Source organism: Medicago truncatula, chromosome 4 (assembly GCF_003473485.1).
Source record: "Medicago truncatula cultivar Jemalong A17 chromosome 4, MtrunA17r5.0-ANR, whole genome shotgun sequence".
In the NCBI taxonomy this organism is placed as follows: Eukaryota; Viridiplantae; Streptophyta; class Magnoliopsida; order Fabales; family Fabaceae; genus Medicago; species Medicago truncatula.
The window spans coordinates 51,696,798-51,912,875 of NC_053045.1; the positions used below are offsets into that span (position 1 = coordinate 51,696,798).

Below are 216,078 nucleotides of genomic sequence, written 5' to 3' on the forward strand. Positions count from 1 at the left end.
CCTTAGTTTGTAACGTTGAAGACGCAAAAAAATATTGATTGAATTCGCACTAATTTCAATCAATTTGAGCCAAACAAATATTGTAACAAGCCTAAAATGCAAACAACGTTGCATCTAGACGACGAACAAACCAACACTCTAATACAACGAAAGAACAAAAGTAAATATATATGAAAATCACTTATTTAAGTAAAATTGAAGAAAACATGATTTAGAGGAGTGGTTTCGAATACAAAATGTGGCCTTTTACAACCCATCTAATGTGGATTAAGAAGAAAAGAAAAAAAAAAACAGATAAAGAGGGTTGAGTGGTTTCTAGGTTAGAACATCTTCATGCAACAATTTCAACCAACTCCAACAATTATATATATGTAAACACACTAAACTATGCTAATTTTATGTTAAATCCACAAGAAATGCCTGGAAAATTCTATAGCAAATTAAATTTTAATAATGAACATTGAACAATCATAATGATTAATGTTGAGTGTCATGGTAAATAGTGTTTGTAGACGTCTCCTTCATAGTAGATGGTTAATTGATGGCAATCTGCCACAATAAGAAATTTTTTTTTTTTCTAACCCTTTTTACCAAAAAAAATCCAGATATGACCCCCTTTGAAAAAAAAATACCGAAATGACCCACTTTTGAATTTTTTTTTTTTTTTTTTGTCTTCTAGCGCGTTCCCGCCATCTGAAATGGCGGGACTGGCCGCCGGATCTGACAGCCGTCGCGTCAGGCTGACGCTGCTTTTTTTTTTTTTTTTCCGTTCCCGCCGTTTCATCTGGCGGGACTGATTATTTTATTATTTTTCTCGTTTTTTCTATTTTACAATTAAATAATAATGATAAATAATAATAATAATAATGATAAATAATAATAATAATGATAAATAATAATAATGATAAATATTTAATAAAAAAACTACTTTCTCCGTGGAAACCAATTACGCCAATGTAAACTATGACCTCCCGTAGCACATAATTTATCTTTTTTTCGTTTTTTATTTTTATTTTTTTGGCAGCATTGTTTTACAATTTTTTTTTGAACAAATAGCATTTTTTTACATAAAATAAAACACAACAAATAATAATGATAGATAAAAATATATTAATTTATTAGGAGAAATTGTCCGAGTTTAAATAATCGGTAGTTAATAACGTTATATATTAATATATTTTTATCTATCATTATTATTTGTTGTGTTTTATTTTATGTAAAAAAATGCTATTTGTTCAAAAAAAAAATTGTAAAACAATGCTGCCAAAAAAATAAAAAGAAAAAACGAAAAAAAGATAAATTATGTGCTACGGGAGGTCATAGTTTACATTGGCGTAATTGGTTTCCGCGGAGAAAGTAGTTTTTTTATTAAATATTTATCATTATTATTATTTATCATTATTATTTAATTGTAAAATAGAAAAAACGAAAAAAATAATAAAATAATCAGTCCCGCCAGATGAAACGGCGGGAACGAAAAAAAATTAAAAAAAAAAAGCAGCGCCAGCCTGACGCGACGGCTGTCAGATCCGGCGGCCAGTCCCGCCATTTCAGGTGGCGGGAACGCCACTAAAAGACAAAAAAAAAAAAACCAAAAATGGGTCATTTTGGGAATTTTTTTCAAAAGGGGGTCAGACTTGAATTTTTTTTCGAAAAGCGGGTCAGAAAAAAAAAAAATCACAATTTAAAACCCACATACGTAATTCCTTTCTAAGAAAATTGAAAATAGCTTTTGCTTGCTTGCTACTCCTGCATCTATGCACGTTTCATTATATAATAAATATCTCACAAGATAGTGCTCTTTTGCTGCATCGTATGTGGAATCATCTTTTCATAGGCCTTTCCAGTTTAGGGCAGCATAATTCCTAATAAAAAAATAATTCTCCCATCACATCTAGGAATTAGGACTTTTTATCAAATTATTTAGATTAATATAGTTGAATTAGGACCTTAGGGGAACTTCACCCAAGTCCTTCTAAAAAAATACAAACATAAAGATTCGAACCACTAGAATAATATTTTCACTTCCTTTCAAAAAGAATAATATTTTAACTTGAACAATGAATGAGAAGTTTCGACCATCAGTTTCCTTTGCAATGTAGATGTAATAAAGTGATGTGGATTGCTTTGTTGTAGCATCAAATTTTTTTGGTTATTCTACACCAAATTTATTATATTTTTGAAAAGATTCATATTTGTGTTACTTTACAATATTGGTACCAACATCCATTAGTAGTTTAGGACACTAGGATGCAACTAACAATTGTACAGTTGTACCTTATTTTCTCAAGAGTCAAGACCCCCATGTGCTACATTTTTTTCTGTCTAGTTTCGGATGATCTAAGACTTAGACTAGTAGAATAATACGGTTGTGACATTGACTGTTTATTTTTCAATGAACTTTAGATTATTTTTTAATGTTTCTTATAGAAACTGGATATTGCCACATAGATTAACACCGACCCAAAATTCAAACCAAGAAGAAAACCCAAAATAGTTATTGTTAACCATTTCTTCAAGTTTACTCTTAGGAAAGCACAATCTTGGTGGGGAAATGGAAAACGATTCTTCACCATCCATTAATTGGTACTCCTACCATATTAAAATACTCGGTTTTCATAGCTAAAAAATAGATAGATTATAGCATAGAAGTTTCAACACATAACTCTCAAAGATTTGTCTTTAGCTTGCTAGTAGTTCCCCAAATGCATAGCCACATATAACGGATGCATACATTAATTATCACTAAAATCTATAGTTGCAAAATGTATACAAAATGTATTGGTCAAAGTCAACTTCATCACTCCAATGTTCAAGTTTATAATACATGTTTGAAATTCATCGTAGAAAAAACAATAGTCAAGTTGAGAAGTACATAGTAAGTAGGAAGGAGGAAGAAACAAAGAACATGTTTTTTCTTAGATACACATCATCCTTAATAACAAACTGTCTCTAACATGTTAGCAAAAAAACAAAATTATGGCAAAATTAACAAATACAGCCAAACCATATGAAGCTAGTAATAAAATACCAAAAATTCCCAAAAGAAAAAAAAAAGTGGGAGTAAAAAAGAATATATATTTATAACATAGAAGAGAAGAATGTAGTTTTTAGTACCAATAATTTTGTTCATGGACATCTCACATTCCTTCCAGGACCTCCATAATAAAAATAAGTTCCCCAAACATTATTTCTTCCCTCTTTTACATCATAGCAATTTGAATGATCAGCCAATTGGTGAATATTTGATAAAGGAAGCAAGTTATTGTCCCAATCAACTACTTGTAAGTTTCTAAAATAAGCTGCTTTTCTAAAACCTTCTCCTGAAAAATGCCCACTTCCCATTTGTGTGCCAGTGTGGTAGCCTCTTGAACGTGAATTCACAATTTCACCTCCAAATTGTACCATGCTTGCATGACTTCTCAAGTGACTAAACAAGTTTGCTGGCCAATATCCAACTAATAGCCCTGATCCAAATTCAAGCCACCAATGTCCATGTTTTGGGTCCTATACATAAAAATACATAGTATATGTTATAACTAATTGTGTTCAAAGGGATCAAGATTAACAGTCAAGATACTAGAATTCAAACAGTCAGAACATTGGCGACCATTGGATCTAAATTAGATGGTTCGAATTTCAAGCTCGATATTTTAGATTTAAAAAAAAAAAATTCAAAATGTGTATATTTTGTAAAATGTATCTAAATTTTAACGGTCACCATGCATTGTCCGCATGAATACGGGATATCCCAACTGCAACAAGTCCATTTTCGTGTAAAAAAGTGTCTAAAATTTCACTAATATGTTACCATAGTTGCATAATAGAAAAATGAATCAACTCAATTACTAAAGTCTTGGGGTGATTTGGATGGATATGAAATATTTAGACACAATATAATGTTACACTAACATGTTTATATTTTGAAAACTATAGTAATTGAAGAATTTGAGAGAATGAGATACCGCGAAGATTCATGCCAACATAAGAAGATTGGTCCCCTTATGGGTCAATTAATTAATGTCTTATTATAAACTGCTTGTTAACCTTTTTTAATAATATTTTTGGAAGAAAGTATATATATTTAGGCTTTTGAAGCCAGTTACGGCAAAACCAAAGTTAAAAAGCAATGAGTTAGCCGTGAAATATTGCTTTATTAAAGGAAAAAACAGATAGGAACAGAGCTACCCCATGAGGGACACTCGTACATGAAAGAAAAAAAAAAGCCAGGGAATCTTCCATTTGAATAACACTAACACAAAGAAAATTTCAAAAGAATGGAGAATAGAAAAAGTATACGAATTATTGCTTCAATTGGACACAAACTTTTTCAATTCTTAATGGACCATGCCTAACTTTATTTGTCAAGTTAAACAAGTTGTAAAATATAGCAAGTAACAATTTGAAAAGCAAAAAGCTAACAAATAACCTTCCAAATCCAAAGCATTAAGCCTTTTGTGTCAAGTAATATATGTATCACCAAGGCTTGAGATTGAATGTGTGTCATGTGTCTGACACATGTCAAAGTCCGACATTGGCACCACATTGACGGTTGTAGTTACATTTAATTACTTTTATTTCTTAAATTATTATTGGTGTGTACATTATCATGTCTGGTGTTAGTGTCTATGAAATGATTTATATCAAGTAAAAGACCTAATTTTAACTCATTTGGGTTGGTATGGTGGTATTGACTTATGATCTGGGAGTGTGCTCCTCCTCAAAGTCTCAGGTTCAATTCTTCCAGTGTCAACTTAGGTGGGCTAATTTAGCTTTTTAAAAAACAACCTAATTTTCACCTGATTGGTGTTAAAATTGCATGGTGAAAAAAGAGGGAAGAAATACTCACTTTCCAAATCATTAAGCCAATATCAAATTGTCTTCCACTATAGAACGATCTTGGGGAGATTGCTGCCCCTATTGCTATTCTATTGTTTGTTTGAATAAATCCAGAACATAGTAAATTGTAACATCCAGTTGCTTGATATGCATCCGTCTATCAAATTAAAATATCAAATATTTGTAAGATGTAAAAGGAAAGAATGAACTTAGAACTTACAAGCAAAGGAAAAGAAAAAGAAGCATGTAATACTTACTGTCCAATAAGTAAAGAATCTTGGATAATTATCACCATATAACTCAGGACTTACCTGTAAGAAAATACATGCTATTATTAGTAATAGAAATTCAAACATTCATTAACATCTTCAAAATATTTGAAGAGTGGAAAATTAATAAAATAAGATAAGATAATAATTTTCAAAATAAATTTGGACATGCCTGCCATCCAGCTTCTAATGTATTAAGATCATTACCAAATGATCCAGCAATAACCCATATTTGTGATAAGCTGAATTCATATTGATCAGTTACCCTTGGTGTCCACACATTTATGCTTGCTTTTGCTCCATAGTATTGTTCTCCATTTACAAAAACAACTGCATGCTGCAATAACATGTATGTCAAAATTATTACTAAACATAGTTTTTTTTTTACCAATTTTTTTTTCAGCTCCTAATGGAAATTTTGTTGTCACATTTTGATGCAAATAGGAGGCAAACTTTTGTTGTGGTGTCCCTTCAATGTTTTTTTTTTTTTTTTTAAATTCAATTTTTCAAAGTTTTCAACACATTTTCCATTAACAAATAGTAAAAATTTGTAAATTATAGGTACTAATACTAACCTCATGACCATTGCCTGTTGAGTCTCTCCGTACACCTCTTGGTTTTCTTCCAAATCTTCTTATGGAGCTTGCTCTAAGAAAATCTTGTTCTGTTGTTCTTCTGATTGGAACAGTTCCTTTAGGACATTCTTCACCAGAATCAATCCAAAGCTGAAAGTTATTTGTTGCATTTTCTCCATTCTTGTTGTACCCTTTTGGCCTTTCTGGTGGATCCTGTAAACCTTAAGCCTCTTACTCTTAAATTCATTTCAACCACTTTAATTATTACATAAAATAATAATAATAATAATACTTAGTCCTTTTTTAAGACTATGATATGATAAAACATGTTACATTGGATGAAAATGTAATTACCAATGGTTTTTGTCCTTTGAGTAGTGGATGGTCAAAAGCTGGTTGTTGATGAGATATAATACAATCTATCAAATCTCCATCTGGACTCTGCAACAAAAGTAAACAAATTCCAATTCATGTCCCTGAGATTCAGCCATTGTCGGTTCGATTCGTGAAAAAAAAATATTTAAAGGTAAAGAAAAATGCCTTAATTGTCTTGACGGGAAGCTTGTTGATTTTCTTCAAATGAGCTCTGATTCTCTTCAATTTATGCAATGCAACATCTGGTCTAAAAGTTTGGTTAGCCTTGGAGTGAGATTGTACTTGTGATGAAGTTGAATTTGAGACAATGGGGTGTGACAAAATTGGACTAATTGAGGTAAAAAACAGAAGCAAAGTAACAAAAAGATGTAGAATAGGTGATAGAGTATTTAGGGAAGTAGAAGAAGACAATTTGAGGGAATGATTTAGTGAAGTAGTTGTTTGTTCTGAGACAACATGATTTTCTTGTTTGCATTGGTGTTGTCTTCTTGTGAGTTGAAATGAAAAAAATGAGTCTTTCATATATTTGTTTGTCCAAGAAACTGAATAATATCCTTTCATATCCATACAAAACAGAAGAACAATGCCAAGAAGAAAGCCTACCAAGTTTGTTTTCAAACTATAAACAACCCTTCTTTTCTAACTGGTCCTCACTAGAGAGAGGGAGAGAGAGAGAATATAATGGTTTTAATATTTTGCACCCACACCATCAAAAACTTAAGTACTACCAGCACACAAAATAGACCCTGTGCACAGGTGGGGTTGCATTTTCCAAGTATTACTTTAATTTACCCTTCCAAAGGGTTGTGAGAAGCATCTAATCATCTCTAAAAAAAAATGTAATCAAGAAACTAACATATCGATGTTGAATTTAAGTGTGAGTGGTTAAGTTTTATGTCGATCATGAATAAATTTGATATGTAAAAGCGATGATTTATATAACTAATGTCTTAAAATTTTAGATAGAGATATGATGTATTTAATACATCATAATACTTACACCTGGGCATTGGTTAAAGAAACAAATATAATAATACTTACATTGAAAGTCATGTATTTAATACATTAAAAACTTAAGAAGTGTCTTTTTTAACTTACAATTTTTTCTTTTGTCTTCCTTAATCAGGACACCGGTTAACATGACCCAAAATAATAATACTCTCTTCATTTTTCAATAAGGGTGCTAATAAATCTAATTTAGATTATATATAGTCGTTACACCCTGCAACAATATAATTGTTACATGGTGCAACAATATCATTTTTGCCCTTTTCCACGGTCAAATTTAATATTGATTGTTGAATTAATTAGTTAGATTAATTCAACCATTAGTATTTAACTTGATCGAGTTACATTTTTCTTTCTTTCATAAATTAGATATCCTCTACGCGCGATTGTAGAGATTAATCTTTTGAATCGTGTGAGATTCAAATGGACGGCAATTTTTTTTTAAGAATTTTAATGTTGTTGCATATCCAAGAACCAAAACTGAATTTGAATCCAAGACTATGATTAAGTTAGAAGAGACTCATAGCATCTCATCTAAACACCGTAGATCAAGCTACGTAACTTTTATAGTGTTAAACCAGTTAAACTTTTTTTCGTATGAAAAGAGTTTGGTCCAAATTTATTTGTCTTTTCACTCATGTAGAGTACACTTCAATTCAACTTTCATATGGGTATCGCTTCCAATATTGTAATCTATCTATTGATGGTTAAGATTTTTATTTATGTGCTGTCATCCTATACCATGTTCCAATGCTACGGAATAATTATGTGGCTCTCCCCCTGGTGATAGCTGCTTTCACTTTCCTCTACTCGTATTATTAATTGCAATTCATAATTTGATACTGCCCAAGATAAATCGACTTTATGATTATGGAGCTACCTCCACTGTAATATGCAACAAACATCAAAGCAACTTTTATTGGACCATGCCCAATAATTATATCAAATGGTACCAGGCAATGCATAAATAAATTACTAGTACGACTCTTTAAAGTATTGAAACAGATAGTAAGAAATGATAAATTGGAGTACATATGATTAAATTCAATATAGATTTATTACTACCCTTAACTCATTTAGTAAAAATAAATTTATTCAAAATATAATATTTTTTAGAGTAATACTAACTTATACCCTTAAGATATATGTTAAGGAATTCAAAAATAAAAATATTCTCTCAAGTTTTGTGCATTCTATTTAATACAAATTTAAAAATTAAATTCAATGCACACATTCCAACAAAAAATTACTATATTTAAGTCATTAACTTGTGCCTTAAGGAGACAAGTTAATTTTTCTCTATTTTTTTATTTTTGTAAGAGTGCATACATACAAATAGAAAATATGCTTAATTGTACCTTCTTTTTCAAAACAACAAAAAAGTTTAAGAAAGAATAAAAAAACTTAATTTCAATTTTGGTCCTCCCTCCTTTCACTTTTTTATTTGGAGGATTATCTACTGATTTAAAATTTGACAGTTTTGAATTAAAAAAATTGATGATATTATATGTTTTAAATGACGTATCTCATCATCACTTGGTGTCTCAAATACAATTGGGTCTCGAAAATACCTCGGTCTTCCCCCTATGGTAGGTCGTAGTAAAAAAGCCATTTTCTCTAACTTGAAGGATCGAATTTGAAAAAAATGTCGCTCTTGGAGTGCTCTCTCTCTCTCTCTCTCTCTCTCTCTCTCTCTCTCTCTCGGTGTGGTGGGATAAACTGACTCTACACAAAAGTCTTGGAGGCCTAGGCTTTCGTAATATGGAAATTTTTGACCAATCTATGCTCGGTAAGCAAAGTTGGAAACTCTTGACAGATTCTTCATCACTTTTCACTTGTGTTCTCAAAGCCAAATACTTCCCACGACAGGATTTCGTGGAGGCCCCTCTTGGTCATAATCCAAGCTACACTTGGAGAAGTCTTTGGAGTGCCCAACACTTAGTTACTTTGGGTCATAGATGGAAGATTGGTAATGGTACCAAAATTAATGTGTGGAATGTGCCTTGGGTACGCAACCTCCTATCTCTTAAACCTTCCACTGCCCCACCCCCACCTTCCCATGAGGACCTAACAATTAGTCACTTGATGAGTCTGGGATCAATCTCTTGGGAACACACTCTTGTGCGCTCCTTATTTAATCACTCAAATGCTACTGCAATCCTTGCTACCCCTTTGTATTCTCGGTCTATAGAAGATTCTCGTGTATGGAATGCCATAATTGATGGTTCCTATCCGATTAAATCCATGTATAGAATATGCATTGATCTTCTCCATGATTCCGCACCTTCAAATAATTCACATTGGCATTTCCTATGGAATTTCAGAGTGCGTCCTCGTGTTCGTGCTTTTATATGGCAAATAACACATCAATGCTTGCCCGCAAGGGTTCATCTCTCCAATTGTAGTATACCAGACAATGAATCTTGTGTCTCCTATGAACTCTTAGTGGAATCTCATATGCACATCTTCTTTGTTTGTTCCAAGGCTTTTGAATGCTCGTACCACATTGGAATTGGAAACATTATTCTAGACCTGCTCCTTGGGGCACATAATTTATCTACCATGTTGTTTGACTTATTTCACAGGTTACATGACCGACCTCTGGCTGCCATGATTCTTTGGAGTTTGTGGAAGAGTCGTTATACCAAGCTTTGGGAGGCTACAAACACTTCACCCATCTTTAATGTCTCTCATGCTTATGATGTGCTCCACGAATGGAGCTGCATGTAACGAGCTAAGTATCATGCAAGCCCCCAAGATCATCAATTGACGTGGACCAAGCCGCAGCCCGACCATATCAAATGCAATGTTGACACGGTCAATTTCAATAATAACTTTATTACTGCTTACGATTTATGCTTTAGAGACTCAACGTGATCTCTATTATTAGGTAAATCCGACTACTTGAACTTATCTTCATCTGTCTTAGAAGCAGAATCCCTTGGTCTTCTCCACTCTCTCAAAATGGCAATGTCCAACAGTTTGCGTAATGTAATGTTTGAAACGGATAGCAAAACTTTGGTAACCACGTTTCAAGCTCCCAATGTTCCATGTAATGAATTTGGTGACTTAGTATCTGAATGTAAGAGTCTTTTGTCTAGTAATCCCGACTATGTAATGTCGTTTATCAAGAGGCAAGCAAATATGGTAGCTCATAGTATTGCTAGAGCTGCCTTATCTCATCCTAGCCCCCATATCTTTCATGATGTATCTTCTACTTGGTATTCCTTGATTATTAATGAAATGCAGTAACTCTGCTTTGCTTAAAAAAAAAAAAAATTGACGTACCTGATAATGGAAAAAGATCAGGATCGATGGAATTCTAAACTAAAATCCCTTATTTATTTATTTTTTTTAAAAATGTCATATCATCCTATTTTAGACCAAATATTTGACAAATAGATTAAAACTGCCAAATTTTTAAATATGGACATAAATTATACAAAGCGATAAAAATAGAAGGATCAGAACTAGAATAAAAAAATTAAAGGTTTAATTACCTTTTTGGTCCTCTAACTATTTAATTGGTATCAGATTGGTCCTCTAACTAAAAATAGATTTATTTCGGTCCTCTAAGTTTCTCACTGTTACTACATTTAGTCCTTTATGTTAGTTTTATTCAAATAAACGTTAGGATTTGTGTTATGTGGGTATCTGATCTCCTATTTCACACATACATATAAACCATAACAGTTACAAATAATATCAGTCACTATTTAATCATAATATTTTAACAAGGCATAAGACCAAAATGATACTAATAAATAAAGTTAGAGGACCCACATAACACAAATCTTAACGTTTATTTGAATAAAACTAACAGAAAGGACTAAATGTAATAACGGTGAGAAACTTATAGGACCGAAATAAATCAATTTTTAGTTAGAGGACCAATCTGATACCAATTAAATAGTTAGAGGACCAAAAAAATGATTTAGCCAAAATTAAATGACTAAAGACCGTATTACTAATACAAGACTACCGGTGCCCACTATCAGATGTAAAAAAAAAAAAAAAAAAAAAAAAAAAAAAAAAAAGAGACCCCTAGTACTAGCAGTCTAGTACTAATGAGATGAAATAGGCAAATTATATGGTACATTCAATATATTTGAGTTTACCGGTACATCCATTATTTAAATTAATAGTTAAATGAGTCGTTTTTTGAAGAATTTTTTTTTTTTATCATTTATAATTATAATAACTAAATCTTATTCATCAAGAGTGTCAACGAAATAATAATATTTTTTTTTTAATTTATAACTCATAATTAAGAACATTCATTGTTTTTTATGATAATATGTAAAGAAAAAAGTTACTATGATTCTTATAAACAGTAAAATGATGTTTTTTTTCTTATGAAATGTTGTTCTATAAAATATAAATATTGACAAATAACTATTTACTATATAAAAAATGATCGTTAATTTATAAAATTAAGATGCAAGAGTACCGGTATACCTCATCTTATGAGGTGTACCGTAGAAATTACCAAGAAAATATTGTAAAGTAAGTTTAACAAAAATCATAGGATAATAAACAAATTTTCATTTATTTATGGACCCATTAGTGTAAAATAAGTTGAGCGAATATAATATCAAGGTTAAATTATTGACTTTTGAGTTGTTGTCGGAATTGAAAGTAAATTTCATGAAAACTTACACGATGGTGATTGAATCAAACATTTTAATAATGAAAAATATTACATGAACATCCTTTATTCCTACATCTCATTATACATTCCATGTATTAGAGATATTTTGATAAGTTCATCTCACAATCACACTTTATCTTCTATTTGTGTGGGATCCAAGTTGTCACGTGTCAGAATTTTATGTGGATGTAAAGGGTGTATTGCCACGTGGGGTGGTACATGTATCATCACTCTTTAATAATCAACCATGTGATTATCCATAAACTGCAAATTGCAATTGCAACACTCTAAAATGAGACATTTTTTCCCCTCTACCACAACAACACGTTTATTATACTAATTTATCTCCATTTACAACATCTATTATTTTGTTGGAAACACATTTATATATAAATTTATTGGGTAATCACTATTCTAGATTTCAAAATTATAAGAGTGAAACGGTTTTTTTTTTTTAAGGAAAGAGTGAAACGGTTAGATCGCTCACATAAGAAAAATATCAAACTAACAGCTCAAATTAAATATCATTAATCCATTTTTTTTGTTGAAATCATTAACCAAATTACTATTAGAGATGGCGCTTGATTTTTAAGATAAAAATACATGTGATATTTATAGAAGAGAAAGATGAATGACCATGTAAAATAATCAATAATTGTGTAATGTCCAATCCGAATAGACTTTATTGTTAGGGAGCATGTAATTTACGCACCACCAACACACATACACTGCTCTTAAATTGTCAATCTTCACCTGATTAAGATCAGACAGTGATCCGCTGACCTAATCGTAAATTGTTCGACGAATTTAATGGATTTTTCACTCGTTTTTCTTGAAACCCTTGCTATAAAAGAACATCTAGACTAAAGATAAAAATTCATATCGTTAAACCAATTACTTACCTCGGTCAAAAATTGACTTGATTGAATGAGTGTTTGTATAGTATAACAAACTCCATCGAGAAATTCAATCATCTTCTTTTATCGCATTCTTATCAATATTGGTCATCGATCTTGATCCACCTCAAATCAAATCATAATACTTATTCCTTCACCACACAATTTTAATAACTATTCCCTCCATTCTTTTTTTTTTTTTTTTTTTAAAAAAACTATTCCCTCCATTCTATGAGAAGTGTTGTTAAAATTAATCATTTTTTAGTTTATTGTCAAATTAATAGCGTGTGGATAATTACCTGTTATCAGACACTATGCACTTATTTTTATTTCTTTTTTGGTGATCGACACTATGCACTTAATACTAGATAGAAACATGGACAAATTTGGTACAAAAATAAAAACAGAAACATGGACAAATTTGTTTAATTGTTGCTTTCACTACTTTATTTATAAGTTTCTTAATTTGTGATAAAACATTCAATGACGTTTATTTTTGGATTGAGTGAGTAAATCAAGATGTGAAGTTAGCTTAATGGTTAGGACTAAGGAGTATTTACCTATTTTTCACAATACAAAGACCAAGTTTAGCTGAGTAGTTTGACGTAAGAAATACCGTTAAGTTAACTGATGTCAATGGACGGTCAAAGGAGTCAATGTACTGTGTACCGACGGATGACAATTCATATAACTGATGTGGGCCCCGGAGGCTCTGTTTTAGCCAGTCCTTTGAGAATTAAATAGGTCGTTTGTTACATACTGTACTCTTTTTCTTTTTTTGGTAAAAATTACTACTCCTCTATTACTTGGTAAAATATTGTTTACTTTAAAAGGAATTTTTTTTTTGAGGGAAAGAGGAAAATATTTTTAAAACCAACAAAGTCGAGATTACATACTCAACCAAATTTTACGATTTAATTAATCAAAGTTCGAATTTTAATTTGTTTCACTCCGGCCAAACTCAAATACTATCTCTTATGTCTATTATAACTCACGGTGTCATTTAACATGGGAAATGATACTTTTTTTCCATCATAGAAAAGTGTTTTATAATTATTGGATCATATAAAGAACACACTATTACTATAGCCTCTTAACACTGGATTTTTATATTACTATCTTTTCCAACCACTCTATCTCACATGTCTCTCTCACCCACCATCTTTATCAATTTTGTCAGTTATCATTATGAATTTACAATCTGGGTTTATAATATGTTCAAGTCCCACGATGTTCATTAACATTATTGCTAGTTGTTTGCTCCTCGGTACAAATAGTTCAACATATTAGTCACACAAAAATATAGCCAAGCAACCTACACGACATAATAACAAAATAAAATAAATAAAACATTGAGATTTTTCAAATACATAAATGTCGATCATCATAACATTCAAAAAAAGCCCCACAACCAATAATATAAAATTAGGGAAAACAAAAACAAACCCATAATTACAAACCCTCCAAAATAAATACCCAAATAAAAAAATTCAAAATTTCCTTGCTTTTCACCGTTTTTTTTTCTTCAAATACAGTGAAGCTTGTTGTGGTGGTTTTCCAGATACGAATTTATTTTGTTGTTGTGATGTTCCAGATCTCAACTTTTAGGAAGAAAAGATTGGTGAAGATGAATGATTTGTTTGAAGAACACATAAATGAATGAATGAAGATGAATAGCTGGGTTTCACATTAGATTCATTTCTCTTTATTTTGATTCAAGAATATTTTTGAAGGGAAAAATAAATTGAGATGAAATTTTCATAGGGTGACGATAATAAACTAAGTTGTTAAGGTTAAAGATTATGTGAAAAAAATAGAGTGTGGATAGACTATAGTAATAATGGTGGTACTACTCAATCTAATGGTTAAGAAAAGACTTTCCCATGGTGGAAAAGAAGTATCATTTCTCAGGTTAAATGGCACCATAACTCACACCGGTGCCAATAAAGTTGATTCATTCATCCTAAACCTTTCACCAAATATTGATTTAGTGTTCAAATGTCTTTTACATGTACACCCCCTCCAAACATTGGGTAGCATTTAAGTAACATTGGGATGCTAATGTTATCTGATATTGGTCAACTACAATGTCATAAGTGTACAAAAAGATAAAAAAAATCCTTGTGAAAGAGAAAAAAAAGTCACTTACATTGTGGTTGACCAATGTCACATTATGTCACATGACATTGGCATCCCAATATCACCATGTGCTACCCCCGAACACCACATTTCCCACGGATTTCGATGAAACCTTCGAATAGAGTAGTTTCTTCCATCTACCCCCTTCATTGTGAGATTAGTCTATCTTTTTGAAGAATTCTGATTTTATTTCAAAACACAACTGAAATAAGTATTTGTATTTATCGTCTTACACTCGTCAAGGTAAATTATCTCCAATTAAGTTAACAATGGTGTGTGCTCGTCTCAATGTTTCATGTTCGATTTTTTTTAGTGTCAATTCTGATAACCTAATTTAACTTCTTAAAAAAACTTAATTAAGACGTAAAACCAAGTCATTTTATACTTCATTTTTGAGTCAACAACAATTTTGATACTAGAATGAGGTGGTTACTATCATTATAATCGAAATTGTAAACACACTCTTTCATAGTTTATGAACTAAATTCTCTTGAGAAACATTTTTGAAGATCACAACAAAAAACAAAATGCAAAATCGCTCGCTAAAGAGACAATTGAGACCATGTTTGCTATTTTAATATAACGAAGGACCAGAAGGATGTGTTTGATCTGAAAAAAAACAATATCTACTGGATAAAATAGTATTGGATAAAATATCACAACATAAGGCAGAACAACACATGATAAATTTTTTTGGTATTAAATAATTTTTGGTCTTATACAATTTTTTGTGGATAAAATGTTATTTTAATATTTTAGACAACTTGTATGTGGGACAAAATGTTGTGTTGTGGTTTGGTGAGGGACAATAATTTCAGTTTTTGTCATGTCCCTCAAACAGTTTTACAAATCAAACATTTTACAACTGAAGTTGTCTTATCACGTCCTTCATTTTTTAGCAAATCAAATACATCATATGAACAACTTCTCGCATATGCAAATATTGAAACGACTGTTTACTCCTTTATTTTTATTATTGATAATGACATGGATCTATATATAACGAAGAAAGAGAAAATAATTTGAGAAGCACCACTCAATATAGGCACTAACAAATTTCACTCTTAGATAATGAATGTTTCTATAGGAGTGGTGCTAATGGGGAAGCACTTTTCATGGGAAAGACTCTTTTCATGTGACAAATTGACAATTACATAAAAGCTTTTAAATTGTCCAAAAATTATCTTTTTACTTTTATTTGGCGATTAAAAAAATCATCATTGTATTTTTTTCAGCATTATTAGGGTTTGTCTATATTACCTTATTTTTGAGCTTATTAAAAATAACTTATTTAAATAAATAAACTTATATGTAAATTTATAAATTTTCATTAAGAAAAATTGTATCTTCATAAACTGTTTTTCATAAATTACTTAGACAAGTTTATGAATAATATGTAAAAACTTATTTATTTTCATAAATTGTTTTGTATAAATTTAAAAATAAGTCAATTTCTTGACCCAAAAAAAAAAAAAAAAAAGTCGATTCAAAGAGGATTGTATAGCTTTTGATCGTTTGATTTCCTTAAAAAAAAAAAAGAGTTCTTTTAAGAATTTAAGACAATGTTTACCCATAAAAAAGAGTTTAATACTTTAATACATTAACCAACAAAGTCTAGCTCTTTCAAAACAACAAAACAATTATTTTATTCATTTATTTTGTTATTTTAAAAGAGAAATAATATTGCTGCATTTTCAGAGATAGATTTGGACTAATGATATCTGATTAAGTTGAAAGAGATCTCTTACTATCTCATCTAATTGCTTTTAGATTCTATTATTATTATTATAGGTTGAAATTCAATTTCATCATATTAATATTATTTTGAAAAATCTTGTTCAAAAAATATTATTTTGAAAAATATGTCACTCGAAATCATGAGTACCTCATGTAAATTCAATATGATCAAAATAACAAAGTGTGTTATTAGTACATTTCATAATTTTAAATTATAGAAAAAACTAAGACCATCAAAAGTGTTTAAAGATGAGAATCATTCACACATGTCTAAAAGGGCTGCATGTTACCAAGCCAGTCAAAGTTTTGATTTTGATAAAATAATTACCATTATGTAGCAAATAGTAATTAATTAAGCAAATAGATTCAGAAAGATATATTCTTCCCTACCTAGCTTATCAAGCTAGTAAAATTCTCTTGGGTTGAGAGTTATGGTCACTAATTAAGCATTTAAGCTAGTTTTATGTTTTGTGTTGTGAAGCACAAAAGCATGGGACCAAGCACCGCTTATCTTTTAAGGGTTGTGACACTGACAGTGTAATGGAGATGCTTCCCACTTACAGTTCTTTCCCCTTTTTCATGTTCTTTATTTGTCTCTCTTCTTTTCACAAACACCCACTTACTCTGTCTCTCACTAAATGTATGTTGAAGTGAAATAACATACTTGAGAATAAGCTGTAGCAATCAGCATGAATATTGGTCCACAGTGAGTGGAGTATAAAACCTACAATCGAATCGAAAGAGATTTAATAAATACATGTTTGAATTGACGATGAGTTTAGCAAATACATGGTTATGATCGTAATAAAAGTTACATCTTTAAGTTTTAGTACCTTAATTTTGTTAGACTTGATATAATTCAAAACATGAACCCAGTCTTTTTAAGGTCTCAGATTCCTTGCAATAAAAATATCATTAATTTTTTTTCATATAATTAAAATAATACAATTAATTTTAGATAATAAAGACCATTGGTTTGAAATCGGCCAAAATATCTGTAACTCTGATACAGTTGCAACATAGAATCTATTTCCCTCTTTTAACAGTGCCCTTTTAAAAAGTGGGTGTCAATAAATATAGTATTAAATTTCATCTGTAAAATTAAATAGATAAAAGTTGAAATGTATTAAATCAACTTGCATGGATTCCTAGAACTTATTCAGAATTCCTATACCAAATGTGCGATTTTATGGCTTTAGCTATATAGAATCAATTGCTCGATTTTGCTAAAGGCTGCCATGCTTTTAAAAAGAATAAGTATCATGAACAATTTAAAATTTATAAAGAATAAATACAAACAATTATATATATTTGTATCAGAAGCCCATATTATATATTCACACTAATGGGTGCTGCAAATAAATGAAAACTTTGGTGTAAGAAATGTGAAACCTTGTCTTTTCCCACCTTGTGATTGTAAATTATATCCTTTTACTTGCAATAAAAGTTACATATATTGTCTTTATTACAACCAATAAAAGTTACGATGACGTAAATAAATGTTTAAATTAGCTTTAAATTACAGGGGGAACTTTAAGTTTTTTTTTATAGGGGGTAAACCAAAAGACCCCCAAATAGCAGGGGTGTAAAAGTCTATTAACCCTAAAATATATATAAATGTTTCTTGAGTATATGTTTGGAGGGGGAGGGAAGAATTTAATTTTAGTTCTTAAATTAAAGAAGCTATACAATATTTTATTTACAAAATAAAATTAAGTGAAGTTGAATTATTATATAATCATATACCATGCTATACTTATCCAATATTCATGCCATTCTTTCAATTTTGTAAAGCATGTTACTCTAAATAAATTCACCTACAATTTTTATTTTTAAAGAAGCTAAACTAGCTCAAGCCCACCAAAATTGATGATGAGGAGAATCAAATCCAAAATCTTGAGAGAAACACACTCCAAAGTTCCAATTCAACATCACTAGATCAACCCAAGTGGGTTTTTCACCTACAAATTTTTAGTTGGTCTTTGTAAATATTTTGCTTGCTTTTAGTCTCTAAAATATAGGAAATTTTACTTCTGATAATTGCTACTCCTATTTTGACATTAGAGTCTTTCTAATATTTGTTAATGGTGATTTGAGCTAGTATCTGAAATATGTGAACAATATTAATTTTAGTTCCTCAAATATGAATTATATAATGACTAATTTGAACATTACAAAAATATTCTTATATATACAAGTCAATTTGCATCAAACTTAAAGATATTATAATTAAAATTTGATAGATACGCATTATGTAAAAATATTTTACATAATGGTCATCGAATTATATGAAGTAATACAAGAAAGTAGTAGACTAGTAGTATGACTAGACAGACCTAATGAACATATAAATCTTTTTAGATTATCAATGTCTATATATTAAACTCTCATGATAGAAAAATTAAAAGCAATGAGACGATCGTAGGGGTTTTAAATAAGAACACTTTGTTTGTTATATTTTCATTTTTTTATAAGCAAAAAGAGTTTTATTTGCAAGTGTTAAAGAGTTCTACATCACAGGCCAGTTTATAAGTGGGAGTAATCCTCAACTCACAAGCCAGTTTTTTGGGGTTATGTTAGACCTAACCACGATTTATAAGATAGTATCAGAGCCTCTCAAAGATCCATTTGACCACCTGCTATCAGGTTTATCAGGTCACTCATCATTTATGTCCACGAACCAAACCCAATAATGCTGGTTGTGAGGGAGTGTGTTAAAGAGTCTCACATCGGACAAACGATAACCTGAACATGTGTTATTAGTGAGGACAATCCTTACCTCACAAATCGGTTTTGTGGGGTTGTGTTAGACCCAAACACGATTTCCAAGAGTGGAACTACAATATTATTCGACATATTCAATTATATATTTTGAGTCGAACACAATTCAATTTTACAAAACTGGTTTGTAAAATTAGAACTATCTCTACTTATAAACTTATGTTGAAATTTATATCTTTTAATGTGAGACTTTTAATACATCTTCCTACGTTTAGAACTAAACATCTAAAGTGTATTATAATGATTATTTGATAGCAGATGATCTAACGAATTATAGATAAACTCTAATACCATTGTAAAATTTTGGTTGAGCCTAATTCAATAGGAATTTGTGAGTAAAAAATGCAACTTATATTCTCACCCCAATGGCATGCCATGCGGAAATAATATTGAAACAGTCGGCAAATTATAGGAAAGATTGAATGTAGTATGTAACAATAGTGTGCTGCATAAGATAATCTATACACCTAAGCCACTATGACCTTAGTGGGTTGAACATGATGATTTTTCATTTGGGTCCGAATGTGGAGGCCATGTGATGTGTTTTGTGTTGGTATATAAGGCAATCTTACTGTTTACGTTGTGAAGACAAAATAAAAAGATGAAAGATCTAGGACCTTTTAATGACACCAGAATATGAGCTTTAATAGAAAGCTAATTATAATTATTGAATATTAGTAGAAACTAGAGAGCTACTACATAAGCAAAAGATACCATATATTTCGGTTTGATTATTAATTCGTTCTCGTATTGTATAGAGCGGGTTGCATGTCCACACAATAGCAAAAGACAATAGCAAGAAGAAGAGGAAATACACCAACCCTACTAGTAAATGTTCCTTCAAAATTTCTTTGGCCTGCTCAAAACTAATTAAGTGCCAATAGCACTAGAGAGACCTTCTTTCAACACATTTGACAAAGTAAAAGCCACAAGTAATGATGTCCTGAAAGAAATAGGTAAAGGATTTGAGGGCTAATAAATTTATAAGCTTTCATATTAATTATGATGAAAGCAAGTAGATTATCAATCATTGTCGCATGAGCTGACTTGTTATAATGTTTGAAAATTTTATGGAAAATAAATAATGATGTATTAGCAACACTCATTCATATAGGGCTCGTCATTTTGAGAATTGTTAATCCAACTATGTGTTGCAAATTCAACTATTCAAGCACCCTATTAAAGCACCCTACAAAACATTACAATACCCACCCCTCTCTACTTCATTGAAGTATTCCTACTAAATTACTCCACATTATTTGTTTTAGCTTAAGTTAAAAGAAAATGCTAACAAGTGTTTTTGGAGCATTTTTTAAACATAAAAAAATGTTTGATTTAAGTGTTTAGTTTTCTTCACCTTATTCAAGCTTGAGTAGTTTGATCTGCCCACTCTTTTTAATATTGGTATGTTAGTCAGAGTTAAGATCTACTCCATTTAGTGCATCATCTATTTAGTTATGCTCATTATGGAACATGTTGCATCTTTTCCACACTCGTCGAACGAACCCTTACGCTCCATGTTCTCTCTTCGTCCCACACTTCACGTCGCCTCACAACCCATTCTTATATTCTCTTCATTCTATTGCTTTCGTCATTTCTCTTTTAACTTTTTGCTCATGATGTCGACACTAGGATGACAACGATCAACATTGGGACAAACAAAGAGAGATGACAACGGCTAGCAGTGGTGGGAGGAAGAGGGAGTGTTGTATCGTGAAGAGGAAGATGAACTCGTTACATGTTTCATTTTTTGTTATTGAACATATACTTATTTTTCAATTTTTAATCTAAGTCATTCGATATATATTTTTCATTTTTAATTTTTAATTTATTTACATACTTTTTTTTTGTTTTTATACGAAGTGACAAGTACTACATGAAACTCACAAACACAATTGTGAGGTATCAGATTTGAATTCAGATGAAGGTGGTTTATGAAAGAAAGAAGAGAGGGGGGAAACAATAAATTAGGAAAATAAATATGAAAGCCTAACTCAATAACATGCATCCACTTGATTATCAACAATTATTTATAATGTTTAAAAATCATATTTGAGTTAGGCATTGTGTGGTTTATGAAAGAAAGAAGAGAGGGGGGAGACGTAGGGAGAGATTAAGGGTTTATGAAAGAAAGATGGGGGGCACAAAGTAAGAATAATAGTATAAAGTAGATGCATGCTATTGCCTCTGAGGTACTTGTATAATATGTTGCCCTTGGTTGGGAAGTTTTACAATACACTACATCAATTATACTCCTACCCTTAAAAAAAATCTAAAATGCTAATTTTAACTTTTTTCAAAACCACACTCATACACCCCATCAAGTTTTATGGAATTAAAAATAATTGTTAAATTTTTCAGAATATACAATCAAAAGATAATAATTTTCAAAACATACCAAAAAGCTTTCTGAATGTTTTTCGGATAGTAGCTACACAAAAATCAAAATTCAATTCTCTGTTGTGATTTGATTTTGCCGGTTATTGTACATAAACCAAATCAAGATTCAATTCTCTCTCCCTACAAATTCATCTCATTTTCATTTCATCATCATCAACTATCCTTCACACAAAAACTCCAAAAATATTAAAAAAAAAAAATCGATTTTGAATTTTGATAGTTCGTAGGGATAGGGGTATAAATGTTGACGTATAGGGTAAATTTTCCCCTTGGTCGGTCCGTGGTAGATGGCCCATATCCATATAGTGATAACTTGTCCTTAGTGTTCGAAAAAAAATTCGTTTTTGTCTTGTCCCTTACCCCCATCCCATCCCTCACATTTGTCATGTTTTTGAAATAATTTTACAATCAAACACAGTACAGCTGAAATTGTCATGTCCCTTATTTTTTTAGCGGATCAAACACATCCTTTATTTCAAATCAAACCCATACTAAAGACAATTGGATTTGGTCGATCCAAAGTAGTCTTCACAAAAAAGAAAGTAAAGTTCAGTTATCATTTGGTATATAAATGTGTTCTTCTACTTTTATTTTGGATAATTAAAAAAGAACAAAGAGAACCAACAATAGATTGGTTCAACTGGTAAGGGATTTGGGTCCCTTCAACATTTGGTTAGAAGTTTGATTTCTAGCTCATGTGTATGGAAAAATTTGGTTGAAAAGGAAGAACTCACCTTATATATCTCACATGTTCTTCGACATAGATTAGTACTACTAAATGGGATAGAAATTTCGTACCAATATTATTGTAACAAAAAGGGAAGAAAAAAAAAGGAACAAAGAGTAAATAAAAAAAAATTGATGCCATATTCAGCATATCCCAGAATCTATGTAACACGAGAACTCCCTAATGGTCTTACACATAAAGTAAAGTAATATCTAGTGTTGAAGTAGAACTTGAAAAATGAACGGAAGATTTAGCCTTAAGCAAAGAATCTTCTTTATACTTTCTCAAAGAAAGATAAGACAAAAGAAGTGACATTTCAAATCAAAATACTTCTACAATCCTCTTGCATATGTTCCATAGAAATAAATTATCAAAGAAAAACATTAAATGATAAACTCGATTCCCTTGATTTTTAGTCACAGACTTTTTTGAGACTCTAAATCTATACATTAGAGCACCTAAATTGAAATAATTGTTTCTTGGTAGAAATATTTCATGTCATCAACCGTAAGAGATCATAGGATAGTTCGCCGAATGACAAGCCTTCCTCGGAGCATAATGAGCTTTGTAGGAATAGGAAGAAGAAGAAGAAATCAAAATGCAAACTTTCCATTACAATTTTTAGACCCTCCACAACCACAAAATTCCTTAGCAGCTCCAGAAGAATGGGCTTTTCACGATAATTTTGAGCAACAATATGGCAACAAACATCCCTTCTTTTACGCTTGTCGTTTCAATGAAGCTATGAAGTTAGCAGAACAAGATCAAAAATTTGTGTTCATGTATCTTCATTCAGTAGACCACCCTTTTGCAAACGTGTTCTGCAAGGAAACTCTGTGTTCGGAGCTAGTGATTCAGTTTCTTGATGTGAATTTTGTTTGTTGGGGTGCACTTACAGATAGAGGAGAGGGTTTGCAAATGGTTTCAAGACTAAGGCCTACTAACTTTCCTTGTTGTGCTGTTATAAGTTCTGCTCCTAATAATAGCATAATTGTGTTGCAACAGGTTGGTTGAATTTTTGGGTTTGATTACTTAATATCACACCAATGCCTTTTATTTTTGTTTTGAATTTAATATGCAAGATGTTTTCAAGAAACAGATGTATATAGTTTGTTATTGTTTAGACGTTTCTATTGCGATTTGTTATTTTTGTTAGGAAAAATCACATTGAAAATAGTTAGAAAAGTGACACAGAGACCTTATAAGTTGGTTTTCCATGGATGAACTAGGTCGAACATAAAAATTTAATAAGGTATTAAGGCGCGGGGTATTGTAATGTAGCCGGATAATTTGCTCGGACCCCATCACTTCTCGTCAACCACCAAATGTTTAAAGTCAAAGTTTACTATATATATGGAAAATGCAACACTCATCCACTGTTCTTTCCATTTTATATGTATTTGTGTGCGTGTGTGTGTTCAGTTAGAGGGACCACTCTCACCAACAGAGCTAGTTGAGATTCTACAAACAACATTGGAAGAACAAGGGCTGGCTTTTGGAAGTGATAAAGCTAAGCGAGATGAAAAGATCCGAGCAGATCGTAAACTCAGAGAAGAACAAGATGCTGCATATCTTGAGGCTTTGAAAATAGACAAGGTAGTTCAATGTGTATACTTCTAATATGAATTTATCTTGGTTAGGAATTCTAGCGCAACCAAGCATCTCAGGCCGTCCGATCAAGATAAGACTGCTAATATTTCAACTCTTGGCAAAAAATCAAAATATGCAATTGAAACTTGAAATGTATTGGATGTAGCTCCAGATGCATGATTGCAAAAAACTTAGGATTCTTCAAGCTCAAACTAAATATACTTGTTCATTGTTATTTTATTTCTAAACATTAATAACAAACTAACAATCCTAGTTAAATATAGGAAAAAGAAAGGACCAAAAGTTTACCTTCAAGAGAGAGAGCTCAGAAGCCAGTGGAAACTCAAAAAAACACTAGAAATTATGAGAAGTTAAGGAGCAACCCTGTCAATGTTAGTAAATTTCGTGAGAATAACAAAGGAAATGGATCCACTGGTGAAAAGAATGGCAAGGGAATCACAAGTAGCGGGAACGCGACTCAAGTTGCACAGGTAATAAATTGTAGTCTTGCACAACAAAGAAACATGTCAAAAATTATGAACTTGTGTTGAACTTGAGTATATATATGTTTGTCAAACTTTTTGTTGCAGATACTCATAAGGTTTCCAAATGGAGAAAGAAGAGAACATACTTTCCTATGCACGGACAAAATTCAGTCTATTTTCTCGTATATCGATTCATTAGGCTTGTCTGGAATTGAGAACTACAGACTCATATCAAATTTTCCTAGAAGGGTTTATGGTGTTGATCAAATGAGAATGACTCTCAAAGATGTTGGCTTGTATCCTAAAGCTAGTTTGTTCTTGGAGCCTTTGTGAAGAGGAGTCTCATAACCATGCTAACATGCACATGTACTTAGTGCCAAACATATATTTATTTGGATTCCTAGTGAATCAAAATGAAGGGGGAAAAAAATTATGTTGATATAAGCTATAAGCCTAGTAATTGTTTCTACTCTCTATGCAACAAATGTGGCATCAATTGCAGTTTTGATCTTCATATTTTTATCGATTTACCGAATTGATCCTCCTTTTTTAAATCAAATTTTTTGTCTCTCAACTCAAATTTTTAAAACAATGATAATGTGGTAAGTTTTTTTTATTGGTGTGGCATAAATCCGGAGTAGTGATACATAGACCACCTTAGGTGGCATGTACCACTTGTACACCCACACATAATTTTGACAAGTGTCCTTGTGGTCCCTCCACACACACAAAAAAGCTCACATATATTGTCCCTCACACACTCTTACATGGAGTGGTACAATATATGTATGAAAAAAAGTGTGTACATGAAACATTATCCTAAATCCGTAGATGTAGAATTATCTAAGTGGATTTATACAAAGTGGATGAGTTGACAATTGACATTTACCTCTGCTACTCATATGCAAGTGTTGCCGCATGAACATTTTAGGAAGGCAAATAGTTTATCGAAGGGGAAAATCTTCTAATCTACATTTAGGGATGTTTTCACGTTGGGGTGGACTGATTTTGACCAAATCCATTACCCGACCCACTTAAATTTAATTTGTTTGGATTAGATAAAATACTTGTATTTTATAATGTCAATCCCCGAGTTAAGTTAACTCAATCCTATGATGAACGGATTGAGCTGGTTGGGCCAACAAGAGATTAAATATAACTTTTAAACAAAAAATAAAAAAGGATATATAATTCCATCACATTCTATTTCACAAAAAATTTAATATTTAAACTAAGTTTCACTATTCAAAATTGTAAATTTACTTTAATATTAAGACAAAGAAACTATATAATCAAAAATAAAAATAAAAATAACAATTTTTCTGATGGGGTTGGATTCACGGGTTTGAAATCGTAAATCTATTATCCAAACACATGTTGGACCTAAATTTGAACAAGTTCGATAAAATATGGGTTGGTTTTGATTATTAGATTGAGCGGATCATCCAAACTAATGAAGTAGTAAAACTTGATTTAACTTTTTTTTTAGGCTTAAATATGGAAATGGTCCCTGCAAATATCTGGTGTTTTGATTTTAGTTCCTATAAAAATATTTTTTTGGTTTTAGTCCCTGCAAATATAGAATATTTGGTTTTGGTCCTTGGTATTTTGCTTTAATCCTTGTAAAATCATTTCATATTGAAATTGGTCCCTATAATATTCATTTTAGTCCTCATTTTGAGGGACTAAAATAAAATATTCTACATATTACAAGGACCAAATCCAATATGAATCAATTTTACAAGGACTAAAACAAAATACCAAGGACCAAAACCAAATTTTTTATATTTGCAGGGACTAAAATAAAAAAAAAAATTACAATGACTAAAACCAAAATGACGGATATTTGCAGGGACTATTTTCATATTTAAGCTTTTTTTTATAAGTCTTGTATTATATTATATTTTTATGGGCTAATTATTTTTATTTTTTTAGAATTGTGCTAAATATTGTTATTAGTAATTTAGTGGTGCAGCCTACGTTTGGAATTTCTTAGTATAGACGACAAATCAAGTTGTTCGTGTCTGTATGAGCTGAGTGTAGCCTCCGAACATTTTTTTCCGGTGATCAAATCTTGTCCAACAAGTAAAGAGCAATAAAAAAAGAGTTTAATAGTTATTTTAGCTTAAAGATTATGTTAGTATGATTGATTTTTTTATACATTCATTCAATGACTCTCACCACTTAAATGTTTAATGAGATATTTAAGTAACAATGTACTCCCTCCGTCTTGCAAGTATGTCATTATAGCAAATAAATAATTGATTAATTTTATATGTTATTTTACGAAAGCAATGAAACATTATATTTTGTTGGGTACTCACTAGCCTTGAATGGACATGAATATTTCTACTAGTCGATATATTCAGTAGGTTCCTCCTCCTACAATTGGGTGAAGCTATGTTGTGACGGAGTTTGTGATTGGTCGTATCTAGAAGGCTCTGTGGAGGAGTAATTTTAGATCATTGTGGGTGCTTTGGGGTAGTTTTCTTTTATGTCTTGGTTATGTACAATTTATGCTAAATGGTAAAAAGCTAGTTTGAATGGTTTTAGCCTTTTAGGCTAGTTTGGTGTTGAGGTGATATAAATTGAAGGGTTAGGTCTTTACCCCTATAATATATGATATTTTTTGTTTTTTTTCTGTAAAATTTTTATTTTTATTTACCTTTCTGTAAAATATTTTTGTTTTGATTTACCCCTTAATAGGCCAAACAAAAACGAAAATTTCTTGAACAAAAAAAATAAAATTGGTTTTTGTTTGGCCTATTAGGGGGTAAATCAAAACAAAAATATTTTACAGGAGATGAATTAAAATAAAAATTTTACAGGAGAGAAAAACCAGAAATAATCTATATTATAGGAGATAAAGACCTGAACAACTTTGAAATTGGCCTGTAATTCAATTGGTGGATGAAGGTTTTGCATGAATTTGCACCTTTTCTAATTTTTGTTGATCGTATTCTTTAGTTTTCACATAGTGACGATTCCATCTTTGGGTCGGATGCATGTCTTGAGCTAGGCTAAAGTACTAATACACCAAGGTTACCTTATCCTTATGATGTACTTTATCCTTAAGGCGTGATAATCTAGTAGTATTTGATATCTTTCCTTCTTTGAATTTTGTTCCTTCGGTTAATAAGTTTATAATGCAAGCTACGAGCCAAACCAAGTAGCACATTTGTCTATCAAAATAATAAAAAGCAGTATATGTTTACATTTGAATCCTCCACAGCTGCACAATGCAATAGCTGTGCACTCATTGTCTAAGTAACAAATCCACGTATAAAGTCTACTTTATATTTGGGATGTGATTTTGAGTAGTATTTGATGTTGTTCCTTTCTTCTTTCTTTTTTTTTTTTTTAGCTTATGATGTGCATCGTGAGTTAGATCAAGTAGCAAATGCACACATAGTCTGCTTTATCTTTGGGATGTGTACCATAATCCAGATCAAGTAGCAAATCCACACGCAAAGTCTACTTTATCTTCGGGATGTGATTTTGAGTAGTATTTGATGTTGTTCCTTTACCTTTTTTTTTTTAGCTTATGATGTGTATTGTGAGTTAGATCAAGTAGCAAATGCACACACAGAGTCTACTTTATCTTTGGGATGTGTACCATGATCCAGATCAAGTAGCAAATCCACACGCAAAGTCTACTTTATCTTTGGGAAGTGATTCTTGAGTAGTATTTAATGTTTATCCTTTCTTGTTTCTTTTTCTCTTTTTATCTTATGATGTGTATCGTGAATCAGATCAAGTAGCAAATGCACACGCAAAGTCTCCTTTATCCTTGGGATGTGTACCATGACCCAGAACAAGTTGCAAATCCATACACAATGTATGCTTTTTCATTGTGATGTGATTCTTTAGTATTTGATATTGTTCCTTTGTTGTTGTTTCAGCTGATGTGTAATATGAGCAAGATTAAGTGGTTGATGCACCAACAAACTTTTTTTTGGGTGACGTATTTTGGTATACCACCCCCCCCCCCCCCCCAAAAAAAAAAAAAAAAAAACAAAAAAAAATACTTGGAGATTCGCACTTGAAACTTGAAGATTCCTTGGTTCACACCCCAAGCTATTGGATTGGATTAATGAGCTGATGTGGCGTGATGACTTGTTATTTTTTTATTTTTTAATTTCCACCCGGCTAAACACTACCAAAATCAAGTTAATTGGGTTACCCCCTCTCGTTTACCCTAAAACCTAAAACACAAATTCAAAGAGTGAGAAGGAGAAGAGTCATACGAAGAAGAGAGGGGAAAGTAGTTCTGGGTTTTGAATACGAACAAGAGTGATTCGAAGCAGACAAAATCGAACGAAGGGTTTGTTGAATTTTACGAAATTGAAGCAAGACCTAGGAGAAGAAGCAAGTTCGAATTAAGGTTTGCTGGTTTTTGCGATTCTAGGAACGAACGAAGAAAGAGAAAGCGTTTTTGGATCCGAAGTTAACTCAAGAAGAAAACGAAACTTGTGGTAAGTTATTGTTGTTCGCTTTATCATTATGCATACATGTTTTGTTGTTGGTAATGTTTATTTATGATAAAGAAATGTATGTTGTGGTCCCAAAAGTCTGAGGCTAGATTCCAATACTGTAGTTTTCCATGTGCAAAACTTGGATTTTTAGGGTTTATTTATTCTCAGTTGTGTTACCTTTGTAATGTTGATATATTGGGGGTGAAAATTGATGAAGTGCTGACACGTGTCATATAAATATTAATAAAAAATTATTTTTTTTCTACGGATCATAAGTGTGTTTGATGTTTTTTTCCATCATGGTGGGGAGTTTGTTAGGGATAAATTTATGTTTTATAGAGGATGTGTCCAAACTGTTGTGTCTAGTATTGATGGTAACAATTGAAGTGTGTCTCATATAGAGAATATTGTGGCTAGTTAGGGATATGAGAAGAAACAGTTTATGGTATGAAGTCAAATTGATAGGGTATCTGATGGTTTTTTTTAGGTTAATGAGGACAATGATGTTGATGAAATATCTAGGCATTCTATAGCTCATAAGGAAGATTGACATATTTATGTTGAACACAATGAGATAGAAATGTCAAAGTAGTTGAATCTAGTTGCCTAGAGTTGGATGTAGGGTCTGATGTAGAAGTAGAAATATTTAGTAGTGATGATGATGAAGTTAAAGGTGTGAAGTTTGATGATAGTGAGGATGAAAGAACCACTGCACTTGAAGATGGTTTTGAGATGGTTGAAGTTGAATCACCGACTAATGGAACCAACAGAGCCGCAATTAACAACAAGTCAGTAAGAATAGAGATGTGTGGTTTCAAATCTCCTAAGAAAAAAACTAGTGGTACGGTGAATGTTCTTGCACCCGTTTTTGTTTTGATGGATGGGAAAGGAAAGAAAGTATAAGAAGAAAGAGATGAAGAGTACTTTAGTGACCTAGATCAAGTAGCAAATCCACACGCAAAGTCTACTTTATCCTTGAGATGTGATTCTTGAGTAGTATTTGATGTTGTTCCTTTCTTGTTTCTTTTTCTCTTTTTCGCTTATAATGTGTATCGTGAGCCAAATCAAGTAGCAAATGCACACGCAAAGTCTGTTTTATCCTTGAGATGTGTACCATGACCTAGATCAAGTAGCAAATCCACACGCAAAGTCTGCTTTATCATTGGGATGTGATTCTTAAGTAGTATTTGATATTGTTCCTTTCTTGTTTATTTTCCTCTTTTTAGCTTATAATGTGTATCATGGGTCAGATCAAGTAGCAAATGCACACGCAAAGTCTGCTTTATCCTTGGTATGTGTACCATGATCCAGATCTAGTAGCAAATCCACACGCAAAGTCTACTTTATCTTTGAGATTTGATTATTGAGTAGTATTTGATGTTGTTCCTTTCTTGTTTCTCTTCCTGGTATGAGCTTATGATCTGTATCGTGAGCCAGATTAAGTGGTTGATGTTCGGCAATATTTGTTTTATCATAAAATGCGGTTGTCGAGTTGTATTTTTATGTCACTTTTTTCCTATTAGTGATTTCCCTCTTTTTTGCCTACCATTTAGTTTGTGAGTCGAATCAAGTATTTGATATCGTTTAGTGATATAAGTTTAGGTATTTGAATCCACACGCGATGACTTTGCTATTTGATCTGGGATAAAATGGACTTTGCGTGTGGGATGTTGTTCTTGAATCCACACGCAATGTCACTAAACTTATATGAAGTATTTGAGTCGAATCAAGTAAATTAACCAAAAAATGTTGTTGTAGTCGTACAAAAACATATATATAAAACGTATAAAAAAATATTTAAATATGAGTTAAATTTATAAAAGAATATAGTTTAATTGTGGTGCATTGACGGTCCAATACTATTTTGCACACACAACCAATCAAAACATTCTGAATTATCACGTCAATTAATTATTTTAATTTATGTGTGTCAAACATGACAATTAATGTTTTGATTGGTTGTGTGTGCAAAAATGTTTTGAACTGTCAACCCACCACAATTAAACTCTTAAATATTATTTTCATAAAAATAAATTTTTATTTTCTTAAAATATGTTGTTAATAACAAAAAGACACACAATAACAATTTTTATATAAAACGTATGTTCATGTTACTAGTATTTATAGGGGGAAATATAGAACTTGAAGAAACACAGAGTTGGAAGAAAACAGAAGGTGAGAGGAGGAGACATTGAACTGAATGGCGTTGTTTCGTGTCAAACCAACCACCACTCTTCCTCGTCTTTCTTCAACAATTTCCCTTCGAACCAAATTCGTAGTTCGGAGCTGCAACCTTCAGTTCCAAAGTCAACCCAATGACTCCCAAAAGGTTCTTCTTTCTTTCACTCTTTTCAATGATTCATTTAATTCCTATGCCAAAAACAATTATTCAACTTACATAATCAAACTTTCTTAACTTCTTAAAGGGTATATCATAATGTGATTATTATTTTTCTTGAAAATTTTGCAGTTAGTTCTGGAAGTCAAAGAGAGGCTTGAAAAAGATCATTATAGTCTTCCTGTTGGTAGAAATGGTAGGGATGACGAAGATATGATACAATGGTTTCTGAAAGATCGCAAGTTTGATGTTGAAGAAGCTGTTTCGAAGTTGACTAAAGCCATTGTATCCTTCTTTTCATCATATTTATATGATCATTCATTTTCAATGTTTACTATGCTTTGTTGAGAAGATGAAACTTGAAAATGAGCTCTAATTTTCAATTTGTTTATTTTCTACTTTATTGAATTATGTTATAGCAACGACATTTCTGTCCAAAGGCGTGTCTAACATGTGTGTGCGCGCGCGCGACACATGTCCAACACCGGAAACATTTGATCATATTTAAGTATTCTTTTCTTCAAATTAGTCGTGTTTACGAGTCATTGTTAGCGTCGTGTCAAGGCCATATAGGTTATCATATTATTGTTGTTGGCATTGATATTTTATTCAAAATTTTCCACCTTTTCCAGTTCCAGTTATCACCTACTTAAGCTACAAGACCCTCCATGTTTGCAAATTTTATGTACTTGTTGTTACTTTACATTCTACTTTAATAGAGATGGCGTCAAGATTTTGAGGTGTCTGAATTGACTGAAGAAGCCATCAAAGATATCTCTCAAACTGAAAAAGCATATGTACATGACTTTCTAGATATCAACAACAGACCTGTGCTTGTGGTGGAAGCATCAAAGCATTTTCCTAAAGTAAGTGTAGATTTTGTTGTGATTAATCATAGCATGTATGATATTATTGAAAGAAAAAAACAAGATATTAAGTCTTTCAGTTGGCACCACTCAGCACAATCTATGTCTACTATCTTGCATATATTATAGTGAATATGTCCATTACAATCAAGATGAATATTTATGCCACAGGAACAGGACCCTGCAGATGATCAAAGGCTGTGTGTTTTCTTGATTGAGAAGGCATTGAGTAAGCTTCCCACTGGGGAAGAGCAAATACTTGCAATATTTGATCTGAGAGGTTTTGGTCCAGAAAATGCTGATTTTAAATTCTTGGCATTCTTGGTAATGTTTTTTCTACTATCTGTCAAATATTTTTAGTTGAAAAATATGCAGTTTCATCCCCGATATTGCTTGAAATAAAAGTTCAAAAGCATCATAAAATAAAATCTAATATTTCTTTATTTTTGGCAGTTTAATGTATTCTACAATTACTATCCCAATCGATTGTCTCAAGTATTATTCGTGGATGCTCCTGCTGTGTTTAAGCCATTTTGGAGGCTTATGAAGAAGTTGTTAAAATCACATGCTTCTCAGGTAAGCGTTAGCAATTAATACTAGTATTGTCTGTGTATAGTACGCTAAGGGTGGAGATCGAAACTTCAATCTCTTTATTACTTCACTTTGCAATTTTTTCATCAAGTCACCAAGTCAACTTTATATCCCCAATTAATGTGTTATATTGGTGGGAGAGTTGGACACCTGACATTTTTATGATTCATACCTCTATAACATTCTTATCACATTTTGAATCGGAAAAAAAAATCAAAAGATCATGTAGGATTATTTTTAGCATTGTTTGACATGATTGGTCTATTTTTATTTTCCTTTACAGGTTAAATTTTGCTCTGCAGAAACTCTGAAGAAAGAATATTTTACAGATGAGACTTTGCCACCAAACTTCAGAGATTGAAAGTTATTTTTGGAAGATATTGAAATTGCAGTCATTGAGGAATCTAAGAAGAACTATGGTGGAGATAAGGGAATTATATTACTGGGTTGAAATTGAAATCAACTCATTTTAAGGCTAATACCATATAGAGGCAATAGTGAAGAGTCAAATTCCTGTACCTGGAATGTGTTGTTTATGCGACCTAGTCCAGAGGAGGAATGCATTTTTACTTTATTGCTTTTTTTTTTGGGTATATTTTCATTTTATATTTGCAAAAATATCTCGTGTATAAGTGTGGTACAAAATGGCAGTATGCAATGTCTGTATAAATAACTTGTTGAGTAAGCAAGTGTGCATTTAATCTCAAAACAAAATTTTATTCACATAATATTTCTAAGAGTTTCTTTAAGTTTTATCTCCTAAATTGATCCAATTGAGTGAGTGAAATCAAACAAAACTTGAATGCATTTTGTTCTAACAACGATATCTAGAGTTATTGGTTCCAATCATGGCATCTCAACGATATCTAGAAGGAACCAATAACTCCTAAATTGATCCAATTGAATGAGTGTGAGATCAATCGAAGCTTGCATATGAAGATGAAGACACAAAAACTGTGATGCTGATGGTAACCTCAAAAGACGATGAAGTTGGTTCAAATTTATGATACTTAGATGCTGGATGCTTTACACACATGACAGGAAGGAAAATTTGTTTTATCAATCTTGATGAGACAACGAAGAGAAATGTGAAACTTTCGTATCGTAGAGCTCACTTACTGAAGAAAGTGTTGGTGAAGTTTTGATTCAAAGAAAATATGGAAATCATTCAAGAATCTCAGAAGTATTGTTTGTTCTTGGGATGAAGTGTGACCTTATAGAATTGGTCAATTACTTGAAAAGGGCTACAAGATGATCACCAAGGGAAAACAACTCAAAGTGTATGATAGCAAGAGTATTACTCGTCTTAAAAGTACATTTGCCAATAAGAAATTAGGAAGCTGTAACATCTTAAGAACGTAATGAAGTATACTTTGATGGTGAAGTAGTGCATCTGGTATTTTTTGTAGATACTGAACTGGTAAGTTATGAATCTGCCATGAAAGACTCAACTCTCAAGGTGGATTAATGCTAGCTATGAAGGAAGAGCTTAATTCAATTGAGAAAATCAAACATGGGAGCTAGTCAATCTACCAGTTGAGAAGAAAGCGATAAGTGTGAAGTGGATGTGTAAAGTGAAGCAGAATTCAAGTGGAGGAGTGACCAAATACAAGGCTAGACTTAAATCTAGAGGATTCTTGCAGAGAGCAGGGATATATTTTGGTGAAGATTTTGCGCCTGTTTCTAGAATTAAAACTATAACAATTGCAGTAACTATTACAAGTTTGGAACAATGCCACATATTTTAAATGGACGTAAAATAAACATTCTTGAATGGACCTATTTATGAGGAGGTATATAATGACTAACCACCAAGATTTGAGTTGAAAAGTAGTAAATGAATAAAAAAAAAAAGTTGAAGTCTTACAAAAACATATATAAAAAAAGCAATCACACAAGGGTGTTAATTTACACTCACTAAGGAGAGTTTTGCTTACCTTTGCGATCATATTGGCTTGAAGGATCCGTCTATACAATTGTGCGCGTAAAAGATACTATATTAAAGCTAAAAATTACACTCATAAGTTACAACGCAATTTTACCAAAACCTTTGTCTAATAACTTTTTTATATTTTGATTTGGTATTGGGTGATCAGAGGAATAAGTTTCAACGAGAGGTAAATAAAATTTGATAAATAATTCTCTCAATGCAGTTGCACCCATATGGTTTTACATTTGTCAAATTTTATTTACCTCTTGTCCAAACTCGGATCATCACAACGGTTTTTGCTGACAACTAGAGGGTTAAGACAAAAGAAAATAAGTTTTTCATTCTAATCTTCTCAAAAAAGTTTTTCATATTAATGCTTATTTGATATTATCGTTTTGATAATATACAAAAGAGTAGTGATATTTGTACAACTCTTTTGTACAACCTTTATGACAACCTTGTTTTTCTATCTTTTGATTTGTCAAAAATAATAGAGAGAATAAAAATATGAAAGAGAAAGTTGTCAAAAAATTGTTAGAAAATGGTTGTACAAATATTATTTTTTTATACAAAATGTTAAGAACACTCTCTCTAACATTCGTGTGGATCTCAGTATTCACCACTTTATGTAGATCTATTTTCAATGTGTGATATCAATATAGATTCCACTTAATAAAATAACGAGTATGAGAAAGAGTGTCCATAACACTCATCTCCGATCACAATTAAAAAAATTAAAAAAAAAATTAAATTAAATTCTTTGAATATATAATGTATTTGGTGTATCTAAATCTAAAGAAAAACAAATATATAAATAAGAAAAGGATTTTTCTAACATGTTAAGGATACTAAAGTAGTAAGTTTATATTGGAACTTGTGTATTTTACATTAAATATATATTCTTTTTTATAACAAGTGTGATTTTCAATAAAAAGTTGCTTCTTTTAGTATCCTTAACATGGTCAAATTTGCACATGTTAGAAAAATCCATAAGAAAATAATAATTTTGATGTACCTCGAAAAGCTTTTAAACTATCAAGTATCAACGACCTTAAATCATTATTTGGAGCACAGATGCGGTGGGTGTGGATAGAGAGACAGACAGGGTTGGAAGAAACAAGAAACTGACACTAAATTGAATGGCGCTAGTTCGTGTGTACCCAACAGCCACCACTCTTCCTCGCCTTGCTTCATCACTTTCCCTTGGAACCAAATTTGTGGTTCGAAGCTCTTCTAACCTTCAACTCCAAATGCAGCCCAATGACTCACGCAAGGTTCCTCCTTCTTTCACTCTTTATCCCTATCTCAATTACAATTATTCAACTTACGGAGTGAAACTCTCTTAACATCTAAAAGGGTATATCAAAATGTGATTACTTTTTTGTTTGTTCATATTTTTTAGTTAATTCTGGAAGTGAAGGACAAGCTTGAAAAAGAATATTATAGTCTTCCCGTTGGTAGAAATGGTAGGGATGATGAAGATATGATATTATGGTTTCTGAAAGATCGCAAATTTGATGTTGAAGAAGCTGTTTCCAAGTTGACTAAAGCCATTGTATCCTTCTTCTTATCATAATTATAGCATCATTAATTTTCAATTTGTTTATTAGTAATTTAGAGTTTGCTTTATTGAGGAGGTGGAACTGGGAAATGAGTGAAAATCGGTGTATTCTAGTTTCTGCTTTCATGTGCTATCATCTATGTAGCATCTATATTTAAGACCCAAGGCATGTCCAATGTTTGTGGTTAAGTGTCTCACATTGGATGAGATAAAGACTAAATATATATTTATAAGTGAGGGCAACCCTCATCTTACAAGCCGGTTTTGTATGGTTGAGTTTGACCCAGCTCAAATTTTAAGATAGTATCAAAGATTATTCAAGATCCGTTGGGCCACCTGCTATCAGGTCACGCTCCAGATGTCCATTTTCGGGCGTGAAGGGGTGTGTCGAGAATAGGCATGAACATAAGTTTATAAGTGGGGGCAGTCCTCACCTTATAAGTTGGTATTGTAGGGTTGAGTTAGACTCAACCCAAATTTTAATATTTGTGTCCATCAACATGAGTTACACTACACTGACACATTTGATTACTTTCATTTCCTTGTATTACCGATCTCTATGTATCGGTATCAGTGTCTTGTTTGATCTGTCTCACTGAATCATAGGTATCATACTCTTGTTAATATTGATTTTTATGTACTTGTTACTTTCCCTTCTACATTATTAGAAATGGCGTCAAGATTTTGAGGTGTCTAAATTGACCGAAGAATCTGTTAAAGATGTTGCTCAAACTGGAAAAGCCTATATTCATGACTTTCTAGATATCAATGACAGACCTGTGCTTGTGGTGGTCGCAGCGAAGCATTTTCCTAAAGTAAGTGTAGAAGGTTATAAGTTGTAGTAGTTAATATTTAAACCCTTTTATAATTACTTTATATCATTCATTTTTTATATTCTCTGAAACAATCAAAGAGAATATAAATGTGGTTAAATTAATGAAACTAAAACTTTCTCTAGGCTAATTATTTATAATTAATGATTTCTCCTGGGCACACTGATTAGTAACAAAAACCTACCAGTGTGTGTCAATAGATCTTAAATTTAAGGGATTTGATTGCTTAACTTCACATAAATAATTATGTCACAGGCACAGGACCCTGCGGACGATGAGAAGTTATGTGTTTTCTTAATTGAGAAGGCATTGAGTAAGCTTCCAACTGGGAAAGAACAGATACTTGGAATATTTGATCTTAGAGGTTTTGGTACAGAAAATGCTGATCTTAAATACTTAACATTCTTGGTATGTTTCGTTTACTATCTGCCAAATATCGGTAATTAGAACTCCACGGTGGCAATGCCTAACTTGATTTGTGCTCATGAATTACATTACCTTGCTGAAAATAAATGGTTCCAAGAGCTGACAGCGTCATGAAATCTAACATGTTTCTTTACTTTGGGCAGTTTAATGTGTTCTATTATTACTATCCCAAGCGACTGTCTCAAGTACTATTTGTGGATGCTCCTTTTGTGTTTAAACCAATTTGGCAGCTTACCAAGCCGATGTTAAAATCATATTCTTCTCTGGTAAGTTTTACAGATTTTGAATGTTCATGTTTTCTATATAAGAAAAAACTGGTATTCTTCCCTTTGTAATGAAGTGTAGCTTATATATGTCTGGATCATTTTTTTATCTTTCTCACTGAATTATGTACACTTTCGCTCTACTTATTATATTTGACTTTTGCATTTTTAATCATGGCATGGCAAGTATACTCAAGATTTAAGATGGTTTTATTGTTTGATTAAGTTATTTATGGTCAATATTCAAATTAAGACGTTATTGGGGGTAGAGAGAAGTAGGAGGTAATTGCCCACTGTGGGGGTAACCCTGATGTTGGTAGCCAACCATGCCATTGACCTTGTGAATTTGAGGTTCAAGTCTTAGAACCTCCCTTTTAAGATCAGGTGGTTCCATACCATAATCATCAGGTGTGCTAGACAATGATTCTATCCACGAGTTCTTCTTTTCTTTGGGATGGCAAGCATATTTATAATTTTAAATTGTGACCAGTAAGTCGATTAGAAGAACATCTTACATTTTTGCTTATGTAGTATTACTGCATTAGACGTAGCTTTTTTATTTAACAGAACATGCCAACCTTTGACATAGTAATGTGTTGTATGTATTCTTAGTATATATTATGCTAGGGGTGGGGATCATACCCTCGAGATCCTTAACTCTCTCACTCGAACCACCAAGTTAACTTTATATCCCTAGTTTATGTTTATATTAGTGGGTGGAGTTGAACACTAACCTTATATCACTCCAATCTTATTTTTCTCCCCCAAACCAACTCATTCACCTTATAACTCCTGTTTGGGCATAAGATTGTTGACTCACATTTTGAAGTGAAACAAAATCAAAAGATCATTTTCAGCACTGTTTGACATGGCTGCTCCATTTTCATTTTCTTTTACAGGTAAGATTCTGCTCTGCAGAGACTGTGAGGAAGGAATATTTTACAAGTGAAACTTTGCCACCTAACTTCAGAGATTGAAAGTTATTTTTGTAAGACATGAAAATTTGCAGTAAACTTTACAGAGCTACTCTTGTTTAGCATTTATCATGGACTTTCAAAGATTAATATGTGGATCTGGCAACAGCAACTCATAAGAATTTTGAGAGGCGTTTTTGAAGAACCATGCTTGTATAGGCATCCCATTTCCTTGTTTCTTCTTATGCCTGGTATGTAGGAATCTAAGAGGAATTATGCAGGAGATAGGGGAATTATATTAGTGGGTTGAAATTGAAATCAGCTCTTTTAAGAGTAATACCATATAGATGCAATATTGAAGAGCCAAATTCGTCTGCTTGGAAGACAGGTGTTGTTTATGCGATCCGATAAGAGGAGTAAGTATTTTCATTTTATTGCTTTTTTAGGGTGCATTTTCATGATATATTTGTAACAGTATCTCTTGTATAACTGGTGCAAAATGGCGTTTGAAATAAATATGATTATTCTTTTTCCTTAAATCGTTCCAGTGCAAGTACAATATTTGGCTGTTACTATGATTCAGAGGAGTACTCGGCAAGTTAATTTCTCTTGCTCGCGAGTATGGTAGTATTCAATTAGTAGTTCATCAAAATATATAATCGCTTTATTAAGTTGAAACCAGTTCACACTGATTGAAACTGAATTAAGACACTCTGATTGAAATTTGGTTTATAAAAATGCTGAAATCTGAATATGTTACGCTAAAAATTGCTTTTAGTCCTTCAATAATAACAGGATTGCCTGGTGTGTTCTCAATTATGTTCATAGACTTGGTTTTGTTTTTGCTGTTTAGCTGAATCACAGGTTTACTACTTTCACTATAACGGTGATTGAGTTTTTAAACATACACATAAATACATTAATCATTCAAATTATCTTCAAGTGAGAAGAAGATATACATGATATTTATCAACTATTATTTGTTTTGAAATATGCACTTAAAAAGCATAGTTAAATGACATTCAAAATCAATGTGATTGTATATTCATTAATCATAACAGAGTTAACCACGTATTTGAATCGTGCTATCCATCTAATTTGTTGTAAAATTTGATTTCAAAATTGTGTAATTTTATGGTAAGAAAAAAAAAATAAGTTTTTAGTTAAAAATTAATTCGCTAAACGACAAAACCCTCGAGAGTTGATCAAGCAAGCAACGTGGTCAATGGTATGATTGAAACCAAAGCAAAAAAACACAATAAAAGGAAGAGGAGGAGAAAGAAAAAGGGAAGAGAGTAAAATGGAAAAAACATGGATAGCAGCGATGTGTTTGATCATGGCTATGATCCGCAACACAACCGCGACCGAATCCCCACAGTACACCGTCGTCCACACTGAATCCGATTTCGAAATCAGACTCTACCGAACCTCCGTCTGGATGTCCGCACCCGCCGTCAACCTCATCTCCTTCGAAAAAGCCACACGAAACGGTTTCCACAGACTCTTCCAGTTCATCCAAGGCGCTAATCTCAATTTCTCTCGAATTCCAATGACTACACCAGTATTAACAACCACAGTCCCTGGAACCGGTCCTCTTGAATCACAAGGATATTACGTTAGTTTCTATTTACCGACGAAGTTTCAGGAGAATCCACCGCTTCCGTTACCGGAATTGAATATTAAGAGCTATGGTTTTGAGAGTCATTGTGTTGCGGTGAGAGGATTTTCGGGGTTTGCAAAGGATGAGAAGGTTGTTAAGGAAGCGGAGAAGCTGGATTTGAGTTTGAGTAGGTGGGGTGGTGAGAGTGAGGTGAAGAGAAAAGGTGGGTATTCGATTGCACAGTATAATGGTCCTTTTAGGATTGCTAAGAGGAGGAATGAGGTTTGGGTTGATGTTCATGCTCCTCAATTAGGATGTCCAGATGCTGGTGTTGCTGCATATTGATCATAAATGATTGTATCATTATGTTTATATTTACTTTTATTTATATCATTATGTATGTGTATATTGTGAAAATATACATGATCCATTGACTTGTGTGTATTTATGTATGTATGTCAAAAAAGATATGAACCTCATCTTGAAAAGTTATCAAATTCATTATCTTGAAATCTACCCAAAATATTCTCTCTCTGTTTAGCTGATTAACTCAAGTCCAGTTGAATAAACATTTGTCAAACGGCACATTATGTATTAACTATTTGTGCAATTGAAAACAACGAATAACAAATGAAAATAAGTGTTTCAGTTTATGTAATCAAATTCTTTCCAATGTCTTTAACCCTTGGCCTAATCCAAATAAGAGGTTCGGAAGTTGCTTTCTGTGAATCTAAATATAAGATATTTTCGATTGGAGAACCGAGCTTGTATGTTTGGAAAGTCAACCAATTATTGAATTCCTTCGTCTCGACTCTCGATATATGATTACCGCGATTTCAACAAACTACAAAAGATGTGGATTGAATTCGATAACACTGAAAAACAAACAGGTTACTATAATACATGTTCCAGGAGAACCCAAAAAAAAAAAAAAAAAGTTTTAGATAGAATGTCCTTTTGGTGGCATGGCCACGGAAAGCGAATAAACTTTTCTTCACTGCCAAAATGGTAGTTTGTGTTCAAGGGAATTTAAACAACCATAATGTAGGCTAATCTAGTTGTGGTTCAATTCCATCAGATGGTATATATTTTTGTAGGTACTCGAATCTCAAATATTTTTGGAGAAGGAACATCAGAAAATTATCAGTTACAAAAATCTCGCATCCATTTACATTTAGCCAATTCAATGTCTTCAATTACAATCAACTTATCAGAAGCCGCAAGTTTCATCGTCTTCTATCTTCCATATAACATTGCTTTGAACTTTAAACATAACTCTAACCGGTAACTAGTCTAGTTAGTAAAAGTCAGCAGCCAGTGAAAGCTATCCTCTACTATCGCAGGATCCACCACCAGGCCCCAAAAAAAATCAAGAAAAGAAAAACTATGAGTAAAGTAAATATTAGATTCAGGACTAAAGAGCGTTTGTGGTGTTACACTAGATATTCTATTCTTAACATACTTACAAATACAAGAAAATACCCTTCTTTCTTATATGTTTGATGTTCAAACAATAGTACAAGCAAAGAAAGTTGCTAATATTGAGTGTTATGATTAAAAGGACAAATACTGATAGTATATGTTCCACACTTCCACTTCTCAACAACTCAACCCATATATCCTCAAGTTTAGAGCACAGCACAGATGATTTAGGTACCTCAAACATTTTGCTTCAAAATTATATCAATAAAAAATGCGCAACGTGTTTCATGGGCAAAAATAAACAGCAGAAGCGAACGCGTTAAAGTTCCCCGCCATTTTTTATTGATATTTGTAGAATCAGTACCAAAAATTGGGGGAAAATCTACTTTCCTACTGGTGTATGGTTTAAAAAAATTGAGTGCGCCTATTAAATATCATTGGTTTCTAAAATCTTCACATCCTTTCAAAATAAGTATAGAATGGCAAAGGAAAGATAAAAGAATAGTGAAATATTATATTAGTTAGCTCGATGTCTTGTATGAGTATGGGATGGCAAAGATGAGCCAGGAGCAGAAGCCCTTCTGCCAGGCATAGGTAGCTTGATTTGAGTACAATAAACAACAAATAAAAGGAACAGAAGTACAGCAAAGAGAGTAGTTGGAGAAGACATGACCTTCACATTCTTTAAAGCTGAATATATAGTCTGGGATTTGTGGCTTGCAATATTTAACCATTGAAATTTTCCTTCAACCAATGCAGCCCCTAATGTCCAGGAAACATCACCTGGACCAAATTCCATTTCTACATCACCAAGACATAGACCATGCTCGATCAATGATGCCATATAAGCCACCCGAAAACAAAATTGTCCAGCATATTTTGGATGGTCAGAAATATTGCTCAAGCCAGCCCATAAATTTGAACATATTTGCTTGCCTGACTCCAAAATTGTTGTTAAATTGGCTCTTGGGCTCAAATTAAGCTTGTTGTAGACAAAAAAGAAACCGGATAAAGCATGAAATCGCTTCATTGGGTGAGCAACAGCTGTTAAATTAAGTGCACCAGTGCCTGCAATGTATATAGAGAAACAGAGTACGAATTGGTTTGAATAAACTTATCACAAAGTACTTATGCAAATATTAAAAGATCTTACAATTAACGTGAATTTTTTTCGGTCAACTCCTTATTTAGCCTTGAGTTTTTTTTTTTTTTTTTGACAAAAGCCGTGTTTTTTAAATAATAGCTTTTTGTATAAATGAAAAATGCAAATCAATTTTTTCCCAAGGTTCTCTTATTTAACTTTTTTTATTAAACTCGGGATTTTTTCACAAGAATCATAAACTTGTTTTAATTGAGAAGCTATCATTAGATAAAAGTTAATCCAAACTGAGCCTAAGTTCTACGCAACCATCAAAGAAACAAAACCCCAACAACCCTAAGTTCTCCTGTTCCTCTTCCATGTTCTTTTGGCTGCCCTGAGGTGGAATTGTGTGAAAGCCAAATTTGCAATAAAGAAAAAGTGGAGTACATGCTAATCATCGGAATAGTTTCATATTATCAACGTGTCAGAATTGAATTTTTTTTAGTATCAATGACTATTGAAATGTTTATTACAAGGTTGACAACTTTATTTCCGGGCACAAAAAAATTCCCCACGTCCACATTCCTGTTATTTTGATTCCCGAGAGAGGGATGAGATGTTGATCTACGTGATATTGAAATGAAATTGTGTAAAGTTTGCTTTTTTATACCAATAACTTCCTCTATATTCAACTTTTCTGTAAAAGATTCCCAAGAATGTTATAAATCAAACATACATACTTTTTTTAAAGTGCCTTGGAGTTGGAATAGCATTCTCAACAGAATGTTCCATGGAATGTGATTCCAAGCAATGCATTCACAGACCTGAAACAAACGCCATCTATATGATATTTTGAAGGAGAATTTGGAGAATGGGTCAGATGTTGAGGAGGAGATGAAAGTAACTAGATATAATCAGATTAAAGACATGTCCTGCCGAAACATGTCAATGTCGGACACCAAAACATGTCAATGTCGGACACCAAAACATGTCAATTTGGGACACCGACACATGTGATTATATTCAATAACTTCAGCCTTCGTAAATGATTATGAGTGTTTACGTGTCAGTATCGTGTATGTGTCAATACTTATGCATAAAAAAAAGAGATATGGTCGGTTAACCACTAGACATGAAACAAACTGCACATTGCTTATTTAGATTAGGGATACCTTCATCCAACCTTTTCTCAGCTGAAATCCATCTTATAAATTTCAATTAACACATGTTCTACATTCTTAAAGAGGCTACCAGAACAATTGAAAAATAAACAAACAAATGATTATTGACTTACCAATACCAGAAAATAAACTTGCTTCGCAATTTGCACCAACTGCCTGATGTGACACTTGGGAATCACTCAAGTTCATAGCAGCAGCAACAGCTATTTCTCTGCATTGTTCCCAATCAGGATTTCCAACAAGACTTAAAGAGCGAAGTTCAGTTTTCTGGGATTGGCTATGATTTTTTGTGCCAACTGCATGAAACCCAGAACAAGAATTGCATGTATAGTTTTGTACAAAGGTAGACATCAAACAGGGATGTCTGAGTTCAGATACACCTCTAGTACTTTCTACCCTCTGATTATTTCTAAGCATAGCAACAGTCCTATCAAACGCTTCATTTAACCCAAATGAAGGCAATGAGTATGCCACAATTCTATGTTCAATCGAACCAAACTCCGATCTTATCGCATTCACATCATCCCCGGTATCACGATCTATCTCCACCACAATCTGTAATGACGACCCACCCAAATCAACAAGTCCCAAAGTAGAAGACCCACGATGATAATCATCATCAAAGCTACCCATCTTATAATTCAAAGCTACCCAACCATAATAAGCTTCCTCCCTACCACTCAAAACCCTAATCCATCTCTTATCAAACATAAAAGAATGATCTTTCGCAACAGCCTCAACATCCTCCAAAACCCGAAACACATCATCCCTCTGAATCCTCCTCATTCCAGCAGTAGCCAGAACAAAAATTGGCGTATCACCATGCATTTTGCGGGGAACTAAACTTTCTGCCCACATAATCAAAGGCTCCAATGCTCGTCTCACCCGTAAAGAATCATTAACTAATTTATCTAACCCGGGTTCGGTTTGCATACAATGATATTGACAGGAGTTTTTCCAAAGTGAATTATTCTTTTTTGTTGCATTATTATCAGGATATGAATGTAGCAAAATTGGTAAATTTTTCTTACCTACTACACCACCTAGCATCCATTCATACACATTAACACGTGTTCCTGTGCTTCCACAGTCTATAACAACAGTGTAATACGACGTCGAATTGGGTTTCCAGTTATGAGATTCAAGATAAAACCCTAGAAATAACAGAATCAGGATGAAAATGACTGCGGTGATTTTAAATAACAATTTGTGTTTGGTGGTGAATCGTTTATGTTTGGAAGGGGATTTGGGAGCTTCCATTAGAAAAATGATCTAATAAATAAGAATAAATGAAAGCCTTTAAGAGAACAGTGGGGTAGATGGGCTTTGAGCATTTATTTGAGTTGACATAAACAAAACAAGGTTCAGATTTACCACCTATATGGCTATATTATTTCTGTATCTGTATGTATAGCTTATAGAACACTGCAGCTTAAAAGATGAATTTACCTTAGAGATTAAGAAGAAAAAGCTGCTACTTTGATTTGATCCGCGATTATGTGATAGATAAGTAACGCATTAAGGACCCAGCATCGGATCGGAGTTGAGAAGGTGATTTTGCAAATTTAAGTTTTTTCCTTTTACTTGGAATTTTCCCTATTTCACTTTCCACATTATCAGTAACAACTTTCTTTTTGCAGGGTTAAAAATAAGATTTTTTTTTTCTTTAAAGAAAAAACAAAAGTTTATATGAATATTTTTTTTGCAGAAAATGAATATTTGTGAGTAAATTCCACTCCCTCTAATAGATGTTTAAATTTTTTTTTAAAAAAAAAAAAAAAAAGAGAAATGATATTTGAACATCCATTTTGTGACAACTTTCTCTCTCATACTCACATTATTTTTTACTTTATCTCTTTATTGTTTTAATTTTCGTGCAAATACCCACTTTTTCTTTGTAAATTATGGTTGTCGCATAAGTTATCAACAAAATAGTTGTTCAAATAACACTCCTCAGAAAAAAGAGATGTTTAAATTAAAATTCTCTTATCTTTTATGCTAAACTATCATTCTACTTTCTTTTTTGAATTAAAATCTTGAATTACCTATATCTCTCTCCTTGATATAAGTACAATTGCTTTTTTAACATCATAAACTTTCTAAAAACACAAGGAAAATATTAAAATATCCACAGTGGCAGTTTAACTACTGTTGTCTTATAACTAGAAATCCGACAGCAGTTAACTACCGTTGGGTTTTTTGAGTTATTTACTTGTGTTTTCAAGACATATTGGATGTCAGAAAAGCAACAGTCTAATATAAGAGATGAGAGGTGTTAGAAAATGAATCACTATGAAGCCCAAATATATAGCACGGGTGTAGATACGATACGGATACGCGAAATTCTTAAAATTCAGAATATAATACGGTTAAGATATGTTAACATAATATTTATACTAAAATTTATATGCATATAAAATACTTGGAAAAAAAATAAGAATTGATTATTCTTCGATACTGTAAATCATGTGATCAAAATAAAAAATGTAAAGTTTTCGTATAAATCATATTCTATTATATTTCATACGTTAGGATATCAACAAATTCATTAATAAAATAACTCAAAACAAGTTTGTTTAATGTTGATTGATTGAATCTTCTCTCTCGTTGCTTACATCCAACAAAAACACAATTTTTAACTGGTTAATCGAAAGACAATTGTAGTGATTCATATCTTAAATTGAATCATATACATCTTCATTGAATTTTCACAACACAGTCTCACATTTTTACCCTTTATTTTTTTTCCAAGTTACGTCTCTGTGAAATATCTTATAAGTATCTTCGAATCATATACATATTCATTGATTTTTCATAACACAGTCTCATATTTTTACCCTTCATTTTTTTTAAGCTACGTCTCTGTGAAATATCTTATAAGTATCCGATAAAATATATATTTTAAATTAAAATAATTAATTTTAATTCTCTATGAGTACGTATTCGCAAGTATCCACGAAGTATCGATATCCGATATGTATCTGATACGGGTACATCTACATTTTGGAGTATCCACTTCATATATTACTTTTTTTTTTGTCATGTAATCTAGTGGCTAGAAATTCAATTCACAAGATGAATAAGTGAGATGTTTGTAGTTCAAACTTTAATCTCTATATATCATATGCAATATCATTATCAATTGAGCGAAGTTCATGGACAACTTGCATATTATCAAATATTGAAGAATGGTAGCAACACTCACTTTTGAACACTCTCTCTATGACTCACTCTTTTATTGGATGAAATCAATGTATGTCCCACCACTCTGTGTGGGTTCAATTTTCAAAGTGTAGACCCACAATGATTTAAACCAATAAGAGAGTGAGTATTAAAGAGGGTGTTCAAAAGAGAGCGTTGCTAGCATTACTCTTAATATTTTATTTTCATTATTTATTTATATTCAAAATGGAACAAAATTAAGTTTATTTTGACAGGAGTATGGGTGGAAATGGGCTAGGCCAGGGGCGGGCTTTGTAAGGTTCATGTTTGACCCACTTCAAGAATTATAGGCACAAGCCTGACCTGTTATCCGTCATAGGTTCATTTTCAATGTATGTCATGACGTTTTTAAAAGCCTGACGAGCCTGAAAATCTGTTTAAAAGCATATTTTACACGAAGGTCTAGCAACACCTATAAGCCTACTACTAAATAGTCCAAAATTTATAAAGGCCTAAAACACTTGAATATGTTTGCTCTGCTACTAAATAACGAAATCTTACAAAAGTCTAATCATACTAATATACATGCTAATAAATAACTAAATCATATTAAAGTTTAAGTTTATGAAAAAGAAACTTCATCGATATCAATAACGGAAGATATATTATATATAAAAAACTTTTGTAAGCCTTAGCCTAGTCTATTTAAGTAAAGAGTTTTGCTAACAAATGCCATAAGAGCATTGAAATCTACAAAAAGAAACTTTGTCTTAAAAATACAAGTCAAACACATGTTAAAGTCATAACTGCACAATTACAATGTAAAAATTACTACTTTTGAATGCTTAAACAATGTCATAAGGGCACTTGTTAGCATTTTTCTTAAGTAAATATGCTTTATAAAAAGCCTGAAGCCCTGTTATTAAACGGGCTGAATCGAGTTGAGCTTTAAAAAAGTTAGGTTATAGGCCCCTCTTAGTGTGTGTTTGGTTTGGTGGTGACGATAATTGATTTTGATAGAATTGAGTTTGAGAGAATTGATTTTGGTTAAAAGTGAGTTGGATGTGAATCGATTTATGTTTGGATACACTTTTTTAGAAGTGATTCTTACGAGTTGATGTTGTTTGGATAATATGAATCAAAATTGATTTTAAGTGTGTAATGACCAAACTATCCTTTTAATTATATTTAAAAGTAAATATCTCATTCTCATTATTATTTCAGCTTATTATAAATTGATTTAACTACTTCAAAAATTCATTTTAAAATAATATTAATTTATAAGAGCTATTTTTAATAATTTTTCATCAGGTGATTTTTAAAAGAACACATGCAATTAAAAAAGATACATAATATGCTCATTCAAAACAAAAATGCAGTATATGTAAAAAAATCACTCCCCCAACAAATTCTTCAAAAAAGAAATACTCCAGTTAACATAAAAACATTGACCCAACCTAATAGTAAAAAATAAAAAATAAAAAATCCAATAAGTGTGTCTCTCTTGTTAAAAAAATCACCCTCACTTCCATTTCTCCAGAGCCTTCTATGGTTGATTCCATTACTTCCATTTCAATCTCATTCTAAATCTTTCACTATTTTTCTTTTAACAGTTCCTCATTCCCTCATCTCTTCTCAAAAGTTTATAATTTTTCATTCTTGTGTTGGTAGAAGGTCAAAATTAAATTTATTTTGACGGAGGAAGTACCTGTCCCCTTTTCCCCACATTGACAAAAGTACGTGCAAGTACAATACTACCCTCACCATAAAGCAAGACAGCGAGCGAGCATTGGTTCCAGCTCCGCAGTTTCATCTTTCCATAATAACACACGCTTCCGCATCATATAAAAGTACTCTCAATCTAATTTACCATTAACCCCTTAACACACCTCCTTCTACCGACTGCGTGCGAATCACAACAAAGAACAAAAAAACACAAAGCCGCGAAATAATATACCTTCCAGAAAGAGAAAACCGAAAGCAAAAAGAAAAATGAAGATCACGGCTCTGTTGGTGCTAAAATCCACCGGCGATGGTTCAGAATCGGTGTTTCTCGCAAACGCTTCCGATGTGAGTCACTTCGGTTACTTTCAACGATCCAGCGTTAAAGAGTTCATCGTTTTCGTAGGTCGTACCGTAGCTAATCGTACCCCTCAAGGTCAGCGTCAATCCGTTCAGCACGAAGGTTTGTTTAATTCCATATTATTCCTTCAATTTCCATATCTTAGGGTTTCGTATTATCAATTTCGGAATAAAAGTCACGCGAATCATGCTTTTTCAGTTTTTTGGATTTTTGTTTCGCGTTGATCTATCTGGATCGGGTTCGTAATTCGTAATTTACATTGATTTTAACCGTTTTTAATTGTTTTTTATTTTTTTATTTTTTATAATTAACATTGTAATAGAAAGGATTATTGATTTGATATATGTTATGAAGCACTGACACATGCACCAGTAGTAATATACAAAAAAAAAAATGATATAATTGAATGTAATTACTTGTCTCGGTGTCGGGCACTTGGACACTCCTTCGATCAGAAGTGTTGGTGTGGTGCCACAGGATATACGTGGTAATTTATTTTTATATCTATAGTTACCGAAATTCTGAGTGTTTTTGAAAATCTCCTTACATTTTTTATTTGTAGAGTACAAGGTGCATGCGTACAACAGAAATGGACTTTGTGCAGTGGGATTTATGGATGATCACTATCCAGTTCGTAGTGCGTTTTCTCTTCTCAATCAGGTGAGAGTGAGATCAATGTGTATTGGTTCAATGTTGTATTTATTGTTTGTAGAATGTTATGATTCGAGCAACCTTGTGGTAGCTTGTTAGGTGTTTTGCTGTTTCCTTTTACGATTAGGTTGCAGTTATAAGACTGGTTTCTTTCTGTTATTTCAGTGCTGACTATTAATCACATCGATGTCTTCCCTTGTTCCGCTTGAAAAAAAGTGCATTTGTCAAAATTTAATTCATTTTATTTTATTTTTCCATCACTTAGCCGACCCCATTTAGTGGGATAAGGCTTGATTGTTGTTGTTGTTATTTTCCCGTTACTTGCTTTGTCCGTAAATTTTGAATGGATTTGTCCAGTTATAGGCATTTCATGTTTAGGTGTTGACTCTTTCTTGACGCAAGTTACTTTACCAATCGCCATGGTGTACTTTGTTGTACCACATCATAAAATATTTCAACAAATACTGCATAGTGAGATATGGTCAGACGACTGTGTAACTTTTTATACAATTTATGCCTCTGGTATTGCTGAGGATACTTTAACTGTGTATTGACGCTTTAGGTCGGCCCCTCTGCTCGGCTTGAATAAGTTGGTCCAAGTCCAACATGATTTTTGGATACCGAAGATTTGAGATCCTAAAATAATGTCTTATTAGTAATTTAATTTATGGAGATCTTGAGTCTTGCTGTCTTTGTTTTCCATTTTGTCATGGATTATTGTCTTGTTATCATAGTAATACTAACCCAGTCTTGTCTTACTTCCTCGTGAACATGCTCGCAAAGGTAACCGTCAAATCAACGATGACCAATTTTTAGATTTCAACTGCTGGGGTCAAGGTTTTATGTTTGAGTTCTATAACTTCTATCTAGTATCAATATGAATATATTGGATTAATTCTGAATCCAATGAAATCATTGAAACAATTGGTTAGTTTGGTAACAATGACATGGCACTGCCCAATTAGCACAGCTTTATTAATGTTGTTTTTCCCGTGTCTTGCTACCATGTCTGTATGTAATATATCATTGGTTGGAGTTGGACTTTATACTTTATATCCTTCAATTTTGATAACATGATCTCATGTCCGAACATCTGCTTTCCTCTATTTGTCTTTATATGTCGAAGCAACTCCGCCTACGGCTTTAAATTCCTGTATGTTTGGGTGGTGGATAAGAATAGATGCCAATTATATCAGATGGAATGCATCTGATGCATGTTATTTAATTGTTTTACTAGATGGTTATAAAATATGATGTCCTGCAGGTGCTGGATGAATATATTAAAAGTTTTGGTGAATCATGGAGAAGCATTCAGGCAGACAGTACTGAACCATGGCCCTATTTGAATGAAGCTCTTGCGAAATTCCAGGCATGTAAATGCCTATGCTTTATATTGGCTTTAGCTAGAATAATAGTTGAATTTACATTAAAGAAGTGTATAATATTCACAATTGCTTCAAATAAATTTTTTCTTTTTGACACCCTTTCACATGATGACTGTTTCACTCAAACCCCCATTTTATGTTCCTGTCAAATCTCCAGGACCCTGCAGAGGCTGATAAGTTGTTGAAAATCCAGAGGGAGTTGGACGAAACAAAAATCATCCTTGTAAGTGTTTAGCATGCATGGCATTGTATTGCAACGCAGCATATGGGTTCCCTGCATCTTTTGTCTTCTAAATTTACTTAAGTTAACAATTATATGATTAGTAATTTTCTAAATGAAAATTTTGTTTGTTTGAGATTTGGCATTGGTTTTCAAACAGATATATCTTTAGACGAAAATGCCAGTATCATGCAACCCAAGCATCCCTGCAGAGCAAAATATAATGCACTATTACAAATTTATCCATTTCATAGCATCGTGATGTGATGTAGTAGATTCTAATGATGTCTGTCACCTGATTAGCAGTCATTCAGTTGTTGTTGTATGTTTGTATTTCTTATTAATGTACATATACTTGGTCATATGTTTTTGTTTCTTTTTAATGTACATTTACTTGGTCATATTATACATAATTTGGTTATCTTGATTTAGTAATTTTATGGTGCTTGGGCTTTTCCCCTGAAGCATGGGTACTTCTAAAATGGCGAAGTACCCGTTACGCGTATGGCACTCGTACCGTACCCATTTTTACTTGATTAATCCAGGGTGGTTGATAGTACAGCAAAAATGTACAAGCGATGGAAAAATGGCATAAATTATTTTGATATTTTGTTGTATTTCAATTCTCTTTCTTGCTTATGATGGAAATAGTGGAAGCGGTGGATAAGAAATGTAAATCTATGAAGCATGGTGATGATAGAAGTGTGGTTAAACACATAGTTAAAATACAAATTACAAACAATATATACTATTTTTTTGTTTATCATAATTAATGTTTTTTTTTTCTTTTTCTCACCATGTTTTTACAACAACAATGGTTGTAATTTACTCAAAATTTTTAATTTTTTATATTAACGTACCCATATCTTCATTTTTCTAAATTTGCCATATTTCGTACAGTACTTGTACCTGTACCTATGCTTCATAAGGCTTTTCTCATTTCCTCCTCACTCTATTGGCTTGTTTTGGTACTCTGTATGATTTTCTGGTGTGTACATTTCTTAGAACCACATCACACACAAGTGTAGTGTTTATCAACATATGATGGTTTTCTGTTGTAAACAGCACAAGACCATTGATAGTGTGCTTGCACGAGGGGAGAAGCTGGACAGTTTAGTTGAGAAGAGTTCTGATTTGAGTGCAGCATCGCAGGTAAGTAATACAGCTCCTGTTTTATAACTTCGCCTATGGGATTGCCTGTGATTCCGTGAATGCATATGTGTACATTCAGGCATCTGTTATTTCTGCATCTCTTCTTGTTTTCCGTTACTAGAGCTTTGGTCTATGTGGGTGGTTATGGTATTCATTAAGCATGTATAATGAAGATTGTATTTTGCTCCTATGATTAATCATTAGTGACATTGCTGGTTAAGTTTTTGGCAATGCTTTTATTTAAGTGATCACAGGAAATAAATCATATTAAGAACATGCAGCAAGCAAATAGGAGATTTTTTTTTTTTAAATAGACTTTGTGCTATCTGTCTTTCTGAGTCTATCTGCATCAGAATGTGCTCTCATATAAGCTGGTAATAATATATCACCTCTAAGGATACAGGGTTATAAATGTTGCCCAGGAGTCAAGAGACTATGCATTCTTGTTTTAAACTCATCGTATTATTCGTCGTATGATGAATATACTGATAGGACTAATTTCTATCTGAACAAGAGAGAATGCAATGTTAATAAAAACTAGAAGAAAAGTGCAATAAATGCAAGAGCAAATGCTTCCAGCCAAGGTGAACACCTATAGATCCAAGTTACAAGCCCAAAAATGAGATGAACGCCATCTCTGACTTCAGATCTGTTGCCTGTGTCCCTTAACTATCCCTCCAATTTGCCGTGTACATGGTAGTTTCACTTCTAAAAGATAGATCCAAGTTACAGGCCCAAAAATGAGAACAACGCCATCTCTGACTTCAGCTCTGATTTGTGTGTCTCTTAACCATCCCTCCAATTCTCCGTGTACATGATAATTCCACTCCTAAAAGGTAGCATTGATCCCCATAACCCGAGCATTAGAGTCTTGTTGGGCCCTTTCCAATTTATTACCAATATACTCCAGAAACCTATCAATACCACCTGCCTGAAAAGTATCTTGAAATGCAGTGCTTCAAGGGACTTGGCAATGTCACCAACATTGATTATCAGGTAGTGTCAAATCTTAATTCTTCAGCAACAACTCATACTTTAGAATGAAATCATTAGCAACCAGCCAAACACACAAGCGTCTAGTGTGCATTCTTAATACCGTATGGAAATTGAAATTTGTTATCTGGTCCTTGCTTTTATTGCCTTTTTGGTTATATAAGGTTGTCTATCATCATTTATGCATCTAATGATTTCAATCTTCTCTTTTTCAGTATTTAATTATTTCTGTTTTGGTTGTTAAATCATGATTCTATTTATTTTATTCATTATATAAAGAAGTATGATTTATATTGAATACCATAGTTGGTTGCATTTCAAGAAGAGGAATTCTGAGTTAACTATTAATTGAAATTTGTTTCCCACTTACTTCGCTGAGCTGACACAATTATATGATTTTGGCATTTGAAACAGATGTTCTACAAACAGGCCAAAAAAACCAACCAGTGCTGTACAATATTGTAAGCTTTAAAGACCGTCCGTATTATGCGAGCTCGCCTGAATCCTGTTCCGACTTTGATGTTGTTGGATAGGGTGAAAATAGCTTCATATGTCTATATCACTCTACATTGTTTGTTTTGTGAAATTCTCTTCCCGATATATGTATTGCAGATGGGACCGAAATATTGGCCAAAGGTCTTAACAATGTTGTCAAATTAACATTCACATTTACCTGGTTTGAGATGCTTACTATGATAAATTATAGTGCTTTGCATATATAATTGTTTTTATGAAACCATTCTAGTTAATTTGTATTGGATATTGTCACGTGCGCTCATCTATCATGCTGTCTGTTATGATTAGAGTGAATCATCAACTTCGTCCTTGAATTTTTACGGGTCGGTCAACTTCGTCCCTCAATTATGCGAAATATCAATTTAATCCCTAAATTTGTTAAATGTCAATCAAGTTAGTCCTTCAGTTCAAACGGAACGTTAACGGGGCTGACGTGGCCGTTAACCTCTCACATGTCAGATGCCACGTAGGTAGGGACTAATTTGGCCGATAATGACCTAAATTTTCAAGGACTAAGTTGATTGAATTTCAGGAAATTGCTCTTCTTCCTCAACGGCCCTCTTCCTTCTCCAACGACTATTTCTTCGCCAAATATATAAAATTGGAACCCTAATTTTACAATGTGTAATCTACACTCCAAAATCTCCAAATTTTCTTCCAATAATTAAGGGTCACGTTCTTCCCCAATCAAAAAATTGCAAACCCTAATTTTTTTAATTGAATCTGAAAACCAAAATCTGCAAAATTCATTCAAGCAAAACTGTTGAAATTGAATCTAAAATGATGGGAGGTGGTCATATGGGCAAAAGGAGCTATCAAAGTCAAGCTTCATCTTCATCCTCCATGTTTAATGGTGATGTGAGAGTGCTTGAATGTTGTGTGGGTTGATGAAGCTGAAGAACTAAGTTACTTTAAAAACAATGGAATTTGTGCTGCTCATGGAAGAAAGACAAGAATGATGGAGAAGGTTCAGTCCATGCTTAAGGCTAAGGAAAGTGGCAATGACGAGGTTTGGAGGGCAAGGTTGATGGAAAGTGAGCTTAGGGTGATTAAGTTTATGATAGTTATAATCTGCTTGTTTGAGTTTTGCAACATGCTAATGTATATTTCTAAGGTTGTGTAAAGTTTTAATGATTTTACCATGAAAAGAGGTTGAAGATGAATGAAATGTTGCATATCTATTATAATTTTACCATCAGATTAGTCCCTGAATTATTTGTGTTACTATCAAATCGATCCCTGAATTATTTTAAAAACCATAAAAAAAGTCCCTAAATTATATTAACAGAAATCAAGTTGATCATTGAGGCATAAATTTGCAGAACAACATAAAAAAGGCAGTAGATACCAATCAAAATAGTAATAAGTCATAACTAAATGATAAAAACATGAAAACGAAAATCATAAAAACGGAAAAAATATGGGCGAAAACGAACAGAGAAAAAGGAGAAGAAGATGAACGAAGTTACTTTCAAAACAGACGAAATCTTCCTTCAAAAATGCAATCTTGATTGCCGGAGAGGATGATGATCTTGGAGAAGTGAAAATGGAGGGAAGAAGAACAGACAGGACTTAGTGGATGTGTTCTGTATGAAATATGAGGATGTATGGTAATGGCAAACATAGGGGTAAAAAAGGAATTGCGGAAAAATGAAGTTAAAAAAGTGAAAATTGAAATTTTCGTATTTTCCATCAATTTAGTCCATGTACACGTGGCTTTCTTTTTCCCACGTGTACAAGCCAACAGAGCACACTAACGGACCTTTTGGACGGAGGGACGAAATTGATGGACGTCAAACAAATTCAGGGACTATTTTGATATTTCGTTAAATTTGGGGACGAATTTGGCCGACCCCTGAAAATTCAGGGACGAAATTGAAGGTTCACTCGTTATGATTATATAAGTTTACCTGGAAGTGGAGAGTGTCTCAATTTTTTCCCTCATGTTTTCCCAATTTTCATATCTCAACTCTTAAATGACTTTTCTTCCCTTTTTACAATTCCAATGTTATTTTCTTTCTTTTTCACTTGAGAATCTCATGCTCTGTTTGGTAAAAATAGCGGATGACTGATAAGCTAGCTTATAGCTTATAGCTGATAACTCGTATGTGTTTTATTATCTCTTTTACAATTTTACTAGTGATTACCGTCGGTTATTGTCATTTGTCAGATCATTCAAAACATTTGGATGACATATGTTCCTTCCTTTCTCATTTATTTTTTTTATTTCTTATCTAATCCGTATGCTCATCGATCACTCTTTTGTTATTTTTTACTCATCAATCACTCTTTTGTTTTTTTGTTAATTTTTTCACACATAAATAAGAAACTATGTGCAAAATTAAATTAATTGGACTATTAAGGTTAAAGGTTAAGTTAGTAAAATTTCCTTGATTAAGAAAAAAGAATCTTAGGCATAATAAACCTGTAAAACCTGTTAAAGTATATATAATGTTTTAAGATATGTTATTTAAAATAGTGCGTTATTTTTTAAAAACCAATAAAATTGTTATTTAAAATGGTATGCTATTCTTTATAAAAACGACAAACATGTTATTTAAAATAGTACGTATTTTTTTTTTAAATAAACACTACCCACAATTATTTTATGTCACATAAAATAGTCCACATCAATTAATTATATGTCAAACATTATTTTTCTTTTTAATGTCATTTTAAAAATCAATTAATTTCTTGTGTAATTGAAATTAATGTGGCAATATTATCATCAAATACAGAACTGGCCATCCGAAATATTTTGTTTAGAACAAAAAGTCCAACACAATATGCAAAGCCCATGATTTGTTATAAACAAAAACCAATAAATCAAACAAATACAAAATTGTTATTTAATCATTTGGTGAGGTCCACTTTTTTGTTTCACAATACCCATCAATAAGTTAAAGCAATTATCAGGTAAATGATCTTAGTCATCCAAATTAAAAACTATTAAATCCATGGTTGTGGTTGAACTTTCCCATCATAGAAAAAAACTTCCTTTTCCCATGCTAAACCTCACCATGTTTACCTATATATGTAGGCAAATCTCATTGAAGCTATCCTAAATAGGTTGTATTTGGTATGAAGTTAAGTTCTAATTGCAAATTTTGTAAAAAAAAAATAAAATTCTAATTGCAAATGATTAATTATTTTATAACAAAAATAATTAAAAATGAGATTTTGTAAGTGGATTAAAAAGACAAAATTAAAATGAAAAAAAGAAATATAAAAGACCAACTTGTTATCTGCAATTAAGTTAAGAGATTAAAAGTATAATTTTGCATATCTTTCTCGTACCATAAATGAAAAATAATTTTGTAAAATAATTCATAATTTCTCTTTGCCAAATAAAATTAATTATTTGTTAGTTTATTTGTGTGTTTGGTATGGCGGTGGCGAGAATTGATTTTGATAGAATTGAGTTTGAGAGAATTGATTTTGGTTAAAAGTGAGTTTGAGGTGAATTGATTATGTTTGGATACACTTGTTTAAAAGTGATTCTTATGAGTTGATGTTGTTTGGATAGTTTGAATCAAAATTAATTTTGAATGTAAAATGACCAAATTATCCTTGCAATTGTAATTAAAACTAATATCATTTTCATTTTTGATAATTATTTTAACTTATCTAATATCATAAATTCATTTTTGTTGATTCATGAATTCATTATAAATAGATATTTGTTTATAAGAGTTTTTTTTTAATTTGTTTTATAAATTGTATTATTTTTAATATAATATAAGAATAAAGGGTGTCAAAAGAAAACAAACGTTTGTAAGATATTCAAATGGGTTTATAAAAAAAAAAAAAAAAAAAGGGCCTTATTTGGATTCTGTTTTCTGAAGCAATGAGAAGCCCATTCATCTTTTTTCCCTGACCTCTAGAAACGGCACTGTAGCAAGAACCAAGCAGGGAAAACGCATCAGAAAAACAGGGGTAAAACTGGAAAAGAATTTGGGGCTTATGCAGAATTGATTCTAAAAAGCCAGAAGCTTGAAATTGCAGCTTCAGTTCAACCCGCGTTTGGAAAAGAAAACGTACTTTTCAGATCCAGTTTTAATCTTTCCCAAACATGACAGAAAAGACGAAAACCGCGTTTTGAGGCGGAACGTGGTTTGGGAGCGAAAAACGCTCTACCAAACAGACGCTATGTGAGATGATCAAAATGACATTGCATAATTTGAGACGAAAAAAGTAAATTTTTTTTTGGTGGTCGAGGTTTGAACCGCAGACCTTGCATATATTATGCATTGTCATTACCAACTGAGCTAAGTTTACGAGAACAAAATATTTTTATTTTTTAGTCAAGTGGTAAGAATTGCATTTTTTGATGTGAATAAATGAGAAATCAAATTCGAACTCTAATCCTTACAAATTACAATGTCCTTGCCAAATTAGTTACCTTTTGATGAAAAAATATTTATGTTCTAAGCAAGTGTGTATGTGTATTATTAATTTTTTTTAATATTAATTAAATAAAAACTAATTTTTATTTATAAATACACAATAATTTGGATTTAATTTATCTATTTAATCAATTAAAAAGAGTATACGAGAAGATAAACCATCCATCGTCTTCCTCAATTCAACATTTTCGTTTTCGCAGCTCTCGAAATTGAAAGGAACCCGTGTTTCAATACGGTACGCTCTTCATTCTTTTGTTCTCATTGTGCTCCTTCTTCTATCTAGTTTCTTAAACCTCTTCCATTCAAACTTGAAATCTCGTTTTGTGATTCTTTTCTTAAAATTTGTTTCAATTGCGTGACATTGGTTTTGCTTGTAATATAATTATTCTCTAACCCCAATATTTTGGTGTTTGTTGAATAGGTCTTATGTAGAGTGAATAGTTTCGTGGTTAAAGACATAAAATGGTTTTTGTTTCTCATCAACCGCAGGTAACGTATACAAGAATGTTTTTACATCTTATTTGATTTGAAATTATCGTATTGGATTGTTTTTACACTGATTTATTATGCTATCACCGCAATCATGTTTTAACATGCATGCCATGGGTAGATTTAGCTCAGGTTCGAATTTTCCTGGTGCCAACAGGACTTTGCTTGGTTCAATTGGGGCCGTTAGTGGACGGTTGAATTGATCCTCCGGATTAGTTGGCCCTTGAACCGAAACACTGTTTTTAAAAAAAGTAATGAGTGTTGTTTGGCATTCATTGTCAATGGGTGATGATAATTATTTGCTTTATTACATGCCGACTAAATTGTTAAGATAAATTTCCATTGTAGCATGTATGATGCTCTCAAAGTGTTCTTTCGATGCAATTTGAGTATGATATTCCCTGAATCCCAATGATGTTTTCTGATGGCATTATTGAACTATAATATGAAAATTGAAATTAGGAGCACCAGAGTAGTCAATAGTTAATATTTATATAAGATTTTATTTGAGAGTTGATGCTATATAAATCTCGTGCATTTAAGTTTAAAAAGATATTCGTTGATTTTTAGTAGGTGTTCTGTCCTGCAAATCTGGACATGTACAGGGTATTTGAATTATGAACTTTATGGATGCTTTCTTTTCTTTTCTCCAGGGATTGAATGTGACATTTTCAACAAGGAATTTGCCATGGAACAAAAGGCTGAAGTTGAAGCAATGTTTAACAAAACATCACTTGATTGGAAGAGCTGACTGGCATCACATGTTAAAGCAAACTACTTGTCTAAGGTGAAAATGTTATAATGTTTCTGTGGTGGTGGGAATTATATACGGTCTGTTGTGTCTGGGGCTCTAGATACTAGTTTTTGTAACTATGGTTAGAACAAGTTAGTTCATGAAAAGAGTTTAGAACAAGTTAAAGCAATGATGGAAGCACCTTGCAATATGTTAGATGGATCTATGATAAGATTTGGTATAATCAAATTGAAGTGAAACTCTAAACAGCCTCCTTGAATTAAAAACTAAAAAACTTACAAGTCTTGATTAATCAATTATATTTATATTACCCATCATCAAAGGTATTTGTTGTAGAATTGAAATTTCATTTATACAAGAAAAACAAAGTTGTGTATGTACATATTCTTTCACAAATGGTTTATTTATTTTTTTTTTTTTTGTGGGTAGTGCGCATATATGTTTTATTTTTTCATATACACTGTTATACCAAATCAGTGATATTTACTTTGTTTCAATGCTTTTAGATTTCAATTGTAGTATTCATTTTATGTCATATGCATATTTTACACGATTACATGAAAAGCTAAATGGTTCTGTAGTCATGCATCGTATAAAGGATTTATTGTTTCCAGTGTAGGGCCTCCTCACATTTGTGGATCCAAGTTTACGCCTTTGACGATTACCGCCTTCAAAGGCAGTGACCAGAATGATGACTCGATAAGAAGAGATAATGGGTTGAAGGTCCGCAAGACCTCAGTTAGAGTAGAAGAGAAGGGGGGAGTTAAGTCAAAATCTCCAAAGACCCGCAATGTTCCACTCCCTAGTGCCTCTGATGCTGATGAGAGCCTTGCAGCATCATCTGGTGTTCATAAACTTTTCAAAAAATGGCTGACAATCTTGTGCTCACCACCATCAAATCAAAGAGTGGAGGAAATTTTGGGAGAACCACCCCCAGGGGGTCTACCGGAAACTTCACAAGGGATGCAACGGATTGAAAAAAGTCAGACTTTGAAGGTTGTGTGGTCTACTTTTCAGGCCCTGGATGCAACAATAAAGATCCCTCTATTAATATTGTGAGTTAGACAGTTTATCCATTTCTGCATATTATGCATGCTATCTTGTTTTCCTTACATAACTTATGTTCACTATACTTGGATGGGAAATAATATGTGTGTTCATTCCTTATTGTAGCATATGCAAATTTTGTTATTGTGGTATTCAAGTTAATATCCATCTGCTAGTCACATGTCTGTTTTCATCAGTTTTCAACTTGGTTTTCTTTGTTGAAGAATTTTTTTGGACATCAGAGTTTCCCAAGAAAATAGCCTAAAAAGACCAATCTATTGGATTTCTTTGCGTTCATTTTTAATATCTAGCTAATGCGTGCCTTTTTTTACATGGAACTGTTTTTTTTTTTTTTTTTGTTAAACAAATTAAAGATTTTAGTATTCATGCTTAAACGAGTCCCGGAGCTCCTTTAGAGTCTCAATCAATAGTTTTATCAAGTTTTACAGAAATCCTGTGTAATATCTATGTTTGAATTTGAACAACTATATGTTGTAATAAGTTGTTCCAAAATTCCAGCCTATAAAAAAATTCCCTTTTGAGTACATATCGAGTGTTTAAGAGAAGCATGTAGAAACCTATCATCTCGTCATTGTATTCTACACCCTATGCAACCACTTTTTGAAGTTCCGTTAGGCTTATTCTGAATGTTAACAACATATATCCGACAAGAATGCTTTATGTTTTTTCGCCTCTTCTAATTCCACGTTTATCTGCAGTGCTCCTTTCTTCCTTGCTGTTAATGCAATTTATGGTCCTGAAGTGTCCAAGGAGTTAACTCCGTTATGGGTTATGGGGCCATTCATTGTGGCTCTCTACATCAAGATGGTGCAGGTGCTGTGTGCACTTTATGTCTACAGCTTCAAGCAGACTGTGAAAGTAATCAAGAGTTTACCCTCATTCTGCAAATTAGCCCACAACTATGTTTTTGATGGCAAGATCAAAGAAGATATTAAAGTTCATATTTTGCAGCCTATATTGAACATAAAAAATGCAGATTATAAACAGCTGACAATAAAATTGTTGAAAGTATTGGCAGAATGGATCGGAGAGAAGTATCTTGATTTTGTGGAATCAATATGGCCTTATTATTGTCGAACAATCAGATTTTTAAAGAGATCTAATCTTATATAATTTTGAAAATAATTTTGAGGTTAAGTATACGGGGAGGGTTAAAATAGAAAATATTGGAGGTAGGGGGAGTTCCTTGAAGTGGATTTTGTGGCCAATCACATTTTATGTTAGGTGTCTCTTGAACCAGTTAATGGTCACTAACAACTCAGAATGTAGGAAGTTCCCCATTTCTGTTATATTGAAAACATTTTTTGGTCATATATTAGACTGCAACTGTATTGATTGTAAGTACAAGGTTGTGTATTACATTGATTCTATTATTATATATACAATGTAATAATTGGAAGTTGGCATCCATTATACTCAAATTCAACCCATCTCTCCCATCAGGCACCACTCTTTTCTTGTATTATTATGTAGTATCTTTGGCATAGATGGGATGTGAGTGTGAGTTGTTACCCACTGGGTTGTTCTTTTTAAAGATGACTTCTAAGGGAACATTTTCATGTTGAGGGGATTCTATGTCTAAGCATGTAGAATGATTTGAAGTAATAACAACAATTCAGATTTCCCTCAAACAAAAAAAAAAAACAACAATTCAGATTATATACCAATATGCCATCGTGATTGTAAACTTTCAGCTTGTATTTTCATAACATGTTTTCCAGGTATGACATTGACAGGTTCCAAGACCATTAGAACTTTTAAAAAAAGATTAATAGTAATTGGATTTTACAATTTCATATTTGATTATAAAAAAAAAAAAATTAAAACTCAAATGTATAGGATTAGGACTGATGAAGTGAGTACATAATTGCCTTCGTAAAACTTATCCAGCTTTTTCTCGTGAAATAAACAAGCTCCAACATGAAGTGTGCTGCCAAAACTCCAATATATGGAGTAATATACATCGTGAAGTCCAACATAGTCAATAACACTATTAAAAAATCAAAAGGGATTAGAACAGAACAGAAACATTAGTCAATGCTGAGGCAAGATGTGCCTATGTTATTAATAACACTAACCCAATTCTTCTCACATTCATGTCCCAAAAGTTGTTTTCTCTCCAATTAAAATGGCCAGAATGTAACTTGAAGATTATTTTAAGTTTCATTTTCAACTCACTGCAGAATCTTAATCTCTTATTATAAGAAATAATATTTTGTTGTTTCCTGATGTTATCTTTATTATTTTATATGCGGTGTGCCGGTGTCTCAATAATGCACCTTCTCCTTCTTCAAAAAATAATGCACCTTCTCCCTTGGCTGCATCTCTTGTAATTGTCTAAAAATTTACATCTATTTAGTATTTTTTATTTTTATCTTTTAATTCTGGGGTAGTTAATACTTAATATTCCTATGACATTATTCATTTGGAAAAGTACTATACTTCAACTCAGATTAGGTAGCCATGAAAAGGAATAGAAAATACAGATTAGGTTGGAGACTTTGTGGGCTACTGAAAGCGAAAATTTCCTTCTTGCAAACACATTATTCAAATATTTCTAATTACTTTACAATATTTTGTTTTATAATTCTTTTCAACAAAAAAATTGTTTTATAACTATTAGCCATTTCTCCTTAATGATAAACTTCGAAAAATCATATTATTTGTTAACAAATTTAATCTACTATTTATTTTTATTTTCGTGATTTTTTTTATATGTCTTATATTTCGAGAGGGAATAGAAGTTAGTGGAATAAGATTTTTTTTTGAGTAAATTACATTCTCTTTTTTAAGAGAAGTTTGAATAACATTTTTTTTTTCCTCTCATGTTATAATATACACTCCCCTCTTTTGACAATAAAATCCTAAATAAATTATACTTCATTTCATCATAAACAAAGCACACAATTCCATTGTGCATTGATTCTAATTCTGTTGAAGATTATGTAAACTAAACAATTCTTTATAGACATAATTTACATTTATATTTTTGAATTAAAGAATTATTTTATCCAAAAAACTATAAAATTATTAATTTAAAAGGTCAAAGATCTATTTTTTTACTTTTAAATTATATGTTTCAAGCTAATAAGCTAAATCGGGTTGATTGTGAACTTGAACCTTGTGAGTTTTGACTAAAGTAAATGTTTGTATTGAATTCGAGTAGAGTTTTGAACCGGATAAAGTCACATTAAGTTCCAGCCGAAACAGTGAAATAGAATTTACTTTCGCCCATTATTTTTGTAACATAGGGTCGAACATAATCCCACATGGTTGAACACCATAATGACTTTAGTCATATTGGAATGGATCCCCCACCGGAGCAAGTTGTGTTCACTGAAATGAGGACAAACAAAGCCACGCTGATTAGTGCAATGTACACCCCAAAGGGCAGTTTGTATAGTGTCATAAGTGGACATTGACACATTGTCCCATGTAGGTTGCTTATGCTTGAATCATGGGGAACTAATAAGGGTATAAAGCTACTACTGAAAGCTATGTCATGAGCAGATAAGATATACTATGAGGCACTTTGTCTTCATGCATTTTGGATTCTATATGAATATCAAGAATCTCAATAAACTATTTGATATTGAACTTGATTAATTAGGGTGATGCAATATATTTGAATGTGTAATACATTATACACCAAACCTCACATGGTTGACTTCAATATTCAACACTAGATTTGACTAAAGCTAATGTGGTTGTTTTCTCTTCTATGTTTTCTTCTCTTATTTAATATCCAACAAGTAGGTTGTTTTGGTTGAGAAAAACAATTGTCTTAATTAAATTAATTTGATAGTAGAAAATACATATATGGAGATTCTACACATATGGAAGATGACAAGGGACACACCTAACATTGTCCTACTCTTCAAAGATAAGCTCAAGGGAAAATGTAAAAATAGAAAAGCCTAAACGTGTAAAAGTTTTATGCTCATTCATTTTTTTTCCTAACTATCATTATGAAAACTCACTCCCACTTTCTCATATATCATCATGCATGCTTGAAATATAACGGCGCTTGGTTTCTCTTTGTGGTAACTTCAAGAATATTTGTCAAATCCAGCAGATAGTGATGCAAGCATGTGCACGCATCTTACATAGATTTAGATTGCGTGCAGTGCGTCTGCATGTAGTCAATCATATCTAAATCGTCTGGTCAAGATCGAACAACCAAACTTTTAATGTAGATTTCAATTTTTTTTCATAAAATTTTGAAATTTTGAACTTGAAATCTAGAATCCAAATGAAGTCGGTTGTGTGCTTTCATAGAGTTGTGAGTGCACGCAACCCAGATCCTCATATACACGCTTGAATATTCCGAGGAAATCCTAGTATTTGGATATTCTAATGATGTGTTTGTACCAATTTAGTTGAAAAAATTTCAAGTTAAAAGGACAGGTACTCTTGTAAAGTCAAATCACACTTAAATTTTGTTTTTGGTAATCTTAATCATTCCTAAAAGCTATACTATGAATTTGTACAGAGACAGTGTGAACAAAAGTTAAAAGGTAACAAAAGTAGCCCACTTGTGTCACCATTTTTCTCAAGCACGAGCTTTTGTCTTTCTTCTTAGCTTCTCTTGTTCTATAATTTTTTGAACTCAACCTACCACGTTATCTTAAATTTCCATATAGTTCTCCACTGCATACATAAGCTAAAGAGCCCTAAAATATTCCACTTCTTACCTAAAAAAGTAAGAGTGTAAAAGCCTCAAATATATTGGTAAAACTAAAAAGGTAGTAGAAAGGTATAATATTTTTTAAGATAAACTATATGCTAAAGTTTATCATTCATTTCACCACATAACATTCCATTATATATCCGTACCATTGTCAACTCTATTCATTAAAAAATTGAGTAGGCAGGGTTGCTCCAGTAGAACTATATAAAGCCTCATATAACTTCAACCTGTGTCATTGTCTTCCTTATTATCCTATTCTTCATTTACTTTGTTTTATCATGCTACTAAAACTTGATCCTTATTTTTAGAGCATATCTTTTGAACCATTTGACCTTGTATCTATACCTCATAATGAAACAAATATATTCATATTGGTTGTGCAATTTTCTTCTGTTATTGACCATTCTTAATACTTCTTTTGTTGCAACACTAAGTAATGATGCTGATGCAACAGACACTAACTTGCTTCTCAGGATCAAATCAGAACTATTGGATCCATTAGGAGCTATGAGAAACTGGTCTCCAACAACTCATGTTTGTAACTGGAATGGAATAACATGTGATGTTAATCAGAAACATGTTATAGGCTTGAATCTTTATGATTCAGGAATATCAGGTTCCATTTCAGTTGAGTTAAGTAATCTCATTTCTCTTCAAATACTTGATTTATCTTCAAATTCACTTAATGGTTCCATACCTTCAGAGCTAGGTAAACTTCAAAATCTAAGAACACTCCAACTATACTCAAATTATCTCTCTGGTAACATTCCTAAAGAGATAGGTAATTTGAACAAGTTGCAAGTTCTTAGAATAGGAGACAACTTTTTGACAGGTGGCATTCCACCTAGCATCATCAACTTGAAAGAGTTGACAGTGTTAGGTGTAGGTTACTGCCATTTAAATGGAACCATACCAGTTGGAATTGGTAAATTGAAGAATCTTACATCACTTGATTTACAAATGAATAGTTTTAGTGGCCATATACCTGAAGAGATACAAGGCTGTGAAAACCTTCAAAATTTTGCAGCATCAAACAACATGCTTGAAGGAAACATTCCTTCCTCTATAGGGTCCCTTAAATCATTGAAAATTATTAATCTTGCTAATAACACTCTATCTGGACCAATTCCTTCATCGTTGAGTTATCTTTCTAACTTGACATACCTGAATTTTCTTGGAAACAAACTAAATGGTGAAATTCCATATGAGCTTAATAGTTTGATCCAATTGCAGAAACTAGACTTGTCTGGAAACAACTTTTCTGGATCAATACCTCTCCTTAATTCCAAATTGAAGAGTCTTGAAACTCTAGTTCTTTCTGATAATGCTTTGACAGGTACCATTCCTAGAAGTTTCTGTTTCAAAGGTTCAAAGCTTCAACAACTTTTCTTGGCTAGAAATATTCTATCTGGAAAATTTCCATTGGAGTTACTCAGCTGTTCCTCAATACAACAGTTGGATCTTTCTGGAAATAGCTTTGAAAGTGAAATTCCATCTACCATAGACAAGCTTCAGAACCTCACAGATCTTGTACTCAACAACAACACCTTTGTTGGATCACTGCCTCGTGAAATTGGAAATATTAGTACTTTGGAAGGTCTTTTCCTTTTTGGAAATTCTTTAAAAGGTGAAATTCCAGTGGAGATTGGAAAGCTGAAAAATTTGAACACAATTTACCTCTATGATAACCAAATGTCTGGATTCATACCAAGAGAGTTAACAAACTGCACAAGTTTAAGAGAAATCGATTTCTTTGGAAACCATTTTACAGGCCACATTCCTGAGACGATAGGGAAGCTGAAAAACTTGGTTCTTCTTCATTTGAGGCAAAATGATTTTCATGGTCCAATCCCTCCAAGTTTAGGGTACTGCAAAAGTCTTCAAATATTGGCCTTAGCCGATAACAAACTTTCAGGTTCAATTCCACACACATTCAGTTACCTTTCAGAACTTTTTAAGATTACCCTTTACAACAATTCCTTTGAAGGACCTATCCCTCATTCACTTTCTTCTCTCAAAAATCTCAAAATCATAAATTTTTCACACAACAAGTTCAGTGGAAGTTTCTTTCCTCTAACTGCTTCAAATTCTCTGACTCTTCTTGACTTGACTAACAACAGTTTCTCAGGTTCTATCCCTTCTAATCTAGCAAATTCCAGTAACCTTCGCCGTCTCCGGCTCGCATACAATAATCTTACAGGAACCATTCCTTCTGAATTTGGCCAGCTTAATGATCTCGACTTTTTTGATTTATCACATAACAGTTTAACAGGAGAAGTTCCACCTCAATTCTCAAACTCGCGGAAAATAGAACACATTTTGCTGAGTAACAACAGATTGAGCGGAGAAATACCTCCGTGGTTGGGAGATTTCCAACAACTTGGTGAGTTAGATCTCTCATACAATAACTTCAGTGGCAAGGTACCTGCTGAAATTGGTAACTGCTCAAATTTACTTAAGCTTTCTCTCCATCACAACAATTTGTCTGGTGAAATTCCTCAAGAGATTGGGAACCTCATTTCTCTTAATGTCTTCAACATTCAAAGCAATAGTCTCTCCGGCTTAATTCCTTCAACAATTCATCAATGCAAGAAGCTCTACGAGCTAAGGCTCTCACAAAATTTCTTGACAGGTACTATACCAATTGAGCTAGGAGGGCTTGATGAGTTACAAGTGATATTGGATTTGAGCAAAAATCTCTTCTCTGGTGAGATCCCTTCATCTTTAGGAAACCTAATGAAGCTGGAAAGACTAAACCTATCTTCCAATCAACTTCAAGGAAAAATTCCTACTTCACTTGGTAAACTTACAAGCCTGCATGTGTTGAATCTCTCAAATAACCATCTTGAAGGCCAAATTCCTTCCACCTTTTCAGGGTTTCCAAGAAGCTCTTTCTTGAACAACAGTCGGTTATGTGGCCCGCCGTTAGTATCTTGCTCAGGATCAACATCAGAAGGGAAAATGCAGCTATCAAACACACAAGTTGCAGTTATAATTGTGGCCATTGTGTTTACTTCAACTATGATATGCTTAGTTATGTTGTATATAATGCTTAGAATCTGGTGCAACTGGAGAAAAGTTTCCATATCGAATGCAGATGGAGGTGCTGTTGCTACGAAGAAAGAGGAAAGTAGATGGGGTTGTCAAGATCATAAGACAAGGAATGGAGAGTATTGGAATATGAATTCATTTGGATTCATTCCTTCACCAGATAAGAATAATTCAGTAACAACAACTTGCTTCTTTAATCTCAAAATGGAAGCCATGGAAAATGCAAATATATAAAATGTTTAAATCTTAAGATTGGTTTCTTAGCTTTGAGGAGCAATTATATTACTGGCACATCATACAATGCTGACTTCAGTTAATATAAATAGCTGTTAATTCAAAAGTATCATGCCTGCCCTACCACATTTTTAGGAGTAGGATTGTGATTTAATTAGTTTTTTTCTTTCCTGGTGTTAAGAGGCTATATCAATATTTGTAAATAAAAAAGGGATATACTTATAGTTAAATAAAACCTGTAGTACATTATTAACCTTGATTATCTGGTAAAAGGAAATATCTCTCTAGGAAGATGTGGCCGGTTGTTTTCCCTCTTTTTTGGTAAATTGGTATCACTGACATGCAAACTAATCCCTAAAGGTACTGTCGAGCACGAGAAATACTTGTATGGATACATCACTAAATCAAAATCATTTAGGCACGCACTCATTAATACATCTATCATTTAATTATTTCAAAAAGATATAATATTTAATTCTTTTCTCTTTCATACTTTTTTTTTATGAGTGTGTCTAAGGCTTTTGTTTGCGAGTTTTGAGGGAAAGGGAGGGGAAGGCTTAGAAAAAAAAGGAATGAGCAAAGTAGGAGAAATAGAGGAAAATGGAAGGGAAGGAAAGGGCTTTGAGAGATTAACTTTTCGTCATAATACAAAATCCTCCTCATTTTGGGGGTTTTGGAGGGTTTATATGAATTTTTTAAATTTAATCTTTTTTTTTTACAAGTTCATCTATGTTGTTATAATATTTTTAAAATTAAAAATATAGTAATCATATGCATTAATTTATAATTATCTAAAAAACTACTCTTTTAAAAAATTTAATAGATTTCTCTTTTTCCTTCTTATTTTCTAGGCTAAACTGCACTTTTCGCCCCCTATGTTTTAAAATGTTGCGATTTTGGCCCCCTATTAAAAAAAATGGCAATTTTGGCCCATTTCGTCCCAAAATTGCTGAGAAGACGCCACATGTCCCAAAAAAGGGGTCATATTCGCAACTTTTTGTAAATATAAGGGGTCAAAAAACATATTTCCCTTATGTTAGGAGGTCAAAAGAGCATATTTCCCTAAACATATGGGGTCACTTTTGCCATTTTTTTAATAGGGGGCCAAAATCGCAACATTTTGAAACTTAGGCGGCAAAAAGTGGAGTTTAGCCTATTTTCTATCCCTCAAAGCCTTCCCTTCCCCTCCAAACTCGTAAACAAAGCCTAAGTGACTCATTTATGCTTGTGACCAAGCAAGTGTATCTCTTCAAGCACAATAAATACTTTTTCATCCTAGAAACCTGGAGACAGGAAGGATTCTGTGTTAGTCCCGTTCATGGGACGTGTTGTATCTAAAAAAAGAATTGCCGTAGACCCCAAGAAGACAGAGGCGATAGTAGAATGAATGGACCAGACTGACTAGCAGCAGTGATACGATAGGCCATTCGTGGAGGAGTCCTCCGAACCTTCGGCACCAAACAGTCTGCTCTTTTCCCTAGAATTAGGAATTTAACCTTAGACCTCTTGCTTAAAGAAATGTGCCTCTTCCACTCTAACCAACCTATGTTGGTTATTTTTTCTTCAGATTTATTTTATGTTTCTACTTATTTATTATATTACGAATTCTGCTTTTTTAAGTACCCAACCTGATAATAAACCTGGTCCAAATCAATCATAAAATAGTTGGATTAGTTTGTTTGGAGTCAGTCATCTCATCTAAATTTTATTAAACTGTATCCAACCAAACCATATAGATTTACTTATTTTAGAAACATAAAGCAACCCAAAACATGTCAATCCATATTTTGTTGAGGGTCATGTTTTCAGTGTCAGAAAAGATGTCATATTTACGGGACTAAAAAAATAGTAAAAGAGTTCGATTTATCCCTTATTGTCATCAAATAAGAATTGTGGCGTTTCAATAACCTACCATTTTTCATAATATACCATATAAAGTATAAAATTTCTCAAAGACATGCAAAGGTATATTAGGAATCCCTTGCTTTTTCTTGGAAGAACCAGATGGAAAGCTCAAGCATATCGTTTTTATAATATTTTATACCAGTTTAGGCTAATTTTTCAACATTTACAATTTCGAGCTAATGAAAAAAGTCAGAAAACGAAACCATAACGACATGTCTAGTAATACTATGCTTTAATTGCTCAGTTAGTGTGTATCCAGAGTACTATTTTATACACATATACAAAAAAGGCAGACCTTAGCGGACTTCCATGTACTTACAAAATACCCAGAAACCTTTAAGAGAGCAAGGACTGGACACGATTAAGCTGTAGCTCATGCAGTCTGGCTTTTATTCTTTAGTTTGAAATCATGCTGTTTGCATATAGTTCAGTCCAGACATTTTAAGTCTATTGCTTCGTCCAAAAGTCTATTATACTCAAGCTTTGCTTCTTCGAGTCTACTCCTAAGCTGTGTCACCTGCACAATCATATCTTTAATTAGTCAACCTCCAAATAGTATATTTTCATTCTGTGCACATTTTCAGAGGATCTAAATATTCAATCGATTCCAACAAATGCATCTAACCACGAGGACACAAATCTAAACCAGATGTCGATCCGCTCATGAGTCATGTGACTTTTCATATATCAAGATCACGTGGAGAAAGATAAACACAACAAACATGGTGTGCAATACACAGCAATGTGGGGCCCTGTGTGTCTCCTTTTTGTCTCTTCATGACAAGATGGTGTAAAACAATTTCCTCTAGATTCCGAGAATTTAGAAACATCCTTATGTTAGCCTTTCTAAGTTTTTTCTTATTTAAAAAAAGGTAGGAAAATGAAAAGGGAGTTTTCTAATGGTAACATCCCAGCATCCTTATGTTGGCCCCAAACGCATGTAAGAGAAATTAACAGCACCCTTTCCATTGCTTTCAAACTTAGGTTGGAGAAGCAATCTTTGTGTTACTTATCAGTTCCTCAATATTGGAAAAAGTGTTGCTGCAATCTACTAATCTAGGCAATTGGACTATACGAGGTAATGAAATAAGCATTATTTTTCCTCATAACAATTACCTCAAGGTTAAGTTCCTCCTCCATCTTCTCAAATGCAAAACAGCTGTTTCAAAAAAAGAGAGGATAAATAAGATATATGCTTCATAGTCTATTAGTGTTGCCGATAATTAAGCAACTAGGACCGTTAAATGAATAAATGTTGCCAAAGTCCAAACTAGATACGAAGAGTTATACACATGTCACGTAGCTAGAGTTTTGCAGCAATAACTGACTGAAACCAACTCAAGCAGATGTATTGTATAACAGCATTCCATGGAATTAAGTATCAATGCAGTGACCATGTAATTATAAATATAAATTTACTCACTCGGCATTGAGTTGCTTGTTGAATTCTAGTAAGTTCACAATTTCTTGGTCTACCATCTGGTCCGCAGGAGATGCGGTAGTCTACGAAAAAAGCAAGAATGAAGTTGGCAGTAAAATATTTTTCAATGATTTACATTGACAGAGTACGAAGGCCAAGGAATCAAGCATATCAACAGAATTGTTAAATTAGTAGTTACTCTAGAATACTACCTCAAGCAATAAAAAAATTACTAATAGTTTTCTCTTAGCTGAGTCATGACAGTAACATGCAATTCAAGAAAAATTGGATAAGCAAATAGACATCAAAGAATCAGTTAATAATGAAAATATACGTTATTAAAACAATTATTGTTGTTTGAATTGTATAAATGAGAATAATTTGGAAGACATTATGCCTAAAGATAGTCTGCATGAAGAGAAACAAACTATGTTCAGTTTCAACATACTAAAGTGGGACTCTCGAGTCTCGATTCAACATCCACTCACTCAGGTTTGGACATCTAAAGAGTGGATTAATGCAGAAGGAATACAAAGGATCACAAAAATTACATACAGAAAAACTACGAAACAGTTAAACACCTGTACATTCTTTTCCACTGCTTGCCTTTTCATCTCATGATGATCTGTAAATCCACGTGTCTTCCTCTTCGTAAGAGATGCTGAACCACAATTAGAAACCTTTAGTTGGAATTGATTAATTTAGCTCCCGGTAAATATAATTAGTTTCTCACGCAAATTACTTTGTTCAGATCCATCTTGTGCGTTAGATATTGGTACAGGTGAAGAACAGTTATCCAGTGCAACTGGTTTTTCTGTAACAAGTGGTTTCTTCATTGATGGATTAGGTAGGCCAACAGGATTTCTACGCTTCCTTTTCTGATACCCAATTTTATGAGAAAAACGATCCCTGCAAAATTTTATCAAAGGACTCTGTCATGCAGAGAACAGTGCTTTAAAAATCACAAAATGGAGGAGGGGAAGGGATTGTAAATATTCTATGTTCAGATTCAGTGACAAAAAAAGAACTCAAATTCTACTTGTGTCTAAAGCAGAGGAAATTCAAAAGCCATGGTAGTAGATAAGCAAGAGTAGATATTTTTGCAATCCATGAACACAAGCATAAACACTATACCAGTATTCCCATGTCATATCCTTCAAACGCAGTTCAAGCTTTTGAAATGGGGAAGTTCTCTCAAAATCTTGCTTATTATGAGTTGGCTGAACATTATCTGCTTGCAACACGCCTGCACAAGAGTTACCATCTTCTTGAAGTCCAATACATTTATAATAATATTTAGATCTCAAATAGAACTAAATATCGTCAGGTAATTTGCAGTTCATTCTTACCAACAATTCCTCTGCCTCTATTGCCTTTAAAGCTCACAACTGGCCAAAATGGCTGCAAAAACAAAACATAACAATTATGCTCCATTGAAAGAGAATAAGTATATTAAGATGTTTTTAAATGTTATTTGCAGATCTTATGTGGCAATAAATGCAATTTGACAAACAAGTAATTTCCATTTTAATAAAATGTTGCCAATTTCCCAGGAGATGGAGAATGAACCATCCCCCTCCTCATCCCATATTCTTTATAGGCGAAGTTATAATATATGCTTTCCTAACTCAGTTTATATTTTCCTTGTCGATAAAAGATGAACCCAAAAAATATGGAGTAACAAACTTCATTGGATTAGTTTTCAGGCTAAGAGCAAGCATATTGGTTTCCTTAGAATGTACTTTGTACCCTGTTCTATGGCGCCTTTCTACAGACCAAAACACATTTATAAATTTGTCCTCATGGCCATTTTTTTCCTTGGAACTCTTAACACAGTTTATACAGCAGTCTCCCTTGACTTAGGGTTACCTTCTCTCTTCTTCGGATAATTTCTTTTTTACTAGGGTTGTCAATGAACCGAACCAACTCGAGAATGTAACAAATTATGGGGTCTAACTCATCCTTACAAAGCCGGTTTATAAGGTGAGGGGATAGGCTCTGATACCATGTCACAAATTATGGGGCCTAACCTATCCTTACAAAACCGGCTTATAAGGTGAGGAGTACCTCCCCTTAATAAACTCTTCTCAAGAATCCTATATATCCGATGTGGGACTAAATCCACTGAGTGTTGGCTACTAATAGAGGATAGTTTGAGACTCGATTCGATAATTAACTCGTTGAACTCGGTTCTTGAACCAAATGAGTCGAGCTTGAGTAAAAAATGAAGATCATTAAATAAATGAGTTGAACTTGAGCTATGTATAGTTCGACTCGTTTGGTTCATGAGTCAGCTCGATACAACTAAAAGTATATCAAATCACCATAATAAAATTTCAAACTCATAAAAAAAGGAGTAAAATTTGAAGTTTTTTTACCACTGCTAAATCAATTATGCTGATTATTACAATTAACAAATAAGCAAAACCTTTACCAGAATAAAAGATACAACAAATATTATTGTGTATGTAACGTAAGGATGGGATAAGAGACAAGAGTAGTCTCACATTCCTCTAAAAAAAATAGTCCCACATTGAAAATGTCAATGGCATTCAACATACATGCATGCAAATGAACAGGAAAAATAAGTCCCACATCGAAAGATTAGTGTACAATAAGGAGTGAAACCATCCATAAAACAGTAAAGTGAAGCATGTGAATATGTACAATGGGAATGGATTTTTGTATGTTGTAACTAGTGTTGCATCTATTACCCAATTACAAGAGGTTTTGGAGCTATTACTACAATAGTTTTTTTTTCTTTTCTTTCTATTGGTTCATTTGATTTGACCTATCGAGCCGAACCGAGTTGTTCACGAGCTTCAATCGATCGAGCCGAGTTCGAGCTGAAAAGAAAGTTCGTGACGAACTCGAGTCGAGTTTCAAGCCGGTTTAATTTTTATCAAGTCAAGCCGAGCAGAACTAAGTTCGACTCATTTCCAATGCTATTTTCGACCCTTAAACAACAAACACCACCAATCTTGTCCCACTAGGTTAGATCAGCTATATGGATCAAACACCGCCTTAGTATTCTATCAAAAACTAAATTTCTGGAATTAGATCAAGGTCATTTTCAATGGTTCCACTTGAGGTTTTTTCCTAATCTTCCACTATTACTCAACTGGTTTTTTTTTTACTAATACTACTCAACTAGATATCGTCCATTTAAGTAACGATTTCATGTTGTGGTCTTTATTGAGTGACAATTATGATTTTTTTTTTGTAAAAATTGAGATATATCTTACATGAAGAAGCCTCGTTCTAAACTTTTATTCATTGCTTTATATTTAAAGCTAAATTATAGTTAAAAACCAAACATATATTAATCAAGATATCTTTAAAAATAAGGAACAAATTTTAACAAAGTCTAAAAATATTTTAAAAAGAAATATCTTATTTTAATTAAAAATCTTCTAAAGATATTTAGGCATATTATTCTCAACAATTTACCAGTATCAGCCGATTTTTGTGATATACATTGAAGCCGTGGATGTCAACATCAGGAGCTTCCTTAAGAAATCCAATTGTCACAAATATTGCCTGCACAGTTAGTCCATAATGAAAAGACCAAGTCAAATTATAGCAAGCACTTATTCCTTGGTTCAACTACTTAGTCCTAAATATTTGAAACACTAACTCCCAATATCAACATTGAATCAAACTTGCATGTAAACATAAAACAATTCATGTTGCTGCCCCAATCATTCAAGATAAAAATTAAAATTCCAATACAAGATAGAATGGAACGGTGCATTCTCCACACTTTTCCAAAAGGCTCTTGCATTAGAGGGCATGTATGGTTAGAAATGAAACCATTCATGCACTTACACCTATCGTCTTAAACTTTTAAGATAATTGTTCATGACAAAGCCTATGTAGCCTGTCAAAAACCAACTCTTTTAAAAGCTTAAACCGTTAGCCTGCCAGGTATAGACTCATAAATGACTTCATATCTATAACAGCCAATATGATTTTTCACAGTAAATATAGAAAACAAAATCAATAGTTAGATAAGAACCTCTTCTAAACCACCACCGTGTGGTCTATACTTGACAAAGGCATGATCCGTAAGATCGTCTGCTATGTTACGAAACTTCACAACTTGCCCTCGCAATATAATTCTAAAACTGTTTGGCACCCGGTCCCACAAGTACAATATGGACAAGTAATCCTATTGAACATGGGAAGGTTATTAGTTTTAGAAAATTCAAACTTTTATGCAGCATTTATGGATAGTTTTTCTAAAGCAAGCATACACGTAAAGAGTGATGAAGCCTGTTAGCAAGCTGTTGCTCATTTACTCTCTTCCTGGCTGGAACCGTATCAATCTTCTTGACATCTCCAGCAATAAGGATATCCTGCATCCAAATTATCAGAAGTTACCGATATAATGATGAATTTTATAACAGATGGCAAGCCAAAATCAGTAAAATACAATAACACAAAATATAACCTGAGGATCGGTATCAAAGTCTAGTTCCAAATTCTCATCATCATTGAACCATAAATTGAAGATAATAATTTTAGTCCCATGATGATTTTCAATGTCATCAAACTGCCAAAGAGAGAAGAATATTAAAAGAGAATCAATCGTAATCTTTGGATTGATATGCTTAGTCTACTTAGATGGTAACAAATATGGTACACTAATTACTCCCTCCGTCCCTTAACGTAGGCACCCATTGCCTTTTTCACATTTGTTAAGAAATGTTCTCAGTGTAATTAAGTGTAATTAAGGTGTCTGTTTTGTGTGTTAATATTACCAAATTGTCCTTTGTTTGTATGTGTATTTAATTTGACTTTTCATATTTCAAGACAAGTTGGTAGTATTAATTAGGGGTATATTTAGGAAAATAATAATAAATGTATCTAGTAATTTGAAAGGGGGTTTACATTTAGGGACAAAAATAAAGTCAAATGGGGGCTTAGATATAGGGACGGAGGGAGTAGTTTACAAGGATTTTAGAAGCAAAAATCTCTAACTTGGTTATGTAATGCATAAACGCATCAACCAATAGGTGCGACCATATTTCCTTTGATTTTATCAAATTCCCAAATCAGATTTCTTTGTAAGGCGTCACTCCTCATCAAAAGCCAAACTTAGTTCTTCCTTCCTTCCCAAAACCCACAAATCCCAAAATCCTAATTTCACAACACAAAACTCAACAGAACCCTGAAACTAGATTCTAGTGTTTGCAATGCAAGCATGTCCTGCCTTTACCCACATTCAGTAACTTATGCCCTATTAAAGCATAACACCCCAAAAAACCAGTAAGTCGACCCACTAAATATATCAGCAAGTCACCAATGTAAAGCAAATAATTATCCCCTATAAAAAGGAACCCTGGCTTTCTACTCTATAATCTGACCAGAACTACTATAGTACTATCTCAAGCAAAAAATAGGCAACCATGTAAGTACTACATATGTATAACACGGTATTATATATGTCCCTAAATATAAGCCCTCTTTCACCAATTCGTAAGAATTTAAAAAAAAAATTGTGTATTGAGTAATTAAATCTAGTTATTCATTTTAAAATCTGACAACAATGTCTATTGAATTTCCAAAATTGGCCTAAAAATTTTGGGATTCATTTTTCTACTTAATTAATGATTGTAGGGGTATTTTTGTAAATATCATAATTAATGCCTCTAGTAATTTGGAAAAAAAGTTTATAAAAAGGGGCAAAACTTCAAAAGAGGTTTATATTTAGGGATTGACATTCTACAATCATAATTTGCAGTCCGAACCGTCAAAGAAGCCTAACAAATAGTTTATGGAATAGGATAATGAAATTGAAAAAAATAATTAAAGAATATATTATCTAGGATATTGAAAAAGAAAAGTCAAAGAAAAAATGGCAAACATTCAAAGTAGCTTATAAGCTCAAGACATACACAAAAATTATGGTATCTGGAACAATGAAGCTGAAAACTCAAAGTATAAATCATTCAATATGTTCTGAAAGAACGATCTAATTAAAATGGATTATGGAAAAATTCTGAAACTGACTTGTTTCACAATTTCTGCTTCTGATAAAAATGGAGACCAGTCCAGCAACAAGGACATATTAGACTTAAAATGCTCCTGGTGATTTAGTTTTTCCAGGTATCCGGTTGATGGATTACACTTGTAATTTACCTGAAATTAACATCATTGTATCAATTGGAAATACTAGAGTAAAACCTTCGTTGTATAAAAGGGTTATCATCATAATGAGAATACAAGCAACGTTTCACATCATAATGATGGATGCAGTGGTGACCCTAAGAACGGGTGGGATGGGCTCTAACTTTTCAGAGGCACCAACAAAGTTTTTGCATTGAAGTATTATAAATATTAAAATTAAAACTGAAAAAAAAAATTGTATTACATCTTCAAGAAAAAGAGATTGCAATCCAGTTAGTTGAAAAATAAGGTGGAACATTAGAGTCTCTCACGCTTGATATTGTTTGAAACTTTTCATGCCATGGAACACACCAATGAACTTGAGAGAATTTATCTAATTTTTGTTACCAAAAATTCTATGGTTAAAATTTCTCTCAATGCACGTAGTTAAATTTTAGTATTTTAAATAACCTTTTATGGTTAATTGTTTTCATGTATTATAGATCAAACAATTGACTCACTTAACATAAGCATTAAGTAATATAGAACATGTGAAAATATTTTGTATTTTTGTTTAGTATTAGAAGTCTTAGATCATCATTCTGTAATAAAAGCTTGAAAATCGTCTAAATTAGATCAGCATTTATAGATGTCTTAACTGCTCAATCATAATTAAACTTTATGCCCTGACCAAAAAAAAAAAAATTAAACTTTATGATATTCAACTCTACAAAGATATTTAATTATTTGTCAAAAGAAAGATATTTAATTATTTACCAAATTAATACAAACACTAGAGAATAATATTACCTATTGTGTGATTGAATTCTCGTTTTATATTTATGCAATTGAGTTTATTATCATTTAGCCTTCATGTCTGTTCTTAATGTTTTTCTTTAATTGATTGTTCTTGAATTGAATTTGAGATTGTCTTGCCATTGGGAGATGAGTAGTAATAACCAAAAATTGAGATTCTTTGCCATAGGAATATTGAAATATGATTATGTGTTCTTAAAAATCGATATTCTTAATGTTCTGCCTAATAATTAACCACCTAAGGAATTAGCGATTTTATTGGATAAAAAGGATTGAGTCAATGAATTGTCATTGGCCTTTTTCAGTTGATTTGAACTTAATGTTAAGCAAACTTAATTGTATTGATAGAGAATTCTAGAGCATGATAGCGAGGTGGAGGGGATTCAAATTAAATCCTGGTTGCTTGTTATAATCGTTAGTTAATTCAACATTTCACTGGTTCTTCGGCCAGACACCCGAGTTTGCAAAACAAAAAAAAATTGCAATTTAAACACAATCCATGTGGAGACAATCTTTCTAATCATTGTTACTAGGTACAAATTTGTACACTTGTCAAATTATTATCAATATATAGTTGTCATGTAACTTTTTTGGCAACAAAATCAGCACAGCAAAGAAAATTAATATTTCAATTAATGCACTATATAGAACTGGGAGTATAAAAATGAGAAATATTGCTCACCATGGGCACTACAATTCTGTCAAGTTGAGCTCGCATCAAGAATGTATAAGACAGAAGTCCAATGCTTTTAGTACATACCCTGATCAACGCAAACAAACAGTTTTTTTTTTTTTTTAAGAAAAAGGCAACTTGGGGACAAGAAAGAGAAAAGATAGCAAATTGTCTTTTTTGGCTTTATTTTAAAAATGTTGAACCATCCCGCCCGTTCCATCATGTGAGTAAGTTTAGATAACAATAGAAAGAGAGTGACTGAAATAACCAACTAAGTTGTAAACATGTAATGTTAACCACAAAGGAATGATTTTTAGGCTGTGTCTCAGAGACAGAAATATCAAATTTGTAATAGTAGATCATGATGTCTCCAAGAAGAAAATTATGTTTGTTTGATTGTGGTCTTGATTATTTTTTTTTTTTGGAAAACTATCCTATAAAATAATAGTGAAAATGTATTTTTCAAAACAAAAACAAAAAATCCATTTAGTAATATTAATTTGAGAACAGATAAACTGCTAGAGTGAAGAGTGATGGGGGAAGACACGGTGGTGAACGATACTTATGTGGCAACTGTAAAGGTCTTAGGTGATGGTGGCAAGTGGCAGCAACAATGAAGGGTGGCAGGGCAGTGTGGGAGTAGACATGGTGGATGCTAGGTTATCATACAATACATGTGAGTTGTCTCTCGATCCGTTACAAAAATGAACTCCAATAATATGAATCTCTAGTTTGTATCTATTTTGAACATGAATCTCATCTTAAATCATGATCCACTTTGATGAATCTTGATTCATTAGGATGAATTCTGATTCATTCTAATGAATCATTACCTATTTTCGGTGTAGCAAACAACTGTGTTTGTTAATTTTGTATGACCAATCACTTTTCTTTTGTCCTTTAATTGATGACTTAGAATCTTGAATTATTGAGGTTAGCGAAAAGAAAAACAACTCTAAAAAACTAAAAACAAAGCATCATAATAAATAATTCAACAAGCATTTTTTTCAAGGACGAAAGGCAGTTTTTTAAAGTTGTAATGAAATACACCCTTAGACTTAGAGTAGTAATTTACAGTTGTTTCAGGCTAAACTTCTGTATCGATATACAAATTAAGGTAGCCACATCATGTCAAAATAGTTAGAAACATAATGCATAAACAAAATATAACATAAAGTCATGCGAAGTTCTGTTTTCAAGCCCTTACATATCATTCACGTGGCAGCTGAAGACAATTGCATCTGCACCCAATCTCATACTACCAGTCTTAAAACCGTTTCCATCTGCACGGCCAAATTGAAAAATAAAATATACAAGAAAATACCAAATACTTAGAATAAAGAATGCCATAGTCCATACACTGTCCAATTGCAAATTCTGAGATCTTATCCGAAAATCCAAAACTCATGCAGCGTTGCATTGCTTCTGGACCCATTCCATTACCATCGTCTGGTTGACAGTGTCAGCACAAAATCAAAACAGCTAAAATATATTTACATACTTATTTAGAAGTAAGAACTTAGAAAGCAGTATGTTACACAAGATACAGAATTAGAAATTTAAAATAACCTATGAGCTTTTATAATGAATGAGTAGCATAAGCAATATACCTTGAATCAACAATGCTGGACTTCCATCCTTCGGATTTAAAATCTTATCAACCTTAACAAAAGTAGCCCCATTATGTATCTACCTTATGAACAAAAGTCAACAATGAAATCCCAAATTAAGAAAATGAAATGCAAAATATTAATGACAGTTAAGGATTGGCAAAAAGACACAGTAATGAAGGTGATAGACATTAAGATTTAACGTTAACATATGCAACAATGATTGAAGAATAAAATATTTCTTAGATTTTATATTGGGCGTAAATCATCATTATAAATAATATGAATGATATGAATGTGACATCAAAATCTACTCCAAAATGGATCATTTATTTCTATAAAAGATAAATTGCTCTTTGTGGTGCCTGCTTAAATCCAATCCCCTTCCTTAAAAGTCAGATTCTTACAGTTTTTTGTAGTTCATATATTTTAATTCAATCTAGGTAAAAGGAAATGGCAACAAGATCAAAACAAAAAAGAAATAGGATAGGGAGACAACACAAATCATTAGATAGCACAGTTTATATACTTCAAAACTTTTGCTTTCATAGTTCAACATAAGAAAAATTACCTCATCAACTGCATTATCAAGAAGCTCGGCTATGGCTGCAGACACAAAAATGGAGGTAAACACCAACTCATGAAGAGAATCACAAAGGTAAAGCATATAAAAGAATCAGCAGACAGGATAAGTTTAGAAAGGCCTTTAGACATACCACCAAATACCCACTTGTGTGAAGTTGCGTTCGAGTGAAGGAACAAGGGATGGACATGAAGATAGTTTTTTGCACCTGCAGTTCATTTTAAAAATAAATACGCATTATCAAGCCAGAAAGTCAAACACCATTTGAACTACATGCCACAAGCTACAAGCCACAAGCTTAACACATAGTATGTGAGATCTGAAAAATAAATTAATCGCTATGACAATCAAATGGAAAATAAGTTGTAAGTAATCATCATTCTATGAATATAACCTAGATTAACAGAGCATTGGCAGGGTTACATAACAACCATGGAACATAGCAGTAGTTAAATATATTTATTTGAGAAACTTAATATTGGATTACATTGTGAGCTGACTTTTGAACCAAGTCTGTTATCATAGTTTCCTGCTTTCCAAAACTTTCTACATAGCGGTGCTGCAGAAATTGGTTGTGGACTGGAAAGGCTAATGTCATCCACTGACAAAAATCCTGATTCCGATGCACATGTAACACTGCGACAAGAACTAAGACCACTGGAAACTATATTTTCTTCCGAAATTTGACTTGCAGAATGACTTTTATGCTTGGTTAGTTGGCGTGTTTTAGTCTCAATTTGGTTTGCACTACAAACAGCTTCAATGTCATCCCCCCCTTCATTGTCACTAGATAAATGGACAATTTCTATTGCTTCCATATCTATACCTGTTTGTTATGTATCACCAAAGCAAATATTAATCATAAATTCGTTTGTTATTTATTAATATAAGAGTAGAGAGATCAAAACATAAAATATTGTGTAGAGGAAAATCATTATTCTTTAATTTTCATTAAATATAAGTAACATTATCTCAAAATTTAAACAATAGTTACCGAAAATAAAATGAAACATTCAAAATGACATATAAAAAACTCTCAGCAACTTACTACATTTAATTTTTCCCCAAAAAAAAAGTTACTAGTATCATTTATTTCAAACTAGGAATGTTTAAGCAATTTTCAACTCCTTCGGAAAAAAGCAATTTTCAACAAAATCCCCTTCCTTACCCCGCCAAAATAGTTGTAGGTTTTCTTCAATATCAGTTCAAGAAAATATTCATCAACTTCAAAACACCCATAAATTAATAAAATAAAAAATTTCTCGAAAATTTCAAAGTGAATATCAACCTAGAAAGAAACGCACAGGGAAACGATACCGAGAACATGTAAAGCAAAGGGAAAAGTAAAAATCCAAAAGTGTATGTTTGGTTATACTTTTGGAAGAGGGAAAACTGAAAATTGATTCCGAAATAGTAAAATTGATTTTGAAAGTAGATTTTAGCTGAAGCTAGAAATTGTAGCTTCTAATTCTAAAATTAATTTTTACACACAGATTATTGTTAATGATAGATACTTTACTTTCTAGTCACTTTTAGAAGAGGAAAAATTGAATAAATAAAATAGTAAAATTGATTTTGACATGTTTGATTTAACCGAAGCTAGAGATCGTAGCTTATAATTCTAAAATTGATTTTTACACTCAGATTATTGTTAATGATAGATACTTTACTTTTCTACTCACTTTTAGCCGGAATAATTTTACATAATCAAAATTAATTTTTCACTCACCGGATAACCAAACATAAGCTAACATTAACTGAATGAAGCATTTATGAGATGAAATCAAAATCTCGTATATGAGATGAAAATCCACAAAACCTTTACAGCTGAAAATGCAAAGCGCGTTTGAAACGAAAATCAAAATCAACAGTGATTATATTGAAGTTGCATGCAGAAAATTTTAGTTAAATGCATGTATTGCCATTGCAGAGGGAAATAACGAAACGATTTTGTGGCGAACCTAAATGGTGTAGAAGAGAGAGAAGAAGAGATTGAGTTGACGGAGAAGACGCACCGAGTTGAGAGTGTATGAGTGAAGGTGGCAAGCAATGTTTTCAACTCGTTCTCTCACTCTGCTTTCTCACAGCTACGTACGGTCCTTAACAAACAAGTTATAACAACTAGCCTCGGTTATGGAGCACAATATTTATGTGAACTTTATTATACTCTCCTTAATTAATCATTACTTTATCTCTTTTTTTTTTTATTACATTACTTTATCTTATTGTTGACGCACAATCCTTCTAGTTATATTTATAAACAAACAATTTATTAGATATTTATTGAATAACAAATATATCTAATCTATATATAGATTGATACATTAGATATTTAATAAATCTAAAAAATTGTTTTTTATTTTTATATATAAATGAAGATGATGCATTATACTTTATGAATTTTTTACCTTAAACATTGTGAAAGAAAAAATTACTTTTCTTTACAAAACAATTAACTACTCGATCCTATCTCAAAAGTAAACAACAACAAAAATTTATACCCTTTTCAAAAAAAAAAGTAGTTGAACTCATTTAATAAGAGTTGCACTTTTTTAAATTGCCTATAGAAACTTGTTTCATGAAAATAAAAGAGTTATTGAAAAATATGATATCCATTAATTGGTGGGTAATTGAAAAATAATAATGATAAATATGGTATAAATATTATTTTTTGTTTATATTTTTTTCTAAAAAAAATTACTATTTACGTTTTTGTTGTTTATATTTAAAAAAATTTATCCATATATATAAGCATCTATAAGATGAATTTATTATTAATTTTTCAAACACACCCCTTGTTAATAGCAATCATTTTGAAAAATTGATGAAATGGTGTGATAGATTGATGATTTGATAAAAATAGTGGAATAGTGAGAAAATGATGTGTTGAATAAATGTGAAAAAATTGAAGTTTCTATGTATCATTATTGTTGTTGATTTTAGCTTTAAATTTGAAGATTTTAAAGTTAGACATGTGTTAATATAAAAAAGAATGTCACATGACATTGTGCGCGGGAATGTTAAATGAAATTGATCAACCATAATGTGATATGTGGCTTTCTCTTTTTAAAATAAAATGGATAAATTTAAAAAAAAAAAAAAAAACTTGTAAAGAGAGAGAAGAAAACAAAAGTCACATGATATACCGTGGTTGAACAATATCATAGTGATTTTTCAGTCACAATGTCACACAAATAGGGTTCTACTTTAGAAAAAAGGTTTTGCTAACGAGTGTCCTAAGGACACTCTTTAAGAATTCTAAATTAAGAAATTATGCATTGAAAATTTTAAAGCTTCGATTTTTGATACATTGAATGCACAAGTTTTCATCAAAACTTATTACCTAAAGTCTTTAAAGAGTGAACTTAGAGCACTCGTTAACATTTTCCTTATAAAAAAAGATTTAATATCAACTTTTTAAAGTATGTGGCCAAAAACGTCGCTTGTCAGATCGGATTGAAGGAGTATTGTAGTGTAGTCTAGTCGCCATGAGTCTAGCTTAGTTGATATAAATGTCATATATAATATGTAGAGGGTTGATTGGTGGTCGAATTTGAACGTTTGAAACAAAAATCATTATCGGGTGCTTAATTGAACTCCGTTGTTGGTGTTGGTTCATTGAGGAGTTGTTGTTAGGGGTTTCAGCATGTTTGATGGTGCTGATGGTTTTTCTTCGGGGGTTTTGGTGTTTTTATTTTTCCCTTTTGGTATAATATTTGGGATCTAATACCCTAGTGTTTATCATTCTTTATATATATATAATATTTGCCATTAAAACAAAATGCAAGGGTTGTGGTCCAAATTTCAAAGATCTCACTTATTCATTTTAAAAGGTGAAGATATAACTACTTAAAAAAGAAAAAGTAGTAGTGTTTATAATGTGATATGTGGCTTTCTCTCCCATATTATTAGATAAATTTTAAAAATTCTTCACGTCAGAATTGTGTTAAAATGTAAAAAACATCATCTGAAAAATAAACTTATAAATCTTAAAATAAGTTATAAGTTTTATTAAACATAGCTTTTTTATTAAACAATTTTTTTTTAAAGGTATTAGACCATCTAGAATGGGAGATCCTTTCCCTATTTAGTAACCATGCTAAATAGGCACCCCCATAACATCAATTAATATGGTACTTATAAAAATGAGTGTTTGTATATGCACCATCTCTCTTCTATTACACATGGATCCCTCACGTACAATCAATTCTATTTTTGTATTATTTTATTTAATTTTTAAAAATAAATTATATAATAGTTGCAAGAGTAATATTTTAATCGATCAACATTGGATTTTCAACAATTTTTTTTTTTTTACAACAACAAATAATTTATCCACCTGAATGAAAAAAAAAATATATGATGATTGTATTTAACAAATAATTTATCATCATTTATTTTAAACTACTTCGATATTTTAAAATTATATAATTTTGAATATGTATATAAATTATTATTAATATTTAATTATATAGAGTTATTGCTGGGATCCAATTAATAATTGTTTTGAGGTTCTGGACCGAAGAAATTAAATGTTTATTAAGTATTAATTACAAAAGAAAATGATGCGTACCGTCAAAACTCGTTTAAGCAACTAAATATGATGCTGCATTGTGGATGGTCTTAGACAATCTTATAAGTTAACTTCTTACCCTCGCCATCTCTCTTTAAACAGAAGTGTTCATTAAGTATGAAAATATTCTGATTCACTGTCAATGGATTCGTATTCTGAACCGCATTAAATGCACTGCTTGTTATGGCAAAAAAATACTATGCTATCACTGTCAAGGCTGGTTGCCTCTCTGTTCTTCTAGTTCCTTCAAAAGAAACTAATGCGTACTAAAAGCTACAGAGCTTTTTTGAACATAAAAACAAAACATCTTTCAATATAATCATAAAAGAGTTGCCATTTTCCTTAAAAAAAAAAATGTCATTTAGCTTGGACCAATTGAATAATTGGTTTATGATGGACCAATTTTTTTAATATTTAGATTAGACTATCCATCAAATCTTATCGAACTCTATCCACACTAAATCTTAGCCATCACCAACTCTATCTCTTTCATTGTTCTCTCACTAGTAACCGGATTCAATCTCTCTACTTCCTCAATTACCCATTCCACTCCTTCAATTCTCCATCCTTTCACTCTTTAGTATTTTTTCATTTGCTTGTTATTATTTCAAATTCCAAATTAGTGAAACGGCAGTTTTTATATCAATATTATTCAAGAAGTTCCATTGAAATGGCGTTAGGTTCAAGATTAGCCGTAGCAATATATAACTAAATCAAAAAATTATTATGGTGATGGATTTAAAGTTGAAATTGATCCCAAACTTAAATAGAGGAACTTCTTTCTCATGGATTATTCTTCTCACAGTGTAACTTTGATGTTTAAATTGATCTCACAATGCAACTTTGTAACCATAAATTGATCTCATTAGGGGAAGAAAATTACCAATGCTTTGGAAGGAACTGGTGGTTCAGAAAGTTTATTTTATGTTTTATATGTGAATACGAGCTTCTTCCCAATTTGATAGTGTGTGCAGAGAAATAAAGTTGATGTGCGTTAGATATAATATAGATAGACCATGATAAGTTTATGTGGAATGCTCTAATCTAAAGTTGAAATAAATGAGTCCATTATGGACCAACTATCTCATGGGTTCATTTTATACTCAATCCCGTAAAAGAATAAGAAACATCAACAAACACTACAAAATCGTTAAAAGATTTTGTTTGAATGTTTGGAGAAAATAATAAAGTAATGTTTATAATTTATATATTTTTAAATTGAATAATTCATATAAATATTCTAAAATCCACTTCTATTATAATTTTTGAATATCCCAAAATTACAGGGATTTTGTATTATAAAAAAAATAACATTTTTTTTACCAAATAAAAAAAATGAACTTAAAAGCCTTTGTCTCTCAAAAGGTCTTTATTTATTTCATTTACTCTGTTTTTTTTTTCTTCCGAAAATCATTCACTTTCTTCCTCTTAAAACTCACACACAGTCGCGGAGCCACCTTATACTCAGGGGGTTCATATGCACCTGCTCAATGTTTTGTTTTTACATTAAACCATGCACCTCATTTGCATCGACTCTCTTCCTTTTATACCAACACATGCCTTTCTTTTTGCAACACATCTCAATATGATTACCTCTAGTTATGGTTGACAATGAACCGAACCAACTCGATTCGACAATTGATTCGTCGAACTTGGTTCATGAACCAAATGGGCCGAACTTAAACTGAAAATTAAGTTCGTAAACTAATTGAGCTGAACTTGAACTAGATGTAGTTCGACTCGTTTAGTTCACGAGATGACTCGATTATATATATATATATATATATATATATATATATATATATATATATAACATTTAAAAATATTTTAAAAACGAAGACAAAAGAATTCTTTGAGCAAATGAATTTAAAAATTGGTATAAATTCCAATATATTTATGTATAAAAAATTTAAAATTCTTTGACTTTTGAGTTACGTGGTTCAAGTGGTTTTGCTCATTTTCATACTTAAAGTTATGTGTTTTGAACAGTCGAAATGAACCTAATGAGCCGAACCAAACTGTTCGTGAACTTTAAACGAGCCGAACTTGAGATGAAAAAAAAGTTTCTGTCAAACTCGAACCGAGCCAATTCTTAACGAGTCGAATCGAGCTCATACATGTTCGATTCGACTCGAATCATTTCCAGCATAACCGCTAGTCAAAGTAATTTATGAGACAAAAAAATTGCACCCCCTAAACCAGGGTCCTAACAACGCCACTGCTCACACACAGAGTAGTATAAGAGAACCAATTAACCAGCCATGTACATATACATAGAGCACAAAGACACAAGCAAAAAGCAATCAAAATGGATCAACTTCAAAAGCCTAGGATGAGAAAATTTTGAACAAAGCGTTTGTTGATTTACAAGAGAGATACTATTGTCCTTAAAAAAAAAAAAGAGAGATACTATTTATACACCTTAAAAAAAAAAAGCTATTTATACAATAAATTATTTTTTTAGGGAAGTAATTCAATGCTTTTCATTAGCTATCAAGTTACGGATACATGACGGTACATCATCAAAAACGAGAGAGCTAGTATGAGATGGGGCTACCCTAACTAATTCATGAACGACCCCATTGACTTGTCTGCTATTGAACTCGACATGAGTTATACAATCAATTGTTGGCAAGACTAATAGTGTGAGTTAGGATCCTATCCATTTTCTCTCTTCATTTATTCAATTCATTATTAATTTTTTTAACATACTCTACCATTTGCCATTATATATTAATAAAAAAATATAGTTAAAATATATTATGTAAATAGTACATATTGTCAGACAATGTCAATTTTTTTGAGACAAATGAAGTAATACTTTTTTTTAAGAAACAAATGAAGTAATACTTATTAATAGAATAGTGTGAGAAACAATCTCTTTTAAACACTTTAGAGATTAAGACGAATCTCACAATTTAAAATCGAGTCTTATATAAAAATTAAAATGATGAAACATACATTGAATTCATCTAATAAAAAGGTGAATCTCCATCGAAAATATGGTGATAATTATCACTCCAATTATTAATAAATGGGCATCATGTTTGCTAATAATTGTGAGGAAAAATGGAGTTCAAGTTGATCGTTAAGGTTATAAGCTTACGATGCACAAACGAATCTAATGGAGGAGTTAAAATAAAAAATAACAAAAATTGACGATAGAAAAAGTAATAACATTTAAAGTTATAAATACGTATTTCAAAATTAGTCTACTGCTTTCACAATTTGTAAAGCAAAATAGTGTTTTTTACATTTAATTTTTCTGAAGAAGTTTTTTCCATTAATTTTTTTAGGGAAGTTTTTTCCATTAATTAAGCTATTATGGTCAATAGGTATTACATACATTTTCCTTAAGTTAAAGACAAACATGTTTACTGTATTTCATTTCAAAAGTTATTATACTATAGGCAAAAAGCAACTTCTTATAATAAGATAATTTACACTTCAAACAATGAGGGCTGATATTTAACAAAACATGGTACTCGTCATTTAAAATTCGGTACAATGATAATCATAGCATCCAAAAAAACATAAATAAAATTAGCAAAAAAAAAACATAAATAAATAAATAAAACTAATTCATGCACTCCTTAGAAAAGCATGCTTATGTCTATACCAAAAGGCTCAAGCACACACAATAATAGTTAGTGTATAAGAATAATATTAGCATCAAACATTTTAACACGTATTTTTCAATATTTTCTATTAAAATTCATATTAATCCCACCAAATGATATGAGTATCATATAAATTTAATGCACGACTCATGCACGACATGCTCAAAACACACATTTTGTTTGGTGAATGACCTTCTTCTAGTTGGTTTATGGATTTATAAGATAAAGATGAACTAAGATATATAAAATATAATATAATAAACTAAGATAATATAAAATTGTTGTCGGTAGTAGCACCATCATCTTCCCTGTCAATGTTGCACCGATAAAAGCATTACAACCCTTAAGATGCTCCAAATTCATGTTTTATTTGGTGAATCAGCTTAGTTAAACATAAATCATCATGAGATCAAGTGCCAAATGCCAAAGCATTATGTCTGACAAGATTAATTACTGAGAGGAATAGTTCGTGCAATTAGGCACGAAAATTTTGTCGTGCTTTTTATCATTTTCCAAATTTAATATATCATGTGGGATCCATATAAACAAACCTCCTCTGTTAAATGTAGATAGTTTTACTCGAAGCTTTTTTGTTCTTGAGGGGTATTTTGGAGGCCTTTATCCTCTCAAACATTGAATTAGCTACATCAATATCCAATAACTATATATATCTATTTACAAATTGTTGCTCAAACAAGTAGATTTTGGTTCTCAACATTTTGTTAAATATGGTAAGAGAAGAATAGATACATCATGTACTATTAAGTCCTCAACTAACAAAATATGCCCCTCTTTGATCATCATTGTTCATGATATTTGAATTCCATCATCTACTTTGGTTGAGGCAACACAATGTTTGCATGGATATCTGAATCAGGACTCCCTGAAGTTTTGAACTTAGCAGAAGAAGAAAATGGATGATCTAGTAGATTTGTATCGTCACCTGAGGGTAAGGAACTAGTGGTGCTATGGAAAGATGATCTTGTACTTGCAAGACCATTTGACATATTCCTCAAATGGTTGTTGAGCAATGGTTGTTGTTTTGGGGTGGGAATTTTGTAGTCTTTTTTTGTTAGCATTTGAACTACTTCTGACATGGATGGTCTTTGGGTAGGAGATGATTGTGTACAAAGAAGTGCAGCTTGTAGAGCATTTGATGCTTCTTCTACCTCAAATTTTCCATGAAGAGCAGGATCAATTGATGTTGTGATATTGTTTGCCTTGTAATTCTTCCATACCTGATCAAGTGATGACATGAACATTTTATTAGCTGCTAACAAAATTCATTAACGACAAAACACCGTTATTTAAGGCTTGAGTGAGTGTAAATCTTACATTATGGAGTACCAAATTTGAACCTTGTGGAAAAACACCGTTATTTTTCCCACAAACAATTTCAGTAACCAAAATACCAAAAGCATATATATCTGCCTTCTCTGTCAGTTGTCCTTTGTTGAGACACTCTGGAGCCATATATCCCCTGTCATATGTAGTTTATTTTAGTTTGGGACCAAACCAACTATGTTTTACATTTCCTACTATATATTTTTTTGAAATTCATTAGAACTTTATCATTATTAATAATTTTAAAGTAGTGAAGAGATTATACATTACATGTATGGTATGAACAAAAAAAGACTACTTACTGTGTTCCTGCATTTCCATTGTTGAGATGAGATTTATTTTCAGCAACACAAAGAGCAAGACCAAAATCAACAATTTTTGGATTTAGAGACTCATCAAGTAGAATGTTACTGGACTTTATGTCTCTATGAATAATTTTTGTTCCAGATCCCTCATGAAGATATGCTAAGCCCTCAGCTATCCCACATATGATTTGAAACCGTTTCTCCCATGTCAGAACATTTTTTGAGTCCACACCTGTACATCAAAAAGCATAAATACTGATTAACTGATTTGAATAGTTAGAGGGTTGAATAGCTCAACTAATTTGAACTATCGGTTAAAGGATTTAAAGGACCCGAGTTCAAACTCTGATAAAAGAGAAAATACTGACAAAATAATTAATATAGTATATATACTAACATTTGTCTATAAGAAAATTGGACTAGCTAGTACTCACCGGAAAGGATTTGATCTAGACTTTTATTAGGAAGAAATTCATAAACCAACAAGCTTTCAGGGCCATCAATACTACACCCCAAAAGTTTGACCACATTCTTATGTTGAATCCCATTAATCAAATTGACTTCACTGAATAACACATCTGTCCATTGCCTTGTATCAAAAAACAAACGTTTAACAACAACAATTCTTCCTGAGGGGAGTGTTCCTTTGAACACAGAACCTTCTCCTTCACCATGCAAGCCTAATTTATTTGCAGAATCAAAATAATTTGTGCCCTTCTCAAGCACATCATACTTAAAACTGAAACCAGCTACGTAGGAAAAATTAGGTGACACGCCAATACTGTCATTTCCTGAAGATTGATCATCACTGACAATAAGATTAACACATTATAACTAGAATGTTAATTATTTAGATCAAGTATTAAGTATTACTTACTTTTTTCTTGTGATGATTTTTTCTTCCGGCTCATACATACACTAGGGATGATAAGTAAAATGATTACAATTGCGGATACTACACATGCAATGATTATCCACAAATTGTGATGCCCTTGATCTACAAAGAACATGGGAAGAAAAAAATAAGCATCCATAAAAAAAAAAAAAAAACAATTAGTGTATATAATAAGTCTTCTAATTTAGAGTTTAAGTGATAAATACTACCTCGAGGAAGAGGAATTTCAACCCATGTATCATTTTGAACATAGACATTGTTATAGAATTTCCTTGTTGAATACCTCATAAAACAACCAGTAAATAAGCTTCTACCCTCATTACTAGGAACACATTCCTGCATTTTTTTCTCCGCTGCTATCAAACATTTTTGACAGCTCAATTTATCCAACGTCTCCCAACACTGCGCCATTGCAAACGCACCACCTTCCCCATCCACAGAAAATTTATGTTCCCCGGCACCCTTGGTCACTTTCAAAATCACCGTCTCAACATGTTTCGCATCCACCGTCTCTCCCTTTTCCGTGGACCCACATATTTTCGTATCACGCGATAAATCTACACTCTCATCAAAGAAAGTGTAGTTATCATAACGAAGAAAACAACCGTCGAGGTAAATTCTACCTGAAACCTTTGGTATGCACCTCGATAACAATTGTCTTGCTTGGGTGAAACAAATGTTGCATTGTGTCGGATCAAGATCGCGTTGACATTGGCCTAATGCATACATTGGATGCCAATTACCAACTAATGTTTGTGCTCCCCACCCCTGCTGTTTCACCTGAAATGAGACCGCGTCCATTACAACCATCAAGTTTTGCTTCAACTTGTGATTGTTAGTATTGTTACCATCATGAGGGTATTGATAAGTCCCGCATGTTAGACCAGCTTCGTGTATTGCACCGTCAAAGCATGTCACATATGATAACAACGAGGATATTACGATTCCACATAAAATGTGGAAATTTTTCATTTCTTCTATGTATCTATTTCAATTTCAATTCCCTAATCGTCACGTTTTTAATGAAAACAAATCAGATTAGGAAATGAATGATTGGTGTTTCTTTTTTCTATGTTGGAGAAATGAGAAATAATGAAAACTAAGATATGATTATTTGGATTCAATAAAGGGATTGTTACTTCGTTTTGGTTTCATCAACATGATATTTTTTTGGGTTTGATCTACCTTAAAGGTAGATTGGGAGAGACGGTTACCAAACCCTCAGGTGAATAATTTTCTTCGCTAATTTTATAACATAAATAATATCTTTTTAGATTCTTCTTATTTGCAGTTAGATAAGAGAGAAAAACGATCATTAGAGAATATGATTATTAATGGTGGAATTAATGAACTGGCTTAGATTTTATTTTATTCCTTATTTGGGTTACCGGTATAAAGTAGTTACTATGTTTTCTTTCATGTTTAACACATTTATTTGGGGACAATACTACTTTGGACCATTTCGTTGTTGGTCTATGGTACATCCAAATTTTAAGTCATTAGGTTGATTATTGCATTGAGCCAAAAATAGAGTGGCATTGATTAACTGTGATGACATTTATTTATTTAAAAATCAATTTTACAAATGTTGTTTATTCCATTCTATTTAGAGCCAATGCCATAGAATAGTGTTGAGTGGTGATATAGGACAATGTTACAATACAATAAAAATTAGAAGTCAGGACAAAAGCAAATTTAGGAAGTTGTTTATTTTTTTCTCCAAATAAAAGAAAAACAACAACAAAATTGAAAAATAAACAGTAACAAAAGACATATTCAAACAAGTTTTTGAAAATTATAATCATCACACAAATTATGATATTATAATTTATTTATGGATTATTTGTTAGGGAAGTTAATAATTTGTTAGCAGTATGCAACTATAGAGAGTCATGCAACCCTAATCTCTATTTTTTCCCTATGTCATCCCAATTTTGTGCAAAATTTCTTATATATATTATAAACTTTTTTGCAAAATTTTATTCAAAAATATAAATTATACATATGAATTTACTTGAAACGAGAGACCAAAAATGAAGACGGCAAACTTTTGGGGGACCAAAAATGTATTTAAGTACCCTAATTTTTATGTTTCTTCCGAATGTTATTTCACTTGGAGTAGCAGAAAAGCAAAAGTACTCGGAGGTAATGCACAATGTTTATTGGGAAATTGCGAGTGGTGTCAACATCAATTTATGGTCTTATAAGTGGCGAAAAGAACCCCTAATTCACGCCCTTAATTAGTATACCTGAATATCTGCACCATGTTCTACAATCTAGTGTGAGTTTTCATTCTCAATGCAAAGTGGAGTATCCCTCGGTGTATCTCCAAGCTTTACCCCTCTTTACGAGAATTCTGGACAAGATATATATCCCTTTAACAGGGAAAGAGGATACAATTTTGTGGCAACATTCTCAATTTCTCATGATGGAAACCTTTCCTTCAAGGATAAAATTTTGTGACAACGCATTTTTAAGTGTTTTTATTTTGGAAGTTTCAATATTTTGACTTTGTATTATGATACATTTGGTGTATGAGACTTGATTGCACTTTTTAAAAAAAATATTACATGAGAATGGCTATGGAAGTGTTTTAATTTTATAATTTTCTTATATTTATAATTGGCAAAGTTCTTAAATATTTTTGTCCATTTGTTTTTAGTGCACCCGATCGATCTGACCCAAACCAACATGTTGTTTATCGGCTTGGTTCGATATGGACTATCCAATAAACGTGTAAATCCAACCGAAACCAATATGTATGCTTTTGATTGGTTTAGTTCACGATTTCACTCAAAACGGATCCAAACCGGCCTGCAAACACTTATATTTGAGATGTATGCATATAACTATATAAGATGATAAAATTACGTGGAACTTATTATTGTCAAAGTAGGAAAGTCCCTATCCACAAATTGAATACTGTTCTTAACTCTTTGATAATTTGTGTGTAAATAAGGTTAGGGATATGGCTAGGCAACTGATAATTATCATTTGTGTAGAAAAATATTTTTTAATTTTTTTCCTAGGGAAATAGCTAGGAAATACAGTCAAAACACTCTTTTCACTCATTATATATATATATTTATATGTGCATGTTCTCCAGCCAATAAAAAGGCATGTAAAAAATACAATACATGACCCAGTTTATGATAATAGTCTTGTTGCATACTATGCCATACTTCTTGGTACTTTTCAAATCCAGCTGGTTATCATCCATGCTAGCATATAGGCCAAAAGTCCTGCCCAAAAAGAAAAGTTACATATGATTCATGAATCACGCCCCAATTTTCATTTGATTTGCTAAAATGGAAAAGAAAGAAAAAAAAAAATTGTTCTTTAATATTTTAAATTTATCTTTACCATATTAATACACGACATCTTTCAATTAAGGAATAGGACACACAAGCCACTAGGATCACCAATGCCACTTTGAAAATATACATCATAAGCCAGCCTAATTAACAAAGTAACGAAATCGCTTTGCTTTTGAAAATAAAACAAAGCAATGAAATAGCAAATTACGTACCTGCAAACATTTTCAACCTCATAGGCCTTCTTGCTCCCGATGATAATAAGGCCACTGCAAAATATGCAGAAAAATAGTCACTATAACATAGAAACATTCATAATTTATCATGATCCGTAATTGATATTATCCTTAGTTCAAATTGTGAAACAATTAATATTTGGTTGGACTTTACTTAACTGTATTAACACGGACAATAGTATATATTATTCTGATAGAATCTTGAAAAACTTACTAACCTGCTGAGTCACAATTTGAAGTTGAATTAAAGTTTCCACACATACAAACTTGCCTTATCCCATCAGAACCATACCCACAACTACCACCAGTAGCCTGACAAGCACCACAAAACTCATCACTCCCTTGAACAGAATACCTCACACGTATCCCATAAGCCCAATCACTAGGTCCATCAACCTTCAAAGGTGCCACACTATAAGCACTACTATACCCTTCACACTCAAGCTTACTTAGATTAATCCCCTTAATAGCTTCATAAGACACAGCACAACACTCAGGTGGACCAGACCCAAAAAACGAAGAAGAACCTGTCCTTTTATGTCCCATCATATTCCAAGCAGGACAACCATAATACTCTTCACATCCCATACCAGAAACATTTCTGCATGGCAAATGTTTATCAGGGAAGCCTTGGAACAAAGGTGAACGAGGCGAACAAGAAATGAGCATGAAAACGTTGTCAGGTGTTGGGTTCATGTATGGGGACCGCCACGGTTCCACCGCGAAACCGTTGCCTTTATTTCCTAGGACTAGTGTTTCGCACGTAGACATGTGTGGTTCGTGAAGTGTGAGAGCTTGGTATGCGTAATCTATTTGTAGGACTCTATAGGAACCTGAGGTTACGTGGAACATGAGAACGTTGTTTATGCAGAAGAGTAGGTCACGGAAACCTGGGTGGCCACATCCGTTTTGGAGGGCAAATGGGTAATCTATTGTTATGTTTCCACAATATGATCTACATGTGTTGTTAGAACAACTTGAAGGGATGATTAAATATGCTATTGAGAATATAATGATTAGGTGATGGAAGAAGGTAGTGAAGAATTTGGACATTGTTGTGATGATATTTTGCTTGATGAGTGTGCAAATTTATTGGTGTTGGGGATGATTTTTTAGTTGGAGTAGCTTTATTCTCATGTGGTGTTGTAATGTTGAGGAATCTCTAGTTTGATTGTGGATGGGTTTTCCTTCACTTTTGTTGGGACCTAATTTTGAATCATTGGTGTTTTCTTTTTCTTCTGTTTTAGTAGACATTTATGCAGCTTTTGAAATTCTGCTTCACTTTAATATGCTTTTTTTTGGGTTGATAAGTTGAATTATAGGTTGCTTTAGAATCATATGTAAACTTTTGGCTTAATTGCACTTTTGGACCCCTATCTTTCCAAAAGTTGCGGTTATGGCCCATAACTAATTTAAATACAAAACAACCCCCTATGTTTTTATTCTTTGGCAGTTTTGGACCCCAGTCCATTAGTGAGGTGCCACGTGTATTATTTAGGGGGCCACGTGGCACCTCACTAATGGACTAGGGGTCCAAAACTGCCAAACAATCAAAACATAGGGGGCTGTTTTGTATTTAAATTAGTTAGGGGGTCATAACCACAACTTTTGGAAAGATAGGGGTCCAAAAGTGCAATTAAGCCTAAACTTTTTATAATATTTATAAAATTACACTACATACTATATATTATATATTTGTTTATCTATTTATATATATATATAGATAAAAGATATGTTAGGACAAGATACACAGGAAGAGTCAAAAACGACACTCCATCAAACCACCAGAAAGAGGAACCCTCTGACCCAACAAGTGGGGCCAGAGGCACCTCGAAAACCCCAAAAGGAGCAAAAGCAAAGACAAGAGCCTCCAAAAACCAACCGCTGCAACAAGGCCAACAACCACCTGCAAGCACAAAGAACAACAAGAAAAACCGGACAGCCACAACGGGATGCAAGGGGAGATACGACCCCACCCAACCCCGCAAGCAGTCCCAAGAATACCACTACCACAAAACTCTACCGACTCAAGCACAGGACGGGCTGCACCTCCCACTCCCTAATGTAGAGGTGGTTTAAATTTTAAAGCTTGGTTTTCAACTAATTAAGACAAAAGTCCAAAAACTTCAACTCCCTAATCTTATATAGACCATTTTCCAGAGATGCACTATCATTTTTAAACGGTCCAGCATGTTAAGACATTTTATTTGATTTTTAATAAATATAATAAAAATGTAATGGATCATAATATGAATATCACTTCTCTAAAAAAAAACTAGGGTCGACTCTTACACTAATACCCCTTACTCTTTAGTGAACACTGAACAATATGACAACAGCAAAATATGAGTATCACTAGTGACTGCCTAACGCTAGTTTAATATAAAAATATTTCAGTGTAATCACGTAAAATTTTATAAAAATTATTATTACTCATATTCAAACTATGAAGGGTATATAAACAAATCTCAACTAGAGTGGAGACACAAGATGGGACTTTAATTCTTTTTAGCATTGGACCTAACATTTCATGTTTGTTTTATATAACAAATCCAAATGCATATTTCAAACTCCATGAAGTATCACTTCTTTGGAGAAGTGATGTCAGGGGTGCCACATAGACATTGTGTGATGCATCTATGGAGGAACTTCATAAAATAATGGAAGGATAAGGAATTGAGAGGGGTGGTCCGGGAGTGTGCAAGGGCAACAACTCCCACTCAATTCAATCGCATTATGGAGAGGATGAAAAGGCTTAACGAGGCATGAGAGTATCTCAATAAATGTTCAAAGGAAGCTTGGACTAAAGCACATTTTAGTGAAAATTGCAAAGCAAATAACATAGTTAACAATGCTTATGAGGTTTTCAATGCAAAGATCTTGAACTATAGAGGAAAACTAATACTAACTTTAGCTGAGGAAGTTAGATGCTATGTTATGAGAAAAATGAGTCTTAACAAGATGAAACTTGATGGGAGAGTTAGACAAATAATTCAGGGACTAATTTTATATATTTGGGGAAGAAAGAGCTATTGGAGAAGAAAGCCAAAACATTTTCTGCAAATCAATCAATTTGGTCATTTGAAATGTTTGCTATTATCAGCTAATGTCTATGTGACATCTGACATGTGAGAGGTTAACGGTCACGTCAGCACCGTTAACGCCCGATTGAACAGAATGACTAACTTGATTGACATTTGACAAATTTAAAGATTAAATTGTTATTTCGCACAATTAAAAGACGTTTTTGGTTGATCCTAAAATTCCTGAAAGAAAAGGAAAAAAAAAAATAACTACAACGCTCGGCAACAGAGTCCGTGACTGAGAAAGATTCCACGGCGGTGCAAGTGTAATCGTCGGAGCCCACCACCATACACACCGAATCATTTTCTTAGATCGATTTCCCCTTCCCTATTCAAATCTCATTTCCAGTCGGTGGATTTTGCCTCGCCTCCAACAATGGAAGCCACTGACAACTCATCAGAATCCACCGTCTCAAATGTACAAAATTCCTCATTTATTCATTCAATTCGTTTTCATTTTCAATTTTCTTTTTAACTTATGATGATTATTTGCATTATTAATTTCGATGATATTATAATACTTTCGTTAATCAGGATTCTCAAAGATTACCTGGGATGGTTAATTGGGGACCACCAACTGTTATTTCCGTATTTGCAGGCATGTTATATGGTGGTAGCAGGGAGGCTTCTTCTTCTGTTGTAAGTTTCTCATTTATGCTCCAAAACTATGTTTTCAATACCAATCTCATGTATATTTGTTTATTTATTAGTAAGAAATCTCATAGTACCTGTTTGTTTAAACAACTTAATTTGCAGCTTATAGCATAACCGCTTATTATAAGCTATTTCTTTAGCAAAAGATAATTAAAATCAAATTCTTTTCATATAAGTTATAAGCTTTTTTCGTAAGTTATCCTGGAAAGCTTATGGAAATAAGCTGAAAACAACTTATGAACATGCCATAAGCCATTTTTATATATTCTCCCAAACAATATCGCAAGTGCTTATGTCAGTAAATAAGCTCAAATAGTCCATTTCAAACATACTCATAGTGTATTATGTTCAAAGCGGAAAAGTTCATTACAATTTATAAGTACAAACAATAGTGCAAGTATAGATCCTTTTTTAAGGATAGAATTATATATTGGATAGTTTTTTTTGTGAGTTTGGTTTGCTTATTGTTAGATGTGGCCATGATGAGAAGTTTAACACCAGGGTTATGACTAGATGTTGATTATAAGACTAGTAACCTCTTTATTATATAAGAAGTAAGAAACTGTTAAAGTTTAATTGCACTTGTACTCGGGCATATAATATTTTATATCGTGTATGCTAAAACAGAAACGAAAAGTTAAGTAATGTAGACTTTTTGCTTAACCCTTGTTTCTTGTTGAGATATTTGTAGAACTAGTAATGTAAGAAAGTAGGTACAAACCCATTATTAGGTGAAGCCTGTGAGGAAGTCACAAAGATAATCCAAATCCTTTAACAGATGATTTGGCATAAATTTGTGCATGTATAGTTTAAGAATCTAAACTAATTAAGACACATGTTGTTTTGATTTGTTGTTTTTACTTTGTTTTCTTTACTCTGCTTCCATTTCCCCTCTTGTTTGGAGCAACACTTCTTAGAAAAGGATGACTAAGCCAGTTCTTTTCTTTAAATTGCTTCCTTCTTCTGTTCCGTATAAGTGTTATAGATCTTCTAAAATTCCTCTGTTAGGTTTTATTTTATTTTTCTGGCACTTTCATGAGCTACACATTTTAATTGTTTACTTTACACTGTATTTCTGTTTAGCTTAAGAGCTAATCACTCTTCCTCTTTGTAATTGTGCAGTGGTTGCAAATCAAAGTCTTTCTCAAAAACAAAATCAAATACTAAATGTAGAATTTTAGTGCAATATGTTTATATACTTTACATCTAATAGATAAAACCTATCTCAGCCTTCACAAACATATGTTTACATAGAAAAAGAACTACCCTCACGGACATGATTGTTGATTATACATTCTGTTTCTGGCCAATTATGTTTATATCAACATTGCTTGTCTATCTTATCACAAACAACTGTGGAATCATGTGGGATTTCCCATGTTTCAATTCAACAGAGCAAGGATGCAGAAGTGATGTTGAAACTTGGGAGCACAGAAGACAAACGAGCACAATATCGATTGATGAGAGATGCAATGGAGAAACGGTTCATTCGAGTTACACGAGGCGCACTAGTTGGAGGGGTACGACTTGGAATGTTCACTGCTGCATTTTATAACATACAAAATCTGCTTGCAGAGAAGCGAGGTGTGCATGATGTTTTCAATGTTGTGGGAGCTGGATCAGCCACTGCTTCAGCTTTTGGTTTAATAAGTAAGAAATCATACTTATTGTAGACTCTGAAATGTTACCTATGTTGTATGAGAAAAACAGTTTACTGCTCTATTTTGATATTCCAACACGCCTTTTTTTCTTTATCTTGTGAAAGGTTTCTTTAGGCTGAAATATAAAGGGAAAAATGTTTACATGTCATAAAATTACTTTGTTAATGTATTGTTTTCCCTTTATGTTAGTGCCAGGATCGTTCCGTTGGCGAGCAAGGAATATGGCACTAGGATCAGTACTGGGAGCAGCATTTTGTTTTCCTCTGGGTATTATTTCTCGAGTATTTGTCTTTGCTAATCACTAATAGGAGAAAGTCCTGTTATGAGAATTTAATAAAAAAAATTAGTGTGGTCCTCTTTCTCTCTCTCAACAGGATTTTTCTGTCCTATTATATAAGTAAAACGAGTTGATCCATCAAAAACCGTTAACCAAGTGTTTAATGTATGTTTGCATAATGGATATGTGGCTATTTTACTAAATTTTGGTTTCTCCATTAATTGTTTGGTAGGTTGGATCCATTTGAAGATGGTAGAAATAGCTAATGAAGAGAATCTGGCTGCACATTCAGATCAGAGAGAAGTAAAGGGCGGTGTTAGTGCTGCAATTGAGAGACTTGAAGAAAATTTAAACAAAAAATAAAAGAAAGCTGTTGTTAGGTGTGATATCATACCCCTCGATCCCCTTATCATTTTTATTTTCTCAGAGAAGGGGTAATCATGTGTTGGAAATGAGGAAAGCACTTCAAACGTTACTCATGAATATCAACACCTTCATAGGAAAACTAGTGCTAATTCAGTTATTTAGCGTTAGGTTTTTACAGTTGAGATTACTCGCCCATCTGTTATTTTGCTAGCACGTTTTAAGTCTTGGTCGTACAAGTAGTATACATATTTTTAGAGTGCAGCTGTTTTTTGATTTCATATATTCTTATGGCCCACAGCCAAAACGAGAAGGAAATCAATGCACTCTAAGGGCATTTGAAAGAAGCTTGATTGGGTTTATGCTATACTTTTGTAATCTAAACACTTGTGTAACAGGTGTGCTTGAAAGAGCTTATGGTATCAAGAATAAACGTAAATGTAGAGGTTATGTGAAATTTTTCTTCGAACAACTTATACATAAACACTTATTAACTAGCAACATACCTATGCTAAGCAGCACAGGCTGTATGTCAAAGTGTGAGAGTATTCAGTTAATTTGTGATGAAATGTTTTTGTCTGTGAATTGTACTCTCAAATGACATTTTTAGTGACTAATTTCGAAAAGGATAACGTGAAAATCTTGAATTGTGAAAGAAAAAAAATTAGTTAGTGTATTAGACTTGTTTTAGTTTCCTTTTTACATGTATCAGTAACAAAACAAAAATCTGTCAAATATTTTTTTTATATTTTTCAGTAAGGAATATTTGTCTCGTGTTATTTATTTATATTTAGAAATGAAAAATATTTATCCAATATTTTTTATAAAGAACAAGTTTTTTCCGTGCTTTTTTATATTAATATGTGAAAAATATTTGTTGTGTATTCTTTACATTCATCATTGACAAAGTGTCCTCTATTTTTTTTTTTATTGTTGATAAATATCTGTCTTGTATTTTTTATATTTATCAGTAATGAGTATTTTTCTTGTAATATGTGAGTGGATACATATTTATCCCATGTTCTTTTTTTCTTCTCGTGTTTGGTTTTTAAAAAATAATAATAATGAAATGGAAAGATTGAACTCCTTATAAATAAGAGGACCCATAAATTCATTGCCTTAAGGTTTGGATAAGAGTGTGGTGTCTCTCTTACTTGTGCGGTTGTTCTAACCTCGATGTGGACGGTCCCCCGAGCTTCCCTCAATGACCTAGATATCATACCGTCTCTGATATTAAATCCTTCTTTGGCTCAGTTTGATAGGTAGGTTCCACTTTTCCACCATCACATACTACCATTTTTATTTTTTTTTGAGAGAATCACATACTACCATTTATTTACTCACATTTTTTGTTTGTTCCGTCCAATTTAGGAGGAATGGAATCATCATTTCATTTTGTTTTTTTTAATTCTTAAAATACTGTTTTTATCGTTATCTTTTATCATCTTTCCAATTATCTCTAAACTCGTTCTTCCTAAATTATTCGTTTTTGTGCTTATTGCATCCAACTTCTTCACACAACAATTTTTGATAATATATACACGCTGCTATCATCATCATGCTCCATATTTGATGTTTTTACTTTTATTTGAGATAACGACTCGTGATCAAGAAAAGAATATGTCTAATTTTCAATGTTGCATATATACAATGAGATTAAAACAGAAATTTAAGTCACAATATTTCATATTCCATTGTACATTATTTCATTTTTTTATAAAAAAAATAGTATGTTCTAATTCTATTTTTACCCTTATTTTATTTTTTTTCAAAAAAAAAAAAATAAGGGTAAAAATAGAATGACAATTTCACAGCTCATTCAATTCTATCCATTTTCCAAATAACGGTATGAGAAATTTATTACTCTCCGTCGTAAAATATCTAAACAATCGAACAAAAGGTTTGTTCCATTTCATCTAACTTCATTTAGCTCTACTTTATTTTGTTTCATCTATTCAAACAAAGCCTAAATGTGAACACACATCTCCCTAAAAAAAACAAAAGAAATGTGAACACACCTCATAATTAGACTTTAAACTTTGGTTTGACCAGATCTCAATTGTTGAATTGATTTATTTTACCACGTTTCAATAAATTCATAGTTTGTAATTATTGTTTTAAAATCCAGACCGAACCGGTCGGTCGGACCGGTCCAACAGAGAATCGGAGGGATGTCTGGTTCGATCTAGATAACAGACCGTATATGCAAGAAAATTGGTCGAACTGATGAACCCCTATAACCCGAAACGAACCGACCGGAATAAATATTAAATGAATGCTTCAAAAAAATTCCAGAAATATGGTTAGACGGATTCAAACCAGTTGACATGGATGCTACTCATAATCCTCTAACCACTCGGCCAACTAAACAGACATGCTTAAAAAAAGTTTCATCTGCGTAATTTTAATCAATCGAAATAATCAAGCCTAACCAAAAACTAAATTAACTACTAATTAATCATTTTTTTCCCTCTTTGAAATCCTTTGTATATAAATATAACCATCTTCATGTATTGATAACTTATATTGCTACTTTTTTCTTATTTGAAAGATTAACTTTTTTTCTTGTTATTGTGAAATTGAGTTATGTATATATATTCATTGTTTAGTTAAAAGCAATGGTTTTTTTTTTACATATATTAGAATATGTTGTAATAATAACTTTAAAAAATTGCAATATTATAGAGTACATACTTGTTAAAAAAAAATGTTATAGAGTACATAATAAACATGTGTGTGTGAATTCCTTTAAAAAAAACATATGTGAACCAAATAATGATGAGGAAAAGCTTATGCGATTTTTTAAATGTATGAAATTTTATTAATTTTTTTATTGAAGAACTTTTATTAAATTTAATAGTTAAAAAATTTAAGTCATGAATATAATTTAAATTTTATATACACCAGGGTCAACAGTCATGGGATCCGACCAGTAACTCAGTGATGCAATGACTTGATCGAGTCGATCACCGGTCTAGATTTTAAGACACTGTTTAAAATATAAATTTAATTTATGCGATCATAAATATAGTCACACTTCTCTCTCTCACCTAAGAGATGTGTTTTTAATCTATATAAAATTTAATGTTTCATTTTTAGGCGCTATAAAAAGTTGAGTTTTTCTATTTACACCCCATGTTTTTCTGGTTACACCCAAATTTTCTTAATTTTTTTTATAATACCAAAATTGCCCTTTTATATAAATTTTCTTAAAACCCTAATTTTATTCATTGTCAGTGAGTTTCACCCTCTTTCACCCCACAAAGCGATCGATCAAACAATTTGATGTTCAATATCAATCTCCATGAAAATTAAAGAGTGAATCAAAATATTTTTCATCCATACTCAATTGGATATAAGTAAGTGAATTTCTTCTTCTATTTGCTAGTTTCAATTTTTTTCCTTCAACTGCAATGATGCACTGTACGATTACAGTTTTAATTTACATTGGTAAGGTTAACTTAAATTCAGTTTAAGTAGGTTCATGTAAACTTTAAGTAGGTTCACGTAAACTAAGTTTACATGAACCTACTTAAACTGAGTTTACATGAACCTACTTAAACTGATTTTACAAAATCGCAGAACTGTGAATCGCAGAACAAGGAAAACACAAAATCAGAACTGAGAACCCATAACAAGAAAAACACAATCGATTAAAGAACAACACTTGCTAACCTGATTTGCTTCGAATTTTCTTTGAAATCATGAATGGACGTGAGAAAGTATGGTTTTGAAAATTTTCGCAGAACACAATCGATCGATTGGAGAATTATGGTTTTGGAAGAAGGGTTTTGGGGTGTAACCAAAAAAGAAGGAATAGGCTTTTTGAAAATCAAATTTTATGAAAGGGTAATCTTGTCATTTTGAGGTGCAACCATGATTAACTAGGGTGCAAGGAGAAAAACTCTAAAAAGTTTGTGTCCTTGCCAAAATTATTTAATTATTTTTAGTATATACTTCATTTTAATTAAAAAAAAAAAAAAAAAAAAAAAAAAACTCATAGGTACTAAATGCATGAGAGAAACGCATACTACATAGGGAAATAAGAATGAAGCACTGAAAGTTGTTGGTGTTTGTTACAATTTTCCTCAAATGGTGCAGCAGGCCATTTAGCCGTCACTCTTCTCTCACTAAAACCCTCACTCCTCCCTCTCTTTCTACATTCTGTTCAGCATCCTTCATCATTTTTCCTCAAATTTCTTCCTTGATCTTTCACTTCAAGCTAACTAGGAGTTACACCTTTGCATTACAATCATCTCTACCGAAGGTAATCTTGAAAATTCTCCCTCTCTTTTGTGTTGTTGTTGGCGGAATACCATTTTGTTTGTGTGAGGTTTGATTTTCGTTTTCCTTTACGAAAGTGATAGATCAAGTTGATATATTTATACTTCTAAAATAAAATTTCATTTTTGAGCATTTTGGGAAAAATATTGAAAATTCATTTTGTTTGCATGAGATGAGTGATCTTAAAATTAGTCAGTCTATCATTGTATACAAAATGATTATGTTAGACGAGAAGTTTAACACTGTTATTTGATTTCTGAGGATTAGTACTACAAGAGACAATGAAGAAAGATTTATTAGGACATTTAATTTCCTTTGCTTCATATGTTGGCATACAAAATCTGCTTTCGTGGAAGCTAGGTGTGGATGAGCCTTTCAATGTTATGGCAGCTGCATCACTCACTTTCGGAGCTCGAGGTTTCATGAGTAAGAAATCATACTTAATGTGAAATGATTCTTTAGGTTTAAATATAAACAGAGAAATGGTTACATCTCATAAAATTTATTTGTGAATGTATTCTTTTCCATTTATGTTAGAGCCAGGATCGATCCGTTCCCGAGCAAGGAATATGGCGCTATATTCAGTAAAGGCAGGAGCACTTGGTTTTCCTATTGGTAACTTTATTATAAGTAGTTTTCTTTGCTAATCACTAATATAGGAGAAAGTCCTGTTATGAGAAGAATGGATTTTTTTAGTGACCAATTTAGTAAAAAAATCAATGTGATTATCTCTCTCGTAACACGATTTTTCTCTCTTATTAGTAAATTAAAAGAGAGGATTTAAAATCTTTATTCATGGGTTTAACTGATTTGTGCATCATGGAGATATGTGGTTGTTTACTAAATTTTGGTTTCTCCATTAATTGTTTTGTAGGTATGATCCAAATGAAGCTTATGGAAAGTGGGATTATGGTTTCTCCATCTATTTCGAAAAGTCCTTCAGCTGAAAATCCACATTCAGTTGTAAAGGAGGATGTCGAGAAAAATTAACTAATGTAGGAAAGCACTTCAAAGTTCAAATGCTACTCATATCCTCTTCATAGAGTAATTAGTGCTAATCCAATAATTTAGTGTCAGGTTTTTTAGGTTGAAAATATTAGACATCTGCTGTTTTGCTATCACTTGTTCAGTCTTGGTCGTACAAGTAGCATGCACATTTTTAGAGTGATTGTGTATTTTGCATTTCATGTATTCTTGTGGCTCACAGCCAAATAGCAGATTGACCAATGCACTTTAAGCACATTTCAAAGAGCTTAAATCGGTTTATCCTATACTTTTATGATCTAACTATCTAAGCACTTGCGTAACAGTGTGGTGATTGAAAGAGCTTATGATATAAAAGCATAAACGTTTATGTAGCGGTTATGTGAAATTTTTCTTTGAACAACTTATGCATAAACACTTACGCAATATGAAATGTGGAATGTTGCTGAGTGGTGAGTTGATTGCTGTTGGTTGGAAGTTTGCCTATCAGAAAACTGTGCCTTCTGATTTGTTATTTGCTCTTTCAGAGTGGTTGCTATATTTGTCCAATTATTCATGGTTTATGTTATATTAATTATTCCTTGGGTTTTTGTTGGTTACTTGATTCAATGTTTGTATTTCATGTGAATTTGTTTTATTGTCAAATAGCTGGTATAGAGTAGAAGAATTTGAACAAATTGCTATTGTTCTAAGATGTGATATTAATAAGTGCTGTTAAATAGCTGGTATAACAGTGCTATACCACTGGAACTAAGTAAAATTTGAACAAACCAATAGTTTCAATGATCTGCAATTGACAAAATTGTTTATTGTATTATTTGTAAATTTTTGTTTTTGATGAGATTGTGAGTTTTTACTAAATTAGTGTGATGTTTATGAGAATAGAAACACTATTTAGCACCGAAAGTTGATCAAGTTGAGTATGAAAAGAGGGTTTTTGTTTTTGATGAGATTGTTGATGATTTTTTTAGTAAATTATTAGATGTTTATGAGAATAGCAACATTATTTAGTAAAGAACAGGGTTGTTTAATTTTGAATGTAGCTTAGCTCTCCACCACAGTTACATGCCTTCTTGCCAATTATAATTACTGGTGCTCGTTTAGTAATAACAAGGCGGGACAAATTTAAGTGTTCAGTTTGCTTTCTTGATCCAAGGAATTAATATATTTTTTTAAATATATCAAAATCTGTTATTTATTCCTAATTATTAAATTCTTTTCAGGAATGCTTTAAAGTTTGCACTTGAATCTACATGTAGTACTTGGAAATGAGTTTTTGAAGTTCCTGCTTATACGTTTATTCTCATTTTGCTCTGCAATTAAACAATATTTTAGATTAAATGTCCTATTTTCATATTTGTATAATCGTCCCCTTCAAAAAAAAAAAAAAAAATTTGTATAATCGTTAAAGTTTTGGGAATAATATTCTTCAATCAGCATGTTTAGTTTTATTTTAAAAGTATATAATATTGATTAAAAACATCAATAGTCTGATTAGGAATTATCTACAACATAAAAATGAAATAATCAAAATAACAAATATTATAAAAAAAGAAAATATACAGAACTAACGTTTGATCATTTGTGTAACAGTGTGGTGCTTGAAAGAGCTTATAATACAATTTCTGTCGAAAAAAAAGAGAAAGAGCTTATAATACAAAGTATAAACGTTTATGCAAGAGGTTATGTGAAATTTTTCTTTGAACTTATGCATAAACACTTCTCAATAAACTTATTTAAGTTGTTTTTTAAATGCTCTCTCAATATGAAATGTGGAATATTACTCAATGATAAGTTGATTGTTGTTGGTGGATAGACAGCGTACCTAAATTCAAAGGTGGAATAAATTTAAATGTTTAGTTTGCTTTTTTAATTCCAATTGATACTTTTTTTTAATAAATTTCAATTGATACAAAAAATTAATATTTTTAAATAAATCAAATTCAGTTAATTTTTCCTAATTTATTAAATTCTTTTCAGGTGAATTCTTTGTAGTTTCACTTGTACATGTGGAAGTGAGTTTTCTAGGTCCCTTTTTCTATATTTTTATATTTTGTATAATCGTTGAAGTCTTAATATTAGAGGGGGTCAATAATTAAGTCGATAGGAATTTTGCTGTTCTGAATCAAAGCTATCTATAATATTAAGATTAAATGTGCCATTTTTGTATTTGTACAATCGTTAAAGTATAATTTACATCGCATTGCTTAATTGATGATGCTTATTCCTTAATGAAATGATTTGTTGTTGTAAAAAAAAGTACAAGGAAATTGAGCATAGCTCAAAGTAGACAACAGTTGATAAAAATGTAAACCATATGAGTACAGCAGAGGGGAGAGAAAGCTCAGTTTATTTCATTTGAGTAATATTAAATATTAAATTATTAATATGATAATATATAATAAATAATAAAAAAATCAGTAAGCAGCAAAAGAAAAACATTTCCTCAATTCTCGTATTTAAAATTGGTTTGGAGATCTTGACCAAAAAAAAAAATGGTTTGGAGATATAGAAGTTCAACCATCTTTGATGAATAATACACAACATACAAGCTGTGAATAATTAAAGAATACAAAATTGCGGAGTAAATACCACAGCTGATATGAAGTTTGTAACCTTGGGCGGCAGTAAATATAAATAAATAGCGAATTTCCTACCAACCATTATTTTGATACTAACTATAAATTATAGGAACGGAAACAGCCAACCATACAGAGCATTCAAACAGCTCTCATGAACAGCATCGCTAATATAACATGGTTGACTCCAAAAAAAAAAACCTCCCCTTCTATTTTACTTTTTTCGGCCACAGAATACCCGCTAAATTTGTTAGCTATGCAGCTTGTGTAAGCACTCCTGTGAATATGACATGGGGCTTAGCCTGCAAACATCCATGGAGATTCAAGGTGAGAAGTTGCATATAATATTTTGGAAACATTATTTAGACTATACCAGGCTAGACTCATTCAACAGTTGGTAACCACAGCATATCTAAAGATAGGATGAGACAACAAGGTTAAAATCTATATCCTGGTACAGCCGGTCTAACAAACATCTTTTCCATTAGGATCACTTGGGAAGTAATCGAGACTGCTGTATGCCTACCAAATGCTATATATCCTGCTGGATTTGGTGGGAGCTATGAAGGAAGAAAAAAAAATCTCCACTCAGACAAACCTAGCAAACATGATCCTCCGCCCTTTGTTTTAAAAGGCAACACAAGTCAAGTTTATGCAACAGAGAAACTGCATTTAAGAATTCAGAATACAACAGCAATTGAAACAGCAGTTGTTTAATATTCTTCACAAAATGTGGTTGATAGTAAAAAATAAACATGTGAGACAAATTCAACAGCAGATGTGAGGTTAATGCAGCATTACTCATATAAGGGTATATAAAGAAATTACCATCAACTTGGCAAGAAATTGCATTGTCTGCCTTCTTTTCCAACCTTGCCTTCTTTTCCAACTTGTTTACTGCCTCAGCTGTAACCATAAAAGTTTCTTTATTATTAAGGGAAAGTGAATGAAGAGATCTTGCGTGTGTGGTAGCTTTCCTCGTATATGTAACATAAATATGTTATGCAACTTGCATTAAGAGATGTATGGAAGTATTGAAGACCGCATAATCAACATGTCTAGATATCGGGCAGATACTTTCTTTGCCTAACCAACCATACCTTTAAATTTTCTTTTCTTATTAGCTCTCCTCCTTTTCCTTTCTGCCTGTGTAAGTTCTGCTTCTTCCTTAACATCACCCTTCCCATCAAAGACCTCCTCAGGAGCCAGCATAGCAGCATCTGAAACAGCCACAGGAGCAATCTACCCATGGAAAATATAATGCATTGTAAGCAACTAATAAGTGGAAGTAGAAACAAAAATTCGAGAAAAAATAGAGCTTTTTACTTCTTCCATTGCCAGAGCAGGTACATTTGTTTGAAAGGACATGTCCTCTATAACCTGTCAAATTCAATTCAAGGCAAATAAGAAGCCGGGAAAATTTAAACATTGACAATATTGTCAATTAAGAGAAAATAGGGATGTTGATGTCTTACAGGTTTTGGAGCAAAGTTGAAATGAGAAAGGGCATCCAGCTTCAGACAGATTTTCTTAAACAGCGTGCTTGCCTGATCCCAAAAAGACACAAGATTCAGGGTATAAAGAAATTTCGAAAAGGATAAGCCACACAACCGGACCAGTACTGCAAGTGCATAAGAAATGAAACACACCCGGAAGATAAAGATATTAAATAGTAATAGAAGTAGAAATGAAGTAAAGCAGTCAAGTGTCGAACCTCATTTTTTAGTTCATCTTTGAATGACAATGGAGCAGAAGTGGGGTCAGTCTTCTGAACATACTCTTGCTGTCAAATAAAATAAAAACATCTGAGAAAAATCACATAAAAATAACAAAATGTATCATGTACGTCAAGAAGGAACTGGAGTCCAATACAATTTCCAGTGTTGAAACACAGTCGAGAAATACGAACCTCGTAGAGATCTGCAAGACCCTGCCCGCTTTTATTATCATCCTGCATTACATGGCAATAATTTGCACAAGTTAATTACATAAAATGGAGCTAGGAAGTTGAACATCAAAGTCTATTTATTTCAGTTGAACAAGGCTTACCAATTGTTTAACTTCCCGAGGCGCTTTCGATGGCAACTTAGGAGCCCTTTGAACATCGTTAAAAAGCCCCTGAAAGAAACACGGGTGTAACTAAGAAACAACAAATAGTGTGTTCTTTGATTGTGCATATGTGCACAAGTCTCTTGCATTACTTGGTAGTAACTCCATAATTACATAAACACGCTGATAGGTATGCTGTTGTTCGTTAATCAGTTAGCTAGTTAATTAGGTTGGGTTATGTAAAAGAAATAAACAAGGCATGCTGCTTATAAACAGAAAGGAGGGATTAGCAAATGAACATCTTGTTCATAGAGTGATTTAAGGCCTTTTGGCTTTTGGATGTAGGCAGACCCTCAAAGAGCTGTTATTGTTCTCTTCTGGTATCAGAGCTCTTTTGAACACAGAAATTGTTGCAAGCCCAACAAGAATGAGGGATCTACTACTTATTCTTGATGAAAGAGATTAGAGATTGAAGGGTAAGATACTTGTGGGTAGCTGATAAAAGGTTGACAAATATTTCAACGCAGAAGGTAAGATACATGATGTCATCCATATGTAGCTCCCACCCTTGTTTAAATAACACTGTGCATTATGGTGGAAGCCCAAGCCATGTCAGCACAGGATAAATAATTTACCTCAACAATCTTTTTCTGGATCATCTCCTCAATTGAAGCTGTAACCTCCTCGGTGATTACAGGTGTAGGTCTCACATTATGCTCAAAATCAAGATCAACTTCAAATGCACTATTTATGGGTCTCTTTGAAGCAGTTACCTGTTATAAAATCAATAACAAAAAAATTTAACAACTGATTAACACAAAGGTCCTGTATACGCAACGTATAACAAAATAGGTACAAAAATGGTGAAATCTGATATTACCTCACCCTGCATAGTCCAAGTTTTTGGCTCTATATTAGCTTTCTCCATCAGCACTATCTTTGATTGAATTTTTTCCCGCTGCTTTTCATAGGTAGAAGCAGTCCTTTTCTTCTACATACATAAGTGAAAAATAGAATATGAAAATATAGTTAAAAAAAAAAAAAAAACAATGGCAATCATGTATAGTTTAATAATCCCCTCAAAAAAAAAAAAAAGTATAGTTTAATAAAAAATATTACTCACAATCATATATATAAACACAGACACGCGCGCACAGAGAGAGATTTACCTGTTTGGTGGATTCCATGTCATCTTCATCACCAGAAACTTCAAGCAATTGATCTTTTCTTTTTGAGCCCTTTTCATTTTTACCTCCAAAGAAGTCTTCATACCTGAAAGCAGCAAATGAAAAAATGAACCCACATACAGATACAAAGAAAAACATCTAAATTAGTAACAAATTTCAAGTATTTATATAATAGGTTTTGCTAGAAGCCACCCATGAAGGTGTCTTTTAGCAATCCACACCTCAAGGTGTGATTATCCACTTTTTAGTTATAACTTGCTAAAGGACACCTTCATAAAAATTAGTTGGTGTCTTTTAGCAAATGCCTATAGGATAACTTGCTAAACGACACCTTCATAAAAGGTGTCTTCTAGCAAAACCCTTATACAATTAAGCAGTGGCACCCAGCCAATTTCATAACTTACTGCTGGAGTCGACATTTACAGGAATAATACTAAAGTAAATATATCACAACACACAACCCAGAGAATGAATAAATAATTAAATAGTAGTTAAGTAAATATTGTTAAGCTTAAAGAAAATGGAAAGACCAGTCAGTTAAATACAGTACTCAAGAAGAAACTATAAAAGGAATCCAAAACTAGAGGAAAAATACTACCAATGATAATAATATATACTATTACAAGCTCTTTTGATTCTAAAAGCTTAAACATTAAAACAAATGTCATGCAGTTCGCCTACTTGTGTTCCTTCAGTTTCCTCAAGCTGCAATTGAGACTAATTACAATAATAACAACAGAAGTCCTTCACCAGAGTGGTACCAGCTGCGTCAATCATATTGGGTTTTCTAAAAAACTAGGTCTTCAACAATATCATTTATATCCCAGTCCTGTTTAACAATTTCGCTAGTTTTTCTTGGTATTCCTCTACTTTTATCAATTACACTATCTTTAGTTTAGTTTATCAACAATTTATAATTGGACTTCAATTAATCTTTCTCTCAATCGACAAAATTTACCATGACTCTACCATCTTTTCCTCAACAAGTGTACTGTTATTATTTTTCTTGGCCATCTTGCTGTCACTTCATGACAAACTAAACATGTGCAGTGTCGGTAGTGTGGGGGTGATCAGCTTGCTACACCAGTAAACACCACAGCGTGACATATTGGCATAGCAAGTATTAAACATTTAAATCACAATTTCAAATGTATTACCATATGCGTATACCTCTTATTTCAAATGTATTAATTTACCATATGCATATACCTCCCGTTTCATACTTTAAAGTCCCAATTTCATATGTATCACAATATGCATAAACATTAAAAGCTTTGATATCCTTGTTCATGCATAACCACAAGAGTGCTTATCCGAGAATAAGACATTACAGGTAGTTAAACTGGAGTGATGTAGGTTAAAAGCTTTTATTGGACCATTTCTTTGACACACAAGTGAAACTATAGATTTAGCTATAAAAGCAAGCAAATATTAACTTGCAAGCTTGAAATTAATTAAGATTCAAACACTTTTGTGGAGGGAGATAAACAAATACCTAACATTTCCCATATCCTCTGCCTCTTCATCTTCTTCATCATCGTCGTCATCATCCTCATCATCCATCTCAAACTCACCAGCCTACGTAAATATAACAAACGTGTATCAGAAACCAATATAACATTATTGAACTAAAAACTTAACAAGCACTAAACCTACTCGATAAATGTAACGTAATACTAATAAAAGAAAAAAGAAAAAACAAACAATGCCCAATAACAACCAAGCCAGGCAAAGATCAATCTATTTCACCTTCTCGAGTTCATCATCTTCTTCACTGTCTTCATCAGCTTCATCCCTCTCCTCGCCTTTCTCGTAATTATCTTCCTCCTTCTCTAAATATTCAGTCAATTCATCTATTTTCAAAAATTTATCCTCAATTCCACCACCTTTAACTTTCTCTTTTTCATCCTCCTCATCGTCTTCATCCTCACTTCCTTCTTCATCTTCGTCATCTTCTTCTTCGAAATCGTCTTCACCTTCACTTCCTCCTTTTGCCTTCTTCTTTTCAACACCTTCAAAATCATCATCATCATCATCCAATTCCTCATCAAAATCATCGCTTTCTTCTTCTTCTAACTCCACTCGCTTCTTTTTCTCCAACTTCTTCCCAACATCCAAAGGAACCTTGAACTGTGCAATCTCTTCCGGATTTTTAACAAACTGATTCAACCGGCGGCGAAGAGTGGACAAAAGTGGCTGGGATTGAAGATCAATTTGATGCCAAATCTGCTCAGCATCGTAACCATCAACGAGAAGCTCATCCAATGGTGATTTTGGGGAGAAGGGTCTGAGGGTAGTGAATAGATACTGTGATGCAGAACGAGCGGTTTCAGAAACCGATGGGTTTGGTGCGAGCAATGAAGGTGGATCGATTTGTTGCAGACGGCGTAGGGCTTCTACGCCGGCGTCGTTTGTGTTGGCCATGAATGGAGGTTGCTCTGTTCTTTTTGGTGGTGAATGGGTTTTAGGGTTTTAGTGTCCAGAGAGTTTTGTAAAGATTTATTAAACTGTGCGTTTTGAGGGGGCGTACAGAGCTTTTTTATTTTTGACAAAAATAATTAATAAAATAAATGCTTCTAAAATATTTTAGTTTTTACATAAGCTAATTTGAAATAGTGCTCTGAGACCAGCTTCTTTGTTTTTTTTTTTTTTTTTTATCGAAGTAAAGTTAACTATTATCGTTAATCAAATAATTTTCAATACATGAAAGATAAGAATAAAAAATACGATGATTAATTCAAGAACAGACTGCCCTAGTTAAAGTATGAACAACCATGTTCGTTTGTTTCCTAACCAACTTCACTTTAAAGTTGGAATAATACTAGAAACAATAGCATAGAATTCCGAATCACCATGGTCCGAAGACGATAGAGCTTGCATTAGAGTAGCTGAGTCGAACTCGAAGACAAACCGGTCTCATTTGTTCACATCAGCAAAGTGAATGGCATCGAGTAAAGGTTGTTGTCTCCCCCTCCAACACTGTCATATTTGTCCGCTGCCATTTCGTTTGACCCCGAATAAATTGTCCACGGGAGTCTCTAACACAAAACGCAAAAGATGTAAGATGGTTATGCTCATAGAACGCGGCATCCACGTTGAACTTCAACCACGTCTCGTGCGGTCTCTCCCAAACTAAGTTGTTGTCTTGCACTCTATTATGCTAGTGTTGCATAATCGGTGGTGAGGGCTTTTTATGAATCTCTTGTCATTGTTGTCATGCATCTAGTGTTGAAGTGTGATGTGCGTCATTTTAAATGACATCATTGCGTGCAACTCAAATTTGTCAAAGAAGTAAAGTCATACTAACTTCTTTGTTAAATTAAATCTTAATATGAATATATCTGATAACCCAACTTTAAACCTTGATACAATATGTGTGAGGAGACTAGCTTCTTCGATCTCAATTGCTTGAATTGGCTTATTTTATCACATTTCAATAAATTCATAATTCCTAATGCAAATTTGTTTTATATAATCATTATTTTTTTTTTACATTTGCAAACAAAAAAATTACTTTACAAGTGATTATCTCAATAATTATTTTTTAATGATTAATTATATAAAAAGTACAGTTGACTAGTTTTTTAGTCAAAAATTTATATATTATTTATTTATTTTTTTTGAAAAAATTCATATATTTTTGGCTATTGGGAATGGTGGAATACCATTCATACTCATGTGTTTCATTCATATGTGTTTGTTAAGTATAATCATTTATACTTGTGTGTTGTGTTTGATAAGTATAAAATTGTCTTTAAAATTTATTTAATTTAGAAAATATATATAAAAAAAAAAAGAAAAAAAGTAAAAGGTATCGCTGCGCGTAACTGCAAAGACTAATGTCTTTGATGTATTGAGATCTTTTTAAGTTTATTATATAAGATCATAAATCTATTTCTAATCTCCTATGAGCCTAACCACTGGTATGTGATGGGACATACCAGTAGTTTGCCTATTGGAGGAAAACAATGCCCATGTAGCGCGGTTCCATCCTCATTGACCGTTCATACAAACCCTGAAAGTTTTCAACGAGGCCCTTATCCATGAAAGGTCAACGATGGAAAACCATGGTTGTAGAAGGAAGAAGAGGAGGAGAGGGTGGGAGAGGATGGTGTGAGAAATGGTGGGGTTTGGAAGGCTATTTATAGGGAGGGGTGGGTCAAAAACGGTTGGGGAGACCATAAATGCAGTCAAAAAACGCGTTTTACCACGTTTTTTTTTACTTGACCACTGACAAAAACGTGTGGAAATATAATCCGAAAAGCACATCTGTTTTTCAGAATATATTTTCCGGATTAATGCGATAATGGTCGTGAACGAGGGAAAAGTTGGCACTTCCTATAAGGCTAATGACATTCCGGAATGTAAAATCCGGAAAGATTCATAGCCATTAATGTGGGTTTGGACGGTTACAACAACCACTAAGACGTTTTAATTGACTGTATTAATGACCTATGACTTGTTTTAGGCTATAAATAGACTTTCATCTTCAACAAATACATTCATTCTTCAATTCACCTATTTTCTTACATTTTCTTCAAATGTTTTTTAGTTTTTTAGGGTTGTCGATGGTGTCATGGTCATTGTTGACCGTTCATAGGAACCCTGCAATTGCAATGCATTGCAGCTTGTGTGGGGTTCATATAACGGTCAACAGAGACCCTTGACATCAAAGAAAGACACAGAAAATTACATAACATCTGGGCCGGATTTCTGTTTCCGAAAATCACTAACAATCTGATCCGGATTATGTAATCTAGACCAAGGGTATTTTAGTAAATTTTGCAGGGTGTGCGAGAAACAAATATATTGTGATATACTTTATATATAATATATTCATCCAATAAGTAAATACTTATGATGAAAAAAAACCAATAAATGAATACCAACTTACAATCCCTTTTGTTTTTCTCACTAGTCACTACTACTCTTCCCTTTTTCTATAGAAACTAGCCTAATCCTAAGCCCAAGTCATCTGCCACATTGGTATGAGTCAGGAAACCGTTTTGACAACACATTGTGCTTCAGCTTCATTATTAAGATAAAGATGCCATAGCAGGGAATATGCAGTAACCCCATTGAAAAGTAACTGAAAAAACAAAACAAGCCAAAGAAGAAAGGGTAAGCAAAAATATCATGTCATTTGTTTATCAGAATCAATAAAATATCTTATAAGCACTACAAATATGTAATCAATGAAATGAGAAAGAAAAATCCTGAATAGAAAATTAAGGCAAAGAGAAAGAGAAAAAAAAATCTTCATACCATAATGGAGAATATTGGGATGACAAGTCAAGAAATGTATATGGCCACCTAATTTTCCAGAACAAGAAACTTATGTTAGACAATGTTGCATATGTAGTAGTTGAGTTAGAAGAAGAAAAAAAGAGTTATTAATATCATTACCAGATTTTAACCATAGCATGAACAATCCATTGGAAAATGACATATGTAACTGTCCACAGGCAAAAGTATCCTATTCGAAACCAAGGGAACCTCTAAAGAGGAAAAAAAATAAACAAGGGTAAGAATTCACATATGCATGGAAGTATACAATTCAATGTAATAATAATCACATATATAAACTCACCAGGCAATTTAAAGCTGTATCTCCTAGCAGGAAAACAGCATTGATTGTATGCATACTTATGGTCAGCTGCCACATAACACTGATTATTAAAACAAGCATAGAATATAACTTATCTAAGTCAAAGTTATTAAGAAAAAGACATAAAATATCCATGAGACAATAAGTAAATGATAGCAGTACTTACTAAATTTATGTTGTAATCTTTGATGGTTAGAAAAGGAACAATTATGAACCAAAATGCACAATCTGTCAGCATTACAGCACCTGCATTAATCTATTCACAAGAACCAAAAATCATTGATGTTGTATATGGCAACTGGCAAAGCTATGGGAAAAATATACAAAAACTCAGGATGAAAACAGAGGACAGTGTAATAAAAATTAAGGGCTTGGGTTTAAGAAAATATTTATTTTCCTTTCATGCTCTCAATTTTAATTACAAAATACTATCTGTTTAATCATGCCTTCAAAGTTTTGCATGCAGCATCAACACTACATATATCTGAGTATCTGGTATGTGCCAGTGTCGAACATTGACACATGCAGTTACAAATAATCACTTTTATTTTCTCAAATTATTATTGGTGTCTACGTGTTAGTGTTGCGTTCAGTGTTTGCATCGGTGCTTCATATAAGTTTTGCATTAGAAAAATAGTAAAATCAGTTTATATTTCAAGAACATAGAATTTCAACCACAGTGGATCTGTGCAATGTTTACCTGGAACATTATTTGAAACACATAACCCCAAATGCCCGCATGTTGGCGGATAATATGTTCTTGTGGAGCTTTATCATGACTAGATGGATTAGAACTTTGAGGCAGTGTACAAGCATCATCAATTCCTTGCTCAGAATATCCGTCCACATTGTTCACCTTATCGCCACTCGCTTTCTTATGATGCTGGTAACATCCATGCATGGAGAGCAAACATCCCAGCTACAACATCAATGTATAGCATAGATTACACACTACATTATACACATAAGTAACATTAATAAAAAAAAAATTACTTAAACTATATATTACCCCAAAATAGATGGTTACTGAGGTAAAAGTCCACCTGTTTCACAAAACCAAAACAAAAGATTAAAAAAAAATCAATAATCAATGATATGCTTTCAACTAATAGTCTATGTTCAAAGTTTACTATGCTTTCAATTTATGTGATTCTGTTTTTATGTTCACCACCAACAATTTAAAAGAAAACAGAACTATATTACACTGATTCAGTTCAACAGTATCCAAATTTTAATTCAAAAGATAATGAAAATTGAAAACTTACTGAGTGTAATAATAAAAAATGCTTCCTCCATCTGTAGTAACAGTGAGTATGAGAAGCACCATAAGCACAATAAATGCAAAAATTCTAAAAGCCAACAACCATGCCGGGTGAATTCCCTTTAGGCTAGGCTTCCAAGTTTCATCCTCGTACAAAATTGATGATGATGATGTTTCTTTTTGGATTTCCATGTCATCATTTCTTGTTGGCTTCCATGATAAAAGTAAAACCTCGTACTTGCATATAAGAAATGATGAAAAGATGGTTGAAAGTATGATTAATATGACACAAACCAAAACCTTCCAATTCAACCAGTAACTTTGGATGGTTGTATCAGAAGTCATGATGGGATGCCAAGTTCCTCTGGAATAGGCTATCACAAAGTTCATTGTGTTACTTCTGATTATTCTTCAGATTGTTGAAGAAAAATGAACAAATATAAAGATAATATTGAAACTTTGACAAGAGGGTCTAATATTCAAATTCAAATCCACTGTTCCATAATACTAAGATTAAGAACCAAGGAATGAAGGAAAGCACATTGCAAGGACAAGACTATAAAGTAACTGTAGAATCGTATAAATGAACCACTAGAATAAGGGAGAATCAATGGACCATTCTATGCAATCAAAAGTGAGTCATAATGGGAAAGTGCACATGGGTTTCTTATGCATTTCAGAAACAGGAACAGAACAGGTGCAAATATTTTGGGGCCAGGAAGTTCTAAAAAGTTGAATTACTTAACCTTTTTGACCACATTAATTAATTAATGTTTACGATTAGTTTATTTAAACTTATCTATCAACGTAAGCCGTAGTGAGATTGTTTTCTAGAGCTTATGGAAACATTGTATAGCTTATATGAAAGCGGTTTGACTATTTCTTATCTTTTATTACAGAATCAGCCAGCTTATACATAAACTCTTATATAATAGACGCTTATGTTATAAGCGCTTAATTAAATTGCTTATCCAAATAAGAACTTAATAATCAGATAATGTTGAGATTCTATTCTAAACTTTGGATAGATTTTTGCACAGAAAGACACAACCGACAATATTTGTTCTTTGTTAATGGGTCTATGCAGAAGGAAAAGATGCATCTATAAGTCCTGTTAAGCAAAGAAAAGGTTTAAAGTTGCAAAGGATAAAGCAACATAGGTAGTGGAGGTGAGAGAGAGGAGAAGAAAATGCTTTTGCTAATTTGCTTTGAATATAGAAAACAAATATTAAAATTTAAAAAAGTTATAGGAAAGAAAAAGATGGTGTGCGTGGAGCATAAGCTTCTTGTGTTGCTTTTCTTGTTATCCAACCAAAATCTTAGTGTGGTCTTAAGCTTAAACTCTAAATCCCATGCAAATATTAAATTAGTCCCAACTTCCCAACACAAAAGACATGCATGTTTTTGTGAACTTTTCTTGGGTTAATACTATTATTGTATTTTTTTAAAAACGACAGAGAGAAAGACAGAGGAAAAGGACTAGATAGGGAACAATTGTATTTGGGTTTTGTATTGGAATGCTTGGAGTGAAGATGCTTCATGTATTCCAAGAAATAAGAATCGTTTTGTTTCATTGCATGAGTCATGACTTGATGATAAAGAAAATAAAGTGTTAACTAACAGAGAAAAGGATGGCAGGGCCAAAAGAAAAAGAGAATAAAATAAATGGATTATCTCGATTTCCCTATGCTCTTTTCTCTTGCCTATCTTTCTATGAAATATTTGAATAATATGAATTGAGTTTTCTTTTCCTCGGAGATACATAGGTAATGACATTGTCGGACAGTAAATGTAAATACATATCTTAGTTGAGATTGAAACTTCAATTTGCCATGTTATGGAAGACTATAACAGTGGTTGAATTGGAGTCTTTACACAGATAAAATAACACACATTCTAAATTCATGCTTGCTTAGAGTCCTAATTGCTTGAGGTTTGAATGTGAGTCATTTCCAACTACTTCAAACATTTCTAGTTTTTTTTCTTCTAATAAGTGTACTTTTGTTCTTGCAGTAACATAATTTTAAATGAACAAATTCTTTAGAGTTGATATTAAAAGTAAGACGAACATAACGTGGGCAATTATAGTTTTAACACAACAGCAATGACCGTACCTTAACAGTGCTAAACTGCTAATGTTCAAATGCTATTTGCTTAAAGTTTGGTTGACACACTTGGACTCATTAAAAATGGCTACAACTGTGTGCGCAAGTTAAACCAACATCCACTTCCTCTACATGGTTGTTCCCAGTTATAAACACCATCAATTGATTCACTTTTCTATTTCTCCCTCTTTTGTGTACGCAGAGGTTGGAAACAGAACAAAATTTCAACTGTCTATAATCTATACTAGTATGTATAAATATTGAATTCTTTCTTGAGTTTTTCACACTTCAGTTCAACAAAACACATGTGTATCCAGAAAATTTATTCTCATAATGGTTTTGGCCAGTGAGAACGATAATCCTTCCTTTCCCATACTCCATATGCTAATAAATGGACACAACCTCTGAAGGCGATGCTGCAGTTCAATCTCAAATGGTATTGCAGTCATCATCTCCAAGCAGAGCGAGAGAAAATGGGGCAATGATCGCATTAAATGAAGGTGAACCTACTTTATCAACATGGATCATCTCATATTCACCTTCCTGCAATATGATACAAGGTTCTGGTTTAATGTCAAATATGATGGAAACACAATTGGAAAGCCTTCAAACCAATCTTTGAATAAAACGATCAAAATGCAATCATTGGACATCTTAATGACTACAATTTTACACCAGTTTCTACTCATAAAGAGATAGGGAAGGGTGTTGCGGGGTTAAAACCATGATATTAACACATTTTATGACAATGCTAAAATTATTCATGAATCCATGGAAAATAGGGTGCAATCAATCACGTCAAAGCATGTAAAACATGGGCTTAAACAAATCTTTCACTTTTGCTTTTCTTTTTTATAATATGGTATGTTGATTACGTAAATTGATAGTTGTTTGTTTGGTTTGTCATAACAGAAGCATTTTACATGCTTAACCTTATGTCATATAGTTTATTTCCAAATGAGATCTTCAACGGGTTTTCACAGATCAAAGCTTCTGCAGAAATCCAGATGGGCTATGTTGACATTTTAGAATACAATTTATTTGATCAAAGCAAATTAAACAATATTCTTAAGCGAACATATAAACAAAGAGAAGGGTGAAATCTGGTGTTTTTATCCTTCTCTGTGATTATATTACTATCTAACTGTCTAATTGCATAATGCCCATACCATCCAAATCTCTTATCCATCTATGTGATAGAAAGGTAATTTTATTACTAATAACTAAATACAACCTACAATATTATAAGGGTATTACCATGAATCTAGACACTCAAAACAATTCTTATTATGTGGGGGGAGGGGGCGGGGTAAACTATAGCCAAGAAAAAAACAAAGGAAAAAGAAAACATTCTTACCATTCTACCATTTGGTGTGCTTAATGGGCATGCAGAGGAGTACTCAAAACTAGTTCTGGGAAGAAGTACTGGCTGTTCACCAACAACTCCAATCCCCCTGTCATATAGAAAATCAAGTACACAAGTTATGTTGAACTTGAATTTCCAGAGGTTTAAAACAGGTCTTTATTTACAAAGCTGGATCAGGTACATAAATCAAAGCTATTGTGTTTGACATTAACTAAGTGCCCTGAAGATTTAAAAGGGAAAATGGAAAACACCTTCGAAGCATAACACCATAAAATAGTAAAGAATAAATAACTCACCGTACATTTTCTGATCTCCCGTTGGCATCGGTTATGATCCAGTGCCTTCTAAGAAGTTGAACGGTGTCATCTGAGTTATTGGTAATTCTTATTCTATATGCAAAAAAGTATAGCCCCTTCGAAGGCTGACTTCTTCCCTCTATATATACACTCCTGACTTGAACCCTGACTCCCTAGATAAGATGAAATTAAATGTCAGAAGTTGATTTTTTTTTCATGTATAAGTTTGTGGTGGATAATTCGGGTGAAATACAGGTTCCTTTTTTTTCTGAAGATCTTTATTGGAAATAAAATCCATTTTCATTACAGATCACAACAAACCAAATTAGAAGATGAACCTTTTCTACTAGAGAAGAAAAGGAAATTGAACATTTTGTTAGAGGCAATTCTGAAACCTAGGGAGTATATATCTGAGACAAATACTCAAGCCACGGAGTCTAATGATATTCAACATTCCATTTCTAAAGACATGGTATTTTTTATAGGCAAATGTTAGTGTATTAGTTGCTATGTTAATTTTCTCTCCTTCATCAGAATTTGAACCTTTATCCTTTAACTCTTTCAACTCCTTTAACCCTTAGCTCAAACTAGTTGAGCTATTAAGCTACTCATTCTACTGATGCAATCAACTTTAAACAACGGTTTGAAAAAGAGAATTTACATTCTAGGTTAATTGTATTTCTCGTGATATAGCTTAAATCAACGAAAGAACTATCTATAAGATAATACACTAAGTGAAAGAAGTGATCATACCAGTGTTGTAGCATCACTGGAACATTTTAAAAAAGAGTGTGGAGCAATTCTTTTTAGCTCATCACGATAACTAGCTGCATCCTAGAAAAAAGAGGGAAGAGTGTCATCAACATGTAAAATCATACGTCAAAATACAAAAATGGAGATATAGATCTTGTGGAATTCTGAAAGACTATAGATGTGTGTTCTTGAGTGCAACATGTAATGACTAAGTTGAAGATTGCAAGAAACAGTGTTTATTGAATTTTGAAACATAGGATCACATAGGCTGATACGCAATACCATACTCCAATAAATTTGAACTTAGTGCAAATATGTCATCTGCCCTGTCTAACTTATTGAGAAGAGAGTGAGTAAAAGCTATAGATTGGTGTTGTGAAATGATGTAGTTAGTGACAATTGCAATGTGCAACTTTCACATCAATTTGAATACTGTGGGACAGGAAGCCCTCAAAGCCGCTTTAAGCAGTGTGGCCAAACACGAGAAAGCGTGTTCAGATAACCAACATGCTTTTATACTATTTGTGTTTGACACTTTTGGCTTCCTAGAACCAAAGGTTGTGGATCTTCTACAAAGAGTTCAAATGGTCATGCATAACAATGTTGCATCTCCTAGGTTGGTTTTGCCATCCATAAAGGGTTAGTGGCACGGTTTGTTGTCCGCTTGTCTTCCATTCCCGTGTAACTTTGATACTCTTCCTATCTTAATTTTTTAATAGATAAATATAAAACCTAATTTGAATACTTGGTGCATCAATAAAAGAAACAACTTTTGCATCGATTACTTTAAGAATTGTGTGTGGGCTTTCACTATCCTCTAACAATTAGCTCTTAAGTGTACAAAAAATACAAGGAACATGCTACACTCTACGCTTTATAATCTATTGTTAGGTGAGTTTCTCACTAACATGTTTCTTTTTTTGTCAAGTAGCATGGTAGCTATAATTTCACCTGGAATAAGTGGATAATACAGGGGTTTGAACTCCGGCACTTGCATATTGTAATGCATTATCCATACCAACTGAATTATGCTCATGTGACTTTTCACTCACATGTTACTTGGAATGTATCATTATCATTGAATTTTATTAAATAATAAATAAAGAAAAGAAAATAATAGACACCTGGAATCTCTCATCAGCAATTGCTTCCTTAATTAGCCTCCTTAAACGCAAAACAGGTTCCTCTTCTTCAAATAACTTAAGTGAATCTCGAATTCTAGCAGCTTCCTTGTAATCCTATAACAAACAATGCCCAGTTCTTATCTTCCATTCCAATTTGAGATTCTACAATTGATAAAGAAAAAGACAATACTAACCTCGGATTTAGCAGCTACTTCCATTTGTTGTTTCAAAAGAGCATATGTTTGAGTCCGAGATAGAAATGAGGTTGAACTTGGAGCAGTATCTTTATCCGAATTATTACCACATGCCACCACCATGTTATTGCTATTGCCACCCCTTCTCTTCACTCTCGCTTCTTGACTCATCAACCGCAAACCCGCCAAACTCTTCGTACTGCTTAATGATAACGATTGCATTCTGCTATGCTTCTTTGAATTTCAATTTCTGATTATTATATTCCTTATCGTCCGTCCACACTCGCGGGTATGGTTTGGTTTGAGTGGTTAATGGTTATTATGATGATGAAATCCTAAGTTACTAATTGGCCCATAGGCTTAGTACTTGTCTTGAGGGTATTCGCGGTAATTTTCAGGATACTGGAACTTCTCTACTTGTTTGCGATGTAGTATGATGATACTTGGATTACCTTAGCTTTCTATGGAAACTAAAACATGTACGTGTCATGTACAGCAACATACGATAAGATACTTTTTGCCCGAGCCAGGATCCTCTCCATTGAGATTTTTTTTTTTCCTACCCTACTTTTGAAAATAATTGTCCAATCTGCCCTGCATTCAAAATTATTATACAATTTACCCTACTTTCATTTTCCCCTTACATGGCTCCATCTGAGATGGCACCATCATCTTTCAGGATGACTCCATCTCAGATGGCACCATCTTATTAGCTTTTTTCATTTTATTTTTTCGATTTTCATTTTTGTTTTGACTTAATAATTTATACTTCCTTCATCATGGCTCCATCTCAGTTGGCATCATCTTACAAGGTTTTTTTTTTTTTTGGCTAAAAATTTATTATATAAATAATTAATAGAAAAAAAATAAAAAATAACATAATAATATAGATTCATAAATATTACAAAAAGAAAATACAACGAAAGTACCATTGGCGTGCAAGATTATGATTAGGGCAATTTTTGCGATAATGACCCTCCCTTCGACACACTCCACATTTTCTTGGAACTTTTCAACTTCATCCATTTCGGTCGTAATGCAAGTAGTGGATGGACGACCCTTTTTCGGTCTTCACGTAGACAAATTCAGGCAAAGCTGGGGTGTTTACATGTGTTTTTTGTAAACAATAGGACTTGTTTTTATTATTACAAGCAGGATAAAATCAGAAATCCTAGGACATGTTGCGCAATCTTTTTTCAGAAAATACATGAATGTTCGTTCGTCGATCCAGTCGCATTACGACCCAAATGGATGAAGTTGAAAAGGTTATAAGTAAATGTGAAGTGTGTCGAGGGGAGGGTCATTATCGCAAAAATTACTCTAATCTTAATCTTGCACGCCAATAGTACTTTTTTTTTTTTTTAATATTTATCAATCTATATTATGTTATTTTATATTTTTTCTATTAATTAGTTATGTAATAAATTCTTAGCCAAAAAACATGAAAAAATAATAATAAAAAAATATAGTAAGATGGTGCCAACTGAGATGGAGTCATGATGAAAGAGGTATAAATTATTAAGCCAAAAAATATATGAAAATAAAAAAAATAAAAAGATGAAAAAAGCTAGTAGGATGGTGCCATCTCAAATGGAGCCATGTAAGGGGAAAATGAAAAGTAGGATAGATTGGATAATAATTTTGAATGTAGGGTAGATAGGACAATTATTTTCAAAAGTTGGGCACTAGAAAAAAAAATTCCTCCATTGAGTTGAAAATAATTCTTGTGTGGACATAAGAATTCAGAAATTTTATTTAGTCACACGTAAAAAAAAAAAATATACATCTTACAATTATTTGAAAATTATTATTCTCTTCTACTGTTTTCTTTTTATGAGTGCGAGTGATCAAATGGAGTGTTCACATTTTTGTGTACATCCAAGAATTGATCATGAGTTAAGAGATCATCTCCATTACTCGTCTTTATTTATAAAAATAGATGGAGAATGTCATTTAAAAAATCATTTTGCTGTGGAATTGGTTTCTGTGAGTTGTACTCCAAAACCATTAGATGTACTTAATGGTTTTCTTTGATCCAGCAGGGTGCAATTGAAAACAGAACCGCCGGAAATCAGTACTCTATAAAGGTACGACGAGCTTCGCCGATGAAATTGGAAACAGAACCGCCGGAAAACAGAATCGCTGGAGAAATTGAAAACAGAACCGCCGGAAAACAAGGTGCAATTGGAGAATCGCTAGAGAAATTGGAAAACAGGGTGCAATTGGAAACAGAACCGCTGGAAAACAGAATTGCTCGAGAAATCCGTGCAACCTCGTCGGTGAAATCACGTCGCAATCACGTCGTCATGAACCTGGCCGGATAAATCACGTCGGAGCGGCGAACAAGGGTGAGAATCACGTCAGCGTCGGAGCTACGATGAGCTTCTGTGTGTGTTCGATCAGATTGTGAGAGTGCGATCAAATCTGATGATTATGAAGTATTTATGCATGTGCATAAGAAAATGACTTATGCATAATAACTTTGCCCACAAGGGTGAGCTAACTTTAAAAACATGTCCTAAGTTCAGATTATTGGTTGCAACTCACCTACATGGATTATTTAATTCAATCGCTAAATTTTAAAAAACAAAATCAAAGAAATTAAAAAGTAAAAAGGTTCAACATCCATAGGATTTTCAGATGGACAGAAATCTAACAAATTAATTTGGTTACTAAATATAAATTGACCTACCAGAATTCAAAGATTTATACCACAAAAGAAATATTGTGTAGATATTTTTTTTATTGAATTTAATACCATTTATAAAGATTAAAATGTATGTAGATGCAAAGGAAGCCCGGATACATCTTGTTGAACAAAGAACCAAAATTTCATTTGTTTAGTACATGGTTGAGATTTTCGTATTTGTTTACATTTAAAGAATGGTTATTAAAGAATGAAATCGATAGCCAAAAAGGAGGTCCAGTAGGGGACCTCTTAAATTTTTTTTTTTGAAGGAACCTCTTAAATATATTTAAAAATGGTATGTTATCATATTTGACGGAAATTATATAACTTTTTAGGCTTGTCAAAAAAAAAAAAAAAAACTTTTTAGGACAGATACAAGCGATCCTAGTTTTTTAGTGAGAGAAACTTCAACTTTTTATCAAGTTTTCTTTCTCTTTCATTAATAAAGAGTGAACGACTTTAGATCATTTTTTGACATAAAATCACTCATCTGCATTTTTGTTCCTTTTTTCAATATAAATAAGTGATTTGCACACATAAAAAAATTTAGTGCGACATTGTGTTGTTCATCATCTTGTGCGGCGTTGTTTGATTTCGCGTATTGTTGCGGTGCTCATTTGGTTCATATTGAAAGCATGCGTATTAATGTGAATTAGATTTTATCAATGATTTGTACGTCAACGTTGCAGATTCGGAAGCATGCGTATTAAGATGATTTAGATTTTATCATATTATTTGTCAGCATTTTGTTGTTGTATGTTATTAACTTGGATGTTGTGAGTTTGTTCGCAGATTAACCATTTACATTTTTAGCGATGTTGAGTATGTTATTGTATCTGATGTATTCTATCAATTTGAATGAATGAATATCGTTTTATTTTTGAGGAAAAAAAAAACTTTTTCGGACGAAAGCCCTCTCTGTCCTAAAAAAAATTCATAATTTCTTAATATTATATGACTTTTTCTTAATTATATGAAATCTATTTTTTTTTAGGAATTAATATCATAAGAAATGTACTTATAACTAGTTTAAATAATAAATATAATATAATAATAAGTGGAAATCATGATTCACTTAAAGAGTAGTATTTTATAATTGAAACATACTTTATTTTTATAAAATAATTACATTAATATGTGAAATAATTCCCAAAAATATATTTTAACTTTTTGTGCAAATAAGTTTTTTATCCCTTTCCCTCAAAAAAAAAAATCATCCCTTATTTATCCTATTTGAATACATATTTTTTGACAAAGATATATCTCTATTAACCAATTATACCATTCCCAAAAATTAATTTTTACACATAATATTATATAAAAAATAGTCTAATAAACTTACAAATAATTATTCTCCATTGTCAAAAAAATAATAATTATTCTCCGTGAGCTTAGCTCAGTTGGTAGGAAAATTGTATAATAGATGTAGGAGTTGGTGTTGAAACCTTGAACATCAATTTATTCACCTTATAAAGGTGAACTTCTAGTAACTGGACTACTTGACCAAAAAAATATTTACAAATATTTAATGAATTAGCAATTTAAAAAAAAAATAGTACTTGGTAAGACTTTACTTCATTTTTGACATAACTATCAATTATGATCAAAAATATCTAACATGTCTTAGGAATGATTTGGTGGGAAGGATAATTGTAGCTGTAACGGAAAAATGTCCATATTGATGTACTTGCAATGAGTACAAAATTAGAAATTAGGGTTTAGTCTATTCAGGTGATGTCTTGAGAATGCTCTTAAGAGGGGTATTTATAGCTCATTGTGAGCTTGTAATTCGGTGACTTCAGCCCCAAGCAGCTTGGGCCTTAAGTCACTCTAGATCATTCTAAATGTTTCTAAAAGCTTGTTAAGACGGTGCGCTTAGGGGGACACACATAGGGCTTCAGGAGCTCTTCGAGAAGGCGCATGGGCCCTTTTGGAGGGCATATGTGCCCTTAAAGGTAAATTGACGGTCCAATTGGTGACACCCATTCTAAATCTTTTTGTTTTGAATTGACACACTCAAGTTGTCATACACGGTGCGAGGAAAGGATGCATACAAATTGACTTGCTAATTGTAGGCTCTATGCAAATTTCCTTAATTTTTTTTTATCGTGGAGTCTCCTCCTAACGAGCATTTGAGCATTTATACGAAGCTTCTCTATCGAGAAGTATTTGGCTAATTTTTTAGTTTTTGTCTTCTTTCATTTGGGCTCATTTGTTAAAATAAAAAAAATAAAAAAGGAATTTTGATAGAGAGAATCTATAAAAAGAAAAGAATACCAAAAAAAACAAAGAGGAATAGAATAAGCAAGCAACATCAAAATAAAACATGTCTCATAAAAAGTACCCCAACTACTACAAGTATTTTAAGTGGAACAATTTTGACCCGTTTGTCCTAATTCCTAAAAGACAAGGACGTGATCCTCTTTTTTTAAAGGAACAAAATCAAAGATCCAGTATAGAGGCATGGCTGCAATTGCCACCAATAGCAAATAATAGAATATGCGACAAATCATAGTCTAGATTCATGCTCTTTTGTTTTTTTCTGTTTCACCTTCTCTCATTATTTATTCATTCAATTCAAACGCATTCATTCATTCAATTGTTTTTCTCTCCCACATTCACGCTCCATCATCGTGGAGTAACTAAAACAGAGAAATAAACATTCTTAATAACTCCGAAAACGCATTCATCATCTTTTCCGATCTCCAAAATGCAGGCTACACTTTTACCTCTCTCCCCTTCTTTCTCTCTCTACAAATCTCGCTCCTCTCTCTCCTCTTCTCCTTCTCTCTCTACCTCTTCTTTCTCATCATGGACACCTCTCGTTTCTTCTCATTCTTCTTCAAAATTAATCTCTCTAACACCCCTTCATTCCTCTACCCGCTTCCAAACCAAAGCAACCACCACCATCGACGCCGCCGACTCCTCCGACAGCAGTAGTCCTCTATTCAAAGCTCTAGAGCTTGGAGTTCTTTTTTGCCTCTGGTTCTCCTTTAACATCTACTTTAACATCTACAACAAACAGGTCTTGAAGGTTTACCATTTACCAGTAACTCTCACTGCTTTTCAATTTGCTATTGGCACACTCCTTGTAGCATTCATGTGGGGTCTTAATCTTTATAAAAGGCCAAAACTCACTTCTTCACAGGTACTTATTTTAATCCTTGTTATATTTTTACTGTTCTATTTGTTCTGTTTTGTAATATTAATGGTTCTGTTATTTCTCTGATTTTGCAGCTTTTAGCAATATTTCCTTTGGCTTTGGTACATACATTAGGGAATCTTTTCACTAACATGAGTCTTGGAAAGGTTGCTGTCTCTTTTACTCATACTGTTAAATCAATGGAGCCTTTCTTTTCTGTCCTTCTGTCTTCTACGTTCCTTGGAGAGGTAAGGTCACCAGATTATGCTACTGTTATGAAATTTTAAATTTAACTTTGATGTTGATTTATGCCTAATGCGATACCGGGATTCATAGTTAAACGTTGTTATTGCTCGATAAATGAACGCGACAAAATGTAAATAATGTATTTTAGTTCGACTGTCATGTGCATTGTGCGGATTATGTGATATTTTTGTCTTTATACTGAAAGTAGAACTCAAAATTGAAAAAACAAATGATTTATTTTAGCATTAATAGACACGGTGGAACCAAAGGAAATGTACAAACCAAACTGTCTCATTTTATTCTTTATATAGTTGGAGCTGTTTTTGTCCTTGTCTACGTTTTCACTATTGTTTCTTTTTGATAAATCCGAGGAACAGACAAATGCTTGTTAATTAATGAGTATATTTCTCACTTAATAGTTAGTTCTATGTGGTTACTTGTGTCCATGAGGTGAGAGCTTAGCGATAAGAGTTTCACCTTGTAACTTTGAAGGACGAAGTTCAAGTCCTCTCCAGAAAGTTCATAAAATGATCATTAGTTCTGCTTCAATTAATCAAAATATATTATGTATGCTAAGCTTGTAATTTTGAAGGAAAAATAAATCATGGTGCTGCTTCAACATTCAATACATTGTGAATTGATATTTGCAATTTTAATTCCTTACTTAACTTTGTTACAGATGCCTACAGCATGGGTGGTTGCTTCCCTTGTGCCAATTGCTGGTGGAGTGGCGCTGGCGTCTGCTACAGAGGTCTCTTTCAATTGGTGAGTCTCCTTCTATGGGAAGATAAGAATAGAAATGCTATTATCAAAAGAACTATTTGGTCATTTGAATTCTAATATGTGTTTTTTTTCCCTGCAATATTGAATAGGGTTGGATTTTTGAGTGCTATGGCTTCCAATTTGACGAATCAATCTCGTAATGTTCTTAGCAAAAAACTCATGGTTAACAAGGAGGTAATAATACGATATTATGATTGATGAACTTGGTTAAGAGTATCACATAATGTGTTATGAAACTCTTGTCCAAAATTTAATCATGCGATGTTTGATATTGTGAAAAATCACAAACAAATACCACTGCTTATCGCAGTTGTGATATGATTGCAGAGAAATAAAAAATTGACATCGTAGGAGCATACCATTTTTTTAGAACCTTGCACTTATGTTTCATTTCATATTCTTATACACAATATTAAATAACAATAATTTTTTTCTTCTCAGGAATCCATGGACAACATAACCCTCTTCTCAGTAATAACAGTCATGTCATTCTTCCTATCAGTACCTATAGCCCTCTTCATGGAGGGTGTTAAATTTACCCCTGCTTACCTGCAATCTACAGTAAGAACTTCTTTGTTGAAAATGATTGGTACTGCTGTTAGCATTCTCAAATCAAAATACATTACTCTTTCCGTAACAAAATTAAGCAAAAAAGTACATACATGGATCAAATCCATGTAATTTTTTATTTATAGTTTTGTTACTGAGTGAGTATTTTGATGATGCTACTAATATATGATTGATGTCATTTTTATTCACAGGGATTAGATGTTCAACAAGTGTACATTAGATCTCTTCTTGCTGCGCTTTGTTACCATGCGTATCAGCAAGTGAGTTTTCATCTTCTATGCACATTATATTTTCCCCTTTTATTCAAGAGTGTTACAATTTCCACTTCTTTTTGTGAAAAAATAAATCAAGACTTCATTAGTTATAATTCACTGAAAACAAAATAAAATTATTTAGTATGAAATGGTTTATCATATGTGCAGGTTTCTTATATGATATTGGAGAGAGTATCACCTGTTACTCATTCTGTAGCAAACTGTCTGAAGCGTGTGATAGTTATAGTGAGCTCTGTCATATTTTTCCAAACACCTGTCTCACCAATTAACGCATTAGGTACTAAAATAAAATTGCTTCCTTCTTTTTAACCATATATATCTCTTGTTGAAACTGAAAATTTTATGTGCTTATTAATTCTCTGCAGGAACTGGTATAGCTCTTTCTGGTGTTTTCCTATATTCCAGGGCGAAGAGAATTAAGCCAAAGACAGATTAATTTTCACAATTTTGGTAGCAGCAGCATAACAAACACACCAACTTGTTACAAAAATTTTCTTTATAGGTTAGATGGGGATTCATGGATACTTTTCTTGATATCCCTTTTGTGTGGATATCCTTTTTTATATGTCTCTTGAGTCTGAGTGGTGGTGCCTAATGGTTCTACTCAATGAATAATTTATCTTTTTATTTTTATTTTTTTATTATATGTCACAGTTTTTTTTGTTAAGAAATGTACACAACATTAGTTGATAAATGTTGGCCAAGTTTTACCACTTGAAATGTGTAACTAGTGGTTTGATGTAATCTAGTATATAAAGTGACTGAAAGATTTTAATATGTAGCAAATGGAAAATCAGACACCAGATTTGTTTAGAATGAAATAGTTTTCAAATCTTAAATTGAAAATCAATCCAATACGGTACGTACTGATCCAAATAAATCTTATAGATCGTTTTCAGAACTTTTTATCTAACTTTAATCCTTACTCCTTTTTTTCTCATACTTTAATCCTTCATTGCATGCTTTCAGAATTGGCCTCCACCATTGCTGTCATTTTCTAATGACATGGCAAACAGATATTCACATCATCAGCACTTACTAGTGGGATAAGTTGAATGATCATTTATTTTTTGCCGTCCAAGTCATCTTTTAACCCCAATTAGGACCAACAACCCAAGCGTTTCGTGGAAATGTAGAATAAAGTGGGTGACTAAAGTTCACTCCTATCAGGAATCAAATGCCTCTGCACATGTCATAGTAATAGAGTTAGTCATTACCCAAGTTATTTAGAACGTACTTCCTCCGTCTCAATTATAAGCAACATTTCAGCTTATCCGATTCAATCCGACACAATGTTCAGGTTTGGGAAATAGTTAGTCCCACAAACTAATTTCAATCTCCTCAGATGGTGCCTAATGCCTGAACCTTTGGTTCCTTGACTCAGATGCTACACTTCACTTAACTTCTAATCTGTTTAATCTTTCAAAGAGTCAAATCTATGAGTCTTCACACCTCCACATGGGAAATGGGAGGTTTGAACATCTATTCTTTTGGCTCATCTAAATAATCTTCATCTTTGGATCCACATGTGTCTCTTTATCCATTACCGAATTACTACATGTTCCTTCAATTACTAAAAATTTTACTATTTGTTTCTAAATTTACGCCTGACAAGTATTTTGAGTTTCTTCCAAATTCCCTTTTTTTTTTTGTTACATGAGAGAAGAAAAGACAAAAGCAAAGAAAAAAAACTATGTACTAATAAAGGACACTCATATGGCATCAACCTATAAGGTGATGATAGACATAGTAATGGTTGATGCACCATCACAAGAGACTCTAAATTAGTAATACATAGTTTAGCAAATATATTTGCGCTAGAGTTTCCTTCTCGAAAAATACGATGAATGGAAATATCTCACTCTTTAACCAAATACACCTGAATGAGCTCCAAGATGTTTGCATAGCGGTGAAGTCTCGACACTTCCTTTGACATTAAACGCACTACATAAAATGAGTCAGAAAAACAAACTAGTTTCTTATAACTAGCTTCCCAACAAAACTTAACCCCAATAATAAGGGTGTAAATTTCAGCATTCAAAATATTGGACAAACCCACACTACCACATAAGACAAATTGAAAGTTGCCTTCAAAATTCCTAATCAATCCACCATAGTTTGCTTTCCCGGGTTAGTTAAAGCGCTGCCATCTACATTAAAAACCATTGTATCATTATCATGCTTCCTAAGTACTTCATGATTCCTAATTCCCGTTTCGTTCTCCTTGAATGCTCCCATGGTTCAAATGGCCTATACATGTTCACTCATCTTCCACTCCTCAAGGAGCCTTCTCATACCAATGTATGTACCACTTCTGTCATGCCTGCTCATAGTTTTCATTATGTTATTTCCAATAATTCTTTTGTGGGGCATTCAAGGCTAGGTCACGCTAACTATGTAATGCCATAAAAATGTATTAGATCTTCGGAACATTCCATTCATGAATAAAAATTTCAATGGTTTATGTAACTCTTGTTGTTTAGGAATGTATCATAGACTGCATGGTCCCGCTTCCCTTCTCTTGTTGTTTGAACTAATTCACACATATTTGTGGGGACCTACCCATTCTCTTTTTTTTTTTTTTTTTTTTTTTTTTTTTTTTTTTTTTTTAAGATGCTTTTACGTCCTGTAATATATATAATATATAGCACTTCTGGTTTTTCCCTCTGTAAAAAAAAAATTGGATTCGGTACTTGTAAATTTTTTTAATACCTCACTAGATCAGCTGACTGTGCATTTTCGCTGATGTGGCACGCTGATTCACCCTTTTCTAATGACGTGGCGCGTTACTGTATAATTTTTTATGGGGTACACGTGACATTTGTGGTTTCAAAAAAATATCTCGTGTACCCCATAAAAAAATAAAAATAATTATACAGTTAGCGTGTCACGTCATCAGAAAAAGGTGACTCAGCATGCCACATCAGCGAAAATGCACAGTCAGGTGGTCTATGGGGTATTCTAAAACAAAACAAAAATTACAAGGACCGAATACAATTTTTTTTTTTTTACAGGAGACAAAACCAAAAGTGCCCTATATTACAGGAGGTAAAGACCTATTAACCCTTTCTTTTTATGACTTTTTATACTATATTGGTTTTGTGCATGCTTAAAAGAAAATTTAACACCTTTGATGCTTTTAGAAAATTTCACTCTCTCTTTAAATCATTTGTTTAGTTGTATTAAAAGTGTTATATTGGGGTGGGGAGTTCAGACCTTTCACTTGAAAATCAGGTAAATTCCATAATATCACTTGAAAATCAAGGTAAGTATCTAAATAACATAGTTAAATTAGATTTTTCACTTACCATCTTCTCCATAGAGCTAACATGGCAACTATTATATCTAACCCCCATGGCCAGTACGCCTATTTAAGAAAACATGGATCTAATGTGATGGATGACCCTATTGTGTATAGGTTAGCGGTTGAAGCTCTTCAGTATGTGACACTAACTAGCCAGGAATTTCATTTTCTGTCAATAAGGTGTGTGAGTTCTTCTTTTTCCCTCCCAAGTCCCGCTGGAAGTATGTAAAATGTATTTTGAGATATCTATAAGGCACATTCATTATGGCATTATGATTCATCGTGCCTTTCCTAATTGTAAGCGATCTCTGGTAAATGAAGTTAAACAATTGAACGTAGTGGTTGATACACCAAAACTTGCAACTTCATTTTCATTTTTATGTTAGTAGATTGCAACATTACTTTATCTTATTCACTATTTGTAAGGAAAACTAATTTCTTTCACTTCAAAAAATAATGAAATTAAGTGTAATCTTACGACGCCGACATTTCATGTTTTTTTTTATATTGCTAACACTTTAAACATACCAGAATAGAATAAAGAAAAACAACACCAAAATCGGTATATCAATTTTCATATATAATCAAGGTTTGACAACATCGATTATTCCATATGATGGTAGTTTCTGCGGATGGAATTGACCATTTATCGTACACGTTAAATGCATGCCTCTTCTATCTCAAACCATTCCGTTTTCTTTGTGTCAGTTTCTATCGACAGAAGAGCTTGCAACATCCCTTAATAAGGTGTTGATGTCAACAATTTAACGACGTTAAGTCAATATGCAACAACGATATTTGTGTTTTCTTTTTTAGTGACTTCATATTCACATGTTTCTCGTTGGTTTGGTGTTGTGATTTGTGTGAGCAACAAAACCATTCCAATCACCCTTAATTGATTCAGAGTCAAGTTTGACTAACTAAAAAAAGTTCTTCAAAACGACATTGATTCGTTGGATACACGACTGAGCTCGAGAAAAGGAAACACTAACTTTTTTTTTTGTTGCAAACTTAAAAGTATTGTTTACTCTTCTAAGTAGTTTTTTTTATCAATGTTATATTTCCATATTAAAATTGTATCAATCGCTCCCAAATTGATGTGGTTTATAGTAATTGTTAAAGGATGTTGTTGCAAAATTAATATTAATGAATGTATTTAATCTTTTGAGAATTGGTTCTAGTGAGATTTTGAGGTTATTGGATTTGATAATGCCTCTACATTTGTATTTGTATTTGAATTGTTGAATGATAACCATTTTATACTTCGTGACAATTGTTTTCTTGACAAGTGTTTCCTTTAGTTTCTTTTACACCTAAATCTCTCATGGTTCTTGACAAAAAAACTGTGCCTTAGTGAATGAATTCGCAAGAAAACTACTTAAACCACCACAATAAAAACACTTCTTACTAGCTAAATTCAAAAACATACTGATCGCCACGAGGCCTTGTAAAGAATTGGTAGAAAAAAAAACTTTGAAACTGACAAATGGTTTTGGCACAAATTGATAGAAGAAATTCAAGTTTGATTTTATGGCTGCATTAGCCGCTACAAAATGTATAAAGAAGACTAAGTTTAAATTTATAGTTGTCTGAATGACCACACTTTTTTAGGGCTTATACCGCCAAAAATCTTGTTACAAAGCAAATCTGTGGCTCCCTTAAGAACCACAAATTTTAGGAGAATTTAGGACATCACAATTTATATATTTACCGTAGTAAAAATAAGGATGGAATATGAACTAATTATTGTTTGTTCTAACTAATATGTTTGATGGTAATTTCTTGCAAGATTTTGACGTTATTGATTAGTTTCATGTGAATGGATCCATTCCCTCAAAAAAAAAAAAAAATGTGAATGGATCCTCGTCATTCAAACATCGCGTTTTTTGAACCCATCTTTAAAAAAAAAATTGGAACCCAAACTCGTGTTTTTGAAAAAAAGAAGAAAGGAAATTACAAAAGAAAAGATGAAGATAATTTATAACTTGGCTAAGTTACAAAATTTATGTGATCATATAGTTTTTTTAAGAATGTGATTATATAGTTAGTTATTATTTGATATATAATAGATACATAATGCATAAATAGAATGATGGTTAAAATTTAATATTAATTTGTATTATAACATTATTTTTTTGAAAGAAATTATTATGACATATATAATGTCCATTATCACATGATATTCATAACTTCAAGAGTCATGCTTATTATGAAGAATGATACATGGGATTTACATGCATAACTCTAACAATCATATTTAATACATGGGATTGAGAGATACTCAATTGTTTGTGATTTATCTAATATTTAAAATTGTTATTTTAACTTACATATGTTAATTATGTTTTTTTAGGGATGTTAATTATATTTTTATCATTTTTAAAATTCGTAATACTTACATTTTTAAATAATTTTTTTTTATTAAGTACAAAATTTAGTTTTTAATTAGGAGTATATCCTTAAAAAAAATGCATAAAGATAATACATAAGCTATTCATTCAAGACCTCATTTTTTTTGGAAAAAAATTATTTTTGTACACCTTTTACTCATTCACATCAAGATAGAGAAAGAAATATCTCTGTGAACTTAACTCAATTGGTAGGGATCTCGCATATTATATGCAAGGGTCTAGGTTCGAACCCCGGATACCCTACTTCTCCATATTAAAATGTGTGAGCTCTAACAACTTGGTTACTTGACAAAAAAAAAAAAAGATAGAAATAGAAAGTAATTTGATAGATATGATAAATAAGTGATGTGATAGGAAGAGATGAGAGAAAATAAGGTGTTGGAGGGACGTAGAAAAAATGAAGGTATACAAATAGAGAAATGATATTTGTACAACTATTTTGGTACAATTTTTGACAACTTTTTCTCTCATACTCACATTATATTTTTATTATCTCTCTTCCTTTTTCTCTCTCTATTGATTTTGACCAATGAAATGAAAAAATAGCAAGGTTGTCTCAATAGTTGTCTAAAAAGGGTTGTACATATATCATTACTCATACAAATATAAAGGTTGTTTTCTCTCTAGCTCTCTTACAACCACATCGTTAAGATATCATATCTATCACATCATATTGTCTGTTCCTTTGTTCCTCAACGTGTCAATGGAGCGAATTGATATCTATATATGAAACAATTTCCTAAAAACAAATTAAGAAAAAATAAACAAGTGGTTTTATAGATAATATAATGTAACCGGTAAATAGAAGTTAATTTAACTTTTTTTTTTAAAAGGAATTTTTAACTTATTTATTTATTTATTTCAACCTTGAACATAAAATTACTCGCATCGTGCAATGTGTGAGTCACAATCTAGTTCTCTTTAATTTATTCTGTTATAGTTGTAAGCACAAACTGAACTACCAAGTTAGAATATCAAATCAGCATAGGGTGAGTTGCTGCCCAATTTGCAAGCCATCAAATTTGACCTAATTAATCTACACTCTTCGGGGAAGGTTACACATTGAACGAAGTAATTGATATGTTACATTAGTATTTATTAACTCAAATCTTGCAACTTCATTTTTATTGTAATAGATAGATTACAACTTCACTATGTACAAGTGACACTAATTTCATTCATAACAAAAAGAAATAAGCTAATTAAGTCATAATCTTAGAATATGTTAGCATGGATTTGTGGCATTTACACACTACAGCATGCATTTGTATACAATCTATTCACAAAGAAAAGTGTGACCATAATAATTTTAAACAAATTTCATAACGTTACAAACATAGTAATTAAACTGAAAGTTGTAACTATTGATCAATTAATTTCACTAACAGTTACAAACATAGTAATAAAATAAAACCTTACTAGAATATAAAGGTCAGGTTTTTTCAGAGGAAACAATTCCAGCCATATTTCAATTGTTCTCTAATTAATGCATTGTAACTCTCGTATAATAAGAAACACAAATTAGTGTTGACTTGTAACACATATGTTACCTTCAATTTCTGTTACACCTAATTCTGTCATGGTTTTCGACACAAATCTCAGAGAAAACTATCCCTCACAATCACAATCAATGCATTTGCAAGAAAACTACCTGAAACCAAGGCAGAAAGATGAGCTAAATCCATTTAGTGCTCACTCCTGTCATGGTAATTTCTTACAAGATTTTCAGCATATTGAGCAGTTTCATCATATGCATGGATCATCATCCTCCAATCAAGTTTTTGGGGACCAAACTCAAAACTTTGATCTATTTGGTAATGCAGAATGTGCAAATACAGATTTTGATGTTTATGATGGAAAGTCTTTTGCTGAGAATAATAGCGGTAGTGAGCATGCTCATAACCTTATTGACAATTTTCAATATGATGGTTATAGTTTGAATATCCCTAGAAGAAATCAACTTGATCTTATGGTTGAAAACCATAGTTATTTTTCCTTCAATAATCCTTCAGAAACCAAGTCATTGAGTTATGTTGTACCTGAGGATGAAGTTTCAAGCATAGCCCCGACAAATTATTACCAAAGAGCTGGATTGAATATAAACAACAGCTTGTTATCTCCTACGACAAGAAGAGCATTTAAAGCGAAGAAGAAAACAATCATAGTGAAGGGGCAATGGACAGTGGAAGAAGATAGGTGCATAAATTTCTTTAAACCTTCTTGTTTACATAACTATATAATTAAGCTTGTTACATAATTTTTTTCATCACATTTTAAGTTTTTGCATATTTTGGTTTTAATATAAAACACATATGTGCTTTGATTTGAATGCTTCTGAAAACAGATTGTTGAGTCAAATGGTGGAACAATATGGAATAAGGAAGTGGTCTCATATTGCTCTGAAGTTGCCTGGAAGAATAGGGAAACAATGCAGAGAAAGATGGCATAACCATTTAAGACCAGACATAAAGGTTCCATTTTTATTTTTCACACACATATATAAAATAAATTAATAGAGATACACACTTTATACAACTGAGTCTATATGTACAATGTCATCAATGATTAATACATGATCCAATATTTGAATTCTCTCTCTCTCTCTCTCTCTTAACTTTCATATAAGGTATACATACTTTAATAGAGATACATACTTTTAACTTGGTATGCATACTTTTTTTTTGTCTTACAATTAACTAATTTAAGTATCTCTACATTCTCACAAAAAGAGTTCGATGATTGCATGATACAAATTTGTTCATACGAATTTTCCTTCTATATTAAACTTCAATTCGTGCATTTTTGCAGAAAGACGTATGGACAGATGAAGAGGATAAGATATTGATCCAAGCTCATACAGAGATAGGAAATAAGTGGGCGGAGATTGCGAAAAGATTGCCAGGAAGAACTGAGAATGCAATAAAAAACCATTGGAATGCAACAAAGAGAAGGCAATATTCCAAAAGAACATGTCGTTCGAAGTATCCAAGAGGGACTCTTTTGCAAGAATATATCAAGAGTCTGAATTTGGATCAAAACCCTCCAAGAGACTTTCGAAAAAGATCTTCTGCTAAAGCCAAGAAAAAGATTACTTGTAGCACAAGCAAAGCCGCAACACAGATTCCTCAGCCACATATTGCAAATCAATTTTTTCCTAATGACCGCTCGGTGCCAAACTATGAGTTCAATGATTTTTCTTTGGATGATAATTTGTTTGAAGAAGGGTGTGGTATTGATTCTCTGCTAGATGATATGTCAAGTGTTCCTACTATGGATGAAAAAGAATGTGATAAGGAAGGCATGCAAGTTGTTAATCTTGATGAGCATCAATTGGAGAAAGAGGTTGAAGTTAAGAAGGAGTTGGATTTGGTGGAGATGATCTCTCAGGCTAATCAAAATATTAATTGATGTGTAAATCCTTGTCCTTGGATTGGAGGCCATTATATTTATGGGTTTAGCTCCGGATGATATGGAACTTGGACTTATAGTTTCTCATTTTGTTACTATTAATAGTATATCATATTTTACGATAATTGAAGATAACAACAAATCTCAGTATGTATACTTCATGTTTTCAATCAACAACATAGTCATACTTTAAAGTTTAAACAAAAAAAATAAATCAACATACTCATAGACAATATTGAATAAAGGGGACATTTTGTCCTGTTTTGTTTCTAAGATTCTGTCGAAGTTATATACTCCCTCCGTAATTTATTTAGTGGATAGACGAAATGTCAGTAGCTATTGAAAACTCAAACACATAAGTGGAGGAGTCGAGATTGCCGGAGTTCCAGCCGCGGCCATAGCATCCAACTTAACAATTCGACATTTTTATCAGTTGAACTATAGCTCATGGACATACTAGCGCGAGACATATCTGCACTCGGACTTCATTGATCCAAACTTAAAAGTTTTTCACCCCTTGTTAAAAAGTGTGTTATGTAGAGATCAAACTATCCTACTCCACAAACTATTGTATATATGGTTTAACCAAACTGAATGTTTCTTTGACTTTTGAGTTTGTGCAACTTCTTGCCACTTCAGGGACACACTCATAGGAAAAATTTGAATAGAAGTGCCTTCCTTTCATACCAATTATCACTATTTGGTGGTACTGTTTTAAGTTGGCCATTTTTTGACAAGATCTCAATTAAAAGAGTAAATGAATTTATATTATTTTTAAATTAAAATATTTATAATAACTTCTTTATTTTATTTTTTTATAAATTAAAGTATCTCCGTGCGCAATTGCACATAATAATATCTCAAAATAATCAAGATTCATTTAATAGAATGGCCTCTTCCAACATATGTTACTCCATACTCAAGAATTTACACTTGTGTTGCCTTGTTGATTAATGACTTCTTTATTTTGTTTAAGACCTAGATGACATAACTTGCTTAAGTGTATGTTTGGCTCTACTTTTAGAGTGGCTAAAATTGATTATGAAGTTGTAAAACTAATTCTAACATGTTTGGTTGCTTTCTAGTAGAATTAATTTTGTCTCCACAATTGATTCTATTTGAAATTAAGATTTGTAGCTTTTAACTCAAAAGTTAATTTTTACATATAAATTTATAATTTAAGTCACTTTTACATAAATGTATCCAAAGACAAATCACTTTACTTTCAACTTACTTTTAACTAGAATTAATTTTACAAAATCAATTCATTCAAAATCAATTTTTATAACCATAGAACCAAATGAAAAAAGCAATGTAGTAATAATAAAATGCTAGTAAAGAGGTAATAACAAGTATCGGTTACACATGTTTTTCTTTACAAGAAAGAAGTCTCCCAGTCTCAGTTACACATGTTTGATTTATTTAATTAATAGATTAATAAAATATTGGTCTTTGGGAGTAAATGGTCTGTGTAACTACATGAGGGAACAGTTCTGAAAAACGTTATTAAGGTGGTTTTAAGTAATATTAACCACTGCTATTAAATTTTTATTGTGTTATTAAAATTAACCGATAAACAACCATAACAATGCAGCAAATATTGATGGTGAAGAGCAAAACTAAATATAAAGTTTAAGGTAAGGCCTACATTATCTTCTCATGATTTGGAGTAAATTTGTCTCCGATGACATGAACCACTTAAAGTGTAGAATATGAAGTCAATCCTCGGAGTCGAACAAATGAGTGAATTTTAGTTCTAAGGTAATTTTTAGCACTTTCAATTTTAATTAATTCTATTTTAAGTGTTCATTTTTAACGAATTTACATTGTATGGTTTATATCATTCAAAATTTAACATCAAAGTTTATTTATCTTTATCCTTAGATCAACTATCATTCTTTTTATCCTTAGATCAACTATCATTCTCCTTCATTCAAGAACATGACCTCCAAACACACCCCTTTCATTTCAATCAGTTTACACAATCTTCTTTATCTCATTCGTTCTTACATGTTATCAGTTTCTTCTTCTTTCTTCTCATATGATCAGTTATATAATCGCATCCCCTTATTTCCAATCGCATATCTACGTTTTCCGTGATTCCAGGTAGTGTTAATCTGATCTATGTCTTTTTAGTTTTTATTATTTCCCTCCAACTTATCATTAATTTTTGTTTCTATTATGTTTTCATATTTGATTTGAGAATCGCATCTCATCACTGACATCGCCGTCGTTTACATGACCACATTCGTTTGTTTTCACTCGTTCATAACCGCGAGTTTTGTCTCACACACAAACACGTTAATGCATGACTTGGTTTTCCTTCTTGATTTGATTTTTCATTTGTGTGTGTGTGTGTGTGTGTGTGTGTGTGAGAGAGAGAGAGAGAGAGAGAGAGAGAGAGAGAACTCACGATTACGAACTAGAGAAGACAGACAAATGTGGTCCTGGAAACGACGACGATCACGGTGATGAGATGCAATTCTCAAATCAAATATGAAAACATAAATCGTAGAAACAACAATCAATGATAAATCAGAGGGAAGTAACAAAAACAAGAAAGACATAGATCATATTAACACGATACTTGGAATCAGAAAACTAAGATATGCGGTTGGAAAAGAGAAGATGTGTTTGGAATAGCAGTAAGAATCGGAAGCTAGGATATGATTATGCAACTGATCGTAGGAGAAGAAAGAAGAAGAAACTGATAACATGTAAGAACGAAAGTGACAAAGAAGAGTCTGTAAGTGTAAATTGATTGAAATGAAGCAGGTGTATTTGAATGTCACCTTCTTTAATGAAGGAGAATGTTGATTGATCGAAGGATAAAGATGATGAAACTTTGATTTTAAATTTTAATTGATATAAGCTCAACAATGTAAATTTATTAAAATTGAACAATTAAAATATAATTAATTACAATTAAAAATACTAAAAATTACTTTAAGATTTAAATTGACTCACATGTTTGACTCTGGGGGTTGGCTTATCTTTATATATAAAAGTTAGAGAGGGATGAAGCATCCGAGCTTGAATGTTCAAGATATTGGTACTCCACCTTGTTCCTCGTCCTTCCCCGCCTTTCCTATGTGTTTATCTAACTTTTAATAAGAAAAAAAATACAAAAGTGGGCTCTATTTTATAGACTTTTCAAAATAATTCGCTTTTTGAAATGTGTCTTGCTAAGTCAATTGTCGTTTCTTCACATGTGGGTTCCTGCCAGCTCAGTATCGAGTCTAGGACAACCTTATTATTTGCTTAGTGAATTACAGTTCGCTAAGTGAATTGCTCAAAGTCTCTGACTTGCTTGCTTCCAGTTCACTCTTGGCTCATTGAGCAAATTTTCTCTGTTTCACTTTCTAAGTTTCTCGCTCCCAGTTTTTTGTGGGCTCGCTAAGTGAATCATTGATTGCTTCACTTCTTTGCTCTTTTCAGTTCAAGCATCTCTTGAGCTTTAATACCTATGAAAACATGGGAAACAGGTCATAGTATTGATTCATGTATTTGAAACCTAACCAAATGATATTTACAATAAATTAAGAGATTTCCATTCGATTATTTGCGCAACAAGTTAATAATAGACGTAATAAAATAGGCGAAATCAAGTAAAGTTGACACTTATCACCACATGACGACCATCAATTAGATAACGACATAAAAGTGATGACATGGAAACAATAGTGCCGTCTGACACCAAATTTTTACATACTATACCATGTCATCTAACTTGGAACTTGGAAGGGAAGGTTTTTTCTTCTTCTGCGAATATGTTGGATGGAAAGATAACATCTGAGGCTAATTAAACGGGCAAATAACAATTTTGGTCCAGGTAAATGTAACTCAATGTCACATTTGTCGATGAATGTATTAAAATTACAAATACATCCATAAATGTCTCTTTTATAAGTCATTTTGATCCTCGAATTTGTAGAGTATTCAATTCAGTCCTTAAATTACTAACAAAAACTACAAAAAGGATGTGTTTGCAATTTCAATATATTTAGAGACAAAAACAATAGAGAAAGAGGGAGGGGAGAGAGAGTAAGAACGCAATGAAATTATGCGAGAGAGTTGTCCCAAAAGTTGTTCCAAAACAGTTGTACAAATATCATTTCTCAAATTAAAAATATTAAAAAATCGTATATAGTTCAGTAAAAAAACTTGTAAAAAAAAAAAGTTCGAAGAAATAGCTGGTCAATGAATAGAACAGATTATATAAAATTGCTTGCAAGATTAGACCAGAACCCTACTATAATGAGGCATCACAAACATTCTGCTGGAAAGAGCTCCCAGGATTTTTGTCATCAATTTTTGAGTGGTGAGGGAAATCATATGGCATTTTATCTGCAGAAAGTCCTGCCTCGTTGAACACCTTGATCACTTCTTGAAAGACTACTGCATTTCCATCTGGTGTCAGGTGCAACCCATCCCTGTAACAGCAAAACAACAATATTAATCACCCTTAATTGGAGGAATCTAGCATAAATTTTAAAAAAGACAGTTCTGTTGATTTTACTATAGATATAACCAATGCAAAATTTAAAGACAGTGATGTGAAGCTTATCAACTCACACTTGAATTCCAACAGTCACCCACATCACTAACCTGATCCACACGAGATCCCACCCCCGCTACCCCACCAAGCTGAACCATGGCTCTTATACCATGTCAGGAATTTTGGCTTGATGCCTTTCTCTATTGCATTCCATATTATATATAATAGTATCAGAAATTACATGTAATTCCAATTCATAATCACAAATATTCTATCGTCTTACTTATCTCACGTATTCTAGGAAAGTAAATTATTTACAATGAGGGATGAGATTAATTCCTAATTAACATGTCACACAAAATAAAATTTCATATTTAAAATGCGTGTAAATCCTCATATATAGTTAAAAGAAAGCTGTTTACTGCATCACAAACTAGACTCATGAGAAGCTAAAGGAATACACTTAACTAATAACAGGATCACATTATAACCAGATGTCGTCAAAGTTAAATCCATGATGCCTTTTGGCTTTAATCAACAAGAAAAGGTGGCTAAACCTATGTCACATATGTTTGTCAAGTCCAGGTTATAACTAACCACAAAAATTTCTTTTGCCAGCCTTCTGTTTCTTGCATCTTGGACCACAGATTGATATAAGCCACACCCATTTCCTTAGCCATCTCAACACACGTGTTAGCATATTGACCGGTAACCTCATTGGTTCTTTCCGACAGTTCTCTAGCATTATTACCATATAAGGATCTGCAAGATACAGCAAAAACTACTCAAACATGAAACTAATATAAAATGGTGAATAGTTAAAAACTAATATTCTCTATTTCATGGATTGACAAGTCTTATTCCCAAAAAAAAAACAACCAGCAAATTCATAAACAGTGTGTGAGAAAGTAACATGACACAGTTTAAAGAAGGTAGTTTTAACCAAACTAGGAAAAACCGCACTTTTTTTACTAGAAGCTGATAGTAACAAAACAACAGCACACTGTCAGGGATCAAGGTATAACAAAAGAGGCCATGTCAGATACTTTAGATGCATGTGACCGGAAGATAAATAGTCAAATGGCGGTTCGGAAAATATGAATGCAATAGTGTTCTGCTAATAACAGCAATAACAATAGTGGTAGTGAATTTTGCAATTATTGCATAAAAAAACACATAAAACAGATAGCGAGAACAGTTTCATTGGATGATACCAATAAGATTTCGTAAATAGCCAAGTAGATAATAGTGCGGCAAGACAATTTTCATAAACAAATGTGTAGTATGAATGATGAACTGGACAAGAGATAAGGAATTTATCATACATAGCATATGCTCGACGCCCTTCTTCACAAACTGGAGGTGGAGTAATAAGCACAATAAGCATAGTTGGTGAGCATGACTGAAATCAAATTTTCATTTACAATCAATAAGTGATAACATAATTGGCATTTTAGGTATAAGGGAAAAATTCATGCTAAGCCCAATTTTGTTAGTACAGACAGGTTACTCCATTACTCCATAACCCAATGCAGCACTCAACGTAGAAGCAAACAACAAATGCTGCAAGAAATCATTTACCTTTGAGAGCACGAGTAAGAAGATAGAAACTCATCGGAATCACAATCATCTAACTAAGATTAGATAATACTAGAACAAGCACAAAGCACATAAAAGTAAAATCAAAATTTTATCAGTGAAATATTCTAGTAATTAGTAAATCAATGCTTGGTTACCAAAAAATAACTTAAATTTCTCTAAAAAATACTGAACACATCCTGATATCTTGAATCCTTATATTTTCAGGCCATGATCCAAAATATTATCATTGGATAAGTAGTTGAACCATAATGACTAGTGTCACCCCATTGGTAAAAGAAATGTTCGGAATTGAGCGTCAATTTCAATTTTCAATTTTTAATGTAATATTAATTACTTTTTCCAAATTGTGTCATGGAGTAAAGAATACTATTAGCATCATCACTCCCAAACCATTATTTAATATATACTGATAAAGAATAGAACCTTTAAGCGGAGGACCATTTTTTGGAGGTTATGTTTGTATTCTTGAATAGGTACATGTTGTCTTTCACTAGTTCTTCCGGACAGAGCTGAATCGTTAGCACCGAAGAAAATTGCGGTAGCAAGAGGTGGTTTAGTTGATTCTAGAGGGAAGAGATGATGGAGTAAGAATAAAGCCCATCTAGTGTTGTATCCACCATAGCCACGAACAAGTATATCAGCCTGAAAGTTGAAGTTAAATCAATTTTCTGATTTGTTAGTTACAAGATCACACGAAAATAAATAAAATGGATCTAATCTGATCTGAGAATGGTTGATTTGATGAAAAAGAAGCTTAACTTGCGAGAATAAGTATTGGCGAGTGAAGCACCCCAACCATTTACTCGGAATGATTGCTCCGTTAACGAATCTCCAAACAACACTATGTTTTCTCTCATCTGAGCTCGAGCTCTTTCTACTCAGACAAATGCATCGCACCAAAACCTCTCTAGGCCTTTTTCTCAATAATAGTGAAATGACCATGTCACCCTTTTTAAATGATTTTCATAGAGTATATTAATGAAGGAAAACAAAAATGGTATGGCTAACAATTGTCCTTGTTTATAAATAACATTTATGTCAGTAATCTTAATGTTTGTAAAGTGAGGATGTCCTCACTTATAAACACATTTTTGTGCATATTTTATCTAATGAACATATTTTCTCACTTAACGTTATATAACACAATTATGAGAATGTTATTTGGTATGATAAGATTTTTTTTCTTTAAATGGTAAATGTTAATCCCTCCGTTTAAAAATCAAAATCATTTTAAGGTTGTTGCACACAAATTTAAAAATGTAATAAAGTAGCAAAACATTATTTTTATCAAACTAACCCTGTCAACTATTGGTGTGTATCTAGTCATCATAAATGTAAAATAGAAGATAGTGCTTTGGAAGTAATGTACTGGTAATACCTAGAGGGCATAGTTGGAAATAAATAATTGATTTTACATTGAAAATGAAAATGATATTTATTTTAAAACTAATATTTTTTACTAAAATGATATTTATTGAACTCAAGATTTCTAACTCCTTATCTTTTAGCTCATGTGTAGCAAGGGACTTCGCTGAAAAATGTGATATCATAAGTGATGTTATATGGCCAGTTTAGAAATAGCCAATAATAATTTAACTTGAGGCAAGTGTGGATGTTCATGGAATAAAGTTATCGTAGCGGAGTCAGAAATTTTATAAAGCCTAAGCATTTTTTTAGCTTTTGTTGTGTTGTGCGCTTGTAATGGAAAAATATTAGAGTTTGCCCATTTTTTTGTTTTTTTAAATGGATTAATGAGCTATTGGGTTGGACCTAGAATAAAGAAAATATCAATTGAGCTCGGGCGAGTACCCGGGGTCGCCGGATGGTGTCTCCGTCACTGATCGTACTTACTTGTTCGTGTATAAGTCGATAAAGTATGCTAAATACATAATTTTATCAAAAATTATAGTGAAAAGTTATAGAATTTTGATTTTTTAGCATTCTTCCTTCATAAACGTGTGAGGGGGCATATTCTACCACCCCTACCCCGAACCCAAATGAAGACAGGGAAAAATAAAAGTTAGATAATGACAGCAGCAGCTACACTTGTGATGGAAAATTGTTCTTCGATGAAATGCACACAACACGGCATAATTTTAAAAAAATAAAAAGAATAGCCGAATTATTCCATGGTGATTGTTGATTATTTATGCCGAATAAACACTATTCATAAGGTATAGATTATAGAAGCATAGAACCATATGCCAGAGCAATTCAGAATTCATTGTTCTCAAGAATATGATGCTGCCTGGTGCCTAGAAGACTAGCACCATTCAGAAACTAATGCTGATGCTATTTCACTGTTTTATTTGTTTTTTGAATGCAATGCATTTACTATCATCAATACAACACTTATTTTGAAACCAAAACAGTACTCAGAAAAACATAACAAATAACAAAGACAACTAGTCAATTTGGGGGAAAACATCATTACTCTGTCTGGCTTGAAAACTCACCTAACCAGTCTTAGTTTTCTATTTATTTCTAGAATCCGGCATCTTTTGCGCGCGACTAATCTCTTGAGTCGGATAGGATCGCATTGAGGGGCAAAGCTCTTCCTAATCCGTCTTAGTTTGTTGCACAACATCCAACAAAAAATCGGTGAAAAAAGGCTCAAAAGATGGCAATTTAGCATACCCAGGAAAGTAATTGATATCAATCACAAGATACCTTCTGGGATTTTTACCATCTCTAATCACATCAACATTGAAAAGATTAAGTCCCAATCTTTCCCTTAATCCACTAGCCAACTCAGCAATCAAACTCTGAGGTGGCATTTCAGCCATATCAACAGCATCACCATCAACACCTTCCTCATAGTTTTGAGCACTCAAATTTGACACTTGAGAAAACGGCACCGACCCTTTAACCGTTTTCATATTCTCTTCAGAAATATCACACAAAGATTTACGCTTTACGCAATTAAAATGCTTTCCAGCAACGTAAATCTTGAACACAACCCCACCGTGGTTCGTAAATTCTTGCAGCATCATAGGATTATTCAACGACTTAACACCGTCAAAATCAAAAACTAGAAACAGATTGTGAGAATCAACAGTGCTGTTAGCTTCCAAAGGTTTTGCAATGACAGGAAACCTCAAACCCAGTTCCTCAATTGCGCCTAAATCGAATGATTTCGGTTCTTTCACAACAACTTGTTTGGGAACTTCGACAATGAAGTTTTCATTTTCAATAGAAAGATGCAAATGGGTCACAGATTCAAGCATCGTAAGACGATTATGAAGACGATTTATCAACTCAGGTGGATCAATGATGACTGTTTTTGGGTGTTGGGTTGAGAATTCTTGCAATTGTTTCTTCCAATTTTGGGTGTTGAGTTTGTGAATGATGCAGTGGAAAGGACCCTGTTGGGATAAGGGTGTGGTGAGGTCGATTTGTATGAGATCGATACCGTTCTGTTTGGCGTAATGGAGGAGTGAGGGTTGAATGAAGCTGTGAACTTTCTTGGGTTCAAGAGCATAGCCTACACGAGATGCTGCATCACCTTCAGACATGGCTGTTTCTATGTGTTGAAGGAGGATGCGATTTAAGTTTTCTTGTGTTGTGACTAATCTCAGTTTCCTTAAGTAAGATTCTTTATAAAATTATGAAAATAGCAGTTCTGTCTGTACCTAGGTTGCTTTACATGTGTAAAATGTAAAGTTTAAGGAATGTTAGGTCGGCACAAAAGTCCACGTAGATACGGTTTTTTTTATATTATTATATTACATTGTAGATTATTTAGATGGAAAATATATATTTTATGTTTATTCTCTTTCAAAAAGTTATCTGTCGATACGAATAGTATAAACTATAAACTAAACTATTTACTGGTAAAAATAAAATGTTAATAAATATATTTGAGTGTGTGCCCAATAGCACGCACTTGGATGAAATGTAAAAGTTTCTTTAAATTTAATTAGATGATTTGGGTTTTAATGCAATGGTGTTAAAAAATTTAAGGGAGAGTTTTATCGTCCATCAGTCTTATCTAACTCGAGATATCGGTCTTTGTAGCCACAGACAAATGATATTAAGTCGCACGATATATAGTTTTCAGACTGTTAACCCGCAACCTGAAAACTTCAGATCAAGTCTGACCCTAGCTTGGAAAAAAATAAGAAAAATATGTGAACTAAACAAATACATGAGTAGTCTTTTAGAAAATATATAGGTTCTACTTTTTCTTCATTAATTTATGTCAGTTATAATCTCTCGCTCATTATCTCTTAAAAAAGATGGCTCACCTCACACCTCATATCACGAGCATTAGGTGCACACACCACATAATCAGCACCTCATGTCACGACTTCATTAATTTGATTTCATTTGCTTAACAGGTTTGTAGCTGCAGGTTCAACACAGATTATTTTGATGACAAGTAGGAAAGATGAAATGAAGCAGACTGCTGTTAATTTGACGATTGTGCTCTTTAATTTATGCACGTTTATTTTGGTAAATTAGGAAACTGTACATCACAAGTGATGATGAAGGACAAGAACTAATGCACCTTGACAATAATCTTGCTTAGTATGAGAATTACGATACATCATTGCATGCACAGATATTTAAAACATGTTACATACACCAAGACACAAGTTCTTATCATGTCCACCGCAAAAAATAAAAAAATAAAAAAATATCAGAACTGCGAATGAACCTGATATTATACTGTCCGATAAATATGATACTGTTGGTAACGCACATAACTCCCTTTGGATAAAATTGGGACAAGATAAGGAACAAGGCATAACATGACAAAAGTTATGCGGGACAAATGGCCACAGCCTAAATTAGAGAAAGAATAAATGGCTGTGTTCATGCTAAAGTTTACAGTATTTCTGTAGTCTTCCTATCACAATAATTTTTTTTCATTGGGAACAGGCTTGGGAAATAATCTACATTAAAAATAATGAAATACTGATACAACACAGTGGCTAAACTTACCTCTCAATTAACAGCAAAATTGTGGCCTACCTAATCTTAAATAAAAGCAACATTCAAAACTTTGAAGGAATCAAAAGAGTTCTTCCATCAGTCAAACAACATATGTATACACGAGAGGATGAAAGCACAAACCTATGCTTGTAATTGTATAGATTCGACTTTGTTGTAAGCAACATCCTTGACTTTCTTGTGGGAACCATGTTTTGATTTCTTTTTCTTTGAAGCAGTATCATTTTCTAGAGTCTGATCCTTTTCTTCGATCCCATTTTCATGTCTAGATTTGTTTGATTTCCTTTTCTTCGAAGCAGACTTATTTTCAATAGTGTGATCTTTCTTCTCAATCCCATTTTCTTGGTCTGGAGCATCGATTTCAGACCGTAATGGAAACTCATCATTTGATTTCGTCTGTTGGGTTTCTGGTTCAATAACTGACATTCCTGATAGAATGAAGTCTAACAAAAATGTACTTCTTACAAGTCTGTCTATCCTGCCAAAGTGCCTCTGACTATATGGTATAAGACCTTCAAGGAGTTCACCGATCCCTTTAATCTGAAATGTCCCATAAAAAATGTCTGTCAGACCATTTTTTTTGTTGCCTCAAAACTTTCCAATGGTTATAAGATACAACCAAAAACATCCTGAGAAATTGAATGAAGATACATATGCAAAAATCCCTACTCCTAAATCAGTGAATATGAAAATGTTTTACCAAAAACAACGGTAAGATAAAAAGTTGCATTATGTAGGGTTCAATATGTATTCGGTTTATCATATATGAACATAATTTATCCTAATGACAATGCAATTTCTATCAGTTATAGATATCATAGGAGTTTTAATGGTACCAAATATCATATTTCTAAAAGATTTTTTCATTTGTATTCAAGCAAAGAATACAATCTACAGCTAAATATGATTTTGGACTGGTTACATTTACTGCTTTTAGTGTCCGTTCGAGCCTCATATGCTGCCTGAATTAATCAGACCGTGAGTTTCAGTCTTAAGGATCAGAATTGCATAAAGTATCTTAAAGGGCTAGAAAAACACCTGAACAAGATCTGTTGGAGGAAAGATGTTGAAAACTCTAAAAAGCACGAACTGTGAGACATAACAGAGCTTTGGTTTTGTATTCCACTCTCGAATATAGTTAAATAATAAACGAAGCTCTTCATTGCCAAAGGCCTTTAGTGCTCTGTCAACGTGATCTTCAGCCCCTCTCTTCCTGCACAAGAAGATTCAGATGTGCCAGTTAAGGATATGCCAATAAGATTCAGATCACAAAATGGATAAAAGCTAACCTGCAAAGTTCTGCAAATAACTCCAAAAGTTTATGAGGTCTTTGCAATTCAAATGCAATTCGGACTGCCTTAGTATAGTCAGCATCTGATAGAGCATTCTCTAGCTCTTGACCTTTCAAAACTCCCTCTTCCTGTATCAGCAGTAGAAATCATGTTACTTTTTGTTAAAATCAGGTCTTATTCAAAGAAATTGGGATAAACTCCCCAATTACAAAGATGTTGCAGAACTTCAAGCATATTACTTCTCCCTTGCCAAATGCCTCCATTCTCTCATAAATTCCTTATTACCTCAAGTCTCAACCTAATTTACTTAACTCGTTACAGTGATAGTCCCTAACAGAGACCTAACACTTTTCTAACACACTGAGGCACATGTCATTTGGAAGAGTGTTTCTCTCTAATGATTTTATTTATAATTCTATCTGTCTATGTAACCATCGAAATTTGTGCATTGGGTAATGAAGAATAGTAATTGTATAATGAAACTTAGCAATCAGTATATATCATGAATAATCACAAGACATGAGCTTTGATTTTAACATCAATGTTGTGTGGGAAACAGAATGTACAATCAGTTTAACTAACCTCTTTACGAAAAGCTTCTTCTTTATCAGCTGCAGTGGAGTCTAGCCATAGATTGACAACAGCATCACTACCACCAGTTGCAAGCGTTTCTGTTTTCCTGCCCACAGCCAAGGCCCAAACCTGCAAACCACAATTTTCAGCAACAGATGATAAAGGGAAAAAAAATAACTCGAATTCCCTGTGTCATGGAAAATTTTGTGTGGAAAAGTAACAGGGAGTAATTCATTATAAACTTATCGTTACAATTGCATTTTGAGAAAATTCATGAATGAATCAAAACATCTTTGGTAAAAATAGAGTATGCTTGACAATTCATTCTAACCATATGGGATCTATATGATATTAACTGTTAATCAAGTACTCAGATAAGTTATGATGATCATTCATCATATATTATTTATTCATATTATCTTATGGCCAAAACATAATATACAAACTTAAAATTTGGATTAAATTTTTCTCTAAGTTTGAAATAATAAATGATCGGAAAAGCATTATTTGAATGTTTCGTAGCATTAATATAATTTTCTGGCTGACAAGTTGATAGATCAATTCTTAAACTTCAAACTATTAATACAAGATTTAAAAACTCTCCTTCGAATCTCCAACTTCCAAGTATGCAACACATATTTTGAACAACACTTTTTCAGATATTTACATGTATCAAGAGAAAAATATTATAGGTTCTTAAATCTTTAAGGATCTGTTTGCTTCCAACGAGGGAAGGGATTTTAATGGAGAGAAGGTCAAGGGAGGGAAGGAATTTTCTGGAGAGGCCCCTTCCCCTTCAAATCCTCCCCAATATTGGAGGGAAGCCAAATTACTTAGGAGGGGTTTTAAACCACTCTCCTTCCTCGCCCTCCAGAAAAATTGAATTGAACAAAGGTTTAAAATAATCCTCCCTTCCAACCAAACAGGCCTTGAAGAAAAACCGCAAAAATGAGGAATATAAAAAAAGGATCAAGCAGAACCTTGTCTTCATGATTGTCATATGTGGCAACACATTCATTTGATTTTACAGTCCATAATTTTACCAAACCATCAGCACCTGAAACATTAATTGAGGTGATCACACAAGCAATCAAAATGTACAAAAAAAACAAAATCAGTTACAGGTAGCCTCATACCACAAGAAACAATTTGCGTTCCACGAGTAACAAACAGTGCTCTTAACACACTTGAAGTGTGCCCTTCAAATGTCTTCAAACACGAGCCATCAGATATAGCCCATATCCTTATTGTTTTGTCACCAGATGCTGTTACTACACATTGATCCACAGGGGAAAATTCTACAGACCAAATTCCTCTTTTGTGCCCTTTAAATACAACTACTGATACAAGATCTGGAAGTCTCCAAACACAAGCAGTGCGATCCTGATTGGTAACATGAAAAAATAATTGATGGTAACTACATGGAAACTAAATCATCAAACAATAGGAAGAGTAAAAGAAGAAGGCTAGTGTAATGTAAGTAGTCTTTACTTAGAACACAATGATAACAGGATTACTATAGTCAAAGAAACAACCAAAGAAAAATGCAAGTCAGATATAATACCAACCTGAGATCCACTACATACTAAACTATCATTTGGAGCAATAGCTACAGAATTGATATCTTTATCATGAGCTGCAACAACAGCTTTTGCTTTTAAATTAATTGGAGCTGCCACATCATCCAAGAGACCGTCTATACTCCATACCTTAAGAGTATGATCACTGCGAAACATTCACAAATTCATAAGAAATAAATCTACACAGCATAGTAGTATTGAAATGCTTGCATGTTTAAAACCAAAGGGTTCAACAATATACTCTGTAACATATTGGAACACTCAGTTCATACAGCATAAAAACAGGGAAGTCAAATTTTATGTTTTGGGGAAATAATCCATTGGTAGCAGACTATCTTGAAAGAGATAAATGTGGCTATCTTCTTTAAAAGATTGGCAATACAGCATAGGTCAACCATAACATTCTTTAACATGTAGTATCATATTGTCACTATAGCAAAACAGAGCTGCAGACAGCAATCAAACTTAACAGCGGACGGTTTTGAAAATATTGCTTTCTAACTGGTTCATGTCAATATTTCCTATGGGTGCTAAACTGCTGTTGTGAGGGAAAATAAGAATGATAGGATTATTTATTCTCTTCCTCATATATAACATTATCACTTGAGAATAGATTTAACAAACCAGGCATGACACAAATTTATTACAATTTTCATGCACTTTTTTCATTTTACAGTAATTACTCTTGCTAGTAAAAGAGTTACCATGAGAAAAAGCATATAAATTTCCTCCAAAAGGCAGGAACTTATGAAGAGTAAATAGATAAATAAATTCTTGCTGTTGTGAATAAAAATATAAACAAATGCATCAACACTCACTTGCTGCCACTAACAAAGAAGTCGCGCTTTCTTTTTGAAAAGGCAATGGCTCCAACAGCTCCCATGTGACCTATACCGACTCCAATGCAACTTGTACTTTCTGATTCCCACAACCTAACCTATACAGCATGTGGGCATTGTTATATAATTTTAAATGACCTTAACACAGTGCATTGCAAGCATAATACTATTATCGACATATAAGGACACCGGTTTTTAACATTATACCATAGAAGAAAGTTCAAAGTCATGGTTGAGACCAAAGAGGAAAAACTTACTGTATTATCTTTACTTCCAGTCACAATTAGGTTTCTCCCGGAACTTGATACACAGGTGTCGAGACATAGAATGATTTCGGTATGGCCAGATAAGACATAAGAACATGACATGGATGCAAGGTCATAAACCCGAACCTGCAAAGCTCCAATAGGGTGGTACATTAAAGGTCACAACCTTAAACATCGCACTTGCTAGACTGAACAATGGAGAACCAATACATAAGAAATTGAAGGATGGTAATCAAATGTTGTACTTCTTACATTCATCAATCATTCAAATCCTATCACACAGGGTGTCCATGTCTCCTTTATAATTGTGCAACTTCAAGAGATTAGGACATATAGCTTTTTGATGTGATACTATACCAGTCTTTGTAAGACGCTTTTGACTAGCATTTTATTCATTTTTCTTGTTCATTTTTTTTTCTCGTTTCAAATATTTTCGAAATTACTTGGATTGTATTTGCTGAGATGAGAAACTATAATCAAACAGTATTTGGATAAATATAAAACAGCACATTTGTTATTTTATCTAAATCCAAGATTGTGACATGATGTTAACAACAGCAGCAAAACTAGAAATGGGCATTCAAAACACCACGCAAAATCTTTTCAATCCTAATTTGCACAACACATGGTTTCCAAAAACACCAAAAACAAAGTATGAAACCAGTGAGCTTTTGATGTCACGACTCACAACTTGACAAGCATAAAAAAGACCATGGCAACATTGCAAAATTATCTTACATGAATAGTTAAAAATTGTCTTATTTCAAAAGTTGAAGCAGTCAGTTACAAATTGAAAAATCTCCACAAATGGAATCTCATTTTAAAAATATTCTTAAAAGTGTGTATATTCTCAGTTTTGAGTCTCGAATGCATATAATTACATTTTATCCTAATATATGGAGACGTATATTCTCAGTCTTGATTCTTGAATGCATATAATTACATTTTATCCTAATATATGGAGACATGGATCATGTTCTGCCCTTGGTGCCTACATTTCAATAACACACCACGTCAAATTTTTAACGCAGTGACCATAACAAGCACTGCAAAAACTAACAATAAAAACAATACCCTGCACCCAATGGAAATTTATCCTTTTTTTCAGCATTGATATGTTCAAATTGACCGAGTTGCTAAAAAAAAGTTAAACTCTACTTGCACCATAACAGTTTACTAATTTCTGGATCCAAATGCACATTCTTATACCTGTTCAAGATTTGTAGCAAGAGCGAGGAATTTTTCATCATCCCCAACAAACTTCATATCTACAACCTCTTCATTGTAACCCACTAGTCTTTTGGTAAGACTTAATTGCAACAACTCTTCAGTCCAGTTTAGAGAGTAAAACAGAAACTGCTGATCTGCAGTCACACAAAGCAATCCTTGATTTGAGCCAAGCATAACAGCAGAAGTGAAGCCCCTTCGCGAACCATCTTCATCTACACTGTTTGTAACATCTGAAGCTTTTTGCTCGAACAAGCAAGCTGCACTGTTGATATTAAAAAAACTAAGTGCACAACTTCTATCATGATCGAGACAGTTTTGAAATTTAAAGACAGTCACCTTTAGTTGGTGGAAATATTACTTCACAAATTTAGGTGTGCCAGGTTACTTAAAAGCTGCCTTCATAATAAATCTTCAGTAACTAACACATTTTACTACCAAGTTTTTAATTCCAGTCCATGCATACCTCCAATATTTAATTTCAGTCGACCAATAACTAAGTTTAACTCATGCAAATTGTTAAAGAACTATAAATGTTTTAGCTAATGGAAAACATCATATATATTACCCTTCAGAACTCCATATGCGCACAATGCCCCGTTCACCAACTGTAACAAAATACAGTGCTTGGGAAGCAGCATGTTTTTTTGAGTTTTGCTGATGTGAATCCAAAGAAGAAGCAAAAGGACTCCCAACACCAATTGCACAAACAGATTCAACTGCTTCATTTGTGATGACAGTCTTCTTGTTGCTATAATCATGAAGATCCCACAATGTTACAACCTGCCAATAAAATTCCAGGGTCCAGTGTGTCAAATTAATAGATTAAGTTCATTTCAGTTTTGGTCTACTAGTAAAAACATCATCCAGAGAAATTATGCAATCATGCAATGTGCAAAATTAAGGATACATCTCACTCAAAAATCTAAGAAAAAATATATACATTGCTTAAAGCATTTAACATACAGGTATTTTAAAATTACTGGGAATCTACTACTTCTAGTCCCAAACCAAAAATGAAGGCACGAACTTAAAAACTTTAAAAAGAATGAGTGAATGAAAAAATTAAATGAGGAAAAGAAAAGGCTCATAATGTGACCATTGTATCACAAGTAAATTTTAACAAAAAGTAAAGTGGAGTCTTATAAATCTTACCTTATCTCTTCCAGCACTGAGCAATGTCCATCCGTCTTCAGATACAGCGATAGAAGTCACAGCAGAGCGATGATTATCTAGTGTTGCAATGCAGTTCTTTCGCTTAGTCTTGGAAATATCCCAAACCCTTACAGTTGCATTATCACCCCCATCATCACTACCAGAAAAAAGCTGCAGAAACAATGCTTAGGATAAGTTCAACATATGAAGGTGGAATCAATGCTTAGGAATGGTCAGAAACAAGTAATAACAAGGCAGGGGTAAATGAAATTCACATTTGCATTAAAAGGATTGGAACAAACTGTCTTATCAATTATTTTACTCTAGAGTAATTAAACTCCTCTTCCCTTCTCATGTTACAATAACTTCAGTCTTCATGTACTTCACAAATCACAAAATGTAAACCAAAATGGAAAGTATAAAGAAAGACACGGTCACATCATATCACCGTCAATTAAAACTTAGACAACCCATGTCCCCTTTCACCAGTCATCAATAATCACTCTATTCAGTATAATGTTTTGACACCAAGCAAAAAATCAAGCAGTTACCAAATGACTAGTTGCTTTAGACTTTCCCATTGGATAAGGGGAACAAGTTTGCAGCACATTCAATCCATGTAAGATTTTAACGTGTAGGCATGAAACAGTGGTCAGTGATTATGATTCAATTCACCTTTGCGGTGACAATTGGTTCAATTAATCCCTGTCAATGAAATGCATACTAACACGAACACAATGCAATAAAATAAAAACATTAAGGTAGAGGTACTCACAAGCTGTTTTTCCGGATCGGGATGAAACATGATACATGAAACAACTCCACCATGACCTTTAAAGTAATGTGTGCAAAAACCACCATCAACATCCCAAACAAGAACCTTCCTGTCCGCTCCACCAGTAGCAAGCAACCCTCCAGAAGGATCAACAGCCATGCACATAACAGGACCCTCATGACCCTAAAACAACAAAACCAACATCAATCACATTACATTCGCATAACCAAACATTCAATTGAACTTATATCATGTTTGGGTTAGCTTATTAATCGTATCTGCTGGAAATTGGAATGAACACTTGAAAGACTGTTTCAAATAACTTATGAAAACAGCTTATGGCATTTTCATAAGCTATTTTCAGCTTATTTCCATACATGCTCTACATGATAGATTATGAAAACTGCTTTAACTTATACAAAAACTAATTCGACCTAAATTTTACACTTCATTATAGAAATAGCTTATACATAAGCAGCAAAATAAGCTGTTATCCAAACAGGGCTTAAACCTAATCTGATTGTACCTTCCAGGAGCGCACGCATTTGAGAGTCTCCAAGTCCCAAACTCTGATTTGGCGGCTGTGACTAGCAGAAAAGAGAAGCTTATCGTCGGGGCCGAGAACCAAGGCGGTGACTTGTTCGGAGTCACCTTCAAGGGTGGATTTAATGGATGCGTTAGCGGAATCAACAATTTTGATGGAATCGCTGCACGCACATACGATGAAGGAGCCGTCGGATGAGACGACGTAGGGGCCACCGGTGTAGAACTGTTGAAGAGCCGGAACACAGCGGTAGTTGGTTTTCAAGCGAAGAGACTCCATTTTGGTATTGGGGCTCAACGCAACTGTGTCTGTGAATCGAAATTAGTTGAGGGTGAAGTAGGGTTTGGGTTTCAGGGTTTTGGTTGGTGGTTTGGGTTTTTATTTTTTACTTACTTTATTATCACGATGATGGTTTTTTCTTCAGTCTTTTTTATTTTACGCAATAATGGTGGACTCTCAAATTTTAGATTGTGGAAAAATAATTTGTTTATGTATTATGCAGTGTTTTTTTTAGATTAAGTTAAGGTCACGAAGACAACAATTTAATCATAGTTGTTAAGTTCAAATCGAACATAAGAATGTAATGGTTTTAAAATTTTTGAAGAAGTTTTACTGTACATTACAATTCTATCTGACACTTAGTCGGCGTATTTATCCCTTTAATTGTGTGTAGAAGATGTTCGGTAGAGAAATGCTAAAAAAAAAAGGTGTATTGTTGAGTTGTTTTGAATTGTGTGGCATTGTAGTGATATGTGTTTTAAAAATCAAACTAATTCAGGAAATTCAATCAATTTAATCAATTTGTTAATTGGTTAGATCTCTGATTTATTTCGGTCAAATTGAACTAGGTTAAACCAGATGAATCATGGTTGTTTTGACCGACTTTGTTTTTTGCATTTATATATTTTATCTCGACCTGAATGTTCATTTAAGCTCGGCTTCGTCTCGACCAATAGCTCGTATGATATAGTTAGTCCTACCCATGAAACATTAAACCGATTAAACCATAGATTGTTTGTCTTCAAAGAAGCCCAAACATGTCAGTATAAGCACATAAGACAGAAACATAGTTTGTGAGGGCCAATGTTATAGAGAAAGAAAATTGTTTTTCTGACATAGAAAACTTCCTATTGACAAAAGTAAATGATACTTTTACATCCAGCGGCAGTTAACAACCGTTATGCTATGCGTCGGCAGTTAACAACCGCTGTCTTTCCAGTGGCAGTTAACTGCCGTTTCTTTCTGTTATATGAACAGAACAGCATAGGAGTTTCCAAAACTCCATTGTTACGTTTTTTGCTTCCATAGGTGCGAATTTCACAAACCATAAGTCATTCCAAGCCAATTTCAAGCACAAAATCAAGTAAGTTTTTTGAATCATTTTGTGATTGATTTGATAGTTTTTTTTGGTTAAATTGTGATTATAGAGGTTTATTGATTTTATGATGTTATGAGAGTTTAGGTTGTTTGAATTGTTAGGTTTATATTAGAATTGTTTAGACTGTTAGAATTGTTATGAAATTACACTAGAATTTTTAGGATTAGATGAATTGTTGTATGATCGTTGCGATTAGTTTAGGTTTGTTATGAAATTTTGTTGTTCTGAATTTGTGAAAGAATTGTTACAGTATACTCCCTCCGTTCCTTTTTAATTGTCACTTTTAGATAAATTTTTTGTTCCTATTTAATTGTCACTTTCAAAGTTCAATACATCATTAATGTTGTTTTATCAATATTACCCTTAGATATTTATTGCGGATAGAGAAACATATGAAATGAAATATTAAATTAACAAGGTCATTATAGTAAAAGTAATAGCAATTGTATCAAAGTAGTAACATTTATTGATTCTCTTGGTTTATGTAAAATATCAAAAAGTGACAATTAAAAAGGAACGAAGGTAGTAATTTTAGGATTAGTTTAGGTTTTGATGAATTATTGTAGAATTGTTACGACATGATGTAGGTTTTGATCATCGATCTGTTTATGTAGATATGTCTCAGAATCAGGGAAACGTTAAGTTGAACAAAAAGGAGGGTGACGACAAGAAGAAAGAAAAATCGTCGATGACATGGCACGGAATCACATGTGATGGATCCGTAAAAAAGAAGTATTCAAAGGTGTTGGTGTATAATCATTTGAGGTTGAGGAGGAGCGGGAGGACATGCTATTTTGGCCCTCAGCCAAAAGCAGGTGCCCCAGGGACTGTCAAGGACAATCCGATTGACTTGTGTGACGATTGAATGTAATTGTTTTTTATGTTTTGGATCTTTTTTTGCTTAATTGTTTTGGATCTTTTTTATGGTACATTTTGCTTGACATAGTGGTACTTTGAATAAATTCGTGTTTTGAATAATTTCAATTAAAATCGTGTTTTGAATAATTTCGATTAAAGTCGCGTTTTGAATAACTGCGTATTAGAATAAAAATTAATTAAATCTAACGTGAATTTGACTAATTAAAATTGCATAATGAATAAATAAATTCGAAAAGTGAATAAATAAGATAATTATTATTCAATTCAAAACAACATGTATTATGCATATTCAACTATATATGTTATCACATTACATTCCCGAATGTACCTTCCAACTGCAACAATTATCTTACCTCTAAATGGGGTAAATTCAAACTTGTTAAACAGCAAGACTCCAACATGCGATGAGCATCTTGAAAGATGGTATTCAAGTGTCAAAAGAATGAGATGCATTCCTTGGCACTTGGATACCATTATTCAAGATGCTCATCGAATGTTGGATTCATGTCGTTTAACATGTTTGAATTACCCCATTCAGAGGAAGAAAATTGTTGCAGTTGAACGTTTGTACCTTCCAACTCCAACAATCGTGTTACCTTTGAATGAGGTAAATTCAAACTTGCCAAGCAGTAGGACTCCAATATACGACCGACATTCCCATAGTTCCATTCAAAAGATTAAATTCTTGATAGATTTGGTTTAAATGACGGTATTCAAACGTCAATGAATGGTCATTCTTTTGACGCTTGAATACCGTCATTTAAACCAAATCTATCAAGAATTTAATCTTTTGACATGAACAATGGGAATGTCGTTCGAACATTGGAGTCCTGTCGTTTGGCAAGTTTGAATTACCCCATTTAGAGGAAGACAATTGTTGTAGTTGGAAGGTGCATTCATTCGGTACCTAATGACGATCTTCTGGCGGAATCAAACTTTTGATTATATCTTCAGTTGATCTCAACAACGTCACCCGCATATCGATCCACTGGAACATGATGTGCTCCCAAAACATGTTCGTCACGTTTTCGTCGTTCGTTAATTCCACCCAAGTGAATGATACTCTCCCCTCGTCGAGCGTTGGACGTTTATACCGAACGTGTTCCACCCTCCTTGTGTCTCTGGGGTTGACTCCTTGGTTGAATTCAGTCAGTTCATCATTGAGACCTCTTAACGTTACACCCAGGCACCAAACCTTTAACCTCCGAGGTTCTCCGCCGTTGAATTGTGCATGAACGTCGATCCACCCGGCCATTGTTTCAAATCTACACAATTAGAAATTAAAAATAATCAATGAAAAACTCATTCAAACACTTGTAGTGAAAATTTGACATAAACCCTAAAAATCCTAAACAAACCCTAAATTTTTTATAAAAATTTGAAGAAAAAAAATATAAATTTAAGGAATATAACTTCATTATAACAGGTATTCATAATATATGTTAATAGCATTTCAGATCTACAACATAACTATATTAAAATTCAAAATTTAAGAATTAAACAACAACTAAAATTATAAACATATGAACACATATACTAACTAAAATGTATGACAATAGCATAAGTGATAACTTACTTGTGATTTAGTGGAATAATTTTTGGAAGATTTGGTAGAGTTTTTTTAGAGAGAGAGAGTGAAAATTTGAGAGAAAGATGGTGAAGGTGATGATGGAGTGAGTGAGTGTCTGGATTATGACTACTGACTTGAATATATCACGAACACAACGACAGTTAACTGCCGCTGGAAAGTCAGCGGTTGTTAACTGTCGGCGCATAGGATAACGGTTGTTAACTGCCGCTGGGGGTAAAAGCGTCATTTACTTGAGTCAATAGGAAGTATTCTATGTCCAAAAAGCAATTTTCATAGAGAAAAACCTACTTGACATACACAATACAAAAACATCATATCTTCACACCATGAGTTTGGTCTAGTAGACTAGTGGTGGAATGCACACACTATAAAGTAAAACATTGTTTATTATTTATCAAGTAGACTAGTGGTGGAACTCACACAATATAAAAGTTTGGAGAAATGGATAATCCAAGATTTAAATCCAGTCTCCACATATTGACGTTTGTGGAAAGCTACACGATTTTATTCCATAAAGTTGTAACTCTCGATGTCATAGTAGTTTTCGATTCACATGAAAACACAAATTAATCTATGACTCTCACCTTTGAAATTTATTTTCTTCTTAGACGTTACCAAGAACATTATTAACTCAATAAAAAAACATTGATTTAGCCACTAAAAAGACCGAATGGCATGCCGACGTGGATAGTGAGAGATCAAAATTAAAGAAAAACAAAAAATGATCTCAATAATTAAATTGAGTTTTTTTCTAAATTACCTTTGAAAAATGGTGGGTAATTTACCCACCAACCAATGAATATGAGCAATTTATTGGTGGAGTCAATATAGTTCATGAATATGTGCTTATGTGGCTAATGTGTATTGGTTGGGGTAAATTACCCACCATTCTTCCATGGATACCATAGTTGTCACCTTTTTGATCATTGGAAATTCATAACTACAAATAATGTTAAAAAAACAAGAGAGAACATCAATACAAACCCTATACGTCTAAAACCACAAAAGATGTTAAAGTAGTTAAATATACATGTTCATCTAATCTATCTATCAAAAATATGTATTTGAGAATACAATGAAACCCAAAAAAAAAAAAAAACGAATAGTTAATCTCATCTTCTTCTTCTCGATATGTAGCCTATGATGATTAACATAATTTTGATCTCCAAGTTTGCACTCCACATGTAATTACCAATAGTCAAACTTATCCTGTTCAAGTGGCTTATGATTGTGTCAATGAAAAATATTATTTGAGAGAGAAGTATGAGGAAGCACTCTTGATCAAACCATATTTCTATGTGGCATTGTTAGCTTTGAGGCGACGATAATTTGAAATGGCTTCATTGATATTTTGCATTTCTATGAAAATAAATCTATCAAATTGAGAACCAGTTCAACCAATATAAATTAACTCTTCTACCAATATAAATCTATTAAAGCTGCAACATATATGCGAGAGAAGTTGGAGGAACTTAGAGAAAAAGAACTAAAGGACCCAAATGCAACAAATTAGAAAGAACTACTTGAGAAGAAAAAAAGAGGCAAGTGCTACTGAAGGGAACTATTGAGAAGGAGACTTCTACCAACGTTGGTGTTCAAGGTGATAAGTTATTGAGCAAGCAGTGGTCATGAGATCACAGGTTTGTGATCTCTTCTGGGGCAATGCGATTCAAGTTGGAAGGAAAACCTAGATGCTGTAATAAAATGCTTCAAGTTTGCAATAACTTTTGACTTCGAGGAAGATATTTTTATGGTTCTAAATAATCATTGCTCAAATTGAGACGATGAATGCATATATTCTTAAAATTTCTTGGTAGATCCGACAAGGGAAACTGTTTTTTTTACATTATCAACCAAATTATAAATTTTCAATGATCAATTCGAGTTAATTTTTATTTTTCTTCCATTTTTGGATCCCTCACAATACACATGGCATTTGGTTTTCTCAGTGCTAGGCATGGCAATGGGACGGGATGGGGACGGATTTTACCTTCCCCGTCTCCATACCCAATTCTCATATACTTACCCATTACCTTACCCATATCCAACGGGGATGAGAAATTGAATCTCATCCCCGTCCCCGACGGGTTCGGGCAGCGGCGAAGCTCGCAAAAAATTTATGCAGGGGCCAACTATAAAGAAGATTTTTTTTTTAAAACAAACATATTAAATTTAAGAATAAAATATATTTTTAGTCCTATAAATTATAATTTAGGGTTAAAAAAATTATTCAATTTTTGTCTTTGTTTTTTAAATTTTTTTTAAAAAAAAAAAAGTGTTTTTAGTCTTGAATTTAATCTCTAACAAAAAAATTAAGGACTAAAATTAACAAATTTTAGTCTTTTCAAATGTAAATAAATAGGTTATTTGCAAGAAACTCATTGCACATTTAATTTGTCTATGACTATTGTCTTGATTATTTTTATTGTTGAAAAAGGTTTCTTTATTGTTGTTATTGAGACGGGAAGTATCAAACCAATACAAACATAGCTATAAAGTGTGTGGTGCTGGTGGGCTGAGAATGTATGGGCCTACAATTGGATTACTTTATTTGTTAAATAAACAAAATATTGTTATTATTTATTATTTATCTCTTTTGGATGTTAATCTTTCGATTCTTATACAACATTATCAAATAATTTGAAGTTCGATCGGAAGTTAAATAAAGATAGAAAAAATTATTTCATCTAAAATTAAACTTGGGGCAGCTAAATATATATTATTAGGGGTAGCTAAATATAAAAATATACATACTCACTCAGAAAAATACTTTTTTTTGGGGTAGCAAGGGCTACCCCTCCCTTGTACTACCATCCGCCCCTGGGTTCGGGTATCCCCGCCCCATCCCCGTCCCCGCATTGAATAATTTTTTTAATAAAAAATATAAGTTTTTTTGCATCCCGAAGATCAACAATAAGCTCACTTTCACATTTGTTAGACAAAATTATTTAGTTGATCCTTTAAATATCAATGGTAGTTTTTATTAACATGACAATTATCAAACAAAATAACATAACATATCAACATAAAGTAGTTTTTTACATTTGGGACGGGTTTGGGTATGGGTTCGGGGTGGATACCTATATACCCGTTACCCGTCCCATACCCGTGTTTCGAGATCGGGGAAACCCATACCCATACCCAAACCCAGTCAAAACGGGGAAAACCCGTCAAATTGGGTTTGGCTCGGGCGGGTAACCACGGGTATGGGTTTTGTTGCCATGCCTACTCAGTGCCACGTCTTTTTTGTCTCAATTAATGTTCCAGCTAACCTTAAGAGACAAAAAAAATAAAAAATTAAGGGTGTATGTATTAGATAGAATAGCACAACACAAATCAGAATAACACAAAGACAACTTTTTATGGTATTGATTTTTTTTTTGTTTTATATAATTTTTGGTGGACAAAAAACTATTTTTGTATTTTAGATAACCTGCACGTGAGACAAAAAATTGTGTTGTGGTTTAGTGAAGGACAAATATTTATGATTTTGTAATGTCCCAAAAACAATTTTATAAACTAAAACAACTGGAGTTGTTATATTATCATTATGTCCTTCATTTTTTAACAGATCAAACACATCTTAACAAAATAGATAGTCCAAAATTAATTTATGTTTTTGTGCGATTTAATGACTACTGTGATAATGAATCACATTATAAAACAACAATTTGCCCCCAAAAAACTATTTTTTTTTTGTTTGTGTTGTGCAAGAGATATGTGATTTAACACTATGAACTACTCGTTGGAAATCAAGTTGGAATATATATGGTTTTCTTATCGTTGAGAACATGTTTTTTCAATATGATAATAACTCATCTTGCACCTTGACTTACGCCAATAATAGCCATCTAAGTATCAAAATCATGAACGTTGTCATATGCAAAGAACCTAATAAGAACACAATTGAAAAGTTGGCTTAATACATCATATAGTCCCTTAACTTATTTTTGGTTTTCAGTTTGGTCCCCTAACTATAAAATGTCTCAATTTGGTCACATAACTATTTTTCTGTTACCTCTTTTGGTCATATCCGTTGGTTTTTAACATCAAATGTCTGAGGTGAACCATATTTAAAGATGGTCCACAATATGCCCTATTAAATTTTTTAATCTTAACCATTTGATTTTTTCTTTAAAAGAGGGCTGTTGAATTTTGTAGGGTCTATTGTACTTTAGTGTCAACCACTAACATCTAATAAAATCCATTCATCTTCTTCTTCCCTCATCTCTTCCTTCATTTCTTCATGATCTTCAACAACAACTTCATCCATAAAATCCAGAAAATTCCAAAAAAATAAAAATAAATAAACATATTCTTTAATCACTACACAATCATCATTGTCATCTTCATCTATCGTTATCAACGCTCTTCTTCCTAAATATTATTCTTCATCTTCATATCACTTTTCATCATCTTCATAAAAAAATTCCAAAAAATCAAAAAATAAAAACTGAAATTATGTTTTTAAAAACTCAATCTTCATCTTCCTATCTCTCAAAGACCAATAAATTCATCAAAATTAGCCCAACAACATATAAATTTTTATGAATCTGAGTTTGCATTACTTTCTTTTGCAACCTCATCTCTTCATCTTTTTTTTTTTTTTTGAACATCAAATATTATTAATAAACCCAACTACTCAAGAAGAGAAGAAGGGATACAAGAAGCCCTGTTATAACAACAAAGGTTCCCAACAAGAGGAACAACACGCTGCCAAACTAACAACAGAGCCTATGGCAGTTGTGAACTTTCCCAAAAGCTTCAAAATAAAACCCCACATAAACAACAACACGATAGAGAATACAACACAAGATAGCCACAAACCAAAGGATAAAAACCAGCACCAAAATCATCCATCGGAATTATCGGATTAAACATTCTCCAAGGTTCCAACAACAACCTCAATTGAATTCAATCAGTTTCAATTTTGCTGATTCAAAAAAAAAAAAAATAGTTTCAATTTTTTCAAGAAGCGGTGAGTCAAGATTTGAATTGAAAGGTTTGGACTTTGAACATGTTGATGAGTTTTAAGAGGGATTGTGATGGTGGTGGTATGCATGATTCAAGATCAGTAAGATTAGTGTGGTGGTTGTGGCTATGAGACCCATAATAAAATTGAAAATCTTGTTCTGGATTTTTCTTTTTCAATCCGTTCCTGTGTTTTTGTTGATTAATTATGAGATAGAGGGGGATAGTGGAGAGATGAATTGATATTAAATCTTTGTTTTATTTGTTGGTTAAATGTTGATTTTTTTTTGCTTCTGGATTTTTCTTGTATATTGTATGAATTTTGTACCAATATCAAGAAGTGGTGGAAGGAAGAAGATGGAGAAAGGGTAAAAATTTGGTGTTGATGGTTCATTGTTGTATACAATAGTCATGCAATTGAATGGTTAAAATTACATCAAAAATATTAGACATTAAAAAATTAACGGAGATGACCAAAATAGATAACGAGAGAAGACACTTTATAATTAGGGGACCAAACTAAATACCAAAAATAAGTTAAGGGACCAAACTATCTATTAAGCCTTGAAAAGTTATATAACTTTTTTTTTTTTCTAAAGAAAAGTTATATAAACTTCAGTTGGTAATTAGTTGACAATGGATCGTTATCTCCTTAAAAAAAAAGACAATGGAAACTAATTACAATAATAATTTCTCCGGTCTTGAATCACTAGTATATCTAATTTATATTATCAATATTCAATGAATTTATTTGAAAAATGAAATTTTATTTATAACAATGACCAAGAGATCTACATCAATATTTTTTATAAATTAATTATATTTGTAGATATCTACTAATATATCTGGAGGCATATGGTTTTATAAATAAGAAAAAAATCTGGAGGCATGGTAAAAACTTGTAAAAATTGACTAATATCACCGACGCTTGGGAGATTGATTTGGCTAGATCGGTAAGTATGTATATCGCTATATTTTTGGAGGTCTATGGTAGATGACCCTCATAATAGTTTAATTTTATCTAAAATAAAATTTGCTTGCCGTCGTAATTAAATAAATGATACCCTGTCGACCTATATATATAAGTAAATAAATAAACGATACCTTGCGTTGATATATAAAAAATAAAAGCAGGCAAAATTGATGCACAAGTAAACACATTAATCAGTTGCAATATTTGACCTATTGCTTACTCCCCAAGAATCCTCCACACGTAAGGCAACACGAGTGAACAATTTTGTAATTAAACAAAGACGTGGTCCTGTTATTCAAATCAAATTCCGTCACCTGTTGCAACACCACACCGCCTCTCGTGTAAAGTCGCTTTTTCTTCTTTTCCTATGGCGGTTTCCGTTTCCCTTAAAAACAAAACACCACCTTCTCTCAACGTCTTTTATTTCCATCTTCTCTTTGTTTTGTATCTAGAAATTTCTAACTCTAGTGCTTCTTAGATTTTTTGTTTTTAACTCGTACTTTTCTATTTTCTGTATAAACAAAACTTAAATAATGAACTCATACAATTTTTCTCTTAATTAGGTTTTTCTTTTCTTCATATTACCAAATTCTTTATAATTCTTCTATTATATAATCCTTTTTTTTTTCAATTTTAATCATGGAACAACCAATCTACAATTTACCGAAACATGATTCCGCCGGCGAAGATGAATCAGCGATTTCCGATTGCGAGAGTGTCGCATCTGGCGGCCACGATTCCAGTAGACCTGTTCGGAAGACGACGGAGGGTGCGGATATAAACCTAATCCGAAGCAGATTCGTTTGTGGTTTAAGCGCGCAAGGGTTGAAACCCTATGGAGTAGCGATTTTCAGGAATCCTTGTAAAACGGTAATGGCACAAGCGAGGATTCAATCGTTTGAGATCTTCGCACGTGCGGTTGCTAAAATGCGCGGTGGGAATGCTAATGTGAAACATGTTTGGTATGGTGCTTCTAGTAGAGAAGAGATTGTTGATATTATTCAACACGGTTTTGGTTATGTTCATAGCAATGGTCTGCGTCTTTCTCCGAATGATACTCCACTTGAAAGGTACGCGTTAATTTCATTATTATTTAATTGATTAGTTTAGTTAGTTAATTGAATTAACTTTACTTAATGGTTAGGGTTTAAAATTTAATTAATTTAATTGATGTAGATTTTGTGATGTAATGTGTAATTTTTTTATTTTTACGTTTGTGTTTTTTACAGTGTGAAAAGAACTGTTGTTGACAAACAAGGATTTAGGCACTTGTTGCTTTGTCGTGTGATCATGGGAAAATTGGAGGCTGTGCCTGCAGGTTCTGATCAACGCAGACCGAGTTCGGAAGAATTTGATTCTGGGGTGGATAGTTTTTCATCTCCCAAAGAGTTCATTGTTTGGAGTAACAAGATCAACACACATGTCTTGCCTGAATATGTTTTGAGTTTCAAACTTGCTTCCGACAAAGGTAGCGTGTACTTGTGTTGTTGTAGTTATTTGTTGTGTTTTTGTTATTAGGGATGATGTTTCAGATTTCTTTGTTTGTTTGGTTTCATAGGGCATGAGAAGGTTGGAGTTGGAGGGCAACATATGAGACCGTCTTCGCCTTTTATGCAATTCCCGACTCTGATTTCTGCGCTTTCAAAGATATTGCCTCCGTCTGATATTGTTTCCATTGCCAAGTTTCACAAGGAGTATCGGGTAAGTTTTTCTGACTTGGTTGTGGGGTTTGTGACAGTCACTGGTTTTTTCTTTTTGTTGAAATTGTGTTTGTGTTTCTGTTTGTTTTACAGGATAAGAAGATTTCGCGACATGAAATGATACAAAAAGTTAGAAAAGTTGCAGGTGACAAATTGTTGTTTTCTGTTATCAAATCTTTCAGAGCGAAGGTACTTCTAATCTCTCTTTGGTGATTCTGAATTTTGTTCTTTGTTAAGAATTTAGACATGCTGGTCTTTCACTTTGGTATAACTTATAGATCAAAGTTAATAATGCTAAATAAAATTTTGGGAAAATTTATCCCCCTCTCCTAAATTCTATTGAAATGTAACTCACTTCCCATTTATTTTTTCAATGAGCACAAACCTCCTTGGCTCCTTCGGCTTTAGCTGCCTTTTGATTAAATGGGGGAAAAAAAATCCTGAAGTTTGCTTTTGTTGGTGGTGTTGCTGTTTTCCGTATTGTTTCTTTTTGAAAACTTGAAACTCATAATCCCCCGTTGAAGCATAGTAGAGCTTCTTTTTTTTTTTACAGAAGCATAGCAGACATAGAGTCTAATTTTCTCAAATATTTAGGAGTTAAGACGCACCTTTTGTTTTATTTCAATTAAATGGAAGTTAGCATTGTCAATCAAATAACACATCTTCGTAGAACTCTATTCATGGTTTTGGATGATGAATGGATCAATTGTTAATTTACTGACACATAGTACTAGTCATGACACATCAACTTAACTTCGTGTTACATGTTCGAAAAATTGATAAAATTGTGGCTGATTGTGTTCTTGTGGCCGATCGAAGAAGATGACTTGACTTCTATGTGGTAGGTTGGGTTTGCATGGGAGCTTTATGTGGTAGACGTGCTTAAACAAATCTGTCTCTTTCTTTATAAACCGTGTTGGCAAAAGGGCTGGTTTATGCCACCTTTTACACAAATAAGGGGTGTTTCTTATCAGTGCAAAAATAGAGGTGTTTTTGTGGCTGATAGAAGAAAATGACTTCTATGTGGGCTGGCTGGGTTTGTATGATAGACATGAGACATTAGACACGTGCTTAAACAAATCTGTCTCCTCCATTGTAAACGGTGTTAGCAAAAAGGCTGCTTTATGTCATCCTATTACATAAATAAAGGGTGTTTCTTATTAGCGCAAAAATAGAGGGGGTGTGAGTTACATTTCAAGAGACCTCAAGGGAGATGAATATAGTTTTCCCAATAAAATTAAATTGAGGTGCTTTGTCCCTACTTTTTTCGATGACGACGTGCATATTTTTGGCTGTATCAAATGTGGGGCAGCTAATTTCACACTGCATTTCGATAAACTAAGACCGTGATAGCCTTTTCCTACTAGGTGGGCGATTTCACCTTCCATTGTGGTTGGAAAATTAGAAAATAGGAATCTATGTTCATGGAAATATGAAACGCAGATTGTTTGATTGAAGCTGGAAGTTGCTCTCCATGTTCTTCCTACTTCTTGATTACTTGGAAACCCAGGATGTCTATTTAGCTTCCAATAGTTAACAAAGGTCTTTTTTGAATACGTTTTAACATTATAATGAGCTGGGAATAAGAATAGGGTTTGAATTGCAAATTGCAGGATGTAGTTTGTGACAGTGCTAGTTGATTTTAATGTGGTGGAAATCACATGGCATTAGTACTGAACGAGTTTTGCTACTTAAACCCCCTTCTACAGAAAAGAAATATGAGGTTGATCCAACATTTGATTGATTTGTCTTATAGTTAAGAGTGAGCCAACCCTGTGTCTTTAAACTATGGAGTTAGATGTTATCTGCAACTTTCTTGTAGGAAACTGTGTATGCCAAAAACAAAACGTTAGATTGCCTCTTTGACAAAACCTCATGTGTTTCTTTTTCTTGTTCGATCACATTATCATGCTTTCTAATCTAATTAGGTAAATTTGTCTGTCTTCCAGAAAATGCATGCAATCTTTAAGCAAGCCGGACCGCCAGCAACGTGGATGGAATGCTCGTCCATACAATAAATACTAAAGAAAGTGATAGAATACTGGAGTTGACACAAACACTCGCACTAACCAAACTTACATCGAGGTTGAAAACAAGCATGAGAAACAAGGCGACATTTGATTTTTTTTTTGTTTGGGTGGTATATGCGTTTTGTTTTTATGTTAATTGTACTATAGTAGAAGGAATTGCGTTGTCTTTCTAGTTAGTTACAGCTACTGGTTGGAATAATGTAATAGCAGATAGGCTTTTACTATGGGGGATATTTAGCAACTCCAAGTTGCATTCTTAAAAAAAAATTGTTTCATTCGCTTTCTTTTAGTTGTTTGGTTTCTGTTTTTATTCGGTTACAACAATGTGTTGGTAGACCAATAATAAAGGTTCACACTAGAAGGGTCAAACATTTTCTTACAGACAGGGAAATACTGGAGTAGCGAGAAAGTTGATGGAGCGTATTATAAAGAGTCATCAAGAGTAAGACTCAAAAGGGCTATGGATTCCATAAGAGTCAAATGCAATGATTAGTTTGTCTCTTCGATGCAGGGGCAGATGCAGCCTTTTGAGGGGGCTACGGATACATATTTTGCATTTTGACCTCGCTAAATTTGTTATTTTGCAACACTAGCTAAGAAGTTTAAGAACTCAAAAATCTGAACCCAGCCAGGTTGGATCTGCCAACCTTTCGTTGATTATTTGGTTGAATACAGAAAAATCATGAAAAAATACTCCCTCCGGTCCTATTTATAAGAGAAATTTAGGTCAACAAAAGTAAATGTATTTGGACTGAATTTTTAACTAGATACATCAACTTTTGTTAACCCAAAATTCTCTTATAAATAGGACCGGAGGAAGTAAAATTGAAGAAAGGCTGTCGCTGGAGTTTACTACAAATCCAAACATATGCAAAGTCAATTATTCCCCAGATTCAAATGGAGGGTAGTATGTGTGACATGGTTGTTATTATTTGCAGCATGCGATGAATAAACTCTTGTTTGGATTGTCTGAGAGGTTGATGGCTGGATTTGTACCATGTATTTGTAGTATAATGGTTCTGTTTATGGGTTCTTTTCTATAATCATTTGCCTACATAACAAACACCACAGCTTTAATAGGCCCCTCTGTATCATCAACCAAGAATTTGAAATCCATCAATCAGTTATCATTTGTTTTATAAGTTGCCTTGTTCTTGAGGCATAACATAAGGGTTACTACAACTTGTTTTCTACTGCACAAATTACTTACTTGTTATATACTTGGATTTGTATAGGCAGTTACATTAGTAATATACTAACCAGTAACCATGTTTATATGATTTCATACAAGAGATGTTTGTTTTAAGTTTACTAGATTTATTCATAGGAAGGAATAATTTTTTCTGGGAGAATACAAGAATGCAAGTTTTATTCACATGCATTTTATTTTTTCATGCAAGCTGAAGTACAAGAGGAAGAAACATAGGTAGAAATCCCACTGTCACAATACATGGATTTGATGAGAAGCCAATGTGATCCCAAAAACAAGGCGTCCAAGGTTGCAATATGATTGTCCAAGATAGACATACAGCTACACAAAAAATACGATCAATTCTGTTAATTTAATTTGACTGATATGGATTGATAGGGATTGCAGGAACTAATTTTCTAACAAGTGATTAGTTTGCACATATTAATTCTAAATTTGCAGGCTAAGACATATTATAGATTCAGAGTAATAGTTAAGTTATATACCCTGATACTTTGGCATAAGGCCACTGTCCATTAGAGGACTTACACTAGTTTGACCACTCGTGGAGGAACAACACCAACTCCACCACATATGAACGCTCCATACCATACCTATGAGAAAACCAACACTGCTTACTTAGGAGGAAAAAGCAAAGAGCAATTGAATTGAAGTGGGGGAAATCAAAGAGAAACTAGAAAAAAAAGGAGAACTGACTTGCATGTGATCTTGCCACACAAGCAAACAACCGTACATGTCATATCACACCACTAAGTGCGTGTTTGGATCAGGTTCGCAAATATCACGTCCCAAGTCAAGTTGGATGTGGAAATCCTGAAGCTACAAAGCAAGCTTTTGTGAAAACGTGAAAATCCACCGTAATTTGCTTGAAACAACCGCTAAACCAAACAAGTACTAATCTTTTAGTTAACACGAAGACTATATTGTTCGACATCATTCATCCTCAAAATCTTTTTTGTTTATTCACAAGATATGAGAGATAAACACCGACTCTAATTCTATGAGGATAAATTGATAATTTATTCTTATTTGAAAGAGAGAAAAAAACTAATTTAGAGACTAAATTAATACTAATTTCATTTCATAATTATTGTCTCTTTAACATTTTTTTCTTTTTCTTAAAATAATTGTCACTTTACAATATCATCAATGTAACATTTTTTTATTTTCACTATTATGCCCTTATTTATTGAATTTCATGCAACTTAATTACTCCACTAACTATGATTAATAAGAATATTTTAATAAATAATAATATTAATTTTATCATTAAAATCAACATAATTAATCATTGCCTTAATGATCGTAAAAGCAAAATACTATCCATTGAGTGGAGATGCCCATTCGGCTAATTAGGCACACACTAAACTAAACTTTGGGACAACCATTACCACCAAGCTGTCATTTGAACAGTTTGTAGTCATTTTATAAGCAGGCAAAGGGTAGATGATTCGTTGCATTCTTCCACATTCTCCTAATTACTTCACATTGGAAAACAAATTTTTCAGAGCAATGTTACTTAAACAACCTTTTTATATGACAATTTATTGGACAACCACGTTAGAAAAAGAAATTTAGATAATGACATAAATATCAAAGCAATAGAGAGAGAAAGTAGAACAACAACAACAACGTATATATGAAAAGAGAAAGTTGTCAAAAATGTTTGAATTTCTCAAAATCTTAATACCAAACCACCACTACCACTCCCTCCCTATAAATACCACATCCTAGAATCTTCCTACACCTCAATGATGTCACCATAAACTTTCTTCTTCTGAAACGGAACGATGACGATGCAAACAGAGTCTCTCCATCAACAATTTTCATCTCCAAGTTTCAGCAGTTATAGTTCTGATACTTTATCTCAAATTGCAGCTAGAGTCATCCACAACCTCCACACCGAAGAAGACACACTTCTCGAATCTTCACAACAAAACGACACCGTCAACAACGATGACTCTGAGTTCGAGTTCAATTTACTTTCCACAGACACTGTCTCCGCCGATGACATTTTCCACAACGGTCAGATCAAACCCACTTACCCACTGTTCGACCAATCTTTACTCAACGGCGTCGTTTCTGTTTCTCCCGTTCTCCCTGAAACTGTGCCACGGCGTCGTCGTTTACCTCTGAAGAAGCTCATGGCAGTCGAAGGTGAAGAGTTTGACGATGTTGCCCCGGATACGTACTGCGTGTGGACCCCACCTTGCAAAAAGAGCAGCTCTACGGACTCGGCTTCAAAACGGTGGAAGTTTCGGGATTTGCTACTTCGGAGTCATAGTGATGGAAAGAAAGAGTCGCTTTTGTTTATGAGCCCCGGTGGTAAGGATAGGTCTGCCGTTAACGGTGGCGTAGGGGAGGCCAAAGATGGGTATCGATCCAAGAGGAAATTAGGAATTAGCTGGGTTATTCAGTAATGGGCTTTTGAAGCCTAGATTATTACTATCTTCTCACAATTATTATCTTCAATTCAATTTCGGTGGGTTTCTTTTGGTGTAATTAAAGTTTGCATAGCATGATAATTTTATTTTATTATAAAATTTGCATGAGATTTAGTTAATGTTTGGATTCGTGATGAGTTTGACATATAATGTTTTTGTTTATTTATGCGGTACAATTGAGAGAAGCGATTATTCTTAGCTTCTGATTTTCACGGTGGAATGGTTTTGAAACACACAAAATACGTTGGACACCAAACCAAACAATGCAATAATACGGTTAGCCACTATTTCGTCAAATCTACCATGATATCGATATGTACATTCTGTGTAAAATTTCTCTTTTAATTTGTTTATAGAGATTGAATTATAGAATTGTTGTATGTGTTGTGGGGTTAGTTTAGATTTGGGATATCTTTTTTAGTTAGGTTTTATTTTGTGGCTATGTTTGTTGATAAAGTTAGAATTGAATTTTGGAAATTGGAAGAACTAAATGAGAAGATGACGTGTGTGTTTTTGTGCCTGCATGGTATCATGGAAAAGGTGACGCAGAATATACTGTAATATAAGTTGGCAAGTATTGTTCCGTATTTTCGTGTAGAAAAAAGAAGGTGTGGGTCTCACACGGCATAGACTTGTTGAGACGGTGATGTTTATGTCAACAAGAGCAAGTCTTTGTTTGAGACTTGGAGTTGGAGCATAGGTTCGGTTAAATTAAAGTACAAATACTAAAGCATGCTGTTTTTTTTTTGTCTTTTCTTGAACTTGAACAGAATAAGAGTTTATTTTGGTTTTGTTTTGTCTAAAATGAGAGTGGGTTTTAGCTTTACTAATTATATTGGAGGGTCAAGGCTGGCTAAAATAAAATTAAAAAAACAGAATATCAAAGAATGTAGACTTAAGTAAAGTGGGACATGAAAATCAACTACAAAAATTATTTTAAAAAAATAGAAAACAACTGCAAGAATTATCAAAAGAAGCTTCCTTTCCTGTATTGGTAAAGGATGCGTTTGTTTTAGATTTAAAGAAAATAGATTTTGTGTTAAAATCTGAAATTATTTGTGTTTGTTTACTATTAAAAAAAATCATTTAAAAAAAAAAAGATTTTTAACTAGTTCATGTTTGAAAAAAATAGATTTCGAGAAAAACTAATCCTAATAGTTTTTCATTTTATAGTCAAAATATATTTTTTTTGATAAAATGATTTTTCTAAAAATTTTAAACAAACACTTAAAAATGATAAAATAGATTTGTTTTACTGAGAAAATAATTTTTTTCCTAAAAAAATAAAAAACAAATGGGGCCAAAAACTCGGAAAGGAAACCGATTTTATTGAGCTGATCTTGTAGTGAACTAGGGTAAAATATTGTTTATTTTTGAAAAGTTTGTCTTTTTTTCATCTTGGTTTTTATATTCCATTGTTTTTCTTTGTTATCCTCTGATTTTTCATGTCAAATATTTGCTTTATATATTGTTCTTTTACGAGTGTATTTACTATATTATATAAGTATATGTATATGTCACATACTATATTACTTTAATTAAGAGGTAAACTTAACAAGTCTACTCCCTTAAAAAAAAAAAAAAAAGTCTACTAGTCAAATTCGCAATTGACAATATGAGTTTACTTCACTATACTTTGAAAACTCTGGGTACATGCATACCTTGACCAAAGTTACTTTCCAATCTCAGCATTCGCCAAAATCTTTCCAGGGAGGCTATTGGATTAATCAAGGAGGCAATATATTGGCGAGTGAAATATTTATACCACCCATTAATTTTGAATGGCAGACAGTATTGTTGGCCATGGCTCAATGGCACAGTGGATTTTCAGCTTTCCACATGTCTTCTTGACGGTGGCAGGAATAAAATAAGTGTATGATAATGACCCCAACTTATAAGGGACTCATAAAAATTGTGCTTATAATTGATGTCTAATATGTCATTCTCTACCAAGTTTATCTTAAATTTTAACTATATCCTCAATTAAAAGCAACTTTGTGATGCTATATTTTTGTGATCTTAATCCTCGGGTTTTCATTGTAAGTGACTCTAATAAAGTGAAACTTGGATGGAACGTTGGTAAAATCAAACAAAAAGTTGTTCCAGTTAGAGATGGATTTCGGATATTTCCGATTGATTTGACCATAATTAAAGTTCATCATAATGTAGGAGTATTAAAAAACTTCTAGTAAGGATGAGAAAAAGACTTAACTCAGTTGGTAGGGATATTGCATGTTATATGCAGGGATCGGGGTTCGAACCCCGGACACCCCACTTCTCCACGTTTAATTGTGTGAGCTCTAGCCACTAGGCTACTTGATATAAAAAAAAAAAACAAAAAGATGAGAAAAAGGCAGACCAATTCCATTTCCATAGGAACGTCTGGAAAAATAGAAGTAAGGCAAGACAATATAACGTGGTCTGTTTCCAAAGTCAATAGTTAGAGATCACTATGACGATGTGCCTGTAATTGAAATATCGACAGCAGCATATAGCTGGAAATGAACTTCAAGAAAATGTTGTATGAACTACACAAAGGTGCATGTACACTTACCTCTCTTGGGGCTATTAACCCCACTTTATTTCATAAACATGTATAATCTATTTAGTATAAATAATATCAATAACACAGCACTACGGTTTGTGGCAAGTGAGGGATGCAAGAGTACCTACATTCCTTGAGAGGGTGATGTTGAAACAGGTAAATATGGGAAGTGAATCCTCAACATTTCTTCTTTCAATTATGAAAATTTTAGAGTAAGTTGAAGTGTGTGGAGAATATTTAAACTCCGTCTATTGTGACAGTATCATGTTTATATTATCAAAACTATAGCAATGTTTATACATATAAAAGAAAAACCAAACTAATGAAAGAAATTGAGATTGAAAAATAAATATGATCAATTCCCCAAATATGATATCAAGAGTAAGGGCCTTGAGCATCAATGGCCAAATCTGCTATGCCTAGGCTCATATTGTCGGTTAAAAGACAGACGAATTATTATTCATTGAAGTTATGACAAAACTATAAGATCAACGAAATTGTGGTGTAAGATAAATATTCCATTAATAAAACCCTTATCTTTCAAAATCTGGGGAATACACCATGCTAAATTGTATACAATTGTTCAATGGCCAAAGAAATTAAGGAGAAAAATGCTAACACTAGCAGCTGGTAGGAATCGGGCCACACCACAACCACTAATTCTTCTTAAATCAGTGATCAGTCTCATGCTAGAACAGGAGTGAAGCTTGAAGAGCTTTGCAAACTAGCAGCATATTCTCGTGCCCACAAGTCATAGTGAATAATTTCCTCAAGGGAAGGTGAGGTCAACAATTCATCTTGATGCTTCTGACATGTTAGCTCCACAACCTTGAAAATATCCAAATAGCTAATCCTGAAAACAGCAAAATAACCAATTAAATGTGGATTTAATGATTTAGATCAACAAGACACATATTGTAGCCTAAAACCTATGATGTATGGAGCACTGTCAATTTCAAAAAGGAGCCATGCACACGGCACACGTATCAGACAGCGTTAGAACATGACAAATTCCTAATAGTCATGTTTTGCTTGGAATCTTCTAAGATTGTAAAGAACTGAAAAGTGCTGGTAAAAATCAAAGTAATATGGCCACACAATCAAGGATTCAAGACCACGACAAATGCTAATAAATATCCACCCTGCTGAATACAGATGCAAGTTATATATAGGAGGCAATCGCCAATAACTGATCCTTTTTATTATTTTAACAATCAGCATGAAGGAATTTTGATACTTTGTGAAAGCAAGATTCGGGGAGAGACAAATGGAATAACTTCTCACAAACCTGGAAATGAGTCAGTGTTTTGGGTTTTAAAAACTTTGTATTTGCATGGATAATTATCTTGAGGTTATGGTGGGATGGAAGTAAAACTTATATTTTGAAGGTTTCTTATAACTGCAGTATTTTTTAAATGCAATCAATGTTCAGCACAATTCTTCCGGAACTTGTAAGTTGTAATGAGTAAAATAACAAAAATATTACTTACTTTTCATCAATAAACATCTCTACAGCTTTCTCATTTGCTGCACTAAGAACACCTGTCATGGTGCCTCCAGCGCGGCCAGCAGCATAGGCAAGATTCATGGATGGATACTTAATGTTGTCAGGAGCTTTAAAAGTAAGGGAACCAAGCCTGCATATTCACATTTCAAATATGGCTCTGTCAAACAATAAATTTTCAAACTTCAAAACTCTATGCCTAGGTGGGATCTGTCTATTTTCTTCAGTATGAACTAAGGAAACGAAATTAAGGGGAAAATAACCGTACTTGCAAAGATCAAGCCGAGGCCAAGTGACTTCAGAACAATAAACTCTGTCAGGCCATGATAATGTATAAAGGATTGGCAAACGCATATCAGGCCACCCCAATTGTGCAAGAACAGATGAATCCTATAAAGGAAAAAATAATTAAGTATTAGATTAATATTTAACAACATTAAGGATTATCAAAAGACGGCAGCCAACACAACATATTATAAGGTCTAAACCTGTGTTTCAATCATTGAATGTATGATTGATTGTGGATGAATGACAATGTCAATATCATCATAATCAGCTCCAAATAAGTAATGTGCTTCAATCACTTCTAGACCCTACAAAAGAAGTAGAACAAATTTACTATATACTTGGGAAATTTAAATCACATAATCATACATATATCATAAGAAAGAAAGAAACCTTGTTAAAAAGTGTAGCAGAGTCCACGGTTATCTTTTTCCCCATACTCCAGTTGGGATGTTTTAATGCATCGGCAACTTTAACATCTTTCAGTTTCTCAACAGGCCAATCCCTATTAATCATGAAGCGAAGCATACTTACAGTCATGTAGATCATATAGGGTCCACAACAAAACTAAGAAAGGGAAATTCAAGGTTTTCCATGATCAATGGGTTTCCATCATGATATGAAAATTGGCAGCAAGCAAAATTCAGACATACATAAAAAAGTTTATTGTATCCAACATAAAAAGAAGCAACTGAACATGGGAAACAGGAAAAGTGCTGCCACTCAGGTTTATTTTACATACCTAAAAGCACCTCCGGATGCAGTTAGAATGACTCGCCTAAGTGCACCCTCTGTTAACCCCTGGATACACTGAAGCGAAAAATAGTTTTTCTATTAATAAATGAAGCAGGTGATGAAATAATTGCCCGAGTTTAATAAAAAAGATGTTGAGGCCAGAGTATAATATGTGAAATATATAAGCCAGGGTATCTATAGTCCACTACTCTTGTTACACACACAAATTTTGTAATGCAGTATGTGATTTTGTACCTGAAAAATAGCAGAATGTTCGGAATCAGCAGGAAGTATTTTTACATTATGCTTCCGGGCAAGAGGAAGGACAAAAGGACCTCCGGCAATTAGTGTCTCTTTATTGGCCAAAGCTATGTCTTTTCCAGCTTCTATGGCCGCAACTGTTGGCTAATAAAAAAATGAGAGGATTTTCAGCAATCTAATATATATTTTGTGATAATAGTGATACAATCATAGTTGTGTCTTTTCTCGCTGATTAATTTTTCTACGATTTTTGTCACTAATAAATAAATGAACAGCAAACGAGTCATTGAAAGATAGCACATCAGTCATAATAGTACATGAATGGAAAGATGAAATCATGAAAATCACACACATGATCCCCAAACATGCATTTAGCCATCAAATTAATCCTTGAATGTCTATTTTGCTATTGAATTAGTCCCAAAGGTTTGTAATGTGTGAACTAACTTAACCGAAAAAGACACATTCAAGGTTTTTGTGTGTAATTTTCAACATTCAATGACCAAGTTCATGCAATATGGGCCATTATAAGCAATATATTATTACAATACACACACAATGACATTCTTTACTTCACAATTTGTAGATCACTTTCCTTTCAAACTATCAATGCCCTAATATAAAAATAAGACTGATAAGAACGCCTTGCAATTTTACATGTAGTAAGATAAGACTTGGTTGTTATCATTGATGTTTCATTATCATTGTTGTTTTGTTTTATTTGACTCACTTGTTATCATTGTTCAAATAAATAAATTTGACAAGCAAATAATAATAATAATAATAATAATAATAATAATAATAATAAATATTATAATATAATAGCAACAACAACATCAATGTTCTTCAAAGTTCAAATTGTTGGATGCAATTAACAAAGTTAATTTAAAAAGCGTGTAGATGCACGCACACGGAAGATCTCTTTCGTAGCATAGCGAATAAAACAGTTACAAAAGAGAGCCGAAAAAAGGGAAAAGAGGTTACCTTTAGTCCTGCACAGCCTACTATTCCCGTGACAACAGTGACTGCATCCGGGTGACGTGCAACCTAAGCATATAAAAGCAATAGCTTATGAAAAACGATATTGGTATTCTAAACCAAATTGCAATAAATAAACAAAACAGATTTCCACCTCAATGACGCCTTGTTCTCCCGGGATGATCTCAGGTTTTTCTTCAACATCTTTTAACGCTTCTTGAAGTTCAGCAAGTAGAGACTCGTTTCTAACAGCAACGAGTTGTGGCTTAAATCTTTTAACCTATGTAACATAAATACCAAGAGATTAATCTTTTTTCCCATAGTTGGTAGCATATTCAAAATTTGAGATATACTGACTGAACCTTAAACCATACAATTAATTAACTTCAAACTAAAACTTGTTTAGTCTTCTAAGAGAAGAAAATAATGAAATCCGTCGTAAACGCTTAAGAGTGAATACGAGGTTTTTGAAAACAGAAACAGGAAGATGATTTTCAATATAACAACAATTAATAGCCATGGGAGTGAATCCATCATGTAAAATTTAAGAAATTATTGTGTTCAGACATATAGTAACAAACCAATCCAAAGTTTCAAAACATAACATGGTTGAATGAAGTAATTACCTGATCTACAAGAAGAGTAATGTTTGAACCAGCTGCAAGTGCGACAACTCTAAACTTATCTGGATTCTCAGCGACAATATCTAGTGTCTACAAAAGCATACAGGGGGGAATGAATCACAAAAAAAAGAAAAGAAAAAAAAACTTGTAACAAATGAAGCATTAAAAAACAGAAATAGTCAATTTTGATGAGAGGGTGGGTTCATATAGCAGTACCTGAGTTCCAATTGAACCAGTACACCCCACAATGGAAATGGGTTTAGGGCCTTCCCAAGTCTTGTTACCTAATTCTGGGATTGCTCGTCCTGGCCATGCTGGTGGTGGTCCTGATGTTGACTGCACTGAACAGTAAACTCTTGTTCCTGATGCTGTTCCATTTTCTTTTCTTTTCAAAGCAACACCACCTGAGAATCAAAGTAGCATTAATCAATCAATATAAACAAAATGATTTGTGCTAATTAACACAAAGGATTGAAGAGAAGAAAGAACCTGGGAATTTAGGAGTGAAGCGGTTAGACTTGAGGGGGTCAGTGAAAAAACCAGACTTAAGTTCAGCTGGAGAATACAAATTCAGAGCCATCAAAAAGGTTGATGTTGTAGCTTGAACAATAAAAAACCAAAGAGAGTGCAGTGTTCTTATGTAACAAGATGTGGTGGGTTAGAGTTTTTAATAATAATATTTGTAGCCGAGACAAGAATCCACAATGGATGTGGTTTCGGACAGCATCAACAACAGGGTATTATTGTTAATTAATTATTTTTGAAAGAGAGGTAAGGGAAATGGAAAGTGGGTAATATAGAAATAGATTAGAATGAGGACGAAATAGAGAGTATGGACGAGGGTCCAACTTGTGGAATCATCGTTGGTTCACTTATCATATATTCTCTTTTAGTTTCAAACTAGATAGATACTTTTGTTTAGTAAGTTATTCACTTTCATGTGATTATGTGAAACTCACTCAATTACATCACACAACCATTTTTTACATTATTTATTGTTTGAAATTTTTTAGGAAGTTTGTGAAAGTGAGCTAAATCCATTCAATTAAGTGTTGAAATTAGAATTGTGAGTTCAATCCTAAGCATTTCTATGAGTTTTTTACTATATGAATTATATCATTAACTACATATTATCTGATAAAATAAAATCATCTTCTTTAATTCAAAAGTTATCTTTAAACAGTCTTGTTTGTATTTATTTTTAGGAGTCTTTTACTAATTTTATATTGAAATTGGATTCTCTCCTTCAAATACTTCTCTTCCACTATCTAATTCATTAAAATTTGTGGTAGATGATTATCGTTGTTCATAAGTTAACTTTCATGTTGAATTCTCTAAAAGAAAAATAAATGCAGTCAACACCTTGACAACAAATTTATATATGCACTTAATCATCAATAATACTATCATTATATTCCTATATTTATCGAATACTATGTTATTTATGAAATGAATTATATTCTTTTAGTGTTAAAAATATTCCTATCTTATTATTTTACCAAGTGTGGTACATGAGAGAGAAGATTAAAAACTGATTTTTCTATTATAAATAATTATAATTTTTTAAAATAATTTTAAAATAATTTTATCTATAACCACTTTTATTTTAATCTTAAATAAATAGTGTTAAAAAGAGTAATTCACTTTAAAATATAAAATTAGTATATTTTGGATAAGTATGAAATTACAAATATTAGTCATTAATGAAAAAATCAATAATTATATTTTATGAAAATTCATAACAAATTGTACATTGATCAAAATACCACTCCTTGTTTTAATTATTTTTCATGTTAGTATCTTTTCCTTTATAAGAGTCAAATTCAAAGAATTAAGACAGGCGGCTAGTCCAAATTTATTTTTTCTGACAAATGCTAGTCCAACATGCTAGTCCACTTTTTTCTGAATTAATTTTCGTTTAACAATTGTTAGCAAATTTTCGTTTGGAACTTTAAGATTGTCAATTTTTGAACATTTAAAAGCATGTCTATTCTCTGTTAAATAATTTAAATATTGAATAATTTCTAAATTGTTTAATCGTTTAATGCTTGTATGTTTGATTCTGTTTTTTATCTTTAACAACTATCTTCATTTTCCATTAAAAAATCTTATCTTCATTTTTTCTTCTTCTTTTTATTAACGAGATACCCTAACCTATCAGTAACAGAGTATACAATTTTAAATGGATTGTAACTTGTAAGCAAGAAACGTGTATTTCCTACCTAAACGAAAATTAATTAAGAAGTTTGCATAATAATAATGTAACACGCAATGTCTATATTCTACCCGCTGTGTATATGAATCACGCAAATAAAGAATTTTAATTTGAGACACCTCTAGTATTTTTCTCTTGAGAGCTCAAACTGATCTATAACTATGTAAAACTAAATGAAATACTTGATTATAACTTATAATTAAAATAAACGATATATACATATTTTATATAATTATGTATTTTTCTTATTATGTGGACATATCTTTTAAGTGACACTCAATATAAAATGGAGGTAGTATGATATCTAAACATAATTAAATACTAGACCTTATACTCATTCACTTCATTAAACAAGTTGGTCTTATAAATATATATATATATATATATATATATATATATATTAAATTAAGAGCAAGAATTAAGAATTAATAGTTCACTCGAAATATGAGAGCGAACGTGATTTGAGAATCTTCTAATAAAAACAAAATATATTAAATGTACTATAAGATGCTTTGATGTTCCTGGTTTGGCATTAGGCGAATGCAAACTTCTGCAAATACCGCCTTACATTTTTTTCTTTAATTTGTGATGAAGTATATCGCTATATATATTCGTGAACATAACTGAATTGATAAAGTCATTGCCATACATATAAGTTTGATTCGAATCTTGTATTTTACATTTATTCATATTACTTGGGAGAAAAAAGTATATGATTATGTTTCTCAATAGACTTAATTGCATGTTTGATCCCTTATGTTTATTTTAGTTTTTAAGTTGGTCCCTTATATTTTAAAAGTTTTAAATTGGTCTTTTACGTTTTAAAAGTTTCAAGTTGATCCAAAACGTTACTCACATTAGAATCAGTTAGCCATTCCACGACATGATATTGAGTTTAATAAAACAAAAAAAATTAAAAAAATGTTTTAAAACTGATTTTCTAAATAAGTTAAGTTCGATCACCTATATTATCATCCCGAATCATTAAACATTAAGTGATTGAAGGGACTAACTTATTCTAACGTGAATAATATTTTGGACCAACTTGAAATTTTGAAAACGTAAAGGACTAGCTTAAAACTTCTAAAACATAAGAGATCAAACATGCAATTAAGTCTTTCTCAATATGACCGCATGTTGCAGTGCTAGGGAAGATAGATATAATTTACTCTCAAAGAAAAAGATATAATTTGTGGTTTAATGGTCTATATGGGTACTTTTGTGTTTCTAAATTAAAAAGAGACAATCGTGAAACACAATGCCCCCTAAGAAAAACATGAAACACAATGTGACCATCTACGTATACCACCACGAAACATGAAACAGAACATGAAAAACAGTTCACCTATCAAAATTGCGGATAGTGTAAAATTTGAAAGATTAAATATATTTTTAGTCCCTATAAAATCACGAGTTTTTAAGTTTAGTTCATATAAAATGTAAATAGAGATGAAAAGTGAATAACTTTTTTGTAGAGACTATACTTAAAAATTTATAATTTTAAGGGATTAAAAACATATTTAACCCAAATTTAAAAGATAGAAAGATATGTAGTTAACTTGTTTCATAAACCCATGAAACTCATATAAGTCATGTCACTTTACGTAGGATTTATTTCTAAAATGTGAAAGTCACATTAATTTCATTTGATAAAAATGAACGGTATAGAAAGTGTTCCTAACATATAACTCAGACTTTGAATCTCCACTTCATGGATTTAACAAAATTCACAAAAAATAATCTAGAAGCGATTCATTTTATAGTTCAAACCTTATTTATGGAAAAATTACACAATTTGTCCCTTAACTTAAATTTAGATAACACTTTCATCGTTTATTTTTTTTGTCCCAATTTAATCCTTTATGTTATAAAATGTCCAAAAAATAATCAAAACTCAAAAAAATTCATCAAACTCAAAGAGACCTAAATCTTCATAATACTTGCCTAGAAAATCAGATTTCATTGAAAAAAGCTAAAATATAAGATATTGTCATTTTATAACATAAAGACTAAATCAGAACAAAAAAGATAAAAGACGAAAATGTTATTCAAAATTAAGTTAAGAGACGAATCGTATAATTTTGCCCTTTTTTATCTTAGTTAAGTTTAATACATTATCCTTGATGCCACATTATAAAATATCTTAGTTAATTTTGCACTTGATGCATACACCAGTTAGTTGGCATTTCAGTCACCTAATTGTTGATTTTGATGTGCGTAATATTCTAAAGATTTTTAAATATTTTGACCCAAGAAAGTATTTTTTTTATAAATATGATAATATATGATAAAAATAATAATCGCATTCCATAAGGGTATTTTGCAGCTGCTAGCCGGTAACTATAAAAATATGACATACATCATAAAACCTATAATAGCGCATACTTCTGCTAGTACCATATTCTTTCATGAAAAAGACACCCACTTATGCATCTTGTATTGATATCCAGTTTATGAAACATACTGTGTCCAGTTTATCCAGAATTTGGGACTACTTCAAGCTCTATTTCCAACTTCATGTTTCACCTTAATTTCTATTCATATGTTGTTTCATGGTCTTCTTGTAAGACTTGTATCTCACCAGAGCCGACATTGCTTCCCTCTACAGCACCTTCAGATTCCGACGGTTTTGGGATCTCATGCTCCCCATTAGAGATGTCTGAAGATTGAACTACTGACTGGTTATCTGACGCCTGTTCCTTTTGGACAGCCTGTTTTGGGCGCCTGATTGCTTCTGCAGCTCCCGCCATAGCTATCGGTGGAGGTTGAGGAGGAACCCACACACGTTGTAGGGGCTGCTGACTGGATGCAGAACCATTTGGTGCTCCATTATACTCAATTTCATCAATCTCTCTGATTCTGACATTTTTCTTCTGCCACCAGGGAGTTGGGTCATCCCCATTTGATTGAGTGGTATCTTGGACCTTGATATACGATTCTTCACCATTTGCTTGAGGCTGAAACACTTGGCTAGACGTGTTTTGAACCTGCCCAATCTCCCATGGCTGCCCAAGAGAAGTTGAGACACACAATCAGATTCATGTTTCTAATTAATGTTTCAATAGATGTGTTTGCCGATACTTGTTAGAATAGAACCAGAATTTTACAAGTTGTATAATTATACTTTTCACATTGATGGTCAGCAATCAGAACCAGAAATTTCTAGGAACCATTGCACGAGTTATATTAATAGAAAATCCTCAAAGATGAACCAAATCAAAGTTTAAAAAAAGAATCATTGCATGAGTTATATTAACAGAAAATCCTCAAAGATGAACTAAAACAAAATTTTAAAAAAGACGTATTTAACTTGGTTAAATAAAAAACTTCATAAAACTAAAGTAATTAGAAAAGGCAAATTTGTAATAAACCTTGGATCTAGGCAATATGCGAGGATCTGACGGCTGTTGACTAGGGTTGGGGGGTAAATCATTGATCTCCTGCATTAAAACACAGAGTATTACAAAAGTAACAAGCCACATAAAATTGGTAAACCTATTAGAGAAGAGCAATTTTAGTTTTAAACCATAATCTTTTACCTCACAGTGACACCTTTCCTAACATATCAAACTTTAATTACTTTTTTTCCTAATCAATCTTATAATTTTATATCAATGCTGCACAAATCAGGTTTATGATTTTAACATGCAATTAAGTTTTATCCAGATTAAAAGGCTTACTCTGATATTAGAAGGCTTCTCCCCTCTTTGGACCATGGCCATTATCTGCAAAAGATAATTGTAAAAGTCAAACATAATATTACAAGCATTCCGGAAGATGAATAACACTGTCCTATCAAATACGAAGAAAATGTACATTCATTAATTACTGCAGAATTCATTATTAAATTAAAGATATACATACGTATTGGAGATTAGTTCCTCAACTCAGGAAGATATGTGTAATTACAGAATTCTCAGGAAAATTCAGAAAAATAAATAAATAAAAGATAAAAATTGGGGATCTGTGAATTGTGATGCCTAGAGAATTCAATTATTGCCTAACTCTTCTCACCCCCTATCTTCCCTTTAACAATTTAGTCCACACTTTCTAGGGGTGATACCACAATCACTCCCTCCTCAATTTCATAACACCAGCTACAAAGTCCTAACTGTTAAAAACTTCACATTGGTTTTTTCATCTGCAATGAAGGTAGTGACAGTCCCTCTACAACCTTCAACTTTATCCCTTCTTTAAAACACATGCAACCAACCAGTCTTTACATTCATCCCGTTTGAATGCATGCCATCTTTCTCCCTCCTAGAAAAAAACTTGGATCAGGGACATATCAGCTTGCTGCTTAATGGGCAAAGCAATATAATGCCTTCTATAATTCAGACCACAGGGGAGAATGGATTCAACTATTCGGAAAAATTTATTATATTCCCACCAGAATTAATGCTCAGTCCATGTCAAGAATAATATTTGTATATGATATATGAATAGATATTGTGGCGTTGTTTGATCAATATAATCAACTCTACCTAGCAGATCAAGGCTTTGATTGATGTTTTCACCGTACTACTAGAATCAGTGTATAAATGGCAATATTAGATCCCTTATACCAAAGCAGAGATTGGGAAAGCTGGCTGATGGTTTATAGAAAACAAAGGAAATACTAATTTTGAGGCTTCACTCAACTTGTGTTGCAGGGAGAAGCAGACCCTTAGATAGTTTGATTGCAATCCAAACAAGAATAGCTAATCTTAATCATGGTTATAAATATGATGTCTTTGAAAAGGATTTGGTTGATAGTTTCGAGAAATTAAATTAGAGACAGAAAAGAAAATGTACAACTCGAAGAAAAATGAAATATCCAAGAAAACAAAAATAAATAACAATAAAATCAGAAGAAAAGGTTCAGTACCATGAATTGAAGGGAGCATTCTCATGAAGGATCAAACCAGTGTATTTATTAATTAAAAGAGACAATAAGGAGAATGGCATTTGAAGCAAATACTCTTAAATACTTCAATCAGCTAACAGGTGAGTTAATTGGACATTAATTATGCAACCGATACTCAAGATTGTAATAACCATTAACCAGCACCAACAAACAAACAAACAAACAAAAAATATCACAATAGATTTAAATCACTGTTTCATTTCATCCAGTTAAAAATTTCCAATTTAGCCCACCCTGACTTGGGTATTTTCAGAAGCAAAACTAAGAAATACAACATAAATAACAGAAAGTTATAATCCATAGTCGTATCCCAAAGCAATTAATGTCTAAATGTTATATTTTGATTATTATAATAGAAGTGATCTACAAGACATGAAGACAATGCTGAAATGGCAAACATTTAGATATGAATCAGAAGTAAAAGGCAAGGCAAAGCAAGGCAACTAGGTGAAAAACAATTAACTACACATGCAAATATGCAATATAAAATACTACCTCCATATATGACTTCGGATGAGGAGGACCTGATGGTTCAACAGGTGCAGGTGGGGATAATGATCTCACTGCATACAACATTCTAATGATCGGTAACATAATTCAGAATAAGACTAATTTAGTTAAGATCTAATAATCAATATTACAACCTGAACGCAAGTCATAGTCCGCCTTGCCATTCGCAACCAGTTGCTGCATGTATTTAAAATAAAATATGCCGGCAAAAGTTAAACAATAGACAACTCAAATCAGGATCAGAAAAGGTGTGCAAAATTTTTCATAAAAGAGAACGAGACAGTCCCCAGAGTTCTATTTATATCTGACCTTCAAACTTGTTTGACTGACTCGGAGATCTTCTTGCCCTGAGACAGATATCATAAGAAGGTACATTTTGTTCCATAATTTGGTAGAAACAGATATTCAACAATAACTTCAAAATTCTAAATAACTGGTAAACAATTCCAGCATATATACACAATAATTTGTGACATGATGCCACCAAAATTTATCAGGAAGCCTAAAACAGTTTTATGAAATCAAATTCAAGGGAATAAATGGCTTTCCTGATACAGTCATAAAGCCAGAAATCGATTTACAATATTAAAAACATAGATAAAACTTGTCAAAGCTCTTGGTCAGCATGAACCACCATGTTGTACTCTTAAGGGGTTATACATAACAAGTTCCCCAATTACACAGCCACATGCTTTATTAACAAATACACGAGCTCTATTGGCAAGTCATAAATGAAAACCAAAATAAAATATTCAAAGCATTGGAAACTTTTCAGGTCAGCCCAATATATTAAATGGTAATGCCCCATTACCTTCCAATCTTCTTATTGCATTTGTCATTAACTTCATTTCTTGTACTTGCTTATCTAAAAGACCCACAACTTCCACAAAGTATTTCCTTTCTGCAAAGCATAAATCAGATGTTGCAATGACAATGAGCCAATAATTACAGTAATTTCTCAGAATAAAAGATGCTCAGCAAGAGTAGAGGTATCAAAACAAAACGAAGACATTTTATACAATGCAAATTAAAGTTCCATAAAACCCACCTTCACCCTTTGAAGCCAACATTTCTTGGCTTGCTTTTGCCACATCTGCAGCTGCGGCTGCTGCTGATTTAGCAGCTTGAGCGGCTTCTTCAACCAAAGTTGGTTTGTTGTCAGTTTTCTTTGATTGTTCATCATCTTCGTCTAAGACAACCTTGCGTATCCATGATTTTAACCGAGGAAGAAGTGATTTCTAAAACATGAAGTATGCTTAAAGTTCAGAAGGATAAAAAAAAATGTGATAAAACTTGTACATTTAACAAGATATCAAGTACAAGAAAGGAAGAAAAAAAATGAAAATAGCACTCAGCCATTAAGATACTGATTTAGACGGCATCATGCATAACAGTTGGTGGTAATACCTTAATTATTAAAACTGTTCCAGCACCTGAAGCAGTCAGGAATCCAACTAGCATAAGGGCATGGGACCAGTGAAATCTGGTTCGTGATAAGGCTCCAGATGAAGTATTAACACCAGTAGAAGCAGGTAAAACTGGCTGCAAAGTTTGCTGTTGGGCTTGTTGCTGAACGTTTGATGGTGACTTCAATTGACCATCTGTTAGCATTATAATAGCCATGTTCAAAATGTAACTGAAGCAAGAACACATCTAGTTTATTCGAAACTAATCCAATATATATTTCACGAGCAATCTGACTCAACCCGAAGGAAAAGTACAACATTTAAATGTTTCACCTTGAGTTACACCAGATGTCTGCACAGTTGGAGCTGAATCCTGTGATATTTAATCAAGGTAAGGATTAAAAAGATGAACATACGGGAAACTGACTGAAAGATAATTAGTTTACAATAAAAAAGCACTGGCTTACAGGCACACGCCGAAAGGCTTCATCAATCTCCTCCTTCGTAAGACCCTTCTTCTCCAAAAATGACCGCCTGTACATGACGGGCGAACCTTTAACTTTTGGGTGTGATAGAAATTTCACAGCATTCTGAACTTGTTCTTCCCGCAATGGTTCTGAGTTCACAAAGACTGATGTAGATGAAATGGGTTTAACAGACTCATCTCCGGCATTTTGCTGATCCATGTTTGACGGTTGGATAATATCAGCACCTAAATCTCAAAAAAGAGAGTCAGCAAATCAATGTTATTATAACCAAAACAATATATCTGGCAACTTATCTGTAACATTCTGCTAGCAAATTCTATCAATCCATGAAGGGAAAATTCAACAACGGTACAGTAAAATGATGACAGCAACATAATCTTTGGTATAAGAAAAATAAGGAATCTGTTGAGAAATATAATTTATCATTACATGTCTGTTGCTTCATTTAGTCATTACCAGCAGTTCACCCTAGTAAATGGTATTAGTCTTGTCATGCTATTGATTAAGTATATAACTAACAATAAAGTTGTCGAGGTTTGGCATTAAAATTAATCATCAGAGTATCATTTGAAATACATTTTCTCATTTCTCTTGATGGTCTTGTGGTTTTCTCTTTTCCATGTAATCCTTGTATTTGTATAGGTTAAAAAAGTCTTAGAAAGTGGCAATCAAAATCCTCCATAAAAGATTGTACAATATAAATAAAGTTGTAGCTTCCTTGTTTTCCTTGGATTAGAATAACATGGAAGTATATTTAAATTCCTCAGACACCTATACTTTGTCCCATTGCAAGTTTTGTTATGATCGGTCTAAATAAACGAATCCACCTTAGGTTTCGTAAAGGGCCTGTGAGAATAATGTATGTGTAAATATCATTACCATATTAACCCATTTATCAGCCAAACTCCAAAATAATAAACATAATTACTAGCCTAAATTTGCTGTTATCAGTGGGGCTTGTCGTTTACAGATAAATTCCAATGAATTATTTTCTAGATAACTCAAAATGAATTAGAGTCTATTTGCAAAAACTAACTAAATTACATAAAGTCAGAATATAAAATATCATGAATAAATAACCTATAACTTTAAATAAAGGGTCATGCTAACAATTGCCCTGTTAAGGATTCAAAACTAGAAATGATTCATGAATTTTATGTTGAAAAAGTTACTTTTTGTTCTTTCAATGTGTTGAATGCACAATTTCCAAGGTAAAGTTCCCATTTTAAACTTCTTAACTAGCATTTCCCTTAAATAAATGGGGCTATAGGAGATCAATTTAAAGGAGGCACATTGAAATTATCCAATTGAAACGATATAAAGAATAGCGGACATGAACATATCCAATTGAAATGAAGATCAATGTTGTTGACTAAGCTAAAGAAATCAAGACAGCATCAAAATTATGCAAGTTGTAGAAAAATTACCAAAAACAGATTAGAAGTCACATAAATATCACAACCACAATATTCTACATTTCCCAAAAACTGATTACTAGATTACCAAGTCATATGATCCTTCCAAACTAAAAGTTAGGGACAGACTCCAAGAGAAAGTATGCTTTCCCTAATATTCTGTTTGGAAATTGAAACCATAAATTGCCGAGACGCTTCTTCAAAATAATAAATTGTCGAGACCAAAAATTGAAATGTTTGGAAAGTCAAAATTAAAATTTTCTTTAATGATCCCAAACCACAGTTTAAGGGAAACTTCAAGAATCGGAGAAACCGAGAAACCGAGAAACAATATGAGATTGCCATGGTGTTGATGGTCAATCACCAGACACCTGAGGTGTTAACTCAGTGGTAAGAACTTAGCCGTATAAGCTCAGATACTTAGTTCAAACTTCAAATCCCTCGGAGACGGTATTAGTGTCAATTTGATTAATAAAAATCTCCCTCTTCCCCAATTAAACAAAAAGTGCAGCACTGAGATAAATCGATAATCATGTACAAGAATTTCGTATTAAAAAAAAGAAAGAAAAAAGCAAAAAAGTGTTATTGAAAGTGAAAAGTAGAATCGATAAGATACTAGTGGTGCAATTACGGATTCTAGTGCGATCGATGATAATAAGAGAGGTGAAATGAATAAAAAAGGAGATAGAAATTGAAACCTTGATTTTCATCGGTGGCGGTGGGAGATGGAAGAGGTGGTGGTGGTGATGGTGATGGTGATGGTGATTGGGTTGCCATGAATGAAGCTACTCAATCCTTCCTTAGCGGTTGGGATGACAGTGAAGCGAGTGAGTGGATTTTGTTGAATTGAATAAAACAAAGAGAAAGAGAGTTTGGGTTTTATTTGCACTCCTCCAAGTATATCAGTTTGTTCGAAACATGCCAAACTATTATGTTTCTCTCATCTCTTTTATGATCTATCTATTCCATTCCACATCTTTTTTTGTGTTTTTGTGTGTGTGTGTGTGTTTTTTATTTATTTTTTATTTTTTTATTTTTATGTCTAGTCAACTTTAACTAGTTATTTTATTATTCATTTTTTCCTTGATTTTCTTTTTAAATACCCAAGCTTCTTCATTAAAATATTTCAAAAATCTTTTATGTGGGAATCACCATCATCATCATAACCATGTCTTCAATGAGGCAGCCACCCCACCTTTGAGGATGCCGACAGAAACACACTTACTAGCCCCATAACCAAGAAAGAAGTGACAGCCGCCCTTCACTCCATGAAATCCTACAAAGCCTCTGGTCCGGATGGGTTTCAATGTATCTTCTTTAAATAGTATTGGCACATTGTTGGAGATGACGTCTTCAACCTTGTTCACCCGGCCTTCCACACCAGCCATTTTGACCCATCCATTGAGAAAATGCAAACTAGATTAGCCTCTAGGAAGAACAAGCTTCTCAACAAACCGGGTAGATTAGCCTTAGCTTCTTCTGTTTTATCATTTATCCCTTCGTATTACATGCAGATTAATTGGCTCCCCCAAAGCATCTGCGATAGCATTGATCAAACAACACGTAATTTCATATGGAGAGATTCTAACAACAAAGGCATTCATTTGGTTGGTTGGGATAAAATAGCTAAGCCAAAAATCATGGGAGGCTTGGGTATCCGCTCATCTAGAAGAATGAATATTTGTCTCCTTGGTAAATTGGTTTGGGACATGGTTCAGCACTCCACCAAGCTATGGGTCCAATTTCTTACACACAAATATTCAGCAGCCCCACACTTGCTCCTCGCCACTGATCATCCGAGTTGCTCCCCCACCTGGGCAGCCATTGTTCGTACAAAAAACTTGCTTTCCGCCGGCTATGCTTGGAGACATGGCAGCGGTGCCTCCTCCTTTTGGTTCACTAATTGGACCTCCACAGGTTACCTAGCCAACATCGTCCCTTATGTCGACATTCATGACCTCCACCTCACCGTCAAGGATGTCCTTACCTGTCCCGCACCTCACACCAACATTCTTTACACCTCTCTTCCAACTGAGATTGCTAACAACATCAACAATACGGATGTCACTTTCAACGATGTCATAGATGACACTTTTGTTTGGTTTCACAACAAAAATGGAGTTTATACTGCTAAAAGCGGCTACGATTGGCTCCTCTCCCACCCAGTTGCCGACACCAGTGCCAACCCTCATCAATCTTGGACCTGGATTTGGAATTTGCACCTCCTGGAAAAATATAAATTTCTTGTTTGGCTGGCTTGTCATGATGCCACTCCTACTCTATCTCTATTATCGCATAGAAACATTGCCCAATCAGCTATGTGTACCTGTTGCAACCAGCAGGATGAGTCCTTTCTTCATTGTATTCGTGACTGTCCTCACTCCTCCAGGATTTGGTGCCACTTTGGTTTCAATTCGGATGCTTTCTTTGCGGAAACAAGCACCCATGTTTAGTTAAAAAATGGCCTCACAGGTACTCAATCTTTTACCTTCACAGCATGGGTTTGGTGGGCTTGGCGTCACCGCAATTTAATGCGTCTCAACAATGAGGAGTGGTCTCTTAATCAACTTGCATTCAATATTCAGAACTCTATTGATGTTAACCGCATCCTTCCTGCATAACTCTCTTTCTCAGGCCACGGACACCGTGGTAAAATGGAATTGCGACATCCACTCTTATTATATTCTCAATGTTGACGGGAGTTGTCTTGGAAACCCTCAACATACCGGATTCGGTGGCCCCCTTAGGAACAGTGCGAGATTATTTATCTCTGGTTTTTCCGGGAACATTGCCAACGCGTCTGACATTCTTTTGGCCGAACTCCATGCCATCTTTCAAGGTCTGCGAATGGTTTCAGATATGGGAATATCTGATTTTGTGTGCTACTTCGACTCTCTCCACTCTGTTAGCCTTATCAATGTCCCTTTCATGTCTATGTCACTCTGTTAGCCGACATAAAGTACCTCGTTATTACCAGCAAGGCTTCTGTTTTTCACACTCTTCGTGAGGGAAATTACTGCGCAGATTTTCTTGCAAAGTTGGGAGCGGCTTCTGACTATGTGTTGACGATTCATGTCTCACCTCCTGATGGGATGATTCAACTGACTAAAGATGATGCTTGGGAACTCTCTTCCCTAGGGCTCTAGCCTCAGTTCTTTTTTTCTTTTTCGTTTTCTGTTTTCTTTGCTTTTCGTTTCTTTTACCCTTGTAACCAAAAAATTTCTCCATTAAAATTAAACATAATGTGATAACGTAAGTTTCAAACATTGATGTTTGTTAATATTTGATTGAATATCATAACATACTAATAAAATTTTAGATCTTATAAGTACAACTCAACTCCAATACATTAGATATGATGAGATGTAGATTCAAACTCGCAATTCAATTCTTAATATTAATATTAAGTGTGTGAATTTTGCCGTTAAACTTCTTCGAATAGAACTTAATATTAAGTGTGTAAATTTTATAGCTAAACTTCTTCGAATAGAAAAAAAAATCATTCAATCAATTTTTTTTTGTGGTGATCGGGGTTTGAACCACGAATCTTACATATACTATGCATTGTACCTACCAACTGAGCTAAATTTTCCGAGCACATCTTATATATTGATTATTATTTGTGGATGACAGTTGTTAAATTAAATATTATTAGTTGTTGTGTCTTTTCCTTTTTAAGTATCATGCCGTGTCATAATTTAATTTAATAAGACGTGAATGTTTTTTTATTTTTTTATTTTTTATTTTTACGTGAATGTTGAAGATTAGATATCTTGCTATGATGCTTCACTAACCATTTTTCATACATATCATTTTACATTCACGGAAGAGTTGCTTACAAAAATAGATGGAGATCATATGATTCTATAAGTTAGCAAATCAATCTTGTTAAATATTTAAAAAAAAAAAAAAAAACTGATCAAAACATATCAAAATCTTATTATAATTAATCTGAAAAAAGAAGAATCCGATTAATTACATTGTATCTACAAATAAGGTAGCATAATTTAGTACAAATAAATCATTAAGCTCGAATCATTGAATTTCAGCCCCATAAAACTACCACAATGACCAGTTCTTAATCAATTATGCTTATTACCTAGCTTTTCTAGAACTACATTAAAGCACATTCACAGTGTTTCATCATTAGTCCTCATTAACATCAAGAAGAATCTCAAGTGACTTGGTTTTTCTCTTCCGAACTCTGCCTGTTTCCTTCAACAACTCATCCAACCTTCTCTTCTCATCAACAACATCAAAGTGTGCTGTCCCAAGTTTTTCCTCCCTCACAACTACAATGTACTCTATAATATCAATTGCATCGTCCACCCTGAAATAGAATATCATAGTACATGAACAAAATAACTTTCACATAATCATTTCTTATTTGGTCATATCTAACCTAAAAGTCTCAAAAACCATGAAGCAAGAAACTACATACCATACCATATAGCGTGGGTTGGTTTATTCAAATAATAGACATTATACTAATTTTCAACATTAGTGGTCCTACTTGATTATTAGATCTAGTCAAATATATATACAACATCACAAATAGCTACAGCTTGCTTTGGATAATGCCTCAATATCATGAAGACAGTCACAAACTATAAAATGTATACCTGCCAATTGCATCATATGTGCCAGCAAGATTGCTATATACGCCAAGAGTTTCAGGGTGACAAGGACCATACTCTTGTTCCAAAACAATCTTCGCTTCTTCGAATAATTTGACAGCCTCACTCAAGGCGTTAAGTTGCACACAACAAAGACCCATTTGATTAAGAACAAAACCAAAGAAAGCCGATTTTTTCTCTCCTGTGGCGCGAAGCTTTGAGACGGCATTCTTGAAAGCATTGTAAGATTCAGTCTGGTTTCCCAACACATAGTATATGACCCCCATTTGAGCTTCAATTCCTGCAATTGTGTTCTGTTGGCCAGGGGCATCATTATGTATCTCTAATGCCTTGTGCAGTAACTCGAGTGCTTGTTCAAGCTCATTCATTGACTCATAAATAGCTGCAACATTCACAAAACCACTAGCAATCTCCTCAGAAGGGACACCAGGCATGGGATTTTCATAGATTTTAAGTGCATTTTCACAATATGATTTTGATTCCCTTACCTTCCATGTCCTATTATACAACTCAGCCAAACGTACTAAGACCGATCCAACCGAAGGATGATTCCCTCCTTTGTGAGTCTTGAAAACCGCTAACGCCTTTTTATATGCCAAGATGGCCTCATCGTATCGAGCCAATGATAGGAATGTGTCTCCAATGCTGCAATCAACAGACGCCACTTCCACTTCTTGGCCATTTGATACCATTGCCATGCTTGCTAAAACAAGGTGCTCCAATGCTGCTTCATGATTTCCATTAGTTTCACATATAAGACCTATCAATCTTCTATCCGCCACCTCTTCAAGAGAAGAGGGTGAACCATTTTCTCTATGAATATCAAGAGCAATTTGACACAGCCTCTCAGCCTCATCAAATTGCAATGCTTGAAAATTAGCTTCTGCTATGTATCTACAAGTTTCACCAACTCTTGGATCAGTTACTCCCAAAACCTTTCTTTGTACTTCCAACCCATTGTTGTAACACATAATTGAATTCTCAAGTTGGCCTAGCATAGCATAAGTGTCTCCAAGTTGCATGTGACTGGCGAATTTCGCAATAGCATGTTGCTTGCCTTCCTCAACGGCAGGAATTTCGATTGATCGCTCTAAAATTGGAATTGCCTCATTATAATGACCCAAACTGCAATATATTGCTGCAGTAACATGTAAACACATAACCAGATCCAAACTCGGTTTCCCATTCGCAGATTTCTCAAACAATTTCGTCGCTTGAAGTGATAACTCGAGAGCTTTCCTCGGGTTCTCTCCTAACGAAATCAAATCCCTTGCTTTCTTTAGTAAAAATGGTCCAAGCTCAGGATTATCAAATGTTGATTCCTTAGAATCGTCGACTCGACTTTGTGACCTTGATCTTCCAATAGAAGCAATCTTAGGTTTTACCGCACGATTAGTAACTGTTGTACTTTGTTTTCTCAAAGGATTGTTTCCATTCTTCCTTTCAACAGGAGGTTTTGCAGGAGGATTTTTTCCCTTAGCTCTTGATATTGATGGTGTTTCACTGCTAGAGTCCCTGACTACCTTTTTCACCATTTCCTCTTTCACTATCTCCAACTTCCTCATTTGTTCTCCACTAATATGGCTAAATTCTGAATCAGTTAAAGACCAATCACTATCAGATCCAAAGCTTTGACTTGAGCGTGTTCGACGCGAACGTCTTGCATCATGTACAATTTCATGAAACCTCTCAACACTTCTAGGTGTTTGTGGGCTCGATGGTATTCTTGGTGAATTGATTTTATTATAGATGTTCTTAGAGGGTGAAGGGTTCTCAAGTTCATTCATTTTATTTCCTTCAATTGGAACAACACTTGGCATCTTTGATTTCCTAGGAATCAAAGAACCTACAAAAATAAATCATGGTTAAGAATCTACAAAACAAAACCCCCCAAAATCATTTAGGAATAATAAAAAAACACATGTTATAAGACAAATGCATGCAAGGGTTTAAATCATTGAATTAAGTTAGAATTGCATGTTACAATAACTTTTTTTGACAATGAACAATATGAACAAGTTGTTCATGATTAATTAAAAAACACATGCATAACCAATGATTTAACAAAAATAAATAGACGAAAGATAAGAAAATCATTAAATATATGTTCCAAATTGCCATTTTCTGATATTGGGATTGGATGCATGAATAGAAGACAATGGATTGAAAGAAAATAAATATATGAGAAGAAATACCTTAACAACAATGAGCACCAAACCAAGAGAGAAATATGAAGCGGAGATAAAAACCAGAAGGAAATGTAAAACAAGAAGAAGGATTGAAATCAAAACATATTAAAGAAAAGTTATATAAAAATAAAAGGATTTTTGGTTTTGCAGAGTTGGAATGGAACTTCTTCACAAACCAACTAACTGCGCGCAACCTGCAACGGTCTGTGATCCTCTGCTTTGTCATTTTCCCCCTTCCTCTAACTCCCAATGCCACATGGCATTCCCATATTTCAATTTATTTATTAAATAAATATAAACCCTTCTTTTTTGGTTACATGAGAGAGAAGAAAAAAAAAAGAACTAAAACTAAGTCTTAAAAAAGGACACTGTCCGCTAGAAGCGTCCAAGACAAACTAGGAAAAATTCATTAACAATAAATCAAAGAGTCCACATAGTTAGCTCCCAACTATGCAAGAATATCCACACAAGCATTCCTTTCACGAAGAGTATTTTTCAAAACAAAATCCAATCATTTTTTATGTAATCTTTGATAGTCTCCACCATATTAACATTATTGTGATATCGATATGTTCTACCAACTTGACCATATGAAGGGATTCAGAATAACAAATAAGTTTTTTAAAACCCGCTTGCCAACACAACTCAATGCCAATTAAGAGGACTTGAATCTCTGCATGTAACACGTTCGAGATACTTTTCAGAAGGTTGCCTATCCCAAAATTGCTCAAAGTCAAGCACGTTTAATTGTGGATTTCTTATGAAATAACTACCAAAAAGAAGATGCATCTTGTTGGTATATGTAGTACCAAACAATTCTTGTAAGCTTTCCTTCGACCAAATAGTCTCATACCTGCACGGCTTCAGGAACCCTCTCATTTCAAAGTGGATTCGGTTTGCCTAAAAGGAGCCGCTCATTTGCCATGTCTTGTGCACCGACGATCAGTATCACTCTCCGACTTCGTCCTCATCAACGTCGACGTTACAGTTACGGTTGTTTGTTTTAAGGTTTGAAATTATATTCCCCAAAATGATATTTATAAGAATAAAATTTCCATAAATAATATTCCAACTCATATATTTGGTAATTTTTTTTATTTCCTTAGAATGTTTTTAAAATGGTATTTGATTTAAAAAATAAAAATACCAATAAATGTGACTGGTAGTGAAAAGTTATGGTTAGTTGAGCTTTGTTCCGGTGGAAATGTTAAATTCCTTCTTTGAGCATAGAAATAGAAATTTGAAAATCACGTGTAAAAAACATTTCTAGGAATAAAAGTTATATATACATAATTTTTTAAAACTTAAAACAAGTTGGATTCCAAATCTCATATATAACACTAGAATCTTTGAAATAAACACGCTCTTAGGTTTTGGAGTTTGAACGGAAGGATTTTGGATGGTGTGAAATATAAAGAAAAATGAAAAAATACTTCATATTTTTTGAAAGAGCAATTTTGTAGAGAGTAATAAATTAATACTTTGGGCTTCGGCCCTCTCTTGTACCAAAAAAAAAAAATAAATAAATAAATTAATACTTATGAATAACATATTTTTAATTTTAAAAATATTATAACAATAAATATTAAATTTAAAGAATTCATATAAACATTCTATAATTCTCTTCAAATACAGTTTTTGGATTTTCCAAACGAGAAGAGTATTATTGTTTTATTAAAAAAATAAACCCAAAAAACTCTTCCCCTCTCAATGTCCGATTTGATGATAGTTAATTATAAAAAGCTCTAAAATTAGTGTTTTTAATGAAAAAATATTTTGATTTATCAAAACACAAGTTTAACCAAGCACTGGAAAATGCCAAGCAAGCACTCGCCTCAACGTTGGTAATTGGCAATATATATATAAAACAGAAAAATGGTTTTAAGTTAAAAAAGAATGACGGCTGTGGGATTTGAACCCACGCCCTTTCGGACCAGAGCCTAAATCTGGCGCCTTAGACCACTCGGCCAAACCGTCTTGTTGTGTAATTGGCTCCTTCTATTAGTATATAAACTTTAATTTGTTATATATTAAAGATTTAACACTATTGTTTTGCTAAAATATTTAACATTTCAACTTAGCCAACTTTATTACTTAGCTTATTTGTTGTTTTTATTTTAGTCTCATAACTTATTAACATTACATTTTGATCTCTTAATATATACTCTATTAATTAAATAAATTTTTGTTGTTAACTTTTGTCAAATGTTAAAATTCATCACATTCATCTTCAAACCTAAAAAATTTATCACCTTCATCATCTCCCTTCATCAACAAACCTAGGAAAAAAAAAGAAAAAAAAAAACTCACAATGAACTTTCAAGATTAATGTTAAAAAAAAAATATCAAGATTAAGTTTTTCCCCCTTTTTTAAAATTGATTGGTAGTTTCTTCGATAAAAAATTCGTATTTAGTTTGAGTCTCAGTCTCATTCACCATAAACTTCCACGTTCTTTTTCTTCTTACCGCAATCTTCAACCTTCAAGATCTTATTTCATGTTGATCTTACAACTCTCAAGACTTAATTGTATAGGTGTCATTGAGTAAAAAAAATAGTTTGATGAGCTAAAGTTTATTACATCTTAGGCCCTCTTTGTAATTTTTTTTATAAAAAAGGTGAAAATAATTGATTTTTGAAACCATAATTCTTAAAACAAGATAACTATTCAGTAATAATTGATGAACTGATAAATGCAAAGTAAGTTTTTTAAAAATAAAATAAGATAGAGAGAAACAAAGAAATGGAATTATTCAGTAATAAGGTGAATTTGAATAAATTTCTCAAATATCATGTATTAGAAAAACATAAAAAAATATATTTAACAATGAATTATTTTAAACAATAACCGGTTGCATAAATTTAAATGTACTTGTATTTCAATTCTTTAAAAAAACTATCATTTATTTTTCCATAACCACTTATAAGAACTTCAAAAATTGCTCTTTATAGCGAATTTTTTGCAAGGGAAGAACTATAATTTTCTTCTAATTAAAGACTCTGTAAGCTAGAAGTTAATACAAATAGCACCATATTAGTCCTTCCTGGAATTGGTATAATACAATTATCATCATCCTAGGCTTTGCTATAAGTGAACTCATTACCAGCATTACATGTTGGTAAGCATTTCACAAGCATATTACTTGAACTTGGTTTGTAGGTAGAGAAAAATTCTGGATCCTGCTCGAGTGAGTCGGTATATTTCTCCAAAATTTTGACTATCTCAGTAAAATGTGGCCGTTTATTTGGATTGCTTGACCAACACCTCTTGATCAGATTACTAATTGCCAGTGGACAGTCAGGTGGTAATGGAGGTCTTGCATTCTGCACAAATTTTCAAAAAATTGAGTTTATAGAAATGCACAAAATATTGTGTACAAATGTACATTAGATGATTAATTATGTTCCATAGATGAAATTTGTTATCAAATTTGTGTGTCAAAATAATATAGCTCTAAAGTAAATCAGGAGGTATGCAATAGCAATACCTTGTGAGTAACTGCATATGCTGCTTGTTCTGGTGTCATGTTATCAAATGGTGTGAGTCCTGTTATTAGCTCCCAAAGAACTATGGCAAAACTATAGACATCTACTTTCTTTGTATGACGTTTTTCTCTGATCATTTCGGGCGCCATCCAACGGTAAGTTCCAGTGAATCCTTTCGCGCTGCCGCATTGAGATTCTAAGCATGAGATCCCAAAATCTGCCACTTTTACACACATTTCTTCATCCAATAGCAGATTTTCTGATTTGAGATCCCTATGAAGTATTCCTTGAGAATGAAGATACTGCATTCCTCTTGCAATGTCAAGGGCTAATTCAAGAACCAGTTTGAGAGGAACTGAATGTGGTCCTTGCTGTAGAAGGTATTTTCTCAATGAGCCTCCAGCCATGTATTCAGTGATTATACAGAACACTGGAGGTTTCTTACAAGCTCCAACAAACTACAATGATCAATCAAAGATTCAAAATGTGTTAATAAATGTGGAAACATACTCAACATTAACTGCATAGTACTTCATCAGCTTCGGAAGAGAATGAATTCAACAACTAAAAAAAAATCACGATTGTCTGCTATATATGAGATGGATAGCATAAGGGCCTTTTTGGATAAACAGATTAATTAAGCACTTATAACATAAGTGTTTATCATACAAGTGCTTATGTATAAACTATTTTTACAACAAGAAAAAGAAGATAGTGTCAAACTAATTTTATGTAAGCTATAAACTATTTTCATAAGTTATTCTGAAGAACTTGTGAAAATAAGATGAAAACAACTTATGGACATGTCATGAGCTGCTTCCGTAAACTCTCCTAAACAGTCTTACGTGCTTCTGCCAATAAATATTCTCAAAAAAGTCAATCCAAATTCCAAACAGGCCCTAAATCAAAGATGAATCAAGGAGTGGTAGCAAAGCACATGGTTACCTAAGCAGTAACGGATCAAAAAAGCATCTTGGGATCGAAGCCATAGATATATCTATTTAATTAATATATTGTCACTTAAAATTAAAATAAACACTACATGCAAGGGCTAAAGGCTAGATGTAAAAATAAATAAAAGACAAATTATTTTCCCACCCTTCTTTCTTCTAGCGTGCCCTATTGGGATTATAAAATCTGAAAACATGGAGGGGTGTTTAAACGTGTTTTGGAGGGTGTTTAACGTTGTTTTGGATTATAAAATCCAAAATCCGTATGACGCATGGTGGAAAAAGAAACTGCCTAAATAAAAAAAGGAACCTTGGGACCAAAGAAACTATTCAAAATAGTGGAACTAAAAGCAAAAACAGTTAAAAGGAACATACTCAAAACAGACAGTATATGATAAAAGGATGTAAACCATGAGAATCATCAAAGTCAGTCTCATAGTTCTAAACTGCGGTCTCACACTATAAAGGTTTCAGAGGTCTCTGAAACGTCATTGCAACTGAAATTACGGCTGCATATGCCTGTATTTTGTTGCAATATTAAGGTTCGCAACTACGATCATAACTACAGCTGCAATTTCTAATTATGGTTGGTATATACTATATATAAATAGAAATGATTGAAGAAACAGAACTTACTGAAATGATATTTGGATGGCGCAAACGAAACAGCAAAGCAACCTCAGAAGTAAAGTGTTTCTCAAGCAAAGCAGCCAATTCCTCATCCTCTTCTGGTTGACTAACAAGCTTAATAGCAACATCCATGTTCTTATAGATACCTCTGTAGATCCTGCTATGTCTCCCAGAATCAAATTTGGCACCAATGAATAACTGAGACATATCAGCATTCCAATCATCTTGTTCATTTCCCTTTATGGCTGCTCCAGAGGAAGTTAGATACTTTGACCATGACACAGCTCTCTTGTATTCACCTAGTGAAAGTCTTCTCCCAGACCTCACATTGTTAGAAATTTCTTTTAACCAATGCAAATTCTTCTTCATGCTTCAAATTTAACTCTTATAAGATTTTAAACCAAATTTCCAAAACTAGACTAATTTTTTAAACAAAAATGCATCATTTGCATGGTATATAACCAGTTAGAAAAGAAGAAACCAACTGCAAATGGAAACCATTTCATTCTCTTATTGTGTGTGTAATAAGATAAGAGTGTAAACAAGAATATAGTATTATATTATATTATATTATATTATAGGTGTAGTTGTTTTCATTAGGAAAGCACATAACATAAGTAATGAAATTGAGAAAGGTCTTAATTAATTATTGTTAAGCAGTGAAAGGGCAAAACTGCGAAGAGCTGGCTCTTGCCACCACCTTGTAATAACACTGACAGTACCATCTCTACGTTCCCAACGTGCGTAGATATACTTCTCAGGAGACAAACCGGGTCTACTTGATCATGACCCCTATCTTACTCTTTCTTATTTTCTTACTTTCTTAATTCAAATTATTCTTTATGATGTCTAAAAAAAAAATTACGAATTTTCATGTTTTTTTATAACTAATTTGAGCCAAAATTCCCTTAATAAAATTTGATGCAAAATTAAGTAATTCATGTAACTTAATTTTATATAACACTTTTGTTTTTTTTTTTTGTCTTTTGATTTAATCATTTATATTATAAATGTTATCTTATAAAAAATATCCATAAATTTTATCAAAAACCCAAAAAAATCATCAAAAACTCATTAAAAAGACATGTAATTTTTCCCATTTCTCCTTGAATTTTTCTTCTATTTCTTTTTGTTTGGGTACCGAGTTGGAATTTTATTATGGCTGTTTTTGGTTTTGGTTATGGCTCAGTAAGGTGATGTAGAAAAATGGATTTATGAGATTTTTTAATAAAATCTAGACTTCTAGATTTATACGATGAAGATATGTTTACAAATTTGATGAGTTTTTTAATGAAAAAGATAACAATGTTGAAATTTTTCTTTTGATGCTAACCCTTCGATTCTATGAGGAAAGTGGCCATGAATCTCAAAATTCGGTGAGGTAAGTATAACTTGACCACCTTTTTTGTTTTGTCCGAAAATCAAACACAGTTTATTTGAACAACTTTAGTTTTTTTTACTAAAAAAAGCACGAATTTTTTTATAAGAGAAGGACTAGAAATTGGTAAAGTAGAACAACTCTTTTTTACTCAATAGATAGATCTTAGAGACTAAATATGATGTTAAATTTTTTTTATTAGACTTAAATAAATAATATCAGCATGTAATAACTTATATTATCTCTGTTTTAAAATACATGATAATTTTTTCTATCTATTTATAATTGATCATTTTCAATTTTTCAGCTCTATTTCTTTACTAAAATAACCTCTACAACTGCACGTTTTTACAAACTAGCAATATATATGTATGCTACCTTGAGCCCGGTCTCTATGACTTCTTAGAGCATCTTCTTAGAACGTCTTCGACCTTTGTGGACTTTGTTCGGTACTTTGAAGTTGGTAACTCAAAGACCAAGTGATGGAATCCAGGACGGCCGACCAGAGGAATTTAAGACTAGGTTAAGAGATCTCAGGGCGCCCAACCAGGGAACCTTGAATCATTGAAGGCGAGCACGGTGGTGACAGATGATCAGGGTGCCGAAGTGTCATGATTCATGAATAAATAAAATGTTCGCCTGAACTCATAACATATTTAGTTTTGGATCAATCAATTATTGGGAGGCTCAGGAACCACATAAAACCCTAACAAGGGATTGATATAAAAGGAGAACAACATCTATGGTAAGGATGTTGAATTCACTTTTTCTTCTAAACAAAACAAATAAAGTGCTAAGAAACATGTGACAGAGCAAGACAACGAGTCTATGCTGATCCCCAAGCCTATCACCTTTCATTTGCAATATCTTATAAAATTTATCCAATAATACGAAAAGATAAAAGAAGATACAAATTTGAGCGGATTAGACCAAAACCCAACATAAACTAATTTTCTCTCCTTAATTATAATTTTTTTAGAGGAAATAATTTACTTTTTTTAAAGGAGAGAAAATAATTATAAATTGTTGGGATACACTTCTAATTTGTGGTAAAAACTCAAGTGAATTATGAACGTAAATATTATTGAATGGAGAAAGATGTGTACAAGTGTTCTCTATGTCAATCTATATATCTACAAATGCAATAACCAATATTTATAGAAATGGTTATGCTAACTAATTATGGTTACTTGACTGTCAAGTAAACGCTATGATTAAGTTAATCTTTAACTATTTATCTCAATCTTATCCAACTAACTTCTAGCTGGTAACTAACTCCTGACAAATTTGAAAATAAACTTGAAAAAATATATAAACTTTTAGGTTTTTTCTGCATGCAGTAGCATTTAATTCTTTTATCTTTTTGTGGTGATTGCATTGTACTGATTGAAGTGGATTATTGGCATTATTTTTGGTTTTATTTTCCACTGTACTGTTATGTACGAGTAATGAGGAGGGCCAGGGGGGGTGTGTTGGATGAAACTCAAAGCATCCAAAAATCGTAATTAAGGAGAGAAAAGCTGAGAACCATAAAACTTGTCTGAGCTGTCTTCACTTTGACCATCATCAGGTGTGCCCTTAACAGGGGACTTGAACCTCAATATTTATGCTTCAAGATCTGGCAAGCCAATTATTGTTATCTAATTCGACACAAACACTAATTATTAGTTTCCACCAGGTAGGGGTAGTTTCGTCCCATTGATTTTGGACCATGTATATATATTTTAGGCTTAGGCTTAGCTGTGTTGGATTTGGACAAGCCGTATAAAGTAACCAAAAAACGGTCCTCTTCCGTATACGGTCTGGTCCCTCTCACTCACTCAATCCTCTTCCTTTTATTTTACTCTCTTCATTCCATCACATTCACAACCTTTTAATTCATTAAGATTGTTTTTGCTAACTCTCCGTATTTATGTTAACTTAGAATTTGGTTGGAAAATAAGTACAGTTAGGTTAAGAATTTTTTATTCATGAATCGAATTTAAGTTCTTTTGAATAATTTTTATTTTAAATCGTTATTTTCATTAGCATATGTTTTTCGAACACTTATATTTAGATATCCTTGAATTTGTAACAATAACAACAATCAAATTTTATTTTGCAACACTCTATTTTATCTTTATCTCTATTTTTTTATCACATCATTCATGTTTATTTCTTTTTCTCTCAAGATGTGGATCGATTTTGGGTCATTATCAATCACTTTCCTTTTCCCATATGCTAACTTACAACTTCATTTTTTTTTCATTTTTCCTTTCAAAAAAAAAAAAAAAACTTCATTTTTTTTTTTTTTGTAGAATAACGTACAGCTTCATTAAATTTGTGCTTCTATTTCTATTTTTTTATAAAAAAATTCGGCTACATGTATTTTAATAGTAAAGTAACTTTTTATCAAAAATATATATAATACTTACTTAATTACTGCCATTTTGTTGCTAAAGAAGACTATTGCATTTTGCAAGGCTTATGTATAAAAAAAAAAAAAATTAGCACGTAGTACATTATGTTTAACATGCCTTTATAGGTAGGAGTTGAAGTTGGAATATAACATTTAAAATTTAATCACTTAAGAGTTGAAATTCTTACTATTAGAATATTTAACAAAAAAAAATGTATCTAATGTGTTTTTACAAATTCAACTTATAAAGCAAGAGAATATTCTTGTTCTTTTTTTAGTACCCCATAGCGATCTTTTCAATGTACTATGACTTACGAAATAGAGAGGAAATGTCCTGCAAAGAATCACGTGAAATATATAGGCCAGTGCCCCCATGTGTGCATGGCTGGTGAAGGCTACCTCTGGATATAGACAATGCTTCCTTCATAGCCAACAACGTTAGCACTTCACACGTCTAAATTAGTTCCATGAATTCCTATATCTCGTGGGTTGGCTTATATATGGATAATGATGTACTATACATCAACCATTTTTACTTAGTTTTCTTTTTTCCTTTTCTCTTGTATTATTAATTAGTACTGCATTTTTTTTAAGAAATTACTAATATTATCAACATACTAGTTTATAAGGAATGCAATACGAAATCATTGAGTAAACCAATGGAAGCTAGCCCTAGTGCTCTTGGTGATATTTAGTAACAAGTTGTAATAACCTTTGCTTAATCATACATAAGGGGGTGAGGCCTAGATTACCCTATATCAATCAATCAAAATGTACTATATAAATGTAACATTAAATGTTAAATAAATGAGTCAATTTTTCTATCAAAAAAAATCAATTTTAATAAGGTAACTTTTAAGTTTAATCTTTAATTAATTTTAATAATTTTTTTAGTCCCTAATTTTTTTTCTGTATACATGAGTATTTATTTCAGTATCAGTCCATCCTCAATTCAAATTTGTTTAATTTATGCTTAAACTCTTGAGTTTTTGAACAATTTTTTGTAGACATGTTAAGAACATTACTAAAAGTTCCTCTGCAAAAAAATTGTCGCAAAATTTTATTTATACGTTCAGATTTTGTTAATTTTTTCTTGAACTATTTTCGTTTTAAAATTTTCATATTTAATTCGTTTCATGTTAAAAAAATTCTAAATTTTAGTAAATGAACCTTTCATAGTGTTCTAAGCTTGTCTCAAAAAAATCGTTCAAAAATTTAAGAGTTAAAGGATAATTAAAGTTAAGTAAGGACTAAACTTAGAAGTTCTCAATTTTATAGGGACCAAAAACATATTTAACCCTTAATTATATGTAGGTATACAATCTTAATTAATTTACACTATAGGGCTTGTAAAATTAAAATTTCACATCAAATTCAACCCATCATATACGTTCATAAATTTTGTTCCATTCCAAAACCTAAAACACACATAACGTGCAATTTCTTGTTCATTCTTCTTCCCATCTTGATTGTTCAATTCTCTCGTTCCAGAATTGCCGCTATTTTCAATTATCGTGAGAATAGTTGCCGTCTGTTTGATTCCAAACATCGTGAGACTGTCGTTGTTTCCAAAAGTTATATCCACGAATTGCTCACGAATTAATGCCCACCTTATGAAATTCATGTTTCTATTAGCATTATTTATTATTTATTTCACTTTGTCTTCTCTTTCATAGTTTTAACCGACCTCACACCATGTTCACAATCTCAACAAATGTTCATTTCGGCAACACAAAATTCACTAGGAACAAAAACAACATAACAACACAATATAATGATTTGAATAAAACAAATTCCAAAAGTAAATTTAATAATCAATATTGTACCAAAAATAAAATTAATAATCAACGCATTGAAGATTCATTTATCTTAATCAAACGCAAAATATGTGTGATAAAATACAATTTTATATAATCTCAAACAACTCAATCAAACTCAAAACCCAAATAAAAATGGAAGCATCATTGGAATTCATGCCAAAGTTGAGAGTTACCATTGTTGCATTATAAGTGTGAAATAGTTGCAATCAAGTCACGATAGTAGTGAGAAAGAAACGAAAATGAAAAATCAAATCAAGAAGAAAAATCAAGTCATGATACCTGATGTGATTATGGAAACAACACCGATTCTCACAATGTCTGGAATCAAAAGGACGACAACGATTCTCACGATAACTGGAACGACGGCAATTCTGGAACGAGAGAATTGAACAATCAAGATGGGAAGAAGAATGAAGAAGAAATTGCACGTTATGTGTGTTCTAGGTTTTGGAATAGAACAAAATTTATGAACGTATGTGGGGTGTGTTTGGTAAAATTATGTTATAAGCTAGCCGAAAGCTGAAAAACTAGCTTATAGCTGATGTCTTATAACTGATAGCTTATAGCTGAAAAGATGGTTTATTAAAATTGAAGTGTTTGGTAAAATTAGTTGTTGAAGTGGCTGATAAGTATAAAATGACATAAAAGGACATGTTTCTATATATATATATATATATAGAGAGAGAGAGAGAGAGACAGAGATATTTTTTCTAATGTATTTATTTTTTAATATTTTAATTTATGGTTAACTATGTTTTGGATCCCCGTAAATATTCAAACTTTTGGTTTTAGTCTCCAATAAAATTTCACCGACAATTTTGATCTCTGCTTTTATTTTATTTTTTTGTACAAAAGATGGCAAAAGTTCATTGATCTCTACTTTTATGAATCCCGAAAATATGAGGAAGGTGGAAAATAATATAAGCAAGCATATATAAAATTTTACAACGTACCGTAGGCTAGTTATAATTAAATATAAAGCATTTCTTTTAAGAAATATTTATAAAGCGTTCATTAAAAAATAAAATAAAGCTGTCAGATTTTTTTCAAAGGAGAAACGTGGCAGTTATTTTATTAAAAAATAAGCTATGAACTTGGCCGTTAATTTTTAAGCCATGAACGTGTTGTTTTATTAAAAAATAATTGAATTAAATTAATAGGGTTAAAATTGGAAGAAAATATAAAAAACTACCAGCTATAAGTTCAAAAGCGGCTTGAAATAGCTTCTCAAAAAACGCTATAAGCTAGTGAAAAAAGCTTTTTGCCAAACACATCTTATTATATCAATACAAGGTTATAAACTAGCTTATTCGTGTTACCAAACACATCCATGATGGGTTGAATATGATGTGAAATTTTAATTGTTAGAA

The 216,078-nt window shown here is 32.7% G+C and overlaps 28 protein-coding genes, 1 long non-coding RNA gene and 1 other non-coding gene across 37 annotated transcripts; 13 read left to right on the forward strand and 17 right to left on the reverse strand.

The window, feature by feature from the left end:
- Positions 1-2,811: 2,811 nt before the first annotated feature.
- On the reverse strand, positions 2,812-6,875 carry LOC25493742 (uncharacterized). The gene is made up of 7 exons (XM_024782870.2): positions 6,224-6,875; positions 6,038-6,124; positions 5,684-5,896; positions 5,281-5,445; positions 5,097-5,150; positions 4,850-4,996; positions 2,812-3,507 (listed from the first exon to the last, which is right to left on the reverse strand). Exons 1-7 carry the CDS (start codon positions 6,623-6,625, stop codon positions 3,130-3,132), a joined length of 1,446 nt encoding a protein of 481 aa, XP_024638638.1. The 5' UTR covers positions 6,626-6,875; the 3' UTR covers positions 2,812-3,129.
- A 15,867-nt stretch (positions 6,876-22,742) lies between these two features.
- LOC25493743 (plant UBX domain-containing protein 10) lies at positions 22,743-24,986 on the forward strand. Its single transcript, XM_013602326.3, has 4 exons — positions 22,743-23,402; positions 23,820-23,993; positions 24,272-24,478; positions 24,578-24,986. Exons 1-4 carry the CDS (start codon positions 22,893-22,895, stop codon positions 24,803-24,805), a joined length of 1,119 nt encoding a protein of 372 aa, XP_013457780.1. The 5' UTR covers positions 22,743-22,892; the 3' UTR covers positions 24,806-24,986.
- A 3,499-nt stretch (positions 24,987-28,485) lies between these two features.
- Positions 28,486-33,470, forward strand: LOC25493744 (CRAL-TRIO domain-containing protein C589.09, mitochondrial). The gene is made up of 7 exons (XM_013602327.3): positions 28,486-28,947; positions 31,066-31,276; positions 31,418-31,570; positions 32,005-32,151; positions 32,323-32,475; positions 32,605-32,727; positions 33,026-33,470. Exons 2-7 carry the CDS (start codon positions 31,148-31,150, stop codon positions 33,101-33,103), a joined length of 783 nt encoding a protein of 260 aa, XP_013457781.1. The 5' UTR covers positions 28,486-28,947; positions 31,066-31,147; the 3' UTR covers positions 33,104-33,470.
- A 2,240-nt stretch (positions 33,471-35,710) lies between these two features.
- LOC25493745 (phosphatidylinositol transfer protein CSR1) lies at positions 35,711-39,208 on the forward strand. The gene is made up of 6 exons (XM_013602329.3): positions 35,711-35,946; positions 36,075-36,227; positions 36,902-37,048; positions 37,322-37,474; positions 37,636-37,758; positions 38,655-39,208. The coding sequence occupies exons 1-6, from the start codon at positions 35,812-35,814 to the stop codon at positions 38,730-38,732; spliced, it is 789 nt and encodes a 262-aa protein (XP_013457783.1). The 5' UTR covers positions 35,711-35,811; the 3' UTR covers positions 38,733-39,208.
- Positions 39,209-39,902: 694 nt separating this feature from the next.
- LOC25493746 (heme-binding protein 2) lies at positions 39,903-40,792 on the forward strand. The gene has a single exon (XM_013602330.3). It carries the CDS (start codon positions 39,970-39,972, stop codon positions 40,612-40,614), a length of 645 nt encoding a protein of 214 aa, XP_013457784.1. The 5' UTR covers positions 39,903-39,969; the 3' UTR covers positions 40,615-40,792.
- A 946-nt stretch (positions 40,793-41,738) lies between these two features.
- Positions 41,739-45,551, reverse strand: LOC25493747 (probable apyrase 7). The gene is made up of 2 exons (XM_013602331.3): positions 44,067-45,551; positions 41,739-42,759 (listed from the first exon to the last, which is right to left on the reverse strand). Exons 1-2 carry the CDS (start codon positions 45,211-45,213, stop codon positions 42,209-42,211), a joined length of 1,698 nt encoding a protein of 565 aa, XP_013457785.1. The 5' UTR covers positions 45,214-45,551; the 3' UTR covers positions 41,739-42,208.
- A 3,362-nt stretch (positions 45,552-48,913) lies between these two features.
- LOC25493748 (VAMP-like protein YKT61) lies at positions 48,914-54,359 on the forward strand. The gene is made up of 6 exons (XM_013602334.3): positions 48,914-49,300; positions 49,761-49,858; positions 51,114-51,218; positions 51,392-51,457; positions 52,520-52,606; positions 54,014-54,359. Exons 1-6 carry the CDS (start codon positions 49,108-49,110, stop codon positions 54,062-54,064), a joined length of 600 nt encoding a protein of 199 aa, XP_013457788.1. The 5' UTR covers positions 48,914-49,107; the 3' UTR covers positions 54,065-54,359.
- Positions 54,360-58,652: 4,293 nt separating this feature from the next.
- LOC25493749 (uncharacterized) lies at positions 58,653-62,253 on the forward strand. Its single transcript, XM_024781182.1, has 5 exons — positions 58,653-58,756; positions 58,943-59,010; positions 59,664-59,797; positions 60,379-60,819; positions 61,531-62,253. Exons 2-5 carry the CDS (start codon positions 58,984-58,986, stop codon positions 61,943-61,945), a joined length of 1,017 nt encoding a protein of 338 aa, XP_024636950.1. The 5' UTR covers positions 58,653-58,756; positions 58,943-58,983; the 3' UTR covers positions 61,946-62,253.
- A 3,215-nt stretch (positions 62,254-65,468) lies between these two features.
- LOC25493750 (LRR receptor-like serine/threonine-protein kinase GSO1) lies at positions 65,469-69,098 on the forward strand. Its single transcript, XM_039833943.1, has 2 exons — positions 65,469-68,883; positions 68,963-69,098. Exon 1 carries the CDS (start codon positions 65,874-65,876, stop codon positions 68,805-68,807), a length of 2,934 nt encoding a protein of 977 aa, XP_039689877.1. The 5' UTR covers positions 65,469-65,873; the 3' UTR covers positions 68,808-68,883; positions 68,963-69,098.
- Positions 69,099-70,812: 1,714 nt separating this feature from the next.
- Positions 70,813-84,079, reverse strand: LOC25493751 (protein MICRORCHIDIA 6). 5 transcript variants are annotated; one of them, XM_039833935.1, is made up of 20 exons: positions 83,887-84,079; positions 82,413-82,751; positions 82,059-82,133; positions 81,914-81,948; positions 81,343-81,421; positions 81,092-81,181; positions 80,940-81,015; positions 79,742-79,820; positions 78,148-78,276; positions 76,586-76,687; positions 76,389-76,490; positions 76,151-76,303; positions 75,583-75,672; positions 73,482-73,533; positions 73,267-73,378; positions 72,875-73,041; positions 72,714-72,793; positions 72,136-72,215; positions 71,829-71,871; positions 70,813-71,229 (listed from the first exon to the last, which is right to left on the reverse strand). In XM_039833935.1, exons 2-20 carry the CDS (start codon positions 82,741-82,743, stop codon positions 71,140-71,142), a joined length of 1,965 nt encoding a protein of 654 aa, XP_039689869.1. In that variant the 5' UTR covers positions 82,744-82,751; positions 83,887-84,079; the 3' UTR covers positions 70,813-71,139. The 5 variants fall into 5 exon arrangements, with proteins under 5 accessions (XP_039689869.1, XP_013457791.1, XP_039689872.1 ...); XM_013602337.3 differs by having other exon boundaries at positions 83,941-84,078; XM_039833938.1 differs by lacking the exon at positions 83,887-84,079 and adding an exon at positions 83,301-83,409.
- Positions 84,080-90,948: 6,869 nt separating this feature from the next.
- On the reverse strand, positions 90,949-93,634 carry LOC25493752 (cysteine-rich receptor-like protein kinase 1). The gene is made up of 5 exons (XM_024780768.1): positions 92,872-93,634; positions 92,202-92,558; positions 91,765-91,999; positions 91,466-91,598; positions 90,949-91,356 (listed from the first exon to the last, which is right to left on the reverse strand). The coding sequence occupies exons 1-5, from the start codon at positions 93,632-93,634 to the stop codon at positions 90,949-90,951; spliced, it is 1,896 nt and encodes a 631-aa protein (XP_024636536.1).
- Positions 93,635-95,649: 2,015 nt separating this feature from the next.
- Positions 95,650-97,452, reverse strand: LOC25493753 (uncharacterized). The gene is made up of 3 exons (XM_024781184.2): positions 96,431-97,452; positions 96,192-96,245; positions 95,650-95,904 (listed from the first exon to the last, which is right to left on the reverse strand). The coding sequence occupies exons 1-3, from the start codon at positions 97,263-97,265 to the stop codon at positions 95,858-95,860; spliced, it is 936 nt and encodes a 311-aa protein (XP_024636952.1). The 5' UTR covers positions 97,266-97,452; the 3' UTR covers positions 95,650-95,857.
- A 2,011-nt stretch (positions 97,453-99,463) lies between these two features.
- Positions 99,464-102,751, forward strand: LOC25493754 (uncharacterized). Its single transcript, XM_013602340.3, has 5 exons — positions 99,464-99,713; positions 99,830-99,934; positions 101,344-101,599; positions 101,800-101,877; positions 102,120-102,751. The coding sequence occupies exons 1-5, from the start codon at positions 99,672-99,674 to the stop codon at positions 102,248-102,250; spliced, it is 612 nt and encodes a 203-aa protein (XP_013457794.1). The 5' UTR covers positions 99,464-99,671; the 3' UTR covers positions 102,251-102,751.
- Positions 102,752-106,299: 3,548 nt separating this feature from the next.
- On the forward strand, positions 106,300-107,792 carry LOC25493755 (uncharacterized). Of its 2 annotated transcripts, none has more exons than XM_013602341.3 (4): positions 106,300-106,517; positions 106,802-106,960; positions 107,072-107,149; positions 107,409-107,792. In XM_013602341.3, the coding sequence occupies exons 2-4, from the start codon at positions 106,816-106,818 to the stop codon at positions 107,522-107,524; spliced, it is 339 nt and encodes a 112-aa protein (XP_013457795.1). In that variant the 5' UTR covers positions 106,300-106,517; positions 106,802-106,815; the 3' UTR covers positions 107,525-107,792. The 2 variants fall into 2 exon arrangements, with proteins under 2 accessions (XP_013457795.1, XP_024638762.1); XM_024782994.2 differs by having other exon boundaries at positions 106,895-106,960.
- A 2,167-nt stretch (positions 107,793-109,959) lies between these two features.
- Positions 109,960-115,854, reverse strand: LOC25493756 (U3 small nucleolar ribonucleoprotein protein MPP10). 2 transcript variants are annotated; one of them, XM_013602346.3, is made up of 13 exons: positions 115,083-115,853; positions 114,829-114,911; positions 113,316-113,418; positions 113,027-113,137; positions 112,782-112,919; positions 112,147-112,215; positions 112,007-112,048; positions 111,812-111,880; positions 111,573-111,644; positions 111,424-111,477; positions 111,198-111,339; positions 110,926-111,003; positions 109,960-110,399 (listed from the first exon to the last, which is right to left on the reverse strand). In XM_013602346.3, exons 1-13 carry the CDS (start codon positions 115,755-115,757, stop codon positions 110,395-110,397), a joined length of 1,641 nt encoding a protein of 546 aa, XP_013457800.1. In that variant the 5' UTR covers positions 115,758-115,853; the 3' UTR covers positions 109,960-110,394. The 2 variants fall into 2 exon arrangements, with proteins under 2 accessions (XP_013457800.1, XP_013457796.1); XM_013602342.3 differs by having other exon boundaries at positions 110,023-110,399; positions 113,027-113,134; positions 115,083-115,854.
- Positions 115,855-118,125: 2,271 nt separating this feature from the next.
- Positions 118,126-122,084, reverse strand: LOC25493757 (uncharacterized). Of its 2 annotated transcripts, none has more exons than XM_013602347.3 (8): positions 120,207-122,084; positions 119,951-119,984; positions 119,642-119,860; positions 119,108-119,197; positions 118,924-118,989; positions 118,740-118,831; positions 118,599-118,646; positions 118,126-118,422 (listed from the first exon to the last, which is right to left on the reverse strand). In XM_013602347.3, exons 1-8 carry the CDS (start codon positions 120,590-120,592, stop codon positions 118,305-118,307), a joined length of 1,053 nt encoding a protein of 350 aa, XP_013457801.1. In that variant the 5' UTR covers positions 120,593-122,084; the 3' UTR covers positions 118,126-118,304. The 2 variants fall into 2 exon arrangements, 1 of the variants encoding a protein (XP_013457801.1); XR_003011724.2 differs by having other exon boundaries at positions 118,330-118,422; positions 118,924-119,002.
- A 298-nt stretch (positions 122,085-122,382) lies between these two features.
- Positions 122,383-126,504, reverse strand: LOC25493758 (uncharacterized). The gene is made up of 6 exons (XM_013602348.3): positions 126,041-126,504; positions 125,847-125,960; positions 124,723-124,803; positions 123,970-124,142; positions 123,665-123,761; positions 122,383-122,850 (listed from the first exon to the last, which is right to left on the reverse strand). Exons 1-6 carry the CDS (start codon positions 126,260-126,262, stop codon positions 122,737-122,739), a joined length of 801 nt encoding a protein of 266 aa, XP_013457802.1. The 5' UTR covers positions 126,263-126,504; the 3' UTR covers positions 122,383-122,736.
- A 4,680-nt stretch (positions 126,505-131,184) lies between these two features.
- LOC25493759 (triose phosphate/phosphate translocator, non-green plastid, chloroplastic) lies at positions 131,185-134,561 on the forward strand. Its single transcript, XM_013602349.3, has 8 exons — positions 131,185-131,877; positions 131,967-132,119; positions 132,797-132,882; positions 132,990-133,074; positions 133,342-133,461; positions 133,662-133,730; positions 133,893-134,022; positions 134,111-134,561. Exons 1-8 carry the CDS (start codon positions 131,440-131,442, stop codon positions 134,179-134,181), a joined length of 1,152 nt encoding a protein of 383 aa, XP_013457803.1. The 5' UTR covers positions 131,185-131,439; the 3' UTR covers positions 134,182-134,561.
- On the reverse strand, positions 133,064-134,115 carry LOC120580312 (uncharacterized). The gene is made up of 2 exons (XR_005646030.1): positions 133,924-134,115; positions 133,064-133,456 (listed from the first exon to the last, which is right to left on the reverse strand). It is a non-coding gene; the product is annotated as an uncharacterized lncRNA (long non-coding RNA).
- A 6,442-nt stretch (positions 134,562-141,003) lies between the features above and the next one.
- On the forward strand, positions 141,004-142,894 carry LOC25493761 (transcription factor MYB98). The gene is made up of 3 exons (XM_013602354.3): positions 141,004-141,656; positions 141,805-141,931; positions 142,269-142,894. Exons 1-3 carry the CDS (start codon positions 141,004-141,006, stop codon positions 142,866-142,868), a joined length of 1,380 nt encoding a protein of 459 aa, XP_013457808.2. The 3' UTR covers positions 142,869-142,894.
- Positions 142,895-146,906: 4,012 nt separating this feature from the next.
- Positions 146,907-149,879, reverse strand: LOC25493762 (GDSL esterase/lipase At5g62930). The gene is made up of 5 exons (XM_024780445.2): positions 149,727-149,879; positions 149,392-149,610; positions 148,692-148,768; positions 147,964-148,128; positions 146,907-147,301 (listed from the first exon to the last, which is right to left on the reverse strand). Exons 1-5 carry the CDS (start codon positions 149,823-149,825, stop codon positions 147,121-147,123), a joined length of 741 nt encoding a protein of 246 aa, XP_024636213.1. The 5' UTR covers positions 149,826-149,879; the 3' UTR covers positions 146,907-147,120.
- Positions 149,880-151,082: 1,203 nt separating this feature from the next.
- On the reverse strand, positions 151,083-153,581 carry LOC25493763 (inositol-tetrakisphosphate 1-kinase 1). The gene has a single exon (XM_013602356.3). It carries the CDS (start codon positions 152,481-152,483, stop codon positions 151,527-151,529), a length of 957 nt encoding a protein of 318 aa, XP_013457810.1. The 5' UTR covers positions 152,484-153,581; the 3' UTR covers positions 151,083-151,526.
- A 142-nt stretch (positions 153,582-153,723) lies between these two features.
- Positions 153,724-162,561, reverse strand: LOC25493764 (transducin beta-like protein 3). The gene is made up of 14 exons (XM_013602357.3): positions 162,158-162,561; positions 161,632-161,814; positions 160,857-161,027; positions 160,270-160,484; positions 159,684-159,966; positions 158,466-158,600; positions 158,188-158,306; positions 157,358-157,514; positions 156,926-157,172; positions 156,770-156,846; positions 155,799-155,918; positions 155,214-155,344; positions 154,963-155,137; positions 153,724-154,464 (listed from the first exon to the last, which is right to left on the reverse strand). Exons 1-14 carry the CDS (start codon positions 162,452-162,454, stop codon positions 154,048-154,050), a joined length of 2,727 nt encoding a protein of 908 aa, XP_013457811.1. The 5' UTR covers positions 162,455-162,561; the 3' UTR covers positions 153,724-154,047.
- Positions 162,562-172,146: 9,585 nt separating this feature from the next.
- Positions 172,147-175,986, forward strand: LOC25493765 (probable inactive poly [ADP-ribose] polymerase SRO5). The gene is made up of 5 exons (XM_013602359.2): positions 172,147-173,037; positions 173,197-173,435; positions 173,526-173,668; positions 173,761-173,856; positions 175,617-175,986. The coding sequence occupies exons 1-5, from the start codon at positions 172,607-172,609 to the stop codon at positions 175,683-175,685; spliced, it is 978 nt and encodes a 325-aa protein (XP_013457813.1). The 5' UTR covers positions 172,147-172,606; the 3' UTR covers positions 175,686-175,986.
- Positions 175,987-178,574: 2,588 nt separating this feature from the next.
- LOC25493766 (uncharacterized) lies at positions 178,575-179,716 on the forward strand. The gene has a single exon (XM_013602360.3). It carries the CDS (start codon positions 178,698-178,700, stop codon positions 179,325-179,327), a length of 630 nt encoding a protein of 209 aa, XP_013457814.1. The 5' UTR covers positions 178,575-178,697; the 3' UTR covers positions 179,328-179,716.
- Positions 179,717-182,282: 2,566 nt separating this feature from the next.
- Positions 182,283-187,129, reverse strand: LOC11438073 (1-deoxy-D-xylulose 5-phosphate reductoisomerase, chloroplastic). Its single transcript, XM_003608915.4, has 12 exons — positions 186,772-187,129; positions 186,499-186,686; positions 186,286-186,372; positions 185,814-185,939; positions 185,666-185,728; positions 184,676-184,825; positions 184,428-184,495; positions 184,079-184,190; positions 183,889-183,993; positions 183,669-183,790; positions 183,387-183,533; positions 182,283-182,749 (listed from the first exon to the last, which is right to left on the reverse strand). Exons 1-12 carry the CDS (start codon positions 186,860-186,862, stop codon positions 182,581-182,583), a joined length of 1,428 nt encoding a protein of 475 aa, XP_003608963.2. The 5' UTR covers positions 186,863-187,129; the 3' UTR covers positions 182,283-182,580.
- Positions 187,130-190,774: 3,645 nt separating this feature from the next.
- On the reverse strand, positions 190,775-198,161 carry LOC11440188 (peroxisomal membrane protein PEX14). The gene is made up of 12 exons (XM_003608916.4): positions 197,921-198,161; positions 195,787-196,031; positions 195,653-195,692; positions 195,321-195,514; positions 194,962-195,151; positions 194,725-194,814; positions 194,223-194,260; positions 194,048-194,090; positions 193,899-193,966; positions 192,178-192,222; positions 191,869-191,937; positions 190,775-191,502 (listed from the first exon to the last, which is right to left on the reverse strand). Exons 1-12 carry the CDS (start codon positions 197,997-197,999, stop codon positions 191,032-191,034), a joined length of 1,572 nt encoding a protein of 523 aa, XP_003608964.2. The 5' UTR covers positions 198,000-198,161; the 3' UTR covers positions 190,775-191,031.
- A 3,207-nt stretch (positions 198,162-201,368) lies between these two features.
- Positions 201,369-203,679, reverse strand: LOC11437652 (protein KINESIN LIGHT CHAIN-RELATED 3). Its single transcript, XM_003608917.3, has 2 exons — positions 201,845-203,679; positions 201,369-201,552 (listed from the first exon to the last, which is right to left on the reverse strand). Exons 1-2 carry the CDS (start codon positions 203,677-203,679, stop codon positions 201,369-201,371), a joined length of 2,019 nt encoding a protein of 672 aa, XP_003608965.1.
- A 2,266-nt stretch (positions 203,680-205,945) lies between these two features.
- TRNAL-UAG (transfer RNA leucine (anticodon UAG)) lies at positions 205,946-206,025 on the reverse strand. Its single transcript has one exon. It is a non-coding gene; the product is annotated as a tRNA-Leu (tRNA).
- A 993-nt stretch (positions 206,026-207,018) lies between these two features.
- Positions 207,019-209,687, reverse strand: LOC25493767 (serine/threonine/tyrosine-protein kinase HT1). Its single transcript, XM_013602361.3, has 3 exons — positions 209,119-209,687; positions 207,535-207,990; positions 207,019-207,370 (listed from the first exon to the last, which is right to left on the reverse strand). The coding sequence occupies exons 1-3, from the start codon at positions 209,479-209,481 to the stop codon at positions 207,122-207,124; spliced, it is 1,068 nt and encodes a 355-aa protein (XP_013457815.1). The 5' UTR covers positions 209,482-209,687; the 3' UTR covers positions 207,019-207,121.
- Between the last annotated feature and the right edge of the window lie 6,391 nt (positions 209,688-216,078).

What these genes read in the sequence shown, in the direction of transcription:
- LOC25493742 (XM_024782870.2), bottom strand. Translation starts at nt 6,625, where the DNA reads ATGGATATGAAAGGATATTATTCAGTTTCTTGGACAAACAAATATATG. An exon ending in CATTAGAAGCTGGATGGCAG is followed by an intron (nt 5,151 to 5,280) that starts GCATGTCCAAAT and finishes ATTTTCTTACAG; the next exon opens with GTAAGTCCTGAGTTATATGG. An exon ending in TTGGCTTAATGATTTGGAAA is followed by an intron (nt 3,508 to 4,849) that starts GTGAGTATTTCT and finishes TTTTATGTATAG; the next exon opens with GACCCAAAACATGGACATTG.
- LOC25493743 (XM_013602326.3), top strand. Translation starts at nt 22,893, where the DNA reads ATGTCATCAACCGTAAGAGATCATAGGATAGTTCGCCGAATGACAAGC. An exon ending in AGGCTTTGAAAATAGACAAG is followed by an intron (nt 23,994 to 24,271) that starts GTAGTTCAATGT and finishes AGTTAAATATAG; the next exon opens with GAAAAAGAAAGGACCAAAAG. An exon ending in ACGCGACTCAAGTTGCACAG is followed by an intron (nt 24,479 to 24,577) that starts GTAATAAATTGT and finishes TTTTTGTTGCAG; the next exon opens with ATACTCATAAGGTTTCCAAA.
- LOC25493744 (XM_013602327.3), top strand. Translation starts at nt 31,148, where the DNA reads ATGGCGTTGTTTCGTGTCAAACCAACCACCACTCTTCCTCGTCTTTCT. An exon ending in CATCAAAGCATTTTCCTAAA is followed by an intron (nt 32,152 to 32,322) that starts GTAAGTGTAGAT and finishes TTTATGCCACAG; the next exon opens with GAACAGGACCCTGCAGATGA. An exon ending in TTAAATTCTTGGCATTCTTG is followed by an intron (nt 32,476 to 32,604) that starts GTAATGTTTTTT and finishes TATTTTTGGCAG; the next exon opens with TTTAATGTATTCTACAATTA.
- LOC25493745 (XM_013602329.3), top strand. Translation starts at nt 35,812, where the DNA reads ATGGCGCTAGTTCGTGTGTACCCAACAGCCACCACTCTTCCTCGCCTT. An exon ending in CCAAGTTGACTAAAGCCATT is followed by an intron (nt 36,228 to 36,901) that starts GTATCCTTCTTC and finishes CTACATTATTAG; the next exon opens with AAATGGCGTCAAGATTTTGA. An exon ending in TAAAATCATATTCTTCTCTG is followed by an intron (nt 37,759 to 38,654) that starts GTAAGTTTTACA and finishes TTTCTTTTACAG; the next exon opens with GTAAGATTCTGCTCTGCAGA.
- LOC25493746 (XM_013602330.3), top strand. Translation starts at nt 39,970, where the DNA reads ATGGAAAAAACATGGATAGCAGCGATGTGTTTGATCATGGCTATGATC.
- LOC25493747 (XM_013602331.3), bottom strand. Translation starts at nt 45,213, where the DNA reads ATGGAAGCTCCCAAATCCCCTTCCAAACATAAACGATTCACCACCAAA. An exon ending in AAGTTTATTTTCTGGTATTG is followed by an intron (nt 42,760 to 44,066) that starts GTAAGTCAATAA and finishes TATACATTGCAG; the next exon opens with GCACTGGTGCACTTAATTTA.
- LOC25493748 (XM_013602334.3), top strand. Translation starts at nt 49,108, where the DNA reads ATGAAGATCACGGCTCTGTTGGTGCTAAAATCCACCGGCGATGGTTCA. An exon ending in TCAATCCGTTCAGCACGAAG is followed by an intron (nt 49,301 to 49,760) that starts GTTTGTTTAATT and finishes TTTTATTTGTAG; the next exon opens with AGTACAAGGTGCATGCGTAC. An exon ending in CGTTTTCTCTTCTCAATCAG is followed by an intron (nt 49,859 to 51,113) that starts GTGAGAGTGAGA and finishes GATGTCCTGCAG; the next exon opens with GTGCTGGATGAATATATTAA.
- LOC25493749 (XM_024781182.1), top strand. Translation starts at nt 58,984, where the DNA reads ATGGTTTTTGTTTCTCATCAACCGCAG. An exon ending in TTGTTTCTCATCAACCGCAG is followed by an intron (nt 59,011 to 59,663) that starts GTAACGTATACA and finishes TCTTTTCTCCAG; the next exon opens with GGATTGAATGTGACATTTTC. An exon ending in AAGATCCCTCTATTAATATT is followed by an intron (nt 60,820 to 61,530) that starts GTGAGTTAGACA and finishes GTTTATCTGCAG; the next exon opens with TGCTCCTTTCTTCCTTGCTG.
- LOC25493750 (XM_039833943.1), top strand. Translation starts at nt 65,874, where the DNA reads ATGAAACAAATATATTCATATTGGTTGTGCAATTTTCTTCTGTTATTG.
- LOC25493751 (XM_039833935.1), bottom strand. Translation starts at nt 82,743, where the DNA reads ATGGAAGCAATAGAAATTGTCCATTTATCTAGTGACAATGAAGGGGGG. An exon ending in TCCAGCATTGTTGATTCAAG is followed by an intron (nt 81,182 to 81,342) that starts GTATATTGCTTA and finishes ACTGTCAACCAG; the next exon opens with ACGATGGTAATGGAATGGGT. An exon ending in ACAGAATTGTAGTGCCCATG is followed by an intron (nt 78,277 to 79,741) that starts GTGAGCAATATT and finishes TGTTAATTTCAG; the next exon opens with GTAAATTACAAGTGTAATCC.
- LOC25493752 (XM_024780768.1), bottom strand. Translation starts at nt 93,634, where the DNA reads ATGAAAAATTTCCACATTTTATGTGGAATCGTAATATCCTCGTTGTTA. An exon ending in AATGGAAATGCAGGAACACA is followed by an intron (nt 91,599 to 91,764) that starts GTAAGTAGTCTT and finishes TACATATGACAG; the next exon opens with GGGATATATGGCTCCAGAGT. An exon ending in TTCCACAAGGTTCAAATTTG is followed by an intron (nt 91,357 to 91,465) that starts GTACTCCATAAT and finishes TCACTTGATCAG; the next exon opens with GTATGGAAGAATTACAAGGC.
- LOC25493753 (XM_024781184.2), bottom strand. Translation starts at nt 97,265, where the DNA reads ATGTCCAAATTCTTCACTACCTTCTTCCATCACCTAATCATTATATTC. An exon ending in TTCAAATTGTGACTCAGCAG is followed by an intron (nt 96,246 to 96,430) that starts GTTAGTAAGTTT and finishes CATATTTTGCAG; the next exon opens with TGGCCTTATTATCATCGGGA. An exon ending in GAGGTTGAAAATGTTTGCAG is followed by an intron (nt 95,905 to 96,191) that starts GTACGTAATTTG and finishes CTTTTTGGGCAG; the next exon opens with GACTTTTGGCCTATATGCTA.
- LOC25493754 (XM_013602340.3), top strand. Translation starts at nt 99,672, where the DNA reads ATGGAAGCCACTGACAACTCATCAGAATCCACCGTCTCAAAT. An exon ending in GGGAGGCTTCTTCTTCTGTT is followed by an intron (nt 99,935 to 101,343) that starts GTAAGTTTCTCA and finishes TCAATTCAACAG; the next exon opens with AGCAAGGATGCAGAAGTGAT. An exon ending in TTCAGCTTTTGGTTTAATAA is followed by an intron (nt 101,600 to 101,799) that starts GTAAGAAATCAT and finishes CCTTTATGTTAG; the next exon opens with TGCCAGGATCGTTCCGTTGG.
- LOC25493755 (XM_013602341.3), top strand. Translation starts at nt 106,816, where the DNA reads ATGAAGAAAGATTTATTAGGACATTTAATTTCCTTTGCTTCATATGTT. An exon ending in CGGAGCTCGAGGTTTCATGA is followed by an intron (nt 106,961 to 107,071) that starts GTAAGAAATCAT and finishes CATTTATGTTAG; the next exon opens with AGCCAGGATCGATCCGTTCC. An exon ending in AGCACTTGGTTTTCCTATTG is followed by an intron (nt 107,150 to 107,408) that starts GTAACTTTATTA and finishes ATTGTTTTGTAG; the next exon opens with GTATGATCCAAATGAAGCTT.
- LOC25493756 (XM_013602346.3), bottom strand. Translation starts at nt 115,757, where the DNA reads ATGGCCAACACAAACGACGCCGGCGTAGAAGCCCTACGCCGTCTGCAA. An exon ending in CTTGGACTATGCAGGGTGAG is followed by an intron (nt 112,920 to 113,026) that starts GTAATATCAGAT and finishes ATTTTATAACAG; the next exon opens with GTAACTGCTTCAAAGAGACC. An exon ending in CTCGGGAAGTTAAACAATTG is followed by an intron (nt 112,049 to 112,146) that starts GTAAGCCTTGTT and finishes CATGTAATGCAG; the next exon opens with GATGATAATAAAAGCGGGCA.
- LOC25493757 (XM_013602347.3), bottom strand. Translation starts at nt 120,592, where the DNA reads ATGAACTTTGTGATAGCCTATTCCAGAGGAACTTGGCATCCCATCATG. An exon ending in CAGTAACCATCTATTTTGGG is followed by an intron (nt 119,861 to 119,950) that starts GTAATATATAGT and finishes TTGATGTTGTAG; the next exon opens with CTGGGATGTTTGCTCTCCAT. An exon ending in TGTTTCAAATAATGTTCCAG is followed by an intron (nt 119,198 to 119,641) that starts GTAAACATTGCA and finishes TCTTGTGAATAG; the next exon opens with ATTAATGCAGGTGCTGTAAT.
- LOC25493758 (XM_013602348.3), bottom strand. Translation starts at nt 126,262, where the DNA reads ATGCAATCGTTATCATTAAGCAGTACGAAGAGTTTGGCGGGTTTGCGG. An exon ending in GGGAGATCAGAAAATGTACG is followed by an intron (nt 123,762 to 123,969) that starts GTGAGTTATTTA and finishes TCTATATGACAG; the next exon opens with GGGGATTGGAGTTGTTGGTG. An exon ending in GCACACCAAATGGTAGAATG is followed by an intron (nt 122,851 to 123,664) that starts GTAAGAATGTTT and finishes ATCATATTGCAG; the next exon opens with GAAGGTGAATATGAGATGAT.
- LOC25493759 (XM_013602349.3), top strand. Translation starts at nt 131,440, where the DNA reads ATGCAGGCTACACTTTTACCTCTCTCCCCTTCTTTCTCTCTCTACAAA. An exon ending in ACAGAGGTCTCTTTCAATTG is followed by an intron (nt 132,883 to 132,989) that starts GTGAGTCTCCTT and finishes AATATTGAATAG; the next exon opens with GGTTGGATTTTTGAGTGCTA. An exon ending in CTCACCAATTAACGCATTAG is followed by an intron (nt 134,023 to 134,110) that starts GTACTAAAATAA and finishes AATTCTCTGCAG; the next exon opens with GAACTGGTATAGCTCTTTCT.
- LOC25493761 (XM_013602354.3), top strand. Translation starts at nt 141,004, where the DNA reads ATGTTACCTTCAATTTCTGTTACACCTAATTCTGTCATGGTTTTCGAC. An exon ending in TGGACAGTGGAAGAAGATAG is followed by an intron (nt 141,657 to 141,804) that starts GTGCATAAATTT and finishes TTCTGAAAACAG; the next exon opens with ATTGTTGAGTCAAATGGTGG. An exon ending in ATTTAAGACCAGACATAAAG is followed by an intron (nt 141,932 to 142,268) that starts GTTCCATTTTTA and finishes GCATTTTTGCAG; the next exon opens with AAAGACGTATGGACAGATGA.
- LOC25493762 (XM_024780445.2), bottom strand. Translation starts at nt 149,825, where the DNA reads ATGAGAGAAAACATAGTGTTGTTTGGAGATTCGTTAACGGAGCAATCA. An exon ending in AAATGGTCCTCCGCTTAAAG is followed by an intron (nt 148,769 to 149,391) that starts GTTCTATTCTTT and finishes ATTTGATTTCAG; the next exon opens with TCATGCTCACCAACTATGCT. An exon ending in TGGCAAAAGAAATTTTTGTG is followed by an intron (nt 147,302 to 147,963) that starts GTTAGTTATAAC and finishes TTGCTGTTACAG; the next exon opens with GGATGGGTTGCACCTGACAC.
- LOC25493763 (XM_013602356.3), bottom strand. Translation starts at nt 152,483, where the DNA reads ATGTCTGAAGGTGATGCAGCATCTCGTGTAGGCTATGCTCTTGAACCC.
- LOC25493764 (XM_013602357.3), bottom strand. Translation starts at nt 162,454, where the DNA reads ATGGAGTCTCTTCGCTTGAAAACCAACTACCGCTGTGTTCCGGCTCTT. An exon ending in AACGCAAATTGTTTCTTGTG is followed by an intron (nt 156,847 to 156,925) that starts GTATGAGGCTAC and finishes TTAATGTTTCAG; the next exon opens with GTGCTGATGGTTTGGTAAAA. An exon ending in ATGACAATCATGAAGACAAG is followed by an intron (nt 155,919 to 156,769) that starts GTTCTGCTTGAT and finishes TGTGGTTTGCAG; the next exon opens with GTTTGGGCCTTGGCTGTGGG.
- LOC25493765 (XM_013602359.2), top strand. Translation starts at nt 172,607, where the DNA reads ATGGAACAACCAATCTACAATTTACCGAAACATGATTCCGCCGGCGAA. An exon ending in CAAACTTGCTTCCGACAAAG is followed by an intron (nt 173,436 to 173,525) that starts GTAGCGTGTACT and finishes TTGGTTTCATAG; the next exon opens with GGCATGAGAAGGTTGGAGTT. An exon ending in AGTTTCACAAGGAGTATCGG is followed by an intron (nt 173,669 to 173,760) that starts GTAAGTTTTTCT and finishes TTTGTTTTACAG; the next exon opens with GATAAGAAGATTTCGCGACA.
- LOC25493766 (XM_013602360.3), top strand. Translation starts at nt 178,698, where the DNA reads ATGACGATGCAAACAGAGTCTCTCCATCAACAATTTTCATCTCCAAGT.
- LOC11438073 (XM_003608915.4), bottom strand. Translation starts at nt 186,862, where the DNA reads ATGGCTCTGAATTTGTATTCTCCAGCTGAACTTAAGTCTGGTTTTTTC. An exon ending in AACATTCTGCTATTTTTCAG is followed by an intron (nt 184,496 to 184,675) that starts GTACAAAATCAC and finishes TTTTCGCTTCAG; the next exon opens with TGTATCCAGGGGTTAACAGA. An exon ending in GCATCCGGAGGTGCTTTTAG is followed by an intron (nt 184,191 to 184,427) that starts GTATGTAAAATA and finishes CATGATTAATAG; the next exon opens with GGATTGGCCTGTTGAGAAAC.
- LOC11440188 (XM_003608916.4), bottom strand. Translation starts at nt 197,999, where the DNA reads ATGGCAACCCAATCACCATCACCATCACCATCACCACCACCACCTCTT. An exon ending in GACATCTGGTGTAACTCAAG is followed by an intron (nt 195,515 to 195,652) that starts GTGAAACATTTA and finishes TAATGCTAACAG; the next exon opens with ATGGTCAATTGAAGTCACCA. An exon ending in GTTGGCTTCAAAGGGTGAAG is followed by an intron (nt 194,815 to 194,961) that starts GTGGGTTTTATG and finishes TATGCTTTGCAG; the next exon opens with AAAGGAAATACTTTGTGGAA.
- LOC11437652 (XM_003608917.3), bottom strand. Translation starts at nt 203,679, where the DNA reads ATGCCAAGTGTTGTTCCAATTGAAGGAAATAAAATGAATGAACTTGAG. An exon ending in ACATATGATGCAATTGGCAG is followed by an intron (nt 201,553 to 201,844) that starts GTATACATTTTA and finishes ATTCTATTTCAG; the next exon opens with GGTGGACGATGCAATTGATA.
- LOC25493767 (XM_013602361.3), bottom strand. Translation starts at nt 209,481, where the DNA reads ATGAAGAAGAATTTGCATTGGTTAAAAGAAATTTCTAACAATGTGAGG. An exon ending in GCCATCCAAATATCATTTCA is followed by an intron (nt 207,991 to 209,118) that starts GTAAGTTCTGTT and finishes TGATCATTGTAG; the next exon opens with TTTGTTGGAGCTTGTAAGAA. An exon ending in CATATGCAGTTACTCACAAG is followed by an intron (nt 207,371 to 207,534) that starts GTATTGCTATTG and finishes AAATTTGTGCAG; the next exon opens with AATGCAAGACCTCCATTACC.